This window comes from Vanellus vanellus, assembly GCF_965231255.1.
Source record: "Vanellus vanellus genome assembly, chromosome: 15".
Classification (NCBI taxonomy): domain Eukaryota; kingdom Metazoa; phylum Chordata; class Aves; order Charadriiformes; family Charadriidae; genus Vanellus; species Vanellus vanellus.
Window position 1 is genome coordinate 9,162,244 of NC_138920.1, and position 288,358 is coordinate 9,450,601.

General features: G+C 48.9%; 4 protein-coding genes across 4 annotated transcripts; 1 reads left to right on the forward strand and 3 right to left on the reverse strand.

Moving 5' to 3' along the window:
* Nucleotides 1–14,615: 14,615 nt before the first annotated feature.
* KCNB1 (potassium voltage-gated channel subfamily B member 1) lies at nt 14,616–141,312 on the reverse strand (the record flags this gene model as incomplete). Its single annotated transcript, XM_082491125.1, has 2 exons — nt 14,616–16,637; nt 140,746–141,312. The coding sequence occupies 2 exons, from the start codon at nt 141,310–141,312 to the stop codon at nt 14,616–14,618; spliced, it is 2,589 nt and encodes an 862-aa protein (XP_082347251.1).
* Nucleotides 141,313–175,004: 33,692 nt separating this feature from the next.
* Nucleotides 175,005–211,828, reverse strand: B4GALT5 (beta-1,4-galactosyltransferase 5; the record flags this gene model as incomplete). The annotated part of the gene is made up of 9 exons (XM_082491242.1): nt 175,005–175,374; nt 177,662–177,763; nt 178,248–178,370; nt 178,594–178,781; nt 179,600–179,716; nt 180,397–180,521; nt 181,373–181,486; nt 185,881–186,015; nt 211,702–211,828. The coding sequence occupies 9 exons, from the start codon at nt 211,826–211,828 to the stop codon at nt 175,227–175,229; spliced, it is 1,179 nt and encodes a 392-aa protein (XP_082347368.1). The 3' UTR covers nt 175,005–175,226.
* Nucleotides 211,829–231,431: 19,603 nt separating this feature from the next.
* On the forward strand, nt 231,432–263,414 carry SLC9A8 (solute carrier family 9 member A8; the record flags this gene model as incomplete). The annotated part of the gene is given in 17 exon segments (XM_082491382.1): nt 231,432–231,492; nt 232,223–232,401; nt 236,994–237,074; nt 241,978–242,036; nt 246,783–246,866; nt 247,816–247,917; nt 248,594–248,628; nt 249,737–249,880; nt 251,167–251,335; nt 253,185–253,281; nt 256,185–256,301; nt 258,095–258,177; nt 259,976–260,087; nt 260,522–260,742; nt 261,834–261,980; nt 263,271–263,375; nt 263,379–263,414. Coding segments are annotated over 17 exon segments (1,779 nt in total). The 5' UTR covers nt 231,432–231,484.
* An 8,692-nt stretch (nt 263,415–272,106) lies between these two features.
* On the reverse strand, nt 272,107–278,449 carry LOC309678033 (opsin-5-like; the record flags this gene model as incomplete). The annotated part of the gene is made up of 5 exons (XM_082490952.1): nt 272,107–272,661; nt 273,517–273,845; nt 275,791–275,918; nt 276,554–276,716; nt 278,362–278,449. 5 exons carry the CDS (start codon nt 278,447–278,449, stop codon nt 272,107–272,109), a joined length of 1,263 nt encoding a protein of 420 aa, XP_082347078.1.
* Between the last annotated feature and the right edge of the window lie 9,909 nt (nt 278,450–288,358).

Genomic DNA, 288,358 nt, shown 5'->3' on the forward strand with positions numbered 1-288,358 from the left:
TGTTTTCCCGTGCGGTTCTTGCAGCGTCATGGCTTTGCTCGTGCATCGTGCCGGAGCGCGGCGCAGCCGGCCCCCCGCCGTGCCCAGCCGCCAGGGGAGCAGGGGAAGGCACGGCTGCTGCGCTGGGGCTGTCTAACTTTGGCATGCTTGATTTGCTGTCAAAGCAATCTTTGCTTCCCATACAGCTCCGCAGTCGGTAGTGGTGTTGCTTCGCAGGTGAACTGCACAGTGTGTACCGAAGCACACTATTTATAGGAGGGCAGGGTGTCTGTTTAAGGAACGGGGTACATGTTCTGGGAGCAGGATGAGAAAGAGTGACTGAGCAAGAAAGAGCGAGAAATTTCTGATTTTATTCCCTGACGAAAGGTCTACGGAATAAAATCGGAAAAATAATTCCTGAATAACGTCAGATATGGCAAAATGAATGTATTTCTGTTTATTCTTTCTCACTGTGGCCATCTTTTTTTCCATGAAACCGTATTCCTACCTGGTACTGCACTCTTAATTATCTTGCTGAATACACTATATAGTTCTCAGATCACTAATTAATGTTAATAAATTACTCTAATGAAATAGATACATGTTTTCTCCTCATTGAAGGTGCTCAGGAACAAAGGGTCAGAGTTAAACACAGGACCAGAACTCAGGCATTCTCAGGCCTCACCATTATGCTAAACCTATCAAGCCATCCTAGAAGCTCATAACAGCAACACTGGTGGAAATTACTGCCCATCCTTAAAGCCTTTTGCTTTAAGTCCAAGAAATGCTGTTCAGCAAGTATATTCTGGAAGTCTATGAGAGTATCAATTGCACAAACTTTTCATGATGTAGGCATACATTAAGAAAACTGCAACGCAGTATGGGATGCTTGGTGTCCTGGAAATCCTCTTTAAGTGCTTCAGTATGTCTATGAAATCTTCCTACAGCTCTGGGTACGGTTCAGTCAGCAGAGTATCCCATCTCAGCTTCCATTCATCCACCCTGACACCAGAAGAGCAAAAGCGTTTACTCAGGAAACAGGCACTCGCAAAATCCTTAATCCTTCCTTCACTTTCTCTTAATTTTTGTTATGTAAATTCCATATTTCCTGGAATAGAGGCTCTGAACTGCTGAACTCCGGCTGAAGTCAACCCAGCTAACAAGCTCATTTATATTAATAGGAAATCAACTGTTCCTCTTTGCTGGATTCCCAGTGGAGCAGCTGGTGGTCTGCTTTTTCCATGCAGCCATCCTACTCCATACTGAAATGCCTTAAAAATATTTGTTTGATAGAAAAATGTTATTGGAAACCAATATTGCTGATGTGGAAAACAAATAAATAGAGAAAACCACAGATTCTTCTGGTCAATTAGACATTCAGAAAGTGGTGAAATCTTTTGTATACTATTAGATAGCACTAGCTGTACTCCAACAGCTTCATGGCTTTTAATGACTACTAATGAGGAGGAACTTCTTTACCTTGAGGGTGGCAGAGCACTGGAACAGGCTGCCCAGGGAGGTGGCGGAGTCTCCATCTCTGGAGACATTCAGAACCCTCCTGGACGCCTTCCTGTGCAACCTGCTCTAAGGTGTCCCTGCTCTGGCAGGGGGGTTGGACTAGATGATCTCCAGAGGTCCCTTCCAAACCTATGATTCTATGATTCTATGACTAAGCATAACAGAAAAAAAAAAAAGCCAAACAGAACAAAAGAGTTAGAGCTATGGTCACATTATTTGCCAGGAGCTTGTATTTAGGAGTTTGGATGTAATTGCTATTACATGTCAGACTAAGAATTCTTTCCCTTTCCTAGCCCAGCTGGTCAGCACCGGCTGTTTGGGGAAGAAGTGTAAGAAAAGCTGCAAGGGACGACTTTTGGACTACTCTAATTGTGGAGGAGAATGAAACACTTTTGCTGTATACCACTAGCTTTCTCTTTTATTGATGCTTTGTCTTGTACTGTGATTTTCCTTTCCATTTAGTTGCCATTTAGGGAGTTTAAACTCTTTGGAGCTCCTGGGACATCCAGACCTTCCCATCAGTGGGGTGGGCAGCACACAGCTGGTCTGAGACTGGAGAACCACTCTCATCTTGAAGGTGGAACGGGGTCCTGTGGATGGCCAAGGCTAGTGCTTGGGTCCTAACAACAAACAGATTGCATATTTGCATAATGATGCAAATGAGTGACCTGACCACAGCAGGAGTGGCATGTCTTTTCCAGCCCCTCATTACCATTGTACAAGATCGGACATTAGCCATGAAGGTTAGAGAAGAGGTCATCTTCCGATGCTTTAACTAAGCAGAGAGAGAGAGAGAGAGAGGCTGTCTTGGGATTTGTTTCCTGCATAATGTTGCCGGAGGCACCATGCTAGGTGGGGGGGGGGATGCCTTGACATGGTTGCACTGACCTTCCTCTATGGCTCAGCTAGACGCCTGGTGTCATCCACACTGTGTTGGCTGTGATGGGGTCACAGCAATGAAAGGTGGCGGTTTCTGCACAGCCACATAAGCATTAAGTGGTACCAGAGGCTCGGAAGGTAAGTGCACGCTTGTGTAGCATTGTAGGTATTTGATAAGCTCTGTCTCAGACTCCTGCACTCCGGGGACAATTTTTTAAGGCCTTTTTGGCTTTGCCAGTCTCTCATGATTCAGAAAATAATGTCTTCAATTTATTGTATCACCTGGCTACTAAATCTGCCTGTAAAGAGGAGTAAAACTAGACCATGAACATCTGTGGGAATTCATTTTTGTTAAATAATTTAAATTTACACTTTCAGATGCCTGGGTCAATCTTCATCTCACTGTCCCCTAGTGGTCTCCTCTCCACCATTTGGGAGAGCGCTAGAAGCTGCGTCACTGTGCAGTTCATTTTAAGACTAATTATCATCAAGACATGAAAACAGCATTTTACATTATGTATTTTTTCTGTTCAGCACATAGACCAATTCATTTTAGCTTCAATTATTGTTAACCACACGTCTGCCAACATTATAAAAATGGCACTGGGTAGCGCAAAACATAAGCCTAGCTTTAGATTAGAGATGAGGGTTCATTGTTTAGTTATATAGGGATTAAATTGTATGATGCAATGTTGCACAAATTTGCTCTTATTTTCCAAAGCTAAGGTTAGTGCTCAGTGCTTGTGTTTCTAACCAGAAACCACAAACCTTCATTGCTGTGACACATTAGTCTCAGCTTCTGCCTGAGTGGTTGCAGATGATACTCTGGGGCGAAGTTACCTCTAAATGCTCTTGCTCGCTGAATAGTAATGATGTCGTGTCTCTTAGTAGCTCAATTTCCTTATGGAAAGTAGGAAAAAAGGTAAGTAAGTGGAAGGAGACAGGATGGAAGAATCTAATCCATGTTTTATAAGCAGAGATTTTCCTACCAAAACCTCCTCGCAAGTTATTTAAATTTTACCAACTCTTCTGAAATGATCAAAATATATTGAAAAGGTGAACCTGTCCTCATGTTCATCTGCGCTGAAATGCCTGAACATCCTCCGTGGTTTTGGTGCCACAATATGATGTTACACAGGAGCAGAAATGTCTCTGGAGAAGGCAGTGACATCTCTGAGGGAGGGCCATGCTGCACCGTCCGTACTTTCAGCAGCCCAACTTCCAGCACTGCACACCAAGTTAAACGCTGGAAAAACTCCACTGGCTTTATTAAAGAAATAATGAAAAGTAACACAATAAAGTGCCCATGGCCAAACAAAGCACGGCACTTTCTTGCCAGACGGTTCCATAGTACGTATTTAATATTTGTGTTCAATTGTATGATGTAAAGCACTATATAGTGCCATGTTATCAGGCTGTGGAGGCAGCTGGTGCAGACACTGCAAGGAGCACCCAGGCACCAGCAAGGTGCCCCCGCATCCGTGCTGCTCCTCTGGGGTCCCTCTGCCCTACGGGGTGATGGGGAAGAGCTGGATGAGCCCCACCAGCGCTCAAGGGGCGTTGCTGGGGCTCTTGTGCCCTGACTTGGCGCGTGCACTCACTTGCCAGATGGTTTTGTTTGATTAACCTTTGGGATTATTGGCTGCTGCCTGGCTTGGTGCGAGGCAGACATCGGCTCGCTCTGGGTATTTGGAAAACAGGTACGGTGGTGGTGTAGGTAGTTTAGAGGATGGTGTGTAACAAAGAAAGTAAAAAAAGGTGCCTAGTTTAGCCTCAATAAGAAGAGGAAAAGCCACCCAGGTGGGAAGGAAGGGATAGTGAGGTTATTGGTGATGGAGCCAGAGAGGAGAGATTGCCTGGGGACGTGGGCTGGAGGAGGAGACTGGAAAAATGAAAAAGCTGCTGCATGTCACTAATCTATGTAAAGTCTGGAAAATGCTTTCTGTTGTTGGTAGGAAAGTAAATCGGCTGATGTTGGCCCTGGTAACGTTTGGCAGCGGGCGCCTGAGGTGACGCTGAGGCTGGTGCTGAGCGGGCGGTGACCACTCTGTGGCCGCTGAGCTGCCACCAGTGACGTGGGCTGGGAGGGATCCTGCTTTCTGCACGGTCCCTCTGCCTCGTGGTTTACTTTAACCTGCTAGTTAGTGCGTCGGCTTGGCATAAAGCACACGCAAGTAGCAGGGCTGAGGGGCTGAGGGGTGGAGGGCCTAGGCAAAGCGAAGGAAGGTTTCTGTTGTCTATGCTAACCAGGGCAAAACCATTTCATATCTATAGATTTGGCACACAATAATGAACCACAACGCCTCAGGAGATAGGCATTATTTTAATTGACTTGATAAAGTAAATCAATTCATAGAGAAAACCTCCTTGGACAGCATAATTACAAATACTGGATTATAACTCAGGAGCTTGCATGCTCAGGCTGGCAGGCAAATAACAAGAAAAGTCATTAGCAGAAAGTGGAAAAGGAAGACATATGTTATAGGAATTTCTCCACTTTCTAGTTCTTCATTCGTAAACTTCCCTTCAAGTTCAGTGCCTTAATCTTATTAGATGTCATTGCCACTGCTTGTTATGAAATACTCAACTGATCATTTAGATTTTTCTTAAAAAGATATTACTAAACTGAAAACGAACCCAAGTAAATGCAGAAACATGCCATTAGAAGTCTGTGCATGGCCTTCTGTGAGATTTGTCCACTTGTGCATTTAACTTTCTGGTTTCCATTTGCAAATGTGGTGGCTGTATAAAATAAGATGAAGAACTCTGCACTTAGTCTTTTTCATTTGATTTGTACATGCAGGAACCTGTAAGGGTGTGCGGAGTGCAGAATCGTACAAACAAGCAGCTGGTCTGAGTAGAAATGTGTGCTTATTTGTTCTTTTTACCTTTTTAACTGTCTATCAGTTAATATCTCCATAAATCAGGGGGGTTGGATTGGAGCTTAGAAGGCTCTTACAGAAACTGCATTCCAGTATAAAACAATTTGGATGTAATCAACTCAAAGAAAATATTCCTGAGCAGTTTGAATTACCTTTGCTCTGATGACTTGCATAATTTAAGCCGTGCTTAATCTAATGGAGAATAAAACCACAGTGGCACTAGCAGAAAGCCCAAGTTTTTGCCTCAAGAAGCAGCGAAAGCAGCCTGTTTGTCTGGTTTTCACACCCAAAGCTCTTTGTCTCCAAACCTCGGCTGTTCTCCCATCTGCGTCTGGTTCTGCAGCTGCACAATCGCACGATCGAGACGCCGATTTCCAGGCGCGGTGTGTGTGACAGACATCTCCCCCTGTGCCGCACGTCCCTGGGCCGTGCACGGAGAGGCTGGGAGACGCCCCGGTCCCTGAGCCCGGCCGTGGCTACGGGAGGTGCGGGTAGATTTTGTCCATGCTGGGGGGGGGGACTGACGCCCACAGGTTTATGCACCGAATCCGTCAGACTTAAAACAGGAGGTGTTGAGTTCGGCACTTCTTTCCTGAATCACGGCCTTATCCGTGAGCAAATAACATATGCCTAAACCTGCTGTCAACTGCAATGAGCTGAAGCAGAAACGCAGTGCCGGCTGATGGTAGTTATGGTTTTGGCCAGGATACATGACCATGAAACAGAGCAAATAAAGGCTTTGGGTTTATCCATACCTTTTTATTTATTTCCGTAGTCTGTAGTAAGGGACCATTGCTTTAAAATCCTTAGACATTTGGACATATTTTACAAGACAGTACAGTTTCTGAATGTCACACATTGATCACAGTTTCATACTACTACATGCATATAAAGACACTGATTTTTTTTTTTTTTAAATAATTTGTTTACGGAAACAACTGGAGAGGTCAAGAAACTTCAACAAGTAATGACTAAATCAAAGTTACAAAAAAATGTAAGACTCTAAGTACGCTAGTATATGGCTAACGTTGCTGTAATCACCCCAAAGTGCCAGGGTATCGAAACATTGCTTAAAAGGGGAGAAAACATCTGCTGACACATTGCCCTGTGGGTCGATCCAATATAACCCAAAGAAGAGATTGTGCAGGATCTGCCGGGCTGTGGGGCGGAGGCATGAAGCACTGCCCTTCGTTACAGACACGCTGGACGGGATTCCCCATTGCTTCCCCATTGCACAGGTTAAAAAATAACTGAAGTGCAAGGCAATGGAGAAACCTGTCATATTCTGCCCTTTCTCAAGCTGGGTCACAGTCAGATTAAATTTCCAGATACAAAAGCAATTCGATCCACATGTACTAGCGGAGCCACAGGAAACTGACATTTTTCCAGTTTTTATTTGTTGTTAAATATCACATTTTTCTTTTAAAGGGAACCCCACAGCTTTCTTACCCTTCACTGGCTATGGATGCTCACCGCTGCCCGGGGCTCGTGGGCCACTCTGCGGGTCCAGCAGCCGTCCTGTGCTTTTGGAGAAGGAAGACCTGAGGCTGTTCCCCGGCCCTGCGAAACGCTGAGGAGCCGCGATGCGCAGCACAGCGACAGACCACCCCGCCGTCCTTCCGGGAGCGTGCAGCCGTTATTAACCAGCACTTGCAACGGTGCCTCATGAAGTGTTTTCTCCCCATTCAGGAGCTGCTTCACTGGCCTGGTTAGAAAGCAGGACTCTGCCGCAGTAAGTTGGGCTATATATTTGCAATGCTAATCTAGTCGGAAAGCGAGTTTGGTTGGTAGCTGTGGCTGGCCTTTCTCATTGCAGTATCATGGCTTCAAAGTTCAAAGTAACACGGAGATGCTGCTCCCCCCACCCCTCCACCCCCCCCAAACACAGCAGTGGGGAACGTTGCGATGCAAAAGCTATTTTCTGCACTCACCACCAAAAAGCCGGAAAGAATGGGGAAAAAAAAAATGTTCTCCGTCTTTGCCACAAGCCAACAAAACTGATATAAACAAACTAAACCCCAGTGGTCGCATGAGCCAACGTGGGGCTAATGGTACTCAGAGGCAGTGAAACATAACAGGAAGAAGAGGCGTAGAGGGCAGAGCTCCTAAATGAAATACGGAGGGTAGAGAAGAACTGATGAATCCTAAAATGGTCTTAAATGTAGATTACCAATAGGACCAGAGGTTGTGATACAATCAAAGGTTTCCGATGGCCCATCTGCTGGTAGTGTCCTCCCAGCATCAGTAAGTCCCTGGACCGAGAGCTGAGTGTTGAACCATGTGGCTGAGTTTGTGGTCCAGCTGTAGGGGACAGTCACCTGCGAGTTTGGGATGCTGCTTGTGGCGTTAAGCCCACGAAGAGTGAGCTGACATGGAGGGATGCTCGGTCAAGACTGGGACGACGTCATTATCATCCTCTTGCCTGAAGGATTCCCTCCTTTCCCAGGCTTTCACTGACCTGTCTCTGTTTCCCACTCCCTCGCCTCACTGGCTTCCTCCGAGGTGCTGTGAACAGACACCTCCATCCTTGAGGTCATACAGAGCTTTTAGTTTTCCATTAGCTTTTAGAGATACGGGTCCAAATTCTTTAGTGAGCTAAACGGGGCACAGCTCCATTGACCTCAATGGGCTTTTACAGCAGCAAAGAATTTGGCATTTCATGCAATTTTGGCTCCCTGGCTTCCACAAGGCTCTGTTTGCGGTGGGTGCTGAGCCCAGCCTCATTGTTATTTTTTGAAGGTAGTGTTACTACGGTCTTGAAAAGACCCCTTTAAAAATGTCAAAGGTTAATTAATCCTTCTTCAGTCCTACAGAATATCAGTAGTATTATTTCTAGTTAAAAGAAAAATGAAGCTTTCTCTTCTAAGCCTACGTCTTGTGCGATGAAGCCAGAATCAAGCAAAGCAAAATTCTGAGTAGTATTTACAGATATGAACACTTGTGGCACCCTACCATTGGTGTCAAAGGACACTTATATGTGGCTTAGGTAACACCAGCAACAAAGGGGATACACGCTCTGAATGCAGACTGCAGTTTTCCTCAGGTTTCCTTTGTCTGGCCAAGACAAAGTTTCAGTGCAAGAGCCTAAATCTGATCAGCATGGGGTGCGAAACACATGCTGGAAAATAACCGTCTCTTCTTTGAAGGGCTGGTTGGTATTTGGGTCGTTTCTGTCGTGGTGTGGGAGGGCTGCCTGCAGGGGTGAATTTAAGACTGGTCTGGCTAGAAGCTTCCGATGGTTTTGTTGACTATGCTCAAACAAACTCACTAATAGGGAAGGTGCCTTTTGAAGGGATTTATGTGATTGTTGCTGATAGATATGGCAGGCTATTGCATTAATTGCTTTCCAAAAAAAAAAAAAATCCCACCCAGTTTTAGTACCTTCATGTGTAAGTGGGTCTTGCCGAAACATAACCACACGCAAAACTGCGTCTGCTGGTTATTCTCTTCATTCGGGTGGTATCTGGACTTCCTGAAACACGTTTTCCCAAATTAATTCTGTTCCGGGTTTATTGGCTAGTGCGGTGGGCATATAAGAAAATCAATCAGGCAAACAAAAGGAAATGGGACCAAAACTCCATCTTTGGAAAAACACATGGTCACTGACCAGACTGCTGGGCGGGTTCGAAAGGAAATGTTTGTGCAGAGCTACAGAGCTGGCCCGAAGCTCTTTGTCGTGCTAAACTTCAACAGGCCATGAGATAGCTTCAGGATGCACATTTATCTCATGGACGTTTTATTCAATTTATGTGATGGTACAGCTATAAAGGAGCAAGGAAGATCATTAAGTAAGCAGGTGCATGAACAGACTTTACCATAATCAAAGCCAAATCCGGTCCCTTTCTGAACACGTACATTCAGGTTTTTCATTCCCCCACAATTTTTTCTCATTTCCTGATTTTATCTGGGACTGAAAATAGAAATTCCAAAACCCACTGGGCAATGAAAGTCGTGACCCTTCTGTTTCAACCCAGGCAAAGCTCTCCCGGAGGTGAGAGCTGTGCCTGAGCATCGTCAGGTCTCTGCCTTAACAGAAGAGCCTGAATTTCGATGCGTATCCCAACTCCATAGTAATGAGTAGGACAGTCAGATTCAAATGCTGTCTCTTCTTTATGCTCTCGGCTTATTCGACGTATATCTGGAAAAACACTGAAGTCCAGGCTGTGGCTAACACTGAAGCCAGTGGCATTTGCTGACGTTTACGCTGCCATAAGCGAGGGCAGAGTCTGGCCCCCTCTGTGCTTCTCAGAAGGAACATCTTAGTTTCCACAGCCAGTCCCTGGTTATTTTTAAGTATCATCACAAACGGGAAAATACGAAAACATGACAACATCAGACAAACTCAGTGACCTTTTGCAGACGCACTTCCAGGAGGGATGTTGCAGGTGTTTTTCAGAACAAAAGAAGGTAACGACGACAAAAAGGTTAGGGGATCAGCTATGTAAATGAACACCAAGAAAGCATCTAATATATTATTCTGTAATACAAAAAGAAGAAATCTGACTCGATTGCCCTATTATAAATTTGCTAAAAATACAGATATATATTTATATTTTTATATATATATAATTTTTTTTTAAATCTGAACAGAAAAATAGACTACTCTGGAATGCATGAAAGTCACATGACTTTTCCATACATCAGATACTTATAAAGCCAACACAATGGCAAACAGGAGGTACAGAGGTAACTAGAACATCTGTACTTTATTCAAGAACTATTTAAAGCCATATTCTCCCCAAGTGGGTGATCCTAAAGCAACCTAAGGTAACACTTGTTCAGTCTGATTACCATAAGCAGAAGTGACGTTGTGACGTTGGAGCTAATTTGGAGTCACCGGGGAAGCCCACCTCCCCATCTCGCTCCCGCCTGAGCGGCACAGGAGGGCGTCGGTGCCACACGGTCTCCATCGCTTGGCTATTTTATTCAGTAATTCTACTGTTCACTTTAAAATGAGGCGATAAAACCTATTGGAGATCATGTTATGTGGAGCTTACCGGCAGAAAGAGAACTTGGCTTTAGAAACCTTGTCTTTGCGATGAGTTTTAAGTACCCTTGTTATTTACTATAAACTGTACCAGTCATAATTCTGTCAAGACATAAATATACAATAGGTACAAATATTAACAATACATTACAATTTTACAGAAGAGAATACTGTTTTCTTTAGAAATGTGTATCTTATTAGCTGCAAGGGAAGAAAAGGCTACAGTTTATCACAGCCATAGTTGCCAAAGAAACCGACCGCCTCGGATGTGTTTCTGCGTGACTTGCACAGACAGATATTCCCCGGCACTTGACACACGCATGTTCGGGAAGGGAATGTGCGTTCCGCGGGTGTTCTTTTCCTCCTTTTTTTTTTTTTTTTCCTTCTTCTACCTTTATTAACTCTCAAACCTTTCAGAAAAACGTGGATTTCACAGGAGACTGTTTTGTTTCATTATTTTTTTTTTTTCCGTAAGTGTGCTTAGGTGAAGTTTCTAAGAAAAGGCACTGAGAAATCTACTGCAATGTGACTGCTGTTTTCCTCTGTTCAAGGCTCAAACTCAAAGGAACTTTGCCGCCTGGTTAAGAAAACTGCACCCATTCCTTCCGCATATATATATATTCTATATGTATATTTATATATATGTATTAAAAACGATGTTGATGGCATAAGATATAAGCAAGCACAGACATCACACGTACATAGTCCGTTCAGATATGATGTCTTCTGCAGCAGCAGGTGAAACTCCGTCAGCTTGCTTGATACGTGATGCACAGTAAATTCGCAGACCTGAATGCCAAATATTAGTGATTAAACTGCACGCTTTAGCTCGATGCAAGAGATATTGCATATTTTCACCAACTGCTATGAGCTTTGGGAAACATGTATCAAACAAACTATAAAATGAAATTGTCTTTCTGGTGTCTATAGGATTTGGTGAGCATTATATTTTCAAAGCACTGCCTTTCCCTTTGCAATGAGTACAGATTTAGTCTACCATAGCTTTATGTTAGAGTAGATTTCCCAGTGCTTACATTATATATATGTGTATTATGCACACACACACATATATAGATACATACTTCATATTCAGACTTTATTTCATTAAAATAAATTAAACATACTTCCTTTTTAACTGGGCACAAAATGAGAGCTACATCTTCATACACAAATAAGAAAGAAATGCTCTTCAAGCATATTATATGCTTAATTTTAAATTATTTGCTTTCTATAAGAAATCTATAGGACTTTGGCTATTCAGACTTAAAAGGTAGATTTTTAATGATACTTTTGAATTTGGCTTTCAAAAGTGACTCAATAAAATGCTACTTTAAAGGTAGGACTAAACAGATGATATAAGGTGTGTGTCGTGAGTGATCACACAAGGCAGACAGAGGGCCTTTGGTTACAAGGAGAGTTGCACCAGTTGATTATCAGTTAAAAAATGATAGAATTGTTGATCTATACATTTTTGTCAGTGCCATCTATAAACCAAATACATCAATTTGGATGAGAGTGTGGTAAATACTACACTATATGGCTATATTTAAATACGTTCACTTTTGTGATATGTAAAATATGACTTTTTTTCCACATGAAAGCATCAGCTCTAAAAATATTTCACTTGGAAATTACTATTACTTACTTTATCAAAAAATTTTTCCCTGATTTTTCTTCTTTTTACATTTGTGCTGATGGCAGACATGAATGATCACTGAAACATAGAGAGTATGTTAAGACTGTTCTCTTTAAGATTTCTCATTGCCGCTCTGCGGCCTCGGAAAGCCACAGAATGAATCAGTACTTAAAGCTTATTTGCTGGAAAGTCACTTTACTTTTTCGTGATGACTCAATCTTAACTACTATCTCAGCAATACATCGGTTCCTCTAAGTACACTTGTATTTACTATGGCCAAATCCTAAAGTCCTTCACCAGGCAAAGGGCCCACTCAGAGGAACGGTGGTTTTGGCTGAGTGAAGGCAGAGTAAAAGCAAACGAACCTCAGGAATTGGCCCTGCGTAAATACTCCGGGGAGTATCGTTTGCACGCGTAGGTGCCTGCAACTTACGCTGAGTACCTCCCGCGTCACTCTTTGCATGGCACGAGGTCTCGCTCGCTGCCGGCGGGCTAATTCGTGAGGTGGTGGCTCAGGTCTCACTCGCGCCTCCCCCCGGGTCTCGCCTTGCGGGGCCGCACGGGCGACTTCTGAGCGGGCACCTCGGGCTGCGCCCCACCGCCCGGGGACGGGCTCAGCTGAGCAGAGCAGAGCAAACTCCAACGTGCGTACAGTTTTGTGCCAAGGAGAGACCTAACGAAGCTATCGTCGTAACCCATAATAGTTCCTAAAACATATATGTGCTTATTGCTTTTGTCCGTACATGCTGCATTCACTATTACGGATTACAGACAGAAGTACTGTACAGCTTGGACGGACAGACATTTACATTCAGGACTAACCAACGGCTTTTTGTTTGTTTGTTTGCTTGTTTGCTTGTTTTTTACATGAGGAAGGAACACAACGCAGCGGGCTCGAGCGGCTCGGGGTCTTCCTCCCGCCCGTGCGCCTCCGCCCCCGTGTCCCGTCTCCCAGCACGTCCCCGGACCTGCTGCGTGCAGCTCCTCACGCGCCCCGGCAGGTACTCAGAAACAGCTCAGGAAACGCCCATTGACAGAGTTATTTACAATTGAGTTTTACAGTAGAAACAGAGAACAACATAAAAGATTACCATCACAGTTATCACAGGACAGGTTGTGACTTGCTACAGGTGTGTAACAAATCACGGTCACGACAGGAGGCACAAATTAAAATAGTGCTTGGTTAAAGTGCTTGATTGTTACACTCTGCTATCCTACTCCAGCATCGCAACAACAACAACAAAAAGTCAACGTAAAGTGCTTTTCCCCCCCGAGATTAAAAACCAAAGACAAATTTTTTCCTACACAATTTGACATAACTTTATTGAAACAATAATATTTTAAAAACCTAGGCTGGTGGCTGCTAGTTCTGTTCATTTAAAATGGTCAGATCTTTTTTTTTCTTTTTTTTTTTTTTTTTTTTCTTCTTGTTTCGTTTAAAAATGACTGGATGTTACTAAAACATCGGGCCTGATTCTCCTGTCTCTCGCAGCTGCTTCGCACCGCAGCTCTGTGGGAGCCGCTCCTGCCCGACCTCCTCGCGAGAGAGAGCACAGCCAGGCCCGGGGCGGGTCGCTAACGAATCCCTCTTTTTGCATATTTATGTAACGCTTGCATATCTTTCGCTGCACCACTCGGGCGCAAAAAGCTTCAGACCGACCGGTTCCTCTCCTACGCCACGGGCGAGACTTTGGCTGACGCCCGGAGTCGGCGTGCGGGCGGGAAGGGGAGGCCCAGGGAGCCGTCCCGGTAGCCCCGGCACGTGCCGCGGGGGCCAGCCACAGCGTCAGCGCCGCCGCCACCGCGCGCGGCCGTCCCCGCGGGGCAGGGCAGCGAGCACCTCCCTTCCGCGGAGGGGTAGGGCGAGAGCTGCGCTCTCCTTCCAGCCCTACGCTCCCCGGCACCGGGAAGGGGGTCTGGCTGCGATGCCTCCGGAGATTCCTGCTTCTGCATGGCTCCTTCACACCTTCCCAGCGTGGGCTGCGGGTCCCCTGAGGGCCACGCGCTGGCCCTGGGGCAGGTATCGGTTTCTAGCAGAGGGTAAGTGCAAGTTTCACTATGTCCTAGGGGATGTTTGGAAGTAGATACAAGTGGTGCAACTCACCCTGCTGATATTTCAAAAGAAAATGTCAGGTCCTACAGGATATCGTATTGTTAAACACACACAGAGCATTTTCATAATTGTTTTCTCTAGACCGTTATTTGTTTTAAATGGTTTTCACTTGGATTTTCCAATAATGCAAGTGTTCCCTGTTACCTTTAGACATAATATCCATCAGAGAAAGCTGTAGATGGGGAACAGCTGCCCTGAAGCAGTGAGCATTGTGTTTTTGATAGCTTTATACCAACCCCAGCAATTTATTCCAGAGTTCAAATCTGGCTGCCTTGGCTTCCTTTATGGAACTAATGCAAATCGGATGTTAATATTTCCAAAAGGAGCTCTAGCGTTCGAGGGGAATGGATGGATATTTGGTCACATTGGCTTCACTGGACAACATGAAAGGAGATCAATGTGTGACCATGATTTGCAATCCTTATTTTTGACTGATGTGGGCAACGTCTTTAGAGTTGTTTCAGAGAAGGACATTTTCACAAACCCACACTGGACCTCCCCCAGACTTTTAGAAACAGGTGGCTTGTGTCAGCCAAGTTCATGCCATGCAGAAGCTCTTTTTTTTGAGTTGACTGTAAAGACATTCCTTTAAACTTTCAGTAAGTTCTTTTGGAGCCCATCTCAGATGCTTTGATCATGTGTGTTAGCATGTCCTCCGCTGCCTGGTAATACATGGACTTCTGGGGAAATGTGATTTTCTAGTCTGACAGTCTCCTGATTGCCCTGGGTTCTTCCAGTGATCCCTTCCATAGAGTAAATGCAGTTTTGCCCTATCGGCTTAGGGGAGGTGGGTAAAGCAGCAGCTTCTAGATGGTTCTTCTCTGTTCTATAAACATTGTCCTTTTGCTTTAGGTAGCCACTGTTTGTAACGTTATACTTGGGACTCACATTTCCGGGCGGACTTGAATCATAAAGCAGCTGACCTTCATCATCCGTGTCAGCATCTATATATTTGTGTATACCAGCATCGTGGAAGTTGAAAGCTATGGCTGTCTGCGTCTCTGGTGACTTTGGGGGTGTTCTCGCACTCGCGGTTGTGTAGATCGAGGTTTCCGGGCTCATGAGAGATCTGTCAGAGAGTAAGGAAGTATCTGTGGCAGCAGCAGCAGCTCCCCGGCTCTTGAGAGGGTCTGAATATATTCTCAGTACATTTGATGCTGGTACTAATGTGCTGGTGTCCTCTTCCATGAAGTTGACTTTCAGAGATCTGAGTTTTAAAGGGTTACTGGCCTTTATGGAGCTTTTGGGACTTTCTATGAAAAAAGCAGAGCGGTGACTGCCTTCGGAGCTTGGATTCATTTCCACAAATCTGGCGCCGCTCCCCTCTGGCCTGCTCTGCTCCTGGATCACGTTAATGCCGCCTTTGCAGGGAAGGGTAGTCAGCGGGCTGTGGGAAAACCTCCCGGAGTCAGGGAACTCCGCCGCACAACTTATGAAGCTGTCGATGCTGGACATGCTCCTCATATCAATGATCCCATCAGTCCGAGTCGTCAGCAAGGGCACCATAGGGCCAGGAAGGGTTTCCATTTCTAGCTCTTCCTTTTGCTTTCCAGGTTGACTCGACTCTTTAGTATTAAGGTTTGGCTGGGACTGAGTCTTTGCCATTTTGTTATACATGTCCTCGAGCTGTTGGACATTCAGGTGCTGGGGACTTGAAGACGACCTGGCTTTTTCTGGAGATCCTTGTTCCTTAGTTTCAAAAGATTTACTAGAGCTAGTCTCAGAGAGCGTTCTCTTGGTCCATTTCCATTTGCTGGGAGATAAATGATTGTCCTGAACTTTATCCTTTTTGGCTATGCTTTCTCCGTTCTTTTCAACCACAATGTCCATGAGTTCTATACTACGAGCAAACGCATCCTTCATGTTCATGGAGACAATACTGCCATTCCTTTTTGCTCTTTCAAGAGCTTCCCTGCGCTTAATGGCTTTCTCCTGCCTCTTCTGCTCTTTGTAGAACTCAGAGAAGTTATTGACAATAATTGGGATGGGAAGAGCAATCACCAGCACTCCAGCAATGCAGCACAGTCCTCCTACTATTTTACCTAAAAGTGTTTTGGGGTAGATGTCTCCGTAGCCTACTGTTGTCATGGTGATTGTTGCCCACCAGAAGGAAGCTGGGATGCTCTTGAATTTTGTATCATCCTCATCCTTTTCTGCAAAAAACACTAAACTGGAAAAGATCATAATGCCCATGGCCAAAAACAGGATGAGTAATCCGAGCTCATTGTAACTCCTCCTCAGTGTAAACCCCAAGGACTGTAAACCCGTTGAGTGCCGGGCAAGCTTTAGAATCCGGAGTATCCTCATAATCCGAAATATTTGGACCACTCGCCGTACATTTTGGAACTGAAGTACACTTTTATTGGATTCTGTGAGGAAGATAGTGACATAGTACGGTAAGATAGCTAGTAAATCAATAGCATTCAGCGGGCCTTTGAAAAACTTCCATTTCTTAGGCGAGGACAGGAACCGCAAGAGGTATTCCATTGTAAACCATGCAATGCACACCGCTTCCACGTGGGCAAGTTGGGGATTATCTGTGGTCTGCCCAAATTCATCCACGCCTTGTAGTTCAGGAAGTGTGTTAAGGGACAAGGCAATTGTAGATAGTACAATAAACATGATGGAAATGATTGCCAAAATCTGGAAAGGAAAGAGAAAACAGTGAGTTCATCTCGGAATATATTACGCTATCATTGTTAATAACGCGTGGCTGTATTTCCACTTACACATTTCAAGACTAATTTTGCTCTTAGTACACAGATGTCAGATAACCAATGCATCCTGAGGTGATTTTATTTTGGAGGCTGCTTTAGTTATGTCAGATGCATAAAGGAGATAAAGCATCTACTTCAACTCCTGTGCCTTCGTCTACGTGTAGTCAAGGAACCTGTACCAAGCAGCTAGGATGCCAGGAGGGCTGTGAAGCAGTTCACAGCAGGAGCTTTTGATTAACTACTAATTAGGTGCCCAACAAAGCCCATCTGGACAACAGGCTCTGAAATCTAAGCAAGAAGGAATGCAATTGTGAATACAAGATTCAATCAGAGTGAAGAAGTCCTCCATTTAATGCATGGTTACATCTGTAATTTTGGGTGCCTATGGCTAATTAGAGAGACGTGTGTACAGTTCTCCTACATACAAGCGTACAAGTAATACACTCTTTTTTAATGACTCATCTCTAATTTGAAACTCGACAGTTGTGAAATGCATGAAAACTTTACCAAGCTTTCTAATACATTTTGAGCTCTGAGCTACTCTGCATGTGACTGACTGGCCACCCTAGCTCCTCATCACCACCGGGGAAAGAGCAAACTCATCCAGGCAAACCGAACGGCACAACACTGAGACAGTCGAGGCAGGGGAGGTCCAACCACTGGAGAGCTCATCCATTATCAGAAACCAGCTCTTGGGCTAAAGCGTACAATGAGAGAAGGGTCTGCAGTGAGCAGCCTCTCTAAAAACCCACATAAATCTCATCAGGTCCTGGGCCACCAACTCTATGCAGAGCCAGAAAGTGTCAAGTGGTAGATTAGTGTATTCGCAGCTTTCAGACAGTGTAGGCAGGCTGTCCTACCATGCCTGTTTTATCAATTCTATACTTTCCAGTTTTCCCTAATTACAGCTTTTAAAGTAATTTTAGGGGGATTTTAGAGCTGAGAGACAATTTGAGGAGTGGGGTTTTACTACTAGTGAATTCTTTCTCTAGTTTGTTAATTGGGTGGGATTCTATCTAGTCTCCTAGGTTACTGCCAAAATACAGCAATGATTTCAAAACACATGTATATGTGACTAATATGTATCCATTTCGGTGTAAGCTGGTCCCTTATGCTCCTTTCTCTCCTGCTTGATAGCAAAGCAGCATGAAATCAATTGCAACGTATGCACATGATGACTAGGTGCACAATATTAAGCCATGAATTGTAAAACGTACGACAGGAATTCTGCATCATGAATCGCAAATCTGACATGCTCCTTCCTTGGCCATATAACTAGATTTTAGGTTTTCTCACCTTTCTCTGCCAGCCTCACAATACCAGAATATCCACAGTTACCACCTGGGGCACTGGAGAAAGAAATTCTTGCAGGATTTCTCTTCAGCCAAGCCCAGCACAGACATCCTAACAGTCAGGAAATATCAGACTTCTGAACATTGATCCCTAAACAGACAGCGACTACGGTGGAACAAGGTTTGTTGCTGTAGGTAAAACACGCAGATCCAATAAGATTCAGAAACGCTGCGTTCTTCTCAAGAAGAGCCTCGCCTCTTCTCCAAAGCTGAAAGGCAGAAATGGTCTACAAAGGCTGGAAGATTCACTTGAATTAAATTCAGTAAAAATAAAATTCAAAAAAGCTTAATATGGCTTTAGGAGAAAAGCCCATATACCTTCAAAAAATCCAAATTTAAGGCAGGAGTTTCAATTTTGTAATTTTGATTTCAACAAGTGTTTTACAATCCACTTGGTGTTAAGAAAATCCCTTCCAAACAGATGTAATAAAATCATTTACCTTTTAACTCACTAAAATGTACTACATAACCTTGATTTGTACATGACACGGCAGACCTAGTAATTTAATCCGAAGAATGAGATTTGACTAGGAACAAAAATTAGCTCCATTAAACACTCTGGTTTCATTGTCTAAATTGTATTAAGTGGAAGAAGTGAACGGTGTAAATAGCCTCCTGTGCAATGCTCTAGTACCGGGAATTTTAGAATAGCCTCACTTGCCGTTTCTAAATTGTTGCCAGGAAAAATGCTGGAAAGATTCCTTTTCCTTTTTAAATGGGTTGCCTAAAAGAATGTTTGTTGTTCGCTGAGCTGTGCACCCTCGCAGTGCTAGTGAACCCTTTGCCTCCTCCTCGCTACCTTCCTCTTCCATAAATTTGCTGCTGAAATCCCAACAACCCCACGGCACCTTGTGCAATGGGGGGTTTGCCTTGTTGAGAGACTTCTCAGGTCATTGAGCTGAAGAAGTTATGGGAAAGACTTGTGGGGGCACAAAAAGTAGGAAGAACCATGGGATGAAGAGAAGCAGAGAGGGACTCAGGGAAAAGTGCTTGAACCGATGGTTTCAAATTCAAGAGAGTAAAACGTATGTCAAGTGTCTCATGGTGAAGTGGGGTGAAATTTAGATGTTAACTGCTTCTGCGTGGTTGTTTGTTTCAAAAGACCATCTCCTGAAGACCAGGTAATACCCCCAAGAAGCGGGATGACGGATCTGCTTTCCTAGAAGGCGCTCTCAGTGTTTTTGCTGTTATTTCTTTGTTTACAGCCCAACATTTCTGAAGGTGTTTGGGATTTTTTTCAATGGTAATTTCAAATTTTTGCTTGGTTTTATCTCTGCCCACTATACACAGAAGGGCTTATTCGTAGACTTAGATGTACCTAGTGTGTTTTATCTCCTTCACTTTCAGTGCAAATATTAACACTCCATCTTTATTCAGTGGATGGCATCCAGCAGCAGTAATTGGTGTCAAACCTTCTGTTTCCTTTGATATACCTTCCTGCTTTGAAGATCAAGGTAATGCCAGACGAACATAAATTTGAAAACTAGGAGATCTGAGGGTAAAATTTGTTTTTGGTTTAGCAGATTTAGCCACAGAGGTAAGCAATAAACAGAGAGAGACATTTATCATTTCTCCCGCAAGTTGCAGCAAGATGTCACCTGTGCTCCTAAGATACAGATTTTCCCCCTTATTGATCTACTGCAATCATACATCTTTGGGAATTTTGTCAGGCTAAGAAAAACTTCTCAATGTGAGTTGACTGTCCTTAGGTATCCAAAACACTTTTCAGCTGGAAAGTACAAAAAACTAGGAGATGAAATATCTCCAGCAGAGTTTAGAGGATCCTTCTCCTTCTCTAAAGCAGACCTTGTCCTGGTAGAACCCAACATCCACCAAAAACCACCCAAGGAGCAGTTGTCCACAGAAAACTGGATCTAGCTGCTGCTGTCGGGCATTATCACTGCATTTAGTGGCCCAGGGCTCTATCCCAATGTGTTTACAGTCTGGGATTTCAGATTATAGAAATCACCGTCTGCCCGTCTAGTAAGGTTTCCTACCTTGGCCATCCTGAACCTCTAGCTTGGCAGCTTTTGTATTTTCCACTGTCAGTAATGAAAGACAGAAAGCTGGAGGAAAGAGATTTATACCACCAAGAATGCCTCTAGAGATGCCCTGTGCGGCAGGCAGCCTTTTCATTCGATTCCTGGCCTTTCCTCCTTCCTTTACTCTTCCAGGTTCACTTCTCTTCAACAAGAAAAGCCAATGGGACAAATTTGGGCTCTAGCAGGAACGGTCCCTCTGCAGTGAATGAGGTTCCAGCTGCTTAGGCAAGCAGCCACTGGAAAAAAGTGCCTGTTGTCCCTGCTCAAGAGCACTGACCCCAGAACTTGCTGCCGAGTCAGCGGTTAACTGCTGCTTGAAATGGAAGCAAGCACGGGGAGAGGGCCTCCTTGCCATGGCACTGTTTTTCATGACTCATTAAAAAACATGCAACATGGCCTTGTGCTGGTGAAAAGCTTTGGCCTGGCAGTCAAAGAGCTGAGGTTGAACAGGCTCAAGCACCAAAAGGTCCCTAAGAGCGCAGGCATGGACTTGCAGAAGAAACAAGGATAGGAAAGTTAAGTGTCGGGGGCCTGTTAGATTTTGTGAGTATTGCTGAAATGTGCATATCCCTGGATATGGAGATAGTTGTACCCTCTCCTAGGTCTTGCTGCTGGCTTATCTGGCATATGTTGACTTGTTGTGGGGTCTGAGGAAGGCACGTCCAATATCACTGCAGGCACATCCAGAGTTTCTGAGTTGGACGCCCCATGTCTGCAGTAGGTCCTATAAAACGCATAGCTAAAACAATGGAAAAGCTTGCAGCCTAAAATTTGGAGGCGCAGGAAAAATATATGGAGGCACAAAAGGGTGAAATGACTGGCCTGAGGACAGGCCACATCGGTGGCAGAGGCAGGTGAGGGAATCCATGTGTTTCTGGTGCCACCTCCATGAGAGCTGTTCTCTGTTGTCTTCATCAGAGCTAACGACAGGCGCCTTGACAGGCCAGGTCTTACTGGTCAGGTATCCATAGCAGAGCATCACAGACACTCCTTAAACCACCCATAAAGCTGATAGGGTTTAAGAATAGTTTCTCCATACACAACTTCCAGACCGTTTCCCCCAATAGCTTGCATGAGAGAAGATGTGTAGTTCCCTTCCTCTTTGTTTCTGTATTTACTCGTAACGTTTCTCCTGTAGCAACACACCATAAATTGTGAAATTCCCCATCAGGTACTTTTCAAGATGTCTTGCAGAGGGTATTGGATGGGATCCTAATGACCGCGCTGGCTTGTAGTGCAAGTCTCGGTATGTACGGGCAAGATTCCAGAAAAAACTTCTCCTCCACTAAATTGACTGTTTCACAAAGATTTTTATTGAGTGAATCTCTGGATTACTGCTATGGTTCCTTTGTGAGAGCTAAATAACCCAAGGACAGGCAGGGCAAGGTTTTGAATGAATTTAAAGCAGTTGCCTTGAAGTGATTAGCATGATTGTACATACATGCTGGTTATTACACATGCAAATGAGACAAGCAAGCTGATTATGTGAGTAAATGTAGCCAGTTTGTGTGCAACTGCTGCTTCCTGAGGCAGGATGCCATGCTGCGAGCCGTTAATGCCCACCTCCTCCAAAATCCCCCCCAAAACTAGGCAGGCAATGTCCACCACGCACCTTTCGGGAGATATCCGCCTGCCTAATCCTGCTTGCTGGGTGAGAGCGGCCCCGGGGATTTTTCCTGTGTGTTGGCAAGGTCTGGGCTCGTCCCTGGGGGGGAGAGGGCTCCCCGCAAAGAAGCCAGTCTGCTCAGAAATTTCCCGTCTCTCTCTTGAGCTCGTGGTAGCAGAAGTTTGTGGGCAGCAAAGTTGTGCATGCCACCCCCCAGACAGCACAGAGCGGGGTAAGATTTAGGCAGCAGGGACTAAGCCAATATTTAGGTTTGGTGATATTTATTGCTTGCTTATCTGCTCTTTGAACTGCTGAAGACCCTAACTAAGGTCAAGCCATAAGACCGGAGACTTTCAAGGCCATTAAAATTAATGAGAATTGGCTGTCCAAATCCCGTAGATGGCTCTAAAATCTCAGTGTAAGCATCTGAGCTCTATCTGCTCATGGCAACATGCCCTATACTTTTTCTGTCTTCATACTCAGTAATGAAGCTGATATAGCAAGGAGAAGGGGTGGTGTGTGGGAGAGAGTAGGAGGGTGTTTGAATATAGATTCAATATTCTTGGAAATACGATGAGGAAATTGTTATGTAATCAAGAAGTTCAATAATGGTTTTGTCTAATGCGCTTTTTTAGCTCCATCAAGGCCTGCAGCATAAACTTGGCATCAGGACCAGGTTTCATTCATATGCTCCATTTACTAAGGGATTTTTCTTGCAGCCCCCCTACTTCCCCAAGCAAACAATATACGTTGAGTCAGACTGTCCAGCTCCATCCTGCCATGCCTATGCCAGCCTCTGTCTCCCCAGGCTCTCAGAAACAGAGCGCACAGTGTATTTTGAGTGATATCCCACGTGCTGCACAGTGCAGAAACAGATGGAGAGTTCCTTAATCTCCTCCCCGCTTCGTTCTGCACGGGAATAACATCTCCTGCTCGTGGCAGCTATACATGTCTGTGGTATTTATTGTCAGGGACTTGTTTTAGGAAACATCTCTTCACTAGAAAATGCCTATTTATTCATTAACTGAAAGAGTTTGCAGAACACGGTCACTTCCGATGTCCTGATTCTGACCATTGGGCTCGCCGGATGTTTTTTTCTAGAAAACACTGAGGCCATAACGAAAGGTAACGCCTGCTTCTTGGATCAGGACGAGAAGTTGAGGCCGAACTTGGGCATAGGGTTGCAAGGGCAATACAAAGAACATTTAATCTGCTTTTTCATGTGGAAGGAAGTTAAGATGCAATGTAAGACCTTGACTCTCCAAAACGCTTAGTCCCGCTGATTCCTGAGGAGTACAAACCCACGCTTAACAGTTGTTCCTGGTCTGGCACTTTACATGCAACTTCTGCATCCTGCCGCAAGGGGGTCCTTGAGACCCGTTGGCACCAGGAGATCTGAGCTCTGGAGGGGTAGGAAGCTGCACACAGCAGCTCACTCACATCCCTGCGGCGCCCCCAGCGACTGTGCTCACAGTCTATGAGAATGTAAACTCCTATGCTCTTCTGTAAGCATTACTGCATAGTATAAAATCCATAAAACCAAAATCAAGATAAAACCGTTCATATTTTGCTTTGGAAATATATGAGATCTTAATTTTGACATTGCCTGGAAAAGCCCAGATTGAATAATGGGTAATTATTTGACTTCAGTTATAGCTGTAATAATTTTATCCGCTGAGAGAGTAAGTCCATTTGGTTTAAAAGGGGATACAATGCTTCTGATGATTATATGTCAATGCCTCATTCGCCTACAGGTACCCAGAGAACTGCAGCTACAACTGCTGCTGACTAAGCTACAGTGGGCAGAACAGTAGCCTTCAGGCATGGCTGCCTGTAAATTCCTTAATGCTGTTAAGAACGTGTTTAGTTGTCACAGAGCTATCAAGCCCCATTAAATGATAAATGGTGTCAGTCTTCCTTCTGAGCAAAGCCTTCATGCAAATGGTGCGCTGGAGAAGAAAATGATAAACGAATGAAAATACTGAAAAGGCAAACTTCAAAGGCATTCGAGTTCGAGATCCTCGAGGCAGCGAGGAAAATGCGCAGCAGGCTGACCACCCTGGACTTTGGGAGAGCTGACTTTGGCCTCTTGAAGAATCTGCTTGGTATGGTGCCATGGGACGAAGCGCTGGAGGGAAGAAGGGCCCAAGACAGTTGGTTAATACTCAAGGACCACCTCCTCCAAGCTCAGGAGCGATGCATCCCTACAAAGAGGAAGGCAGGCAGAAAAGCCAGGAGGCCTGCATGGATGAACAAGGAGCTCCTGGACATGACCAAAAGGAAAAGGAAGGCCTATAGGGAGTGGAAACAGGGGCGGGTAGCCTGGGAGATATACAGAGGAATCGTTCGAGCAGCCAGGGATCAGGTTAGACAAGCTAAAGCCCAGATAGAACTAAATCTGGCCAGGGACTTTATGACAAACAAAAAATCCTTCTTTAAGTATGCCCGCGAGAAAAGACAGACTAGGGAAGAGGCGGGCCCTCTCCAGAAGGAAACACAAGAACTGGTTACCCGGGACAGAGACAGAGCTGAGGTACTCGATGACTTTTTTGCTTCAGTCTTCACTGGCAAGGACTGCAGCCACACTGCCCATGACGCAGAATGCAAAGGCGAGGATTGGGAAAATGAAGAATTACCCGCTGTAGGTGAAGATCAAGTGCGAGACCACCTGAGGAACCTGAAGGTGCATAAGTCCATGGGACCTGATGAGATACATCTGTGGGTCCTGAGGGAACTGGCAGATGAGGTCGCTAAGCCACTAGCCATCATATTTGAGAAGTTGTGGCGCTCTGGTGAGGTTCCTGCCGACTGAAAAAGGGGAAACGTAACCCCTATTTTCAAAAAGGGAAACAAGGAAGACCCAGGGAACTACAGGCCAGTCAGTCTCACCTCTGTGCCTGGCAAGATCATGGAGCAGATCCTCCTGGAAACTCTGCTGAGGCACATAGAAAACAAGGAGGTGATTGGTGACAGCCAGCATGGCTTCACCAAGGGCGAGTCATGCCTGACAAATTTGATGGCCTTCTACGAAGGGGTTACAGTGACAGCGGACAAGGAAAGAGCAACTGATGTCATCTACCTGGACTTGTGCAAAGCGTTTAACACTGTCCCACACGATATCGTGGTCTCTAAATTCGAGAGACATGTATTCAACAAATGGACCACTCGGTGGATAAAGAACTGTCTGGATGGTTGCACTCAAAGAGTTGTGGTCAATGGCTCGATGTCCAAATGGAGATCAGTGATGAGTGGCATTCCTCAGGGTTCGGTACTGGTACCTGTACTGTTCAACATCTTTGTCAGCGACATGGACAGTGGGGTCGAGTGCACCCTCAGCAAGTTTGCCGATGATACCAAGCTGTTTGGTGAGGTAGACATGCTGGAGGGGAGGGATGCCACCCAGAGGGACCTGGGCAGGCTGGAGAGGTGGGCCCAAGCCAACCTCATGAAGTTCAACAAGGCCAAGTGCAAGGTATTACATCTGGGTCGGAGCAATCCCAAGCACAAATACAGGCTCGGTGGGAAATGGCTGGAGAGCAGCCCTGAGGAGAAGGTGTGCTGATTGACAAGAAGTTCAACATGAGCCAGCAATGTGCAATTGCAGCCCCGAAGGCCAACTGTATCCTGGGCTGCATCAAAAGAAGCGTGGCCAGCAGGTCAAAGGAGGTGATTCTGCCCCTCTACTCCACTCTCGTGAGACCCCATCTGGAGTACTGCATCCAGCTCTGGAGTCCTCAACATAAGAAGGACATGGACCTGCTGGAGCATGTCCAGAGGAGGGCCACGAGGATGATCCGAGGGCTGGAGCTCCTCTCCTACGAGGAGAGGCTGAGAGAGTTGGGGCTGTTCAGCCTGGAGAAGAGAAGACTCTGGGGAGATCTTATTGCAGCCTTCCAGTCCCTAAAGGGGGCCTACAGGGGAGCTGGGGAAGGACTTTTTACAAGGGCATGTAGCAATAGGACGAGGGGGAATGGCTTTAAACTGGAAGAGGGCAGGTTTAGATGAAACATTAGGAAGAAATTCTTCACTTTGAGTGTGGTAAGGCACTGGCACAGGTTGCCCAGAGAGGTTGTTGAGGCCACATCCCTGGAGGTGTTCAAGGCCAGGCTGGACGTGGCCTTGGGCAACCTGGTCTAGTGGGAGGTGTCCCTGTCTATTGGGGGTCGGAACTCTTCAAGGTCCCTTCCAACCTAAACCATTCTGTGATTCTATACACTGCCTTTAGACGTCAGTGCAGTGACAGTGCTCAAAAGAGGATGAGGGGAACATCTGTCCTACTTCTGCTTCTGCTGGCATGGGAAAAATCAAAAAAAGAGAACAAATGCATGGCACATGGAAACTCAAGTTTCCCGTTTTTCTCCTGGCCTTGCTGTCTGCCCGGGAAGACTGCAACCCCAGCAAGCAGCACTTCTGCAAGACATCCAGCCCTGAGAGCACCAGACAGACCTAAACGCTTTGCATGACCTCCCTGCATGTCCACGCAGACAAACCTTACTGCCATCCTCAAGCCACAGCACCATGGCACCATGTTCTGCTCAGGCCTCGCACGTCAGAAGGTCACTGTGGTCTCACGGAGGGCTTCAGCCATGCCAGTGCCTGCTCTCCCCAGCTCCCCGCCAGCCTGACCGGGGGTCTTGCATCACCCTTCCCAGCCCTCTTGCCTGACCCACTACGTCTTCATCTTACTTGCACGTTCCCATGCTTTGTGCTGTGAAAAACGCTGGTCTTGGAGCACAGAAGTTGGAATGGCAGTGTGGTACTGCACAGCCTGGTCTTTCCCTGGAAGACAACTAAAGAGACAGATCCTAATGGTCTAATGATCCTAACGATCCCCACCCACAATGCACCAATCATCCCACCTGCTCTTCAACCCTCCGCACCACAGCAGGTCATTAGCTTTCATCAGGGACAGGCTCCAGACCACCTACCCAGACAAAAACTTCCTCCAACTTGGTGGTCCCCTTTCAGTTACATCTCCCATTCCTGCTATCTATCTTGCGTTCAAGTAGACCATAGCTTGGATTCAGAAAAATAAAAAATAAAAGAAATGAATGCCTTCACCCCCAGCACTGCTGAACGCCTGGGAACTGCTCTTCAAGATGGTTTTGTGATTTCACCCTGCACCAGGGAGAGAAAATGCTCGTGATCAGCTCCCACTGTCCCAAGCAGTCTGCGCAGCCTCAGACACAGTTTACAGGGGGTGCTGAGATTAAAGTGTTGCTGTTTGCTGGGGTAGTTGTGGGAGGTTTTTTTTTAATGGTTAAATTCAATCAGGAATGTGCCAAGATAGCATGAAATCAACTAAAGGTAATTAAGCAAAAACTATTAGCTTGATTGCTAAACCAGTCTTCCTCTCATGAATATGCATGAGAATAATTGATATTAATTCTTTTCAAATCTGAGGCACATTAGTCCTGCATATTATAGTGGGGAATTTTTTGGAAGAATAAACCAGTCCCACTACCACTTTCTCACCAAAATGTATTAATTAGTTTTGCCGCAGGGAGATTTACCTAGTCATTGATACCATACTGGGCTGCCACATAGCGAGGAAATTAGAACAGAGCTCAAGTGATGTTTTGTCTGCAAAAATGGTAACCTGTTTAACATTTTATCCAGAAATGTGTTAGCAGAAGTGGCAAATCCAGTTACCAGCATCAGCCACACTAACGACATTATGAAGAGACAGGGAAGCCTGCAGGAACAGTAAATCCCTGCATAGAAAGGCAGTGGCAATAGCCTCTACCTGTTCAATTTGTTTGACGCTAGCGTGGCCCTGGTACCCGAGTGTCTGAGCATTTCAGGAGGCTGTTCCTAAGGGCTGACTTTAACTTATTGGGACCACTGCACCTGGGCTCCTTCTGCAGATCATGGGAGGTTTCTCCAGGGGGTTTCAGAGGGTTTTTTTTCCATTCACGCTTGGAGAAAGGGCTCAAAATTTATGCTGAGGCACTTTTCTGCCTCACAAACCGGGGGAGATGTACTCCTTCAGGGAGACAAGTCCTCCTGTACCGTGGGTGCAGCCTTTGCCCAGGCTGCGCAGCCCCAGAGTTTGCCCGTACACTTACAGCCTGACGTAAGATGAGCTTTGGTGGCACATTTTGCACCGATGAGAAGGCCTTGTGCTCACACAGGGTTTATAGCTATTAATTTTTTATTCCTTGCAAGTAGTCTGTAAAGAAATTGAATATGAGCACCCTTCTTTTTGCAAAAGAGACATATGAAGCCTGCAGGTGGTGGGAAACATCTCTGCAGGATCCCTCCAAGCTCTCAACACCTTCCTAGTTCTTAGTCCTTAATTCTGCTAAAACCTCTTGCTTTCGTGATGAGCTTTCCCTGCTCTCCATCATGCCCACACTTGTCTTCGTGTCGGGCAGGCAGATCTTGTATCCGACAGGAGGGCTTTGATGCCGGGACACGTCCACACGTAGGTCCACCCCTCCCAAGCCTGGCTCCCCAGGGGGTTTCTCTAACCGCAGCAGAGCACTGAGCCCTGGGTGAGGGCTTTGGCACAAAGTGAATGAAGTGTTTTAATCTCAAACACAGATGGTTCTTCCCTTGGTAAGCACTAAACACTGGATTAGATAGCACATATTTAATAAATAGCAACAACTGTATACAAACTGTGTACAAGAGCAGCTAAAAGCTAATCCTCGGCAATTAATTGTTCATATTAGTATGAGGCCTTAACAAGTGGTAAGCAGAGACAGTAGACACCGAATCTGTCAGAGCACAGAAGAAAAGGCAGCTATACATCAGCATTGCAACAAGAGAGTTGGATCTCAGCTCAGTAAGACAATTTTGATGCATTCTAGCTATAAATATAGAGGATGGAACTGAAGCGTGGAGACGTATACTTGGTTCTTTGCTGTTTTGGCAGAATTTTTTTGTTTATTTTTATTTTTAAAGTCTCTGTTGAGCTCAAAAAAAGCTCAAATTCTTTGAAGTGTCGACTGGCAATCTGGGAACACTCATTCCCATGCGCACTGACTTCTGGACATTGACACAGCAGTAAGCCTTCCGAACCACAAGAAACAAACACCTACTCCGGATAGCCCTTGGCTTTCTGATGGCTTTGAAATCTCCTTTGATAGCCTTTCCTATGTTACTGCATCCCGGCACGCTCCCAACAGACACTGAACAGGCACACCAGCAATGAGATACACATCACACAGTGCAGCCCCTTCCTTCTCTCAGCCCCTCCTCAGCACAGACCTCCGAGTTGACGCCGCTGCTGTCACCCTCCCAGGGTGGTCACAAGCAGCAGAGATTCATTTATGCTACCGTGGTACCCGAGAAGTACATTTATAACAAGAACTTACTTTTTCTTATGCATTTTGCAATGCTCGGGGGACTGCAGAAAACCAGAGCTGAACAGTAAGAAGGAAAAAAAAAGGAAAGGAAAAAAAAAGAAGAAAAATAATAAAAAAAGCACATTTGGATAGGGAGCAGAGATAGTTTTTATACTGCTTCTTGTTTGTTTTTTTTTTTGTTTGGGTTTTTTTAGTGGCTGTTTTACTGATTTATTTTTGCCCTTTAATCTAATAAAAGTCACCTGAAATTGTTTGAAAAATGCAGGCGTGCTGCCTTTTAGTGAATGTTTATTGAAGAGAGGGGAGGGGAGGAGGCAGGGTTTCCTGTAAATGGCAGCTGAACAGTGCCAGGTGGTACATCGTATTTTAATCCATGTGCAGAATAGCAAAGACCAGCATCGAAGATGGAGGGAAATGATGCACTTCACTGGGTTTCAGTGCATTTTTCAGTTGCCTTTTTTTTTGTTTGGGGTTTCTATGTTAATATAGGATGATACCACGCTATATACCGGCTGGCAGAAATTAATCTTGTCACGAATGTACTTCTTTGAAAGGCTGAGCTTTCCTGAGCTCTTAATTTGAGCTGATTTGACTGTCTCATTATCATAGCAGCAGATTCTGGAATAGCAAAGTTGAACCTTACTTGAACTTGTTGGCTACATTAGCACTGTTTTTCTTTCTCCTCCCCACCTCCATCCATGAATAATAATACCCGGTATCACTTTTTTTTTGTCGTACCGAGGCCTCCTAGTAACTGTTTGCTAAACAAACACACGCTAACATGGCGCGTTGGGGGAGAAGCATATTAAAGAGCCTGAGTTTTGTTTGCCAAAGATAGAACTTGTCATTCCAGGGAAACGCGCGGTTTGATGTCCTGGGAAACTCAGGATTTTCTGTCAGGCACGCGGTCCCGTTATCTCGCGCATCGAGCAGACTGTGAGCACGACAGCTTTGGGGTTTGCAAAACACATACCGCGCGTGGACTGGGGCCAGGTCACTTCTTTTTTGTGTTTCTGCTCTGAAATGTCATTGCGGTTCAGCTGAACAGTCCTCGCCCGGGCCCGCTGTTTTCCTCTCGGAGCGTGGCTCTGCCTGGCTCGCCCGGCCGAGCGTCGTTTGGGCAGTTCGATTAAGGCTCTGCTTGGGCAACAGAAAATAACCCGTCCCTCTAAACACACACGGGCTGTGACACGTCTCGCTCCCGAGTGCCACGGTCCCTGCAGCAGAGCCATCCGCCCCTTCCACCGGCGAGAACTTTCTTCCGAAAGAGAGAGCGGGTCTGCAGAGGCCGTGCCCCGGGAGAGACCGTGCAATCCAGCGCAAGGTCAGACAAAAGCCACCCTCCGGGTTCCTTTAGCTGTTGGATAAAGCTCTGTCTCCGATCAGCTTGCATTATCCCTAACGAGCTCTGGCAGACGCTTCAGCTCTCTGCTCTTCCATCAAGACAAACTGGTAAGACCCACTTTCCCGAGGGCAGCGCTTAACCCTTTCCATGTACCCTTGCTTGCCCGTGGGGGAGCCCCGAGAGAAGCTGGGTCCTGAACAAGGCACGCAAATCCCTCACACTACTGCAAGATGCTGATTGCTGAACGGGGGGGTTTACCCCACCGCGTCCCTGCTGGAAGGGGCCGTCCCGGGGTCTCCCGGTGCTCCGCATGTCTGCAGAATGGGCACCTATTTCTGTGCTGCCATTTGGCCTCATCATGAGTGCAGCACAAAATGCCAAATATCCCCCCCAGAGCAAGGTTTGCGAAAGATCCCAGTTCCTCTGTAGGTATTAAAAGATGGCTTTTTAATGCACGCAATATCCAGCATCTCTCATTGACAACACTTGTGACAATCATCTGCTGCCGGATGCGAGCTGCCGGACCTGGTCTGGTGAGAAGTTGCTCAGCACATTTGGAAACGGGACACAGAGGAAGCCCAGCACAGGGAGAAACCCACTGCCGAGAGGGAAAAACAAATCCGGTCCACACTGGGAGTCATTTAAAGAAGGCAAATTACTGAGGGAGAAAAAAAACCCTCAGCATGCCAGGGAAATAAGTTTATAGGAATTACCAAGGGATCTAGGAATAACCTTTCAATGGCTGAAATCTGGCATAGACAGATGTGAGTGAGAGTCCCCGGCAGCTGAGGGCTCTCCGTGCATTACGTGGAATGAGCTGGCAATTCCCAAGGCAGTCCCGAACGGCCGGGCTCATCAGAGGAGCTAATATTGGCTTATTGTTTTCCTTCTTTCTTAGAGGGGAAAAAGCATCCTAAGGGATACTGGAGCTGTGTGTCCCAATTAACCTGCTGCAGGTAGGGTCAAACTGCTCTCCCCTCCATCCCCTTCAGAGGGCACAAAGCGTGTCTGTTCCCATGGCCGCTCTCCCCTGGGAAAGAGAGAGGAAGGAGAAAAGGTGCAGCTCTATTTATGAGATGGTCCTGCTTCATGGCGCTGCCCTTCCTGCAGCCTGCCTGAATGGTCTGTCTCTTTTTCTTTTTCCCCTCTCCCTCTCATTTCTCTGTCAATTGATTGCTCGCTGCCAGAGGGTATTATTGGCTTCAAAAGCTTCATTTGCTGGTTCCTGAACTGCTCATCTTCTCCTGGCTCATTGCTGCTACTGGAGGTCAGAGCCGAGTCCCAGAGTCATTAGGCTGTTTCGGGTTTGACCTTGAGAGCTTCCTTTGCTCACCCCATCACATGAAAAACCCCTTTGATCATTTCAGACACGCACTTTAAAAAAGAAAAAAACTGGTGGCAAGAGATGGTTTGATTATTTCAGTGGTAGGTAGGAATAAGCTGGAACCAAAACGTTCCCAGCCAGGTTTAAAGAATTCCGGTGCCTGGGGGCGTTCCCGCTCACTGCAGAGCTGGGGGGCTGTGGCAGCACCCCGGCATCCCTGCACACCCCAAAAACTTGCTTCAGTTCTGTAAAGCAGCAGCAATTGTGCTCTGGTCCCAGCTTTTGCCGTGGATGAATTCATGGGTTGCAAGATGCAGTTGTATAATTTGCATGAAAACTACAGCCTGTTCCTGAAGGGATTCCGCCCGGACTGGAAATTCCCACTGAAAGTGGCCACTGAAAGCACAAGGGAAAAATACAAAGTGGTGAATCCTGAGCTTCTGAACCGTGCTGTTCAACTTCACCCTGCCCAGCTGGGTAACCATGGAGAAAAGAAGGTACAGTGGTAAAGATGCCTTGGAGAAAACAATTATTTTCTTAATTTAACACCTGATGTATTGCTCCCTGTAATATTCCAGAGAATGCGCTTGTTCCCGCAGAGTTCTGCTAGCAAGGTCTCGTGAGATTCCAGTCTTCGACGTGAGATTTCTACTGTCTCCTGGGCAGAAGCATCTCTATCGGATTATTGAGTAGTCCATGGACTTGTTTAGGAGACGGTTACTTTGAGCGTAAGATCAGCAGGGCGAGGAGCAGAGACTGTCCCCGGGCAGGCAGGCAGCCAGGCATGGGCTCTCCCTATTTCCGGGGTGAATAAGCCGGACGTGGAGCTGCTACTACCGCGACTAAGCCTGACTGAAGATGTGCGCCTTGGGTCTGTTGGTGGGTTAACTCATTTCCTCCGAGGCTCTGTACCTTTGCAGAAGGAATAAATAACGCTGTGTTCTGGATGGCCTCATCCTGTGCTGCCGCGAGCGCGCCAGCGCGGGCTCCCCGCCAGAAGCCGTTAAGAGGAGCCCCAGACAAGCCAGGCTTGTGCTGGCCCTATCTGTGGCCCCATGGAAGACGCAGGTGAGATACGCGCTCTGTGGACAGCTGGAGGCCAACGTCAGCCTCCCCAGTCCAGGACCGGAGATTACAGGTGCCAACTTAGGAAAAACGCTGAGCGGGAGCTAAAACAAGGAGAGAGGCTGTTCGCGCGTGGGACACAGCCAGGGACAGCCGGCGTGGGGTGGTGTTTTGGGGAAGGGCTGACTTCTTCAGAATCGTTCTCGTTTATGAACGTTTTCTGTGAAGCTTTTGCCATCCTTCACATACTGAACATTCAATTTAAGGCAAGAAATAATAATAGATCGGGGTTAAAGAGGTCAGAAGGAAAAGTCTTGGTAAAAAGAATTAAAATTTAAAATGAAAATAGAATGGAAACATGAAAATAATGAAAAAGCAGCTTCGTTTCGCACCCTTCCATAATGCAAGCAGCTTCTCTGCGTTTTGCAGTGTTCATGTGGTGAGTCCCCACTCATCATCTATTTCTCTCCCCGTACAGAGACCTGTCTGGAGGAGAGACGCGATTACAGGATTCTGCTCCTGACCCGGCTGAGGTCAGCGGCAGAAATCCCTCACCTCAGCAGGGCACTGTTTCACCAAGGGTCTTTCCTTCCATGCTGTTTGCCAAAGTACAATACAGGGTGGAGGGACGAAGTCTTTCTCTTACCAAAAAGGATGCAAACTCCGGGTCCTGCATTTGCCACCCTGGCGGGGTGGTCGCCGCTGCCCAGCTGCTCTTGCCACCAGCCCCGCAAAGGGAGGCTTGAATTCTCCCCATTTAAATGCCAGCTTTGGGCACGTTGGATGCCAAACCAGGCAAAAATGGGGCATTCCGGCTGAAACCCTGCTCTTGGAAACGTGAAGAGTTACTCAGGCTGTATTAAAACCGCATGTAAGAGATGACACTATTGGAAACCAAATTAAAAAATCGCAAAAACTTTGTCAGCAGGCAGGAGGGGAAGGGATGGTGCCTATTTGAAAATATCTTTATCAAACCCAGCCCCTTCTACACCTCTAGATTTTGCTCCAAAATCCAGTTAAACCACTAAGGCAACAAAGAACCCAGTTACCAAAGGGAGAGATAATGAAGATATGAAGGAAGAAAATTAGCTGGCACAGCCGTGCTCCTGGATTATTTCACTGCTCCATGGGGGAGCACTGAAATGCCGACAGTTTACCTTTCAAATCTCTCAAACAAAACAACTCTTGAAAATTGCTAAAATATTATTAACACAAACAGCAACATAGCAGCAGGGTCGCTTTGTCAAAGTGACAGCAGAGGCCGTGTCTCCCCGCTGCCAGCAGCGGCGTCTGACGGCCGCGCCGGGAGGGTTTTGCTCCGCGCACAGCCGGGTGCAGGATGCGGTCCCCCCCCTGGTCCCTGCGCCGTCGTGCTCCTGTGGGGGGAGGTCGCCAGCCTTGCTCATACCCTGAGCGTGCCACTGCTGCAGCCTGAGCAAAACTCGCTTAAACAGAGGATTTTCAAAGATTGTAATATGTGGCGTGGCAGACCTCCACCTCTTAGTTCTGTCTTTTGCAAAACCTCCTCTCTCTGCACCAAAATATAATTCCCAAAGAAATGAGCTTGAAACTAGCGTGGGGCCATGCTCTGTCCCTGTGAAAGGCAGCCTGGAAGGAAGGGTCGGAGTGCTTTATGCATGGGTCACCCGTCTCTCCCGAGACTTTTCCCTCCAGGTTTGGATGCTCAGAGGAACCCAGGTTGGACCTTGTATCCCCCTCCAAAGCTGCCGTTTGCAGAAAACAATTGCAGCCAATCTCCCTCTATGTGAAGATGGTGGAAAATGCAGAAGAAATAGGAAATTTGGAGGGAACTATGTAGTTACTCAAAGAAAAATGTCAAGTGTTATTTTTAAAGAAAATTTGATTGAAGAGAAAAATAACAATCACCAACTCTCTGCATTTGCAGCACGGTGTCTGCTGCTTTGAAATCAGGCTCTAGCTGATGTTATTTTGGGGAACTTAAGCCAGACTCTTGCTGTCACCATCTCAACGTTCTTGGCTTTGTTGCTATTTCTCTGTTTTATTATTCTGAAGAAAATAAGTCTATTAGTGTTCTTTTTTTTGGCAGAGGAATGGCTGTGCGAGCACCGAGTGGACGGACTCCAGGTGGCACAGTGGCTCAACGCACGAGTCCCTTCCTCCCGCTACACTCAGGTGCAGTGTCACTGGGATTTCCCTCCCTCAGCACAGGGGTTTTATGGGCTCTCAGGGTGTATCCCCGCATTAAGCACCTGAGCTGAGCCCCAGTCCCGTGGCCAAATCCTGCCAAATGGGTTGTGCAGCCTGGGTGTGATGCTGGGGCCAAGGCAAAGGGGTGAACACGAGCAGGCGGCTGCGTGCGCATCCCAGCTGGCCCCGGTCTTCACGAGGGTTTGCGGCACAAGGCCTGGACTTCACGCATAAAAACCCAAGCCTTGCTATACCGCCAAAGTTAAAATCCTCTGTAAGGGTCACTCCGTGCATGTGCACGGGGTCAGTGGGCCTCCCCCTGCCTCCACGCGCACCGGGCGCTGCTGCTCTGTGTGCGCAGACGCGCTTGGCGCAAACAGACCCCAGCAGCAGATGTGGCTATCCCGAGCACAGGCTGTGAACCAACCTGGCTTCAGCAAGCTGTTCTTAAGATCACCTGGTAATAGCCCCACAGGGAGCCGGGCAGATCTCCTCCCTTTCGATCACTTTCTTTTAAGAGTTTATTAGTTGCCTGCTGTTATAGTAAAGAGTGGTGCTGTTACGGGCTCTTGCCTCCGAGCGCTCCTTAATTGCCCCCTGAAAACCCCACACCCAACAGGTACCCAGATAATTTAGCAGGCACGTTTTGATGCCTGTATTTAAAAGGGTGACCCTTGTTTGAGAAAGCATTTTTTTGGGCCAATCTGTAATTTGAAATGGTTGAAACATATTTTTAAGTAACCCTGTAAAATAACGTGCTGCCAAGCAAGAGCTTCGGGTTAAATTATACCCCCACGAAAATCACAGCGTGTAAAGGCGGCTGCTGGAAGTTGACAGAGCCTTAATTACGGCAGCCCCAGTGGGTGATACTGCAGCAGTACAATCAGGCCTCGGAAAACCTGTGCTCTAAGGTCACCGGTTAATCCTGCGTGCCTTGTGCACGTCCTGCTTTGGAGCTGTGCCGCCGGCGTGGGTCGCGAGCCCTGAACCACATTTTCAAGGGAAACGGCTTCAGAATAGCCAAGCGCGTCCTCTTGCTGGGGCAGTCGCTGGGCTTTTTCTTTTCCTAGTTCAGGCTGCTCCAAAAAATAAACACAGAAACTGCTCTGCACAGTGTTTCTTGACACAAAGCCACCGCTGTGATGTGTTGCTTTGCGACAGCGGCACCGCAAAATATATGTTCCTTGTGCTGCTCTATTCTGACAGCCCCGGCTCGTGACTTAAAAGTCAAGATATTCCCCCTCCTCAGCCCTCTCCCACATCACCTCCTATGGAGCCAGAAGTATAAAAACACTAAGCCTCGTTGCTAATAGCCTAAGCAAATGATTTAATCACAATGATGTCAAAGGAGCGAGGAGCCTGTAGGATGGAAAAAATGCTGGATAGACAGTAAGACTAATGAGGTAATGTGTAAACCCAGGCATTTTCTAACAGACGGGACGTGGCAGAGCTGACACGTATATTGAAAGGGACATAAAAACATAGACAAAACAATAGCCTGCGTTGGCCATAGCTGGATTTACGCAGTGGAAACATTTTTTCCTCTGAAGGCAAAGGCAAACAGCGGAGAAGGCTCTATGCTCGGTAGCACGGTCACAGCAGCGCGACGAGCTGCCGAGTGCCCGTACCCAAGCACACCCGGCCTCTGCAGCTGCGGCGTGAGCCTGTCTCGTGAGCGCTCATGCAGCAAGTTCCCCGGGGCTCTGCCCGATAAGCCAGCATCGCTGTCCCCGCAAGGAAAGGGCAGCCCAGGCAATTCGTTAGACATCTCAGCGTGGGAGAGCGCGGGGTGCCGCCACCGAAGCAGCAGGCTGGGTCACAGGAGCCAGGCTGCATTGCTCCTGCGGGCCGTTACTTGCAAGGCAGCTCTGAAAGCCAACTCAGCTGCACAGCAAAACTGAAAGCCCTCCCCCCCCCCCATGCCATCCGTGCAAAGCGGAGGGTGCCCCTAATTCACACCTCCGGCAGCCACGGGGTAACACCTGCGCGCAGGCAAGCTCCCAGTTCCCACCGTGGTGGAGGTCGGGTAGCATGAAGAAGCGGGCGCTCGGCGATGCCTGCGGGCACGGTGGTACCACGCCAGCCCCGAGGCTGGGAGGAGGCAGCTGCTTCCCGAGCCCGGCCGGGCGCTGCTGGGCGAGAGAGCCAAGTGACACAGCTCCCGGGGCTGCCAAACAGACGGTGTGCTCCACGTGTGGGCACCGTACTTGCTGCTTAATACCACCAGCTGCTCAAGGTGAGAGCACAAGTGTTGGGGAGGAGAGGACAGCTCAGGGACATGAGCGTGTGTGCCCAGTTTCGCTATGGGATGTCTGATAAGGAAAGTCTGTATTTTTGCCTGCCTGCTCTTACTGGAGCAGTAACATCTCGGAGATTCCTGCTCGTACATGCAGAAAATCATGAAGCGAAAAACCTGAGCTATCTGTTTTAAACTGTCATAGCAGTTTCCCCTCTCAATCTGCATGACCCACTCAATTCTCATCCGTTTTCTCCATTTCGGGGGAGTTGAGAAAAGTAAATTCCAGCTGATTGGTTATAACACGTGCTCGAACTGCAGTTATTTGGCCAAATTCTCCTATGGCTGTACCACAACTTGGGCTTTATATAATCCAGGCAGTAACACTGGACACGGTCAGGGAACTTGGTCTGACTGCATTGCTGCTCTGCCCTGGACAGATTTACCACAGTTCAGTGCTCTGCAGTAGCTTAGCCAGGGCTAAAAAAAAAAAAAAAAGTAGTTAGTTATTAATGTCATTTTCCATTGAGATAGTGCATGAAATCAATCTATCACGCTAAATCTACAAGTTCCAAACTGTATACATAAGGTATATTAAGGGATTTGGAAAGATTAAGAGTAGCTCCTAAGCGTCTGCGTGTGTGTGTATAAGCACTGATTGTTTTATCTATGAATTACCTGCTGCTGTGCAGAAAAGGCAAAGATAAGGAAACCAGCCTGAATCGGCCTTGTTGGGAGCAGCATTAGCGGGATTATTTGCTCGCTCGCAGCTGAGCGCTGCCTCTGCTTCTCGGGGTGATGTGAATGTATCGCAGAGGGGTGCCGTTCTCCAGATCCAGGGCAGCCCGAGAAACACCTGCCTCCCCTAAACCCGCTGGTATTTCTCCGTATGCTCAGCACTGCGCCCCTCAGGTCAGTGCCCACGGGACGTGCCGGCTGTGTGGCTGGGTCTGGGCTGTGTCCCCGCGGGGCTCCCAGCCCCGCAGACCTGCCACCGCCGCCGCTGCTGCCCCGCAGCCTCGCTCCCTGCCCCGCTGCACCGCGGGCGCCCAGCCAGCTGATGTCTCCTGGCAATCACGGTGTCCCCAACCCTTCTGCCAACTGCCTCCTCCTCTAAAAACTCAGTGAAGCCCTGATCACCTCTGCATTAAAAAAATGCATCAAAAAATACAGCGTTGAAATGGTGCGGTGACTAGAGCCAGTAGGAAGAGACGTCTTGCTTACAGCGGGAGCTAAGGGTGCCTGCTGGCACGTCTCCTTCAGTTTGGGGTTGCCGGGGTGTTTCAGTGCAGGGGAAGAGCCCTCCCCGTGTGCATCAGCTCCCTGGGCATGGCAGCTCCTGAGCAGGATGGGTGGCTGGACCGTGCCACGGGGCTGCAGAGCCACGGGCGCCTCTCGGCGTGCAGAGCCCACCGTGCGTGTGTGCCACGGCTCGGCCGGCTGCCGGGGCCGCCGAGCCGCCGAGCCTGCACGGCCAAGCAGGGGGGACTCCCAGATGGCAGTTCTTTTAAGAGCAATTGGGACAGCCTGAGTGAGAGGTCAGGGCTGGGCGCTTTTAAAAAATCCATCTTGTTTCCAATGCAGCTTTCTCCTCCATGTGCCACGGATAACTACCAGGGTTTGTAGCTGTTCCCAATTAGTGACAAAGCGTCAGACTCAGCCTGGCTCCGCTCCCGAAGGACCAGCAGGGCTCTGGCTCTCGTAGGCAGTAGCCCAGGAGTCTTGTCTCTGCTCCTAATAAGACATGCTGATGAATTAGCCATTCACTCACGAACACAACCCCGCTCTCGCCTTGTGACTTGCTGAATCTCGTAATTCCTGCAGGGAGGCAAACATCCGCCTCCCGCCGCCGCCGGGCAGCTGTGCTCAGCGGTGCCGCGTGAGACGGGCAGGCGAGGTTCCCTGGGGCTTACCTGGGTGAAGGCACCTAGACTTTAGTCCCAGGATTAGTGTCAGGGGGAGTGCTTACAAGGAAAGACGGGACAGAAAATACATGACTCGCACCGTTAGTGGCAAACCTCGGGTGAAACGTGTGTTCTTCCAAAGTGGTTACCCGGGCTGGTTCCGGCAAACCTGCGTAAGGAGGGATACCTTTCCCCAAACACTCATCGCGTGCGTAACTGCGCAGTTTATAAAAAGCATCCTCTGAAAAGATTTTCCTACTGGTTAAAGGCCCATTATGAGGACTTCCTGGCTTATGTGGCTGTATATAGCAGCAGTAAGCCTATTATGCTTATCTTAAACTGTCCTCCACCGAACAGTGAAATGAACTTTACCGAACACTAGAAGCTTAATTAAGCCTCCGAGCCTGCTGCGAGCAGCACAATTCTGCCTCTCTGCAGCCACACGGTCGTGTTATCACAGAAAACACAAACAGCACACCTGTACCACGCACCACTGAGGGCCGCTCCCCTGCCTTCGTTCAGCTTGTTCTCAGTAAATTCAAGGCAAGGTCTTTGTCGGAAGAGTTGTCCTACTAATCGTTTATCACCAAGAGCTCAGAGGCATGACGGCAGTTACTCTGCTCCGGCAAATAGTTGTGCTGAGGCTGAAGACCAGTTGCTCATGCACTTCTGTATTTTCATTGCACTTCTGTACTTTCATTGCACTTCTGTACTTTCATTGCACAGATCTGAGGATAAATAAAACCGGTGCTGACCAGCCAGGCCCTGAGCCTGGCCTTTCTGGAGGGGCTTTGCAAGCCTCTAAAGAGGCGATATTACACCTACAGCTAGCGAAAGCAGCGGGGTTGCAGCAGCCCCGGTGCCTCCATGGAGCATTTTTGCTGAACCTCAGCGTGAACTTTCAGAGCACCCACGCGGACAGAAGAGCTGAGCAGCTGTGTCAGGCAGTGCCATGGGCGTCAAGGCAGATTTGAATGGCCTGGCTGTTTTGTTCAGCAGCGTAAGGTTGGATGACAACATTCATGTTTCTCCCCTAACACTTTTCCACACTATTCACACTCGACAGTCTTTGAATTGCTCCAGAAAAAGCTGAACACCAATGAAGCTCCTGGGCAGAAACCAAAGGGATGAGCAAAAGTGTGGAAGCAGCAGCTGGGAAGGGCTATATGGATGATTATCCTGAAATGTTAATGTTGCTAATACCTTAAATATTGCTTTAAAAACCACAACACAACTCACAGTCCTGCAAACACCACATCCCTGGCTGCCACGGCAATGTCCATGCAATGCATGCCCAGTCCTGGACAGGACGTGACCCGACCCGAGGGTGTTACAGCACATTCCCAGCTTAGCAAGAGGTGCTGGTATCACCCTGTGCCTGGCCAGCATGGCTTAACCGCTAACCATCACTAAACACAGACTCCTCTCACCTTTTCAGTCCGCCTTCATTCCTTTTCCTAATAGAGGCCACCTCTGAGGTTTAGCTTTAGAAATTAAGATCTTCAAATGCTTGCTTTTTTGTGTAACAGACTGAGACAGGCTAAATATTTTGTGTTCTTGTCTCGCCTGGCTGGTAACCCAGATACTATTAGTGAAGCACAACTGGGTCATGTGAATTAATATTAGCATCTGCGTTAGCTGCTTTATTTACATCACTGTAGCTGTCAAAAGTTGTAGGTAGCTTGAAAGGAATATGGTTTATTCATTTTGACACTAGCAGCAAAAAAACTGGATGAAGGAAGGCTGGCTCCTCAGGACCAAGAGGCCAGGCAGGGCCCGTGGCAAGCACAGGGCCAAGGGGGGCAAATGCCCAGCGAATGGTCTGGTCAGTGCCGGGCAAGGGGAGCAGCTCGTCCCAATTCACATGGGCCAGCAAAAGATTGGGCCAGCAAGACAGCCTAACAATGTCCACTGGTTTTCTGTATTGCCCCAAACCAGACTAAGTGTTGTTGAAATAGCAGAGATGGATGGAAGGAGCCTGGTTTTCCAAAGATCCCTGCTCCAGGCGAGCCCCGTCAGCACCGCTCTGGCTGCTGCTGGATGCAAACACATGAAATGCATGTGTCCTCATGGCTAAGCAACAGGGACAGAGGTCAGTACGGATTGCACAAAAAGAAACTCTCACGTTTCCTAAGCTAACTTCGTGTATTCCGGGTGGAGATCTGTGAGGCTTCGAGATGTGGACCTTGCAGGTCTTCATCGAGGTTCAGGCTGAAACTTTTCTTGATGGCTGGTGCACGGCTCTGGTTGCTGCAAACTTCCCCACGCGGTGCTGCCGTCACATGAAGGCCAAGCAGCCCGGGCCCTGTTATCCCCAGCTCCTGCTGTGGTGTGTGCCGGTAGTGGGGAAGGGGGGAGTGCCCTGCAGCCCCCGAGGCACCCGCCACTACCGACCTCCTGCCCTGTGAGCTTGGGTCCTCCCACAGCATCTCACCCTGCTTCAGCAGCGCTGGGCCAGGGCCGGGGCTGGATTTGAGCAACCAGGTAGAAGAGGTTAATTTTTACAAACTCTGATCACTGGTTCAATATAATTAAGGAATTAATTAACTTTCCAGCTCAGTAATTATGGAAGCTTCAGCCATATGAAGTAGCGCCTCTTTCCATAGGTCCCTGCGGTTCCCACAGTGGTCAGGGTGTACCTGAGAATACCCCGCACGCCCTGTGTGGCGTGGAGGGCGGTGGGCTGCGGGGTCGGTGGTTGGAGGGGCACCGGTATGGGTGCAGTCAGACTGGTGTCTGGGGAGAACAACATTATTACTATTATTTTTAGCCAAAGTCCAGAAGATGCCATGAAGTGCGGGGTCAGTTACCCCTCTCTCCATTGAAGTCTGCAGCCAGAAGCTCTCTGACATGCGGGCGCTCAATCACATCTCTGTGAAGGGATCTCAGATCCAGGGCTGCTTCTCTGCCTTAGAGCCTACTGCTGTGAGAAACTAGGACTGTCAGCTAGTGCATCTCCTGGTGGTTTCATTCCTGGTAGGTAGCCACTACCTTCTTAAGTAGCTGCTGTGTCCCTGCCGTGTTCTGTCCCCTTTCCAAAATCCCCCCATGACCGAGAGCCAACCATCCTGTAAAAGTCAACACTTGGTTTTAATTTTATAGGAACTGAGGTAGTGCAAATTTCTGATTAACAGAAATTTCAGCAAAATGGTATGTAAGTAACTGCTGGTAGGGTGCTTTTTATCAGCAGAATTCTTAGAAATGCTTTTTCTTATCAGTAGAAATTGTATCAATTTGTTTTTCCAGTCTTCTCAAGAAGACCCTTAAACAAAGAAAACTAGAAAACAGTTTCACAAACCAACTTTACTGGGCAACAACACAGTTAATTCCCCGGGGTGCGTAAAACAGCAGCGCAAACTCTGAGTGTGTCTGCAGGGCGTAGACCTTCCAGACAGGCAAGGAGCTTGGGTCCAGCTCTGCTGGTGCCCAACGGATCTGCCTTTGCCTTGGGATCAGGCAAGGGATGGAAAGAGCTTGGGAACTACCAGCACAGCGCAACACTGCAACAAATATCTCCCTAGATTCCCTTAACCGTCATAGCTGGATGGGTTATCATCTCAGTGCATGGATCAGAGAGATCCCCGTCTGTTCCGGCAACCTGCACCAGGAGTGCAATCACTTGCCTGCCGAAGGCCAGTTATCAGTGAACTAACCAAAGCAGAAACGACATCCTCCCACACGGGCCAGAGAAACTATTATAATCCTCTTATATCCCTGTCTCAGTTGTTATACGGATAAATTCTTAAGCCATTATATCACAACAAAGGCAACATCTATTTTCTAAAGTGAGCTAGAAAAAGCAGATCTCCAGGAATCAGGTGGTCGCGGAGCCAGAGGTATTGTTCTCTGTTGGATTTTGATACTACCGGCTGCCGAGCTTCTCTTTGCCTTCAGGAAACACAGGTAACCATCTGGAAGCTTCATCAACTCACCAAAACTGCAGCTCTAATTGTGCTTATTAAACAAGAGTCTAAATCTCCCCAGAGAAAGCAAAACTTTCCCTAGGACCGAGCACATGAATGCTACCCTGGACCCACGGCAAGCCTGACCTCCCAGTACCCAGCAGCATACTGGTGAGAAGAGAAATGGTGGCTGAAGCACAGACGATAAGAAGGACAAACTGCTGCACTCAGCTTTGCTGGGCGTTGTCTGGCCCGTGCACTGACCTTAGTCCTCAAGAAGGCACCTTCAGTATAAATACTCCCAGACTGCAAAAACCAGCGAAAGACAGTGGCTTTGTCTGAATGCATATAACGTGGCGAGGTGCTGCCAGTCCTTGGGACTATACTGGTCTACTTACATTGAGGATGAGCAGAGAAGAGGCAGAAGCAGTCAGACCTTCCCCCCTACTTGTCCCAGCGTGTGATTTTGTTTTTAGGAGCAGCGTTTGCCCGGCAGTACAAGGACAGCACAGTGCACTCTGCGTTTCACTTCGGAAAGCGCACAGCCCCAACCAGATGGTGCCTGCTCCACCATCTCATCCCTGCTCTGACATTCCCCAAAATTAGACCCAGATGTGCACATCCAGTGGCAGGAATTTGTCCCTAGAGGCTCTGAGCACCAAGACGCATGGTAGAGGGGAATAGCCATTTGCATACAATCAACTGTGATTAAACTTGAGAATACATTATGCCCTTAAACCTGTGTGATTTTTCAGCCACAGTTACACAATAGCATATTTTCGGTTCAACCTTAACCTCCAGTCTAATTTTTAAGACTCTGATTCCTACCGTCCTTCCCTGCCATACTCAATTCCCTTTGCCTGATCAATCATCATGATTGCTCTGAACTTGACCAGGTCAAAATATTACAGCAACGTTTGTGACAATAAAATAATTTATCATAACAGAAACATTCTTGGAACAAGAATTGCGTTCTTATGGTCTATTTAAAAAATATATGCATATTTTTGCATGTTCAAAATGTTCCCTTTCAACATTTAATGAAAAGCTCTCTTTTGAGCTCAAAATGCCTTTTCTCCCTAGCTTACTTAATTGATTTTAAATAAAATAAGAACATTTTTGAAATATCGTGGTCTGAAATTACTGAAATAAAGTATCTTGAATACTCAGACCCAAAATGTAGGATTTTGGGGGAAAAATGTTTGCACAATTTGGGGAGGGAAAATTTTCAAAGGGGGATACAGGAATTTCAATGAAATTTTCAAGTTTCACCCCAAATCAGCATGTCCCCCATCAAACTGATCAGCCTTACACCCAGATGTGTGACACGGCTCTGTGACAGACCTGCTGGCTTCGTGCTAGAGCTCCACGCTCATCCCTGCTGTAGCATTCCCACGAAAGCCCTCTGTCCTGGCCAGCCTGTGTCTCCTTTTTACTTCAGTAATAGGAAAAGGCAAGGCTTTTTTCCCCTTAATCAGCTGCCGGCTCCATAGGTGTTCCCCCATCAGTCATTTCCAGCAGTTATCGCAGCGTTAGCCTCTTCTTGCCTCGCACTAAATCTAGACAATTCCCTACCAGGCCTGTATCAGCTTTGCTCTTTGATCTCCAAGGGAAGCCTGAAATAATCATGAAATTGTGCTTTTTTTTTTTTGCTGGCGGATTTAACAACCCTCCGACTGGCTCTTTGGACGCCATCCTGCCAGCTGTCAGTCATACTTTGTAGGGGCAAATCCGTAAATACTACCTCACCTTGTCTAAAAATCTCACAGAGGACTTTTTAGGGGATGATTTGTTGGTGGTGGCTGCACGGCCCTTGCCAGCAAAGCCCTTTGAGCTGACTCTTTTACAGATGACTATAAAGACAGCTTTTGAGTTACCGCCTTCATCTCCTATGGTAGCACCGACCCCAGCCATTGCCCCGGGAAAGGAGAGAGCAGCGATTCTGGACATGCTATAGCTTGTGCTGTTTATACAAACACATCAGTCTAAGCCACCTTGTATATGACTCGCTCCTCCTCATCTTTCCAGAAATCCCACCCTGGACTCCCCGATCCTCTCCACAGAAAAATGAATTTCCTTGAACAAAAATGGCTTCCAGAGACTGAGAGGTGATGCTTCACTGCATCCCCTCTCACAGGCACTTGCAAATCCCACCTAATGATTGTACAGACACTTCTCCCAGCGTTAAAAACTCCCAGGAGTACAAAGTAAATGAATTTGGAAGACTTGGGAATAACAGCAAATGCTGCTCCTGATTGGAGGAGTGAGTTGGAGCTGGTTTGCCGCTCTCCGCATTGCTGTCCTGGGGCCAAGAGGCTGGTCTAGGGGCTGCTCTCCTCATCCGCAGGTCCATGGGAAGGGAAGTGCAGGGAGAACAGAAAATATATGAAGAACCAGTGGAAAAAAGAGTCGCTTTGGCTGGTTATTTTTGACCGAGAGCTCTGAGCATCTGCTGGCTTTAGTTTTGCTAACTGTACTTTTTAATTTTGGCAGGGATGCCTGGAGCCCAGGAGAGGAATGCACTGTATATATAATTATAAATCAAAATATAATATAATAAGTAAAATGAGCACTGAAAAATACCACTCACTAACCGCATATGCCATCTACCTAATAGTTCCAGGTTGTGAGTCACCACTTGAATTAAAGAGGTGCAGTGAAGCGGCGGAGGGCCAGCTCCGCAAAGGTACTCGGCCTCTAACGCCTGCCTTGGCACCTACCTCTTGTTGGAGTCAACAGCTCCCGAATCCGACCTAACTGCCCCCGGGGACCCTCAGCTCAGCAGTGCCCTACTCGGCTGCCCTCGCAGAAACCTCAGCGCCAGGCTCTACATCTCCCGCATTATATAGGCAAAGAGTTAAATGCCTGAGAAATGGGATCACAGACCTGACTTGGGATCAGCCTAAAGGAGTAAAAGAAATCCTGGGCTGGGGCAGAGCTAAACATCACCGTAAAAGGCAGACGGGAACTTTCAGGAGATGGACACCTACGCCAGGGCAGTCCTTTCCCATAGGAAAAAATGGAGAAAGGGCTGGAGCATGTCTTTGGGACTAGAGGAGCCAGTCCAGCCTCTGACCCCTGCTCTGCCGGGCTGGAGCAAGCCTTGCAGCGAGGGAAATGATCTGACAGTGCTGCTGAGCTTTAGTCCTGGGGCATGGGAGGCTGTGAGGAGCAGGGTGGCCCTTTAGAAAAAGCCTGTGGAACTGGGTTTTATTTAAGCGACAACTTAAGGCACTGGAGAATGGAAATGTGAGGGTGAGAGGGACAAGAATGCAGATACAAGAGGTTTCTGCTGCTATCCTGCATGCCCTGGACACAAGTTCAAACTTGCATGAAGATAACGAGCAGGAAAGAGGGTGCAATCGTCTTTTATGTGTACAGAAGCACACGGTACCTCGTCTGCAGTGGAGTGCTCCCCTAACACGTCCGCACATACACAGTTGCACACTGAGCTGCAAAGCCCAAGCAAAGCCACCAGCCAAGGGCTAGACCTTCTCCGAGACCCCCATGACCCTGGTGCTCCTGCAGTAGGTGCTTACGAACTTACAAACACCGGCAGTGCAAAGTCACTGAGTGCTGCTTCGCTGAGAGATGTCAGGATCCCATAATAATAACTCACGGTGATTTCACAGCAACTTTAAGCCAGACAGTTCCTGTCCTGCTGTCAAGGCCATGCGTCCTTGGCTTTGAACCGCTTTCTCCCCACTGGAATTCAGCCACCTCTGCACTGGGACACACAGGGATTTTAATCCTGTAAATGACGGCATCGATCCTGGCCTCAGGGGCTTCCCTGGGAGCAAGGGACTTGCCGCAGGATCCTTCAGTTCTGTTTCCAGACAATTAAATATTCCCAGCAAGCTGTTAATCTTTGAGAAATGAGCTGGGCTTCGGTCATCATTACTTAAATGGAGTGGATGGCAGCAGGTAGGCACCTGAAACCTTAACAAAAACCCCGGCCAAAAGGTATGAATATTTCATTCCTTTACTAGAGCAGCAGCTACGGTGTACGACAATGCTCTGGCGGCATGCTGCCTTGCTACTCTGACCGGCCAGAAATAGAAAAAAAAGCCATTTTGAGACACATTTTTCTTTACGGGATTCCAGAAAAGCTCTAGGTCTTTTTGAAACATTAGCAACAACCTGAGAAGACTTAAAGTATTTCCTTCACAGTGGTTGTTGTTCCTAAAGTCCTTTACATTTCTTATGTTTGGGAATGGCAGTAACAACGATTAAAGCCCATAAATCTAGGAGCGAGTCTCCTTAACCACCTTGCGTGTGGTTTAAATGAAGCAGATTTGTTTACGGTATATTAAGGGCACTGGGAGGTTTGAGCATTTTTACCAGCTGTTCCTTGTGATTTTTTGGCAGCTCTCAGGATGTCATTGTCATTCCCAACATATCTCGAGATGGCTCTCAGAAGCCCAAGGAATGGGAGCCAGGCACTTTGGCACCCTCCCGGGAGGATTAGCGTGCCTTGCACGCTCCGCCGTGTTTGCTACGGGAAAATCCCCCGCTTCGCAGTGCCTTGGAGTGTGAGAGGTCGAGAAGCTCCTCTCGTTGAATGCGAGATGCAAAGATAGGGAGAAAGAACACTTTTAAAATATTATTTTAGTCATTTTAAAGCTTCTCTCCAGAAGCTTTTGAATTGCTGAAAGGTATTAACTCGATGCTGGAAATACAGCCCCTTGTCCTCAGGCTGAACCTGGACAGGGACTTCCCAGAAGATCTCACAGCATACCTGGCTCGTGCTGATTGCCCCTTACAGTTACTCTTCTGATATTTTTGTCCACATTTGATTTCGTCTACAGGAAATTAACTGCTAAGCTTGGTGGTTGCTCCTTTATCTGATGGGGGATGGACCTCTATGGTTCTCATAAGACCTTCAAGATATCGAGATTGTAATTTGGGTGTTCCCTTTCTTGCACATTAAATTAACTTCTGATTTGCTTCTGCAAAAATGCTAGAAAGTTTTTTGTGGTTTGTTAATGTATTTTCTTTCTTGATTGCTAATGCTTCAAGGGAATGTGATACATTTACCTGCAAACTCGGGCAATATTGTCCTGTGACAAGTCTCATCCAATGAATGCACCAAGGAGTTAAAATTAACTCAGATACTGTTGATGATCATGTTGACGCAGTACCTTCTCGGGACACTTTCAAACTTGATTACGGTCAAAAGGGCCCTTTGCAAGGCCGTCGGGATAATCAGAGTTATCCCCACATTGACCGAGAGACTGGAAGTGCGTGAGATTGAAAGACTTTAGTGTGTCCATAGACTGAACTTAGCCACAATTTAGGTTGATGAAACAATCAGTTCCACTACTTTACAGAATAAGCTTTTAAAGCCCTGTCGTTATTAAAGGTTAAAAAAAGCTGCAGTCTCTCAGGTAGCTCTTACCAAAGCAAAACAGAGCACAAACGGGTATAAATCGGTGCCTCAACACAACTGTGTAATTTGCATTTAGACTGCTAAAGAGTCAAACGCAAATCTTACTTTGCCAGACACGATGCTACATTGAGACTGACTGGTTTGGTGTGTACCGAGATACTGCTGAGTCAGAAATGAAGAAGTAGGATAGGTACCAAATGAGAAAGGGATTGGGGGGGGGGGGTGATGGATGACAGAGTGCCCGAGGGAGAGTAAGTCACAGTGAGGAGGAAAAATAACACTTGCTGCTAAAGCACAGGAAGGAGAATTAGGCAATCTGGGTCCTTTTCCTAATTATGGCATTTTGGATTTGTTCTGTGACCTTGGGTAAATAATTTATTCTCTTTGTGCACAGTTTCCTCATCTGTAAAAGAAGGATAATAGCTACTGCTCAAAAGAGTTGGCTTTTCTTGGCTTAGGTGAAGGTATGAGTCAGGGCAGACTTTGGCACACAGCAAGTCTGTGATGTGCTAAGGGACACTACGCAGGTAAGAAGTGCCAATAGGTACCAATAGTTTTACCTGAGGTAGGTGTAAACCACAGCTGTATCAACAGTGCAAAGCAGGAGGAAGTGCCAGCAGCCTCCAGGTCCCATGGGGGGTGCGTTTGGACTGGCTTTGGTCACCTCTGCTGTGGATTTGCATTTTTGTTTACCAGAGGAGCAACGTAAAGTGGAGCAAAGTGGGCTCCGACTGCCTGAAAATCCATACTGCTATTTTGGAAGCCAAGCAGGAAGAGTAAGACAATATTGTACTTCCTTTAGATTTTTTTCAACCTAGCTGGCTGAGGGGAATGAAAAAACCCATAAAATAGAGCAGTTTGGTCCAGAGTACATTTTCAATCCCTTTTCTGCTGAAGCTGCCATTCCCAACGTGCATCGCTCCTCCTCAGTCCGAGCAGCACTGCTCCCTACAGCGCCTTCCTGTCTGGGTTTGAGAGACTTGGAAAACCAGTACCTAAAATGGATTTATGAGATCCATGAGCAACCACTTTTCTACACTCCAGCTCAGAGTAACTGCTCATCTCAGTAACATGAGCATCACTCCGTGGGGTGAGGAGTATTCATATAAAATTCACTGGCTTGATCAACACAACAGTTGGTGAAGTTGATAGTATGGTTTGACCAAATTACTTAATTTCTGTGAATAGTGGGTGTTTGCACCAATACACCTGAGAAGAGAATTTATCTCCCAATAATAAGAAACCCTTTTATGACAAGCTATAAATGTTGACATTCTGTGTAACTTTATATTCACTTCTTGTCTCCCATAATACCAATAGTGTGCAGAGTTTCTTTCATGGTAAGTCCCAGCAGAACATAACAACAAATTCACTATACTACTTACCCTACTATTTCTTAGTGGTGTGAAAATGCAGAGCCCAACTCATTCATAGTATACTAATGCTGGCCCGAATCCCTGCAAAGTCACTTATTTTAATTTCAGTGCACAATCAAAAGAAAATCCAAGAGCTCTAATGCTGTTGTGGCAGAGAGGCATCAGCCTCTGGCGTCCTCTGTCTCACCAAATGGAGAGGTGGGAAGCGCACGCCAGGGAGCAGAGCTGGTGGGGTCTGGCAGCAGCAGGAGACCCCTCTCCGGTGACACGGCGCCGTGTTGCTCTGTGCTCTGTTTGCTGAGGGTGACAAAATAACTGCTCTGTTCCCCTGCAGGGCGTAGGTTTATGCACTAGCAAGGTGAATAATAAACCAGCCTGGACAGCAGATGGGTTCTCTTCGCCATATAACAATGAACAGCATCCATATATTTTTAGTGAATGGCTTCGATTTCTATATCTTTTATAAAAAGAAGCTACGTGTGCTTATAAGGCAGCTCACAGTTTAGGAGTTTCCTATTATAGATGTCATTCCCAATGGTTAATAACTCATCCGAGTGTGACTTGAGTAGCCCACATCATCAATATTAAATGTGACATTTACTATCAAGAGCAAAGTTTTGGGGCTGCTGCCAGCCCCACTCACTGAGCCGTAAATATTTTGATCATCGAACAGGAAGAAGAATGAGCTGATCAGCCTGTGCTCACGCCCGACACCAGCAGGGAGTAAATGGGTGTTTTCGCAGAGCCCCAAGTGGCTCAGCAATTGCAACCTTGGCAGGAGCATCTTCGGGTTGGTGGAGCCAAGGCGGTGAGTAATGTGCCTGTGACCCTCTGCCCAGGCTGGTACCCTGCGCTTGGAGACTGTGCTGCGGCTGAACGTGGCGGTGGGCACACGGGGCAGAGATGGAGGCGTTCCTCCTGGGTTCTAACTCTGCTGCAACTGGGAACACTTTGGAGCAACGGCTCAGCCAGTCCTGCAAATGTGTGCACTACACGGAGCGCTCGGCACAGCCTGGGAACGGAGGAGCCCGGGTGCCCTGGGGAAGACCACCTGGCCCACCACAGCATCCAGCTTCCAACGGGCCCCTTGAATGGGACTGGCAACACGTCACCTTCCCTCCTGGAGACCAGCCAAAGTCTGGCAACTGATTCGTGCAATGATTTGACCATCTCATGATATTTTACATGCACAGTCTACTCACGGCTGTGTCCAGCCTGGAGCTCCAGTTGTCTGGGATATCTAAAACTCAATTAAATCACGTGCATTCATTTACATCCATAAAAATTTTGGTGCCTACATCTGTTTACTATGCAGTAGTGTTGCTATATCTACTTTACGACGGGAGCTGTTTGTTGCAGTGTGATCACTGCTAAAACGATACGCAAAAGGTATAAACCCAAGAAGCTGCTGTTGTTTAAAATATGTGTTATTGCTCTGTAATTATACTTGTCCCACAGCAATGACACTGCAGAGCTTATGAGAAGAAAGGCCCTTGTGAGGGACCTCCACATTAGTTTCTTCCTTGTATTTCGCCCTTCGGAAGCAAAAAGACAGCCAGGGAAGCCGAGCCTGGTGCTGCCGGCGTGAGAGACACCCCACGGCTCCTCCTGCTGCGGTGTAGTGAGCTGCTCGTTCTGCTCCTGCTGTGCCCAGCACAAGGTTTGGAAGACCTGTCAGCTTGGGAATTAGGGAAACGGAGCTGCAGGATCTACCAGTGTCAAACGGTGTCGGTGGCCAGTCCCGGCACCGTGGCTGCAGCCTCCCCTGCGCTGCAACAGATGCAACAACTCTGCAGTTACGAACAGCACAAGTCACTGTCTGGGCCAAGACAAACCATTGCAAATTCACTTCTCTTTTCCTGAGGAGCTGGGTAAATAGGGGTGGAAATCTTTCCTGCCACAAGGAGGCATAAATCACAGGTGCATACGCAGCCCGGGAGCGCTGCTGCATTCCAGCCCCTGCGTTCCACCATTCCATAATTATTTTTTAAACAAAACAGTTACTTCTGCTTTCTTAGGCCAAAGCAAGGGCCGTGTCTTTTGTCTGCTGCCTGTGTTGTCCCACTCCAGCAATCCTTAGGGGAAGCAGAGAAGCCCTTGCTCTGGCAGCAGCGCTGCCGAATATCGGATTGTTCAGCTGAGAGACCAAGCTGAAAAACTGAAAAACAAAATTTTGACTTGACCCAAAATATTTTTCTCTGCTCAAAAGAAAAAACGTTTTGTTTGCTCTGGGTTACCAAAACTAAGATGCTTTTTTTTTTTTTTTTTTTTCACCTGAAAAGTTATCTTAGCGCTGTTTCAAAAAGGGAGGGGAACCATTTCATTTGGAAAATATGACAACAAATCACTTCCTTTCACAATGGCCCAAATAAAATATTTAGCCATCCCTGAATCCTACTTCTTATTGCAGCACACTGAACTATTCCCCATGGCTGCAAGCTGTGCAATGCCCCCTCTCCACCTGAAAAAGAATATTTTGGCAACTACATGATTTGCTAAAAAAATTATCGCTCAGCTATGGCAGTAAGGAAATGCCAAAGAAATACGGTAAATGGTTATTTTGATTATTTTTTATTTACAGAGTCCATTATTTTAAGCGGAAGAATTTTTGGAAAAGTACCAAGCATGTTTTCATGAATGTGACCCTATGACTAGGCATGATAAATAAGTCTGGAAGGTCTCATTACTATGGACTGGAACTGTATAATAAAGCCTGCAAATACCAAATAGCTTCATTACTCCCATTATCATCTTTTATCATCGTTTAATTGTGTGTATCAATTTTTAATAAACTTGATGTGCCTATGAATTAGGTCAAATTGAGAGGGGCTTTCACTGACTGCAGAAACATCGCCAGGCTAGCTGGATCACCCGGATACTGAAGCAAGGCAGAGCAGGATTGAGCATCTTAGTTATTCTGGTCTGCATGATGAACAGAAACACTTGTTAAACTTTACTCAGTGTCACTTAATGTTATTAGCCCTCCTGGACCAGAGTGATTTTACTGCTCCTCCAAATAATGACAAATGGTGCAGCTGGACAGAGCCGAGCTATTCACTCCAGTGATAATTGCTGCACAATGATATTAAAGAAGCATTCACCAAAAACTTCCCCAGTTAATGATGTTTAATTCATTATTAAATGCAGCTCATTACTGTTGGAAAGAAGGCCATTTAGCAGCCATCAGCTTTGCTAATATTGTCCAATGTCTTGCGATGGCCAGACAGCAGGGAGGAAGGCATGTGAAAATGTATTTTCACTTCGGAATAAAAATGGAAAATTTTCCGGGAGCGTTTTGAAAAGAAATAATGTCTAATATCACCCGAATCTCTTGTCACCCTGTGAAATCAGAAAAGTCTGTAGTTTGCTCCTGGAACTAACATGTCCTTTACATGAGATTTTAAAGATATCATTTCATTGCAAGAAAATCTGCTTATTCAGCGCTAGTTCCCCTCCTGTTTCCCACCGTCTTTGCTGCGACACAGGTACCGGCGTTTCAACCGCAGCCCGTCTGTAAGCGCTTTCCTCGCTGCCACTGAGCCACCAGATTCGCCCCCGCAGGAATCTGGTGATCTGGAGAGCTCTTGCAGTGGCCCTCCCAGAGCGGCAGAGCCCCAGGGCCGCGCGGGCCCCGCGCCAGAGGAGGTTTAAGCGGTTACACGAGGCAGCCTCCCGCTGCACCCTGAAGACGCAGTTGCGGGAGGGTCGTGTAATCGAGGTGCTGAAGGTGAGGCCAGATGGTGCTCCACTTACGAAGCTCATTAGGGAAAGGTGTTTGGTGACTCATGTCTAATACCATGTTAATGTTCCTCCAAGCCCTCAGGTACAATTCCCAGTGTCTCTCCTGGGCTGGAGTTCCCAGGTAGACCCCGCTTTCGGTCTACAAACCCTGCATCGCCCAGAGCCAGAGCTGTACTGATGGGTCAGCCAGGTAGATCCGAATAAGACCTGAGACTGGAGCATAAAACCCACCAACATGACAGAGCAAAGCTGTAAGCTCCCTGAGTAATCTGTTCTGGAGTCTCTGATATCTCAGTGCCCAGGTAGTTTCCTTGGCCGTCCTGGTACCACAAAACACCACTGCTCATTATGCAGACAAATGACCCAGCGATGGCAGGAGATGCAAGCCGCCTTCCTGGGCTGGCCCTCAGGGACTCTCTGGGGCTGGGTAAACCCCATGATTTTTCTGAGAAACAGATGTACTGGCAGTACTACCTCCCTTCTTCCATAGCTCATCTGGAGACGAGCGCAGGCGGAGCTCGGTTACTGCGGTATGAGGCAAACAGCAGCTTCCCCACCGGTGCACTCTGAGCTGCGTGCCATATGTTTACAACAGAGCCTTTCCTAGATATTGTACAAACATTGCTTAATTAAACAGCACATAATTCTCCTGAAAGAACTGAATAACACTATTATCAACATTTACACACGCGGAAGATGCAACGACTGGCCCATATTCACGCTGGGTTGCACGTGTCAATAGGGGTGCCCATCCCCGGGGGTGGTGGGTATGGTGCCTGGCTCCCAGCACCCCCTCCTGGCCGCCTGCACCTCTACACCCTCTTCATTTCATTTCCCCATCCTGAAATTGGAAGCATGACCCAAGGACTTCCAGCACGAGAAGATGAGACACCTGAGTGAAGCGATACAAATGCTGTTCCTCCTAGTGGCATAAAAGAACAAGAGGGCCGTGGCCCCCTAAACATGATAAAAAATGGTCTAAATTATTTTCTCCCCTTGTTTTGCTTCTGACCCTCCAAGGATCTAGACCCTGGAAAGGACTAGTGTGAGAAAACATCTAGCTCCAGTACAAAAAAGCTAAACCACCTTTATCCAGATAACAACATCATCAGGTCAGCCGCAAATTTGCACAGAAAACATGAGACCAGGAATACGCCAGTCCAGTTCCCTGCAGTGGCCCTCGGGTGCCACATCACATAAAGTAATATTTTGCTCAGAAGGGAGCCAGGAGGAGGATTAATCACTTCAAGGGACGTTGCTTGGGACCTGCAGTGGGACCGAGAAGCCTCCCTGTGCTGTGGCTCGGCAGCTGGTACCTCCCCGTGTCCACGAGCTGTGCCCGGAGCATCGCCCGCAGAGGCTGGAGTAAAAGCCACCGCGAACCACCCCAGCAGCTTGCGCCATCTCCCACCACTCGCTGGGGATGGCTCTCAGCTTTCTGGCCCGACTCCTGGGTGCTGCAGGTGACTCGGCAGATAGCAGCTTGGGATGTAAAAATGCAGCAAAACCCAACAAAACAGCTGTCAGCGAGTGTACAGCGAGTGGCGAGTGGATCAGGAGGTAGATCTAGTGGTTTGGAATGCAGTTACCCAAAGCAGCCCTACAAGACCACCAGATACAGTGGGAAAGAACCGGGCTGCTATGGAACAGACTGGTTTTACCAGGTGTGAAGGGGCACAGCGGAGCGCTCAGCTCTCTTACTCAGCCCTCCTCAGACAACCATGGCACTGAAAGCCGAGGGAACTGAGGTGCCGATTTCCTCCGAGGAGATAACTCAGCACTAATTCACATCTTTTGAGCTAAAAAATTGTACAGGGTAGTGTCAGGTTATAAAAGAGGCCCTTGATTTGCCCTGGTTTAATTAAGATAATGAGAAGTGTAGGATGATGAGCTATGGTTCCAGACAGCAGGAAAAAAGGAAAAAAAAAAAAAGGCTGAAGAGCAATTACATTTGGAACAGAGAAGAGTCTACAGAGTTAGGGGCTGGGGAACAGGCTGTGACAAAGGGGATGTCTACAGGAGATTTATGGGCGCCAAAAATAGAGCAGGGCAGGACTGGGTGACGGGAGAAGTTCGGCGAGGCAGAGCCTTCTCCACCTTGAAGGCAGGTGCCAATCCAGCCTGTCGGTCCTCTCCAGTGGTGTCTGACGGGGAGGAGAAAAGACGAGCTGGCAAATCTCAGCACGGTTCCTAACAGACACGGTCGCAAGCTCAACCGACCGGGCAGCCAGGTCTCTGCTGCTCCCCGGTTTGCTCGCACCACGACGCTGCTGACTGCTCACAAACCTTTCCCGGTGGTACGTATAGTTTCCAGCGGTGAGGTTGGCGGCTGAAGGAAACCCCGGCACGCACGCTGCGAGTTGAGCAGTCCCATCGGTCTCTGAGAAATAGCCGGAGCGTGTGTTTGTCTCACAGATTTCGGCGGGACTTGTGTGGACCCAAGCTGAAGCATCTGTTCAAGTGCTTTGCTGAATTGAGCTTAGCCACTCCCAGTACCCAGACACACGCGGGAACATTTCTTCCTTCATGCAAAATGCCGGGAAATCCTCAGTAAAAGTTGGTCTTACTGTGAGGCCTTATTATCTCCGCTAGCGCTGGATCAAACCCAGAAGAGGTTCAGTACTTTCTAGTTTAAATATAGTCTGTCCTTCCCTGAGTCTACCACTGAGTCTTATTTCTGTTCCCAGCTAGGAGCCCACCATATTATTTGGATGAAAGTGTCTGTTAGAGAGAGCACTGAGTTCATTACTGATGCTTTCTTAACAGCAATAACGATAGTAATGATAGTAATAAAACCACCACCACAACCACCCTGGCACCAGAACCGATAGACCTGAATTTACCATTTTGTAGCAAATACTGTTTGCTTCTCCTATACTGTCCTTTCAACTCGTTTCTTTGGAGAAAGAGACCCCTCAGGCACCGACCAGCCCTGTCCCTGCAGCATCGTTTTGACAGCAGTTGAAAGCTGTATTCCAGGAAACCCAGATCCCGTGCTGCGCTGGGAAAGAGGGGAAACTCCAAATGCGTCTTTGTGTGTATGCTACATAATTCACCAGCGCCATAATTAATTCAGATCGCTTAGTCTTACAAGAAGTCCTTCAGCAGTGTAATTAAGCTTATCAGTGATCAAATTGGGTCCGACTTCAGCATTAGAAGAGCAGCCGGAGACAGAATCGGTAACAACAGGAGTGAGGAGGAGAGTTTAGTCTAGAGACAGCTGGTCAATATTTGGGTGGCATGAGACTCATTATACACCTCCTTAATAAATATGCATTTAATTTCTGTTCCGCTGTGTCTAACCCACTTGTCTGATGTTGTATTATATTGCGTTTCTATGCAGTTTTTATAGGTTGAGTCCCAAGAGCCATAATTTATTGACATTACTTCATAAATCTTTAAAAGGGCAAGAGAGACCGACTTAATCAGAACGAATCATTTCCCCTTTGTTTGGACTTGTTTAAAATCAGTTGCTTGCTACTTGATACAATTTAAGTGACTAATTATGACTTGATTTTCTCCCCTCCCTATCCTTTTGATTCATAATCAGTGCTTTCAGCTAATACATTTACCATTCTCAGAGTACCATTAAAGACTTGGTCTTCTCCGTGAATAGTCTTACTTATGCAAGTACCCCATCGACATCAGAGAGCATCAGAGTGATTAATTCACAAATAATTTATCTGACAAATGTTGCCTCCCCTCTCTCCCTTCCCCACTCTTGCAAACTGCCTGTGGGCGAATTAGAAATTTCTCGATTATTCATTATTCAGAATTACTTGCGAATTTTTCTCAGTAAATAATTTTTGCCCTAAACATTGAGTAGCTGCAATGTACACGAGCACACGTCGTGCTCTCTTGGTCAACTTCCGAAGCCACGTGGCCTCATTTCAGCCCACAAACGGGGTGATTTCAGTACCTAACTGGCACAGAAGCAACGGAGAATGTTACTTTCTGACATACAAAATGACAGCTAATTCTGTATTATCTTCAATTATTTATCTGTGAGCCCACTTTGAAGTATTTTAGGCAAGAGTTACATAAGAGGAAAGTATTGTTATTGCTTCACGTGCCCTCCTTTTCCCCGGGACAGCGCTCCTCGCTCCCGCCTGCTCAGCGACTGCAGGCGTAGGCAGCTATTTTAACTTCTGCTGCTCGGCGAGGCTCGGGGAGGGCATCGGTGCTGTGGGAACAGCCTCCGGCGCTGATGGGGAAGGAGGATTCACTTGATTTCTGAGCGCTGCTCTCCCCCACCCTCCCCCAGCCTTTGCCCCCTTCTCACTGGGATGACCGGGACAGGGCAATTCCCGGCGCTCCCCTGCTCCAACACCTCGACACGCCGGATGCCGAGCGCGGGTTTTAAACGGCGACGAATGGAGCTTGTGAAGGTGTGTGACTGCCAGCCCCGGGCAGCCCCTGGGAGCACCTGGTGCTGCCGATGGGCTGCAAAGAGCATCCAGAGCCGCACCAGCAAAGGCACCAGCCCCCCGGCGGGGACCAGTGATCCCCCCGAGCCATGCCCAGCGCACGGGTGCGGGGCCGGGCTCACAGAGAGTCGCGGGTGGGCAATGGTGCAACTGCCGTCACGACTGCCCGGCGTCACTCAGCGTCACAGCACCTGGGATGTTTGAAGCCCGGCTTTGTTGGAGGCAGGCGGCTGCAAGCATCCGCGAGGCCAAGCGAGGTGGTGTGCGTGAGCTGCGAAGAGAAGCTTTTTATTTGTCGGGAGACTGGATCGTTATCTGACAATGAATTCTGGGCAGCCACTTACTCTCCTCTTTCTGTGGAGGGTTTTTCCACTCTTTGGACTCAATATTACATGTAAATAGAATTGATTTAGATCCTCAGAAGAAGCTCCTCGGCGAAGGAAAACAACAAAGCTCTGCAGAGGGCGGTTTGCCAGGACGCACGCTACCCCTGTCCTCGATCAAGGGGCCCTTTTCATAGAAAACACATCATATGTTAAGCGCGCCGATGGCTAACAGAGCTTCATCTAGTTTAAATGAAATGACTCCCTCTCTTTCCCTCTCTGACCTCTGGTCCTTGCTGGTTGCCATGGAAAATGGACAGATGAAACCCAGAAAGAATTTAAAGGAGAACTTAGCTAAATTGAAATTGTAGCCCTAGAAGCTCGTTCATCAGCCTGGGGCTGACAATAGGGATGTTGATGTTTCTTTGGTGGCCTGGCTGTTAAATAATTGAACAGCGGTATTGATAAAGCATACATTACAAATGGAGTTAAGTAAAGGGGCAGGCGAAGGAAGGCAGCTTGGCAAACGGCACTTAGATTTGTGACAGGGTCTGCTCTGCGTGGAGATCAGCGCGTCTCAGCCCGAGCTGAAAGGGATGTCGGCATCTTCTGGTTATATCTCCACACGCACTTCTGCTGTCACTTGTTCCTGCCAGATGAAGGGCTGGACTGAGGGCAGTCACAGGGACTTGAACCAGGTCAGCCAGGGGCCGGAGAAGAGGAGGGGGGTCTGGAGGGCTTATTATGGGGCTGGGAGTTTCCCGCTCCGTTTTATGGCTCCTCTGACCCTGTCTCCACTTAGCAATATGGGAAAAAAAAAAGAAAAGTAGGTATCTATTATGCATAAATAACCTTGTTGCCATGACAGCAGCAGTATCTGCAAGCACTAAGAGTATTGGGAGCTTTTAGGTAAATAAGAACTGACACCCTGCTCACAGAATGAATCTCCCGGGTTAACCAGGTGAAGAAGAGCTCAAGTCATCTGCCAAAGGGCAAAGGCCTGGGTAGATGTGTTTTCTTTTTTAAATAGATTTCTGAGCACAATAGATATTCCATCACCGTGCCTTTGGAAGGAAACCAGCCTCTGAGGCGTAGGCTCCGCTGCAGAGCACGCAGGACGCACACCCCAGTGACAGAGCAGATGCAGCACCGTGTCATCCATCGCAGCTCCTCCACTGTCTGCAGCTCACTGCAGCGCCGGTCGTATGTCCGTCCTGTCCCCGAATCTACTGTAAAACTCGACAGTAATCGAGGAGCTAATATTCCTAAAAGATTTTGGCACCTTTCCCAAGTGCCATTTTTGACTCTCATGAATGAACAGTGAACAGTGACTCACCCACCGCAGGGAGAGCCAAACTGTAAGCGCGGACATGGGGGGGGATCAGGTTTGGGCCATGCCAACAGAGACGGGTTACAGAACCCACTGGATCATCCCAGCGGTCTAACTCATCATCATCTCTCAGAGCAATCAAGAAAAGGTGGGGAGAGATGAGGCCTCTAAATTTCTCCCTTGTGTTTGCAGTTAGCTGCGTTTTGCTTTTCAACATCTCACGGAAGGAGAGAAAGGGAGTGCTGTGAGAAGACAGGAGGTCACTGACATCTTGTGGTGGCAGAACTGGCCCTTTACGGCACATTCATCTTCAAGCGATAAAGGAATTGCAAGGTGGATGCTGTGGCTGGGTTTTGTGTGTTACGTGTGTGTGCTTTATCAAACCGTACACCTCCAAAAAGCAAGCCAGACCAGGAGAGCTCAGAAATACTGCTCTGCCCGGCGCACAGCCTTGCTGAATCCCGAGGACCGGATGCTTTCTTTGCCCTGGTGATCCTGTGTCTCTAAAGCCTAATGAGCAACAATTTCGGACTAGGCCTTTCTAGCAAGTGGGTGTCCTCTGCCCACTCAGGTGACAATTCGGCACCCAGACACTCCTGGGGTCAGATTTCCCTTTACTGCCTCACACAGCCCCTGGCTCCAGACACACACCTAATAAGCTTAATGTCCCCGGTGATTACTTCAGGAGAGCTGATCTGCTATTCCACGCCGGCAGCAACAGGCCTGGCATCAACCAAAACCTGGGAGAAATCTCTCTCATACATAATATGCAAGCAAGCAAGGACAAAGCACACCAGAGGCTCCCCCTCATCTTTTAAGCATTGTTTCAGGGACTTTTTCTGCAAAGCACTTTTTGAATAGGAGCTGTAAGCATTCGGTACGACTAAGATTAATGGCTTTGGTTTTATCCCAAAAATGTATTGCTCAATCTCTGGTTTGTGCTTCTGGAAAATGATTTCTGTATTAAGAGGATCTCTGTGACGTGCCTTCCCCGCGCCCCTGCTCTCTGTTCTCGTGACTGTTTCCATGACCATCATGTCCAGCACTGGTGAACCGGGCCAGTGCCTGCTTCCAAATTTATTTTTAAAAAAAGTTTTGCACCGCACCACCACTGGTGCCAATGCAAATCTCTGCTGGTGCCAGACAGAGGAGAGAGGCCAATAGGTCATTTCTGCCCCAGATATGCCCCAACCCCTTCCTGCGCTCGCTGCACTGGCACTGCTGTGTCTCAAAAAAGCCTTTGCTGGAGGGGAGCCTACACGTAAGCTGAGCCCTGAAAGTGACCCCTCTTGTGTGAACTAATGACTCCGTTTTTTCCATGCGGAGTACTGTAAGAGAAAATTTCCCTCGCTGGCTGCTTCTGCCCTCTGAGGAACAACTCCAAAAATGTTCCACAGACCCTCTGTAGATCCCACTTTGGGAATTACTAGTGTAACTAGGATACATTTTCCCAAGGGAAAAACCAGGCTTTTTTGCTAAACCGTTTTGCTCCTTACAGAAAAATGCTTTGCTACCAAGTTTCAAACACAAGGTGTAAATCTTTCTTTTAAACCATTAACTCTTCCTTGACTCTTCTTAGTTTTTCAACTGTCTCTGAAAAACACAGGCACTGAAAGACAGTTACCCCTTGGCTGAAAAACATCTGGACTCAGAATTGCTGTCACCACGTGCCTCGAGAGCCGCAATGGGGATGCGCCTCCCACCTTCCCCCTGCCCTGCCCGGGCTCCCTGCCCACGGGCTTGGTGCTGGGGATGTGCCAGAAGGAGCCTCTGGAAGGAGCTCATAGGGAGAACAGGAGCGGGCTGAGGCCTCTGATGGCCTTTTGGGCCATTTTTTGAAAGGAAGGGGGATCCAGATGTAATGTCAATCTATGATTCCCAGCTGATATATTTGTGTTAAATTTTACTGAAAATCAGCATTTACCGTTACTCCAACACCACCGAGACGTACTCCACACGCACCTCTTTGTCAGACAGCATGATCTTTTAATGCTACAGCGAACAATTGGTTCTACAAGACTTGTTTAGAGAAGACAGAGTGAATAATATCATCACAGCTGTATAAGGCACTCAGACTTATACCTCCCGTGAGGATGTCCTACTCATTCTTTTTCCGTTCTGGAGGGTGGATACTCACTCATGAACCTCTAAGGAAACCTTCTATGTTCACCTATTTAAGACAGAAATAACTACACTGACTGAAACGTGAAATCTCCAGCATGCTTTTTCCAACATTAATATCTCCTTGTATAGTAACCTTATTATAGCCAGAGATAAGTGACCCCACCACAGTACTGGCCTTGTTTAGGTTTCTCAGTAAGTATAAGAAGATTACTATATACATCTTATTTCTGTTGTGATAAGCAGCTTAGGCAATATGACTAAGGGTCACTCCATACAATAGCTCTATGTAATTATATATAATTTTCTGGTGTGCAATGAAGTGAGCTGAAGGTTTCCAGTACGCAACTTCAGGTCCCTGCCATTAACCAAGCAACTCCATGCTAAGACTAGAGCTTGTCGAGAACAGATTTTTTTATTTCCCATAGGAAATAAGGACATTTTGACATCTACTGCACAACAACATTTATGAAAATATAATACGTTTCAGATAAATAAAAACATTTTGAGTACACTGAAAAATTTTGTTCCAGTCATGACCTTAAGAAACACCGTGCGCGTGACAGAAAATAAGATGCGTCTTGGATAGAAAAGTCATTCCAAAATGGAATCAAAGTAGTACCATCTCAACTTCATCAAACGCCGCACCTCCCTTACTGTTTTCTTCCATAACACACATCTCTGCTGATATCCCCACTGCAGAACAGACAGGTAAAATCTCTCACCGCCTCAGTAACTTGGTGCTCGCGCAGGGAGCAGACTCCAGCCCGGGCTGGCCTCTCCTGCTGGCCCCTATTTCCCAGCAGAGCTGGCCAAACTCAACTTGGGGTAGCACGCAGTCAGCACACTGTGACTGCAGAGCCAAAATGCCACGGAAATCCAGAATTTTAACAGAAGACGGACTTCTGGAGGCAAACTGCTTTAGTGAGAACTACCTGGGCAGCTTTGAGAGTTCAGGTGCCAACAGGGAACTGCTGATTTTTTTGTGGGTAGCAGTCACCTTGCCCCCAGTAATCCCACTTTATATTAATCCCACTATATATTTAATACTATTCCCAGGGTATCCTGGGAGCTGCGGTGCTGGCTGGGGGATCCGGCAGCCCCGGCACGGAGACACAGTGGGTGCAAAGATGGACTCAGACTCCGCCCAGTCTCTGCGTAGACCTGAGACCTGCTTCTTTGTGAGCTACATCAGCCCAAACTGACTCCCAAGCAGGGAACCACAAGACTTGAGAAAAACAGTGCAAACCCTGCTTTTAACGTGGACTCCGCAGGGCTGGGCAGAGGCTGGCGCTAGCTGCGCACAGGAGCAGAAGCAGTCCGGGCAGCAAGCACTCTCCTCCTCCCTGGTTCCCAGAGTTGTATAATTCCTTCACCCAAAACAGATGGAACCACTAACTACTGCATTTCACCCCTGCTCCTCAAGCGTGTTGTTATTCTGCAGGTTTAAGAGTACTTGAGAGCTATGCTTGTACCATCCCGCAACGTTCCCAGTCTGCAGTAAGATGCATTAGCAAACAGGTCAAAATGCCATTTACCGAATTCGCCAAGGGAGAAAACAGTACAACATTAAGGAATTCAATAGATAATGCAGCTCAGGGCTCAAGCGAAGTCAACTGACCCGTGGTCTGATTTCGTGAACAACTGCAAATGTCAAGTTATGGGTTGCAAAAGGAGAACCCGGGTTATTATAACTGTATCAGCAACTGTCCTAATTGAGGGATTCCCTCAGGTTGCTTAACTGAGGTGGAAGAACCACAAAATTGGTCTTGATTGTAATGAATGTAAGTAGTGTGCTCCTTACCACACGCTTGTCCTGACCCCTGAAAGCCACTGCTCACCCGCATCCAGGCAAGCACAGGCACAAAGAACAATGCAGGTACTCATTGAACTGCCTAATTTACAAGCCAGGTGACACCTATTTAATATGTAACCAGTCGAAAATGCACCCCAGATCGTGTACAAACAGGTACCTATGGGTAAAGCTGTGTCTCCAGAAAAAAAGGAGGAGTATTTTTCTTTTCACGACTCGCTTGCCAGCTGCATGATGGCTGCACCAGGAGCATGGAGCACTTAAGACCCAGTGGGTTCGGTTATGAGGAGCGCAGCTTGTGCGGCATCTGGCAGGAGCCCCGCAGAGATGCCTCCAAAAGAGCCCTTCCCTGTGCTGCCTTATGGTGGGCCGGTGAGCCCAGAGCCATGCCCTGCTGACAGGCAGTGCTTCCACCGTTCTGCTTGGGACCCAAAATCTCTCCTGGAAAATCCCTCCTTTACAGAATGGAACATGGCGGAGCATTTTGGGGCCCTGTGTTTGTGCTTCTCGCTTGCCATGCTCTGAGCAGACAGTAAACGAGCTACCAGACATGCAGTACGATGTCCACAGGAGGAGAAAATCCAGAGGCAGAAATGCAGAAAGATGTCAACAGAGACAAAGTGATGTCAGAGGCGGCCACTTCAGCACTATTGTAAGAAATCTCCCCTCCTGCCCATGCTAACCTGCTGTCTTTGACAAAGGCGCTGACCTGCCCCTGGGAAGAATTCGTGCAATCCTACGGAGCCGCTGGCTCTGGAAACCCCTCTGTCCCCCGGGCTAGCCGAGCTCGCAAGGTAGAGAACGTGACAGACAGGGAAAATGCTTTTAGGCAAGCTGGTGGATACCGAGATTTGTTCTGCTATTTATTAGGGGAGGGATGGCTCTCCCCCGACTCCCAGAAGCACAGCCTGATACAGTGCTGCCTTTCCAAAGATGTTTCATTCTCCTGACAAACGGGAGACAAAACACCACTTGAGACATGAGCTGCAGATGAGCAAAGCTTCACTAAGGTCCTGAGAGAGGACTGCAGGTCAAGTCCAGGTCTTATTTGGCCATTAGGATATTGATTTCTGATTGACTTCACCTGCTGAGCTTCCTACGTAGAAAAGCCCTCCTTAGGTGGATCCACCAGCAGATTCTGCCTGTAGGACAGGGATTAGGTGATCCTCCAAAGTGATGATGGCCTTCAGGAATTTTTGCCTCCAAGAAAATGGCATGGTTTCTTTCTGCGAGAGGAAGGGGAAGTCTCCACCCGATTTCTTTGCAACCCATTTCACACAAGCCACTATTACCATTTGCTCTAACCAGTTCCCATAAGCCTGCAGTTTTTGCAGGGAGTAGATGTTGCCAAACAACAAGGGCTGAGTGGATGAGACAGTCTGAACTCCCCGCTCAGCTCTGTGGCTCCTGCCAGCAGGATCTGGAAGCGCCAGTGGAGAAGTGGCCAGGGAAGGAGCCCTGGCCCTGCCCCGGGGCGCTGCAGATACAGCCTGTGCCAAGCACAGGGCACCTGCTGTGTCTTTCCCGACCAATAGCTCTGCAGCTCAGTCAATCCCCGGTACAATTACACACATCATGTATCACCCCAAGCAGACTCCTTTTTGAAACCCAGAGTTTAATTGTGACCTATTTTTTGTTACTGACTTATGGAAGTTTTTGAAAGGCCTTTGAAATCCAGGATGCTAAATGGCTCTGCACAGGAGAAGGAAACCCATTTTTTTCTATCTTCTTCCTCCCTGCCCCTGCCCGAGGACAACTTATATTCTAAGCACAGTGCATCTCAACATTCCCTTCCATAAATCAATTATTAATACAGAGCTGATTAGGCCTAACACACCCTGGCCCTTGGCAACCTCACTGAGCCGAGATGGGAATTAGAGAGGTGGGGGCATTAATAAATGGATATATGTCAAGTGGAGATCCACTTAAAATCCCATGGCTTCGGTTCTTAATCAGAAGGGACCGAGGGAGGTGAAGGGTCTGCAGCTCTCCCTTACCGCCCATCTCCCTTCTGCACATCCATCTCTACCAACACCTCATCATTTGCCTCAAATCCTTCCGGCCCGTTTCTATCGATCACCTTGGCAGGACTTCCACGGGCTGAGGAACATGGGCCGGGTTCACCTCTGCAATGAGCAGCTCTGAGAGGACGCATATCTCTTAGAGCCTTCACCCTGCAGCAGCAGGCAAGCACCGCCGCCTCCCCCGTCCCTCCTCTGCCCGGGCTGCCCCCGGCGTCCCTGCTTAGCCCCCAGCCCCGCGAGAGGTCAGGGACACCTGGCTTCATCTGGCCCAGGGGAAACCCATGCATTCATGGAGCAGCTCCCCTTTCCCCCCACCACATCACTCCAGTGAAAGCCCCCCCCAAATCTGGCTCCATGAGGCCTCCCCCGCGCCGTCCTGCACCCCGGGAGGCTGAGGGTGTCAGGGTGAGGGAGGTCTGGTGGGGGTGAGCAGCCTGTGCCACAGCTGGAGGGCAGAGAGGATTAGGCAGGGAGGAAGGAGAGGTAGCGTGGGGTCAGCACCGTGCCCGGGTTTGGGGAGGGAGAGCCCAGCGCAGGCAGTGGATTTGGATTTACAGGGAGCCCGTTCTCTCCGGGAAGGGGACGGTGTCATTGAGAGGGAGCAAGAAAGGGGAAAGGAGATCATGTTTTCTCAATGCTCTTATCTGAAGCAAACCCTTAATAAGGATTGGGATGAGCCCGGATAGAAGGGAGGGTTACCTGTGATACGGTGAAAAGCCGGTGGCAGGCGGTGGGCTGCCGGGGAAGGGGGCGAGCCGCGTGTAGCGGGGGGCTCAGCTGGACCCGAGCAGTGCTGACACGGGCCATCGCCCTCCGGTCTGGAGGAGCATGCACACGTGCACGCTGCCATGCCAGGCTGCCACTGCCAGTGGGCGTCTGCCTGGACAGACAGCACATCTCTTAACCTTGTAGAAAAGGTTGGATAATTTACTTGGCTAATAATGATGAATGTTGCCTTGGGCAAGTGGGGTTGGTGGTTCAGATGAACCCAAACCCTAAAGAGAAGGACATGAGGTAGTAGCACTCGTCTGACACCTTCCTTCTCTCCTCATCAGGACCCTCAGTTCTCACCACTGCTGGTCCTCTTGTATTTGAGTTCTTGTGGCTCTAAGGATTTTGGGGAAAAGGTGAACATTCAGTCTTTTTTTGATGAAAAGATCTCTTCCCTCCATTTTCTAAAGAAAGCAAAGCCAGAGGACACTAAGGTGTACTCTGTTCAAGAGCCCAGGAAATACAGGAGTCCTGGAAGACGCCTCCACTTGCGAAGGGTTTCCTTTATAACCTCTGCGTAGATGGGAGCGGGGACACAGGAAATTTGCGGGTAGCCCTGCAGGGTACCACACTGGATCAAACGCATCCCTGAGCCCTGGATGCATCCTCCCGGGGGTGTCAGGAGAAGACACCGGGGTGAGGTTTGTGCCCAGTACAAGAGAGTTAGTTTTTTCCCTACCACCACTGCAATACAAATAATTATTATTAATCTCAGTAACAGCAGAGCTAACCCTTTCAAAGTCTCCCGGGAAAAGCCATGCCGTGTCTGACCCAAAGAGGAGAGGTTTAGCAGCAGTGTTAGTGGGGCACAAATGGGAACTGTTATCCTTGTCCCTCACCCATTAGTGGCTGCTCTCAAAGAAGCACAGAAATGGGGATTAAAGGATTGAAAACTCACTGGGTATTAGAGCTACAAAAATACTCATGGTGCGTGTTGGTTTGCCGCAGGCTAGGTGAGAACGGTCGGCATAGGGCAATGGCAGAGCCTGGCAGCTGTGGGGGTATGGTGTGGGTCTCCATCCCATGGGCTTGGGGTCTAACAGTGATTCCAGTCTCCCCCAGTGTTTCCATCCATCTGGGGGAAGCTGCTATACTGACTGGAGCCCTAACATACTGGGAACCATCAGTCGTGGCAGAAATTCTTCTCTGAGGGCTTGGGGAACTCAGAAGTGCCATCATTCCCTGCACTTAAAATGACTGGTAATCAAAAGCCTTGTTTGGAAAGCCCCATTTGTGCCTCACACAACCCTAGGCTCTGATGTATGCTAAAATCTCACTTTAATTATGCATGAAATGTACGTCTTTGGCTTTTAGGGACAGAGGAAACAGTTTTGTCTTGGGAATAACTGAGAATTATTTTGGCCTGGAGTCAAGAACACACAGCCCAGTTTTTGTTCCTTTGAGTTGGTTTTGGGTTACTTTCTAAGTGCAGGCAGCTGTTTGACGAGGGCCCATTTCCTACAGAAAAGAAAGTTATTGTGTTCTCGGCAAATTCTCTCACTGCACCATTTCAAAACCAGAGCAGGCAGCGTAATGCCTGTTCCCCAGCTCCAGGGCTGCTGCCTCACAGATCTTGGGTGACTCCAGAGGACATGTAACCCAATTCTGGATTGTGTTCCACCCCTCTACACCTGAAAACCCAACTGTGAATCCTCCTAGGCACCTAAATGGTTTTTAAACAGTGGGCTAAGGAGCCTGGAAAAGGGTTGAAAATCATGTAAGTATCTTGGAAAAATGTTGCTTCTCATTTTCTGCTTGTGTGCCCGCCCTCTGCACCAGTCTGCAAGCCCTGACTGCCAGTCTGCCACGGCACCTGCATGTATTTGCAGACCCTTTGTTTGATCTTGGCTGGGCAGGATGTCTGGGCACAATTTCCTGTGATCACAGCTAAAATTCAGATGATACTGAGTTCCCTCCTTGCTCCAAACCCTCTGCATGTGTCCGGTCACTGGATAGCAGATGCACCTCTGAGCTGCTGCCTCAGAGATACCCACCACCCAGCAAGGAGATGCTGGAGCTATTCCTCTGCTCTTAGATACACACAAGTTACCAGGAAAAATGCTAAATATGTGGCTGCAAATCCCACCTTCACCTGGGCAATGTCCAGACCACCAACGCCATTTCTGCTCTCCCAGCCCCATGCGAGCTGCTCTGGCTCTCCCATTGGTCACTCACACAAAGCCACACACAGATGGACATGTCTGCACTCCCTTCATCCTCTCTCTTCTCTTTCTTTTCCTCTATGGTGCTCAACTCTCCCACCCGCTACTCACTGATCCCTCTCCGTGCTTGCCCCCGTGCTGGCCAGCCTGGAGGACAGCGGGACCTTGGCTGGGCCAGTGCCTGACCTGCCATGGCAGTTCCCAGGGGGACCAAGGAGACATGTCTATCCCTCAGAGAGAGCTGGCATTATCCCTTCTTGCAGGGTTAATTCACAGCCAAGGGTTCAGTGCTTCTGTCTCTGCCCCACACCACTTATGCCAGCTCTGTGCCTGTGTCCCAGGCCTGGGCTTCCCTCCTTGTTACTCACAGAGTGGTAAGAAGGGGCTTTTGGTGACCTCTAGGTTCATGCTAGCTTTTCCGGGAGGAAAAAGGTTGCCTTTTCTAGTCCTCCCCTGCCCTCACAGCCATGAACAGGGAGCCGCTCGGACCCCGAAGCACAGCTGGTGCCTCAAAACCACGTCTGGCTGGTTGTGTTCATTGATAATTTGGGGAACGTGCTAGGAGATGAGCTATATGAGTAATAATAAACTAAAGTATTATTTCTGGTAGGTTTTACTTTTTTTTTTTTAATACTTATTTAACAATTCTCTTCTTGCATCCTTCCATATCTGACAGAAAATGCAATGAGTCTCCCTTCTGCTCCCTGCAGGTACCTGGCAGGACAGGCAGGAGGGCTGAGCGCAGCGGTGGCGCTGGGGAGGGCTGCTGGAGCCACGCGGCGTGATGAGAATGAGGGATAGGGAGCCGGGAGGGGTGGTGGAGGACGGGGGAAGCTCCCCATGGTGTGCACAGCCATGCACTCATTCCAACTCTGTTTCCAACGGACGGCACTCTGGTTTCCTAGCTCCCGCCAAGTAGTAAGGGGGATTGAATGCAGCACAGCACCCAGGGGAGAGGTGCAGCCCCCTGGCAGACACCTAGCTCTAATATGGATTTTGTTTGTTTTCCCCCTAACTGTACAGAATAGTCTCTCAACAAGTGAATGCAAAGAGTCATAATGGCTATTACAGCCCAGGGTCCTCACAGCCATGCGGCTGGACTGTGATCCCCCCGTCCATCCCAGTCAGCATCTAGGCAATTCCCGTGGGTTTCGGTGGGGCGCGACACAGAGTGGGGTGTTTTTTCCTCAAAATCTGGCCCTGAGCGAGTGGGCGGCCGTGTCACACAGGACTGTCTCCTGCCCTCAGCACAGGCTAAATGAAATCCAAGCGCCACTGTGCTCTGCTGCAGGCGCCTTGCTCACGATCTTGCTGTTGACTTCAGGAGCATCCCAAGAGCTGCCTATTTCCAGATTATGCTTCCAAGGAAGAGCAAACAATGCAGAGCTGCCATGATATATTTAACGATGAATCATTCTCTTAAAAATTATCAGCTGTGAAAGGCTTTCACCACTCTGGGGATAATGCAATGATGTATTTCATGTGAATCAGTGCGGAGCGTATCCATGGCAACCCCATCCTAGCAGTTTGCCAACAGTTGGGGTAACCATCCTGGAAGAGTTGCAGAAAATAAACCCGCATATTATAGGTTTTTGAAGGAAAAATCAGGCCTGTTTTGAATTACAAGTGGCTTGTCTGTATGCTCGGCTTAGGCTTGTTCCGTTGGCACATTGCGAGACCTTCAGTGGGTGCCATTACCCAGGGAGGTAATTCATCATCTCCGTGCAGCATCTGTCCCCACCAGGCGGGCGCAGACACCGGCGGGGTCCGTCCTCTGCAGCACCCCGCTCGTCACACACATAGCCGAGTGGCCGTGGGCTGGTCCCGGGGACCTGCAGCAGCCACCGGCCATTGAGGCACAAGGGTATAGGCACAGGCACGTAAGCCGGGTGTGATGCTCAGAAGCGAATGCTTGATTTAGCAGTCTGCCTCCTACTCTCAAAAGAGGCGTAGGCACCGTAGGGCAGATCGTCATAAGGCTACAGGCAGCCGAGCAGGCAAACAGATCCCAAGCCCACCCTGAGGGCACTGATGAAGGCGATGCAGATCCCACCGTAGGTGCAGCATTTTTGACTGTCAGTAATTTTAAAGCAGCTGAAATGCTTGTGATGTTCTCAGAGCCCTGTTTCCAGCAGGTGCTCCAGAGCCCGCGGTATTTGGGAAGAGAGCAGGAAGCACCTGCATCACCACGGGGGCTGGATCCCCGGGACGCATTTTTCAGCAGGCTTGGAGAACTCCCTGTCGTGTTCCCCGGGCTGGTGTGAGCTCCTGGAGGGTGGTTGGTGGAAAACTGCTGCCCCTGCCTCCCAGACACTTCAGGGCAAGACACAGAAATTCCCCGTGTGAATGTGAAGTTGTACCGAGCTGCCTCTTGCATTACTCAGGAGCCGAATTTTGAAGACCGTGAAGTGTTGGGGGAAGTCTCAAAGGAAAAAATATTCCAGTTTGCTCTTTGGCTCTAGCCACAGGTGTTAGTCTCTCCCTGGTTCAATAATATGACCCCTATAGAAAGGAAAAAAAAATGCAGTTCTTCTGTATGATAGCAGGATTTTCATCAAGTTGCTTAAAAACAGCATCCTGCAAAGGAGTGCCATGGCTTGTTTAACACTCATGGGGTCAGTCTGGGGTCTGTGCCTGCCTCAAGGAAAGGAAAAGCAGAGACGAGCAGGTTCCTGTAGAGAATGAAATGGCTGTTTTGATGCAGATTGCTGGGTGTTAGCAGGCCATGTTGGAGGTGTCTCTCCGTGAATTCAGATCAGGAATGCTCAGGAATGGGGAGAACAGTAGAGCCGGACCATCCCTCCAGAGCGCTCAGCCCAGCTTCCGAGCACCGACCCATTCCTGGTGCTCCGGAGCCCTGGGGACATGTCAGCTCTGTTGAACTTTGCTCCGTGCGGATACCTAACGAGTGTTATGCCTGGTGTTTGGAGCTTGAAACCCCAGCCTGAGGCAGCCTAAAACATGATTTTCCCCTCAGCGTTACGTGGTGAGTGACTCCAGCCCATCTTTATTTTCTCTAAAGCGTTATGAAAGACTAAACACTCCAAGAAAATGGCATCCATTCACAGCATGCCAAGGGCCACCGGCAGTGCTAATAAAAATCCTAATTGCAAGAGGATAACTATCAATCTCTCTGACTCATGCTATGGAAGATGCTGAAATGGCACTCTTGTTTTCATTTCTCCAGTACTCTGTCACAACAATAGTGTCTTTATGATAACATCTATAAAGCACATGCAGTTCTTGATATGTTTTCTAATTTCATTGAACATATCCCTTATATTTCCTCATAAAAAATAAGGAGAAAACAAAAGGGGAAAGGATGAAAGGATGAAAAATGGCAGAGATAAGAAAAGAGAGGAAGAAAATTGGGTAAGGGAGGGGTAGGAAGAGAAACAGTTTGGCTTCTGCCAACCTAAGATTTTTCAATCTTTTAAAAATTAAAACCAAATATTTATCCATTTTTCCATGTTTTACCTCTCCAAAACTTTACCATCCCACATGCCGCTAGGTCAGCCCGGCCACCATGCCCAGCCCCTGTCCTGGTGGCCACCTCCTCTCCCACCCAGCAGACGCAGACCAGCTGGCTACAAGCATCGTTCAGAAGAACCAGTCCTGCCATGTGGAGAATTTCCAGGATGCTGGGATATATCCCAAAAAACCACCAAACCCAGCTCAGGGAAGTAAATTTAAGGATGTCTCCATTATCATATTAATCCTTCTACTAACTTCCAGCCAAAAGAATTGTGTCTTGGCACAGCCCCAGAGCTCATAAGCCCATGCACGTTGTCAGCAGCCCTACCTCGGTCTCGGCCGGGACCAGACAGTACAGCCGCAGGGAACAAATGTGAGCAAAATCTAATTTTCTGCTGGACCAACCTTAATTGTAAATCAATAGTTGAGTTTTTTATTGTTTTGAAGGGTGCTTCAGCACTGACTAGGATGCAAGTTATGAAGAAGTCCTGGTGCTGAGCCTGGCACAGGTGATAGAGCCTGCAGGGTCAGGAAGGCTGAATGGGTACAGGTGCTCAAAGATATGAAACTCTTTCCATGGACAGTCACTAACACTCCTGCAGCATCACGAGTACAGAGATGATTAATTACCCTGCAGTACCAGAGAGAGGCTGGTTGTAACTGAAGCACATGAAAGGACTGAAACTGATATTCTGAGATTTACTGGGATGTGCAGATCCATTTATCCCCATGACTACTTGCCCGCCCATGGTAGCTCACCCATTGAATGGCTCCTGGTTAGTTTTCAGCTGTGCCCTGACTACCAGTGTCTGTCTGGAGAAGGGAGAGAACGTAACTATTCATGCTAACCTGGGTGATGTTTGTTTGGTCATTAATATATAAAACCTGCGGCTGAACTTTGCCACGTGACTGCAATATTTAATATCATTGCTTTATATGAGTGGTTGCAAATGCTCAAGTTTGAGGAAGGTTGAAAGCCACTTATATAGCTGTATGCAGGTGTATTCTGGTTTTGGAAGAATGGAAACTCAACCACCCAAATCATAAGGGAGCTATGGAGTGCTCTGTCCATGCTCTCAGCTTGGACAATGGCAGAGCCAGGATTTCTGGCTTTTCTGTGTGTACATCTTCTACATATGACATAGTCTAGATGTAGTTAAATTGATGTGGCAATGCTAGGGTCAGAGCCCAGATATGCTGACTCTCAACGTCCTGCCTTCAGATCAGACCATTCTGGTCTAAATCATCCATTCAAGAGGTCTCCTCTACCAAAGACAAGTGGTGGTAGAGAGGAGTGACCAAGACCCACAGTCCGTGCGTATGTCCAGGTAAGAGCTTTGCACTTTCCTATTGAATGAAGAGGACACAACCTAGGGAACCATGCTGTGACCGTCTGTCCATCTTAGCCTCTACCATAACACAGACCTCATGTTGGACCCACCCATACCTTGCTGTCCAAACACAGCAATACAGGACCAAGCTGACATGTCTGGACCCTCCTGTACCGAGTGTCGCTCGAGGAACCTGCAGCCTCTAGACAGGCTGCAGAGAGGCTCCCTCCCACGCGCTGCCTGCCTCGCGCTGGGCCGGGCTGTGTGCTCCTCTTCCTCCCAGCTGCTGCAGCCTGCCAGTTCCCATCTGTTCCCCCTCCCAGTAACATTTGAGTCCCGGCGCCTCTCTGCTGTTGCTGGTGTCTTATTGATAAAAACTTGGTCACTCCCTTTGGCAGACGACTCAAGAAGTTTGGCTTACAAAGAAGTGTCTCACCCTTCCCTGTTCCATTTCTCCCTGGTTTCTGTCCACGTTCTCTCTGTGCAAGCCCCCTGCCAGCTGGGTTTGGTTATGCTAGTGGCCACCAGATACACTGAAATCACTCTAATTAACATGCTCTGCAAAGCACTGCCTGTAGGTAGCACCCTGCAAATGTGCAATGTCCGTCATGTCCAAAGGGACACGTTTGCCTTACCCACATCTGCCAAGAACCATTTCACAGACTTCTCTGAAGCAAAAATAAATCTTGGTGGAAAAAGCAGGCCTGGACGCGTAAACTCATATAGAGTTATAAAACTTCTCTGTAATCCCCCCAAAGCGGCAGTCCTTTTCTGCAGAGGTAGTATCACGCTGCTGGCAATGCACATGTGCATAACAGGAATAAGATCAATGAAACTCTACCACGTGCGGCAGAATGAACAGAGATTTCTTTTAGAGGGAAAGAGAAATGTGTCTTTTCTGAGGCCTCAGCCTACCTTGAGGTTGGCATGTAGAGCTGAGATCAGCAGTAAAATAAGATCTGACTGATTTTAAGGAGATTCGGCAAAGTACATCGTGGTGCAGGATTTGGACCTGCGATGCTATTTTCAGTGCTGTGTTCTTTTCATATTCATGCCATCGGTGAACCTGCAGCCTGCAAGCAGGCAAGCCACAGAGGCGCGGTTAAAAATACTTTTTCTGAATACGTAGCCCTAAACAGCGGAGACCGAATTTCATCCTATTCAGATAAGCAAATCGAGTATGCCATTCTGATAACACTATTTTCAAGAGGTGAGTTTTCCTCTGGAAGCTGCCACCCTATTAAAACCCTATGTCCACGTCCTACCTTTCATCGCCTGAATTTTGCATCACCAAGGAGCATCTGTGGCAGAGATAAATTGTCCATTGCCCCAGTTCTATTGATGATACTGTGTCCTGCAGAGGTTAAATGACTTTATCAATGTCCTATTAATAAAGAATCCATTACTCTTGATTGCTTACTTCCTTCTAGGTACCCTGAAATCTGTATTTCCACCTTGGTTGAGAGCAGAGTCCTCATGTTTCCATTCTCAGCTACCTGGTCAAGCCCCGAGGATCCCCGGACCTTTCATTAGACCAAGCGTAACATAATTTAACAGAAAAGCTCGACAATATCCTTTCACTGTGTTGCCTTAGGGCTCTGCATTGATGGCTGCAAAAGACAGTCACAGCTAAATCCCAAATGTTCACTTTTTTTTTTTATTCCTCTGATTTTATTTGTTTCCCAGACTGTGTATGCAGCAGCACACACTTGTGTGTTTTTAAGATGTTTTTTGCAATCATTCTTTGCAACCGGTTTCTCCTATGGACCAGTTGGGAATGGCTGCCCAGAGCCTGAGAATGCTCTGAAGGAATGCAACCTGGGGGTCCTCTCCCTGGTCCTCACTGTCATCAAAAGTCAAAACTCTCACTGCTTTTCTAAACCCTTCTACTCCTCGAGGTCTGGCAGCCAGAAAGTTATCCATTTCCTCGAAAACCAAGTTATGAAATGAATCATTTTGATAGGTGGCAGGATAACATTGTCCTATTTTGTGGGAATTTATGTTCTGAAACGATACGAGTTCAGTTACAAACAAAGTAAGTAGAAAACCAGAAAGATATGCGAACACAAATTTATATGGTTGGTATGACAACAGGGATGTTTTGTTTAGATAAGACTGAAAGGCCTTGAGGGGAGAATGGAAGAATACGTACACTCTAAAAAAATGCAAATCTGGAATGGCTTCCCCAAGATAGACTAGAATTTATTAATAATTTCCTTCAGAGAGAAGATAAGGTTGGCACACAGGAGAATTAATCTGAGAATCATCAATGAGCTGAAACCAAGTGGTAAACAGACATCATGATTACATTACAGCTGCAACTGGGAGGGATACTTAATTATTAATTGTTAATCATATGAACAAGTAAATTTACTCTGCTTTCGTTAACAATGCTTTGCGTGTTTGAGAGATGAAGATCTACAGCCCCTCAGCGCCATTTACACTCAGGCTTGAAAGTTTCCCCCAGGTCCACTTCGAGTTTGTTTGTGCCAGGAACCTCCAGGAATATCCATTTTTGCAGGAGAATCCCTGTAGATTTCCTGTCTCTCACAGAGAAGCGCAAACTGGAGGAAACTCGCTGCAGTCTGAGTCCCACCCTGGCAGCGTAAGACAAAAACTGGCCACTGGTTTTGTTACTTATGGAGATTTTTGTTTGAAAGCTCCTCGAGGGACAAAGCAGCAGGACTCCCCAGGAGCAGCTGCCATTTTCCACCACAGCACTCGCATGACGGAGAAAACCCTATTCCCTCCCCAAGATACGCGCGACTGAGTCTGCGAGGGCGGCGGAGCGGTGGAGAAAGCCACGAGAGCAAAGTCAGGCTGGCCATGGCAGCGCTACGCCATCCCCAGCCGCATGACAACATGGAGAGAGACACAAGAGACATGGAATCGAATACTCCCTTCCCAAATTGCTTTCCGGCTTGTTTCTTTCTCTAATAGCCGAGACAGTTATAAGGTCGCTGTACACTCAGCCTTTTAATGTGTTATATGAACTGCTTTGAAGCAGTGCTGGGTTTGTTATCCTCTCTTTCCACTGCAGAGATAAAGTCAGATGGAGCAGTCGCTGCGGTCCCACGAGCCAGGCTGTCCCCCCGCAACCCGGCTGGGAGCTGGGAACCCACACAACAGCAGCGCAGCTGTACAGAGAAGGCAGCAGCTGGGGAAAGCTAATAGCGGAGGGCTGTGGAGCACGTGAAGTGGAAATAATAGCACGTGTCTGTTCAACTTGAACCGAGAGCTAGCCAATGGTGGCTTTGAAAATCCACTTCCAAGATCATTCCGTTTTTCTACGTACAGCAAAGGGAAAAAAAGCCCAGGTGTGTGCTGGTAAACCCTACCAGCGCTCCTCCCCAAGGCACTTCTGATGGGGGAAAGAGGGACAAAGCAAAGGAGAAAGTCTGCACATTTCCCGTTCTGATATTCCCCGATTTTATGCACAACAGAGAGCTTTCGTGTCTCCAAACTCAACAGGTACGATGCTGTGTTTATCTCTACTTTAGCAAAGCCAATAAAAAAAATCTGTTTTGTGGAAACTTGTGTCATCTGGACAGCTGTCATTCTTTATGTTTTCTTCGGAGTAACAGAAGAGAACATAAGATAACAGGCTTTGATAATGTTGAATTGTTTCAGTTGGATGAGTTAAAACTGCAAAGTCATAACCCACTATAAAATACCAACCAGCACATATACCTTATACTCTTACACATCGGCACTGTAAAGCTTGTATTTTTGTCTAACTCAGAAGCCAAAATGACACCAATTGAAATGATCAAATCAAAGGGAAACATTTTTACCTTGGCAAAATGAAACACCTTTGATGTTATTGAAACTAAACAAGAAAGTCAAAATGATTTGACATTTCCCATGAAACACTTAGTTGGTACTGACGTGCTTCTGTGAAACATTTCTAATTTGAGGAGGATTCAGGGAGGCCCCGCGCCATCGCAGCCGGAGCATCCCCGTCCCTCTCACACCAGCTCCTGCCTCCCGCTCCCTTCCCAGGTGCCGGCTCTGCACCGGCTCGTTGGAAAATCATTAAGCCGGTGCAAAATGGCTCAGGTTTCCCATGGGGACTGATTCTGGAGGTCGTGTAGAGCTGTCTGTGGTTCCTCTAGAGGTGCTTTAGCTCCCGAAGCCTTACCGCACACCCCCGCAGAGGAGGAGGGCGGGCGGCCAGCGCTGTGCAGGGAGTCCCACAGACCTGGAATACCGCTGCGGGAAGTCAGCAGGTGGGTTTGGGAGGCGGGAGACTGCACGGCTCTGGCCTCGGGCTTATAAGCTCCCTTGAGGAGCAGGATGTCGCTGTGCACATCTACGCTCTTTCTGTTGGAGCGAAGAGCCACTCAAGAGGAGGGTGAGCCTCAGCGCTTTCCCATTTCACGCGAATCAGTTCCTTTGATGCTCTGCCCCATCTCCCCATCCACAAAAGTCTCTTAGATACTTGTAGGGACAAAGTGGGTAGAAATCTGTTCCACTGTTACAGGCATTTTCTTAAGAACCTGCAGGCATTAAGAAAAAGTTTATGGAGAAATTTATGCGGCGATTTTCATGGTTCAACTGAGAATTATACTTCAACTATATCATCTTATACTCTGGTTTAGGAAAGAACATTATCCTTTGTAAAATCCTACAGGAGTTTTTATGACAGACTTAAGAAGGGAAAAAAGAACTGCATATTCCATCTGATTCATTCAGTACCTGAGAAGTGTCTTAATAAAATTAGAAAACAGAATAATGTGGAAAGTGGAAAATACTAAAAGCCTTTCAGTACGTGACTTTCCCAGCACGTGTGGAATAAAAAAAGGAATTAATTGTAAAAGTCATCTAGTACATGATTTTATTCCAAAACTCTTGATATTTCTAGGTCTGTCCTTTAATATTCTAGGGAGGAGAAATCTTAAACCCTGATTTTTGTGTTTTGACTTCAGGGAACACACGTTTACCACCTGCTTACAGAGCAGTGTCTGAGCCAGCCGATTATTTAAATATCAAAACAGAGACATCATCTGCGACTCAATTAAGCTGTTTCTCTACCTTTGCAACCTGAGACAATCTCCCTTCTTGCTCCGGGGCTCTTTCGCTATCTGGCTGCTAAAGAAACAGCCCAGCCAAAAGTAATTTGCTGTGTCCCTTCCAGCCAATTCACCCGCAGAAGAGGAGAGGAAAATTCATTTAAGCACGATCCTTTCACACAGGCGTCTGTACGGAGCCACCCCAGGGTCCAGCTGTGGCCATGCTCGGGTGTTGGGGGACAAGAGGAGTGACGGAGCGCACCGCAATGCCAGCCTGTGACAACCTCTGCGTCCCGGTGGGGAACAGCAGGGTCCAAGCTCCCCTTTCCGTTCCCGCCGGCCGCTGGCTGCACGGCGAGGCTGAGCGACGGAGGCCACCGCTCTCCTCCTCACAGCCGACAGGAGCTCCCCGTCTCCCTCCTCTCCCGGGCAGGATACGGCATTAAAAATGTATCTTGTCCCATAGATGGAAGCAGCCAGACCCAGAAACGTCACCCAGCTGAGCGCGCAGCCGTTGCGAACTTGGCCGGCAGCTTCCGGGTTTATCAGAGCTCTCATTGTCACTGACCTTACAGCAATTAGATAGGCCAAAGTCACAGGGCCTTAACTATTAGACCAGAGAGCTTGTTTACGTAGCAAGGGTCAGAAGCGAGGGACAGCAGCTCTGACAGCACGGGAAGGGAAGCAGTGGTGGTGTGAGAAGGGAAGATCTGGGTGCTTTCTTAACGAAGGTGGTTAAGTCTGACGAGGAGAGGCCAGGGATGCTCGGTGCCTCGCTCCAGACGGTTGGAGCAGCCTCCCCCCATCTGAAGAATTGCACATTTGCGCTGAGGTGGGGTTTTACACCCAAACAGGAACAAACTCTGCAAAGTCCCATGCAAAATAAATTCCTGATGTGAACGGGAAAATACTGCCGTGTCAGGTCCTGACCTGTGCTCCTGTGTCATGGGCTTCACGGGGCAGATGTGGAGAAGAGGCAGGGAGGAGGCTCCCCAGTTTCCCTCTTGTTCCAGCAGTTTCCAAAAGGACTAACGAAACCTTGGGCAACTCAGAAGCAGCCACGATATGTTAAATAAGTTCCTGTCCCATTGTTCACTAAAAAAATGAGTTTTCAGAGTACTGCCTTGACATGGTGATGACACATCAATATTACAACTGTTTGTTTGATGATACACACGAGACGCTATGATCTCTGGAGCTAGTAGTAGCTTGTAATAGATGCTAACCAGAAGCGATGAAAACATATGGCAAAACAATGCCTTAAAATAAAATAGAAGACCTTTATGAAAACAAGCAAAGTTTGGAAAGGTAGGATTGTGGTTTCCCACAGAAGCAGAGTTAGCTCATGGAGAGGCTCAGCTGCTGGAGGGATTACAGGACAAACCACCCACACTGAGTTTCTTAAGTACAAGTGAAACTTTTGTGCTTTATTGGCCTCTCCCACATGCCATCAGCCTCTGGAAAGACAACCCATCCACCATTCCCATGTTAAACTGGATGCACCAGGAGCAAAGCTCAAGGAGTAGGAGACAGATAGACTCTTCCCTGCAGAGAAGCATCGTTCATCTGAATTCACTAAAAAAGTTGAGTGAGAGACAAAAATATATCAACAGTCACCATATAACACCATTTGCTAGACTGTGGGAAGGAGACCTGACCCAAGAGCACCGAATATTTACGACACGGATCTGAATAGCATTCAGATTCAAATGAACAACCTCCAGCTTAGTACCTCCCGTGCACTCATTTTTATCGTGTTCGTTCAGGTTGTTTCCTCACTGCCAAATTTTTGCCAGGGGGTCGCAAATATTACTATTTAGCAATGGCTATTTATTCCTCTTTACTGCCACCAAAACTTAATCCTACAGAGTAGCAGTCTCCTCCCAGCTTTTCTAACAAGAGATACATCTCAGCCTGTGAGATCCTCGGGTTTGACTTCATTTGCAAGTACCGCAACGAGTTGCTACTCAGTTTAGTCGAGGTTTACTGCTTTGAAGAAAGCAGAGCATTTTGTGCCTGGCAGATTCATCTTTTTACTTCAAACACTTTGCAGGATAAACTCAGAGCAAAGGGTTGAGTTATACAACTGGAAACACACTCACAGAAGGAGCCTACAAGCCTACAGCTGGAGCTGATCTCTTCCTTAGGGCATTATTTTGGGCTCTGAGACAGTCCTCGGAAGGACCTCAAGAGGGTCCCATCCTTCCCCATGCCCACACTTACTCCAGTTACACCCCTGGGTCAGAGCTGCCCTCCTGTGCATGCCGCACTCCCATGGCTGAACAGCTCAAAGAAACTCTTCACATTTGTGACTTGACTTCGCAGCGGGCGTTTGTGAGACTGCCAGGGTTTGGCATGCCCAGCGCCTTCACGGTACGCTGACTTCTCCCATCAGACTCGCTCTCCTGCCACGGAAGTTGACTGAATGTTGATTTTTCTGATCTCTCCTTTCTCAGAGAGCGTGACTCGCATTTTGAATGTATTCACAGGTCCAGAGGAACTTACCATACACATATATTTCAAGTCTTTATTTTTTCATACCTATACAATATGTTGATAGCCATCCTGTCTGAAAGCCTGATGGGATTCCCTGGAGGCCGCATGTGCAGAACTAACAGCACTGACAGATGCAGCACTGTGGGGTCCTCAATCCCCTCCCCCAAACGTAGGTCAGAATTAGAAGGACAAACTGCCACAGTGCTCCTAGTTAGATGACGACTAATGGCTTATTTAACACTTCTCATTTCTAATCCCAAAACACTGCAGAAAGGAAGGGGACTAGCAAAATCCCAGTTCGACAGAAAGAGGATTTTATCCTTCTGTAGCACAGGACTTACACAGTAATCAGGACAGAGGGGAAAAAAAAAAACCAACTTTCACAGCTTGAATCCTAAGGCCTTTGGCCCTGTCCCATATTACTTGTCCATGGATCAAGTAATTTGGCAATAAATCTGTCCCTTCTAACTAAATCAAAAGCGTGCTGATGTTTGGAACAAGTTCAAGGGGGAGGGAGTGGTATAGCAACGATGACTATTATTTTTTAAATCTCTTTGTCCTGTAGAACTGGCTGATCTGAGCTGAATCACCATAGCTAATACATGTTGTTCTCAAAGCTTTTCAGAACCGCGTTTGAAAGACAGGAACACGGGAAACCTTGTGGGAAAAATCATATTCCCAATTTGAAGGGATCATTTTGCACAAGTTTACAAAAAAAGTGGTGATCTATTGGACAACTTTCTACAAGGAACTGTTAGATGCTGGAACTGACTAAGGGCTTGGCTTCAAACCATTCCAGGTAGCCGAAAGCAAATTCATTACGTAGCTTGGGATAAGGTCTGAAGTGATTCTCATATTATTTCCATGAGACAAATTGGGACTGACTGTACTGCAGTCAACAGAAAAAGGGTAGAGCACAAAATGGGTGTAAGAGTGAGGTCAGAGTCATCTTAAATCATCATTGGATAACAAGCCATGCTGGCTTCATTATTTCATTTAATGACACATGAACTATGGAGGTGTGGGAGTAGAAAATGAACATCTGAAAAAGACAAGATTCAAATGAAAACATTTTACACAGACAAAGATTCTTTTCCTTTCTTTGAGAAAGCTAAAAAAAGGAGAGGGGAATATGCAGAATAATTAGCCCAAATAACACCATTAATCCTAAGCAGAAAATGTCACTTATTCTGCTTGGATCCCTGGAGTAGGATGAGAATATTTTATCCTATGCAGTATAGCGATTTTCCTTGTTTACTTGTTGCACATTGTCTGCTCCTCTCCTAACAAGCAGCAGTCATTGCCAGTCCTTCAGCAGAGCCCAGCCTAAGCGTTCATATTATATTCATCACTGTTTCAGAGCCAAAATGCTGTAAATAATCTACCACTCGAACTTATTATTATCTTGACTGCCAAAGCCAGCTGCTCTTGCTGCTTAGCATCCCTTTTCAAACGAAACACATTGTTTCCTCCAGCTTTGGGTCTCCTCTCATATACTGGTGGAAGCAGGAATAGCTCTTCTGAAGCCAGTGGAGTTGTAGGGATGTAAGCTTGGGGCATGTGAGAAGGAATTTATTGCTGTCATGTTGTCTCCGTTTCCATAACTCCCCCAGCCCCTCAACCAAATATGTGCTTCAGTTGTGCTGGGAGCTGTACAACATGTAATCCTTGCAGCATCCAGGCTCAAAACAAGCCTGTTTTGTTTTTTCTCTGGTTTATTCTGCTTATGTGGGAGCTCCTGTGAAGCCGGGGGCATGAATACATTGCATGATGCTACTCAGACCTTGAGGAATGAGTTGATCTTGGAAAAGACGATGAAGAGCCAGGCTGTCTGAAATAGGGTGCTTTTTATTATCTTGTTAGCTGCTGGCATGATCGACTCACCCTTAAGACAGAAGGTGAGACAATGAGATTTACCTCTTTAGAAGAAGTTTTGGGTCTTATCCAAAGGTCTTCCGTGCAATATATGTTGTATACAACAGCTAAATATTTCATGCACCTTGAAAAAAAGGTGCGGAAATAAGAAGATATGGAGAGTGGAGAACACACAACTTCTACAATGCAAACTCCTTTCCACAAAGTTTTTTCATCTGCTAGCTTTGCCTGCTCTTCACACATGACAACTGTTCACAAAACAACAGGGTCCCGGATAACAGGATTAGAAACTGGAAGCCGTGAGCTGAGCTAAGCTTCAGCCCTGCCGCATGAGAACAGCCTCTGAGCTCAGAACAAGACAGGCTGGAGCAGGAGGAAGAGACAACTTTTGGAGAAATGCAGGGGAAGTCCTGGAGTGACACCACCCTGAGGAGACATGTATCGGGGCTTTCTTTCCTGCAGGTTTTGGAGACGTATTGGATGGCCCTATATCTATTTGCTGGCATTTTCATTTGTATTGAGGGAGCCCACTGAACGTGCTGCTGGGTGACAGGACACAACCAGGCGGCTCCTCCCTGGCAGTAACGCTGTGCTGCCCGTCTCTCTGAGAAGTGACTGTGGTATCTGTTCATGCCACACAGGCAATGTGACCAGTGAGGGCAACCAGTTGTGACTGTTGCGAAGAGTGGACCTGCTGAAGTGCCATGAAAAGCCCTGCAGGGACAGGGGTGGAAAGCGAGCGTGGTGCCTGAGCAGAGCCCGCCCAGGCGTGCCAGACTCTGCCTGGGCAGTCGCTGGCCCGCCCTGTACGACTGGTCTGCCCGCAACTGTCCCCCTGCTACAGCCAAAGCACACTTGGACTGGGGGGCTCGCAGAGCTCCAGCAGCTTTTGCACTGAGTGCTGAGACATTACATCTATCAAAAGGAGGAGAGGAACGTGCTGGCGTTCTCTGAGCCTGCCTGCCTCTATCTCTGCTGCAGCGATGCTCTCTTGCAGAACCTGCGCAGCTTCTCACACCTCCTGCTTACTGCATTTTCCACATGTATTCACCATGCAGATTGCCATTTACATGCTTCAAATACAAGAATTTTACTTTCTCAACTATTTGTCTCGCTTCAAAATGCCTGGAGGTAGTGCCCTGGGCACATACACAGTACCGTTGACATGCTACCTCAGCTGGACATTCGAAAGATCACGGGGCAGAAAGATCAGTCAGGCTCAGAGAGGAAGATTTTTCTGTAGCACCAGCTCATCTCTTCGAGCAGGGAATGAAACAGGGGGATTAACGCTTGACCGTCTCCCCTTGTCTGTGTTCTGACTTCTAGTCTAGAGGTGCTATAAGATCATAAACCAGATGTGACGCCCTATATTGTTCCAAGAAATGAACGGAAGTTAACGTATAGATGGTAGGCAAACAGAATTTTTCTTTCTGCATACAAAGCCACACCTGGAATACACAGATCTAGCACCAGAACCAAGACCATCTGTAGCAATGGCTGTTAATTGTGCTCGTTGCCTCTCACCTCCATTAAAAGGCACTTCTGCTCATTTGGTGGCTTTTCAACCATACCAGAACTCTTCAGGTGAGAACACAATTTCAGGCATTAAGCAGGGTCTTAGCAGAGGTTTTAAGTGAGACTTTCTGAATATCTTCCTGTTTCCCTAGATTTTTCTTATGAGCTGGCTAACCATTTCAGCCCTGAAACACCTACGCTAATGCATCTCGGACACTTCTGGAGTGCTGAGACAGAGACTGGAGCCTCCTGGTTCAGATTAGCTATGAAAGCAATCACAGCACAACATCAGCAGCTGAATAACTTCTCTCCCCGGTGACCTTTTGTCATCGCTGCCTATTCATCACATCCTTCAAATGATGACCCCTCCATCATTTGTGACTGTGCTGGCCCTCCCGTGGTTTTGGAAACACAGCCTCAGAGCGTGCTGCTGGGGATCCCTCTCCAGCTCCAGACTTGCCCTTCACATAAGCAACAGCAGCAGGGAGGGAAACAGCCCCAACACGGTGCACCCACCCGCGGAGGCACAGGTTGGAAGTCTGCTCTGCAGTATCTTCATTGCTTTTATTATCCACATTAACTACATTGAAGATAAGCCTAAGCCATGCTGCGGTCCCCATGGAAACAGGTCCAAAGAGCTTTGGTTGATTAATAATCAAGGTATATGAACGCCCTTTCTCCTCCAAAGGTCCTGAGGAAATGACTCCCATTAGGAGCCCCGGGAGCAGATGGACATGCAGCAGAACGCATACTCGGGAAGGCGTAGCCTGGGGCTGGCACGGGATTTTACTTTTCCCACAAGGGATGAAAAGAAGGAAACCTGCCTGAGTCTTCAGCAAGTTCCTACCCTTTTTATCCCACAATATGCCACAATGAGATTGTTTAGAGACAAAAGTCACGCTTTGTCTCCTTGGTCTCGGCACTTGGAGGCCAGCAGTGGCATTTCCAGGGCTGGCATTTGGGATGACAATGTGTTTGCAAGCAGGGGTGAATCATTTCCCGAAGGACACCCTCAGACTTGCTGCAACATATTCAGGAGAAGAAAATGTTCTGCCTTTGGCCTTGACAGTCTTTTAGCATCTCTGAAGTCCACCCGTCAGACATGCAGGCACACAAGGTGGTTGTACCCGCATCCTTAGCTGTAGCAATTACTGATGCTCCCAGTACAAAACAAACACAAATCCCAGTGCCAAACTGCCTACACACACAGAGTTACAGGGCACGTGTGAGAGAGTACAAGCAGCACAGTCAGGAAGGGGCTTTAGAAGAGTCAGACCCCTTTTTCTTTGGAGCAGATGACAGCCACCAAAGAACTGCACTGGTGGGAAGAAGGTGCCCCCTTCTCCACCCTCACCCAGTTCCTAGACTTAATTTGCACTGGAGAGTGATGGAAAATCTACGCTCAAATTAGAACATAAAATAAAAAGAAAGAATTAAAAAGTTCATGTAAGTAGGATAATCTAAATTATTTATGTCTACAATTTCAAAATATTTTTGTAATTTTAATATTTTTCATTTTAAATATTAATTTTTAGCATAATTAGCTGAAGTTTCATTATAAAAGCTGTTTTGAATCAAACACCAGAACATTCTACTTCAAAGCTTCTCTTAAACTCTTGTTTTAAACTTGTTTGAGAGAAGGGAGCCCTGAAAACTGACACTTCCCTGTACACAGCTTCAGCTTCAACAGTCACCTTCTAACAAAAATATTTAGCCAGAAAGTTCCCAAACAACATTTCTACAGCATCAGATTGTTCCCAGATCTTAAAATGGGAGACTCGGGGTTATCAATCTCAAAATCTTTCTCGGTAATAGACTCTTTTTTTCTTAACCGACAAGCAGACCGGCATTTCCATGAGGACCTGCAGCCCCATTGATGCCATGAGCACTTCTCTCCGACGGCGACCTAGCCCTGGTCTCATGTTCAGCAGCGGGAGTCCTTCTCCCTGTCCAGGAGTTTTGGCATTGGACTCTGCTTCATGGGAACAGAGTAAAGCAGCCTGGGGAACATTGCCCACCAGGATCCACCGGCCACCACAGAGTGAGATCCTGCAACCAAGCGGTCACAGCCACCTCCAGGACAGCCAGACGTGTCACCACGCAGCCATGCTGCTCCCTGCATAGGGTCATTACAACAGCTCAGTGCCCATAGGATTCTCCAGTACAGTTCTTGTGCTCTAGGCAATCCTGCTTTAGCAGGGGAGTTGGACTAGATGATCTCTAGAGGTCCCTTCCAACTCTGAAAACTCCGTGATCCTTGGGAAGCCACTTCCAGAACCCTTTGGGAAGCCTCCACCTTCACCAATGGGCAGGAGCAGCAAGCGCACAGCAGCCTCGGAGCTGCTGGGAAACCTGCTGCTTCCCAGCTGGCCCCGTTTGCCACTTCGAGTCTGCTCTATGGGAGGTTCTCCAGGATGGGAACTGAAAATGGCAGGGACCAACACCGGTAGGGCAGGAAGTGGAGGTTCTTTGCCATTTCTGCCCGTTTAAAAATGATGTTTGGCAGAGCAGATCTTCTCTGGGCATTGCAACATCCGTGTCTGAAACCCCCAATTCCCCGAGGAAAGTGCTCTTCATTTCTTCCATGCTTGTGAGCCAGGGAACTGTATGGTCTCTCTAACCTGCTCTTCTAAAAATGAAAGCGGTAGATTTTCCTTCTCCATTGCCCCATATTTTTTCTCTCTCAACACAAAGGGTGCCCTGAGGAGTGATAAGATAAATTCCTTCTTCCCTCTGCCACTTTCACGACTAGCTACAATCGAGTTTGCTCATGAGATGCCACAAACCATATATACAAGCTGCCACAGAAATATGCGATTAGAGTAGATCTATACCATACATGGTTGCGAGCCCTGGGAGTTATAGGACAGGGAAGCTTTTGCGGTCAGACCCGGGCTCTGGGCAGAGGAACACAGACCAGCCCAGCAGCCACCGAAATACTGGGTAGCTGTTCCCAAAGCCGTGGCTGTGTGCTCTCTGTCGTGGCAGCAGAATGGGACATTGAATCGCTTGGAAACTTGGTGGGATCTCATTGTTAGCTTGCAATTCAGTTCTTTTGTGGCTCTTGGGACAGCCAAGACGTTACAAGATGGCAAAGACACTAATCACATTCCTCTCCCAGGAGTTGAACAAGCTTTAAATGTCTAAAGCAAACAATACAAATAGAGCGGCAATTATGGACTAGAAGTTTCCTTTTCTGTCTTGAATTAAACAAAGCCTTTTTTTCTCTCCATCTGTTCTGGAAGATTCAGGATCTCCGGACTGCACCAGAGAGCTGCATCCCTCCACCCACAGCGCATCACGGCTGCTACGTGATATAATCGCGGTGCCGCAGGGCCCCCACCACCCGCCACTGTGAGGTTGCACAGAGAACAACAGGACTGGGACATAATCCCTAAAACTTCTCTCCAGAGTCTTCCCAGCTACAAGAATGTCTTCTCTGAGCCACTATATGTTCTTTAAGCAATGACACTCAAAATAAGACAACAACAGGAGGCTCAAAGGGAAACTATCAGTTAACTCCAAGGAGTTACACGTTCTCTCACTGGAGTTCAGAAACGCCTGCTCAGAAGACACACACAGTTCCTGGATCCGTCCTCCAGCCAAACTCAAACAGAAATTTCTTGACCTCTGAAGAGAGACTTTGTTTTGCACAGTTTCTAGATAAAGTCTGAGTTAGAGACATCGTTACAAAAAAAAGAAAAGGCCCATCATCTTCTTCGGGGCCAGAAATGGAAACCTGAGTGGTTTTGTGTGTATGCTAAGATCAGGGTCAGAGCACATCTATCTGAGTTTTCTATTTCTAGTCAAAAGCTTTACAAAATAACTCTGTGCCAGCAGCTCCCATAACCTTCTTTGCATGGAAAGGGCAATGACCTCTTGGCCTGCTAAAAAATGAAAATATCCAGGGTCCTTGTGACCTCATTCCTTCCTTGCAGAAGAAGAAAATCTGGGGAGAGGAGATGGAAGTCACAGCGAGTGAGGGGTTTTCAGGATGCCCTGTTTCCGCAGCACTATCCTCTTTCTAAACAACTCCTGACTTCAGCCAGGCTCCAGCTTTTCACAGCAGCTTCAGCACAAAGTGAAATACAGGGGTTAATCCTCAGAGTCAGCAGCTGAAATAACCGGAGGTCAGACAGCTAGATCCTGCCTCGTACGTTTTAGTCTTTTGGAAGACTATGAAGTTTTCCATAGAAAGAAAAGGTTATGCATGAGCTCCGTTCTCTGCCCAAAATTAAGGTGCGCTGGTGCGTCCTCACCATCCTCTGCTCTACCCTGCAGGGAGCCACAGTCAAATACGTGCGCCAAGAAACAACAAAGTATTTAGATACTTAATTCGTGGTTGGACTGATAGATATGGGCTGTTAGGCATTTGCATGGGAGTTAGAAGCCTTAGAGCTTTTTCAAACTGGACTTAAATTTTGTTTTCTCCTTAATGAACCAGAAAGCCTGTGGCATCATCATGACAACAAATCACATGGGCACTGGCTATTTTCCACATCACTGCCTTATCCCTTGGGCATTAACAACTTTGAAAATTCATGGGAAAACACACACACAAGACCACTTTGGGCAAAAATCTCTGGCCTTAAAGAAAATACAGTGGTGAATGATGGTTTCAACATGAAATTAATGACCTGAGAATATTTTTGACTTTTCTTGCCAAGATGATGAATTGGTAGAACTAATAAAGACAGTGGATAAATGGTTAATGTTCCCCTGCAGATGGTCACAGTTTATTACTATTATTACTATATTATTATCATAATGATTCAGAGACTGGCAAAGGGAATCTGATAAGCAGCCCAAAATCTCTTGGAGGTGAATGTCACTTTCAGGTTCCTCCAGAATTGTCTTTTCTTTAAAGTCTTCTAACAGTAACTGCTGCCCAAGAGCCTTTCCAAAAATTTACCCCAGTCATTTGCCTGTGTTGCCTTGAGGAAACAAAAAGAGGAATGTCTGTGCACGACTTCCCTTCTGAGCAGGCACAGCCCCACAGGCTCTTGCTGGGGCACATTGGAAAGGTGCAGTGGTTCTTTTCAATCCAATACAACCGGGAGGACGGTCCAATTCACACCTACCAGGATTTTACATGGCCAGAAGAACTAAAAGGTTTTGTAGCAGCAAAGTTTCCTGAACTTGACTTCTAGCTCAGCAGCCTTCCTGAGCACAGCTCAGCTGTCCTTCCCAAAATACAATGTGTACCAAGCACACTTTGCTGTGTCTGAACAGTTTTACTGCTCTATTTTTCCTTTTTAAAACATGCATATTCTAAGGTTGTTCCAGACCAGTCTGGTCTGAGAGGAATGAAAGGCAAACACAGAGGAACAGGCCAGTTGTACAGATGCGGTCCCATCTCCGTTGGAGTGAGTGGGAACCTTTCAGGTTAGGCAATAACAGTGCCACTATCTGAGGAATGAAGGAATGAGGTACAGGGCAATTAAATTTTTGTGCAGAATTACATAAGAAATTTGTTGAATCAAACCTCGATCTTGAGCCTCTTAGATCAATGCCTTGGCTGACAACATCTCCTTCCCTGGCTTTTCTTGTTCCTCACGCAGTATCTCCACCAGCTTTGCTTACACAACTTTGAGCGAGGCAAAAGACTAATTCAACCAAGTGAGATACATCAGGAAGCCTCTATATATTCACCGGGGTAATGCAGCAACCAGGACAGCGAGGAGTTATTTTCATTGCTGCCAACAGCCAGAAGAGCACAGGGGCACTGAGAGCTGCAGCCAGTCGAAAGCAGCGGGGCGCTGCACAAACACCCTCTGAATTTACAGCTGCCAGCGTTGGACGGGATAGACCACCATACACAAACCAGCAGACATGGAGCACACCAAAGTAAAGGCTCTTTGACGCTGCAGCCCTAATTTCTCCTGCTCCATTACCCTCCCATTAAACCCAAATTGTGCCTGATACATCTCTCCGCTAGAGATGGGTGGCCTGTGTCCCCAAGCAGCTGGCCAGCCTGTCTTACGCGAGCGAGCAGATGGACTGTTGGTTTGTACCGCATGACCCAGTCATTGACAGTGGATGTATTGGCTATATTGTCCCCAGGACTCCATTTGTTATATTAAAAATAAGTAAGAAATAACATCCTAACCAAAATAAAACAAAGCTGATTTTTAGTGCTCCGGAGATTTTAACTTGGTGGGGCTGCCTACAACTGACCATAAAATCTTACATTAAAATCAGATGATATTACAAGAGTGCATGTTACGGGATAAGAGTGAGAGATAAAAAGCCTGTAATTTCAGCAATCTTGTCCATAACATTAAAGCACACACCAGCGCTCCTCCGACTCTGGATGAGCATGATGCATATTTTACAGCCACGTTTTTATTGACTATAATTTATACCCTGAAGCATTATTGCCTCCGTATGAAAAGAGCAATTTTGTTTTCCAGTGAGCAAACAGCTATCCAGAAGGCACCCAAGTCCTCCAGAGAGAGGCCTGCACAACAAAACGTTTAAGGCAGAATAAAGAATTTACTGCTGGACCAACACAGACTATAACATCTTTTGCCAGTGACCTTTACCGAACAACGTAAATGAGATATTCCAGTCTGACAATGAGATACAACAATCTGACAATCTGCTGCTTCAATGTATAGCATCTGAGGGGACAGAAAATTCGCTTTCCGTGTAAAATGGGATGCGTCCCCTGCAAAACACCAGTTCTGCACTGCTGCTGGCTGCCATGTAGGACAGAAGACCTGCGGACAGTCACACTCACTGTCCTTATCCATCCGAGAAAGCCCCTGGCAGGCCAGGAGTGCGGCTCCCCTCCTCTTGCTCCCCCCCTTTCCCACCCAGGACATCCTTCGGCCCCCACGGAGAGCTCAAGTCTCCACACTTCTTCCCATAAGCGTCTCGTGGGGCAAGGTGGAAACCAATCTCTCGCCAGACACAGTGGCCGTGGGGTGGCAGGAGAACGGCCATAAGGGGAGCCTCACCATGTTTCTAAATGATAACACTGATCAGTAGCACTGAAAGATAACAGAATTTTGCAGAACCAAACCCAACCGCTTTTCCCCCTAAGGCCCTCGGTAAAAATGGATTTGTTGCACATCAGTTGTCCAGCCCTAATAAGTCATCTGAGCTTTTACCAATGAAGAGGTGAAAAACTTTCATATCAAACACTCTTGTTTTGCAAAAAGGTACCTAATTTATGCGCATTTAATTACTGCGGTTGCAGAACAAAATAGTCTTTGCCTGTGCATTCCCAGTAATTGCATATGAATATTAGCATAGTCTATGCATTGAAGAACATCTTAATATTTAGTGTTAAAAATAGTATCAGCTCTGTAGATGGTATAAATGAATGGCTATGAAGCTCTCACAGTTTACTTCCAGTAAGGTTTGATCTGTAATTTTTAACCAATCAACATCTTTTCAGTGGACAAAAGTGAGCCGATATGTATCCCATTGCCTTGTGAGGCTGAAAATAGATCTTGCAAATATGTTTCTGGGTGCGGAGGTGGTTCATACAAGTGAAGCAAAAGATGAGGAGAGAAACGATGGACACATTTTGGTTCCCGGGGCTGGATTGGAGTCTCTCTCATCTGCCCATGCTCATTAATCAGTCCAGAAAGGAAACTCTGATCCTATTCACAGAGTGCACAACTTGTACTCAGAACAGAGAATGGAGCCTGGGAGTGACGGTGCTTCAAAGCCATGCAAAAGGACACAGCAGAAACACCACCTAACATGTCCTACCACGCCGCACCATCGGATAAAAGAGCAGGCACTTGTACTTAGATTCTTATTTCTAATGAAGCCTATGGGATTTTCCATCAACTACTTTTTTAAATCTAGAGGCTAAGAGGGGGAACTAGAAAAAAAATGGACAGCAATCCATTTTGGTTGCATTTGTATTCTGTACCTATGAAAAAAAGGAGAAGAGCAGTGCTTAGGTTTCCCACACACTCAAAAACCAGGCTTAGTCAGACTTCTCGCAGACTGGGTAACCGCAACCCTTCACCTCCAGTCGGGCTCGGGACATCGGGCCCTGGCGAGCGAGAGGCTGTGATGTCCGTGTGCAGGTGGACGGGAGGAGGCTTTACCTCCTGCGGTGTCTGATCCCTCAACCAGCACCACAGCAGAGTCTCTCTCCGCTGTCCTTGGCTGGAGGAGCTGGGGAGGCGAGGGCGGAGAGCCCAAACGCAGGCTACAGCCAAGACACAATTCAGTGTCCAGCTGTACCCCTAAGCGCTCAGAAAATCTAGTATCTAAGGCATACATACCTCAAACCTGATGCGCTTGGAAACCTAAGATTCAAAGTAGCCATAACATTCACTTAACCCAAATGAAAATTGGAAGTTTGATTGGTTTTTAGTTGGAAGACGGTTTTAAAGAAGACAGTAGAAATGTAAATCTCTACTACCACTTAATATTTTAGTCATATTCAGTCTTTTCAGTTCTAAAGAAAAAGAGACACTTCATTGACCCGCTCATTCATTGCAGGGAGAACAATATTTGAGATCTCTGAAAAATGTTCAAGAGCATCTTATATGAAGAGCTGTAACAGCTGGAGTGGAACCATTACTTGTCCAAAACTAGAATTTGCTACAACTGTACGATTTTTATGTCTGGCAAAATATAGTAAAATCATCGCATAATAAATTACTTACAACTGACCTATTTTTATTTAGAGCAAGCAGAGAAAAAGCCTTTGCAGATGAGCTGGAGGAGGAGGAGGGCCTCGGAGGATGTCTACTAGAGCTATAGGAAGCTGAGCCTGTTGAAGAGGAGACACAAGGAAAAGGGTGGTCAGCCTATGTCTCAGGGGTGGAGACAGCCATCACTCGCAGAAGAGGAGGAGCAACTGAGTGTCTAATTTCACAAACATGGACATGAAAAGTCCCTGGGTAAAATTTGCATGAAAGAATTTGGTTGTCCGCCTACCCATGGCTTTGATTTGGTAAAACTTCGGTGGGTGGCTTCCAGCTTTCCGGTCTGTGGACCCATCAGGGGAAGGGCAATTTCACAGGTCTGCAAGTCCTGTAAACCATTGGCTGGACAAGGCAGGAAGGTGCTGGTGAAGCAAACACCCAACCTGCTGCCTGTGGCCCGTGCCAGTCGCCAGACTCCCCAGGGAGGGCTTACAGGCAGTGTGCAGGGAGAGGGCCCGGGGCAGCGACCCGGCCCGGGAGCTACTCGTCCCCCGACTTCAGAGGTGCTTTCCTGCGGGTGGCGGGGAGGTCTCCCTCCAGTTTCCCCCAGCTGGGGATGAGCAGTGCCAGCACCCTCCGACCACAAGGTGGAAGTCAGGGAGGAGAGGACAGCGTGCGTGCCGGCTGATGCAGACAGCCCCACACATGCCAAGTTCTAGGTGGGTCTGAGCAGGAGGGAGATACTGCTAGCGTTAAACATTCAGATCGTGAGACTGGCACAAATACAGTTGTGTCAGGCTTTTTATCTGCCTTCTGCTTTTTTAACCTTTCGATTTCGTATCTTTAGGCCTTTTTTCTGCATTCATGAGGACCTGACTTCTCTTAAATGAAGCCGAGACCACTATGCACTCCCGGTTTTGGCACAGGAGGCTTTAAAGAAAGCATGACCAAGAGACCACACAAATTGCACTGAAGTCCTTTGTCCGTTTGTACACAGCCACCACAGTGTAATGTGCTTGCTTTGCTATGGTTTGATAGATTATTCCTTAGCTGTAAAGTACCCACCTACTTGCTGCTGAAATTATGCAGACAGAAGCGAGTTGAAATAGGTTCTGGAGTTATCTGCCAGGGACATCCATGCATGTTTCTAAGCTTTATGATCTTAAATGACCACATACTGTTCTGTCCCTAAAGGATATCTACACAGTGAATCACAGTATATGTTCTCAAAGAAAGCAGCAATTTTCTGCCTTTCTCTTGTTGCTCCAGCTAATACAGAGCCTAAACGATCTTTTGTCATATATCTTAAAATTGCTGTATTATGCACCAGCATCCACTGCTGCCTTTTAGCTTGGCTTTCCTCAAAACCAAAGTTGTAGTCTTAATCCCATTGAAGTCAAGGCAAAACTCCCATTTCAAAAACCGTCATTACATCCTTCGTACTCCGTTTGCCAATGTGATAGGAGCAAATACAATAGGAGTGGAGATATTTTCTGCCAAGAAATATGTTCTGATGGGAAATACCCCTTTTCAAATACTGAAATTGTTCAAAAAGTTAAAATTTTATCCAAACATTGTCCATTGAAAAATAGTCCTGTCTGGTTTACGGTTGCAGCTGGTTACCTCTCATGCCCCCAATTCTATTTGTATTTTTTTCACAATGAAAGTTTTCTGGAAAACCCTTCTCCTGCTACAACTTTGTAGTTTTGAATTTTTCTCTGATTGACGATGGAAATGCTTCAAGGGGAAAGGAGTAGGGAAGTGCGTTTCCATTTCCACATAGCCACGTGCTCCCATGCACTAGGGCTGCTCGCGGAGTCACGCCACGTTATACCAAGCGATAAACTCGCGCAACAAGCAGCAGCAGCACAACGCAAGCTGCTGTATCTGACAGAAGATGACACAGGTTGTCACAAGAGCGCTACATCAAACAGCTCGGGAAAGGAAATAACAAGAGACACTTTACAGATGTCTGGACTGAGGTTTGGAGGCATAGCCCTTTGTGCGTTGCAGGGGCAGCAACTCTTCATCAGGTCTTGTATAGTGTGTACCCTTCTATTAACGGCAATAACGCACCAGAATTAGACGTGTTCTTCTCTGGAGCTTCTTTCTGTTCCTGTGTATTTATAGCCTCTTTCAATCCAGATAACGTGGCTGACAGAGCAGGATTGATTTGATTAGCATGTAAATAAAGCCTCGTTGCTGCTCCTGGCTTGTCTGTCACGGTTATGTTTTGATGGGATTTCTATCTGCCTTCCTTATTTACATCTGCTTCTTGTTTGCTGAGTTTCTGAGCCTGCCTGTCGGGAAGGGCTCAGGTCTCCAGGAGCTGCTGGATGGAGCCTCCTCAGGCAGTGGCATAAGAAGGCATGTGCGGAGCCGTCTGAGCAGAGGTCCAGGACCAATTTCCCATTGGGCCGTGAGCAGCACCAAGAGCCTGGTGGTGCTCAGCATTTCCCCGTGTTGGTCTCCACTGGTCTGGTGGGGAATAAGCAGGGTTCGGTGAAGCCAAAAGAACTGCCCAGGAAAGTAAGCACTCCAGGACACAGCTAAGCTTGGGAATCTCCTAGAAGGACGCTAAACCCCTTGGTTTGTTTTGTCCAGGTACGTGCGGACACCTGGGCACCACAGAGGCAGAGGACACATACAGATGTATCTAACTGTTTTACTGACACGGAGGTATGCCTCGACTTTCAGATCACAAGACCAAAAAAATGGAATTATTTCTTGCCCGCTAGCCATGAGGTTGATTTGATAGTATGTGTGTGCTGCAGCTGATGTGGAAACAGCCCGAAAACCACCTGTGCCCCAGCTCAGCCAGTCCTGTCTCCCTGGTATCCCAGCAAAACACTGGTGAAGAGCTCACTCTGGCCGTCCCCAGCTCATGCTGGGGACATGCAGTGACTTCTGGCCATGCTTTCCCTTGCACTGCCAGGCGGAATCCCTCTGTTCTTCTGCGGGGCTGCTCAGTCCCGGTTCTGAGCAGAAGTCCCCAGCAAAGAGCAAAAGGTCCCATCCTGAGCATGTGGCACTTGCTCCTGACCTGGCTGCAGGTGCAGGATCCCATCAAAGCCATCTGCGTCTCCCTCCACAGCAGGGAGCAGCGAATACCGGTACATTCGTGTCTCATTTTTCAGGCAAAACAGTTCTGAACAGCTTACGGGAGGAAGAAAGGATTCAAGCACGTGCCACTGAATGCTGGCCACGTAACCGCGTGTATCTCTGGGAACAGAGCAAAAGGAGCTGCAGATGGAGACGTTCCAGATTGAACGGTTCAAGTAACGGTTAAATATGCGCTCCCCAGAATTAAACAAACAAATCCCCTTTCCAAATAAATTCTCTCGCTCCCCTGTCACTTACAGAGATGGGGCTGTTTTCAGTCACTCTGGCGAGGAAGGATAAATCTGCAGAATTTTGCTCTAAAGGTAACAGCTACAGGACTGAATCCTGACAGTGAAAGATGGTTCGCAATAACATGTTAACAGGAGACATAATCCCAATAAATGAAAGTGGCAGAAATCCACAATACAAAGTAACAGACTGCAAGCTAAAACTGATCATCAGATAAATCGCTACTATCAAAATAGGACATAAAAATAAACATGGAAATTGCCTTGCAAAACTAACAAAAGAGTTGCCAAGCGAAGGATCGGGTTTGTGTGCATAGGCGTGTATACGTACACTCCCACATGCGTGAAAGCCTGTGTGCAGACATGTTCGCATGTGCAAGAGCACGGGTGTGCAGACATGTAGTTATGGACAAGAGATCTTTTGCTTTCCTCAGAGTAACCCTATGCCCGGGGATGCTCTCGCACACCTCCAGCAGCAACGAGCCTCTAAGGGAGCCCCCAGGCCCAGCCCTGGACCAAACGGAAAGCGTCGCGCCATGTCCCTGGCAGGAGGGACAGCGCTGCCCCCGGCGAGGAGAAGACCTGCTTCTCCCAGAGAGGACGGAGGAAATTCGGGGATTGCTTTTCTTTCCTCTGCTCAGAGCAGACCAGATTTTTGCCATGCCAGGCGGCTGCTTCTCGAGATGAAAATCTCTCTGTTCTACACCTAAAAAGCGCAGGGAAGGTGGACGGCTGGTTTGAGGCCAGACCCGCCGCTCAGATCCCGCACGTGGGAGGCTCAGCCCCAGCAAAGCGGCCGTGCCCCGCTGATCTCCCCGGGCCTTCAGGCGGGGACGGCTTTACTGATACTCAGATTTTGATCTCGTAATAGTCCTGAAGCACTGCAAGTACATTCGGTCGTTCGTGCCAGCCAAGGAGAACAATTACAGTTGTGTGCGGTTATCTAAGACAGGTCTCTGTCTCTCAGGCCCAGATGCCACGCTGATGGGCGCCCTGGAATTAAATGTGGGGTCACCCATTAAAGAAACAAGGTGGATTAGAAAAAACAGAACTTCTGATCCAAACTGAGAGAACTGCGTTTTTGAAGTTTATCATGGAACAGAAATGCAGAAAGATTTTGTTAGAGCAATGCTAAATCAGTTTGTTTCACTGTGTTGAAGCAGCCAAGGGAATAAGCACGCTACACCTTCGCACTGCTCACCTCTGAAAACACAGCGGAAGGGGTTCATCCTTATGTGAAGAAGAAAGAGTAGTGCAAAAAATAAGTTTAACTGGTGTCTCACTAAAACAAATCCAACAAAGCTGTGCTTTCAGATGGAAGACTATTCTGCATTTAAAAATTACCCCTTTACCATCCCTGAGGAAGCACAGGGGATGACCCAACACCTGGGGCACCTCTGGCCCTGCCGTGCGTTGCCAGATTCCTCAGGTGGCCTTGGCAAAGCAGCCGCTGAGTAGCCGGTCCCCTCCTCCCCTGGCCCCCTGAGGTGGGATAACGGCATTTCTACAGATAAACGAGTTCCATGACGGACAGCGGACAGTAACCACGCTGATGGCCAGGCACAGGGAAGCCACCTTGCCCTGCCTTCCCCTGCTGCTGAAGGTCTCCTGTGGCTGCACTCACTTTTCAACCCGCTCGGATAACTTCTTCTTTATTACTATTGTCAGCCCAGCAAAGGTGGCACCTCAGAGGCACTCACTTTTGCCCACACCCTGGGGCTGTGGAAATTCATGGGATTTTTACCTCTGGCCGAACAAAAGCAGAGCAAAGCCAGCAAGCATCTCCGGCAGGACCGCTCCCTGCCCAGGCGCGGGATCGGGGCTGTGCCTCGCACCCCTGCTGCGGGATTAAAGCTCCTGCTATGGCAGGTTTCAGCACGGAGGCTCTGCAGCATGAGCCCTTAGAAACTCCAGATGTTGACAGATTTTATTGTGAGATAAATGCCAATATACCCGATGAATCCCTCCGTTCGTGGCAGTGAGGTTAGACTGCAGGCTGACAGCCCACATGCTTGGGTTATATTATCCGAAGGAAGCATCGGCCAAAGACTCCCTAATGTCATTTTCCCTCATTAGGAGGTCATTAGTAATTCCACTCGTAGGGCTGTGCTGCGCGCTGCATCCTGACACTCAGCAGTATTTCAGGGGATGGCATTTTCTATTCTCATTTATAGGAAAAGGGAAAAGGTAAAGTTCACAACCACAAATGCAACCTGTGGTCTGGGCAGGGAAGTGTTCATCCGTGCATTTTTCATGTGCTCCTTGAACCAAGGTTTCACGGGCATCTGGTGGCGTGATTTTATCAACAGGTATGTCCCTCGTTTGGGGATGGATGCATAGAGGTGAGGGACCGAACCGCACACATAAGGGGCAATAATTGCCCCTACACAGCACGCTGCCGCGCATCTCGGCGTGATTAGATGCGAACCCACCGAGCCACAAGTGATAATACCTCAGACTGCACAAAAAGGTGTGTGTCTGTGTGCCGTAGCGCACATCTCCCTGAGCACAGCAGGACTCAGTCCTGCCCACCCCGCTCTGCCCCAATTAGCAGCACCAGCACAGCACCGCGGCTGCCGAAACAGCCCCGGCAAAGCAACAGGGGCACGGCTGCAGCTGGGGACCGATGGAGCCATGTGGGCAGGCACCAGAATTGCCAGCTGCAGGAAATCCGGATTATTATAGGTTTAGATAATATAACCCTTCTGCCTTGGAAGAAAAAAAAGCCCAAAATCTTGAAATTTCCTATGGAATGAAGTTCAAGAAAAACTTGACTCACTGAAACGTGGTGCTTTAACAAGATTGATACAAATCATATGAATATAACTATAATAAGGAAATTATAGTTAAATATAATATCTGTATTTAACATGAAATTAAAGAAAACAAGACCATCAGTTCATTTGGGCTGTTCCAGTGGGGAATTCAGACAAAATTAACACAGCCCACAAAGCATCTCAATTTGAACATGACTGAGATGTTGTGGTTCTGCTGGCAGATTTTTGAACAAAACCAGAGTTTTTAGCTCTGTTACATGGCTTCAACAGTAAAACCATTTTTCCTGGGGCACAATCCTACCCTAACAAAACCCTGGACAAGGTCTGAACATCTCCAAAGCCCAGGGCTGCTCCCGGCTGGTGCGAGCACGGTTCCTGCTCCCGTTTTGCTGCCCTGCAGCCTCCTGCTTGCTTGAAAACACGTCGCAAACCACCATTTTTAAGCAAACATTATCCAATTTCTCTCCAGAATCTTTTCTGCTCTCTTCTCAAGGGACCGGCACCAGTAATAACTTTGGTGTTTTGAAACCCTCCTTTTAAAAGCCAACTCTTCCTCCCCTCAACAGACATCTGACAGAGCTGCTGCAATCAAACATCGCGGGACACAAACCAGGACAGCGATTCTTTGGGCAGGCACGCCTCTGTCTCTCATATAACATATTAGCTATTTTTATCCATTACAGAGAGCTAAAAAAAGATGATTTTTTTTTTTTTTTTAAGAAGTACTTCAGGGAAAAAGAGAGTCTGCACTGAATCTCTCAGTAATTTCTGAGCAGCTCGTCCCCCCCAAACGCTCAGCATCCCCCAGCCCCTTCCCCTTGCCTGCCCCCTCCCACTGTTAGCAGGGACTCAATGGAGGGAAGGGCTGGCGGGTGTCTGTTTGCCTGTCACCCGCCGGGGCTGCTCCTCCAGCCACTGCGCTATCACTGTGCCCCAGTGCTGCTTGCCATTTTTGGCAGTCAGGCCCAGAAATATGCAGGAGACATAAATAATTCCTTTTTCGAATTTGGTCAAGAGGACAGAGCTCTGGCTCCTGCCGGTGGCGCGGCGCTCGGCGGGCTGGGGCTGACAGGCGTCCCCGGGCCACGGGGCACCCCCAGCACCCCACTGCCCTCACCCCCACACGCGGGGGGGGGGGGTCTCCTAAGCTGTCGACTATCTACCCTTTCATGGACAACAGAAAGGAGAAGACACCAGGGATCTGGTGGCAACCCTGAGACAGGACGTGGTTTTAATACTAATTATTACAAGGAGCACTGGGGGAGCACAGCAGAGGCTGATCTGACGGGCACCAAACTGCAGAGGGTCCCTGCCCTGAAGTGCTCCCCGCCCGGCTTTTGGGGTGACGGTGCCCTGCCCCCCCCCGTGCCCCTGCCCTTTGGGGGAGAGGCAAGGCAGGACCTCGCTGTAGCTCATGCAGGGGAAGTTTTTAACAGAGGCTGACGGACCCTGAAATACCCGGTGGCTGTCTCGGGGCGGCAGCTGAGGGGACGGCTCAGCGCTGCGGGGTCCCCCCGTGTGCTGGCAGGACCACGGCAGCTCCCTGCAGCGGCCGCCTGAGCAGCCAAGAGCACAGCCTTGGGCAGCAAGGTCCTCGCTTCTGCTCAGCCTTTTCCTGAGCACCAATATTCGGTATAAAATGCACAATCTGACCTGTTAATTCCTTACAGAAAGTCAGGTGCAGGCACGGACTGGGCGGTCGGGAGCAGAGCAGCATCCCCCGGGGCAGGGCAGGAGGCACTGCCCAGCTCGCCTGTCTGCTGCGCTCTGCCCAGGCTGCCACAGCTCCCCGCAGCCGCTCAAAGGAGTTGTGTGCTGGAAAGGTGCCCTTCGAGAGTGGATTCCTCTTGCCCCAGTCCAACATGTGTTATGTACCTGGATGCTGCCATCCACTTGGTCCTCGGCTTCTCCACTGCTGCTGCCTGCCAAGAGGCTGAAGATTACAGGCAGAGACCCGCTTATTAGGGAAAAAACTATTCCTCATACACGTTATGACAGGGCTGAGTCTCAGAGTGACATTCAGAAGAGCTGTCAGGCTCTGGGCTTCTGCAAGATGCATTCTCCCTTTCCAAGGCTGCTGACACCCTCCCCAGAACAGCTCCAAAACCTCTGGGCTTTGCCCTCTGAGCCCTTGCACCTCCCAGTGTCCATCAGAAACGCCAAAACGTGATGAAGACCCCATGTCCCAGGGCTCTCAGTTGAGAGCATCCTGACCCAGCAGCGCAGCACCAGCACAAGATGGCAATGAGGGGCTGGCACTGCATTTCATAACTCATAACGGTGTGATGGTGACAGCTTATTGCAATACATCTGACTGCCTTCCTTCAGCGCGTTTCAGTCAGGCTGACTTTGCTCTGACCAGGACCTACATGCCCTTGTCCAACAGCGGGAACCCCGAAACAAATCATGCTCTGAAAAATTCCCATCATGTGTCTGTGTGTCTGGTATCAAAATCCACAGTGACATTTCTGCTCTTGCCAGCTAGACCAGCCTGGTATGAGAGCAGCTGCTCGCATAAATGGATGGCAACTGCGTCTGACATAGTGCTGGTTCTTAACCCGGGACCTGTCACATCCCGGCTGAACAGAGGAATCAAAGAATAGGAAAAAAGCAAGCAGGAGACGTACTTTCAGGTCGAGATGCCTGTTCTCATCAGCAGTGGACACAGCCCCACTTGGTGCATCAGAGCACCAGTGAGAGAAGGAGATGAAGTGAAGAGCTATCACCAGATAAGAAAACGGACCAGTGTTGGTCCTTGCTAAGGTAAGGACTACACTTAAATTTGGTCAGCTCCTCCCTCTCTGATCAGTCACTTCTCTAGACTCTTGCAGACCATCGTCTCACCAGGTCTGGCAGCCCCGTGCACTTTCTCCCCACCCCATTTCAAATCCACCAGGAACAGCTCCATGCCCAGACTGTGACCAACCATCCCAAATGAGCACCTCCTACGGCAGAGGAAAAGGACGGAAAAACTCAAAGCTCGTTGCAATTTTTCCCCAATTAAACAGATCCCTGTGGCGAGTCAAGGTGGCTTCATTCCCCACATCTACGTGTCTATGCTTGCAAAGCAAAACCATGCACAGTGCAATCCATTAAAAGTGAGGAAAACTGCAGGCTGGGCAAAACTGCTGATGCATGAGCAGAGGTCAGGAAAGCGTTGATGGGGTACAAGGCACTCCGCCTCCCCGGCTGGGAGGACAGGGGACCTGGAACCCTTGGCAGAGGGCAGCTTTGGCCGGAGGGGAGGTCCTCTCCCCACTACTGGGATTCCTCAGCCCAGCAGGGCTGCGCCCACCATTAAAGAGAGTTACAGAAACCTGCAGTGGCATCAGACCTGGTCTTGCATCAGAAAAGTCTCAACCTGAATATCTGAACAGGGTCCTTAAAACCAGCCTGCAACCATATCTCTTCTTGAGAAGTAACCTGCCTCCTTGGAACACCCCAGGATTTCATTAGCTCACAGAAACCCTGTCCAGCAGAGTCCTCAGCCCCAAACCAGCCGCTTTATGCCGGTATTCAGCTCTCCAACCGCAAGAAAAAAAGAAAAACAAAAAGCTGAAATTTTCTGCTGGTGCCCTGAAAACAAAACACTGCAGAGTTTTGGCACCACAGGCTGATCCTTAGTAGGTGGAGATTTGCATTGACTCCAGCTGAGCTTTGCTCTTTGACATCAGAGCAAGAACTCGCCTGCGTCTGCAAATACCACGCTTATGCAATGCTACTAAACACATTCCCTTGCTGCTACTCACACCAGCTTGTAAACACAACCCACTCCAGCCGCCGGCCCCGCACACCACGGGGCTTGCACGAGCGCCCAGAGCTGCAGCTCGCTGCGAGGGAACACGGACGTGCTGGAAAAGCAGGATTCATTCCGTTTGGTCCAACGGCACCGCGGGTATTGACCGGTGGGAGCTGCCTGAAAGGTCGCTCCAGTAATGAAAATGTGGCCCATTCTCTGTAAAAGGCCTCGAGAGGGTTTTTGCCTCCCACCCGGCATGGCCTGGCGAGCGGTGGGTCTCCCCTGCCTGCCCGGCCTCTGAGCTCCCCTGAACCAGCCGTCAGGGGCCCACCAAGCTGCAAAGAGGGAAAAATCTCAAGTTTACTCCCTGTGGGTGGAAAAATACTTGCTGGAGGGCCCCGTTTAATGAACAATGAGGGGATAAAGAGGCTCCAGCAAGCCCAGTAAATCTGTTTCATGCTCGGCGCTTCCCTTTTCCAGCGTAATCTCTGCTCGCGCTGGATGCCCGTGGCACTGGCAAACCGCTTTGCCTTCCGTGCAAAGCGCACGTGACGCGTGTGCTGCCCGTGCGATCGATAGCGGATAATTCAGAGGCGCCGGAGGGGAGGGATGCTCACAGCCCCCTTCCACCTCCACGTAGACAGGGGTTCCCCCGGCCGCAGGGTGCAGCACAGCCTCTCCCCGCGTCGCCCGGCGTGACGCCGGCGTCCCCAGCCCTTCCCAGCCGCCTGCCTGCAGCTCCGAGCGCTGGAGCCGGCGGATAGCCGTGAGCAAAATAGGGTCCGCTAACTGCCCTGCAGGCTTTGCAGGCTCCAAATGAGCGGGGTGTCTGGATTTTCCTTCTTGTGCTTTTAAAGTGTCCCCAGTCGCAGCTTGCAGCTCCAGCAGTGGGAATCAGCTGCCATGGAAACCTTGCAAATGCCCTTTTCGAACAGCGGCTGCCTAACACACAGCTGAAGAGCATTCCCTCCCCGAGACACACAACTCTGAAATTACCCCTGCTATCCCTTGCGGGATCCTCTGTGTGCCTGCAATGTTGAGATAAACGGTTTGGAAACCTGTTGTGGAGCAAATTCACTGCAAATGAGGCTGGGCACAAAAGGATCATAAGCCAGAAATTCAAAGAAATCCAGATACACACCACTATATTTCAGTCTTGTCTTGGGCTAACGATTTTCTTTCAATGACATTTGCTGCCACAAAGGTATTTCCTGGCGCTATGAGACTTGCAAGGAAAAAAGAAATATTTCCATCTCTTGCAGGTAGACCATGATTCAAATCATCTCCCACCCACGTCTCTCTTTCATTAGGGCATCGCACCGCACCGCCAGTAAGCCACAAGTCGCTCAGCTGAATGAGGCCGACGGGCAAACGGAGGCATGAGATTGTGCTCAGAAAGTGCTGAGCTGCACCAAGGCAGTGGGAGGCAGGAGCCCTCAAAGCCTAAAGCTTCTTTAGTGCTGGTGGCAGCGTGGGCTTGAAAGAGTTCGGTGAGCATCCCGAAACAGGAGTGCAACAGAAACCTCACACACTACCCAGACTTGCTGAAAATTTAAGTGTTAATGATGCAGCTTGAAATCTACTGGCCCATAAATGTTATTTAAGAAAAATCAGCAGATATTTAACCCACTTGAGGTCCTAAGCAAAGCCACCATCAAGTGCACGTCTTCTGGTACTCAGAAGCCTCTCAGGATATGGCCAAGGGTGAGGGGCTCAAGACTGACAGGAGGCTGCAATGGAAGAGGTGCCATCCTGGCTCCCCATCTTCTGCTCCGGGCACTAAAAAATGCTCCCTGGAGGTGTGGGAATGGGAGTCAGAAATGCAAACACCCAACCTTCCCTCGAGTCCTGGAAGAACCTCTTCATGGAGTCCTTGCTGTCAGAGCCATGCTCTCACACCAGCCACCCTGACGTACAAGATGAATTTCCCAGCTTATCTGTTGTTTTAATAAGTTTTGCAGGGCCATGAAGGAAGAACAGCAGATAAGATCTGTGCAAGTTAACTGAAACAGCCATCAAAGGAAATTTCGACAGACGAAAGCAACGAAATGCAATTCTTGTGACGAGAATTATCAGACAGCTTAAAGATTAATCAGCAGTACCAGCCCCTGGGAACAAGGCCTCCATAGCAGTAGGGCTCTCCCAGAAGACAGTGTGCCATGTCCAAGACATGCCCAGTGGCAAAAGCAGGGACAGAGGTGGGGAAGGAGCTACAAAAATCCTGTACAAGTCATTCACCGCACAGCTTAGCTTTAGGTTTCTTCTGCTTGGTATTCGGGTCATTTGACTTGCCCGCTTCCTTGATGAGAAAAAGAAGGATTTAATAAGCCAGCTAGAAATTATTTTGACCAAACAACGTGTGAATGTTGCCAAAGTACATTGCAGGCAAAGCTGAGAGGGCTGGAAGGGAGAGGAAAGGGCCAGATTTAATTTGTTCCAGGATAGACGATCAATCTGGATTTTAGCATTTAACTATGGGCCCACAGACCCCCTCAGCCTTCTCCATTTACCTTCATCCCATCACGCCAAGAGGGCTCAAGCCTGGCATTCAAACACCAGTTCACCCCTGACCATCAAAAGAAAGGGTCCTGCAGCAGTAATGCAGCAACTCTGGGTACACCCTTTGCCATCCATTACTTTGTTCGCTTGTTGTGCTTGGCTAATCTATCTTTAATTACTTCAAATTATCCAGCATTCAAGGGAGATGCCATTTATAGTCTTTAATTGCCAAGCTCCCACCAGTTTTTGTTGCTGCAAAGCTCTTGCGCTGTCAATCAGAGATGGTCCCTTGTTGCAAGATAACAACACAAAATTTCACTCTACAGAAAGAGAGACCTCGTATAAGATTGGCATCTAATTATCAGCAAACCCCAAGAAGTTGCTCGTATCTTCATCAAAACGCAGTACGATACGTCTGAGTGGAGAAGGCCTAGTGGCTTAGTGGCCAGGTTTGCCCCAGTGCCCCCTGGCCTTTCACCTAATTATCAGGGCACAGCCTGAGTTTGCACATCCTGGAAATCTGCTCAGCTACAAGGAAATGTTTTTCTCAGGTAGAGGATGGAAACAATTAGCAGCATCTTCCCTCCCGCCTCCCACAGCCGGCACTCAACCCAAAAGCTCTTGGCGGTCTCTCAGAGCAGAGCACGTCTGTGCCTTTCCTTAGCTTTCTACTATGCAGTTTCTTTCCACGCGGAACTAAAGCAAAGCAGAGAGCAGGCAGCCGTGCCCTCCCTCTTCATCTCCACGGCTGCTGAGGGCTCAGCTCCTCTCGCTGTCAGGAGAGGGAGGTCCCTGCTCTGCTGCAGGTCCCACGTGCTCCTGCTTCCCTTCGGCCTCTCAGCTTGCAGCCCAAACCCAGTAGACACCCTCCGGGATGACCAAGTGCCAAGTCATTTGGGAAGCCGTCATGGGCACCTGGAAATGTCAGGAATCCAAGTGGGCTTGCTTTCCTCCCTCTTTCTAACCTTCAAACCTTCGTGTTAAATCGGATGTCACTCCAGCTGTGCAGCACCAGCAGAGCCGGGTCACCGTCGCTCGCGGCTGGAAACGTCCTTGGTGTTCACCTTCCAGCCAGCTGTGTTCTCAGCGGTCTTGAACCGAGCAAATAAGTCCCCTCGGGAATTTCCTTCTCTCAAAGACTGCTTGAATGGAGATAGTTTGACCTCTCCTCAAGGCCTCCAGGGGTTGGTGGTATGGAAAATTGCAATAAATTCCTGGCCTGGAGTTAGACCTCTTCTGGGCTCAGTTTCAGCCAGTGACTGATTTCTGCTTGCCTCTTTTCTCTCTTTTGTAGGTGCTTTTTCAGCTCCTTCACTTCAGGCTGTAGCTCCTCTTGGTTCGCAAGCTCTGCGATGGCCAAAGGCCTCTTGACTCTCCAGTCCCTGGGGAGGGCTGGCACAACAGCATCTGTGCTCGGCCACCCGCCGGGATGCTTTGTGCTCCCTTCCCCAGCACAAACTTCATCTCTGAGCCTCTCCGGGAAACTTCCAGATGCTCCTTTAACTCCTTTTTTTGAAGCCTATGGCTCTTTATTAGAATTTGCTCTAATCTTATTTTAATTCCTTTTGCAAAGTCTCTAGCTGCCTTAGATCTACTTTAATTCCTCTTGCAAGATCTCCACCTCTTGTTTTAAGCCTTCATTTTAAAGTCTTTTGGCCTAAGGTCCTGGGCTCTGTGCACGACTTGGTTATTTGCTCCATCAGATTCAGCCATACCAGCTCACAGCTTGTTCCTTTGAAACTGGCTCCTGCTTCTGATAGCCAGACTTAGCCCTGTTTGATCTGGATCAAAGTTTCGGGCCCCAGTAGATGACCCAATTAATAGGAAAAATTGACAAAGGACTTAGGCATTTCTCTGACGAAATCCTACTTATTTATGCAGAATGAACAGCCCTGATTCTCTGAAAAGAAACAGGAGTGAGGTTTCCTTTCTTATAGCTCCAGGCATGTGTCAGCCAAGATTTAATCCCCCTAACTGCTCCTTTTAAGCTTTTCTGCGAACCTGCCCCCCCGCCCCCCGCAAGATGCCCGTCCTGATTTCTTCCCCTCCCGGACTGTTTCTGCAGCCTTTATTCTCCTCTTGCCCAGACTGATGGCAATTCATCAAACAGCTGCCTGGAGGTCCTTTCCTCAAACCGTACCAGATACAGCGAGCAGATGCGTACAGGAGGAAAGGAGCACATTTTAGAGGCAGAAAACCAAAGGGTCAGCTCCTACTGACCCCGCAGATCCCACTAGCGCAGTCTGGGGTGAGTCACTTCTTCCCTTTGAATTGCATTTGCCCCTTTTGAAAATGAGGGCACGACAAAACCTTCAAGAAAATTTTGCTTCGGTTTGGATGGAAATCACAGAGTTGGTAAAGAAATGACTCACTTTGCGCGCCCAGCCGGCCGCGCCGGAGCAGGGACCATCCAGCCGGGCGGCGTGCGCTGCCTCGCACACACACAGACCATTCCCAGCTCCTCTGAGGAGCTCGGTGTCTCTCTCCAAAACCAGTATTTCCCATAACAGCCCAGGTTGCCTTTGCCCCCTCGCCCTGGAAGCAGCTGCAGGGGGAATTCGGCCGTTGTGCAACTGCCTACATTTACGGAGGGGAAAGAGGGCAGGAAGGGAGCTTGTTTTTCTGCTTGTCAACTTTTGGAAGTAAACCCGGCAGTAATAAGAATTGCATTGGCAGACAGAAAGACAAGTTTTCACTGTTGGTAAGACCTTAAAAGACAATTGTTTATTTAAACTAACTCAAGGTCACAGAGATGTCCAGCTGGGGAGAACTAACATTTTTTTTCCCTTCAAAATTCTGCATCTGAAATTGCTCAAAAGATGAAGCAGGACGGTATGTGCATGTGGCTCCTGCTGATAGTGGGAGGGCAAAGGAGGGCTGGGGAAGGTACTGGAGTCTGAAGAAAAGCAGAAGCTTTCTGTGAAAGAGTACAGATTTGGGCAGTGCGGAAAGGTCAGCCCTCCCTCCCAGCAAGAGCAAACCGTGGAGGCAGCCAGAGGATTTCACGGTCTCTTCTTCTGGTTTGGGAAAAAAAATTCAATCTCTACCTTTTGGGCAGGGAGGATTTAAATGCTGGGTTTTCCGAAACACCACAGCGTATTTGCCAGGTTCCTTCCAGTGGCGGGTGGTTGGGCATTGCCATCGCTGTCAGGGCTGTGGCACGGCCAGGGTGAGACGGGAATGCAGTATGGTCCTCAGAAGAATTTCTGAGCAGCCAGGGACACATCGTCCTTGTGAGCCCATGTTTCACCCAAACCTGGGGAAGGCCATCATGTCCCTGCGTGGTGCGTTCTTCTCCAGTCCCTGCACTTGAACGTGGGGTCTCTGTGGAGCCACACTATCAGTAGACTTGGCTGGTTGGGTCATGGGCGCATTATTAGCATCTGAGTACTGGATAAAAGGAAAACCACAACCAACCCAACCTCATCCTGTTTCAATAAGACCAGGACCAAAACAAAAAAGGTGGTCCTAATTTGCATTTGAGACATGTCTACCCAGGTGGATTCCTTGTGCAAGCTGCTCCACTAATCTTTCACAATCTGATGCTCTTTTAGAAGATGGAGCCTGTTCCTCCCGTCCCTACCGAGGCCTCGCAGGCAGCCCCGTCCCTCCCTGCCCTGGTTCGATCGCTGGCACCGAGCGCTGCTCTGCCAGGGCGTTGATGCTGACAGCTCCAAACCGGATCCCATTTGATGCAAGAGGCTTTTGAAGGTCTGTAAGAGTCCCACATCTACAAAGCCGGCATCTCCCCGGCAGGAGGGAGGAAAATTGGAGAAATCGTGTGGCAGAAAGAAGGGTTGAGCCTTTTTGTTTGAAGAGACTCTGCCTGAAGCATTGGAATTAGAAGGTGCCTGGAGAGAGCTTTGAAATTCAGATCTTGATTGTAAGCGCAACCAAAGCAGAGTCTCAGGTTGTAACTGAAAAAACAAAACTGTCAAAACTCTTTGGATTTACGGCTACTGGAAACCACCTCCCAACTATTTTCTAAATTGGTTCTCTCCAAAGCCAAAAGCAAGCGCTCTCTCTGCAAAGATTTTGCTGAAGAAGAAAAGTGCAGTACTTGGAATTTAATTTTGCTATTGTTTTCTCAGGGATTGTGTGATTTTTTTTTTTTTTCCACGTGGTCCAGTACAATAGAAGTTGATTGAAATCAGTGCCACAGGAAACGGAAAAGCCAAATTTGTAAGGGTTAACTTACATCTTTCCTAAGCTCTTTCCTTCACAGAGTTATATGCTTGTGATCATGTGCTCAACAGACCCATGACTTAGTCACTTCTTAGTCCTTTTTTCAGATAAAACACCTTTTCAATTCAGCCTTTTTGTGATGCAGAAAGAAAAAGTCTTGAAAACTGGCATAAACCAAGCAGCCCGATGCAGCAAACAGATAGGATTCCCAATTCCCCTCGGACACCTCCATCCGCAGGCAGCGTGTGCTGCCCACAGTGCCTCCCGGTCCCACAGCAGCTTGCTGAGCCGGGGGACAAGCCTCTGGGGATACAGCCTTGGCTTTGAGACTTTTTGGCTCTGCTTTTTTCAGTGTATAGGTTCCATTGCACAACCTGTGTTGATTTTCATCGGGAAGGACATGATCATTGCTCCCAGCACAGGGCTGTTACTCCGAGCATGCAAGTCAGAGGCAGAAAAGAACCATCCTGTGACAGGTTCCCAGCCATTGGATGGTGACTGGGAGTGATAATTAAAAATTATGGAGCAATAGAGTCTCTCAGGGGTGTTGCATATGCTTTCAGGAGAAAGCTGAATGACTCCAAACTGGAAATAGCGCCGTATTTGCTTGTCAAAAAACGTTTGCAATTTTGGACCCAGCTTTTACCTATGTCTGGTCAAATATCCATATACGTATAAATCTGCACTGTTCACTAGCTCTACGCATGCACCGGAGGAACAGTCTATAACTACCAGGTAGATCTACTGAGTGAAGAGAGCCCATATGCTACGGGTTGGTCAGCAGCATATATGCACACACCATAAATATATATATGCACTATTCTGTTCATACACTAAGAACCACATCAAAATATTTCTGTAAAATGTTTACAAGATGATCACGACAACCCAAATGCAAATGAACTGAAATTTAAGGATGGTAGAAATGCAAAAAAGGGAACGTGCAAACATTTTCTTCTGAATTCATGATGCTTTGTAGCCTGGAGTCCCAGGGTGGCAGAGTCTAGTGGTGAGGGACCTTTGTTGTCACATACATGACCAAGAGGAGGCATATCATCAAGGGCATTGGAGAGCAAGACCACCCACTCTCAGCCAGAGCATCTTACTCATCCTAACACCCGCTCCGCACACACTGCATGCTACCCACGGCCCCAGGAGCACAGCTCAGCTCTGTGAGAGCTTTTCTGGAGGAGGTTGGGGACCTGGACCGTGACTGGTGCCAGCCGTACCGTGCACGCCTGTACCAGCATCCTGTCCAGCTGCCTCCAGGCAGCTTCAGACCAGGGCTGCCTCCATGGCTGTCAGCACAGCTCAATGATATGAAAAATGAACCTCAGCTACAACCATCCATTTTGGTGCATGAATGGGAATGTGGAAAAGTTGCAGAGGGCACGGGTGTGGTTTGCATCCCTGCTCTGTCCTATCCAGTAGGGTCTGGAGACATTAAAAGCTCGTACATGCCACATCCTAGCCTGGAAACCACAACTGCTTCATTTTCCAGCTCCGACAGTCTTGACCTCTCCCAGACTTTTGTGCACTCCCGAGACTCATACTTTTCTCAAGATCACAGGGGGCTTATGTTTTTCATCCTCATGTGATTAATAAATTATGCTCTACAATATTTAAGCAGCTCATGTTTATTTTTCCATCAATAGAAAGAGAATGTTTATTTGATGGGGGAGCCCGATTTTCCATTGTCTGAATTTAAAGTTCAAAACAAAAACTTTGGATATTAGGTGATTTATGAGCCTTTGCTAAAAACAGCTCAGCCCATTCTCATCAGTGAATCTCCAATTTTGCTCTTAGCAGTATTCCAGCAGAGCAATGGGTGAAACAGGAACCGAAGTCAACGGCTACTGGTGAACACTTGTAAATACTTAGACACCTTCACATTACATCCAACTCTGCTCTGACAAGGCACTGCGAACGCTGCGTGACCTCCCACGCACCAAGCAAGGCTCTACCATAGACTCCCTCAAGAAACAGGAACAATTTTTTGTTCAAATTATAATAACTTAGATCTTCAGCTCCGAGATTGTTATTGTCTCAGGCTGTGGCATCTAACCCCAGCTACTCTTGAGTTTGGTGCCAATACCTCTTAATTTAACCCTCATTTCTGGACCACGACTTCTGAACAAACTTCACAGACTGCATGGTTTCCTCCCTTCATAAACCTATGAGGTGCATCATGGAAATATATTCTGTCCTGGGAACCTAGAGCAGAGGGAAGAACAGGGATGAGAGGCACTGGACTACGACTCCCATGAATCCCTGCAAAAGCGTTTCCAAATCATTTCAGTTTTTTGGCAAAAAAATCTAAATGGTCCATAGGGGGAAAAAAAAACAACCACCAAACCAACCCACTCCCTGCAAAACCCCCTTAATTTTCCTGAAATACAGTTTTCAGTTAGAAAAAGGCTTTGCTTGAGATTTTTCCAGCAGCTGTAGCTATAGCAGCGATGCTTCCAGGGGCCCTGGGAAAGGACAGGGCTGGAATAGCTGATGAGCTGGTCTGCTGCCAGCGGGAGGGAACCGCAGGCAAAAGGCCCCTTTGCCGCGCGGGGAGGCTGCCGTGCGCGGGTCCTGCTCTCCTTCAGGCTCAGGGAAACAGCCCTGCAAAGGGGACCGTTTGGCTGGGCTTTCTGCGAGCCGCAGCAAGGAGCCCGGCGTTCCTCCTCTTCCTCCCTCGGAAGGTGCTGTGAGCACATGTGCGAGGCAACCCCTTCGCACCGGGGCGGCTCGGGAGTGTGGTTCCCACCTCTATATAAAGCCTCCCATTTCCTGTGATGCCGAGCGTGTGGGTGTCAGCGAAATGGATGTTTTCCGTCAGGGATGACAGTACTGGGGTGAGCGTCTGCTTCCCGCAGCGTGGCAGCGCCGGGAAGGCAGGCACGAGCCACGGGTGATGTAGCTGCCTGCGCTGCCGTGCGGATAGGAGCATCCCTTGGGAGAGGATTTGCTTCCCGCTGCCCTTTCGCTGCTCTAATCCTCCTCCTTCCCCCAGAGACGCTGAAGCTGTGTTCACAGCTCAATGAAATGACCAAATTCACGCCGTGCCCTGCGAGCCTCTTCGGCAGGGGCAGAGCGATAGCTGTGTACGCAGCCCACAGCTCCCCGGCCCCAGAGGAGCGCAGTGTAAAGAGCAACATCTCCCTGGCACCCACCTGGGCCCAGCCCGTATCCCGTACCGTTTCTCCGGATAAAGAGCAAAAGACAACTGGTATTTACAGGGCAAGGAAAGTCTCTAAGGTTACGGCTTAGAGGATAAGTATTGAAAAGCAAATAAGCCAGTCTGTTGGCAGAGTGGGCAGAGCCAAAGGCACAGAGAACGGACCTCAGCCGTACTGCAAAGCAGGCTCAAATTCAACAGGCGGCTCCAAAAAACAAGATAATCGCTTTGCTTGGGTACCTAGTTGGGGGAAACAGGCACCATTTCCTCCCGCAAGGATGCTCGCCCGTGATTAACCTGTCTGTGGGGGCAGTTAACAGCTCCCACCCTGCTACCTCCAAAAATCCACCTCCGCTGACGCCGGCCCCATTTGCCTGTTTGATGCCAACTGCACCAGTGGCAGCGTTTCCTCCCCACGGAGGATGGGGCAGACTCTGTTCCCGCCCCATCGTGTCGTGTCATGGCAAGTCAGGCCCTGCGTGGGGAGGGGGCTACGGGCCAGGGCTGGCGGGATCATCCCCCCGCCACCGACCCGCCGGGGTGGGCAACCCGAGCTCACGGACTCTCAATCCCTAATTTCCGGAATACGTCAGAAAAGTATAATTAAGGAGCCCTCCCCTTCTGGTGGAAGTCTGCTTGTGTCAACAGAGAGACGGGAGTATTTAGCAGACTTCTTTTTCCATCCTGCTAATTTTAGCCCCTTATATAACATTTCTTTTCAATACAACCCAGTTTCTGTAGCCCACTGAAGGAACGGCACTTCTTATTTGCCTTACACCAGCGCTTAAAATATTCCCCCGAGCCCGAGGGCTGGCTCTGTGCTCCCCACCGCGCACCGGGCCAGCTCTGCCCGCAGCAGCTCCAGGTTTAAACAGACCAGCGTGCAGGGGGGGCAGGGAGGCAAAAGGGGCGATGCCCTAACGCAGCAGCAGTGGGGGAAGCAATAAAAGCCACTTTTCCCCCCAGATGACTGCAGGATGCCAGCTCCAGGCACCCCCCCACAAATACCAGCAGAGGAGGGGGTTGCTGGTGTCACACCTCTGCAGCCTCCACACGCTGATGCCCGAATCTCCTGGTGAGCCCTGAAGCTCCATGTGCGGATGCTTCAGCTTTCAGCCCTCACTGCAGAGGCTCTCGGCCCCTTTCCTGCTCTGCCCCCGGCTGTCATCTCTGACGGGGAAGCGGTTCTTACCTTCCTAAGTAAACCTCAAAGTTTCATCGTGAAGCTCCAGAGCGCATCAAAAATACATCAAAATAACTCAAACTCCCTTTGACGGACCACATAAAGTTTGCAATTAGCATTTCAAAGCCACGATCAGGCATAGAAGGCAAAAGCAAACAAGGCGGCGGCAGACACCCAAACCTGTCAATTATCCGGCTGATATTTTTGCTCAAGGCTGGGAGAGCTGCAGAAATAACTGCCTGAGGCCAAGTTCATCCCTGCTGTGGCACTGCTGAACTCAGTGGCTTTACACATGTGGTGAGTTTTGACTTTTCTACACGCGTTTTCACGTAAAAAGGTTGGTTATCCAGCATCGCGCCGCTGGGCAGCCTCAGCACCCACGGGTGTAACGCAGCTGCCAGGTCAGTGGTGATCAGCCCAGTCAGCTGGTTAAGAAGTAAGGAGCTTTCACTACTACTAAGGGTGAAAAAAGGAGTTGCCTGCAAGCACAGAAAACTCTATGGAGATGCCACTGAAATGACATGTGTAAAAAAGTGTCAGCAGCGGGAGCAGAGGAAAGCGCAGTGATTCCCTGTGAGAATGGGCTTTTCCCACGCTGTGGATCCATCCTGCAGCCGACCCACTCTCTGTACAGGGATGCCGCTCGGTTCCCTTCCCCTTCAGCTCCTCACTAACGCAGAGACCAGTGTGGTTATTTACATGCCACCTTGATGGCTTTGTCCTTTCCTCTGTATCAAGCCAGGCCTCTGAGCTCAGTATCCACCATGGATTTCTAGTGAAACTTTGAACAAATAATGAGCACCTTATTTCACTTTACAGTAATTAATCTATGGGATAATGCACTAATTTTCCAACGCTGGGAGCATTTATCTTTTTCTTAAAAAGAAGTTTTGTTATGAAAGTTTCACTCTAACCCAATAAAACCAAACCCCTCTGCCCATCCTATACTAATAGCTGGTTTTAGCACCAGCCTAGAGAGGAAATGTTTTCTCTGCAGCACAGTGATGTGGTCCCCTCCGCTGTCTAGGAAAGTAAAATCTTTCTCTCATTCCCAGCATCTTCTACGAAGACTTGGCAAGAAGACAAAGGGTGTTCTCCAGTCGTCATGGGGTGACCCCTGCCTTTGCCTGCCTTCCCTCCTCTTTCCTCTTAAAAGCAATAGTAAAGCCTTTGGGCCACGGTGCCTGTGCAGCACCTCGCGCAGTGGGCTCCTGGCCTGGGACTAGACCTCCCAAGCCTACTGTAATATAAATATATACAATTCATAAAGTCTAACTTTGAATTTGGCAACTGATCCTCTGAACAAAGCTGATGAGTAAAGCCTTGAAGAGGTGGAACCAGCCACAGTCTTCATGATCGTATTAGTCAGCATGAAGGAAATCATTGCAATTGCTCCAACGTGTGAATTCACTACAGCTGATCTAAATGTTGGCAGAAAATTATTTTCATAATAATCTTGAAGTGTTTGACCTTCTCATTGAAAATGATACCGAAGAACATTTTTTTTTTTTTCCCCATCTACCCAAGTGTCAGCATGCAGCGCCAGATCCTGAGCTGGCATCAATCAGCATAAATGCACCATGGGCAACAGGGATGGAACCACTTACATCCACTGAGAAGCTGCATGACAGGTATATAATGAAAAGGAAAGCGGGATTAAATGTTAACATCTCTAACACCTCACAGACCAGAATTAGAATAAGTGACAAAGTAGTCTTTTCCTTTCGCAGTAGCCTACAGTTTCGGATTAAATTATGGATAGCATGTTATGTGTTGCTGTTAATAGCTGTAGTACAAGCACATGAAGACAGTGATCCCCAGGTCATCGGTTACCGATGGCCAGTGCAGCCTGGCTGGCTCGAGCGGAGTTGGGATGGTTTATACCAGCGTGGGATGGCAACTGAGCTCCTCGTGCGTGGGTACCACAGCTCCCTCCAGGAGGGGTCTGAGCGGGGTGATGACATCAGCCCCAAAAGGACGAGCCCTGTCACAGGGACACAAGCAGCAAATTGGGCAGAGGGAGCTGAGGCTCCTCCACCACCTGTCCAGCAGGGCAGGGACTCCCTGGCGGCAGCAGAACTGGTGGACAAGGCAGACCCTGCAAGAGGGGTCTCCTTGCCTGCTCCCCCTGCCCATCGGGGTTATTGGGGTGCCGAGTGTAACCATGGCTTGGGCCGGTCTCTGCTTGTACAGCTGCGTGCCTAGCGAGCTGCTGCAGTGCTGCCTGCAATCCCTCTCTCTAAGGCTGTCCCTGAGGCAATGGAAATATTAATTATAAGTATATCATGCCGATGTTTGTGAATTTGTCAGCAAGGCCCATTAATGAGGCTGTTGAAAACCATAAAATATTTGTAAGGCAAGAATCTACAGAAAGGGAAAATTAAACCTAGAGAGAGAGTTGCTCTGCTGATGTGTGGCCATCCTTCTGACCTCCTGGGCAGCGTCGGGGCTGTCATGCTCAGGACTGGTCCGTGGGCGCTGCACAGAGAGAAGATGCTGTGACAGCCCGAGGTGTGCTGAAGGGGCTGGAGCACCCTGGGGACAGGGTGACAGCCCAGGCAGGCATCACGTCTGCCCGTATGAGCCTCTTGTTACTCCAACAGTACCGTCTCTCACCAGTTTTTTCTGCTCCACCGCCCTGGGGCAGGTCTGTGCTGCATTTTCATATTAAAGCCTGAGTGGAGGTGAGGGGCCGGGGAAAGGTTTGCCCGGGGTCTTTGGGCTAGGTTCCCTCAAATTCCAAAAGCCAGCCCCCTGGGTTCCCTCTGTGTCTGTACCGCTCCGCTTTCTGCAAAGCATTCACTGTGTCACCACCGCGGGCCAGGCGGGCTCTGTCTTTCCCAGTAACACCGGCCCCGAGGCAGCGGCTGTCCCGTACAGCTCTCCCCAAAACCCTTTGTCCATCGGAGCCTAGGCCCTGCCATCACAACTTTGGCAGCTACCCGAGCTTGGTTAAGACGGAAAAATTCAGTTACAGAAAATACGGGGAGAAGCACTGTCCGAGGGACACCTCTCAGGGAGCATAAATCTGAAAAGTAAGGGTCTTCCCTCTTCACAGACCCTGCCATCCCTCCATCCTGCTCCCATGTTTAGACAGCGAGGATTTGGGGTGGCGTAAATGTCTGCAGGGCAGCTTTCATCAACACACCTCCTCCTAGCCAACATCAGAAGTATCCCTTGGTCTCTGGTACGACAGTCTTTATATTCCTTAAAATCTACATCCTTATTGCTTTAAGTCAAAAGTGCTGAAATCTCACTGGGTTCTTTGCTCTTTTAAAACCCAAGGAAGACGTATCCCTAATGACAGTCCTTCCCAGGGAAAACCGCCCCTGTATGAGGCACGCTCAGGTTTTGTTACCCTGGAGGCTGCCAGGCAGCTCTGGGGCTCCTTCACCCCGGGGCTGCCCTCCCGCACCCTGGGGACGGGCAGCATCGGGGGTCAGCACTGCTGGTGATGGGGCAGCTTAGACTTTGAGGAGAGAGGAGCAAAAATTGGGGAGAAATTAAAACCAGGACAGAAAGCTCAATTCACAGCAAGAAAAAAAAGAAACGGCTCTTGCCTTGCAGCCTGAACAGCGCAAAGGATTTTGTTCAGACATTTCTCGCCTTAAGTTGATCCACCTCAACCTTGAGCACAATCCAGCTATATTTACGTCCCCAAAAGAATATTCCAAAACCCCACAAGCGGCTCGGAACAAAGCAGTAGGGAAAGCTTCCCCTTTACCAGGGCTCACAACTGGAAGATGGGAGGGAACCTCCATATAAATTTTCATTTTCTGCATTTTATATAGCAACAAAGAAAGGAAAGAAAGATATATATTAATGGGAAATTTACATATCAATAGGAAAGGAAGATGGGGTTGTAGGAGCACGTACTGGGGGAAACAGCACAATTTTAGCAACCCCATTTTGAAGAGCCCTGTGAGGGTGATACTGAAAGGAAGTGGGACCAGACAGGGGTTAACGTGGTCAAGTGAGCGGATCCAACGTGTGCGCAGGGAGTGAGCAGCCCTGCCCAGCACCAACCCCTCACCGTAGGGACGGGAAAGCAGCCTGGGCTTGGCCAGACTGAAATAAAGGAGATGCAGGTGCGGGAGGATGGAGAGGAGAGCCAAGGGAAAATAAACGTGAGAGAGCACGGACAGAGGAGTTGTCAGGGCAAATACAAGGGAGACACCATAACTGTCATCACATGCTATCACATAATTTAATGCTTTAATCCCCCTGGGTTTTGGGTAACTGACACTTAAATCTTCTACTTGTGTCAGGCCAACGAAGCTGTTGCTGCACAGAGAGCATTTCTCCTCTAAGGGCAATTAGCCCTCGCTGCCATCAGCGGTGACACAGTAAATCAGGCAGCGGAGGGGATGGAAAACAGCGTTTGGCTGAACGGTCTCACTCCTCACTGCAGAGCTGGAATCCAGGCGTACTCACACAGCGACCCGAACTGGATCACCTTCGCACGGTGAGGAGTCCCTGAGGGGTCACGGGTGGCAGGGACACCCCCTCGGCACGTGCCCCAGGAGCGTTTGCTCGGGTTACACTGGCGGTTGCAGCCGCTGTCACAGAAACTTCTGCTGGGCAGCCCAGTGCCGGCGTGCAGCAGAGCAAAGAGCGGCGAGGGAGCCACGGCGGTTTGTTTCTCGGCTGAGGTTCTTATTGTGACAAGTGAATCATCGGGAACGAGTCTAACAAAGACAGTGTCGTAAACTTAACAGAAAAATTATATCCCTCTGGATATGTGTTATATTTTGAGAATAAAGTGAAGAACAAGGCATTCCTCAGTTTAATCCATCTCCTGTGTTTGCCTGGGGAAAACATACAAACCCTACAAGCCTTGTTTTCTCATTTCCATGTAACCCGCCCGTATGAAAGTTGAGACTAAGAAGAGCCTCGTTAACCTTGCTCCCTTAGACATTTTCAGAAGCACAGACCGTCTGCGGATTTTTTATTCTCTGCCTTTTCAAAGAGCTCTCTTGGGAGGGATGAAAGGTCCAGGCTGATGCCAGCAAGCTGGTAGCGCCCCAAGTCTCCCCTCATCTGAGGTTCACTTACCACGCAGTGACCAATGCACTTGGTTTGCAGATCCTGAAGTTTAAAATGAGGATAATACAAAGTCCACCCCAACTCTGATACTATTGCTGAAGGATGAAGAGTTAAGGTCCTCCTTCCAATTTTGAGGGGACTTCTGGGCCTCAGTGAGTCTGATGACATCTTTCTGATGCCGCATGTACCCCTGTCAACCGAAAGCACTGTTTTCCTTAAAGGAAATCCAAAACGCACATGAGGGAGCCTGAGACGCTGTGAAAATCTACAGAGAGCCCTTCCAAAATCAACACTCCACCCTTGCAAGGACACTGCTGAACAAGGGTCTTCTACCCATAATTATGCCCATTTCTAACCAAAACATCCAAAAATTATTCAGACCAAAGTAAATCCTTTTGCCAAAACGCCCATTTCAGCTGTTTTCTAACACAAATTCATCTTGGGTCCATTGGTCTCCTCTGGTCAGCGCACACCGAGAACTGGCCCCTTGAGGAGCCAGGTTTAAACCCAACCTGCGCTGGTAGGAAAGCAAAGCTCCCTGCTCCCTTGCCACGTTCTCCCTTTCCCTCTGGCAAGGAGCTATGACATCCAAGGCTTTGCACGCCAGATCCCACAAGTTCCCAGTGAGAAACAGCCCATTGACTGACAAAGACTGGAGAACAGCATTGCAGGGGAGCAGAACAGAAAGGGGCCAATTTCACAGCAAATATTTCCGATTTCATGTTCACAGCCGCACTCTTCGGGGGTGCGTGTGTGCCGTGGGTCAGCCTTCCTTCGGCTGAGGGAGGCAAAGGCAACCCCAGACAGAGCGCTTCAGTATTATGGGAGCTGACTTCCAGCCTCACAGCTCCTTTAGCCTCTCAGTTAGTATTTATAAAGCTTAATATTGGTGCAGTGCTGTGCAAGGGGAGGAATATTAAGCAGAAAGTGCAGAAGGGGGGATCCAGCAGGTCTTAGTCCAGGCGAGGCACTGGCCGCCCCCCTGGCTGCAACAGGGCACCCAATGCAACACAGAAGGCGAGAGAATCAGAGGCAAAGTTTTAGCCCTGGGCATTGAATTCAGGCTCCACGTGCAAGCATGTCTGCAGAGATAAAGGGCAGCCAGGATAAATCCCTGGGCACAGTGGCTGAACTGCCAAAATAGAGTTAAACACTGCCACATTCTTAGTACTGAAATACTTGGAAATCAAGCCAAGAAACTGGACTTCAGGGAAAGATCAAAGATAAGTACGTCTCGCTGATTTCTTTCCTTTTTGTTTGGTGGGTTGTTTTTTGGGTGGTTTTTTGTTTTGGTTTGGTTTTGTTTTTTCCCAAACTCCTATCAGATTTGCAGGAGGGAAAATGTGTTTTAAAGAGGCAAGAACATGCTGCCCCTCCAGAGGACACTGCCCGGCTCTGCCTGGAGCTGTATTAACTCTGTCTAAAAGAAGTAGCCATGTCATGACTCATACTTTCCACTCCCCATAATCCCTCTCAGTAGGGTGCAGACTTAAGAGTTTTCCTCTGACTTCAGTTTTGTTATAATTTATGCACCTGCTTTGAAAGAGCCTTTGAAAAATCTGACAGTGGAGAAAAAAGGAGCCTGTTTTATCTGTCTGATGGACAGGCTGGAAAAAAAAAACAACCCACCGCAGTGGAATTCTGCATTACCAGGAAAAGAACGTCTGCGTCTATAACTTCCTACGAAGCTGTTAGTAATCAAAAATAAACTACTAGAAATCCTTTGTCAGAACAAGGGCAGAGCTTAAGTGAAAGAATAAGCAGTTCAACAGAGTCAGAAGCGTGCGGCTGACACGAGACAGAGCAAATGTCTTTTTGAAAAACACGCCAGTGAATTATGTACGCGCACACACTCAAGGGCCCAGATCTCACGTCCAGCTCCCAGTGACACCGGCAGCAGCCGCGCTGGGTCCTACACACTTCCCGAGCCTCCCGAGCCAAGTGCTAAGCAGGGAGTACTTCTGTAAAAGGAAATTTTACAGAGTTTTGGAAAGGTCAATAAATAAAATCTAAGTTTTGACATGCCCATTACTTTAGTGACTTTTTTCCATTATTCCTGGGTCTGAAACAGTGAACACCACCTCTCTTCAAAGGCACTTCAGAGTGGCAGTTTTATACATAATGACAGACCGTGTCACCGTTACATCTGAAAATCTGCAGTTGATAGTCCGTGAGACCTTCCCCATCCAGCCCAGACGGCTCCTCAGGTCCGCAATCAATGTGGTTTACGCCTCACAGCCTCTCTGCAGCCTGCCCTCCACACAACTAATCCCGCCTGAATCCCCCCTGCCAGTCACCTGCTTTCAGCAGGGCTTCCTCTGCCTGCCTTGTGTTGGCATCGGCCCCCAGTGCTTTCCCAAGGTAAAAAGCTGCTGCCGGGCTCAAACGTCTCTCTTGCTCTATTTTCCAGCTCTCCGCTCCGCACTGCACGTTGTTGCAGAAGGGAAAATACAAATTGCATCCCCTGGCTGGTTTCCGTGCAAGCTGAGTTCACCTCAAAAGACAGATTTCATTGTTCCCATCCCACAACAAAGAGCTTCCAAGGGGAGCTCTCTCGGTGCGTTTCCCCCCTGGCTCGCAAGCCGGTGTCCCGCCTGCTGAGGTGCAGCCAGACCTCCGCGCAACACTGCCTGATGCACCCCCTCAAGTGAGATCCTGCCCTGCGACCTTTTCTGCCTCACACGGGAGATGGAGCTGTAAACTAGGAAGATTTCCTTGGGTCACCGTTTACTTAGCATCACTTTACAGCTCCATTGGCCTAAGTTGTGTGGTTTTACCATCTCATAGATCACTCCCTCCATCAAGAGGAATAGCAGCAAGCGCACGACGTATGCTGGAAAAACAAACAGTTTTACTGCTGCCTTTCTGGAAGCTTTTGGTAAATAGCTGCACCTGGTTCTAAGTGTAGTTTGTTCTAAAGCGGAGATAGTAACTACCTGTCTGATGTGGTGCTTTCTGAGGTTGTTAATTAAGAAAACGCTGAGTTTTATTGGTGCTTGCATTTGGGGCTCTGTTTTGAACAGATGAATGAATGGTGCCCCTGGGCAAAATTATTATTTCTACTGGAATGCAAAACTAAGAAATACATGAAAAATAGAGATAGACCTTCTTAAAACAGGTTAGTTTATCCAATTCATTTCTAGAAAGTCATATTACCCAGCTGAGAGTATATAAATGATGCAAAATTGCCAGGGTTTTGAGCTATTTCAGGATATTCCAAAGCCAAGTGATAATATCTTGGTACTCCTGTGATTGATTTATCGAGTGCTAATCCTTCTGCATACCCTCTCATTCTGCAGTCAATGAGTAGCTCTCCTCAGAAAAGCTCAGGAGCCTTTACCATCCATCATCTGGATGACTGCAAATATCTCTTTAATGGTACGAGCCCCAGGAGTGATTTGCACCTTTATAAGAGCACAAAATTTTAAGAATCTTCCTTTCCCTGGAGCTTCCTTGAATGTTAATAATGGGAAGGAGACATGAGGGTGGTGGGAAGAGATTTAGAAGTTTGCTGGTATACATTAAAGATGGATCCCATAGGTAACATCTCCAGGTTACCTGTGACCTTCACCATTCTTAATGCCACTAATACAGACACCTTACTCCATACAAATCTTCTTGTATCGTTAAGCAAATTTAAAAGGCGCAAATTTGATAGTTTCTGCACTTTTACACCCTTCCCCCAGCAGTGGGGGAAAGCATTCACTTGGAAACCTCAATTATAACACAGCTGTCAGCTCTATAATTAGACCAGTCAGGTCATTTTGAATGTAGTGTGTGTTATTCACCTCAAATAACAAATAACCTGCCATTCCACCCACGCTTTGTGCGCCTTTCCAAGGGCTTAGAAATCCACATACAGTCTGGTTGCCTGTGTGGTACCATAAAATGAATCTCTACTGCTTTGAAAATCCTGGTGAGGACACCTCGTTGTGGGCTTAGCTGGGACAGAAGCAGCTCGTACCTTCTACCATCAGTAGAATGCTCTCACAGCTTTTCCTGCATCACAGAGCTCAAGTCAAAGAGTTTGATCAAAAGCTGCCAGAAATGCTGGCAGTGCTGGGAAGGGGGTCTGTGGGGATGAAGATATGAAGGCAGCCCTCAGCGCAGAGTTTCCTCGGGCCTTTGCCAGCACGTAAAACACTATTCATCAGCTCAGCACCCTGGGGCATCCCAAGGCACGCTTGCCTCTGACTATCTTACGAGAAATCTCATAAACCAGCGGACATCTCTGTAAATGGCAAGGGAAATATAGACAAGACCAACCCCCATGCCTTAGCCTTAATGCTGGTACACCATCGGCTTCTGAACCCATAGAATCTCTCTTTATTTCAGAGGTATCAGATAATCCCATGGTAACCAGCCTTCCAGATTGATTGTCATTTGATCAATACAGCTTAAGTCATTCATCAGAAAACCAGGTCCTGTTACCTAATCTAATTCTTTAAAAAAGAAGTAATTTGGCCCATACATATGCTGTAAAACTGCCACATGACCGAGTTATTTTGGGATAATGTGTGGTAGGGTCACAGAACACCTGTGATGGAATCATTTGCTTCAGAACACTTTTATCCAACCCGCTGTGACTAACTCAATCACAAACACAAGGTAGCCTTTGCCGTCCACAGTCTCCATGGCTTCAAATACGCAACCGAGGAGTAAACTCTTACACATAGCGCACACAAAAACATCACCGTGGGGAGTTAGTGCAAATCTGGTGTATGGTAAACCAAAGCCCTGACTTCCAGCAGCCCAACATCCGCACCCAGGCAGGACTCAGCAAGCTCCCGGCTAAGCTCTTCTCCCTGCCTGAGCCGATACAGCCACTTGCTGTTGAGAAAATAACATAATTGCACACCAAACGCTAAGTCTAATGAAACCATATTGGTTTTGTTGTTAAGGCCTGCATTTCCAGGATTGCTGGCCTACTAAGATGTGTTTTCCAAACCATACAGAGGCAGAAAAGTGCAGAAAAATCTCATTAACACTAAAACAAATAACCCAGCAACACAACAGCGATTGTTTCAAATTCAAATCCTAAAGGTGGCAGATTTTAATGTGCTCGGCATTTTGCCTCCTACTTGATGATGGATATTTTTGAATAGCACTGGGTCACTGCTCATTAATTAGACACATCTTTTATACCATACCCCTACCAACAGAGGAGGGAGGGGGCTCGCAATGCCAAAACTCCTGTGTACAGGAGCACTGTGACTGAATGCCTACAGAAAATGGGAAGGGTAGTGGAGAGGGAACAGCTGTCATGTGAGAATGAAAATTGTGTTATGACAAGTAGTTTCTGGCTACAGAGCAGGATGATGCTGAGCAGGGATTTCACATGCAGGGGAATGTCCAAGTTGAAGATCCATGCCCAAATCCAGTGCTGGGATCATGGCCCCTGGAATAACACGGGATAAAGTTTCTCTCCCCTCCCTGCCTTTGTCTTCAATACCTTCATTACTTTTGCAAAGTTTTTGAAGGGCAGAGTTGCAAAGAAATGCCTAAGAGATGAACTGAGGGTGAATGATGAAAAACGGCAAGTTTGGGCAGCTTGGAGGGGTGGTAACTCCTGTGGTCACCTCTGCGTGTGAACATCTGGAAGAAGAGGGCAATGAAGGACACAGATGTCGCTCCAAGAAAAGCCATCAAGAGAAAAAGTAAATGGTGGCTTCACCCAGCATTTGAGGACAGGAAGTAGATACTGAGGCAACATGATCTATCCTCATCTGGTCTCCTGCATCTTCATGGGCCAAATGGGACCCTGCTGCCACCCCTGTTGCTAGGAGGGTTTACTGGTGATAAATCTCTCCTTGACGTCCTTGCCTCTCTGTGTCACCACAGTGCTCCAGATTACCTCAATAGACCCCCAGCTTTTCCATGGCGCTGATCCTCTTCAGGAGAGCATGAGCACACCTTTAGTCAGCTTTGGTGGGACATACACACATTATGAAAGCACATGCTGAAAGTGAAGCCTACATGTATGTGCTTTTCTGAATTAGACTGGAATAAGTCAGCAGCAGAGAAACTGCATTCAAAGATTTGGTGTAGGTATCTGTACCTGGACACTGCTCTTTTTTCCCGTAAATATCCCACAGACAGGGCAGAAATCACTGTCCAATGTCAACAGACAAAATGCTGTTTCTCCAGCAGCCTCTTCATCACAGTGTAGGTGGAAACTATGGCAAACATTGACTGTCTTTACAATAATCACTGCACAGAGACTCAGCGCCAGCTACCTGGAGGCTTTAAGCGTGCTGGGGAATTGCTGCTCTCCCAAATTTGGCCGTTCACTATCTTTCACTTCCATGCAATCTGCAGGGCGATGGCTTTCCAGCACAGCCTCCCCAGGAAAGTCTCTTTCTCAGAAGACCGCAGACTTTCATGCTTACAGTCTAAAACAAGCATGCAAGAGTACACAGTCCAGAAGGAAAACAGAGCCCAGGCTGCATATTAATTACCAGTGGCATAAAGCCCAGGCAAGGTTGCTGCTCCATAGACAAGCTATAAATCTGCCCAAATAGGATTCTGACCACGTCTGCCTTGTTTATATTACAAAGTTTTATGGCCATGTGATTCTTCACCTGGAGAGGAATAGTATCCCTGTGCAGCCAGTTAAGGACAGAGATTTATTATCTGGCAAAAAGGGACCTCGACGTTCTCCGCAGGCCAGAGAGCATCTGTGCGTGCTGGCTGCCTGCAGCGCTCCCGGGGCCGGGGGCTTTCCCTGCGGGAGCTGCTCGGCTGCTGCCCCTACAGCAGGACCCCCGCTCAGGAGCTGGTTAAGAGTTCCTGTAAAACTTCAATCCCTTCATTTTCCCCAGGAAAAAAGCTTCAGAATAACAGAACGGTTTAAGCCGCCCTACCTCTCGCAGCCTAGAGTGGCTGTTGCACGGATTTCTGCTTTGAGAGGGCTTTTGCTATGCAGTTTGGGAGGATATTTCCAAATGAGGCCAAAAAAGGGGTTCTCCCCACTTTGTCCTGCTCTCTTGCGGTGAGCCTGGCTCTGCAGTGCTGGTAGGAGAAAGCAACCAAGTGTTGCTTTCACCAGAGAGGTGAAAGGACTGGAAGTTATGCATGTGCTGAAGTTTTCCGCTCTTAGCAAGGTTTTTCATTTTGCCTCTAGCCAGATCCGGCTGGAGGGTTAGCCGGATCTGAGCATCACGTATGCCCCAGGCAGAGCAGGAGGATCAGCTGTCTGTTTTGATACTCGCACTTAAGAGGGAACTTTGAAAAAGGGTGGGGGGAGGCATCTTCCGTTCCTTGTTATTACATGGACATATAGCTCCAAAAAAATCTCCATTCTGTACTGGGTCCAGAAGGAAAATATTTTAAATAATCCATATTCATTAGAGTTTTTAATCCCTCACACACCAGAATTCAGCAGGCTGCTAATGAAGAAAACAATTATACAGCACTTCACACAAAAAGCGAAGCAGAACAGGTGCAAAGGCTGGAGCTTTGCCATACTTGCTCTCTGTTCTTTGGCACAGGGCATCATTACTTTACTTAAAATGTATTGAAACATCCCAACAGTTTAAGGAGTCGGTCTGAAAGGAAAAGAGGTGACATTTAAGATTAATCATTAGCTGTTGACCATCTAAGATGCTAAATCAAAAAGACGACAGCTGGCCAAACTAAGCTTTATCTGTATTCCTTCTGAAGAACACAAGCAGAAATGATGCTGTACCAGCAGGGCAGTAAAAAGACAGACTGTGTTTGTTTTGCCCCTTAAATTAGGGCTCCGATGTGCAAGTAAAGAGCAAAGAATAGTGCCCAAAGGATTTCTGTCCTACCAAGACAAGCATGGGAAAAGTGAAGATTTTCTGTCTTTTGCAGATGTTGGCCAGAAGTGCTAGAGAGAAAAAAAATCACCTTTTGGAGTTTGTGCAGAAAACTCATAGCAAAGCCATGACCCCGATCTGCCAATATCGGCAATATCTCCGCCCAACAGACCATTAACCTCTCTCAGTTTGGGGTTTCATCCCTACTGCATGGAGGGAAGACACACCAGAGCAGTATAATGCCATGGGGCTGAACTCAAGAACATTCAACTAAATTTTGACTCTCTGGACTCACCAGAAACACTTTGGGAAAGACTGCAGCAAGGAGGTCAGTGGTGAAGGACTTTCAGCGAAAGGAACAGGCTTTTAAAGAGGTGGTTGCAATGTATTTTTGATGCAAAAGATCGTTCTGTGGGCAGGAAGATGGAACCCATTACTAGTGTTATTTCCCCCAAAAAATGCTAAGGAAAATAAATACTCTGGCAGGCAGGTCATAATGTAGGGAACAAGAGATGAAATGACAGCAGAGATTTGAACTGTTTAAGGACCTGGTGGAAAAGGAAAAAAGGATAAAATTAGGAAGAGACTCAGTACTTAGTCTCCCTTAGGATATGAAGTCATTAATTACTGATTGAAAGGATCTGATTTGCTGACCATTTAGACACACAACTGCATTCTATACGATGATACATCTAATTCGCACACAATTATCCTGTTTTTCCACACACAGATTGAGTAATTGCTTGTGTAAACCACAAGACACATTTGTGTATTCCAACTACCCGATTTACATGCTAAATCACAGCAACTGTGTGTACAACCTAGCTCTTCATCCTTCCTTTGCACACACACTAAGTCTGCTCAAATCAAGACCACAGATTACATCTGTGTGGAAAGTATCAGTAATGCACTTGTACTGAAACTGGCACAGAGTGCCTGAGAGAACACTTCCCAGTTGCTTTGGGATTAGTTTATATCAACAAAACCTGTGATGCAACCAGCTTAGGTGAATTAAGCTGGGGCAGCCAAAGCAGTAACTTTCTCTCCATATCTGCTCTGCTCACCATTTTGGAGATCTGCGCGAGAGGAGGAAGACCAAATAGGTCCTTTAATCGCTCGCTGCTTTGCACAGCCCGGAGTCCTACTGGAAACTGGGATCCCAGTTTAAGTGAGCAAGTGGTGGCGAGGCGAGCAGCACAGTTGAAGAGCGGGCAGAAGCATGCTATCCTTCTGCCACTCCTACTCAAGAAACGGGTCAGTTTTGGTTACCTTTCTACAGCAGTTTTTGTTTACTCTGGAAAATATATGTATGACTTCTTTTGGGGTAGCATACATGAGCTGTGAGTCAGAACAGTGCTGAGCTTAGTGCTATATAAGCACAGAACAAAAAGATGGAACTTCCTACAAAGAGTTTATGAATTAAATAAATTACATCTATAACTCCTGGAAGTGGCATCACCATGCCCAAGTTCTCTGGATCATGAAGTAAGTTTTACAGAAGATAGTGCAAACTAAGAAGTATTTCACAGCCACTTTACGGGAAGCTCTTAAGAACATCTTTAAAAATAACTACTAAGTCAAGTGGCTTTCATTTACGGCCATTCATTCACAGCCAGAAACTTTAGCAAGTTTGTTCTTCTGCATAATGGACATGCAAAAATAATAAAGTTATACCTGCTCCAGTGTTGAGCAGAGAAGAAAGAGAGGCCCGATGCATTTGCCGACCATGATGAAAGTCTCATATTTCAGTAGGTAGATTGCATAGGCTAAAGCCGGCTTTGGCCAGGGCTGCAGGTGCTAAACGAGACCGTTCCCTGGGATTGCTGGAGTCTAAAGTTACTCCTACAGAATAACATTGTGTGTAAACACAGACAGAGAGAGCACGAACATGTCAATTAGCAAAATGAACTCTGATACCTGACATGATCTAGAATGCAGCACATCCTGTGTTTGGTGGAAATATCTCCTTACCAGGACAGCCCAAAGTGCCCTGTCCTGTCATGCTGAGCCACATGCAGGAACTTGGAGTCAGAAAGGGATCAACACACACAGCAAGCGTTGGGTCTGTCAGTACCTTGGGTGGCATGAAGGATGTGTGAGGTTTTGTTCCTGAAGACCTCCCTTTGATAAGATCTGCTTCAGTCAAGGCAGGGCTGGTAGGCTCCAGATCAGTGGGAATTAATCAGACTTCACACACTGCACCTCATCTGCTTCAAATTTACTTTGAATCATCAAAATAACAATACGTAGGACCCAATATATCCAGAGTCAGCTACCAAGACCACAACTTTGTCAAAATAAACCAAAAGTAAATACCAGTCATGCCATTTGGCATCTCCTCCAGAAGGCAAAACTAGAGGTTGACATATCTGAGAGCTCTCGTGGTACCAGAGAGCACTCCTGGGAAACCAGGTCCACACCACCTTCTCGTAGCCCCTCCCAACACTGACACAATCTATGTTAATACATTGCAGAAACTGGCAGGTACTTAACACAGAAAACCAAAACTGCTGTTGTGCGAGCCTGCCTGCCTCGTAGTAACAGGTCACACATTTAAAAGGCATGGCTTTTCTCGGCTAAATGCTGCAAAACCCGCTGAGCACAATCAGACTCTTACCTGGAGAAGATTAGAGGCTGAGAACAACTGTGTGTTGACTAACCTAAGTTTAATTCAGCTCACTGGCTGTCGTGGTTTGGGCTGGACTGGGCACTGAGGTGAACGACACTGGCAATAAGTGTGAGGTACAGCTGTAAAGTGAGGGCACATTTGCTGCCAGAACATTGGTATTTATTTATTTTCCATCTCTGTTCTACCCTAACAAAAGCTATTATTCCTCAGAACAAACCCATTCCTAAGCGAGGCCAGTCAAGATAATAAAGCACAGATGTTCACGCACCTCTTAGTCCAAGGGCTGAAGGGAAAGAACTAAGGTGAGCTTTGCAGTCCACCCTGCGCAGGACTTCCTAAAGCTTGGTGCATAGAGAGGCGAGAGCTACGCTAGTGGGGGCCACTACAAAAGCTCCTTCCACTGCAAAAGCAGACTCAGCCTGGGAACATCTGTGCAGTGGCTCCCTGTGGGAGGGAAGAGAGCAGGGGAGCAGTTAGAGATTAAAAGCTCAAGTGTGAAGGTCCCCACACTCTGCATGATGACCCCTTGGTCTAGACGAGACCCCATCGCTGTGACAGCCTTAGCGGTCTGCTGAGGGTTAAAAAGACCCTTCATGGGAGACTACATACACTCGATGGGCTGCATCCTGGGGACATGGAACAAGGGATAACAAATGAAGGATCCTTTGGAGTATCACTAGATCCCATCGCTGAGGCTGCTTTGGAGAACACCCTCTGCCACCAGCTCCGCTGCTTTCAACCAGGGGCACAAGTTCTGCTGCCAATCGCAACTTTCCTCTTGCCAGCAGAGATAATACTGGGTTGGTCTAGAAAATCTCCTAACTGCTGTCTTCAGCCTGTGTCCAACACCAACCAGCTTCAGATGTAATAGCACCGATACATTGACAGGCAGACCGACAGATTCGCTTACACAAAATGATGATATCTGGTCCAGCTTCCTTTACCTTTCTAGACCAGGTTTGCTCTTGCGTGTGTCTGAGAGATTTTCTCATTTACTATTTCTTCTGCATTGTCATATTTAAGTGTAGATTGATAATAATAGTTACTGCACCAGGCAGTTGTGAGGATTACTTAATTAGTGTTTGCGAAGCACTTTAGGATCCTCAGATGAAAGGAGCGAAGAAATGAAATGTATAATTATTATGTATTATTAATAAACTTCTGGCACATTGACAGGAGAGGAGACAACACTTCCCCCTCCCTTTTCTTTTTAGAAAAGATTTAACTTCTATGCTATGAAGGACAGATTTACCAAAAATTCACAAATAAACAAACAAGGAGTGAAAGCTCCCTATTCTATCACAGGGACGGGTTCTTCTCATAGCAGACAGCAAACTTTGTCTCAAAGTGAGTTGCACTCCTTTTCTATCCAGACACTTGATGAACTCATTGTTTTGAGAATGGACAGATATGGAGAAGCGCAAGGATGTTACAGTAATTACTAATAGTGGAAGTGGTCAAACGCACCAATTACAAGAAGTAAAGAGAGTGTTTAATGTGCAATCACTATGGTTAATAAAAGCATGCGATGCAAAAGAAATCAAGCGTGCAGACCAGTAGACAGAAATTTTGAAACAAACAGAAAAGTTACAGCTGTATGAATGAAGTTTTTCAGAGCTGAGAATGTGCCAGATACAAACAAGATGCCCAGAAATATGAAGAAACCCAATCTGAGATGGATTTGTAGGCAGTTTCGTGGAAGCATTAGTCTTACGTATTACAGCTGCCTCTTGAATGCTTATGGCGGAATCCAGCTAACACCAGAGAAAAGAGCGGTCCAGGCATTAGGAATGGATTACGACTCCATTCCTTGCTCCATCACAGACCCTGAGAAAGCAGTTAGTCCCTCTGTACCCTCTCCAATTAAACTGGGATAAGCACGCTGCTCTCCTTCACAAGACAACTGGGAGGACAAACACATTGCGACGCACTCAGATGCCCGAGTAGAGGAAACTCGGGACCGGCAGGTGCTGAATTGCTGCAGAAAAGGATAAGAAAAGACTGGACGTTATCATATAAAAGAGTTCTCGGGGAACCAGGAGCTGCTTCTGGTGCTTAGTGCCACTATGTTTCCATTCCCGGTTTACGCTATCATCACATACCATTGACCCAGCACATTGAAGAGATTTCTTGTGTGGTGGAAAGCGTGCTTGCCAGAGTTCCTGCCCTCTACCACAGATTTTAAGTAGTGAGAATGAGACAGACCTCTTTGCTCACATCTCCAATTTATTCTCTTAGCAAAATAAGTACTTTTAAAAGAGATACCCACAAGGAATCTTAAGTCTAAAATAAAATTTGTGAAGTATAATTGTGTTTTAGAAACATTTTGTCCATCAGTACCAACGAGAGACCATTTCTGGTGTTTATGCTGTTTATGTACTGCAAATGAGATTTACAGCTCCATTTTGTTCAAAAATGAGCAAGAGCAAATGGACTTAAATAAAATAAAACAAAACTAATCTGTGCTTTTGGCTAGAGACTCTGCATGAATCCCAGTCCAAACAGCATTGAATAAGTTCAGCTCATAATAACTGGAACTGATTATGTACTGCAGAAAAAATGAACTTTAAAATAAATTGTTCCTTGCATTTGTTTTGACTGTTCACCCAGCTTTTGTTAGTGACACGAGTGTTTTATCAGATCAGATGGATGCTGTTTTTCACATGAGATTCGCCAATATGAGATTCAGGTACCAAGTGCTTTGGTTTCTGCTTTGCTATTGATTTCTTTTGTCCAACCCCGGGTTTCAGACACACGACCAAGCAGCAGAGTGCTGAGTTAAGGCCACCTTCCCCACACCGGAGCGCCAGAACCTCAGGGGAAGAGTCACAAAACATCCACAGCTGTTGGACCAACAGTCCACGTCATTGGACCAGAAGAGGCACAGACTTCACGGGAATCACAACAGATCTGGGAGAGACTTGTGAATGGGGAAAGGGGAAACATGCCTAAAAATGCCAATACATCTTCAAGGCCAGGCTGAAGGGAGCTCCCAAACTAAAAAGCCCATGCTCTGACCCTCACCTTCACACGGATGCGTTCCTATCAAAGGTGGCAATTGTTTCGTCTGAGGGGGTACTACTCCTGTTGAGTAATGTTTGAGTCGTTCATTACATGCGCTGTGCTCAAAGAGGAGCTGGTTGCTGGGATTAGTTCTTAATTGAAAATAAAGACCTTCCATTAACCCTACAGGTTAATTTTGGTACAAGGAATTCCCATGTAGAGGGGGCAATTTTAATATTATATGTGTGCATACATAGTAATATATACCACATTGGATATATATTATTATTTATCATATTATTTCATCATACAATCATACGTAGTCTAGCATACTTACTCTCTTGCTATTCAATACAGTTTAACAGCATCCCCTCCCTACAGTCAGAATTGCAATCACAGAGTGCTGAAAATGCCCCAGTACAGACCTTTTAGATATACCAGAGAAAGTCTTTCCATTTTTCTGTAACCACTCATTCCTCAAACATGACAAAGCTATCCAGACTGGGCACATTTAAGTAGGAATACCTGTGCTGAAACAAAGAGAGCTTTGATTTCTCACTCCATCCCCTTGGATAAACGGTCAGAGAGCTGCCAGCACCTTTCCCTCTGGAATATTACACAGTATGCAGTGGGCAAGGGCTACTGGAAACTCACCTATACCATGAAAACAGACCGGTGACATAGGACATGGGGAAGCCACTACCCCCCCCCAGCTCTGCCCTGGCCTTCCTCACTGACCTTGGGCAATGATCACCTCTTCACTTTAAGATGGGGATAATACATATATCACAGGTTTGTCCTGGCCTTAAGTAATCCATCTTTTCAAAGCACTTTGAGAGCTTTGCTTGATGAGTACAGACATTATAATACTCATCTGTTCCCATTACATTCAATGGGAGTTTTACCCTCCACAGAAGCAGGGCTGGGGCTGCTGGTGTTATTGGGGGACCTAGAAAATAACCGTGCTTGCGATATTTAAATGCTAGCATTTTGGGTGGGGCTATAGTAGGTAAAAAGGCACAGTGCTTGCCTAGGGATGCTCAGCAGTCTTCCAGGCTTGCTCTAGAATAAAGAGTAGAATTTTTTTTCCACTAAAAATCAGAATGAAACCTCACTGAGTCCTGCTGGTAAACACGTTCATCTAGTGCCAGGTTGTAAAGCAGGCAGGAGAGGCCAAGAAAAGCTAGGGCAGCAGACAGAAACCAGAGACCAGCCAAACTCAGGGGGGAAGCTTACTACAAGGTTCACTTTTGCTGTACTGAGTAGTTGAGAACGCCAGGAGGTGAACGTGTGGCTATTGCCCCAGGGAATAAACTTAGAACAAGGTCATCCTAAGCATAAAGGGTGCCAAAGCTAAAGCAGCTCAGGCACAACAGTTAAGCAACGGGGTGCAGGGCAGGGATCCCTGAGCTGTTGGCAGCCCATAGGTCCATGGCGCAGAGCAACACAGAGACGATTTAACCACTCAGCCCTTGAAGCAGTTTTGCCCCATAAGGAGACTGACCTCCAAGCCCCCAAGCTATCGCTGTAATGCAGCACCAGTGTTCCCAGCCCTAGTGCAACACATGGGAAGCCAACCCAGCCCGCGATGGAGCTAAGCCTCTAGATGTACGAAACAAATTAGGCGACTGTCATAACAGTAGGGGTCTGATCCTTGTTTGCCTTAATGTAGAAGCAGCAACAACATGTAGCTTCTATGTCTAGCTTCTTGAGAGAAGGCTAATATTAATGTCTTGCCCACATTCACTGGCCATGTTGCGCCTCTTCTGTTGCTGCCACATATCTCCACGGACTAAATCATATTGACTGTGTTTATTATAAGAACTAAGTGATCAGCTGTGAACTTTCTTTGACATAAATATTTTGCCATTAGCAATGACAAATAGCAACGCTCATGTTGTAAAAGTAACATTGGATTATTCCTCTCCATGGAGGCATTTACGTTGAGAGAAATCAGAAGGAAATCGTGATCTTCAGGATCAAGAGGAACAGGCAAAAGCAGGCACGCGTTGGCAACGATATTTATCCCACTGTGTAAGAAGAGTTAAGAATTAAGGAAGTGTTTTAAAAAAGTGAAAGGAATTGATTTTTCCACACAGCTGCAGCATGCCTCTGCATAGCTAGCTCTGAAAGCCGCTGCAGTCAGTGCGCACTTGTCAGGCACGGCGTGCTTCACTCAGTAGCGTATGCAAGTGCTTTGCACACAGGTACCAGCCAAAGCTGCACCCGCACTTTGTGCGTATTACGCCATGATGGCATTTCCTGGGTGGATCAGGCCCAGCACTTTTCTGAATCCCATTGTTACCAAACCTCTGCAGTTACAGCTGAACAAGATAGGAAATCTTGCAAGAATGGAAAATCCTTACATTTTTGACTGGTGATGTTGGCACCTTAAACCATATCTGCTTGCAGGCTGAGCAGGGTGGGAGAACACTGAGCAGTGAGGGGAATTAATTTCTCAGAGAGATTTTCCAAAGGTACAAATGAGAGCTGGTGCTTTAAAAATAGCATTGACTATACTTCTATAGCACATCTCCTCTAAGGAATTCAGCCGGAGCACGTCAGCTCATCACTTCCCTCCTGGGGCAGGCAGTCTCAAACAGATGTGGATGCTTAGGCTCAGGGATGACCACAAACTTGCTCCAGGCTCTTCTAGCACTAAGTTACAGACAAGTTAAAAATCCAGGGGTATGCCTACATATATATGTTTATGCATACTATACTTCACAGACTGTATGACAAGTACATCAAAAGAGCTACTAGGCATAGCAGATTTACCTTTCCTCTTATAAAATTCTTTAGAGAGTGCAGATCTGCAGGCTTGTATTGTAAACTGCAGAATCCGAACCATTTTCAGGCAGGAAATGCCAAGCAGCTGCCTGCCTGCATCCAAGGGCTGCTCAGGGTTGCAGTAACAGGTCTGGAGAAAGAATCCCCTTTGAAGGGGGAGGATCCCACCTGGAGAGCTTAGAACAAGCTTGTTGTTGGCAGATGCGATGCGAGATGCTACATTAGAGATGCGGGAGACTAACAAACTGATGTTATGGCCAGGGCGTCTCCTGCATTACAGGGACTCCTGGCAAGGTTCTTTAGAGCTAGGAAAGAATCACAGGACACAGTCGTCAGGCTGGCAATATCACTGGATTTTACCCCAAAGTGAGAGTTTAGGGTGACTGTAATACAGAGGAGCTCTGGGAACTGGCAGCACAGCAATACATTGTGGGAAGGTCATTGGTGAGACAGAAGCAGAGGACACATTGCAGGGAACTGAACGTCGGAATTAGGGCTCCCCAGACAAAAGATTTAAGAAGTTCACTGGAAGGACAAGCACCCAGAAAGGAGCTGCAGGATGAAGAGAGATTGATACAGAACACAAACTGTTTGTGTGTGCACAGGACGGTGCTGCTCTAGAAACGCAGCAATAAGTTATAAACCAAAGTGGCAAATCCCTGAACCCAGGGGAAAAGCTTTGGAATGAGGCGCTGCTTTTGAGGATCTCCAAAGGCAGGAGTTTACTTTGGATGGAGGGAAAAAGTCTCCTATATATAGCAGAAAAGCCAAGGCAGTAGCTGCATCAGAAAAATGAAAGTCACAGATACAAGCAAAATATGGGCAATATGGCTTTAACAGACAAAGTCAACATCTGCCCAGTGACAGGAGTCTCAGAGACAGATGAGACATAGCTAAGATGTGACCCCTGCAATTAGAGAGAGGGGGGTTTCCTCTGCTGAATGCTAAATTCAGGCAGGTTTAGAGATGAATGAAAACTGTGTGCCATAAGGGAGGGCCAGGAATAGAAAGCCCATGTGGGGGAAGAATGCTCTAGATGTAGCAAATGCATCTCCAAGAGGCTTTATCATTCTTATTTTGCCACTACTATCAACAATAATAAGAAAAGAGCTTACAGAGCAGCCTCCCCAATCCCTAAGCAATGCATCCAGAGATTAGCAGCAGAGAGCAGTGGGCAGCTCGAGAAAAGCTGTTCAACAAATGTAGAGGCATGCATAATAAGATTACTGAATTGGAGTTGAATGTTTTCAAGGATAAACGTGATATTATTGCACTGGCAAAGACATACTAGGAACAGGGGAAAGGATGAGAAATAGCCTGCCAGAACAGAGGGATTGCTACAGCTGAGCTCCCAACAGGACAGGGACAAGTGGGAAGTGGAGGCAGCGAGGAGGAGAGGAAGTGCATATCCTACTTGACATGCAGATATGCAGAGAAGCTTTTTGCAAAGTGGGTGATGTCATCGTGTTTTTCTCAGCCTTCAGGACACCAAGGGAAAAATAGATGAAACCAGCACATGCAGAGGAGTCTGTAAGACGAGAAGACTTCCCCCCCCCCACCCCGTGCAACACTAATTGCTCAAATATTGATCAGAGAAATAATTTGTAAGGACTAAAAGAAGAAAGGATTTCTTCTGCTCTTAAAAGGCAAAAAGGGCAAGGTTATTGCAGAGTTGATGGAAAGGTCCAGGTGATCAGAGGATTTCCAAGACCATATAAGTTAATTAAGATGTTGAGTTGGTCTGATTTGTTATTTGTTTATACTGGAAAGCATGGAACAACTGCCGTCTGTGATTTTTCAGGATGCCGTGAAGTTTAGTTGGAATTACAGCTAGGCTGGTTCCCCGAAGGAGCACGAATGTCTCACCAGGCAGGTGAGACACCCACAGATCCTAACTAGCTTGGTTAGTAAAAAACAAGCTACAGGAGGGACTTCTGCTTTGGAAAGCCAGGGCTGCTAGCTGGGTTGTGGGTGACAGAAACCAGCTGCCCAGGCTTAGCCTTGGTGAGGGAAAGAGTAATTAAGATTAAAAGCCCAAACCAGAGTGGTGGAGAACTGCTAGCCACTACCACCCTGACATGGACACTAAGTCCCAAGAAAAAGCAGCAGTTCTGTTTAGCTTCGGGAGCTGCTTTTCTTTCCTGAGGAAAAGAAAACTACTGTAATACGCACTCCAGAAAATATCTGCACCTCATCATCTAGGGTAAACCCAGACAGAAGCAAGCACCAGAGAGTCCTCTATGGTTAAAAATGGATGTTGTGAGTACACCAAAGTACAGGAAGAATGCTATTTAGAAAAACAACAACAAACCAAAAAATCCGAAAGCGAACCACCAAACTATTAAGGGAGACAGGGAGAATGATAAAAATAAGCAGGAAGATGCAAAAACAGTGAGTGCAGGAAGAGGAGGAAGCATTCACAAAGACAGCAGTGAGTATTTGTCAGGGATATACAGGCAAATAAAGCCACAGGAAGCAGAAGAATCTGATCCTTTAAAATATCTTGCAAGGCTAGAGAGAGAGAGAGAGAGAGAGAGAGAGAAATGAAGAGTTTTCTTTTATAACTGTCTGTTAAATATTTTTTTCAATTGGTAGAGGGAGAGTCCCTCAGTGCTCAGTTTTGTGCATAGGAGTTTTCCCACTGGGCAAGGTGAGTGCAGAGGAGCACAGCACAGCAAGGGCCTCCAGGTTAAATGGACTGGTGGGTGAAACACTTCACGTGCCTGTTGCATAGTCTGACCCTGGGGAAGGGCTGGAGTGCTGCCCCACGGCTCTACAGCGCCTCGCACAAGGACGGTGCAGCTGAGGTTACAGCTGCGAGAGACTGCAGCGTTACAGGAAAGGAGCAAACACCCTTCTGCCAGTGCTGGGGGATAACAGGGCAGTGAGCCCGGGGCTTCAACAGCTGTCTGATTCCTCATCGTGGAAATCTGGAGGCTCTCAAAGAGTGGGTATTGTAACATCTAACAGAGTGTTCTTTCCAGTCACGTACAGGGTGAAGCATCGCACATAAATAAGACACTGCTTGCCATGAGGTGGTTAGTTTAAAAGGCAGACAGATTAGTTAAGAGATATGGGTAAATCCCCAGTGGATAAAAGAACAAGAAAAATTAAGGTCTGGGGGATTCTTCTTCTCTTATTTGAATGCTGTTTTCCACCCTGAGGTACATCACGTATAATCCCTTTAAAAAAAAAAAACAAAACGGCAACAACAAAAAACCTCCACTACCACCCCCAACCCCCCCCACCACCAAACAAGTAGAAAACGAGTTGCTCTCTCAGTATCTAACCGGTCCCAGTATAACCATGAGAAGTTCTGCAGTAAGCTGTTACAGAAGAGTCAGGTTAGGTGTTGTGCAGAAAATGTTAACATACAAGCAATGCTGACAGCCAGCAAGAAAGCCCACGTTACTGGAGCGGGAGTTAGACAAAAGGGCATGGCTTACAGAGGGATTGTGTTGGGTTTGGGGAAAACCTGCATTTGTAGCCATTTTCTAGGCCTCTTGAAGAGAACACAAAGGGACCCTATATTTCTTACATTTAAGTGGAAATACCTTTGTGTTGCGTGGCACAAGTCTGAAGAAAAAGAATAAGCGAGAGTAGTACAGATTTTCCCAACAGTGATTTTTAGGTCCTTCAGTGACTGTCATTAAACCTCAAAATAGTTTACTTCATTCCCTTTCTATAGGAACAGTTTGAGCTCCCAGACCTGGCAGAGCAGATGGAGTCTGGCTTTAGGAAAGGTGACAGAAGTTCCTGGAGGCCTGTGGCCTCAGCGAAAGTGCTTCACTGAGCAGATAGCTGAGGAAAGCTGGCCAGGAGCTATCAAGCAGAGGCTCAGATTTAGAAAATGCAGGCTGAAACAGAGCCTGGGCAGAGCTGGTTAGGTCAGATAACAGGTCAGGCTGCCAAGTCCCTCTCCCCACGTCTTTCCATCAGAAGTTGAAGACTGGGACCAGCCTATTCAATATGTGAAATGAATCCTCATGAAGGTGATCAAAGCAAAGGGCATACTCTGGCAAGAGAGAAAAGCGATCCACCAGCAGGGAGAAAATCGGATAAAAAAAAATAGGCTTAGTGGTTCTTCTGTCCCTGCCTGGTAAGCTAATTGTTCGTCATACCCATTTTCCTTGCTACTCTTGAAATGAGTAGAAACCTGTGTTTGGGAACTGCTGGAATATTTGAGGTCTGAGGACATAAAGCACCATTTTCATTACAGTAACGAAGTCACAGAATGGTAGCTTTAAATGAGAAGGATAATAATGCATTACCATTCACACCCAATTAATCCAGAGCCTGCAATGCCGAATGCACTTACTCTGAAAATTTTCTCAGAAAATGAAGCTAGAGTGCATTTCATTTATAAATCACAAAAGACACTTATTTGGCAAGAATGACCCCCGCTCATATACAATAAATCAGGAGCATCAACAGTCTCTAATGGATTTTGAGTCAGTGCCACAGACAGCGAAGCCTGGGGCCTGTGTTTCAGGATTCCAGGACTGTGCCAAAGGAGCCTTATAAATGATTAATGCATTCAGCACAGTGTCATCCATGCCACTGGAGAGAAAAGACATTCTGGGGCTCTGTTTGTCATTAAAAAAGTGATAATCGGTTCAGCAACTGACCATGCCTCTCCCATCCCCTGCCAGAATGAGCCATTTAGCTCCACACTTCATAAAATCCCTTCCCCAAACTTTCGTACGTGCTCTTGGTTCACAATGTGCAACATTTTGATAAGAGAAAAGAGAGGGTAGGAAGAAGTCTGTTTTCATAAGTAGCCCAGCAAAGCCAGACTTCCTATGGGATGGAACTAAGGTTTACATTTGCAAATGCACGTACAACATGGGGGTGACATTAAAGAGGTAGCTGGGGCCTCTTTCTATTTCTTTGCCATACTGTGACAATACCAGTACATAGAAAATTCAAGTTTTGGTCCCTACTGCTCAGTCTCTCATGCTTTTCAGTTATTCATCCCACAGTTTTCAACCTCTCCCCCTTCACTTTTGTCCCCATGGTTACTGAATCACTGTGTTCGCAGAGATTTTCCTCACTAAAGAATATGTGACTAACATGAGACAGCTAAATTATCAGAGCCAACTCTGACATTGGTTTCTCCTAACATGGATCTTGTCTTCCACATGCCTTCAAATAGATCTGTTGCACTGGCCCCAACTTCAGAGGAAGCAGCACTTCAACTATTGACAGAGATAGAGCTGCAGCAGTATTGCACAGGGAGACTTAAAACAGGCTGGAATCGGGTAAAAGATGAATCTCAAATGCTAGCTTTAGCCGACCCGCAGCCTAGGAGTGCATAATACCAATAACTAGATGTATTTCACCACTAAATTTTAAATTAAGCCCTGGAAGAGAAGGCATTATTTCCTGACTGGGCTTGGGTCTAAGAGTTCAAGTAGATTTCCTCTTCTTAAAAGCCAGTTTGGTTAAGCAGTGAGAGACACACATGTTTTAGGCCCAAAGAAATCTCTAAGACAAAATGCACCAAGACAGGCCACTGGATAACATGTCTACTAACGTTCAGCCACAGCAGTCAGCATATGCGGACACAGGAGTCAGTGGAGCTGCTCCCACACTGAGCAGCCTAGACTGTCCCAGGAAAGCTCAAGCCTTCCAAACTACCCAAAAAAGATACATTAAACCTGGTTTTCATCTGGGAGGCCTTTCTCCCCTTCGCTCACAGCATCCATCCAGCCACAAGTGCCCAGATGCTAAAACAAGGGTAGCAGGGCAATACCTCCTGCAAGCATCGCCACAGTCACAAGCCAATACAGAGAAAACTTGAAAAGAAATGTGGAGATCTTACCTTGGCCGCTACGGAGGAGTTGGGCTTCTCCAGGAGGTCCCAGAGCTTTTTCCTTTTGTCAGCACAGCAAGTGTTATCAAATTCCTCCCCTTCCCTTTCCCTCAGAGTCTCGGCTTCTCTCTTCAGCTCCTCGTTCATCTGCTCCTTCTTCTGATGGTAGCGGGCCTGGCAGCAGGACTCTAGGTAGATCTCATCCACCCCCCAGTAGTCCAGCTCCTGGCTGAAGGACAAGGCGCACATCTCCTCCATCATGTGCAGCTTGCCAGTACGGTAGAAGTTCAAGATTGAAGTGAATGCCCCGGGATGCCTGTCGAAGAAATACTCGTTCTCCTCCAGGTTGTAGTCATCACAGATCTCCATGAGGGAGTCGTGTGTGTTGCAGTCTCTGAGCTTACCCAGCCTGGTCCGTGGCAACCTGTCCAAGGTCCGCCAGAGAACCTCGTGGGCCAGCCCCCCCACGTTGAGCTTGACCCTTCGGGAGCAGGCCTTGCTCCTGACGATCTCCGTGGGGTCCGGAGGCAAAGAGGTAGTAGAGCGAGATCCATGCTTATTCATCCCCAGAGGCATCGCTGGTCCCCCTCAGGCTGGACGCTCCAAGGTGCGGCGTGGGGCAGGGTGCGCGGGGGACGGCTCTCCTCACCTCTCCTTCCCCTCCATGCCCCAGAGCTGCAAGAGAGGCCAACCATGGGTCCCCGCCCGCTGACCTCCGCGCCCGCCGCCGCCTCGCCGCGGCCTTATCCCGGCGCGGGGGAGCGCCCGGCCCCGCTAATCTGCTCAGGGGGCGGCGGCGGCGGCGCTGTCCGCCCCGGCGGTGCTGAACCGCGCTCCGGCGGACGGGCGGCCGCGGGCAGGCGCTGTCCGCGCCGGCGGTGCTGAAGGCCTCCCGCTCCCACGTGTCGGCCCGGCCGCTGCCGCCGAGCTCCCCCGGGCGGCGGCCGGGGGTGTCCCTCGCCCCCCTCACCCCCCCCCCCCTTCTCTCTCCCGCCTCTGCCCGGTAGGGTCGCCCGCACACCCCGGCCAGGGGAGCTGCGAAGGCTGGGCACGGCCCCCCGGAGCCTCTGCTAGCAAAGGGCTGGGAACTGCTGAATGATAGGGGAGGGCACAGACCTCTCCCCAGCACCACTCAGCAATGCGCCCCAAAAAGCGCCGGGCCGCTAGCCAGGGGTGCGCTGGCACATCGTCCCCCATCCCGGAGCGGCCCGCCGGGAGCGCGCCGGCCCCGCCGCCGCTCCCTCCCGCAGAGGGGCCCTGCCGGACCGCGGACACCAGACCCCAGGTACACTCATGACCCACCCGGGGCAGCCCCTTCCTCGAAACCGGCGGTGCTCCCCTCCCTGCCCAGCCGTGGAGGCTTTTTATAACTCCAGCATTGCAAATTTTCCCGAGGAAAGGGCTGTGGAAGGGAAAAGGGGCTATTTCTAGTCACTCCAACGACGCACTCTACCTCTATGGGCTGTCCAGGGACGCCCCCACACACACCCCACGCCGACCTCTGTGTAACAGGGAAATCAAAGAAAATCGGAATAAGAAAAAAGCCCAAGCCTTCCTTTCAAAGCCGGGTGGCTTACGACAGCCCTAAGCACTGTTGCTTACACAAGATGGCACGAAGAGAAACCCCGGCGCAGAAAGGAACGGCTCCTCCATGCCCAGCCGGTACAGCTCCAGGGACTCGGCCCCTCTCCTCGCCGATCCAGGTCCCCCCAGCCCCAAAACCGAAATACCACTGCTGTCTCCAAGCCGCCGCCGGGGCTGCTCCCCGTCCGCCGCCGCACACGGGGAAAGGCTCCCCTCCCTCGGCCCGAGCCCGGCCCGCACCTACCTCCTCCTGCGGGCTCCCAGCGAGGCGGTGCGGGGCTGTGCGGGGCCGAGGGCGGCTACATCCTGCGGCGGGGCGGGCAGCAGGGGCGGCCCCGCTCGCATCCCCCCGCGGGCAGCTTCAAGGCGGAGGGATGGCGGCCGCGCTGCCGGCTGTCCACGGAGCCCGGGGGGAGGGGAAGGGAAACGAGGTAAATCGGATCCCTCGGCAGGAAGCTTTCCAAGGCCTTCCTTCGGCTGCGACTCCTCACTCCTGCCTACAGTCAACGCCGAAGCCACATCTGCCCCCGCCCCCCCGCGGCCCTCTCTCCGTGCAGACACAAAGGAAAGCTCCGGTACTTCCTTCTGCTGCCTCGGAACGGAGATCAACAAGTCTAGTCTGAACCTCCAGCTTTTCCCTGCAATTCTGTCCCGGAGTTGTTTGGAGAGAATTGGAAGTTGGGGGTGGAAGAGAGGAAGGCAGCTCCACCGTGAGCTGGGATGCAGCATTGCAGGGAAGGTTAACGCTTTCCTGGCCCTGCCCTGCCGCCCCGGGGCTGATTTACAGCGGGGGAGGCGCCTGGAACAGAGCTAGCACCGTGGGGAGAGCCGCAGCGTCCCTCCTTAGGAAGATGGGGCTCTTCCCACCATCCTCCAGCTCCCGGTGGTATCACCCGTGAAAACAGGAGCAGGGATTGGTGCCAGGAGAAAAAAATTACGAGCAGAGAGCGCTGATAAACCAAGCAGGGCCCCTATCGCTTCCCAGGCCCTACTTGCTGAGCCAGGAGCAGCTGAGCTCAATGAGGCTCAGCATCACTCTGAGCGCAAGGAGTGAACTGGGCAATCGTCCTCACCTCGGCGGGCGGCCACTCGTCAAAGGAAAGAGCCAGTTCTCAGGATGGTTGTGTATATTTGCAGATATAGATGGGAGGAATAATAATGGATCTCTGCTGCTGATTAGAGATATAAATGTAATAAAAAGGAGCATTTACTAACCTGAAAACACAGCAGAAATGGAGTAAAGGGTAACTTTCCAGGCAATAGCACAACATTCAAAGTATCCCTCTGTCACTGTTCCTTTTGCCTTCCTCCTTCACTCCCAACAGGGGAAACAGACCTTACCAGGTGCCTGGAGGTCCATTAGCACCATTTAATGGATACATTAGCACCACTTAATGGAGTTCACCTGTCTATGCCGGTGTACCTGAGGTACACAGCCATGCTCGTTAGCCCTTTCTCCTCTTGAATTGATTGACCATGGCTCTTAGACTCTAGTGACAATTCCTACTATGAGGTTTCTAAAATAGGAGACTGGTGTCTGATTTTATGTGATTAACTAGGGAAAAGACTCTCAGTGCCACTTTCCCCCATTTTCTATGCTTCTTTCCCACCTGGCTCCCATTGCCCAGTGTACAAAATGTCAGTGTTTTGCTACTATCTTTGGTGTTTGAATGTCCACATCTTCCTTAGAGATGACTTTCTGAAATCCTAAACAGTATTTGTGTGGCCAGGTCTTTTTCACTAGTACTTCCCACAACTGTGTATCTTCTGTATTCAGAATTTCTTACAAGGAGAAGTGGATCACTACCTTCCTTTTGCAGATGGGGAAATTAAGATATGGAAAAGCAAAATCGCCCAGAGGGGAGGTGGAAGGAAGAATTGGGAATAAAACCTGTTGACCAGCTTAATCTCAGCCCATTGCCCCTCCACTGCAGTAGCTTCCCTTATTTCATGAAAACCTACAGTCAGCATCCAAAGTACTTCTTACTTTCTCATCATTTCACTACCAGACCCTACTTTACTCCTCTTACAACAGAGATGAAAACCCCTGATAAGGACTGCGAAGCTAAATCTGTTAATGATTACAAAGTGCTTTGAAACTTCCAGCTGCCAGGTGCTGTAGGAGAGCAAGTTACTTGTTTGTTAGCACTGGCATCCAGGGCACATTATCTCCCCTTGTGACAAATGCAAGCTGCTCTTCTGCAGGAAGAGGATGGTGGGAGGGAAAATGACAAGTAGCCTAATGCAGGGAGATGCATCAGATTCAATGCAGTTAAATCACTGGGAGAGTGATTGAACTGGCAACTCAGGTTTATTAGCAGGGCATTTGTATCTTCCTGCATCACTCTTGCTACCCTGACAATGTCATTCATGTGTTCTGCCAAGAGGCTGGAGAACTAGCCATGGAGAGGGCAGGTGAAGGGGGAGCATGGAAGCACAGACTCCACTGCTGTGTCCTCACCCTTCCACCCACACCGTCCTGCCAGTGCTGAAAAATCATACTGGAGTCTCAGGTAGAAGCTGCAAGAGGGAGCTCTGCCCAGGGCAGACTCTCCAGCTGGCTGTGCTGGGGTGATGCAGGAGTCTGGGGAGAGGAGAGGAGGTTTCCACCCCCAGGACGTCTGTTCCCTGCAGCATTTCTTGTCCCAGGATGGAGAGTTTGTCAGCAAGGGGCAGTGCAGGCCTGAGGATGCAGAAATGTGCAGCCTGCTCGCTCTTCTCCAAGGTTATCTAACCCACTCTTGGTTTGGACATTCCTTTCAATTGATATTTTTGTACCTTGAGCTTCTGAAAACTTAATTTATGGTTTATTATTTCCACAGCCTATGGAGCCAGCCAAACGCTTGAATGCAGTCCGTGACAAATCCTGTTCCTTTCCAGGTACTACAGCAGTTACAGGCAAGGAAACACCTTAAACCTCAAGTCTGTGAGAGGAAATGTGCAGAGTACAGCAAATATATGTTCTCCTGGGCTCGCAGTCTGTGATATATACATATCTGGATTTCAGCTGCCGGGCAGAAAAGGTCTATAAGACAGTGTTTGCTGAACTACAACATGACAGGGAAATAGGCTGAGCCTAAATGCGGAAATATCCCTCTGCTGATCTGCAGTGACTCTTCTGCCTGCATAAGGAAAACTATCACATCTTCACAAACACCCACGCCTATACAACAGTCTGGCATCTTCCTGTCCGTCCTGCGAAGCAAGGGGGGGGGGGGGCTGATTTACATAATTTTACTGGTCACAGAAAAACAAAGGGCTGTGAGAGAAGGAAGGCTCCTCGCCTGTAAACAAGCACACAGCAGCCCCGTCACAGCGATGGTATGTGGAACAATGGGTTTCCAGCAGAGATGGGAACAGCAGCTTTGGTGGCCCACGAGTTTTGGCTGGTTCCTGGTGCTGAGAGGATGCTGGGTTTCATATTCTAAAATGAGCTATAGATGTAACAATAATCTGTATTGTTCTTGCAGCCCAAGGGCCTTGTACTTGTGAGTGGGAAATACGGTCACACACAATAAACTGTCTCAGTTACAGAGTGTTTCCTATTATGTCCCTTTAAGGATTCCCTTAGTTTCCAGGGATTTTCTTTCCAGCCTAGAAACACTTTAGTTACAATGGAGATTTTCTTTTATAGTCCGAAATCCTTTCCCTTAAATGGGAAAAAAAATTATCAGGTTTCTTGGCAGAGGTCTATAACAAGTGTTGAAAAGTGCAAAAAGAACTGAGATACATAGTGTGGAGTGGCTTGTGCTACTGAGAGCCCAGGAGCATGGAAATACTGGAATAGCAGGGAAAAATGCTGGAAGCAGACAGTGAAATACAGTCCAAAAATTAACCTTAAAGAGACAAGGCTCTCCTCGAAAAACCCAGGCAGAGCTTGGATGGCAACGTCAGCAGCAGCTGGGCTCCATCACCACATTCTTCCTTGCTGAAAGCCCCTGAAAGTTCAGCTGTAGCTGCCAACCTACACTGCGGTGGGGGAGCAGGCTCTGCATGCAAGGGGGAAGCCTTGGTAGCCATGGCTTTCCTTGGCCTGTCCCCCCAGCATGCTCCACCATTCACTCTGGCCTCCTACCAGTTCCTCCTCTCACCTTGGTAAAAGAAAGCTTTTCACAAACTGTTTATGTATATTTATAAGTCCATAACAGCTCGTTGATCCAGAAAGCAGGGCCTGACCTCTGCCACCCTCTCTGGGTCCTCAGAGAAGCACCAAAGGATCTGGGATGGCTGAGCTGCTGGAATGGATATCTGCAAAAGTGGGAGATGACGGGAGGAAGGGCAGAGGGGTCTCAGCAGGGACCAGAGAGCAAGTGCCCCTTGGCAGAGGGCAAAGCCTCTGAAGACTGTCCGAACTATAAGAGAGAAAAGACACTTGAGGGCAGCTCGGTCTCGTTTGGGAGGACAGCAGCAGCATGGGCACCCTGTGCTATAAAGAGTTGAAGTCTTCAGCTTCGTGTTTTTCAGATGCATTTTGAAGTCCCAGAAGTGCCCAAATTCTCCCCTAGTGCAGGTAAGCTTCCCTCCCTCCTGCTGCCTCGAGAAGGGGCCAACCAGAGCTGCATCATGGCTTGCTGGCACCGCTCTGCAAACGGCTCTCGGTGCTTAGTCAGCCTTGGGCTCCTTTTGCCTCCAGGAAGAGGGCAGGAAATGTGCCAGTGCAAATTGGTTATCAGAGAAGTTTCTGGTTCAGGTTCCCACAAACACATTCAGAGCCATCCCCCTTGGCTCCAGCTTTCTACCCTTCCCAGGATGTGCATTTCCTCCCATGCATCTATCAAGTCTCCTCTCTGTGCTCAACTGACCACAAGCACACACCCTGTGGCTCCTCTTCCCAGGGGTGGCTCCATCAGACCCACCTTTCCTCTCCTCTTGATGAGGATGAGTCTGGGAGACTGAAAGCCGTAGAAGCACCAACCTATTCCCTAAGGTGGCTGGGTTTGTAAAACATCACCTCCAGGCTGCCTGTCTAGTTCACATGGGGTTTGAGATCAAATACAATTACCTCCAGGAGGAAACATACACAAACTTTGCTGCTGGTTGAGGAATAAAAAAGCCCCAATGGGGCAATTTGTCCCCGTCACCCATCTGTTAGGGAATTTGCAAAATTACCTGAGAAATTAGTTTTCTCCTTATCAATACCATAGGCCAAGTCCTTGGGGCCCCAGGTCCCTGTCCTGCCCTGTGGAGGGGCTGCGGGGACATTTCCTCATCCTGGCTTGTGCTGTTCAGGCAGAGCTGGCATCGAGGGAAAACCAGCTGCCTATAATATGTTATCTAACATTTAACTTTAAGCACTGAGCTCTGTAAAGCAATTTGTCTTGCTCTGTTATTCAGCAACTGCAGATTTATTAGCCCCTGCAGGGCTGAAGGCTCGTGTTAGTCACCTCACCCTCGGTCAGGAGGGAGGGCAGCGGAGCCAGAGAGATCGGCCAGTCTCTGCAGCAGTGGAGATGTGACCTCTCTCTCACAGGGGTGACCAAGCGCCCGTCCATCTGGGCTGCTTTCCACCAAGCTGCTGAGGACTGCAGATGGCCCTGCAGCCATTCACACTCTTTGGGGTCTGCAGCACACCAGCCCCGTGCCGACTGCAGGCAGACTGGGCAGTCTTTTGGGAGAGCCTGGGTCCAGGACCTCGATGCAGTATCATTCCCAGGAATTCATGGGCAGGAGGCCCTGCCTGCCCTCCCTAAGCTCCCCCCGTGGCTGAGATCCTCCCCGAGCTGCCAGAGGGATCCCAGCCATGGGAGGAGCTTGCATGTGGGGAAACCCCCTTGCACAGCCAGGCGAGGGGCTGCAGGGGTGGTGAGGCAGCTGCTGACGCAGGCAGCAAGGCGAAGCTCCAGCCCTGAAGAGAAGACAAAAATAGGGGTATAATGGGAACTAGATAAATATCATTGACCCTTCTGTGTTTGCCACCAGCCCTGCGCATTACAATCAAGTCTCTTTTGTTCAGAGGTGGTGGGTGCTGTTTCTCCCCCTGGGTTGGATGAAGCCTGACTGCTTTAACCAGCATTTGGAGACCAGCCTGCTTGAAGTGTGTCGCAGCAGGCGGTGGGGATCCCTCGCCTGCTGCGGAGGGCAGGAGTGCTGAGAAAGAGCAGCAGGGGGAACGACGATTCCACCTTCCCCTAATAGAGAATATGCCGGCTCCACTGTTTCAGGAAAGGGTTGTGGCACCAAGACTCCGAGCAGTATAGCTATCAGTTGGGTCTGCTAAAACCCTACCCCTCCCCTGCCGATCCAGTCCCTGGCAGCATCTTCCCCACCCAGTTAAAGCAAAGACAAGTGACATTGCAAAGGAGCGGGGGCTCTGAAGGGCAATCCACCATGTGGTTGCTCAGAGCGTCCTCACAGCAGGGGAAGAAAAGTCAGGTCCCCTCCCTAAACAGCTTCCACCTGAGCCTGGGAAAACTGTTCCCTGATGTGGGGAGGGGGCAACAGGTAGCCGTGACCTGAACGTGTTCCCAATAGGATTCACTCCTGCCCCACAGTAGCCCAGTTCCCACCCCTGGTTTCTCTTGCCCAGCTCCTCTTTAACAACCACAGGCTGAGGGCTCAGCCTTAGAGGCAAAGCAAACGCATAACAGCCAACAGATACAATCTACTTTGGGGTCTAATGCTGGAAAAATGCCATTGCTTGAATGTCCTGAAGCGTGGCGAATTTCCTCAGGATAATGAGAGTATGAATTGCTCTGCTCTTGCATATGCGGATCCTAAAAGGACTCTGCAGCCAGAGAGCAATTTCAGATGGTTCCTGGGAGGAAAGTAACCATAATATCCCCTTTCAGACTGAGGGAAATTGAGACAGAGAAGGATTAAAGCGATCTGCCAAAAGCTGCACGGGGTGGGGGATGAATGAGCAGCTAAATGTACTTTAAATCTTAGGAGATATTCTTTGGTCATTACTACCAAGATTGTTTGCCTTGTCCCTGTTATTGCAGCTAGCGGGGAGCACGTTTGCCAGAGGCTCGTGCCATCGGTGGCAGAAGCTTTTTACAAGAGTCGCACATCTCAGTGAGAATAAGGCTGGTGGGGGCACCCAACAGTTTCAGCTTTTTGTTTCTCATCGTTTACGAGGAACTGGCAGAAAAAAAGCAGGATTTGAAAAACTTGCATAAGCCCAGCCCTTCTTGGGCATTCCCTGGTCTCAATTGCCCTGAGCATCGAGTAAACCCACTCTTCCTTCCCCCCTCCTTTCTGCCATTCAACAACACTAAAAGCTGGAGCTGCTTTGGGGTCAGGAAGCCTCATGCCAATGGCTGCAAAGTGACATGGGGTGGGGGGTGTCAAATCTAATTTCAAGCAACTATTTAACGTTATTTCTCATAGTAAGGGGGCCTGGCTCCCCTGGGGACAGGTCCTGCAGGAAAGACTGGGCGTCCAGTCCCACCAATGGGGCTGGCTCCTTGGAGGGGGGAGAGCTTTGATTTCAGTGACATCCTGTCACAGTTGCAGGAATAGCATCAATTGTCTCTGGGAAGGGTCACTTCCAGACTTTCTTGGGTTATTTTGCATCTGTAACTTGTCTTTAATAAAACACATTTTAATTTGCAGGATTATGAAGATCATTTTAAAGCATCTTATCTAACACTCTGTTCTCCTTCCCTGTTTTTCCCCAAAGTGTTTGTGGGTGATGCAGAAGGCTGCAATAAGCCATTCTTGAAGACTGTCTCGGATTAAACTTCTTCACATGGGACAGCACTACTCCCCATGAATTTTAATGAGTTCTTCTAAACATGCCCTTTTTGCTGTACACATGAGTTCTGCAGGGGAATAATAGCCAGCACCAGCTAACCAAAAAGAACAAATTGGGTGTAATGGTACAAAATGAAAACACTGCAGTAACCTACCAAAAAGTGCAGCTCTGCTTCCTTGATTTCAGCAGGAGCGGAGGATGCTGAGAGCAGAGCGGGCATCGCTGCAATGCCCCGCTCGGAGGGTGCCGCAGGTCCGGATTTCAACATCAGGCTACTGCACAGTGCCCGTGGAGAGCGCAGAGGAGCAGGATTGGGAAGAGGCAGCAACAGAGCAAGGAGTTACCTTAAGATCATATTTTTGCATGCTTGGGTGACCCCTCTCTGAGGGTGCCAGGGATATTTCTCCTTCCCTTGGGATTTGCAGCCTGAGGCCCCCTCCTAAAGGCAGTTTTGTGTGCTGCTTCTTTCAGCGCATTGCTCACTGGTCACTGTGGTTTTTAAAGATGCAGCTGGAAAAGGCAGATTTTTAATGGCAGTGAGCAATTTTTCAGAGAGCAGAGACCCTCGCTCAAGTCCTTCAGCACAATGAGGCCCAAATCCATGCTCTGCCCCCAACTGCTTTAGATTTAGGCACCAAAATTCCCAACAGTCTTGGAGCAAAACCTTTACCGCAATGTCTGACCCAATCGTCCCTGCCCCGTTGAGACTCATTTTCCAATGTGACTAACAGCTAAAAAGGTCAATGGCTTAGAAATAGAGATTTACTATCATCTCTAAACTCCTAGCGTTGGAGTGCTTGAAAAAGCATTTTGCTGTCCAAATTCCTCATGATAACACAGAATTAAGAGTTCTGGCAAATGCTTTATTTTCTGCAAAACACGGTTGCAATGCAGCTTTTCTGTAAAGCACGACACTGCTTCTGTGGAAAGGGCAGAGAAGGGCAAGGGTCCAAAGGGAAGCGCAGAACAGACTCCAAGGTTAAAAGCAACAGTGTGACCCCAAACTCAGAAATTTTTCCTGCTCCGTGAACTGTCAGGGAGGTGACAGGTGCCCTGCAGAGGATGTCACACCCATGGGCAGGAGCACCTAGCCTAGCCCAGGGCTGTGAGTCCTCAGCCCAGTGAGTCACATCCTGGAGGGTTGGTGTAAGTGCGGTGATGAGACGTGAGGACTTGACATGGTCACAGCCTTCACTAACTGGGGACACACTCCTGTCCCCATGTCCTCCCTGTCTTTCAGACTGCGAGCTTCTGACCGACTGCCCACATCCCCCCCCATTCACATGGTCCCTGGCTAAGAGAGGTTTCCCCCCCTCTCCTCGTATTTATGTTCTGCCATTCCAGTAATTCCGATGCAATAACAAAGATTCCTCAAGATTATCATAACAGAGATTTTTATTTTAAGAGAGTTGTCAGCTACCTACCTTTGTCTTTTTCCATACATTAAATATTAACAACCCAGCCAACGTAATGCAAAATTTAAGAGGCCCTCCGTTCAAGAAGTTACGCTCCAGTAAATCAGGAAATCCAGCAAACTCCCAAACTTCTCACCCACCATCATGTTTGAAGAGCAAGCAACCATTTCAATATTTCACAACTGTCCTCCAAAATCCTTTGACGGCCTTTCAAGTTCAAGCTTAGCCCACGTACCACAGCTGGATGTACTGACATCCTCTGCCCTGGCAGCTGATGCTAGGGAACATCCACCTTCCCTCTTCCCTTGGATCCCAATGCAGAGCAGGTCCTCTGCATGTGCTGTTCTGTGCTTGGAGGCCATTGCTCACTTGCTGGAAGGAGCGGGGAGTTTCTCCACCCGTCTCGCACCCCCTGTATGACCCCCTGTATGACCTGTATGTGTACTGGGGGGACGTAAGGCAATAGAGATGTTTGTCTCCAGTTTTCTTCAACTCCCTCACCCTGTCTCTATTTTCTGGCATGTTCACAAAGGTCAACCACAGTCTTGCACTGGAAAACCAGAGGTGAGTGAACCGAGCCCATCCCAGCACTCGCTTGGCCGTCTTACAGATGGCAGCTCTTCAGACAGTCTCTTTTTCTCTCACGCAAAAAAAGTGAAGGTGGCTCTCCATCAAAATCAATAGAGGAGGTTAATTAAATACCTCTGCTCAGCAACACATCAAAGCCTCCTCCTCAAGCGCAGCGCCTGTGCAGGCGATCTTTGCCCAGACCAAACCCTTTGATAGGGGAAGGGCTGCGCAGGGGGAGCTTAGGGAAGCCAAGCAGCAATTCAGCCCTTCCAATTACCGAGGGCAACACAAGTATCATTTCAATAGATCTTAAGCTCCATAAAGCAGCTATGATTTATTCCCAGCCCAAAGCTATTTGTCCTGCATGGCTGCTTTTCTTCTTTCTGCAGAAAAAGCCCTGGTAAAATGTGAATTGACTTTTGGGGTGCCACATGTGGCTTCACAAACCCTTCCTGCCATGGTCTTTGCTCTCCTGAATCCTGTTCTCAAAGGAAAGGAGGAAGGGAGATGGATGCCAGCAGCTCGGAGGCTGATGTGGGCTGAGTGAATCCCAGGGGCTGAGGGCTGCAGGGAACATGCCACCTCTGAGAGCAAATGCCCAGGGTCCCAGCAGCTGCTTTTCCAGTTAAAGCAGCTAATAGCCCCCAGAAACACTGCAGACAAGGGAATTCAATAAAGGTGCATGTAAGAAGCACAATTTTCGAGCTTGCCTATACCCTTCTGTAATGAAAAAGAGATTCACTCGAAGCTTCCATAACAATAACTTGAGGATAGCTATAGCTCAGCCATTCCACTTCCCCAGCCCTGGGTACTAGCAGCTTTTCTCCTCCTCTTTTCTGTGGCTGCTGAGATGACATTGGCCACTGATGGGTCCTGCAGAAGGACCCATCAGTGGGTCCTTTAAGTTAAGGGGCACATGCTACAGCAGCCATGCAAAGACCTGAAGTAACATTGCACAGGCACGACTCACCCTGGCGGTCCCAAACCACTGAGCGTGTGACATTAGAAACACTGTCCCTCGGTGTCTCTTTCTTGTTTACTGAAGAACCCGGCTTCATCTTACACCGATGTGCGTGCAGAGAGGATGTGCACCAGTTGTCTTGCTGTAAAGTCAGAATCAAGAGTGTGAATAACAGGTCTCAAAGTATCTCTTCTTAAAGCATCCCTCTTCATGGATTTTGATTTAGTAAACCAAGAAAGACCAGATCAATTTTGCAAGACTGACTAAAACAAGTGTTTCCCTGTGGAAAAAGATGAATTAGAGTCATAGAATAGTCTGGGCTGGAAGGGTCCTTTAAAGGTTATCTAGTCCAACCTCCCCTGCAGTGAGCAGGGACATCTTCAACTAGAAGAGGTTGCTCAGAGCCCCGTCCAACCTCACTTTGAATTTTTCCAGGGACAGCGCATCTACCACCTCTCTGGGCAACCCGGGCCATTGTCTCACCACCCTCATTGTAAAAAAATTCTGCCTTGTATCTAGTCTTAATCTTACCTCTTTTAGTTTCAAGCCATTACCCTTTCTCCTATTGTGGTAGGCCCTGATAAAAAGTTTGTCCCATCTTTCCTGTAGGCCCCCTTTAAGTACTGGAAGTCTGCAATAAGGTCTCCCCGGAACCTTCTCTTCTCTAGGCTGAACAACCCCAACTCTCTCAGCCTGAACTCACAGGAGAAGTGCTCCAGTCCTCGGATCATTTTTGTGGCCTCCTCCGGACCCACTCCAACAGTTCCATGTCTTTCCTGGGCTGAGGGCCCCAGAGCTGGACGCAGTACTCCAGGTGGGCTCTCACCACAGCAGAGTATAAGGGCAGAATCACCTCCCTCAACCTGCTGGCCACACTGCTTTTGAAACAGTTGGCTTGCTGGGCTGCAAGTGCACACTGCTGGGTCATGTCCAGCTTTTCATCCACCAGTACCCCCAAGTCCTTCTTGGCAGGGCTACTCTCAATGCCTTCCTCCCCCGGCCTGTATTGATACCTTGGGCTGTCCCAGCCCAGGTGCGCGACCCTGCAGTTCGGAGAGAAACAAGCACAAACACGCAGCAATGTCTGGGGAACCATCCCAGGAACTTCAGTGGTTTGTTTTACAAGTCTTTGCAGTGCAATCTGAGACCAAATCTCCCAACCGTTTGCTTGATCAGGAGAAATGTGATGCTCCAGGCCTAATATGGACTAAAGCACATTTTAGGGGGGGTGACTTTGTAGATACAAGCAAATCCTTTGGCCTGCTCAGCTTCCAGGTTTAAATGCAGTCTTTCCAGACCTTGGAGGAGCACCCCCAGAAGAGAGCAGGAGGCTGTCTCGGCACTGAGCAGGTGGAAAGCTGCAGCCTAGGAGGAGATGTGTTTTCCAGCCAGTGCCTTGCAGAAGGGCACGTATAAACATCAGCAATTCCAGGCAAAGCAAGCCCTAGTCCTTCAGTGCCTTCTCACTTGGTACCACCATGCTTACCAAAGGCACTGGAAAGCCCTGCTTGTCCTTCTCAGAGAGAAATAGATCCGCCCAGGTCTGCAATAGAGGGTCATAAAATCAACTGCCTCATCCTCCTCTTCCCTGCTTCAAACATAACTGGTCTGCCAGGGGAAGGCTGTACAAGACAGCACCTCCTTGGTGCCTTGAGAAGGCACCATAGCTGCTCTGAGCCAGGCAGAGCACATCAGCTCCGGCCCTTGGGGAACACCAATACAAACACATTGTCCCATTAAACACCCATCTGGGCATCTCCTGCCCAGCCGTGCTGTGTGCAGGTCTTCTGGGCCACCGCTGCTTGGGTTGGGAGCCTAAACTCCAACCCAGTGGCTAAATACTGCGCTAATGCACTTTATACGTACAGTTGTGATGCTGAGTCACTCCAGACCATCTTCCCTCCAGTTCTTACTCGTTACATTGCCGTCAAGGAGCACCAACCCTCTGCCCAGACCCTGGGGCTCACTCTGTAGAAATAAAAGCAGTGTTGTGTGTACTTGAGCTCATGAGTCCATTAGCTATATTTAGTTCCCATCTACCCAAGGATTTGCAAGAAAATGGATGAATGTGCAAACTTAATTGCAAGTTACATCCTATAGCTTCTGACAGTTATGTTTTCCCTTGAAATATGCTTCCAGGATGCAGCTCTCTTTGAGTGTATCTGGTGTTTAGTTACTTGAAATGACTGTACAGCATGCGGGAGCCCCCCCAAGCACTCTCAGACACTCAGCATCAAAGCTGCAGTCTCATAACTACAAAGCTATGAGATACAGCAATGGTATTTTTTAGTGCAATTTTTCTACCAGTTCTTCATCCCAAGGGAATAGTCGATACAGTACTTGGGTTAACAAAACAGCTCAGTAACAATTCTCAACAAGTATACAGAGAAGTGGAAGAAGGTGACCAGCCGATGGAAGGCAAGCCCTTGCTGGTTTACTCAGTTTTCAATTTATATTGAACCCTGACGTCCTTTTCTGGCTGTAACATCTCAAAGCAGTATCCTTCCTTGTTAAACTGCGGGATTTGTGACCTGACGCCTTTCAACTCAAATTCAGGAGAGGAAAATAAATCTAAAGTGATGAAACTGTCAGTTCAGAAGAGCCACCTTTTATTGCTGCATTTGGAAGACACCTGCTTGGCCCACCCAATTACCTGTATTCAGTTACTTGTAACTTGGCCAAAATTAAAACTGCTCAGGTTGGAACTTCCCATGTCATTTGTTGCCCTCTAGTAGGAATCAAAGGCCATTTGAGGCAAATTAGCTATTTCCGATGACCAGATCGGGGGAAAAAGTACACAACATTTACAGGGATGAAATTGTTACTGGAGAAGAAAAGAAGTAATGGATTCATCTGACATTTGCAGATGGCACCTCTCTGAGGATTAATAAGAGAGAGGAATTAGGATTTTATGGGAAAACCTTAATTTTAGCATTTCGTATCAATCAGCTGCTTGATTTTGCAATCCAAGTATCCTGCTAATACAACAAGCCAAGAGAATGAAATTACACTAACAGAATGAAACAAACACTACAGTGGAGTTGGGATCCTGGGAGCTCTCCCACTATATTGCACCAGTAAATAATTCCCACTGCTGGGACTCTTCCTGATCTGTGGCATAAACCCCAATATTTAATTAAAAAGATAAGTGTGAATTTCTAAAAGCATCTCTACAGTTCACTGAGGAATAAACATAAATTTAACAGATGGTTTTGCTGTGTAATCATACACTGGAGATACCGAAGGCATCCGGTGAATTTTTTCTGTGATGATCTTTTTCCTGAGGTGAGGGACTTCAGCTGGGTTCGTTAGCATCGCCATCACCAGGAGCACGCTGCGGAGGAGAGCCAGGCTCTGCAGCCGCGCTGCACGCTTGCTGCTTGATGCTATTCCCTGCGCACGGCTGTCCAACACGCCCGCTCGCTCCTGCTCCCCACGGCACGCCGCAGCACTGAGCCTTTCTCCTCCCTTCTAGAAATCTTTCGCCGTGTTGTCTGCATTGAGGAATCTGCTGCGTTTAAGTTCCTGAAAGACGGTAACGCCACCTCCCAGGCGTCCCTGGTGCAGCCAGCTCGTGCTTGGCGCAGGAGGTGCGTGGCCAGTGATCCTCTGCAGTCTCCTAGTGCTCAGGGGAATGGGGCAGCAGCAGGGGGTCGCAGGAAGGAAGACTCCAGAGCAGAGAGTCCTTTGCATGGCATTTGTGAAGGAAAAAAAACCCAACAGGGTAGCTCAATCAGTGAAACTTTCCTTTGGAAAATGACACGTTCCCGTGCAGAGCAAGCTTGATGTGATGCTCTGGCATGGTTTGCCCCCAGCCCCAAAGCGGTGGTGGTCTCCTGCCGCCCCCCACGGCCAAGGCTGCAGCAGGGAAGCAGCTGCTTCAGCAGTTAAATGTTTTCCACTCACGCTTGAGGATTTTTCATTCAGTCCAACCTGTCCGAGGATTTTCACTGAGCTAAACTTGTGTTTGGAACCCACACGCTGAAGCTCTGAATGGAGCAGGACCATCAAACCCATTATCAGTGGGTTCCTTGACCTCACGCACTGCATTTACCAGGCTTTACATTGCCGTAGAGTTGGCCCCATTTCTGACCTTTTGCGCTCCGACAGGTTGCGGTGAGAAGGATGCAAAGCCCGTTCGCTCCTCTGTTGCAAAAGAAAGGACAGAGGGGAGCTATGGGGTAAAACCGGTTCTATATTTAAGGCCTGCATCGGGTTGTTATGGCAACAGGAATTCCAGCCACCACCACGGGCTCCTCCGAACGCCTCCCTGCCACCCTCTGCAGAGCCCAACTTTGCATCACTCACCAGCCTCCTGCCTAACACTTGGGCTGAAGGGGAGGAAAAAAAATATGCAACTCATCTTTTCACAGAGAGCTTTTTCCTCCAGAAGTGAAAAGCAAACGAGAAGAACAGCTTAAATAAATATGCCCACAGATACAAGCGCTGAAAGCCCAGTCTAGCAGCAGAAAGGCTCAGACCCTCTCAGCTCATGGAGCCCCCAGGGGCTGGAGCCACAGCATCACAAAACCCGCCTGGTATGTCCTGGGGGGACCACCGCATGGCTCCTGGTGTGGGCAAGGTGCTCACAGGGTGCATCCCGCTGGGATGGGAATGAACCCCTCCTTCCACACCCACCACTGGTCCTCGCCAGGGCAGACCTGAGGCTGGCACATACGCTGGCAGCAGTCTGTCCTCGCAGTGCCACTTCCCCAAGCGCAGTTCCTTTTGTCTGACTGGTGAAAATCTGCATTTCATCCATGCATCCATCTATGTACTTATATGGTCCTCATCTCCACCATGCCCAAATCTCAAGGGCCACCAGGACATTGTTTGCTTTTTTTTGCAGCTATTATGCTGGAATTCATAAACAGAAAAGCTGTATGAGAGACATATGAAGTAAACCTTCCCTTCCCCATTACTAAAGCCTCAGCTGGAGTCCTGCATCCAATTTTGGGCACTGTTCATCAAGAAAGACAGGCCCCAACTGGCGAGAGCCCAGAGGACAGCAATGGGAGTGACCAGAGATGTAGAAAACAGCCTCTAAGGAGAGACAGAGGGAAATGGGTCAATTAACTCATGAAAATGGAAGGCAGAGCGGAGATGGGGCAAGTTTCCCATTCATTAAAGGTTCCTGTAGAAGAGAGCAATGAGTTGCCTTCCATATCTTCTGGCAATCAGACAAAAAAATAATAGGATGGGAGAATAGGATGTCTGTTGGGAAAAACTTTCAAAGCAGAAGTACAGTAAAGCCCTGGGGTCGGTTGCCGAAGGAGGCTGGAAACATCATTAAAGCTTTCGAGAAAAAGGTGCTTAAACATTGTCAGGGATGGTCTAGACACATTGATCTTGGCTTTGTACAGGAGGATGGATTAGGGTACATCTCCATGTCCCTCCCTGCCATACACAGCTGTGATTTCTCTGAGAACCTCAGATGTGCATTACAATTACACACTGATCTCACACACGCCTCAGCAGCCATTTGCAGCAATCACAGTCGTCTTGATTGCGGTGGCCAGAATTAGGTCTGGCATTTCAGAAGGCAGCTAAGGTTTTCAGTGTCACCCCTGGAACCACCTCACTTTGCACACTCAGCAGTTCTCAGCTTGTCTTTTCACGGTGACACCAGTGGAAGCTCAGTGTCCCCAGCAGCAGCAGCTCTCTGCTCCATTTCCTCCCAGCTGATGTCCTTTTGCCTTAAACTAGCAAAACCTGTTGTTAATCTATCAAACACGACCCAGCACTTAGAAATAGCTGTAAGGCAATAACACCTTTCCTGCAGCCCATCAATCCCTGGTTTTCTAAGATGCTTCTACTAAACAGTCTTGTCTGTTCTGGAATTAAGAGCAGCTTTTTGCATCTTAACAAGAGTCAAAACTCCTTTGCTCACTAAGAGACTGTGGAAAAGAAGTCAGGACATTACACAGCACTGCTGTGTGCCTGAACGTTGTGCAATTACTAAGAGGGTGTACATTAACACTGACACAGGGATCCCAAGGGGCGGGGGTGGGGGACTGGACTGCTGAACAGCACAGCAGCTTGAATCCAAACTGGTTTGAATTGCAAATATAAAAACCCCAACAACTGATAGTTGAAACAGAGAGAAAATGAAAGCGGGGATCGAAATTGAAATGAAACATTTTTAAATTATCACAAGAAATTAGTGACAGACCTTATCTGAAATAACTTGGTAACTTTGCAGTCTGTTTCCAAATGGGAAGGGAAAATAAATTAAATGAAAGCCCCAAAGTTTGCTTCTACCCAGCTCTATCAAAACCTTCCGCTTTGTATCAAAGTCGGATCCAAACTGCCCTCAACATGCAGCCAGGGCTTCCAGGTCTGTGACCCAGCTGGGGGAGACGGCAGCTCAGCGGGCACAGCGCTGCCCCTCCTCCTGGCCAGCCTCCGGCAAAAAACACTCATTAAATCTGTGCAGCGATGCCACAAAACCGGGGCCGAGTGGTCCCGTGCAGCAAGCACAGGCGGATAGCTATATACCCAAAAGGACGATTTATGGGTTAGATAAGCCCGGAACGGGGCAAGCTGCACCCGAGGAAGACCTCCACAGCCGCTGCGGGGAAAACAGGGCACAAGTTACACTTCCCAGGAGCTGATGACTCTTATCTGTCACTTTTTCCCTTGAAAACTGTTGTACAAACCTCCTTACCTTGCACCCCGCATCAGCTCTGTGTGTGGAGACACAACCGTGCGCGCCGGGCAGTGGCTGCGAACCATGGGCACAGGGCAGCGCGGCCGTTGGAGGTGCCCGGTCCCCCTGAACTCAGTCTCCTAAGTTGTCCAAAAGTTTTATTTTCTGATAAATTCAGTTCTAGGAAAGTAAAGGGCAGAGTTATTGGCAACCAAAGCATGCAGAGGAGGTGCATCAGCCCACAACAGCCGCGTGGTCCAGCACGCCCTGGCTGCATCCACGTATCCGTTTTGCAGCTTGTCCTCTGCTTCTAGATACTTTTTCTAATTCACCTTGAACTGCTGCCACGGCCGCAGGATACTTTAGGAGAAACAGGAGAAGCAAAAAACCTGCAGGGCCTACATTGCCCTAAAAATAAACACCCGAGCGGAGTCAGTTATTAAAACAGTGTGTAGATGAACTGGAACCAGCAGAACCCCCATAAAGTGCAAACAGCAAAATACAAATCAGCATCAGCACCACCGTGGTGACAAATGCCACCTGGCTCACACACGGCACTGAGAGCTACAGCAGGCTGTGAAACGGCCTCTTTACAGCAAAAACGCGATGATTGCAACATAAGACTGGGAGGAAACGCAGCCCGGCAGCGGCGCGGTAAAGTATCAGATGGGCCGGTGTTGGGTATTTTTGTTCTTGTTAATAAATAAATAAATAAAATTGTGATGATTAAGTGGAAGAGAAATAGCGCTGTTATCAATACAGAGTGCCCATGCAGTACATTAAACCCAAGTAATTTAAAGAGCAGAGCATATCATATAAATAATTCATTCTCTTTTGGTAAGCACACTGCCACTTTAGCTGCCTAAATTTTCAAGGAGGGGGTTGCTTTTTAATTAAAATGTAGGCATTTACAAACGCATGTGGGCCTTTAATTATTCACATTTGAAGCAAGCTGACTTGGTCATGCATTAGAAAAAAAATAAAGCAGCTTTCATCTTTCTGTAGATTACACCCAGCAAACTGCCGGGGCTGTGAATGAGCCGAGCAGGTCCGTCTTGCGATGAGAGTGCATTTTGGACCCCCGTGCAGCACAAAGTCATCGGGGAAGATGCATTTGCTGAGGTCAAACCGAAAAAAGAACAACGTGCTGGAGAGCTAACGTGATGCAGAACCATTCTGCCTCAGCGCCTGTCTTAAAGCAGGTTCTCCCCGGCAATTAGGGATATTACAAAGGCAGATGACCAGAGTGCAGACAATTTCAAAGGGTTTAATTGCTTTCTTCCTAATGACACTGCAGGCAACAGCCCTCTCCCTCCTTCCCCGGATCTCTGCCTCAATGGGAGCGTCTCAGCTGGTTTGTGGGGTCTGGAATTGCCCTAGGAGAGGGCAGCACAGTGGGAATCTCAGCCCTGGTGCGAGCAGTAACTTTCACAAAATGGATTCAAGCCTAAACTGAAGCTCTACTGCTTGCCACCCTCAGGAGGTAAATCAAAAGCACGCAACACTCTTTATTTTGAAATCCCTGCTGAATCTTGAGAGCCCAACCGAGCACCATGGAACCAGCGCTTACCTGCACAGTGAGCTGCGGGGCACGGGGCTGCGCACGGATGCTGGGCTGCTCTGCCCCAACCTGCTCCAACAGCTCGCAGCGGCTGAGGGTCTCTTCCATGGGTTTTGTGCACCTCAAAGAACATAAGTCACAGTATTTCAGTGAAAATTAGAGGAATATTTGGGTTAAAACAGCGAGGTGAAAGCGAAGGAGGGGTTTGCAGCCAAGATGCTGTGCTGACCACCAGCGGCTGTTTGGGGAGAGGCTGCAGCTGAACCTGGTGGCACTGGGCGTGAAGAGAGGACTCACGTTCACTTCTGTCCGGCCGAGCAGATCTGCCTGCGTGGACCAGAGCTGTGGCATCACTGCTCTGCCCCACAGCTCCCCTCCTGCTCCCAGCTCCTCCGGGCAGCTCCCGGCTGCTTTGCTGCTCTGGCTTTTCGCAGACAGAAGTTTCCAGAGATGCTCTTTGATGCTGACAGCCTCCTTCCCCACTGCAAGGAAACAGAAGCAGAAATTCAGGTGCTAACAGAAAGTCTGGCTGCAGCAGAAATTCGGCTAGGAACGCAAAGTCTTGCTGCAGCCAGTTTGCACCCGATTTGCCAAATTTCTGTACATACAGCTTGGACACCAAGCCCAGGCTGATGTGGCCGCGCACGCTGGGAGCAGAGCGGTGCCCTTCGGCCACGGCACAGGGCAGCGGCTCCAGCCCGAACCAGCAGTGCCATCTATTGCCACACTCGGCTCCTTGGCGGAGGGCTGGCTCCGGGCGGAGGGGGAGAAGAGAGAAGAGGCAAATTCCCACCAGCGGGAATAAGGGAGACTGGCCAGTTCACCCGTCTGCTGCTCCGCCTCAGCAAAGCTGCTAACGTTTAAAATATCTGCATGTGGTAGACGACACTATTCCCACAAACGGCGATAGCCGAGAGCTCTGTTCCCCATCAGAGCCTGGGGTCAGAGGTTCCCTCACCCTCCCTGGGCCATAGTTCTGCTCTGACCCCGCTGGTGCACATCTCCCATCTGGGAAGGGGCAAAGCCACTTGGGAATTGTTATCTCCAGCATCCCACCGGGCCACCTGCCTGCTGCCCCAGCCCAAGGGGAGAGCGTCAGAGCAGCTGCGCAGTCCCCCCCATGTGCCCCGTGCAAAGCCATCACCCTGTGACTGCTCAGGTCCTGGCAAGGCACCTCCATGCCTGAAGAGGATGGCAAAGAAAAAAAAATATTAAAAAAAAAAAAAAATATATCAAGCCTCTAACTCAGGTATTTCAGGTTTGTAACTGACTTTTAGCTGAGATGTGCCTGTTACAGCCCTGAGGACAATCTCTCTCCCCCAGAGGTGGTCCTGCCAGCACATACCAGCTTTCTGCCCTTCACCAGCACCCTGCAGTTCAGCTTCATCGCTGAGACACTGATGTGCCCAGATCGACACAGCAACTACTGCTTCAGTGCTTTGGCAGCTCACCCCCAGCCTTGGCTCCAGACCTCTCTCCCTGGGATAGTCCCAGTGGATCGCAGCGCATCGCACCAGCCTCGGAGAGTGCTGGCTCAGGACCCCGCGCAGGGGCTCGGACGGAAACCAGAGTCGCAGTATCAGGGACAGAACTCAGCTCACCCCAGTGCCATCCTGCCTTATCCCATTCATTTTTGGTCTGGTGCAGAGATTCAGCACACAAATACCCAAACTATAAGAGAAGCTGCCAATGATTTGATCGTCTTTCAATACACTGCAGAAACCGCTTAAAGGCGGCAGAGGCGGCCACGCTGAACAGGGGCACGCCACAGAGGCTGGACCTCCGTCTAAAGTGGTTGCCTTGAATAAGGGTCTGAGTCCAGCTCCGCCATCACTCTTCTGGGTACATGTTTGGGTAAGAAAGGGGTTAGATTATCCTGAATGGAAACCTGACACTGGAAACTGTGAGCCGCTGCTTAGAGCGCATACAGCCTCCTGCAGACACTTACGGGCATTTCTGAGGAGCTCTGCTCCATGCTCATCACAGTGTCACTGCAAAGAAGGAAAAGTTATTGTTTCTGTTACTTATTAATGTCTTTATTTCATAAGTGCATGTCATACAGGCAATAATACAAAGTCTGACAGCTGGCAAGCAAGGAAGAATACTTGCACTGTAGGGAAGGAGATTTAACTATTTAAATTGAAACCCTGGAAGTATGAATCTGCTCGAGTGCTATTGATCCTCTCAGAGCAGCACTGATTTAGATAGTAAACTGTCATTTGAGTCTGATGTGCAAGCACAGTGCAAGCATTGAGAGTTTTGAAAAAGTATTCTGATAAACATTTATAATTTTTATCCCAAGAAACAGGTTTTTCGCCTGATTGCTTGAGGTTCCTCCTTTCCATTCATATCCTGTGTTGAACCATGGCTATGGCTGTACCAGCCTGCACAGAGGTTGCTGTTCAATCCCTGAACATATTTCTCAGCAGTTCTTGGACCCTCCATCCCTACGCGTGCCCCGCAGGGAGCAGAGCCTCCCGCCAGAGGCTGATGCTGAACTCAGCTCACTGCAGCGGAGCAGTGACCCAATGGTGGGACAGAGTTCTTGGCAGGCCCAGCAGAAGGCATGGAAGCAGGAGTGGGGCACAACAGAGCAGCCTGCCTGCAGCCAGTGACCCTGGAACACCAGTGTCAGCATCATCATTTCAGCTGTAGGCTGCTTTAGCAGTCAAGAAGGGCAACAGATAAACTGGTATCTCGTTATATCCTACCCAACCAAATAAATCTCTCCCTGCTCCATACACACACTGCCCCACGCCTGCCTCAGGCAGAGAACCGAGAAAAAACAGGTAGGTGTGTTGTCACCTTCTCTCTGCCCTAGGGAAGGGGAGAGGGAGACATCATACGCTGTCAGCTAACAAGGCTGTCACAGCTCTGGCAGAGTAAATCCTCGAGCGAGGACCATGGAAACCCTTTGCTGTGCATTTCCCCGTGTTCCCATTCTAGCCCAAGTTATTTGGGACTGAAAATATAATGAAGCCCAATACCCATGTGCAAACAGGCTGTCGGCGCTAGGAAACATTTTTGTAGCGCGAGAGCTGCCTTCCCGGGCTCAGTGGCCGAGCCACGCAGCGACGGGGCATGGACAGACGCTCTGGAGCAGAGGTCTGGCCCCAGGAGTTCCTGAGCAGCAGCTGGGTCTCCAGCCCCTCAGGCTGCACAACATCTCAGTGACTTTAACCTCCACGCGTCAGGGGAGAGGAAAGGTTCAGCAACCTTCAGCTCACAGGACGAGCTGACGGAGACCGCAGGCCCTGGAGGTGCCCCTGCCTGGTGCTGCAATCATCACAGCCCTTCCAAGTTGCAAATCTCAGCGTTTGCATCAGGAAAGTGTGAAAAACTGCTAGTCTAAATACAACATCATGCTTAGGGGTCTGCACTTTTAGATTCTTCTCAAGTAAAATAACCGCATTTTGCACTCAACATATCTTAAAGAAAAAAAAAAAAAAAAAAAAGAAAAGAAAAAACCCAACCTACCATCAAAACAGACCAGCTGAGTTTCAGAAGGGCCACACCTACCACTCGTTGCCAAAGGCCGTTTGAAAACGTCAGTCTCCATTCTCCTTCTGAAACCCAACCGGGAGATGGCAAAGGCAGCTGGTGACGAGCGACCTCCCCACCCTGCTGGAGCAGGGCTTTGGGAATCCACCGAACAAAGAGCAACATCCCCGCTTTTAACTTGACTTTAGCCAAACATTTCAGCGGATTGTCTTTTCCCTGACACGTCTAGTAGTATTTTGTCATCATAAATTTACTCTAATTTATATTAACTGAAAACCTCTCTTGTTCAATATCTAGTTTGAAAAATACTGGCAATGAGCACTAATTCAAAGTAGATTTATACCCACAGACCATGCTAGCGCACTGGGGTGAGTTTCCCAAAACATGAACCTAAGTTTACCAAATAAGAACATGAAAAACAAAAAGAACTGATTCACATAATCTAAGTTACACAAGACAGATACGTGAGAGCAGCGGGAATCCACCAACATAAACCACTGTCAGACTTTGTGGTATTTGTGTATACTTGAGAAAAACATGAACTGCAGCATCTCAAGAGAAGACACTGCTCGAAAGGATTCCCGCATCAGGTTTAAAAATTCATGCATCCTAACCTGCACCTGGTGGGACCCAGTGGTCCTGGAGCCAGGGCAGGATACGCTTCCAGGGGAGCAGCCACTGCCACTGGCTTGCACGGGGTTTGGGAGCAGGGATGTGCGAGTTAAGCCTATAAGACACTGGTTTTCCAAGAGACATTTTGCTCCCTGCAAACTTTCCACAGGGGAAAAGAACTCTCACGACAGACTCATGGGATGTGCAGAAGCCCCTGCCTCCTTTTCCAAATGCATTCCCAAACTTACATCCCAACCTCCCCCTGTGCAGACAGCTGGACCATCACAAACCTGCTTACACCGTCTGCAGAGACCCTACAACTGCGGAGGACCCAGCTCCCTGATCTCTCCCTCCAAAAGCCAAATGGTTATCCAAACAACTGTCAGAGCACAGGGAACTTCAGCTCCCTTCTAGGCTTGGCTTGATCTCTGCTGGGGGGCCAAGGGCCAGGAGGTCCTGGGGGCACCCATAAGGCTGCTGCACTTCTCCAGAAGTCAGAGGAAGGAGCACTCCTGTGCCTACAGCAGAGAAAGGGACATAAAGGCAGGCGACTGCAAAAGGTTGGTGCGATGAGCAGGTCAGGGGGATTCAGCCCCGCTGAGCCCTGGCAAGAGAGCAGGGATGCTGGGAGAGGAGCCTCACTGCAAAAGCAGCTGCGAGAGCACTTGGGTTACTAAGTCCATCCCTGTAAAGGAGAAGCAACTTCACTTCCCTGTGTCCACCTCCTGGCATGAGGAAGACCTTGCAGCTCTCCATTTCAGGAGGCTGACAGTGTTAGAGCTAGGCACATTTATCTGATGTTTCTACAGAATAATATATTTCATTAAAATCAGACTACAGTTTGGGCCAAAACGAGCAGGGAAGGAGGAAAGGGGGAGCCGAAAAATGTGCAAGCTTTAAAAAACTTTTTTTTTTCTTTAAAGCAAAGCTTTGACATTGTTTAAAAGAAGAAAAATGTTATGTTTATAAATATTAATAGAGAAAAGGATTAAACAGAAGGGTAAAAAAGCATGAACATGAAACATCATATCTGAGTTTGAGGACAAATGTTTCTCATCAGTTCAGAACTTTCCCTGGTTTTGGTCATGGGACAAGAAAATCCACAGCAGATCCACCACTTCTGCTCAGTGGAGGGGCAGTGGAAAGGGAGATCCTTATCAGGCATTGCCATGGCTTGGCACCACGCATAAGAATGCAATTAAGCAACTGGAAAACAGTTACAATAATTTCTTCTTGGTAGTAAGTGACAGCTGCAAAAGCAGGAGTAACTCACCCAGAGAAATCAGGGAAGTATCACAAGGATGCCCAGGAACATCTTCAAGGCCAGACTTTATCTCACGCCAAGGGAGCAAAAGCCAACAGCTGCTTACCCACCAGCGGCTCAGCTTCCTCAGGGGCTTTGAGACTCACACTTTGCTTTCACTCTACAGTTTTAAGTATCCCTGAAACCCTGGGATTTCTCCCCCTCTTTCAGGAATTCGACCCAGTTTTCCCCCCAAGTTATTTTTCATTTTGTCCACCTCGCATCATTACCCTAATCAGCAAACGTCGGGGATGCCGGGCTGAAAACTTGAGCTCCCGGGAATAGAAAAATACCCCACGGTGCCTTCCTTTCCTTCCTTTCCCCCTTCCCCAGGCTGCCCTCAGCCCTGTCCCATCCCCTCACACCCCTGAAGGCCTTTTCCCCACGGGCTCTCTCTGCTTTCCTCCTTTCGAGCTCACTCTTTCCCACCACGCAGCTCCAGCCCGGCGCCGCCGGGACCGGCAAAGCCTCGGTACGAGCCCACCGTGTCACCGAGTCGCACGGGGACGGCAGCGGGCACGGCTTGGCACAGCCGCTGTGGATGAACCAGGGGGGACGCTGCAGCCATCCCCTGCTCCTGGGGCTGCACGGAAAGGCACCCTGCGAGGCCAGGCACAGGGTGCGCCGCCGGACGGCTTTCCTCCCGTGTGCCGCTGGGGAAACACGCGTGGGTGCCCCCAGCAGCCGACGGCCCCTAAGGAGGAAGGGGGACGCGGGTTTGGGGCGTCCCCAGCCCCGGGGACCGGCTCGCTCCGTGCCACCGCCCGCCACCAGGTGGGGCTTTGGGACCGCACTGCGCCGCCGCCCGCACCGCACCGCACCGCACCGCACCGCCGGAGCATCCCCCGTCCCCCGCCGCGCCACGGCCCCCCTCTGCTCCCACTCGGCGGAGGGCCCGGGGCTCTCCCCTCCGCCCGGAGCCCGCCCCGTTGCGCTGCCGGCGGTTCGGCGGCGGGCTCCGCGTCCCCCCGCAGCGGGGCGGTGCGCTCGGCTGTTCCCAGCGCAGCTCCTGAGCCCTCCTCTGAGCTCCCCCGGGGGGCCCGGCCCCGGCCCCGGCCCCCTGCCTGCGCCCACCCCGGTGCCCTCAGCCCCACCAGCACCCTGCCCCAGAGCGGCTGGGCCGGGGTGGGGGGACAGAGTCAGGTCATCGCCCATCTCCCCTCTGGACAGGATGGGACCTGTGGGTGCAGCTCCTCATCAAGGTGGAAGCACTAATTGCTCTCCCCCGCCTTGTTTGCAGCCTGTTGAAATAAGCGCTGCAGCTGGGTAAGGGGGCTGCTCTCCTCCCCCTCCCTGCGGGTTGGTTTGGGGCTGAGCTGCATCTCTGCAGCTTTGGCTTTTTAGCTCATTCCAGGGTAACAGAGCGTCCCACTGGCAGAGGTTTGGCGAGGGGGACAGCAGATCCAGCCGCCCTGTGCAGGTTCTGTAGGTGGGGGTGCAGTCCCCTTCTGCAGAGCTTGCCATTGCTTTGTTAATAAACATCTCTGGCATTGAAGCAGAGTGAGCAGCTTGACAGGGGATCACTCGGGCAAAAAGCTGATCTGCGTTCAGGTAATCCCCCCGGCTCCCCCAGGAGAGAGCTCTGACCTCCACCCGTGCCTGGTTAGGGGGCTACTGACCGCTGAGCTGCTGTAAACCCCGGCCCTGGCTCATTTGACCCCCCCTCTATATGGCCTCCAAACCCCAACAGAAATAAGCTGTGTTATTCCATCCCCCCCGCCCCGGGGCTGGCTGCCAGGGGCTGTGGCATCTCCAGGCTGTTCAGTCGCCTATGAAAAGTTTCCAGCAACAGAAGCAGCTCTGAATTATGAATGAATTTGCTTTGTCAAAGGAAGGTCTCGGCTCAGGCTCAGGGATTAGGTCTCAGCCATGGGCTGGAGACACTGTTATTGATAACAAAGCCCCTGGCATGCACATAGCCAGGGATGGATCCCAGGCTATCGCCCTGATAATGCGATTAGCTGCTTTAATGCAATCAGAGGGGCAGGAGTGCCGGGATGAGAGTGGGGAGGCAGGAGCCTGAGTGCCTGGGAGTGATTCCTGGGCAGCACAAGGATGGCTGCATCACCCCCCCATCCCGGGTCCCCAGGCTGTTCTGCGGGCAAATGTAAACTGTGGCAGGGCCAAGATGTGGCTGCACAGACTGTGCTGAGGCCATCGGTTGTTGCTCTGACGCTGCCGGGGAGGCACTGCCCATCCCCAACACCTCCCGGGGCAGAGCAGGGGGGGGAGGATCCCCCTGGTCCTGCCGGTGGGTCACGGTGCACTGCCACGCTCACATTGGCCCCAGAGCAAGACACTTGTTGCAAGGTGACTCGAAGCTTTATGGCAGAGGAGAGCATTCCTGTTCACTGGGAACCCGCCGCACTGGTGAGCAGGCGGTCCTGGTGATGCAGGTGACTGTGCAAGAGAGTCCCAAATGTGCCGCTCCGTTCGTGGCCTTTGGAAACTGCCCTCCTGCCTGCTGTCCCTGCAGCTCGAGATGGTGCTTAAGGAGCTGATTTCTCAACTGGGTGTCCAGGCACCCCGTAGTTACCCCCGGCTGACCAGCTCTGCCTGTTTGGCCCAGACACCGCAGCACAGCCACCCACCCACTCGTCCTGCATCCCCGTGTCAGCGAGGGTAAAGGACCAGCCCAAGTCCCCGCTGCTCACAGGGGAGTGTTTGCTCTTGCTTCACCCAGGTGATACCGAATGAGTTACTGGGTTTTCCCCTTTTTGCTGTTTTCTTATCCAAAAGCAAATTGGCAGGCACGCAGCGCCGTCAGCGTTGCTGGAAAGTCTGGGAGCCATGACACGGACCAGTGTTCGTGGCCCTGCTCATTGGTCCCCAGACAGCGCAGCCCGCACACCCAGGTGAATGTCCCGGAGCCCTGGGCTGGCTCTCTCCCGCAGCCAGACTGCTGCACGGAAGGGCAGCGCCCGGGGCTGGGGGGTCTTCTCTCTCCCGGGGGAGCACAGGATGGGGCTGGCACAGCCCTAGGGGTGCCCGAAATCCCTGGAGGGATGTCACTCAGGCTCCTTGCTCCGGCAGGTGCTGCTGGGGGCACAGCAGGGTGCTGGGTGGGCGCAGGCAGGGTGGGCAATGGGAGCACCTGGGGCAGGGGGAGAGGAGATGCTAAGGGCAGGCAGCAGTGCAGCAGACACGGCCGTGGGGCTGAGCTATAGGTACTGATCGTGGGAGCGGAGCAGGGGCTGCTGGTGGCCCTTAGCTTTGTACCTGGGAGAGTTTTTCAGAGGAAATCGATTTTTTTGGGAAGCCCTCCCCAGCAGGATTCAGTAAGGGCAGCTGCCTGAGAGCCACAGTTAACCCTCCATGCCCCCACCGCTCCTGTCCTCTTCTCCTCTTGACTACCTCTTGTCTACCAAGAGCCCTTGTTAAATAACAGTCAATATTGTCACACTGCTTGCCTAAGGGACGAATAAATATCCTGCCCTTCCCATGGGGAGTGTGCCTGGAGCAGCAAACCCAGGGGCTCAGGGTGCCCGTGGGACCCCCCCCAGCCGCCCCCGGCGGAGGGGCAGCACCTTTCCCTCTGCGGGGGGAGAGAGGCCAACCTGAGAGAGCCACAGCGCACATCAGCACGAAGCTCTGGTGTGGCTGGTGACTCATGGCACTGCCTCCCAACCCACCCGCTCCCAGGAGGAAATTAGTAACCCTAAAGGGGAAGTAAATGGCTGCAACTAGAAACTTTTACCCTAAAAAGTGCTGCCTAGTGCTGGAGGAACCTCTGAAGCTGTACTGAGATTTCACCAGGGGTATCACCTCGTGCAGGAGCCCAGCTACAACCGGGGGATGTGCCGACACCACATGCCAGCAGCGGGACTGTGCCACTGGCCACCGGGCAGGCAGCCCAGCTCCGTCCTGCCGGGGCGGATGCTGTCAGCACTCACCAGCCCCTTTCACATACAGCCGGAGTAAGTAATCTCCATCTTCCCTGGCCAGGGGGGCACATGGTTTTCCTAGCCCTGTCTTTAGTTCCATGGGCACAGCCACCCAGGTCTGGTGCCTATAAAGAGCCGTCTTTGGCAGGAAAAGTTTATGCTGCACAGTGTTGGAGGAAAAAAAAGTCATTACATTTTTTGTGTTATCTATCAGATGTTCAGAAAAAGCCTGATTTCTAGAGCAGGTGCTTCAAAGGGGAAGGAGTAGATGCAAAGCATCGTTAGCCTCGCGCTTGCGCCTCGTGGTCATTGCAGCAGAGGGACCTGCACCTCCGCCCCTCCCCAGCCCACATCGGTGCCCATGCTCACACCTCCCTGCCATAAAAATACACGTGAACAGGAAAGAAACCCCTGCCAGAAGCTCCTGCCCAGCCTTTCCGCCGGCTCCCAAGCAGGGTGTTCCCCGGGCAGCACCCCAGGGCTGCTCTGGGCCGGCAGGGATGCCCCGTGTGCCCCGGGATGCGTGTGGCTCTGGCTGCCAGCCCGGGCAGGCTTATTGTGCTACACGGAGATGAAGGAGGGGAAAGAAGCAGGAGAAAACACCCTACTTTGGAGGCGGGAGCTTTTTTGTGCACTCTGCGGGAAAGCTCAAGGAGTTTGCAGCGCAGAAGGCTGAGCTATTTTGCAGCCTGAGCGGGGAGCGCTCTCCCCCGCAGGCATGGGCTGCTCTAGAGGAAAGCCTCGGCTCTGCGGCTGCCGGCGGCGGCAGTGATGGAACCATGCTGCCATGCCGGTCCCTTGCAAAGCTCCTCTCTTTGGTGCCTTCCCAGCACAGCCCACGCAAAAAGGGGTTTGCTCCCGGCTCTTATTTTTGCAGCTGGCCCCGGTGAGGGTGTCCCACGCACACACCCGGGACAGGGGCTGGAGGCTTCCCTGCCCTCCTCGGTTTTTCCTCTACGGGGGCAACCCTAAATTTCTACGTGTGCATCCATCTCCTCCCGCCCCTGCCCAGCCCAGCCATGAAACCAACACTGCCAGGGTACCCATGGAGGAACAAGGCCATGGGCATCACCACTCAACTGAGGTCAGGGACTCCCACCGGTGCACAGCCCGGAGCGAGACGGGCTCCTGCAGGCGCAGGGGGAGGCAAGGCCGTCGTCCCCGGGCAGGTGGCGGCGGCTGGAAGGAGCCTGCCACCCTACCGGCTCCAGCCGAGCGCCGTGGGTGGGAGGAAGCTTCCCAGAAGACGGAGAGCTAAATAAAGGCAAGGCCTGGAACAACCCGGGGCTGCCAGCTATTTATTCCAGCGTGCCTGTACGCTGCAGAGCAGGAGAAAGATATTTTAAAGCTGCTGCAAGAAAGCTTGTCTGTCTGCCTGGGTTTGTTGATCAAAAATCTCATTACCAACGCTCCCCCCACCCAATCTCTGAGCCCTACACCACCTTCAGCCAAGAATCTTCCTAAAGCCACCTCCCCCGAGGCAGCCAGCCCCTCTAACACAGATGCATGGAAAAAAGGCTTTAGCATATACAGAGTAGTAAGAGCTTGGGGAGCATCCCCACCCTGCACTCAATTTACTTCTGTCCAGCCCGAAGGAGAAATTTCTAAACAGCTTTTAGCATCCAGGGCTCACCTTTCGCCACTCAAACTCTCGTAAGCACTTACCCCCTCCAGGCATACCGATCTCACCTCCTATAAAAAAAAGCAGCACACCCCGACCTCCTATAAAAAAAGCAACCACTGCAATCTTTGTTCTTGAATATGTATTTTTTACTGAAAAAATCATTCATAAATTAACAAATACAAAAATGTACAAACACATGGGTAAATAAATGTAATGACACAAAGGATTGCTTTGCTCAGAAGTGTGTGTGTGTTTTAAAACACTAGTCTTCAGTGCAAAAATGTCCCCCTGGCACCTCTTAAAAACATAACAGTAAGCTCAAAAGCCATGATGATGGAAAGCTACTTTAGAGTTTAAAGCCACTTCCGATGGTGAAACGACCCAAAGCACGTGGCTGTTGCTCAGACGGTACCTCCCTTAGAGAAGCAGAGCTTTACAGATAATAAACTGTCAATAAATAGTTTTGCAAATAAAACTCACATGGCTCATTTAAAAAAAAAAAAGAAATCAGCATCGAACAGGGCCTGCCCTCCAGCGGGGCTGACCGACGGTGTTGACATGGAAGGGGCGAACGAGTGGCCTTGTTGAATTTCAGCTGCCGGAATATGTACAAGTTCTCCTAAATACGAGAATTTTTACACCATAACAGCACATGCGCTTGACAGTATGTTTTTAACAGTTACATTTACTATACAGTATTTGACATAGCTGATAAGATTAACAGTGCACATTTTCAGATATTCCACATTTTAAAAAGGGAAAAAAAAAATAAAACCAATGTGATTAGAACAAAGGAACTATGAAGAGGGATGCTGCTGGGGGGGAGAGGGGGAATGGACCCTTTTGTGCCAACCGTAGAGTGCATTTCTGAGCAGAGGTAACGGCTTTTTGTTCAACACAAGGTGCGATGGGTGTCAGGTACACATCGAAGGCTGAGGATCCCAACTAAAGTAGTTTAACACCTACTCACACACACATGCATGATTCCTGGGGTAGTGAACTCGGACTAGTTGAAATACATTCCTTGTTTGAAGCACCATTAGACAAAGACAGATTTCTAGCAAGGTCTCAAGATGAAAGGAAAGAGGGGCAGGGCAACGCGGGTTCAGCATCTGAAAAGGGTCCACATGAATTAGAGATTCAGAAGCAAAAGTCTTTATTGCTATATGCGCCATAAAAAGCAAATCCTCACCTCTGCCTATAAATAACCAGGTTGAACCCCCTCGGGAAGCGAGTTTAAAGCACGTGTAAGTCCAAAGACTTTAAACCCAAGTTACAAACTTATCAGCGCTTTTCAAGGGCAGGCTCGCTGTCCTCTCATACCGGCCGATAAGATCTACACAACAAGAACTCGTGTTTTCTAAACTAACGTTTTCTGGATACAGGTTAGGAATGCCCTGGGCAGTCACACCCACAACAGATGCGTATGGGGATCATACGTCCACGGAACCGAGAAAACAATGTAAACCATGAGAAGTTAAGGAAACCGAAGGCAAACAACGCAATAAAAAAGAAAGTTGAAGTACTTTGGAGGTTAAGTACCCACCGTTGTTATGTATAAATACAAATTAAAAAGCAACCCCAAATGTATTTACTTTTAAGTCAGAGAGGTCCGGTAAAAGCGACTGTGTCGGTGCTGTGTACGGACTGGATTGAGCGTCAGTGGGGGGGAGCCCGGAGCCCAGCCTGCCCCCAGCGGCCGCGGGGAAGGAGGGGATGGCGGAGGGGAGAAGGGAAGGGGCACTCCAGTTTGGATGGGGCGTCAGACCAAGCTCTCTGGTTCCCGGTCCTCATATTTTTTTTTTTTTTTTCCTCCCCATGAGCTTGATTCACACGTCCTTCATTTCTGTCACTCACACTAACCTGCGACAACCTGCCCCACCAGCTGGGCTTGTGCAAGCGCTGCCAGGCGCTGATGGTGATAACCAAGCGCACGACCTGGCTCGGACAGCACTTCAGTGCGCCGCTAGATTTACACAATAAATACAAAATAAAGAGACCTCCCAAACCATCCCGTCACATTACCGGAGCGACGGCAGGGTGCTGCCGGTCCGGGGCGTGCTCGGTGCGGTGCGCCCAGCTGCCCCATCCCAAGGATGGCATGTGGGCGAGCAGCAGCCGACCGGGGGCCGCGCTTCCCGCAGCAGCGTGGCTGCGAGCCCTTGAGCAATCCGCCAAGCTCACGCTTGCCATCAGTGGGATATACAGCAACAGGCAAGGGAATTTATTCCGTATGGCTTTTGGATTCATTTGCACATCATGTCGCAAAAGTGACAGAAAGGGTGGGTTGTTTTTTTTTTTTTTGGTAAAAATTCCCATTTCCTCACTCTCCCTGGAAAAAGCCACCCCCGTAGTTTCTGGAATGAGTGATGACACAGCTGTATTTCTCATCCGCTACATTGGAAAGTTTAGGGCACTATCCCACTAACTTTTCTGCATATGCACAGCTTAAATCATGCAAGCAGTCTCACTGGCTTGAAAGGGAACACCTTGCACAAGTACAGTGATGCACAAACAAGTGTTTACAGAATTCAGGACTAAAATGAGTGACCATATGTAAACCTCTAGCTTGGATTTGAGCCATAGGAGAAAAATAAAAAGGGGCAATTTACACAGCATATTTACACTTACACTTCTTTAAGAAGCGATTCTGTTGTATATACTTCAAGCAGGTCATTTAAAAAACCGCACAGACATAGAACGGTATCAGAAGTTGTTTGATCTCCCACCAGGGCAGTTGCCGACCAAATCACTCCCGACGTTCGCCATCGAGAAGCCAGAGTCCCTCAGCTGAGCCACTTCCCAGAGGAGAAAGTGCATCCGAGGCGAGTCCTGGTGCCAGAGATTGCTGGAGGAGGAATGTGGAGACGAGAGCAGCAGGTCGAACTGTTGTCCTGAAACCCAGAAAGCAAGTGGCGGAAAAAAGAAATAGACTGCTGAGCTCGCTGCACGAGTATCGGGCTGGATTGGTACAGCTAGGGCAATTTGTGCGTGCACTTTCAGCCTTATTCTCCAAAATACTGTGATCCTTCATTAGACAAAGTGTTGCTTGTCCTCGATAATCCTTGGGAAAAAAAAGTCTAGTGTGGTGCTTTCTTGGTGAAGGGCAGAGCAAAGTTATTTTCTCCTCTTAATATTCGGTCACCAGAGCCAGCTCCGGTGTCAGGTTAACAGTGATGTTCTTATACAAGGCGTCATACGTGACGTTTGGAAAGTAGTTCAAGTTATTGAGGCCGTCCAGGGCTTGCCTTTCTTTCGACTTCCGCAGCAAGGCATACCTGCGCAGCAAGAACCAGAGGCCAGAGTCACTTCCACGTATCCCACAGAGCCCCGCAAAGTCCTCCCAATGCTACTAAAACACCCTTAAAACCGCCAGTCCCAGCAGCAGCTACAAAACAACTGATTTCTGAGCCCTTAATAAAGATAACCATCACGTTTTCTATATTGGTAAATACCCCAAACTTTAGAAAATGACAGTCCATCGCTTGACGACGAGAAAAATGCTCTCTGTGCCACCAGCAGGCACTCAGCGGTCAAAACAACCTGTCGCTGCTGCCCGAAGCCTGCCGGTCCCATTCCCAGGAGGGGGCAGAGCTCGGGGGATCCTGCCGAGTCCTCACCAGTCAAAGCATCCCGGAGAAAAGCAGTTGATGGCTGATGTGGTCCTTTTCATTTTTAAAAAACTGGACCACAAGCAAGAGCAGAACTAAATGGTTTTAGCCCGAGGGATGGGGGACGAGGAAGTAAAACTAGAAGAATGATGGTTTGGGGAAGGAAACTGCAGCTGGTGCATAAAAACAGCCTCAACCAAATTTAGGGGCAGCACGATGAGATACAAGGGCTAAGGGTGGGCGGGAAAAAATAAAAAGTAAGCAAAAACATCTCAGCAGGACAGGACACTGATGTTCTGGGGGTCTGGCAACACCAGGGCGAGCGGGAGCTGGGCTGGGACCTGGGGACAGAAAAAGCACCAGGGAAGGGATGTGCCAGGAGAAGAGGAAGACTGGGTCAAAGCGAAGATGAAAGCGCCAAAACTGGCTTCAAAGAGGTCACAGCATCAGGATACGGGCAGGACACAGAGTCTTGATGAACGCTTTCCTTCTCCACGGTGAAAAGCGCCAGGGCTTTCAGACGGCAGCAGTTAGTACTCGCCTGGGGGTAAGCGCAGAGCGGAGGGAAGCAGAGATTTCAGAGGCGGGACACAGGATAATTACTGCTAAGCCTCGCTGAGGCTGGGCGTGGGGCTCCAGAGGCAGCAGTGCGTACGGGAGCGCTCAGCAGCGTGGCCACCCGCCCCACCGGGCACAGCGCTGCCTTGCCCATCCTCACCGCAGATCCCCCCTCCCGCAGCACTGACCCACAGCCGCTCCTGACATCGAAGGAGGGCTCCTGGCTGGGGCCAGCAGAAGACCAGGGAGCGTTAGGAACAAGAGCGCAATCCCACTGCACTCCCAGCCTTCCACGCTTCAAGGGTTTGACTAAATACAGGTTTTTAAGCCAAAATCAGCTACTCTTTTAAAAGTGAAACAAGAGAAGCATCTCTTACTGGCTGCATTCTGCTCAACAGAGAAATGAAAACTAGGGCTAAAGACGACATAACCTCAAATGGAAACTCCCCCAAAAATGAGTCTTCTGTAAGAAGAGACCGGCAGATAGCTCAAATGGTATCTGCAACATAAACCCTCCTTGATGCCTCTTCTGCCAGCAGCAGCCAGGAGCCTCTCTGCAGAGCACAGCTCGCACTGTCCAGCAGCTCGTCATCTGCGAGCGTTAATTCCTGCAGTTGTTTGTGAAAAACAAAGTTGTTTCTCTGGTTTTCTGTTGCATAGTTTTCAGAAGACTCAAATTCCACCACGGTCCCCTGGCAAAAGCAGCCATTTGACCGACCCTCGTACTCCCTGAAACAACCCTGGCTCCCGGAGGAAGGGGATGGAGTCCCCCCGGAAAGCTCCAGGGAGAATTTAGCTTTTTGAGAAGACAGACAAGATGTCCACTACCAAATAACAACACTGCAGGAGAACGTTGCTTCTGCAACAGCAGCTGCCTTCGTAGCGCAGACCCAGGGCGCTGCTGTGGACTCTGCCGGTGTTCCCAGGGACACCTGATGCTTCAGCAGCCACACTCCCGGAGAGCCCCCGCTCCCTGCCTTCTGCAGGCTGAGCAATGCCTCCTTCAACACTTACATCAGGCTCTTCTAGAAACACAGAAGTGTCTCTGACATCTGGCATTAGCCACCCCTGTAGGAACATCCCCCTCGAGACGCAGGACAGGCCCCCAGCCTGCCATCAGGCTGCCGTGCTGACAACCCCCTCTTTTGGACGGTATCCAAGCAGCTACAGCCACAAAGCAAGGGATGGAGAGTATAAACCGTAGGGACGGAGGAAGCCAGACAGTGCTCTGCCTCCTTTATTCCCTGCAGTTAGTTTCCTTCCTGAGCTAAGGTTGTTACTGCCCTCAAACAGCTGCGTGGAGCCTGGTACACAGCATACTTACTGAAGGGCTTTGGGATCCTTAAAAAAAAAACAACCAACACAAAACAACAAAACCCCATATAAATTCACTTGCCTTCCTAGGAACTGCACTTCTCCCCGATGATGGTGGGGAATTGATTTATATTTCCCTGTGTCTCCTTCTGGTCGAGTCACCGAGTAGCCTGCATACTGCACTCTGCATTAGAAAGGGAAGAAATAAAATAAAAAAAATTAAGAGTCAACTGTTGTATTTGCTGTGCCACCAGCACTTGCCGGGAGAGCACAGTGCACTTGGGGCTCTTTGAGCAGCTTTGCCGTTCCAGCCAGCGGATAAGCTATGCAAACCTCCCCGCTCCAGCCTGGGCAGGTCACACAGCGCTCGGCACCTCCAGGCTTCAGCTCAGCCGAGGTCAGTTTGAGCTCCGCAGTGTGGGATATCGCACGCAGAGCCAATAACCTCCCAACCAGCACTTCTCTGTTTGCTTCCCACCCACTGCCTGCGCAGGCTGGAGCGGCCCCCGTTCCCACCGAGCCATCGCAGCCAGGTGAAGCGGGAGCAGCCGAGCCCAGCGCCGACGGCAGAGGTGAGCACGCTTCCCCCCGCAGCGCGGGGGAGGCTCGGCTCGCAGAACCGCCGTCAGAAGCGGAGTTCAGGGACGCCAGCTGAGCCAAGCCCGTACCTGTTCCAGAGGTCGTCATCTTCGCCACCCCAGCCCCAGAAGGCGTTAGGGAAACCGTTGATCTTCCGAAACTGCTCGACAGTCAGGCCGCTCACCCCACCAAAGAACTCGTTGTAAGGGAGCCTACACGGGAGAGAAGGGGTTAGGGCAGAGCCCGTCAGCACTGCGCTCTCCCGTTTGCAAGGGGAAAGCCTGAGCTGCGAGGATGCTTTCTTCTATTCCCCTCTCGTGTTTACTTTGCACAAAACACGGGAAGCAGAGATTCATCTTCTGCCTTTTAAAGAAAATAACATCTAACGCTGGCTCCTTAGCTATTATGGTGGTGCAGAGGAAGAACAGTGCTTACAGATACATGTACTTATCCAGCTTGGCTGCAAAGTGCCTCGGCATCTGTCCGCACCCGTAATAGTTACGGTCATTCTCTGGTATGTGGTCCACATCGTGAAAGATGAGACAGTCCCAGTCCAAGTCCTTCATTGCTTCCCGAAAGCCAACATTGAAGAGCATGGCACGGTTAAAGGGTTGGTTTCCAGCCTAGGGGAGAGAGAGAGTTCCCTCTCAAGGGGAGCCCCGTGCAGTCCGTGCTCCGCATCTGCATTCTCAGCCCTGACTAGAACACCGCGGACGGCAACCAGCTCCCACATCAGTGCCACAAAAGGAAATGATGTATCGGAACAGACAGACTAGTGAGATCAACCAAGACTTAAATATTCAATTTACTGTGCAAGAGCAAAAGTAAAGATGCTAAAGTCTTACTACTCAGACATTTGAACAAAAACCCCAATTTTGATCAATCTTTTTAAGATGAGCTAAATACGGAGGTACATGTACTAAATGGATGAAGCCAGGTAGCTTAAGTGACAGGTTCACGTACACATCAAATGACAGTCTTATGTTTTACAGGCATGGAAGTCTTCTAGATACCGTCCAGACAAGAAACATATAACCTGGTCAGGCCATTCCTGTGCCTAGGGGATGCTCCCCAGAACTACTACAGAGTTACAGAAAAACAACGCAGCATTATTTAAACTGCAAATACCTGGTTCAAAGTTGTCTTTCTTTAAAATATCTCCTCTAGTATAGTATTTTTTAAAGAACTGAATTCTCTACTTTGTTTTTTAAATACAAGCCATCATTTTTGGGCACACCTCTCAGCTGTGCCACTTTCATGCAAAATGGGACAACTTAAAACACCGCAACATGAACCCCAAACCTTTAAGTGACGCGATCTGATAGGTAAATGCCTCGGGACATGGCGCAGAGCTATGCTCGCAGCTCCAGCAGACCTATTTCTAGCGAAGCACATCCGTGTCCCCGCGGCTGCCGCCCCGACGGCCCCTGGGCTCACTCACTTGTTCCACAACGTAGAAGGCGAACTGTAAACGTTGCCGCTGCAGCATGGGAATAAGGTGTCTGAAAAGGACGGGAAGATGCTCATATCGATTGCGGAACGGGATCAGGATCGCCACCTGAGGAGGAGAGGACACGGCTCTTACTGCACCGCACCAGCGGCTCCTGCCGCAGACCGACCCCCGGGCAGGGGAGTGGGGCTGGCTGGCATTATAGGAGGGGGAGCAGCACTAAACATGGTGTCTCAGCTCTCCCACGTAGGGCTGGAGCAGCCTGAAACCCTCCCAACCCCCACTACCGGGCTTTCCTATTCACTTCTGGGGGAATTGTTGAATTTCCCCAAAGCAACATAACCTGGAGTTGGGAGGGAGACCCACACCCGCCCCACTGCCTCTGCCCAGCGCTGGGGACAGCAGGAGCGGGGCCAGGCCCTGCCACCACACTGCCCTGAGCCACCTCCCTCTGGGGATGGGAGTCCCCAGCAGTGCCACCTTGCCTCTCTGGGTCACATCCTACCCCAGACGGGGAGGAGCAGGAGACCCAGCAGCTGGGGAGCAGGCAGGGGAGCTCCTGCCTTCGCGGTCCCCGCAGAAGCTCCGAGCCGACTCATGCATCCCTACAGCAGCCCTGGAGCTCACCCCCGGCACTGCAGCCCCACGCTTCAGAGATCCTTATATTCATCGCTCTGGAGCTGCAGCACATCAGAGATGTTCCTGTTAACGTCTTCCCACCACCTGCCCATGACCCTCCATCCCCCTGTGCTCAGCAGGGACACAGGGCTCCCCAGCTCCCCGCTTACCTTCCAGCGAGGCAAGCAGTCGCTCGGCTTCCAGTGGCCTCCCAGCTTGATGGAAGGGTCTTTTGAGAAGAACTGGTGGATATCCTCCATCGTGATCTCGCTCATATTTACATCGATGGGGCCCTCTGTGGAGACAGCGGGGAGAAGCAGAAGAGGAGGTCAGGAACCCCTGCGGTCCTGGGGCGGCTCGGTGCCTGCCCGGGGCAGCGCTCTGCGGCATCCCTGCCCGCTATCCCCAGCACTGAATGCAGGCAGCCTCTTCTTTTCCCCAGGCACTGACAAAAATCATTACAAAATGCTGCTGGCATGACTTGTAACACCTCCATCTCCTCGGCCGCTGGGCTCTGTTAGGCCTTTGTGGCTGCTGCTGGATGCGGCTCTCCATCAGAGACCCACACTGGCCAGGGCATCCCTCTCCTCCTCTGTACAGGTTTCCAGCAGACACAAACCCCCACATCTCAGCAGAGAGCAGTTCCCCCCTTTTAGGAAACTTTTACCCCCAAAAATGCCAATTTTCCACTGCAATATCGCTTTGGTGGAAGCATTTCTCCTTGGGGGGGTCCAGCCTGTCACCCGCACCAGCCCCTGCCCAGCTGTACCCAGTACAGCTCGGGGTTGGGATTGGCAGCGCTGCCGAAGGGTAAAGGAGCCACCCCACTGCCGCTGCCCCTGGAAAAGGGCTGGCCAAGCCTTTTTACCAGCTCCCAGCGCACAATCCCTCTTTTGTTTGTGTTTGCCAAGCAATGGGCTCCTGCTTCGGCAGGGAGACGTGCCTCCGACGTAGCAGGGATTAATTCGTGTGAGTGCGTCAACAATGATTTCCCAGGAGGGGACCAGGCTCCGAACAGCGCTCCCATTCATCCCCAGGTGCCAGTGGGGAAAGGTGCAAGGCTGGCAAGCCGGGGAACCCCACAATGTGCCCTCCAAAGCCACGGGGAGCAGGAGAGGGTCGTGGGGCCGCCGGGATGCTACTCACTCATAGAAGGGAGCCTCTCGGGACAGGTGTGGTTGGGGAAGTAGGTGAAGTCTTCAGGCAGAAACGTTGTGGCTTGCAGAAAGGTGTCGTTGTGGTTCAGATCAAGAGGATAATCTGGGGAATAAAAAAAAAAAAAGAAAAATTTTACACTTGAGCTGCAGGTCTTTTATTTCCAGCCAACTCCCCGTGCCACTGTGAGCAGGCTCCAAAGCCACCCATGGCTGAGGATGTCCCCAATGTCATGGGGGTGTCCCCATGCAGCAGGAGCTCTAGACTCGCAACCCAGCTGGGTGCTCATCCCCACCGCGGGGCAGGTGGCTGCAGAAGCCCCAGCTGCCTTAGACAACACCTCACCAAAGAAACTTCATGTTTTCTGGGCAAAGGAAGAATTTTGAGTGTCACCTTGAGGTATTACAAACAGCTCAAAGCAAAGGAGCACATGGCCCTTGAAAGGAAAAGCTACTTATCACCTTGTCCCTGAAAGCCCGTGGCACAGGGAGGGAGACGGGCTCCTCCAGCCGGTCCGTTCCTAAGGGGTGCAGACAGCAAAGTCCCCAGGCAGGTCCCAATGCTGGCGAGGGCTGTCAGCGCAGCAGCCTGCACAGGGAACCCCTGCCTCGTGTCCTCCTCAAAGGATCAATAAAGACTATCATGTTACACACAGCCTTTCCTCCGGTTTGCATCGTGCAAGAGCAGAGGAGCCCCCGTGCCCCAGCACTCACGGCAGTGCCCGGCACCGCGCACTCCTCCAGCCCCGCTGCTCCCCCGCATCCTTGTACCTGCCGGGCAAAACCCCTCCAGCCTGTTACACCTGTAGACGTCTTAAGGTGGGGTTTATGCAACCGTGAACTTCTGCTTTCTACAGTAAAGTCACCAGCTTTGCATAAGGCATCTTTAGCCAAGCATGACTTTTATTTTAGGCACTAGAAAAAATTCCCTGCCTGCAGGAAGGCACGAGCTGCTGCAGGAGGGTGCTGCCTCTCCGCTTTCTCTGAGCATCAGATGCTTCGCCGAGGGTTGGCCTTTTGGTCCCACAGCACCCAGGGCACCAGCACCGACCTTACACCCCACAGAGGTCCTGCAGAGCGGCCAATTAGGGCTGAGCCACCCAGTCCCATCACAGACAGTCCCCGGACCTACCAGGACAAGGTCTCATCCTTTCCAACTACCTTACCCTGCACAGGCATTCCTGCAGCAGCTGGCCGCAGAAGCACGCGATGGGGCTGACATCCAGCATGCTGATTCCATGCAAGAGCAGCCCCGGTTTCTCAGGAGCACAGTACAAACGAGCTGGTGTTCAGGCACCCAGAGAGGAAAAAAAAAGTCTAGTGTTCCCCTGCCACCCCCTGAGAGCTGTCCAAGCAGCTCTGCAAAGCCTTGGGCACAAAGGCTGCGAGTGATCCATCAGCAAACAGGCGATTTACAGTAGATAACCAGATTTTTAAGTTATTTTACTGAACCCAGTGTGAAATTCAGATTTTTTTTTTAAACCAGCAGCTATAACCTTTCAAATGAAGCATACATTTAGTTTCAAGAACATATTGATAGCAAAAAGGTTTTTATCCTGAGAGCAATTTAATAAACCCAGAATTACAGTCTAGTGAAGTGAATGAATTGGCTAAGATTAAGAGTTAAGAACTGAAGTCATATTTAAGGATAGGGACATTTAAGTAATTGCATAAGCACAGTACATTCTCCATAGCAGAACGGCTGCATCTAATAACCACATTAATGATATATCAAGAAAAAATAATCTAGTGACAATTTAATCTTTTAAAGCAAAGCCTTTACCCACAAGGTCAAGAATCTTTCATTGAAATCAATTAGGACAAGTCATTGCTGCCCTGATATTTCAGCTTGCTTTATTGTGCTAGTACCTGCCATCGTATCATTAATTCTGTTTCTCCGTTCAAATAAGTGGTACCCAAACTATCTCAGACTCAAGATGGATTTGTAAACAGAACCTAAGAGCTTTTAAAGTATGATAGATACTATTCTGGGTGCTTGATACTGCTCTAAATTTTAATAACCAAATTCCCATTAAAATCCTATCACCAGGGCACGCTCTCAGTACTTAGTCCAGCTGACAACGCATGGTGAAGCTCAACTCCCCTTTTTTTGCAGGAAGGGCCGCCTTTTTGCTTGCAGAAGCACAGAAGGGACCCCTCTCGGCTCACCGAACAGGAAACCTATTATCGCACCTATTAGCAAATGCTGAAAAAGTTATAAGTTACTTCCTCATTTTAATACAAGAGGAAAAAAAAAGCTAAGGGGAAAGAATAAATGCAGACGGGTGGGGACAAGCACACTGCGCTTGCAGCAGGTCACCCTGTGCTTGGTCACCTTCGTTGCCATTCAGGGTGGGATATTGCATTTTTAAGGAACCTGCCCAGAAATTAAAGCCCCAGGTCCCAGCACAAGGCAGCGCTTCACAAAGCACTGCTCCCCCCACCCAGCCCCTCGCTGGGACACCCGTGATGTGCGGGAGAGGTCACAGCTCAGAAAGCATTTGCAGCCTCCTGCTTCCCAGCGCTCCCATGCAGCTGGAGCGGGAGCAACCAGAGAGGGACCACAGGGTCTTCTACGGCCCAAATCGGTTTGTGACCTGTGCCACCCCCGGCAGCAGCATCCCCGCCCCTGCTTCGCACGCCTCTCCTGGGAAGAGGGGAAGGGATGCAGGGATGCACAGGGATACGACACCTGCTGCTGCCTGCAGGGTAGGACAGGGACAGGAGAGCCCAGGAGCTGCTCCCAGTGGCTCCGAGTCATGATGGGGACAGTCAAGGCCTTTGCTGGGTCCCTCCCTGCAGCCACACCGAAGGGGTTTGCTCTCTCGGCCGTCACACTGCCCGCAGCGGCGTGGGGAGGACGCGCTAACCAGGGAGTGCTGCCCACCCAGATCCCACGGAGGTGCCCAAAAACAAAGTCGGGAAGGGAAGATACTGATCCCAGTGCTAATATAATCCTTGTGGCCACGGCGCCACGTGCCTTCCAGATGTCACTGCCATCCGTCATGCGTCTGCTTTGACCTGCCTGCCAGGGAAGGTCACCCAAGGACGGTGCGTAGCACTTGTATACGTTAAAACCATCCTCGCAGCCGGAGCTCTCGGGGCAGGAGGGTATCAGCCCGTGCCTGCGGAGCTGGGATGGATATGAGGCCCGAGCAAAGCCAGTAGTTTCAGTAGCAGCAGTACCAGCATCGCTGATGCTAATGTGGTAACCATTCCCCTGCCTGCTGCAGGCAGCAGGAGCACACAGCAGAGTTTTGGAGGGCTCGGAGCCCCGAGGGCCAGCCCCCGAGGACTCTCGTCACTGTCACCGCAGCAGTGGAGCATCTAACCCTCCTCCCCTCAGGGGATCAGCTACTTCCTCACTCTGCGTCTGCGTTACTTGATGTTTCCAGCCTTAAAAATAGCTCAGGCTGGCAGCCCCGGCCAGCTTTGGCAGGGAGAGGAGCTGACCTGGGGTGTCAATCTCTTGCGCAAGTTGATAATTCCCCTCCCGTGCCCATCCCTGGTCAGAGTACAGCCGAACCGGCGGCCGCACCACCAGCCCCTCAGCGGGCTGGGCAGCAAGGACACGGCTTCCATGTTTTATTGATAAGGAAATAATCTTGCCTTGTAAAACTCTTATCACCCCCGGCCGATGAACCCTCGCAGCGGAGGAGCTGAGCTCCACGGCACCGCTGCAGCCTGATGCCAACCACACCAGCGTGTCATGTCAGCAGGGAAGGTACACGCTCGGCATCACACCAGCCCGAAGGCAATGCCTCACCCCGGCTTACACACAGCCGTGTGCATTTATGCTGTGTTGTACCGTGTTTACACCAAAACTTGTAACCCTGTTATCAGCTTTATATTATAGCCGACGAACAGCCTGGGTGGGGGTGGGAGCGGGAGCCTGCGACGCCACTCCCTGTATTCTGCCCAAAGTTCAATATATTATTTGTGGCAGATCTCCAGCCAAGTCACCTCGGTTCATCCTTGCATGGGAAGAGGGAAGCTTATGAGCACAGGCTGCTCCACGTGCACGGAGCCGGCGCTCTGCGCACGCGTGCCACTGGGGAGTTATTTTTTAAATATGAAACCCGATCCTCGCACTGAATTTGAAAGTGTTTACCCTCAGACTGGTTGAAGCTAACAAGTTTAATTCCTGGAAAGCAAAGAGGTTTTCGGCTCAACATCCCATCATTTGAGACCTTTCAAGATTTCTACCCCTTATACAAGTTAGAAGCATTAGAATTATATATATATATAAAAAAAGTAATATAATTTTTATATATAGTCTCCTTATATACAATAATTCTATATATAATATGTATTTTTATGTTATATGCATTATATATTTTTATATATATATAAAAAATAAAACAAGAAGCCAATTAATCAAAGTTCTCACCCTGCATTTACCAGCGTAAGTTAACTCCTTTAAGCAAAAGTGGTTCAGGTCAGCTCGATTTCCAATGGAAATGGAACCTTTGATCAAAATGACAATTATTCAATACATACCTGAGTCATTCACGCTGCTGTTCCTCTTGGCATAGGCACTGCGGACCACCTGCTCGTACACCTGAGCTCCTATTGTTCGCATGTTTTCACGAATCATGATGCCTTGGGCTTGCATCATGAAGAGGTAGGTGTTCACTGCAAGGGAGAGGAAGGGAAAAAAAAAAAAAAGGAATATTTCCATGAGCATCAGCTTTTGTAGGAAAGAGAAACAGGAGTCTTTTGGAACCATTCCCAGCCCTCTGCTGGGTTTCAGCTCCCTCCTGCCAGGAGGATCCCCGGATCGCACGTGCCTCGGTTGCCCAACGGGAGCTGGAAAGGACACAGAGTTGGGAAGCGGAGGCGTACGGCACGTTCGGAAACGCGGCTGGTGAACAAGGGGAACGTACCGGGCTGGACCTGACAACGCAGACTGTGATGCAGCGCTGCAGCTTAAACAACGGTACCTTTTGCTGCCTAAGTTGGGAGGTTTAATTAGGAAATGGCATTATAACAGGACACTAAGCTGCACGCCTGCGGAAGGGCAGCACCAAGGGCTGACGCTTGCTTGGCAGAGGTACCTCACCGGGCACCACAAAAACCATCCCACCGCCCGTCTCCGCGCCCACCAGGGGTCCAGGCAGCACTCTACAGCACAAGCCCCGGCCGTTCCCGGGGCCGTCTCCCCCCAGCCAGGTTTCTCTCCCCCCCCCCCCCCCCCCCCCCCCCCCCTCCTATCCCGCTGCCCCCGTGCCCTGGCACGGCTCCGGCAGAGCTTGGGTTTCAGTCGAAGCTGACACCCGGCGCCGGCAGGGACGGGCCCCAAAGCAAACAGCCGCCAGCACAGCCCTGCATCACCAGCAGCGCCCGCAGGGATGGCAGGACGGCCACCCACAGGGATGGCAGGACGGCCACCGTGCACCTCTCACCAGCATCACCGTGCCATCGTGTCCATCCCCCCCCCCCCCCCCCCCCAGTGACTTTTTGTCTTAAGAATGAAAGGGGAAAAAAAACAAATCTTGATTTGAAAATAGGGGAGAACTAGAGGGGCAATTCTGCACTGGTAATTAATAAAACGGGTCAAGAGACACTCCAGGAGGGATGAAGAGGGCACTGGGCCAAGGAAACAACAGAGACCCTGCAAAGAGGAGGGCAGAAATGGTGAAATGTCACCAGGAAATACGCGTGACAGACAGGTCATTCCTACAGCAGGCGTATCACCGGCTGTAATACCCGGGAACCAGCAGCTGCCAGTGCCAGGAAGGTACGGTCATCGCTGGAATCACCGGGAATGCCGATTAGATAAGGCACCCGGGAGGCAGCACCACTGTCGGAGAGCAAGGGTGCCCCCAAACACCGGCCCCCACGCTGACGCACTGCCCTGCGTTCCCATCCGCACCCGCAGACCGAGGCAGCCTCCAGAAAGGCTGCCCGGGTGCGCTTCCCAATCCCAACTGTATTTTGTTTTCACACAGCTAAGTAAATATCCGAAAGGGCAGCGGAGCCCCACGCCATGCCCGGAGCCCCCCACGCCATGCCCGTCTCCAAGCCATGAGGAATCCCCAGATTTTCAGCAAGAAGGGGGTCGGCTGCGTTGAGTGCCGGGCAACCAAATGGCTTGCGATGCCACTCGGAGTGCCCGTTTCCAGCCCCTCCCTTCCCATACGGGTACCCTTCCTGGTGGAGCCAGTGATGGTGCCCGGAGCCAGCGGTTACGCTGACAACGAGCAGGGGCTGCCTCAGCCAAAGCTGCACCAAAGCCGTCTCCGCTCACCCGCCTCTTCCGGGGCCAGTTCTGCAACCCAGAGAAACCGCCAGGTCAGCTGTGACAGCTATAAAATAAACTGGTGCGGTTTCTTGGCAAGACACTCCTGTTGGAGTGACGGTGCGAGGCAGGAGGGCTGCTCCCGGCTCGGAAAGACGGGGGACTCGCTCCCGGACCCCCGGGGGATAAGGCTCCAGGAAAAGCTGGCATTTTGATGGGGCACCACAGGCCAGAAACAAATGTAGCTGAAATTCCCCACGCAAAGGCTCACACCCAGCCCTAAAACCTTCATACACTTGCACTAGGACCCATCTCCTGCTGGGAGCTCAGTGTGAAACCGCATCACCTCCCAGCACCAGTGGTCCAGCACCAGCATCCCTCCCTGACACAGCCCCAGAGTCACCAGGGGCAGCTGCCAGCCGGGACTCAGGGAAATGGGAGATCTTTTTTGGGGGGGGGAGGGGAGGAGAGAGAGAGAGAGTTCATGGTAATGAGCTATTTAGGGGTTAGTGGTGAATAAGCGATCGATGCGATGGGGCTGGCATGGCCCTGGGGTCTAGGGCAGCTCCAGCCCAACCTGCCCACCCAGGCCAGGCAGAGGACAGGTCTCCCAGGTAACCACCACAAGATGTGGAAGTTGGGCAACTTCTTCACATCACATCGCAGCTCTGCCTCGGTTGGAAAGGTGACATACTGAGGGCTGATGCTTGGGGCACACAGCTCCAGAGGACACGTTTATAACATCTTGCCCCAATGAGAGCATCCACCCCGAGCTGTGGCCAGGAGCACTGGGAGGCCCTACCAGGAGCCAGCACAAACCAACACGTCCAGCGACGGGAAGAGCATCCTCCCAAGCCAAGCAAGCACAGCAGAGCAGAGCGCGGACTCCTAAGGGAGAGCGGCACCACACAGCCTCACCTTGGCCATCAGCAGACAGCGAGGGTTAGAGACTGCCCAGCTCCCTTTCCAAAAGCCCAAGAGGCTCATCAAGAGCCAGGGCAGAGCTCCTCTCCTCTGCACAGAGCGGGGCCACTCGAGCTGAGATGTTTATCAGGACCAGGCTGTTGATAAGGGAAAGGGGGGCAGCGAGCTTGCACCTTCCAGCTTGCGTGGAGTTTGAGTCAGCGGCGAGGCACAACTCGCTGATGCCGAACAAGCAATTTAGCTTTCTACTTCGTTATGCCTTCTACTCGCCGGATAAAGCGGAGCCAGGTTTGGCGAAGCGTGAAAGAACAGGAGAGACACAAATCAGCATCCAGCCCCTGCTTCATTTAAGGAAGAGGGAGGTTTGCCGGGCGCAGTGAAAGCGCCGTTTGTTCCCCGGTGCCTCGGCGGGCAGACGGAGCCCAGCCTCGGCACAGCCACATGACAGGGCTTGCTGGGTCGGACTCGCTCCGAGCAGCAGTGGGAATCCTGAACAGACTGTCACAGCAGCCACCATCCCAGGGGAGCGCGAGCACAAACAACACCAGCTTTGTTTAAGGCAGCAGTTGCCTTTTCACATATTAACCCCTTTACTGGGACGATTAAGGAGATACCTGGCCACGGACAAGTGCTGCCCTCAACATGCCACACACCCAACACCAAGATCCCCCCACGATCATACCGATCCCAACCCAGGGGCGACAGCCCCTTCTCCTGCACCCAAAACCACCCACCATGAGATAAGCTTCACAAACCCCACACTTATCCAGAACATGCAATTCATTCAGGTCAGAAAATTGGATTTAAAACACATTACTGAAAACATTTCACTCCCCATACCCACACAGTGCTTAGATTAGCTCCGTGGGGCCGCCGTGGTCACGGCTGGGTCTGCATCAACATTTGGGAATGACTATACCGAACTCAAATCTCACTCTTTCCTTTGCTTTTGATGAGCAAATTTGCCACGTTTTAAATTTATTAAGCCTGACTTGGCTGACCCTCCAGAGCCCAGGGCCCCTGTACCTAAGAGGCGGCATTTCCCAGAGCCATAGTGCCGGAGCCACCGCCAGCGCGGGAAGGAGACATGCGCTCGGCCTGAACCGGAGTTCAGCCAGAAAACAATTCTCCGTGTTGCGAGATATTGCTAATCTAATCACATAGGATGATCTCGAAAATTACATTGGCCTTCTGCCTTTATTCCATTTGAGCACACAGCACTTCAGACCACACACACGCAGTGATAACAGCCCGGCTACGGCCGCTGAGCAGCAGGGCAAGGACAGGAGAGGGATTTTAGCTGCTATCGTGGAAGGGGAGAAGAGGGGAAGACGCCCCTTTTCCTACAAATTTCCAACAGACCCTTACTACCCACACAGAAAACAAGCAAAATTTAAGAATCCATTTGCCCACATGGCTGCCTTAACGTAATTCTTGTTAGTTCATTAAAGGACAAGTCAACCCCGCTGGGATTTAAACACGTGGAAACCACGATATCGGACCTACAGCTTGCCACCAGCTGGAGCAGAGGCACGTGGCTGCGCCCCTCGGGATGCTGCGCCCCGACCTCCCGCTCACCAGCAACAGGGAGGGCAAGTGCTCGTCCAAGCCAGGGGTGGCTGCAACAGCTACGACCAGGGAGGTAAAGTCCAATTATACAAATGAGCATTGAAGGCTTCCTGTAATCATTTCTCTGTTGGTATTTTTGGAGCACTTCTAATCAAGAAACAGCTGACTCTCTCATGGAAAATTAATTTCACCGTGATGATATGTACTAGAGGAGGCAGCAGGGTAATTTGCAGCTCGGGAGTTGATTCGGAAGAGGTCTGAGTGTGACCCACGCCAGCCACCAGCACAGGAAGGGGACAGACCTGACACATCTCGCTCCTGACCCCAACACACTTCCGCCACCTGCGGAAAGGACCTTCCTCCAGCATCCCCCGGCACGGGGGATGGTGCGGCACCCCAAGCCCCATGCCGGGACAGACAGCCGCTGGGGTCAGGAAGAGGGGCCAGGCGGCCCACGGCAGCCCCGCACGCCCGCAGCGGTATCGGCGCCCAGCACGGCGGCCAGGCTTTCCTGAGGAAGGAGCGGGTCTTCCTCTCCTTTGAGATTTAGGGCTTTCTGTCACATTCAGCGTTTTTCCCAGTTCATTAGTCCATCAGCGCTGCAGAAGCGCAAAGGGGCTGTTTGGCGAGTTTGCGACGGTCTCAGCGCAACGCGCCGCCTTCTCCCGCCGGCAGCCGGGGCGCCGGAGCAGCTGGGCCCCGTCCCGGCGGGGGCAGCCACCGCGAGCCCCTGCCCTGCCCCGGGAGCACGCGGCCCCGCCAACACAGCCAGAAATCAACGTACCAGCGGGGAAACTCCCGCTGAGCAAATCGCTTCGCCAGACAGCCGAAAGGCCCAGCGGCGCTCGCGGGACGCTTGCACATGGGAGATGCAATGGAGGCTCTGGAAGGCGGGGGACGGGGGGGTCCCGCAGGCAGCGGGGATGGGTGCTCAGGTCACCCCCAGCGCCCTGCCAGGGCTGGGAGGTCCTGCCCGCTGCAAACACCTCCCACGGGGCCCAGAGACAGCAGAAACCAGCAGTCACGTCTACGTTAAGCCTTTTGTTAAGCTCTCCCAGCAGATCCTCGGCATCAATTCAGCTCCATTAGCATGAGCAATACAAAGGGGTTTGATCAAACTAAGCCTCCAAGGAACAGATAAGACAGTTATGATAGTCTTAACTCGTAAACAATCTAACTAGGAAATTTAGCAGCATCCTATCAGTAATACACCATGAGACCTCTGTCTCTATTAGCCTTCCAGTGGCACTGTATTCCCCAAACGTACAATGCCAGAACAATTAAATAAGAGGTTCCTATTAGTTTTAGGGAATTTAATATTAATGCCGTCACTGTTACTTAGCCCTGGGCCTATAAATAGCACAGGAAGGAATAATTTGAGACGTTAAGTGGTCTAAGAATTAACAGTGCAGCAGCAGCACTGAGCTGATAATTACAAATCACCCATCCCCAAAATTGGCAAGTTCGCATCCCGCACGTGCGCGAAGCAAGCAGGGAAGACAGGAGAATGCAGTGATGCTCTACCAAAACCCAAATATGGGGTATTTGCATCTGAACCGCCTAGGTGAAAGACGGCCCCGGGGAGGCTTCAGCAAGGGGGAGAAAATTCAGATTATTCTAATAGTCTCTAAATTTTTAATGTACGCTTTAAGATGGCAACTTTCAGCTGCAATCCCACAGCTGACTGAGCTAAGGCGTTAGTGCAACTCACTTTGAAAAACACTGCACCAATTTTAGGATATCCAGCAAGAGGAGCAGGAGCGCTCTGCACACATGGGAAAACTCGGAAGGCCGAGGGAACGCACAGAGCATTTGCAGCCCCGAAGCACCCATGGAAGGAGCCCTGCACCCCGGCAGCAGCCAGGGCTGGCGGTGGGACCGAGCCCCAGGTCACCGTCACCCCCAGCGGGGCAGCGAGCAGCCCAGCGCCGGCATGCACAGTACCGGCCGCAGGCAGGCCATGCCGCGGGTGGGGAACCCAGAGGACACAGTTTACCCCGCACCAGGGCGGTAACACCGAGGATGGCTGTAAAAAAAAAAAAAAAAAAAAAAAAAAATCACAGAGCTTTGCAAATCCCAGGAGCAGCTCAACTCCCGGGCGCCGCTGCAATGCCTCTCTGCGAGGAAGGGCGTAGCGACATACGCCGGCTGGAGCATGGAGCATAACAAGCATTTGCCCAAGTTAAATATTACCTTTCCTAGCGAGATTCAGACTCTCCTACTTTAATTGCAGTTCAGGAGATGCAATTGCACATGACTGCATCTCCTGTTTATTTTCCATCCCTCCCTCTTTGCGGCAACGGGCGCTCTCCCCATCTATGGCCAGCCTGCCCCCCCATCTCGCCTCCCTTCGCCAGGGTCAGCGCAAACGCTTCCAAGGAGAAAAAGAGCATCAGCTGCCAGCAGATTTCTCTGCACGCCGAGCATAAAAGCACAGCGCTCGCTGGGCACTTGTGGGCACCGCACAGTTAAATGCGCAATAAAAGGCTCTTCAGCAGGCGGAGTGAAATGGTTGCTAACCTCTGCGGCTGGCAGCGCTGGCAGGCTGCTGCTGGCTACCCACAGCAAACATTTACAGTTCAGCGTTTGTTCCTTAGCATCATTAGGAGACAAAGTGGTAGAAATTCCTGTGTGCCGGACACCGTCTCGAAGCAGCAGGAATCCTGACGCCTGAGGACGATGCTCACATAGGATCAGGGTGAGGAAACAGAGGAAGAGCTTTGGTTAAAAAAAAAAAAAAAAAAAAAGTGAATAAGAATTCAGCGAATGCTTGGGCAAGCAAGTGAGAGGAAGAGCAGGCAGATAGTCCCCAGCATTGCCCCTAAAGCAGGAGGGCAGGGAAGGATGTGGGATGCTCGGGACAACTCCTTATCTCCCAGGTCATGGGAATCAGCACGGCTGCAGGAGAGAAAGGAAATCCTCCACTGCAGGCAACCCCCGCCACCAACCTGGGCATCCTACTCATCAATCAAGCAGCCTTGGGACCTGCAGGAAGAAGGGGACACGTGGGGTGGTACTGCCCAGGAAATGCAGTCAATGGGGAGTTCTCATCGGGGCTGTCCTTCACCAGTTGAAGCAATCTAGAGAACTGCCAGACCACAGCAGAGAACAGAAGACAGGTTGGATTTGGATTTAAAATTTCTATATGCATCACACAACATTTAAATAGATTTTGAAATCACCGATTGGTTAGTCTTCCAAATTAGGAGAATACCTATACCTATTTGAGAGTATAAAATTGTCAAGATAAAAACAACTTAACAGAGTCATAGATTTACTGACTCAGTTCACATGGTACAAACTGCACCGTCTGAAGCTTTAACACCCTGACTTTGATGGAAGAAAAGAGAATGGGACCGTTGTTTAGGATATTCCCCAAAAAAAACAAAGACCTGATTTTTCAAGCATGTTTTACAAGTTCAGCGTGGCTGAACAAAAAGGGTTGTCACATGTGCAGCCTCATGTTTGCTGCAACCGAGCTGTTCCAAAGGGGAGTCTGAGGTGATTGTTTCTGGTCAGTAGCTTGCCTCCTACACCAGGCTGGACCATCCCAGTTAACACACATAAAACAATACGCCCTCCCAGTTGTCATGCTTAAATGCAGGCGCAGAATTTGCGGTTACAGCATCCAGGACAGCATTTCGTTCTTCGCTCAATGCGGCGAGACCCGCAGCACATCCTCCACTGCCATTTATGGCTAAAAGCATGGTCCAGCTCTTATTTACATCTTCCTTGTCTCTGGAAAAAAAAAAAAAAACTCATGCAGGGAAAGTCCTGCTCCCTGCCTAGTTTGCCTGCGATGCACACGCCGCGGGGGACCCGCTTCTTGCCACAGGAAGGGCAAAACCCAAGGCAGAGGTTTTCACCCCCGCGGTGGCCTTGCCCATGGCCGAGCCACTGGCTGCTTCGTGTCCCCAACCTCGGCAGGGCAGGGCGCACCGGTGGGGACAGTCACCACGAACCACCCCATGGGAGGCACAAAGCAGGTGGCAGAGCGCAACCCTCCGCCTGTACTAAGGCGTTTTACCCTTGGAATACCCAACCGTCGTGCCACAGGGTGACTACTCCTATCAGCAGGGCAATGTCCACCGCCAGAAGCTGCAGGCTCTCGTCTGACCTGACATCGGGCATTTTGGCTCCTCGCTGGTGCCAAAGAGCCCAGAGCCAGCAGGAGCACACATAGCGCCGCGGGCACCTGCTAGTGAACATAAAGGATCCTGCAAATGCTTCAGCCCTCAAAGCGTAAAGGCTGCTTTGCAGCGAGCACAATTTGCGCTGTGGAGACTGCATCTAAGGAGGGATCCCTCCGTAGCAATACTCCAGCACCATCCCTGTTGCGATTTCTTCCCTACCCGTCGCCAGGTACTGGGACGGCAGCTGCCCCAGCAGCCAGGGAGGGAGCGCTGCCCCAGCCCCACCTCCACGCTGCACATCAGCCCCGCTCCGCTGCTGGAGAGCCCGTCAGCCCTTTCAACTCCTAAGAAATTCTCCAAGCTGAAATTCTTCAATCACGTGGGATTATTGTTGTCCCAGATTTTAAAAGGCAGCAGCTCGGAGCTCCCTGCCAAGGGTACTTTCACCATACAGTGCCATTAAGACCCACGGCAGCTTGGCCTCCGCAGTACGATTACAGAGTTGTTCTTGTCTGCCATAATTAAAGACTGCACTGCAAACAGCGAGTACGGCTGCTGCGTTTTTACAGGATGAGAAAAGCTATCAGACAGAGGATGCAACTTTGAAGTTCCAGCATACAGACCATTACCTATGGGAGTTTGCAAGAACTCTGATGTCCCAAGACATTTATTGGCTTTGTTGTGAGCTATGCAGCCTTGGAATACCTAACATTTTTGATACGGTTTTCTTCTGCCTGACAAGCAAACTGGTAATACACCTGCTGTAAATAAATTAACCAATTCCACTATCAGAGTAGGGAATGACTTCATTGGAAATAAGTCATCCCTCTATGAACTTAGTTAGCACTTAACTAAGAGATAACACATCACCTCACAGCCCGTGTGACGCCTTCCTGAGTGTCAGCAGAAAAGCAACGGCACAGGAGCCTGTTTGGGATGCCTTGAATAGGGGAAAAACAGAAAAACCCTTCTCTCCATCACCCCACACCACAGACCTCTGCTGCGCATTTTGGGACCAGACCCCTCTCTGGGGACAGCCGTGCAGGGAAGCGCCGTGCCCCATGGCTTCCCCCCAGCATCACCCTCCTCTCCCTCCCTCCCTCCGCTGGCTCGTCCCTCCTGCCCACCCACGGCAAACATTTACCGACAGCGCTGCCGCCCTGGCGCCAGTCATAAGAAAACCCTAAACCTTATCGTGGGAAGGGGGGGAATAAAGTGCCCTGGCATCAGAAACCAGATTCACACCGCCCTTTGCCACAAGCACCACGCTCACAGAATAGTGCCTAATGCGCTACCATTAAGTTACATATTAATCCGAGATAAGCAGGAACAAGGCTATTAAGCGAGTGAGCTCAGCAAGGGATAAGAGCGTCCGCAGCCCCAAGCGGTAACCAGGGTTCAGGATCCACCATGGGCCAATGGCGACATTGCTGACTGCCGGGGACGGGAAGCTTGTGGCTCCCAAATTCCCACCCCACCAGGTTTTGTTGGGTTTATACAAACAGGGGGAAAACCCGGTGCACGTTCAGTGACACAGGTTGCCCGTAAGCGGGCTGTGGGGATGGGGCACTGGTCTGCCCACAGCCTCCCAGCAGCGTGGGGCACAGGATGTCCTCCCTGTCCCAGCGCGGGCAGGAGACAGCCGTCACAGCCTTGTCCTGCCCCGAGTCACCGGCCCCTGTCTGCGTGGTGGCTCTGCAATTGCTCAGGGACTTCCAAGCCAAAGTCCTCCCATATCACCCCCTCTCGCAGCCCTGGAGAGGGACGGGCACACATGGAGGCACACCGGGCAACAGCGAACACCCCTCTCCCTCCACCCCAGAAAAAACCTTTAAGCTCCTCACACACAGCAGCAGCTGAAGCTTCTTAAAGAGAGTCATGTGTTTACCAAGGGATCTGACTGCTCGCTCATTGATATGAGCAACAGGGCAGGGGGGAAAAAAAAAAATAAAATTAAATAAACTAATCAATTCCAGCCTGCCTGTGCCCAGAAGTCAAGCTCTGCAAACATGAGTCAGACATTCAGCTACCTTGGAAAAGATAAACATGCCGGGAACGCGAGGGCAGTGCTCCCCAGCCCCACGTGAGATGTGTGTGTCCCCGTCCGTCCCCGTGCCCAGCTCGGCCGCACCGCCCCAGCTGGACCACTTGCCACAGTCTATGCCCAGCCAGTGGCTAGAACCACACAGCCCCTCACTCACCCCCCCTTTTTGGGTGGGGGAGAGAATCGGAAGAGTCAAAGTGAGGAAAAACTCGTGGGTTGAGATAAAGACAGTTTAATAGGTAAAGCAGAAGTTGCACATACAAGCAAAGCAGGGAAGGAACTAATTCACTCTTTCCCATGGGCAGGCGGGTGTTCAGCCATCTCCAGGAAAGCAGGGCTCCATCACACGTAACCGTTACTTGGGAAGACAAGCGCCATCGCTCTCAATGTACCTCCTCTTCCCTCAGCTTAACACACTGAGTATGACATCACATGGTGTGGAATAGTCCTTTGATCAGTTGGGGTCAGCTGTCCTGGCTGTATGTCCTCCCAACTTCCCGTGCACCCCCAGCCTACTCGCTGGCGGAACGACACGAGGAGCGGAAAAGGCCTTGTCTGCCTAAACACACTGCCTAAAACACCAGTGCACTGTTAAAGGTGTTTCTCATCTCAAATCCAAACCACAGCACCGGCTGACAGTAAAAAAGTTAACTCTGTCCCAACTGAAACCACAACGCCACTGCACAAACCCCTTGGGACGGGGGCAGCACATGGCAAACGAGGAGGGAAATTAATTTCCAACGGGTGGGCACCGTTCGGGTTCAGACACGGCGGCTCCGGGAGCCCCCCCGCGGGGGGCCGGTGCGGGCACACAGCGCCCAGGGGCTGCTCCAGCCCCCGCCGCAGCCCGGGCACGGGCGGGCACAAGCCGGGGGGCAGCGCGGGAGCCAGGGGGGGCAGCGCGGTGCTTTGCCACCACAGCACAAGGGTGGGCACCAGGGTGGGCGCCGGGACGGCCGGCAGCACGCTGGCACCCTCCTGCGCGACCGGAGCCCCGAGCAGAGGCGGCGCAAGACGCCGAAGCCCAAGGGGAGGCTCAGCGTGCGAACGGCTCAGAAATACCACCCCTAAAAGCAAACGTTGGCCATCTCCTGCACTGAGGCAGTGCCGGTCCCTGTGGCATCTCCCTGCCCTGGGCTTTCGGTCTCAGGTGCAGAGAGGAAAGCCCCTGTGCTCACCTGAAGCTGTGGTGATCCCGGCACGGGCTTCCCAAGCAACTCCCCATGACCATACATAGTGCCCAAAAGTGTCAGCCTCCGATTTCTGTCCCCTCTTGCATCCAGCTCCCATTTAAGAGTCTCCTCGGCCTCCGAACCCCACATCCCTATGTGGGAAGTTAAAACTCACAAGAGCATCGAGCGTGCTATGAGGTCTTGGGGATGGCATGTTTCCTTTGCATCCTAAAAAAAAACCAACCCACACCAAAACACCACATATCTCAATGTGCATCTCACGAAGACGCACCAGAGCAGCTCCCCGGCAGTCTCGGTGCCAGGGTGGGCACTGGGCAGCACAGCATCGCCTTGCCCAAGCACTGGGAGAGCCCCGCACGGGACAGCTGGAAGCAAAGGCCGCTTCATCAGGGCTTAAAAACCTCCTCCTCTCCCTCTGCAAACATCCCCTCGCTTCAAATAGGCAGAGCTGGCTATCACAGACACCCCAGGTTTGGGAGGGCTGCGGGGAAGGAGCGGGGCGGGCAGCCAGGGCAGGACTCCTCCCGGCCAGGGGGAAGGAGCCGAGGGGTGCTGGCATCCCCCAGCCCCTGCCCACACCACCAGCCCCTCCAACCCACCGAGCACGGCACCAGCCTGCAGCGATGCAGCAGCCCATCCTCCTCCTCCGGCCGAGGCACCAGCCCTTCCATCCACACTGGATAACGAGATTTCAGATTATAGCAATTTATCCACTCCCGTTACCCCATTTGCCCAGGTCGTGCTGCTTCTCCAAGGTATTACAGCTAAACACCATCCTCCTCCTCCTCCTCCGCTCCCCCGTCCTCCATGCGGCCGAGCCCTTGGCATCGCTTCGCAGACACAGCCCTACAAATGCCACGATGCTCTTCAGGATGCTGCAATTTGGGGGTGGTGGTGGTGGTGGTGTTTGACCCACCGCGGAAGGAAACAAGCCTCACGTGGGAACTTCCACCCGCTGGGTTTTGGCACCCATGGAATGCAAATGACCACAACCAGGAAGGAGCTGTGCCCTCACACGGCGCAGGGGCGCAGCGGCAGCAGCCCGAGGCAGGGCAGGGGACGGCGGCCGGGGGAGAGGGCTGGTGTCAGCACCCACTGGGCTATCAGCTTTCTGCCGGGCAGCAGCAAACGAGACAATCGCTATGTTGACTGGCTTTTTTTTCTTTTTTAATTAGGTGAAAGCAGGGTTAACCCAGAGCACCCCGAAGCTGGGCAGCCCCCCCAGCACAGCGCCCTCCATCTCTTGCCCTATGGCCGTCGCCAACCCGATGCGCGGAACACGCACCCCCGGAGCTGCTTAACAGGGCCGGGAACCAGCAGACAGCCCGCTGCGGCAGCCTGGAGGCTGCGAGACCATTCGGTACAACCCAGGACAGCAGAGGGCTGGCGCTGCCGGGACGACTGCAGGCTAGCAAGGCTGCCGAGGCCTCCGAAACACAAAAGGATGCTTGACCAATCCTTTCCTGCAATTCCAACTGCAAGTTAGGGCAGGAGGATGCACAACGGGCTTGGGCTGGAGGAGAACTGAGGCAAAGCCTCATTTGCAGGTCCGATTAGCAATAAATTAAACAAAGGACCGCTTTGCACCTGGCTGTCGCACAAGAAGCTCGGACAGGTCCAGGAGAGACGGGGCAGCCGGGGCGAGGGACCCCCACACCTGCAGCACAGGGGGGCCACGACCGAATTTCTCTCCCTATATTTACCCTGGGGTTATTCCCACCGCAGCACACAGCAAAGAAAAGCCATGGCAAGATCCGAGAATCGGAGGGGAGAGAAGTTTGCTTCAAGCAGCGCTGGGGCTTTGCAAAGGGGAAGGAGCAGTGACGCTGCAGGGAGCACCGGAACCTGCTGCTGCGCGAGATCTGCACAGGTTGGTTCACCACAGAGCAGAAGTCACCGGTATCCGTCCCCCAGCACGGATTCCTCTAGACAGGCACTTCGACCGGGGTGTTTTCTGTTCTGCAGGCAGTGCCGACAGTCACGTTCGCAGAGCGGGAGAGCCGCGAGCTGCGGCTGCCCTCCTTATGTTGAACGTCAGCGAGACAGAAGGCGGTTACTGGAATAAACCTCTCTTTTTAAGAAACAGGAAAGGCGATTTGAATAACTGGCATATTTTCAACAGCTCGCTCAGCGAGGGTGGGACCGCTCACCGCACGCAGGTGAAGCCGTGCGGGGCGCACTGGCAGCGTGTGGACCGCAGCCACGGGGAGAGCACCAACACACCTCTCGCAGCACAAAAACCCCAACCTTGCGAGAGAGAGAGCACCGTGCACCTCGGCCGCCCGTGGCCTACCGCTCCAGGCAAACCCCGGCAAGCACAACAGCTCTTCACCGGAAAGTAATTTTTAAACCTGCCTCGATATCTGCCGATAGCCACACTTCCTTCTGCCCGCCTCGGCACGCACGCAGAACGCTAGCCTGCACGGCACATCTGCCGTCGCCTCTACCACCGGGTCCCCTCCAGCACCGCCGGGCTGCGGGCAGGGGCCAGGCACCTCCTCACCCCCCACGGGATGAGCTGCCCATGGCAAGCTGAGCCCTGTGGCCAGCAGCCTGTACCCCGGGAACAGGAGAGAGCTGCTCCTGCTGCAAGACATGGGCTCCCACTGCACATCACGCCTCCGGCGCAGCAAAGGTCAGAGCACAGAGCATCATCCGCCGTATTCCTCTGCGACCAGCACCAGCTCCTCCACGGCCACAGCCAAAGTCCCGCGGGGTCCCAGGGTCACACTGCCACGGGAACAAGAAGAGACGAGACCCCTGCTGGTTCCAACGCTGCTGGCGGTCACTGCAGGGGGGTGTGGGGCTCCCTGTGGAAGCGCTGGAGAGTCTGGTCCCTGCTGCGGGGCCACACCAGCTCACACACCAAGAAAAAGTCACAGCTGCTTTTCTAGAAGGTGAAAGCCTGACTTTCAAATGCCAGAGCATCTCCCTTACCTGCCAGCACGGCGCTTTATGGATCTGGAAACGTGGCTGCAAACTGAAAGCTAGAAAAGGAAGCCTTCCCCCCCCCCCCGCCAAATCCTCCGGGATGCTCAATGACTAACAACACTCGCGCGTTCCTACCTCCTCATCGCTTCAGACTTTTCCCATCTGGTTTTGTGTTTGGCCACTGCTGCCGCCTGAAATCCGCCTGCCGAACCACCCGCCTTCTTCAAAAGCCAACCTCACCGCACAGAAACGTGCCCGAGTAACATCCTCGCTCGATAGCCGGTCTCCAGGCCGGCATTTTCAAGGGCTTTTGATCCATTTCAAATAAGGCAATAAGCTTAGCCCTTGATTAAATACATAGCATAATCCACCTAAATCTTGTTAGCAGAGGAGCAAGCTGCTCGTCTCACTAGTTGTGGGTGGCGTTGCGTTTACGCTGCCAGGCGAGGGGGGCTGCCTGCCGCGCGAAGGAGCCCCTCGGGGACACATCCCAGGCGGGCAGAAGCACTGGGGCAGCTGGTGACGGCAGCGAGGTGGCACACCGCTTGCCACCGCCGCTCCAGCGAGCCCACAGGGATTCAAGGCACAGAAGTTCATGGGATCCTTCTGCAGAGCTTCCCCCTGTAACCGGCAAAAGCAACCCATGGGAGGAGCTTGCCCCCTCTCCCTGTTGGGGGGCACGGGGAGGGTGTCCCCGCGCTCGCCCTGCGGCCGGGGCGGTGGGCACCCCACAGCCAGCAAAGCGCTCAGACAAACATTCACGGCGAGAGAAGTCCCCGAGGCCGAGGGAGGGAGCCAGGCTGCAGCGCGGAAAGAGGATGCGCTGCAGCTTTGGGGAAATTTCACACCGTATCGGTCACGCTTCCCTTTCCTCGGGAGGAATGAATCAGTAGCACAGCATTGCAGAGCCTTACCAGAAAGGTCCGGGTGCCGAGCGGGAAGGACGCCACGCCACGGGTGACTGTCCCCACTGCCTGGCTCTGGGTGAGATGGAGGTGAGCAGCCAGGGTTCACCTCACGTACCCCTCCCCCCCCCAAGGGCAGCATCGCTCTGGTCAGCTATGACAAGGAGAAGCAGCGCCGCATCCCTCCCGGGTCCCAGGCTGCCTCTCCGCACTTCCCAGCACAGGTACACACGTGCTGGTGCCATTCCCAACAGCAGGACACAGGGGAACGAGACAGTTTGGGAAGTCTGGCAAAAAAAAAAAAAAAAAAAAAAACAAAACCAAAACCCTCCTTCCCCAGGTGAGCCCCGCTCCCTTCCTGCTTGGCTCTGGGGTAACCGTATAAATTTACAGGCATGTCTTTCAAAGTGCACAGCAGCGGAACACCAAGCAGGGGAAGACTATGAGGATGCTCTTCGCCTGCCCAGGGCTGCATGACCCCGCTCCCCACCAGTGATTCCCTCTGCAGCTGCCTCCGACCAAACAGAAAATCACGCTAGGATGTGGGACAGGAGAGATCTGCGCCCGAGATTACAGCGTATTTATTAGTTGAGACATTAGAAGACAAATTCCCTGAAAAGCGCTCTTGCTCCCTATTACCCTGCAGGTTTCGGACCCAGCAGGAGGGGACCGGCTCTGTGGGGAGGTGACCCCCCCGGGGGCTAATCCCGACCAGGAGGCAGGAGCCCTGCAAATCCCTGCTCCGTGCTGCATTAGCAGCTCCGAAGCTTCCCACAGCAGCAAGGCACCTTTCAACAGCCGCTGGAAGGACTGTGAGTTAATTTCACCATGTTAACACCTTATGTGGCTTCTGTCATCTCAATTACCTTAAAAAGACCCAGCACAGATCTCGGGGGGGGGGGGGGGGGGGGGGGAGTGCAGGGAGGAGGAAAAAAAATTGATTTAAGAATTAGTAAGGAGGAGGAAAGAGAAGTTCTTGGGCACAATCCCAAAGTCTCAGGCAGGTCAGGAAAAAAAAAAAAAAAGCTTCACGGGATTTCAAAACCAAGAAAATGCAGCCCACAGAGGCAACGTCTGCTTTAATGGAACGCTAGCCAGGAAGGCTCAGCAGCGCAGATCTCGCCAGTCGCCAGCTGGCGTAGCAGGAATCGGCCTTTTGGCATTGGTATCCTCACCCGGAGCCGGGCAAGGGAGAGGGCTGCTCGCAGAGGAGCCGGGATGATAAATGACAGCAGTTGAGCATTGCAGGGGCATTTCACTGCTTCAGAGGTTGCTGCTATAACAATCTTCTCTGACTCAGCAGCTGAAAGGGACGCCGGGAAGGAAGCACCATTACAAAAAAAAAAAAAAAAAAGTCATGCATTATTAATATGGGCTCTGGCAGCAAGACATGAGTTGGAAAAACACTGAGGGGGGGAAAAAAAAAAAAATAAAAATGACTGCAGAATAGGAGCGAGCTGCATGTGCGGAAGCATTTCGCGCTCCCACGGGAGCCAGCTGCGCTCGCGGGGCTGCTGCGGCCGGGGGCCACCCCGCGCCCCTCCACGGGGTCCCCGGCTGCAAGGGAACCCCGCGTTTGCCAATAGGAACATAATATCCGCCGTTTTCCCCCTCGGAGCAGGTTGCTGCAGCCCCAGCGCAGACGGCACCGCACGCCTTGGGCACGGCCCAGGCTGGTTTCAAGCCACGACAGCTCTGGGCTTTCCTGCCATGGAATACAGCCATTGGAGCCGGTTTATTTACACACCGCCCGTGCGCCTCTTGCCGAGTCGCAGCCCCCCAGCCCTGCCCCGGCCGCGCTCCCGGGTATTTTGGGAAGAGCAGCCATTGCACACCGTGCCCAGGGCTCCCGCGCCGGCAGCCTCCCGCCAGCGCGCCCACTGACGCAGAGGGCACGTGAGGCAGGAATGGCACCGAAACACTGCTTCTCCTGCCAGGTAGGTGAGGGGAAAAAAAAAAAATAAAAATAAAAATACATCAGTTAGTACTTGACTACCTGGTGCACTGCAGTGTTTGCTTTCCTCTTTTATTCTGTATGCTTTGTACGTTTTGTTCAGAGGCACTTAAACATCAGCATTCACGTAGCCATCTTCACCGCTCTCCATCCGAAATCCTTGCTCGAGACACAGCCTCTCCCAACCTGCTGCCGCGGGGAGACACCGTAGACAAGGAGTCTGTGCTCCCCTGTGGCGGGCATCACACCGGCCTCCGCCAGCCCGTCCTCCCTGTCGCAGGGTAACCCTCCCACCCCTGCGCAGGAGCCTTCTGGCAGCCCAGCAGCATATTTAAAGCTTCAGCGCAGCTTGGTCCCCAGCCTCTCCAAAGCAAAGGCGGTGGCTAAGGTAGTGCCAGGGTTCAAGAGGTTCCTTTGATCGTTCGTATGGCGATAGCATTCAAGTAAAACCAATCAATTATTTTGCCATAAAATTCCCCAGATAGGCAAACACACACTGGCTGAAGCTTGCTTATACCATAGTCCAACCCGCAGCTGCGCAACGGTTTGGGGTTTTTTTTGCCTGTATTTGCTTTCTTTCATTACATGTGCGGTGGCATCCTCCACACAGAAATATTTGTCAATTTTTACCTTTTCGAACGGCACAGGGAGGGAACAGCATTGGGGGCACTGTCTCCCTGCAGCAAGCCAAGAGCCCGCAGCCCCGGCAAGCACCGCACAGACGGCGCGGGAAAACAGCCCTTCTCTAAGGCAGCAAACTCCTACAGAACAGGGAAACTGAGGCACAACCTGGAGAGAAAAAAAAAAAAAAAAAAACACGATGCTATTTGAACCCAAGACCCCTGGAGGCATCCCCTCCCCTGCTGCAAGAGCTGAGGGGACGGGGACAGGGGTCCTGGCCGGGGACCCCCGCATCCCCGCTGCATGGGGGGCTGGCCAGCACCCCGACAGCATCTTCAGAGGGGTACTGGGACGAGACCCACGCGTGGGGCTAGGTCTCTGGAGGGGTTTGTGCCAGCCTGGGGACACCACACGCAACTGCAGGCTTGCCAAGGGAAGAGCCCATTGGTTTCACACCTCAAAACCAAAAACCTAGAAAAATGAGCTTTAGGAAGTCACACAACACAGCCACACGCTTTCAGCTAAAGCCCGGTCCAAGCAAACGCTAAACCCGGCTTGCCTTCCCCGTGCAGCCGGGAGTGAGGTGGGAGCTCAAATCGAGCTTCTTGCACCCCTGAAACAGTATGTCCATGCCTTGAAAAAACAAAGCATCAAATAAGGTGCACTAAAGCTTTACACAAAATACCCACAATCACAACAGAGCACACAGGATCTCCCAGACCTGCCCACCCCCCAGGCACAACTGCCCGCTCCTTCACTCTAGGTTTGAGCAAGACCAGCGAGCCCCAGAAAATTCCTTTTGTATGGAAGAAGGGCACCACCGCCCTGCCCATCATCCTCCACACCATAGCTATGCCCACGAGGACACATCCCACCAGGACGGGGGTTACATGTGCTGTCCCTCCGCCACCCCGGGACCCTTCCAAGTAGCAGATGAGGATGGCCATTACCCAGAGCGGTTTTCCTGTCGGGCACGGACATCACTCCTCAGCTTTTCGGTCCACCTTTCCTTTCAAAATAATAGCAGCTCCAGGGTAGCACTAAAAGCCCTGGCATTTCTCATGTACTCAATTTCATGTTTTCCAAAAAGACACACCCACAAACATCTCTCAAAAGGTTCCGGTTTGGAGGGTTGGGGTTTTTTTTTTGCATTTCAGCAGCACAGTCCACTATGCATTTTCTGCTCCATCTCCCAAAACAGGACTAATACCCACAGTATTTCCAGCAGGTGCCAGAAAACCTTCAAACACACGTTAGCCATCCTAACGCACCGGTGTTAGACAAAACCCCAGCCAGAACAACAGTCCAAATGCAAAGGAGAAAGAAAAGCCACTATAAAAATAAACTTCACTAAAATAACCCAGCAAAGGTTTCGTCAAAGTAAACACACATTTTATTGTGACAATGATGCTTCAAAAATAAAGCTGTTGAGGGAAAGACTTTCTCCCTCTGTATAGCTGTGCGTCAGTTTCTCTGCCAGAGTATTCCTCCCCTGGCGCTGCCGTGGGGAGAGCAGAGGGCTCCGCAGCCGCCAGCACATCAGCCCCAACCAGCACCACCGCTTGAGGGTCGCCAGTGCCACCCTTGAGAGCATCCCCAAAAGTTTCAATAAAATTAAGCATTTAAAGACTCCATGCACTGCCTGGATATTAAAATCCACCAATAGTAACAGCATTCAAATAGGAACAAATGCAAACATACAGCTCCCCACATTGCTCATCTCCATTCCCTGCAGTGGTCCCCGGGGTGTCCATCGTACCCTGCAGAGCAGATGCTGTCTGAGTTAATGCAATTAATGAGTCCACCTGGAAAAGAGGCAGACGATCAGCTCAGGAAACAAAGCAGCAGTGTCAGAGCCCTTATCTCCACCAGAGCCACCTGAAGTGACCGAGCGCCTGCTGAAGCCCTGGCCTTCCACAGCTTCCCAATCCCATGGAGATCAGGTCTCCTGGACATCCGGGCTGACGGCGCTGATGGTTTTGATTTAAGGTTTGGTCCGCTGCATATCATTGACGTTTTGAAGCATTTAATTTGCAGGAATGAACTGGTACATGGAAGCTTTTGTGACTGCTGATCAGCTTCCACCAGCCAGGCCTTCCAGAGACAGGCAGATGAAACGTGAACTCTTCACATACTCTCTGCAGTTGCAACACCCAGAGAGCCACCAGCAAAGTAACCCAAACCAGACATGCTTGACAGACAACACGGGTGCTTACAGGCAAAGAAAACCTAGTCATTCTCCTGCCCTCAGAGAAACCTTGTAATTCGTTAGCCTTGACCAGAAGGTGGTCTCCAACCAACACTCTGCACCACCAGCACCTTGGGTGCATTGGCACAGGAGCCGCTCTCCTGCCCGCATGTGCCTTGCGGGAGACTCAGTGCTGGAACAAAGCAGTGCTACCGAAGGAGCTATTTCCCACAGCCGCCACCGGCCTCCTTCCACACGTAGCACAGGAGATCCTGAGCTCAAGTTCTTGTACCAAGGAGCACTCGAGGATTTACTAACCCCAGTCACTGTCGGATCCGATGACTGCAAAAGCCTCCGTGGGATGCGCTGAGGAATTGGGCTGTTCTTTCCTTCGGTTGCGAAATGCTGCTTGGCAGATGCGTCGGGGAGAGGAGGGTGAAGGAGCGCAGCGCTGCCGGTGTTTCACAGTAAGATACCGCACTGCCTTACGCCGCAGAGGGAAGACCCAGGAGATGAAAGCCAGGGCCACAACAGCACAACCCTCATTTTGTTATTCCAAGTTACATCTTCACCTTCTGTCCCGGCTCAGGCAGTGCCCAGCCACCCAGCAAGCCGCCGGCAAACCCGAAAGGGCACCTGCACTCAGCCTCTGCCTGGCCGAGCCGATGCCACCGCGGCACACCGCTGTGCTTCTCAGGTGGGCTGGGTACCAGCACCCTGCCACGGCCGGCGTCCCCCGCCCCTCGCTCGGGACTCTGCACTGCCATCACCCTCCTGCCTTTCTCTCCACCATCCAGGCTCCTCCTGCTGACACCCTCACGAGAAGCGCGCAAGAAGGCAAAAGCAGCAGCTCCCCGCTCCCCCACGCCACCTCCCCACTCCGGCTCTGTGTCCCCACAGTGCCATCCCCCTTCACAGGGCCACAGCCACCACTTTGCTCCTCACCACCAAGGGCAACTCAACCACTTCCCACAGTACCACAGTCCCCTCAGTCCGGGGCAAGCCGGCAGCAGAAAATCTTTCGCCGTTTTCACCCTGGAACTCCTCTGCGCCAAGATTTGCCAGGCCGACGCATTAAATAACGCAGCGGGATCAGCCACGTTCAGCCATACAATAGCCCTGCAAGGGACCAAGGCAGCAAACCAGCTGTACAAGGGAAGCTGGTGGTCTCCACAGCGCTGTTCTGCTGACCACCGAAATGCAGTGTGAAGGTATAACGTTTCAAAGCGCTGCTGCCTATCAAAATCAAGTTCTTGCACCATAAGCGTAATTCTGGGCTAACGCTGCCGCTTCGTGCCCTGTACGACCGGTCGGCAGCAGTTCTTGATAAGTTTTGAGGAAGTAAAGCCAGAGAGAATTACAGCTCTCTCACAAAGGTAACACTCTTTCACCCAATAATTTAAATTCTCTGCATTATTTTCCTACACCAGATTCAACCAAGATAGACTCCTATGCAAACCTAAGTTTAAAAAAAAAAACAAAACCAAAAAAAAATCACAACACCCAAAACAGAATAAAAAGTCTCCAACATCTGGAGAGACAGCGGGGGACAAGCCAGGAGCGGCCAGGGCAGGCCCCTCGCCTCCCTCCTCCAGCCACGCAGCAACCACCCTCTCCACGAGGACCAAGTCCAAGGTCTGAGACATTCCTACTGTTGCAGCGAGTTATCAAGATGAAACGGCAGCTCGCAGCGCAAGCAGCTTGGAGAAGTATTACTGCTTTCAGCTGCAGGAAGGAATTCCCTTCGTTTCCCAGGCCCTGTTAAAAGAGCACAAAACCAGCAAGACATGACGTTTTCGGGGACTGTAGCTCCTTGGAGGACCCTTGCTCCAACACGGGGCCTGGGCACGGACAGAGTAACTCTGGCAAGCCCGTTTCTGGAGAAGCGAGAGGCACACAGGGCAGTTGTCCCAGGAGGGTGAGAGCCTCAGCGCCGGGACCGAGCCTTGCAAAAATAGCTGCCGAGGGGCACTGGATTCCAGAGCAGGACAAAACGGTTCACCCCATGCCAAGCTCTGCTTATTCTAAAGACGAGGCCAGTGCGATTGCACATAATTAAAGCAGAGTTTGCCTCGCAGCCCTTTTTACCCTCGCTCGCAAGGCCTCCGAGCGAGGCAGCGAGCAGAAGCGCCCTCCCCACCCGTACAAGCATCGCCTCGTACCTGCTGCCTCGCAGGGCTTCCCCGGCGGGCAGAGGGGACCCGGGCACATAGGAGAGCATCTCCTGGAGCCTCCAGCCGCTGCATCTCCACCAGCCCCGCCGTGCCTCGGCCCCAGCTCACCGCGGAGCAGAACAATCGGTTGCCTCATCCAGCGCACAATGGCCACGATGAGACAGACCCACATAATCACCCCAGCCACGGCAGGGACAAAAGCGAGCGGGCGCCGGGGAACAGCATCGCATAAAAGGGGAGCCTGCTGCGTTTGTGCCATCAGCCGGGTCTCCGGCAATTTACTTTGCAAGGTGGCTTTGGGAGCCCGGGGACGCGAATCGTGCGGGTGGCGCGTGGGGAAGACAGGCGGGTACTGGATGCGAGCGCTGGGAAGGAGGCGGCACTGGCTGTTTACATTGGATCACTGTGCACAAACTCGAGGCCACAAGAAAACTTCAGTTCCGTAGGAGGAAACCTCGGTGAAGGACAGAAGCGAGGAGCTACCCCAGGCATCACATAAACCAGGGCACAGCCCAAACACGAGCCCCATAAGCTCTGGGCTCCCTGTAGGTACCAAGCGAGGCGATTTGCTGACAGTAAACATGAATTTCTTCTGCATTTCCGTCTGCGCAGACCGAGGGCACGCTGGCGTTACCTGGTTTGCAAGGAGCCAAACACAACAGCCGGCTGGGCGACAGGCCAGCGCCGGGGTAGGCAACCCAGAGCCCAAACTAGGCTCCCCTTCCCTGTCCCCAAAGGGCACCAGGAGCAGTTTTCCAGCTTTTCCAGCCAGCAAGGGAGCCGGCAAGCGTGCCAGCTCCACGCCAATGCGCTGAGACAGCACCCAGAAGTGCAACTGTCCCAGTTTTCTCCTGGCACTGGCGCACAACTGCTCGAACACAACAAGCCTCAGCAACGCCAATGAGTTTTTTTTCACCCCTCAAAGCAGGGGCTCGGGGACAAGCTCGGCCCAGCTCTGCCCTCCACCATGGTGACAGCACACCCTGCCACAGGGATGCTTGGATCCTCGCTGCCATCCCACCGCGGGGCCGTTCCCAACCCAGCGGGGCTGACGCTGCCCAGGCAGGACAGGCGGCTCCAGCCCTGGTGCCGCGGGCCACTGACCCCCACGAGCAGAGGTTTGCTGGGGGAGCTCCTTCCCAGCATCCTGCGGCACCCAGCAGACGAAAGCCCTTCCAGACCCAGTCTCCAGCTGGTTCAAGCTTGCTCACAGCTTCAGGTCCCATTTATTTGGATTTTTTTTTTAATTAAGGTGCAATCAAGGAATGGATTAATCACTCCACTCATGGTTTAGCTGATGGGCTGCAAGTCCTTCTTCAGCCGCTTCCCCAACGCATCCTGCAAGGGACAGTTTTAGGGCAGAGGCTTCTTCAGGCCCTCCAGCAGCTGGACAAAGCCAGCCCAGCCAGACCCCACGGCAGAAGGTGGCAGCGGGCAGGCCAAAGGCCCCTGAACACCCCGCTGATGGCATCTCTCCATCACATGCCATGCGGTCGATTTATTAAAATCCCCAGCTCTGCCCGTGTCCTGTCTCACTCATTTTTCTTCCAAGATTCTCCTTACCACTCTGGCCTGAAAACAAGCTGCCTCCAAGCGCCGGGAGGATGAGCCCAGCCGCCCCAGGAATACTGGGCTGGGTTTTCACAACGGAACATTTTTGGCTGAAAGAAGGAGAGAAAAAAAAAAAAAAAAAAGGAAGCAGATCTTCTGTCATCTGATGGGGAGATGACTCAGAACATCACTGACATCCACGGGCGGGTGGGGACAGGGACCACCTTCACCTCTCTGCCTCTCCTTCCAGCATCGCAGATAGCAGGAACATAGGGTGGGACCTGACTGCGTTATCCAAAGTCCACGTAGGGAAAGGCCTCTGGGCAGAGAGCTGGTTTCAAACAGCATTTTATAACCTACAGCACCTCCAGCACCTCTAGAACTGGTGGCCATGCAGAACTGGCGGCCATGCAGAACTGGCTCAAAATGAATTAGACCACTCTAAAAAAGGAACAAAACCATCCTTTTAAGTTTCCTCGTGAAACTGTACAGCTGTTCCCTTCAGGCCCAGGGAAGCCCATCCACAGCCACACTGTGGCTCTTGGAGATGACACCCCATGCGCCTGTCCCGCAATGGGCTGCAGAATGCATCTGAGAGAACAACTGCCGGCCCCACAGCAGCACGTGAACAGGACCAGCCAGGCTGTGTTTATAGAGGGAGCAGGCGGCGGCTGCACCACCCGTTAGCACCTGCGTGAAATTGTCCTCCAACAGATGCAAGACAATGGCTCAACAGCTCTGAGGCCAGCCTGCAGGACACTAGCCAGGACAGCAAAGCCCTGGGCCACCAAGCTAGGGAGGAGTGTGGTGGGGAGGCCCAGAACACATGCCCTCACTCAGGCTGTGCCCAGGACACAAACCCCCACGAGCTGAGCTTCACACACCAGCCAACCCCCACTTAGCCCCACAGAAGGCTCCCAAATCCCAGCACCAGCCATGGGACATCATCTGTCAATAAAAACCCACACAGTTCACCTTGAAAAGCATGCATAGGTCTCCCTGGGATGTCCAAGCTAGGGATGGCATGAGCAATACCAATGACATTTCAAGGAGAAACTCCCATTGGCAAGATTTCTTTCAAAAGGGTCTTTTTAAATAAAAATTAATTGTTATCAAAGTTCGGTTGAAGGCCAAACCACGAGCCTTGGCTCCTCACAAAAACGAGCTACACTGCACAACGGCAACAGCTGCCTTCCGAGGCAAGAGCTGCCCCGTACATCCCGGGAGATGGGCACACAGCTCCCCCGGCAAGAGGTGCTAGCCATTTTGGCACACGGCTACTCCAGCCCCCCATTTGTGAAGCACATTATGAAAATTTAGATAGGCACGAGCACGCTCTCCTTCTAAAATACACACTCCTCATCATCCCACTTGACCAAAAGAGTAGGATTTCCGCCAGAGAGCGAGTTTAGACCACAAACACTTGGACAACACTTCTTCAAAACAAACTCCCCGGCAGGCAGGAGGCAGGCGGGCAGCAGGCAGGAGGCAGACTCGCTGCCCCCCTGCTCGCCCCTGGCAGCGGCACCGCTCGGCCCCGCCAGCCCGGGGAACCCCGCGGGGAGCGCGGCCGACACCTCCCGCCGCCCCTCCGCGCCGCGGGGACCGGCACCCCCGCGTGTTCCCGCCCCGAGGGGCACGAGTGGGCACCAGGCGCACACACACGGGGAACCCCCCCCCCCCCGGCTGCGGGCTCTCCCCAGCGCCGGCGGGAGGCGGAGACGCGCTGCCCGAGCGCCGAGCCCCGGGGCAGCGCCGGGCCCGGGCCGCCCCTCTCCGGGCAGCGGCCGCCGGGGATACCGCGGCCCCCGGGCCGGCCGGGCGCGGATTACTCAGCGTTTCCAGCGAGAGACGGCCGTGCCCCCGCCCCGCACCCCCGGGCCCGCCGCTTACCGATGCCCGGCGCCACATAGACGAAGTAGAGGAAGGAGGAGGAGAGCGAGAAAAGGAAGAGCGCGGCCAGCAGCGAGCGCCGGGGCAGCAGCCGCCAGGCGCCGCGGGGGCCGCGGGGCCACCGCATGGCCGATCCGCCGCCGCCCTGCTGCCGCTGCCGCCGCACCGCCGCCGCCGACCGCTCACATGCGCCGAGGCCCGGCGGAAGGCGCCGCGCCGGGGCCGCTCCGAGCCGCCGCCCGCGCCCAGCGCCGCCGCATGAATGAGCCGGGGCGGGGCGGGGCGGGGCGGGGCGCGAGGCGCGGGGCGGGCGGGGCGGGGCCACGCGGGGACCGGCTGCAAACTCCCGCCGCCGCCGCCGCTGCAGCACCCGGGGGTCCTGGGCTGCGTACCGGCTGCGGCACTGCGGTACTGCTGGTGGTCCTGGGGCACACGGCAGTGCAGCTGGGGCGCCACCGATGGGCCTGGGACACCGGGCAGTGGCCCCGGGACAACCAGCCATGGACCTAGGGCACCACTGATGGGCCTGGGACACCGGGCAGTGACCCCGGGACACCCAGCCATGTAGCTGGGGTGCCACCAATGGGCCTGGGACATCGGACAGTGACACCAGGACGCCCAGCCATAGACCTAGGGCACCACTGATGGGCCTGGGACACCAGGCAGTGGCCCCGGGACACCCTGCAGTGACCCCAAGACACCCAGCCGTGGACCTAGGGCACCACCAATGGGCCTGGGATACCGGGCAATGGCCCTGGGACACCTGGCCACGGACCTGGGGCACCCAGCAAAGGCCTTGTGACGCTCAACCATGGCCCCAGGACACCCAGCCTTGGCTACAGTACACATAGCAGTGGCCTGAGGACAGCCGGCCATGGTCCTGGAACACCTGCCAAGGGTCCTGAGACACCCAGCAATGGCCCTGGGGCACCCTGCAATGGCCCCAAGACACCCAGAAATGGTTCAGGGCACCCAGCTGTGGTCCTGGGACACCCAGCATCAGGAGAGCAAGGTCTGACGCCCCCAGCCTGTAGCCCACCAGGCAGCAGGGGTTTGTTTGGACAAGTGCTGGGTGCCCCCCCAGGCACTGCACGGGAGGAGGCACAGCCCCAGAGGAGGTAATGGGCACAGATGGGTGGAAGCGGAGAGGGGGCGAAGTCGTCATGGTCAATGCAATAATCAGCACTAGCAGCAATCAGCAGCCTGGTCGGTTAAAGAGTAATTAAGTAGTTTTGCACATGTTTGTGGGCAGTTCCTCCGTTGTGTGTAGGAGGAGTTGGAAGGAGATACGGAGATGCCTGAAAACGAAAAAAATGGGAGAGAAGAAACACCATTCCCAACAGGGGAGCCAGGAGAAATAGCTGCAGAGCAGATGGGGCCCAGTCCAGCCTACAGAGCTGCGTTCTTTGCCTCATTTATGAGTGCAGGACCTGTGCAACTCAGACTTTGTTCGGTGGAGGCCAGAGGGAGAGATAAGTCCTTGTTTCACCAACAGATAGAGCAGAGAAAACCAAGCCCAGGCTCCAGGCCCAGGGAGAGAAGCCGGGCTGTGACCGGGTGTGCGGGCAGGGGCTGGCTGCCTCCACCCAGCGACACCTCCAGGAACGGTGGGCCATGGGGTGGGAGATGGGGACAGACCATCTGCCAGGACGTGCTCGGTGTGTCCCCGACTGCCTCCGCACCCCGAGGGTGAGCCTCTCCCTGGCAGGGAACGAGGCATTGCTCAATCCAAACTTCCGACAGCCCAGCCGGACGGTGGCTGCCTGGCTGTGGGCTGAGGGGTGCGCGGCACTGGCCCCACGTCAGCCTGGGGCCACACGCTGGGATAAAGGGTTCTCCTGGTACAACTGTGTATCACAGGAATCTCATGAAGAACTAGCCCCACTTTCAGCCTGGATGCAGTACGGGCAAGTAAAGAAAACAGTTCCCACATTCAACAAATGGGAGAGAAATACAGTCCTGCTAGATACATATCTTCCCAGAGTAGGGAGGAGATAAAAGTGAAAATAAAATAAAAAAGAGCAGGGATTAGCAGAAAAGTGGAAGTCTCTCTTTAAAAGGTAAGGCGTTCACTTTTTTAATGTGCCAAGGCGCAGAAGGATCTCAAGGACAGGGGATCCTCAAGAGCCAGGAGGCTGAGGAGGAAAGCAGGGATTTCCCTGGAGAGGCTGCATGAGCTGTGTTAGCTTCAGGAACCAGGAAACTGGTACTCGTTCTTGTTTTCCAGGATTGCCACACCACCACCACCTTAATTGAAATAAATTAAATCCCGAGCCCTATTAATTTCTGGGAGCCCACAATACTCCAGCAGAACTGCATGGCCAAGTTGTGGCGAGATTTGCTGTTCACAAAATAGCTTTTATCCAACTCCTAAAAGCATGCCTTGGGCGAGGAAACCCAACAAGATTTCTCGGTTGGTTTATGATTTGTTTGATGCAGACATGGTCAAAGGTGAGACATCGTCGCAACCAATAATCTAACCTTTTGAGCATATTTAATCAGCAATGACATTGCTGGAGGAGCCACCCAGAAACTCACTCCCAGGCCCAGGCTGCCACAATGGGGACTGTCACGGAGCAGTGAAGTCAGGGAAACCCTGGAGCCGCACCGGGGTGTCCCGGTTTGAGGACATGCCTGCCCCGCTGCCCTGGCTCTGACTCACCTCCCCTCTCCCTCTCTCCGGGGCTCAGCTCAGCCTCAGTCAACCCATTTCACTTTCCCCCCCCCTTTTTTTTTTTCTTACTCTGTCTCCTCCTCTTCGCCCTGCCCTGCCCCTCCACTGCATCCCAGCTAAGGGATTAGAAACACCAGGGAAAGCCGTTCTCCCTCCCTTCGCCCTCTTCCAATAAAAAAATAAAGCGAAACAGGAAGAGAGGTTTAAAAGTCCCAGATTGTTCCATAGGGCCAGGTTAGGACTTTGGGGTGGGAGCACTTCCAAGCAGGGCCGGTGCAGGGAGGGCGCAGGCGGCTCGTCCCCGGGGAGTCCCAGCTCTGCCTCACCACCTTCCTCCGCCACCCGTGCTCCAGCCTGCACCAGCTACTCCAGCCCTCCCAGCCTGGGGCGGATAAGCAAAGTCCCACTTTCTGCAGAGTTTAATGTACCGATGGTGCCTGAGACACTTTAAGGAGAGCTTGTGTGAGCAGCTCTGCCGGCAGCCTGAAGGGGAAGGTAAGGTCTGTTGGTGCGTGGCTATGAGTAGGAATGGAGGGACAGGTCCTGCCAGTGCACCTACACTCAGAAGAAGATGTAGCTGCACCCTTAGAGCATGTCTCCACATAAAAGGCATTCTGCATCACTGGAGGGAGAGCTCTGTTTTGATGGCTCGGGGGTGCCCCGGCACGAGTGTGGTGCTCGGAGGGAGGGTACGGACACTTATTGCACCACACGCAGTCTGGAGAGGTTGGAGCTGCGTATTCACAGTGGCACCAACACAGTTGCTCAAGTGCCGTGCATGGGAGACCAACCTGGCAGCTATCATTGCTCACTCCTGATGAACGCTGGCATGGCCAGGCTGGGCGGGCGTCTGACAGACCAGATCCTGCACCCAGCCACGAGAGCGCCGGAGCCACCGTGGGAGAGGGTGGCCAGGCGCCTTGCACCCTGCAGAGAACAAACCCACCTGCCCGAGAAGCTCCCCGCGGTCTTGGACCTCGGCCGGGCAGTGCCACGCGGTCCCGAGGGCCAGCGGGGAGCAGGCAGGGCTGGGGACCGCTGCCCAGCAGGGTTAGCGGCAGAGCCTTACGCAGGAGCTGACCCCAGAGCAGGCAGCCAGGTAAAAGGGCTGCTGTGAGGAATATAATCCTCGTGTTTGGGGCTTGAAACAGTCATTAAAGGGCTGCTCCGCTCTGACTGCCCATCTCTCATTGACACTTTTTGCAGAGGCTCGATGTGGACTATCTAATCTGGGTAATCTTTGTTCTGCCACTTTGGCAAAGGACAGATTGTAGCAAGGGTGTCACAGCCCTCGCTAGCGTTTTGCAGTCTTTGTCACGGTCTCTGGAGCTTCTGGCACCTTCAGCCCCAACGGTAGAGACTTTCCAGAATAGACTCCATCCTGTGCTTAGGAAAATGCCTCCATTTATAAAGGTGAGGACAGTCATCATCGCACCGTGTCAGCCCTCCAGCTGCTCAGCAATGCTGTTTGCTTTGGATCTTCCCTGGAGTTTCTGTTGCCAGACGGTTTGTGAGCGAGGTGGGAACCTGAGCTGTGTCTCTCAGGGAGAGACGGGGACTTGGGGTGTATTGGATGCTGACCGGCTCTCAGCTTTGCAACAGCAACATGCTTCCTCTATTTTTTACTAAAAGCCTCTTTGCAACACAGGGCTTGCTCCAGCTCCATTTAAAGCCAACACGGTGTCATCACCAGCTTTGAGCAGGACACAAAGGATGCATGCATAGTAGGAATGTAAATATTTTCTACATGTACACCCACAGACAAAGTGTATGCAATAAATATTCACTCAGCATATCGTTTGCTGTGTGCCAGATCATAGACATAATTATTGATGCAGCAGGTTTTCAGAAAGACACAACAGGGTGTGTACTTAATTTGGCAATAAGAGCACACCTAAGTGGCCCTGGCATTTTCGGCTGGGTATTAGACCACTGCCACCCACGGGCGCTGCTATTTTATCTCGCATCGATGCGTCAGCAGTAACAGAAAGGAAACCAAAGGCAGATATTTGTTTATTAAGATGGAAAAACTCCACTGAACACTGCAAGGTGCTCTTTGCAAGCAGGACTGCTGTAGACCAGTTCTCAGATTATGCCACCCACTAGACTTTCTAACAAGGCTATTAGGGCTCTGATGCTAATAGTACCTGTACACGTGCCTAACCATAGGGATGGCTCATTCTACCACAGTCAACAGATGTGTCATAGCTCCCAAAAGGAGGCAATATCGACAGAAATGATTTTGCAGAGCTCCATGTTCCCTTGGAAGGTGGCTGTCATCACAAAAAAGAGGCGAAAATATTAAGCTTGTCACGGCACTTTGCAGAGACTCAATTGATTCGGCTGGCTCTGTTTGCATCAGCCCACCTCTGAAGGCTGATGATCTATCCCAGTCAAAGTGGACTTGCGCAAAGACTCATAAAATGCCTTTGAGACCTAAATATTTTGTCAAAGGAATACATCAGGCTGTACTTTCCAAAATTTCCCAAGGAAGGAAACTTCAGCAGACAAGAGATAAAATTGTTGTGTAATTTAGTGTAAGTAATTTATTGAGATTTTAACATATCACTTAACAAAGTTCCTCTCAAAAAGCTATGACTGTTTCTGGGCTAAAATACTGCCAAACAGCCCAAACTGTCTGAGAGTCAGAAAATAAACAGGCCGTTTTCAGCACACCAGGAGGTCAAGATGGGGATGCCAGGAAATTCTCCATTGGGGCCAGCCTTTTTTGTGGATGGTGTGGAAGAGCGCTGCCCTTCCCTGGTCTGCGAGGGTTGCAAGGACACCAGGCAAAACCAGATGAAAGGGCAGTGCAGGCAGAGGTGAAACCCTGCCTAACTCCTGCCAGGTGACAGGAATGGAAAAGAAACATCTGGACTATTCAGACACACAGCTGGATTTCAAAATTAGCAGCGGAGACGAGAAAGTGGGATGAAATGCTGCCTCTATTGAAGCCACCTGTAAAAAAGACTTCAGGACTTCACACCATGTAGAAATGTGACTGCCTTCCAGAAATCCGGGGACAAGGACAACCAGGAACAAAAGAACATTTCAGAGGAAATTGCTTTCTATTAACTCATAATTGCATAATGCAAAATTAACTCACAAAGGCCAACAGCTTAATTGGATTCCCAAGTGGGGAAGACAGTTGCGTGGTGAATAAGAACCTTCCGCAGCTACATTAAATATGGTGTTTCAAATACAGAATATAAATTCTTCTACTGTGCAGCAAAAAATGCCCATTACCTTCAACAGCTACAACCAGGGGGATTTTAACTATTTCCACTCAATCGCTGACCAGTGCCAAACTACCCAGCTGACCCGACGAAACGGCTCCATTCTGGATGCCCCCTTGCACTTCCAGCCACGCAGCTGAATCCCAATTAATTCTGCGAATATATATATGGATATTTTGCTGGAGTAAAGTATAAAGGCTTCCAGACATCTTAACCTTCTTCCCAGCTTGGATTTTGATTAACTGGAATAAATATTCAATTAGAAAGGCAAAGAGCTGAACCTCTTGACCACCCAGGCACGGCCTCTGTAGTCACTGCCTTTTGATGTACAAGGAAAGGGCTTGTAGGACTTTCTTAAAACATGAGCAGCCTTTCATTTCTTTGAAAATCGCAGCAAGGTCGGGCTCTGTTTTGGGGTTTGTCGCTCAGAAGCAGTGGTGGGCATTGCACGAAGTGATTCCTGCTCATCTTGGTCCGATGAGGAGAGGGGAGGCTTGCTTTGCCCTCCACAGCCAACAGGAGCTTGGGCATTTGTTTTCCAGGTCCCCATGTCACTCCTGTTTCCATGAAAACCATCGGGCTGGAAAGCTGTCCTTGCTGTCCCACACATGCCTGCACACTGCCGGCTCCCGCAGCAATCCCCACCGCCGGGCTGAACATTTGCTGTGATGAGCTGTAACGGAGCCGCGGGAAGAGCTCCTGGTCACGGCCACCGCGCAGCTCCATGGGAGCTGCCAGCTGCAGCGTGGTAGGTACCAGGCAGGACCATACTCTGTGTTTTCCTGCTGTGTAGAGCACTGATGTGGTGCTGACAGGAGCTGGGTAACATCAACACGCTGCGTGTCGGGCTGCACATCGGTGACGGCGCCGGGTGAGAGAGGCGCCCGTTTCGGCCATGCTCCCTTTCCCCTCCCTGTCACCTGCAATTCAACAGAGCACTCGAATACCTGCTTCGAAGTCACCGACTTCAGCGGGGCTGAGGCTCGTGCTGAATCAAAGCTTAGGAAGCAGCTCAGCCCGCGAGAGCGATCTGCTAGAACCATCAACACCGCCCTTTCGGGTTCCCTCTCCTCTAGGCTTAATTACCGCCTGCTTTTGGCACAGGCACCGTTTGTGCCATATGCTTTTATTTTTCCCCGAAGGAGCATTTGCACCTTTACTGTATTTATTTTATTCTGAGGAAATCCTAATGATTTCCTTTCATGCTTGATTTTGTTCCTGCTTGCAGTGGGACTCCTGCTGTCGCTCTATAAATATCTGACTCCAAAGTCTTTGCAGGAGCGAGCGCGACTGAGAGCAGAAAAGGTGAAGTCAAGCTGAAGAGACCTTTACCAGCTCTAAAAACAGCTGCTGCTCTTGCTGCTGCAGCTGATTTATACCTCATCTGGAAAACAACAGTTCAGAGCCCAGAATCATTACCTCCAATGATTTATTTGGCTGTGCTGCGTTTGGCAACGTGCTGTATAATGTTTTTTGCACGGAAGTGTCACTCTGAGGGAGGTTTAATTGCTCTCAACGTGGATGGCGATAAGAACGCCTTGGAAAAGCTATTTGCATACATTTTCTCGAACACCAAATGTGTAATTTCCTCCGTGCTCAGGCAGTCTGAGGCTGCTTCCCGGCATTACTCAGCTTCGCTGGGTGCCTCTGGAAAATTAACAACCAGAAATTCCCCAGCACGGAGCAGAAAGTGAAACTCAGGGCCCGTTGGTTCAAATGTAGGATTATTTGTAACAGATAAAACAACAAGGCTTTAAATATGGAGTTGCAAACTATAAACACAGGCTGCCCCAGGCCCCCAGCACTCCCGGCTCTGCGGCCAACACTGCTGCAGGAGTTCAGGGAGCAGCACGGGCAAGGGACCAGCGCTGCCTGGTCCCCGGGCATTGGCTTGCCTTGCTGAGCAGAAGAAAGTAAACGAGCGGTTTCAAAAGTACGGGCCGGTGTCACAGAGCCGAGCTGCCACCAAGGGCAGGGCACACACCTGCTTGTCACAGCACCCGCGCTGCTGCTCACATACGGCTTTCTCAGATGCTGAAAAACGCTCACCAGAACCGCCCCTCTGACGACCTTCACGCGAGGCCAGGTGGTGCCACGCACAAATCCCTTCTCCTTCTTTCTTCACACAATTCAAGGGCAAAGTATCTCTCGAGTGGCCTCAGAGGTTTACATAGCATCAGTCACAACAATCCGGTCTAAATAGATCTTTACTCCACCGCATATCTCGCTCTACAGCGCAGTTCATTTTTGTAATTACTCAATGCTTTGCAGCATCGGCTGTTGACATAAGCAGGACCCTGCCTATAGCTGTGAAATAGGTATTGATTTAATGTCCTTAGTGCAAGGGATCCTAAGGCACCTGGAAGCGACTTATTTCGGAACTGCGGCCATCCCCCTAGGCGAGCTTGCTGCCTGCCTGCCTGTCCCCAGCTACACGCTCTTTTTCAGCCTAGAAGTTTTACCTGGGGAGAAGAGAAGAGTTATTTACAGCAGTCGGGGGTTTGCAGGCTGGTTGGCAGCGCTGTACGGCAGCCCCAGTTGTGCTGCCACATATAGCAAAAATCAGGAAGAAAAAATACAGCGTTTTCCTGTCTGTCACACGGTGAATGTGCTGCAAGACCAACACCTTCTGGAAGCATCAGATTTGTTGTGGAGGTGCTGGGCAGCTGGATGTGTGTGACGGATCAGCACCTTTCAAGCGCGATGGATTTGCTGAGCACGTACAAACCATCTGCCCCGGAAAGCTGTAAAGCAAGGCCCTGGTCCCCCACGCAGGACGGCAGCGGCCCTGTTCGCCCACAGGGAAAGACAGCAGTCATGTCAGGGTGGACCTTGAGAGATGCAGAGCATTTCCTGATGGACACCACGTTTCTGGTGTGACGGGGTCATTTGTGCCAACTCGGATACTGCGCCATGGCACCACTTGTGCTGCCAGCCGAATTTGGGGTTGGGTTGGTTTGGTTTTGCACATGTGGCTCTGTGTGTGCTGTGTATCCATCTGAACAAGAGGAACAAGGACCACAATCCACGATCAGGCTGAGCCTGCTCTGGAATTTCCTCTGGGGAGCTCAAGATCTCAGCCCAAGCCCACGCCGGGGTCTGCGGCTGAGAGTGCCGAATGCCCCCGGGACGCAGGGCAGGGGAGGCAGGGCATCACCAGCCAGTACAGAAATGGTGGAAACCGTAGCAAAGCAGATTACAGTCACCTAAACTGGAATTTAATCAAGACATCTGGGCTCGTATTTGCTTGTTACGAACAACCTGAGTGGCTACGTGACATAACTGCAGCCAGAAATATTCCAATTAAAAGTCAGGCTGAATTTTGTAAGAGCAAAAGTGGAAGTGATAGTTTCTTTATTTCTTACTGTCAGCTGGTTAAAGCAGTATAATTCTCTGCAATTTATGTGTCAGCCACACATCCTACCTGCCTGAAACACAAGCTATGAGGTTCAGGACAGGGTTTTACAGATGATGCTACGTGACCTGTGATAGAGAGGTGGCCAGCTTAGATGACCTAATGGGTCTGCTGGCCCCAACTGCTCTGTGTCCCCAAATAATCACCACCTCGTGATTCACAGGGGAGAGAGGTACTCCCTGCATTACCAGCGTGACAGATGGTTTCAGCTGTGCTCGCAGAGTTTCTCATCTTGTGCAACCTCCATTGGTTATTCACAACAGTTGACTGCGGCTAGCAGGCGAGTTTGCTAAGAACGGTGCCTAGTTACAACAACAAACCAGGCTTGGCTTGGCCATGGGCATATTTTTCTCAGACAAACCAACAAAAAAAATTTACAGTGTGCAGTTCATTGTACACAACCTGGATTTAAGCTGTTTAGTTTGTAAAGGTATTTTAAACTAAACAAACAGCTTTTTGTTAACATTTTCACTAGCGCTGCAGATTTCTAGGTTTAGAATAGCATTGATAGCTTTGAGGCAGTACCGCTTCGCTGGGACGGAGGGAAGGGATGTTACACATCCCAGTCAAAACTCTGAGACCATGCAACCGTTTTTCCAGCAGTGTCCCTGAAATTAATCGGAGTAAGTATCAGCCGAATGCCTGACCCTCGGGCTTCCCCTTGTCTTTCAGAGCAGGGGGAGATTCGTCTCACCCCATGGCCGGAGAGCGACGTGGGCAGCAGCCCTATGGCAATGGGCAAGGCACCCACTTCTATCCGTTTGCCACGGCTGGATGGATGTAGCAGAGAGAAGGAGCGGCTGGATCTGTCAGAAGAGTCATTGGAGGGGTGAAAGGAGGCTGCCACAGTTGATGTCTTCTTGGAAAGCGAGGAGGATCCAAGAAATAATTCCCTTGCCCTCGGCTCTTTTTTTTTCTTCACCAGGCTCCTCCTGCAGTGCTGATGGACTGGGTCTGGCTGGGGCAGAGTGGAGTTTCTTTAGAGGCGCTGCTTGGGTGCTGTGTTTTGATTTTGCGACTAAACCAGTGTCGATAACACCCCAGTGTTTTACCTACTGCTGAGCAGGGCTGGCGCAGCGTCAAGGCCTTTTCTTTTTCCCACTCTGCCCCCGCAGCGGGGAGGCTGAGGGGGTGAGAAGCTGGGGGGGACACACAGCCGAGACAGCTGACCCCAGTGAGCAACTGGATATTCTGTGCCATAGGACATTGTGCTCAGCAATAGAAGCTCAGGGACAGGAGGAGGAAAGGGGGATGTTTGAGGTTATGGCTTTTGTCTTCCCAAGTAATCCCTATGCACTTCCCTAGGAACGGCCGAACACCTGCCCGATGGGAAGCGGTGAATGAATTCCATATTTTGCTTTGCTTCCTTGTGCAGATTTGCTTCACTTATTAAACTTTCTTTATCTCAACCCACTAGTTTTTTCTCACTTTTGTACTTCCGATTATCTCCCCCATCCCACTGGAGGGGAGCGAGCAACTGGGTGGTGCTTACCAACCCACCACAGCTAGATAGGTTTCCTTCCATTCATCTTTTCTATTTCTTTTGTTATATATCCCCTCTTTCCTATGAGATGGTTACTGCTCTCACCAGCATTAAATCTTTGTTACTGTTGCTTTTTCACTTTACCTGTCTTAAATCAGTACTTCTCCCCTTATCTCTGCTCCAGGCTGCGGGAGCAACGTTGCTCTGTCCAAGGCGAGACAGGCCACGCGGCCGCGGGAAGGGATGCCCCTCTCTGTGACACGGGCCCTGTGTGTCTTGTGTCAAAAGTGATTTGTGGAGTAGGTGTGAACAGGAGCTGTGTTTTATCAACAAAGCAATTACTGTCCTGATGAGGGATTACAGAGATAACAGAAGCAGCAGAACATTCTTCTAGGGAGACACTTCAGAGGAATGCCACCACCAGCTGCCTCTGATGGAAAGGAGACATGAGACAAAGCGTGGCCTACTAGTCAGAGCAGAAGTCAGCACATTCAGATTATTACTTTTCTCTCTGCTATCACTTTGCTGGATGCTGAACTGGATACCTGCATCATTTCAGCTGTGAAACTTCTCTCTCCCAGCAGAGGCACCATGGGCAGGGTAACAGAGCCTACCAAAAAATCTAGGTCCTACCACTTGGATTCCCAATGATTTGCTAAACAGCTCTGGGCAGAGATCTCCGTCTTTCTGGCTGCAGAAGGGCTATGAGCAGAAGCAGGCTGGAGGCTGGAAAGACCCAGCCGGTGGGAAATCTGTGCACACTGTCCTTAAATCCCACCTTGGAGTGCCCACCTGAGGTGCCTCCCTGTGCCCCAGCTGCATTTGCCGTGCCATCCCATTACTGCAAAGGGCAGAGAGAACCAGGCATCCTTCTTGGAAGCGCCCTGCATTGCCTCCCGCAAGGGCTGGCAGGTTTCGGAGGCAGCTCGAGAGCGGGCTGCTCATGTGAGCATGAGGTGACAAGTCCTGGGAGTGCCCCGCAGCTCCAGGCTACTGCCGTGAGCGAGAAATGCAGTTGTTTGTACAGTTGTTCTCTTTTCCCATTGCCATTTGTTTGTAGACATGTCACAGCAGATGCTTCTCACCAGTACAACGGATACTTGGACTCATTCGGGGCTGGTCCTGGTAACTGTAATCCAGCCAACAAAAAACTGCGTTTATCAGAGTTGTCACAAAGATTTGCTAATTCCCACTGACGGAAGGGCTTTCAGGATAGTCTGTAATAAGGAAGGAGGAAGAAATTTTAATTTATATGCCAGCAAGAATGTAATCCAGAGAAAACCTAAACACTGCCCTCAACAAAAAGGTATTCAGCATTAAAAACAACCCCCGGCGGAGGGGCAGGCAGCGCAGGACTGCTGTGGGAGGGAGGAAAGCAGGGGACAGGCAAGGCCAAGCTTCCTGCAGCTGATATTCGGGTTTCACCTCCTGGGTGATGAATGGCTTCTGTCCGGGAAGCAGCTGCCGCGTGGCCACCAAGGGCAAAGGCGGACACAACACTCATGGTGTCCCCAGAATGGACCCGTGTCCAAGGAGGCTGGTGGCAGCCAGGTCCAGAACAGAAAAGGAGGCAGCTCTGCTCACAGCCTGACACAAACAGGGGACGGGCTGCCAGAGGAGGCTGCAGACACTTTAAGTTTCCACGTTTTCAATACACTGAAGAGTAGCTGGAGAGGCTATCAGGAGAAGGACTGCATCTGCTTGCCCTGCTCTTTGTCGCTCAAGATGTCTGCTTACGGCCTCTGCTGGCTTCTTGTAGAGGAAGGGGCGGGGTGTTGGTTTTTTAAATTCTAATTCTAGCATAACCATAATTGATTTTTCCATTCTTGGTTATTTTGTTTGTTTTTCTTAATTTACAAATGATGGTTTCTACTGCTGGCATCTTCTTTCCCCGTCATCCCCTCCACACATGCGCACATGCAAAGTGCCATCAAATTCTGGGATGGATATACATGCACCAAATATATAGATACACTCCAGAAATCACACCTGGGGCAGGGTGCACGAAGCTTGAACTTGCAATGCTTGTTTGAAATTAAGCATCAAACAGCCCTTTAAAGAAGAAACTAGATTGACTCGGGGAAGACATTCGGGAAGAAATGGAAGAGGGTGGTGCTTGTCGTCACTGCTTTCTCTCACCTCCTTTTCTGAATGTGCAGAAGCATTTGGAGGCCACTGCTGGAAAGAAGATCCAGAGCCTGCAGGACCTGCTGGCCTGACATGGTGCGGCTGCATCCCTGGGCCTGGCAGAAAGCACGACCGCAGAGCTGCATCATGCTGGGCTCCAGCTCGTGGTGCAGCCAGCCCGTGTGGCTGGTTGCCTGTGGTGGCCAGAAAGGTCAGGTAAGTAAGTGGTGTTAGTGAGAGCCGCCTGTGCCGGTAAACAAACAGAAACCTGTTTACGGGGATATTAGGGTGAAAATGTGGGAGCATATCTCCCCAGTCTTTGCAGGTCTCAAGACAAAGAGCTGCTCAGAGGGCAGGGGACCCTGCTCCCCAGCTCGCCCCTCGGCGTGCTGCCCGTTTCAGAGATGGTTCTCCAGCCTCTCTGTGCTGCAGCTCAGGCGTTTGTAAAATAGCAACTGCCTCCTGCCGAAGCCTGTCACTAAGCATAACCCACTTGCGCTGGGAGAGTCACGTCTTGAGACAGAAGGCCCATCACACACTGCTGTGAGAGCGGGCTTGGATGAGTCACAGCGCACAAGCACGGCACTGGCCCTGAAACACATGCAATGCCTGAGTTCTCAGAGAAAAAAAATGCACTGTTTAAAAGCAAAACCAAGGGAGGACATTTCCTCCGTGTCCTGTCTATGGGGCAGCACCTCCTGTCCCCACCTGATCGTGTTTGAACCATTGGCCCAGCAGAGCCTGTCTGCTGGGAAGCCGCTGAGCTCTGGGGATGGGGACTGTCCTCTGTGCCTGCCTGCCTGGCGGAGCGGTTGTTGGTGCGTGGCAGGCCACAAGCCAGCATCAACGAGCATCCAGTGCATTTCCCTGAAGGGCAAAAAGGGCTGGAGAAGCCAGCCATCGCTTCTCGACAAGGCACTCCTCACACTGTCCCCGTGTCCATGGCAAGGGGGGAGTTCAGTCTCCTCAGCCTGTGTATTCAGCCACTTGACTCGCAGCACCAGCAGGTGACACAACAGTGTCCTTGGGAATACTCCCTCCTGCTGCCCTTTGGGTCCCTGTTCCCAAGGTCTGATCCCATTTGTTTGCATTTCAGGCGGATCGCAACCTCTGGCAAGTGGCTATAGCAGCGCGACTTGCTGGGCACTGACTACAGCCGTGCGATGGGCTTCCCTCTGTCACTGCTTCCTCCTGGATAAACTCCAGATTTAGCATGTCAAAAGCAGACAAAACATGAAACGAAAAGCAAACAAACCACACATCCTATAGTTTCAAACAACAAATACCAAAGCAACAGGAAAGACGCTATCTGCTGAGAACTTGTGCCTGGAATTTATCTCTCTATAGATTTGTTTATATTTATAGGTATAAGAATGTGTAGATGTATGCACACAGGCATATGCCTACTGCATATATCTAGAGAACAAGAGAATAAGACACTATATGTACTCAGACACATTAAGAAGATATAAACCCAAATCTATATACTGAAGGGTTTAAAACAATTTTCGGTATTTCATCAGTCAGCCTAAGAGAATCCTTCCCATCTGCCCAAAAGCAATAAAGCAAGCAAATTACACGGCTGACTCTTTCCCAACCTTCTTAGCGGCATGCTTAACCTTCGCCTGTATAATAAATAAATGTCCTGAGTTGGATAACAAAGATCATTCATCCTTCCTTTTAAAGTACAATCAGTTCTCCCTTTCTCAGTCTCATGTTGGAGCACAGGAAAATCGAGTGAAGGGAGTAGGAAGAGATGATCTTTTTGCACAGAGGTTGTTTTCGGGACAATGCAGCTCCCCAGTGTTCGTATCCCAGCCTGCCAACATCTGCAGGAGCTGTGATGGAGCTGGTGCTGGGGGACGATGAAGCCCCCAAAAGGCAGGTCTTCTGTAAACAGTTTAAGTTGTTGTCACTTCAGTGCCATAGCCATAGGCATTTTCTCACACACAGCCTACAGATACTAACATTTTAAGGCCACTGCTGATTTTGGTATTGTTGATATTGCTGATTTTGCTGGATGCCTTTGAAACCCCAGGCTCATCTTGCTGTTTGGCCAATGCCATATTCCATGCCAGAATCAGAATCTGGCGCCAGGTGAGCTTAGACCTGAACCCCTCTCCACGCCCTGGGAAATATTTTATTTGTACTATAAAACCAAGCTATGGAGGTGATTGGAATATTTAAGTACTTGTAGAATAGTTCTACAGTAAATCTAGGTGAAGCACTTCCACCTTCCCTGCAACATTTGGCATCCTCCTCCCACTGTCTAATTACCCAACCTGTAGGAGGAACTCCAGTGCTCTCTATTTCAGGAGAAGGACTTGAATTAAGGGTCACTGTTCAACCCACCTGAGATGACAGTGTTTATAGATGATCTAAAAAGCTAACCCAGATCTGTCCAAGGCCAAAGACTGCCATAACTGCTAAACCCACTCCCTAGAGAAAATTTGGCCTGCCCTTGCTCTTTAGAGCCCACAGCCTTCACTTGCAAGAGAGAACAGTCCTGTGCCTGTAAATTAGTGCCTTCCCCTACGTTTCCAGCACAAGGTTACAGCCGGTCACTTACTCATCTGTGCCTGCCCTCGGTGTTCAACATAGCTATCTATTTAGGCTGCTCTGTATAATTTAAGAATTAAAACTAAACACTATGTTACCTACAGCCACATCATCTTAGATGAGCTTAAACAACTGTGAAATTCCTGGGATCTATTAAAAGCAACATTCAGTGCACACATTAATCAACAGATGCTCAGTAGCTGTGCATCAGAAAACCACAAGTGAGAAGCAGGCTGAAAGCCCTCCTGCCAAAATTATTACTTTCTGTTGCAACCAAATCCTTGAAAAACCATCTGTACAGCGATGCTAGACTGGTGTTTGGTTCAGTAGTTATCTCAGTGGCAGTAAGTCTGACTTACCCCTTCTCAGTGGCAACAACAGGTCAAACAAGCAGTGGTATTTCCTGCTGATGAGTCAGAGGTGAGACATGAAAATCACCATCTCTTCACACAGAACATTTTAGACATTATAATTTGATATCACCTGTGGTTACTTCACCCATCATGCACTGCTCTGAGGGACGACACTTCATTTCAGTAGAAATGTGGTAGACCATAGTAGCTGAACAACTGCACCTCCTGGTACCTGGGGATTCCTGTTCTCACACGGTCGCTTGATTCAGCAGCCCTTGATCCCTCCAGCCACTCTGATGCTCCTCCCTCCTACAAGGGTCCCTGGGATCCTTGTTCTTCTTCTACCTTTTCCCTTTTTCTTTTTTTCTCCCTTCGTATCCTGGCTTTTATGAGGTTCAGTGCTGGGTTTGTGTTTCTCTAAGTCCCCAAGCCTCTACTTTCCTGGCTCAATCCTCTTTCATTCCACGTCCCTCCCTGAGCCCTTCCCATGGCCCCCAACACCCATCTGTGGTTCCCCTTTGGCCAGGGCCAGCAGGCACAGTGAGAAGGTCAGCTCACATCCTGAAGAGTTACATCTGCCGTCATCCCTTTTCTACATCAGTCTCTCATGATTAAGAGCACATGACAGCTACAAGGCCAGTAAAACAAAACAAGCGCGGAGTTTCCTGATCATGCCAGCTGAAAGATTTAAGGAACAAAAACAACCAAAAAATGAAGGCCAAAACCATAACCAAAAAAAAAAACCCAAACAAAACAAAAGCAAAGAAAAAGCAAAGAGAAAGCAAAACATCTAAAATCTCTGGCCTTCATTCTTAGGCCAGATGACCTTCATGCCAAGCAAAACTCGAGTGGATAGGAAAGATCGTTTTAAGATTTTCTTTATTCTGCACCAGCCTGGTACAGAATTGAACATCGCTCTGGTGACAACTGCACGAGCCCATTGCAACAGGTGAAGATTACATGGGACTCTAACCATGACCTTTTCCCTGACCGACACTGCCGCAATGGCTCTATATTTTCCACCATTTGCTGATTTGCTTTTAAGAAACTTTGCCCCTGTAGACAGATGCAGCTACTCCTTTTAACCCAGAGCAGCATTGGCACAGCTCTAAGATTCGGAGGAGGGAGGCTGCAGCGAGGAGAAGCAGACTTGTCACAGCTGCACAACAAAAGAGGCACCAGTTATGAAGTACAACAAGGGGACTTCCAGTTGCACAACAGGGAAAAATTTCTTTACCCTGAGAGTGGTCCAGCACAGGGACAGGTCTCCCAGAGTAGCTGGGGACCCTCCATCCTTAGAGATTTTAAACATTTATCTGGACTACGCCCTGAGCAACCTCCTCTAACTTTGAAGCTGGACCTGCTTTGATCAGGAAGTTGGATCAATGCTCACCAGAGGTGCCTTTCAACATTTTTTCCCCTGATTTCTAGGTGGACAGGATAAGGACCGGGTGAGGAGGATTGGGCTGCACAGCAGGGGAGCTTCTTCCTGTCGTGTGACCCACAGCACGAGCTGTACTGTGTGGAGGTGAGATGCGTGTGGCCCCACTGCCCTTCTCTGCCACATTCCCACCCACTATCCCTCATTCCCTTTCAATTTAACTTCTTGCATTTTCACTAGGCTTCCCAGAAAAGCAAAAGAAAAACCCCAAAAGTTATGAGCTCAGAACATGCAAATTTGCAGAAGACTAATTGCTTTTTAGAGATGCTGTCAAGGGAAATACTGAGAATTCGCCTTCTAGCACCTAGCTGCTTCTAGCCATCTAGAGTGACCTGCACCAGTCTCTGTTCACACTGATGTGACCCTCCATACCCCTCTGGGGCTTTGACAGAGCACGTTTGGAGCCCTCCACAAATACTGAAATTGGCCAATGCTTGACAAACTTTGAATGTTAATTTTTTCACAAAAAAGGAAGAGAGCATTCACAGGAAAATTTCTTGTGTTTCATGGGCTTAAGTGTAACACATTCTGGATCAAGCTTCGTTATTTATAGATGAAGCGTTGTTCGTAACCTCCACTCCAGAGCATTGTGAAAACTGAGATCAAAGAGCAGAAAAGCGCCTGAGCTTCTGATGTGCTGGAGGCCCACAGTCCCCCCCTGCTTCCAAATGGAGTAAGATGTGCATATCACCTCAGGACCACCTTGCAAAGTGCCGACCCCATTTTTCACTGGCACCAGTGAGCTTTAAGTGCGCCACTTCACATGTGCCTAAGCTGAAGCCATGCCCTCTAAACTGTCCCAAACACTACTGGGATGGAGAGAATGAGTTAAAGCAGATGGGGATTAGCAAACCGCTGATTGTCGGAAATTAGCCAGTGTGGAAAAAAAATGTTGAGTTATAACTGTAGTAAGACTATCTAAGTAGGTCAGCACAAAACCACATCAGAAGATGACAGCAAAGAAGGAGGGGTGGGTTCAGTATCACTATGGAAAATGAGACGTTCGTTCTGTGGCTCTGCCCCACCTGTGACATAAAGAGAAGAACAACTGCTGGCCAAATCTCAGTGTTTTTTAAAGTTCATGGCTTTCACTTGCATGTAAACGGTTCACATGAGTATTGGTGTGCCTGTGCCATGAATCTACAATTTCATTTTGATTAAAGTGCATGGATGATATTCTAAAGAGCCTTCAAAATGACCTGAGGTATGCAAACCAGTATGTCTGTCTGTACAAATCCCTTTTTTTTCCTAAGGAATTCAAACCAGAAATGAACAGAAATGCATGTGATGCTGTCATACTATTTGTTTTCACAGTGTCCATCACCCCTGCATCTCAGGCTTTCAGAGACTGAATGTATGTATGTCTATGACTATCTTTGTGAGATGGGAGGTGCTAATTAGCCCCATTTTTCAGGTAAGAACTGACACGCAGGAGAGCGTAGAGACCCAAGTCACAGCAGCAGCCTGTGCCAGGGGAGGGCATTTGAACCTTACACCAGGTGAGGCTGACAACTGGGTGATATTTTAATTCAAGAGCATTTTGAGACTGATTTTGTGGCGGTGGCTTTCTGATTCGGCTTGATGTTAACTGGACAACTGCTCGTTTGACTCTTTTTGCCGCAAGATATGTTCTCAGTCTGTGGTCGAGCAGTGAAAGCCGACCATGGCTCAGCTGCGTGCTTGCCAGGGCCTGCTCAGCCAGCGGAAAGGGTGAGGGGAGAAGCAGGTTGAACACGTCTTATTTAAAAAGTCAGGATCCATTTCCTGATTTTAGGCACCACAGAGTATTTTGACGTGATGCTTCAGCACGCTTTTGCAGTCACTATACCCAGGTGTCAGCGTACGCTCTGAAACAGTAACTCTGTGCTACCATGGCCTCAGTCTCCATTGACGCACAAGGGGTTACTCATGAGCTCGGGTGATGGCAGCTGAGGGGCACGGAGCTGCTGGGGGACGGCAGCTGAGGGGAAAGGAGCCAGGCAATAGAGTTGGGGAAGGAGCTGCCGGGTAACAATGACTGAGGGAGAAGGTGCCGCTGGGTGGCTGCGGCTGAGGGACAGGGAGCTGCCAGGCAACGGCCACTGAAGGAGAAGGCGCAAGGCTGTGGCGACTGAGGGACAAGGCGGCGCCAGGCGACAGCGGCTGCAGACCTTCCCCCGGCCCGCGCGGGGCGGGTGACATCACGCCGCCGCACCCGCGCTCGACGACGCGGCGTCGCCACGCAACGGCAGGACAGCTCGCTGCCCGGCGCGCGTGCAGCCGCCCCCGCACTCACGTGACACCCCCCTCCCGATCACGCGCCCGCTCGGAGGACGCCGGCAGCCGGCAGCAGCCCTGCACGCATGCGCGCTCTCGCCCTCGCGACCCTCCTGGCCGGCCGATCATAGAGACTGCCGCCGCGCCTGCTAGAGTGTCGCCCAGGAGCCCCGGAAGTGGCTACGTGCGCGGCGGTCCCGCAGGAGCGCGGTGGGGGGTTTAAGCCTGTGGCCGGCGAGATGGCGGAGTGAGTGCGGTGGCGGTGGGGCTGCGGGCGGTGGGAGGGGTCAGTTCGCTTCCCCCGGGCCCTGCTGGAGGGAAAGCGTTGCCTCCGGGGCAGGGCCTCGCTGCCGTGTGCCCGACGGGGCTGTCTTTCCTCTCAGCGGGGGCTTACGCTGGGGGGGGGGGAGGGGGGGCAGTGTCCCCAGCCCCTCGCTGCCGGCCCCTCTGCTCGGCGCGGCTCCTGGGGGGATGAGGGCTGCGGGGCGGCCCGCCGTGCCTACCCCTGGGCTGGGAGCTGCAGCGCGGGCCCCTGGAGAGGATCCGGGAGCATCCTGCCCACGGGAGGGGGAGGCCGGCTCTGAAGCGACCCTGCGCGGCGGGGAGGGCTGTAGGAGCCGGCAAGTGCAGTCCCTGCGGGTGCCGTTGGTCTGACACAGCGTGTTTGTTACAGTCGAGAGGCTAAATGGGCTGATTCCTTCTCTCTGTGTGAGGCTTTCACCCGCATCCCAAGCTGCAGTGCAGAGCATTTGGTGTCTGCAGTGCGTGAAGGAACTCAGCGTTAAATCAACTATGTGAATCTGAGCTTCCATATTTGTGATCAGAGACTGCTTTAAAAAAGCAACCTTAACGTGTTGGTCACTAGTACAAATTCAGTATGATCTGGTGGTTGTTTTATGTGTGCATGTCTTTAATAGGCTAAGTTTTTGTCATGCTGCTCCCATCAAGTATAATCATGTATTATATTATCCTGACAGGTTTGCAAATGCCACCCATGAAGTCATCAATGTCACCCTCCACACTACGCTGGCTGCTACTACCAGATTGGTGGTACCTACGCCTGCTAAACCTATCCTTCCAGTTCAGACTGGAGTCCAAGCACAGCAAGAGGAGCAATCTAGTGGCATGACGATTTTTTTTAGTCTTCTTGTATTAGGTGAATGATGAAGTGAAAGTTTTTTAATCTCTGTTAATTGTACGCTGTATCTGAGGACATAGGCCAGCTTTCAAAATCATAGCATTTTATTTCTCCTCTGTTTTTCTCTCTGTAAAGTAGAATATTGTACAGGCACAGGGATTTAGAAAGTTGGGTATATAACTGCCTGAACCTCACAAGCCTTTGAAAAGCTGAAGACCATTGCAAACCTTTTCACTGTACTCTCGAAGTGCAAACAATATGTTTAATTGTCATCGCCTTCTTTATCAAGCACATGGCATGTGTTCATGTATGAAAAAGACACTGTCAGAATGCACCATGGCGCTTGCAGCTGTCTTTGAGGACAGTGTACTAGACAGATGTCAACTACTTCTAGCTCTTCTGGACAGCCCTCAGATATTTCTTTATATAAGCCAATAGAACACAGTCAGACTTACATGCACAAGTACTGAAGTTCAGTATCTATTTTCCTGGCTCTCCTTTCTAACATTCCTACAAGAGTGCAACAATAACATGCAGATTGCCATATATGGGCATTTTGAATGGCAGATGCACTCCCAACTTCTCTCTAAGTCTGGACTGTTGTCTTTCTTTGATAGAATATAGTTATCTCTAATTGCTTAGAGCAATGCTGTAGTCAAAACTGTAACAATAACATAACTTTCATGGATGGTTAAGGGTTTTTCTGTTTTCATTTGTGTTTTTGTGTGCTTGGTTCCTCCAAAGCAAGCTACACTGAGAGACTTTTCTGTGACGGATGGGTCACCTAGTCTTCAAAGTAGTTATTCTTTCCAGTAGCAAATGGGAAAAATAATAGGTATGGAGTTGACAGCAGTGCAGAAACTTCTGCAGATCATTTGGGTTTAAAAAAAATATTTTGTCTCCTATAAATAAATAATTATTAATTGTAGCAAAAAGTAGAAGGCTTCTGCTTATTTCTAAATCTCTTTGCCTTCAAAAAGGGTTAATGTTTTCCCAGAGGTCAATGGCATATTAGAATTTGAACAGAAACAAAAGAAAGACCAAAGCAAAATGCAGTAAATATGAAGACTTCTAAGATTAAAATAATTTCTGAATATGTGTCTCATGGATTTTAAAAGTGCTATTCATGGTAAAATTGTATTCCTAGGACTTAAGAACAGAGCTATGATGGTTTTGGCTGTGTTCCAGCCTAGTTATGCCAGTCTGATAATGGGTCTTGAAAGCATGACCCTCAGGTCAGGGGAGTTCCCTCAACAAAGTAAAGCCAGTATAAAAGCTTATCGTTCATCATTATTCCCATTCATAATCTCTGATTTAAGAGTGTAAGAAGACTGAAAATGAATGTATATACCGTACTCTTAAATCTGGATGTCGTGAGCTGTAAAATGGCCTTTAAAATGTTCTAAACTGGAATAGACCCAGAAGCAAGTCCGTTCTAAGCTGTGTTGTGTCTAAGCTAAGCCCCAAATTTAAAGTGCTTGAAGTAGCATGAGTTAGTCTCTGACCCCAGATTTCTATGACTTATTTATCTGTTTAAACACCACTTCACTTTCAAAGTCATACCTCTATTCTGCTGTGCTTGTGTTATCCATGAATTCCCTTCTGTTACGTTACATGCTTTTACTATGCTGTTCCTTAAGGGGACACTCAAGTGTTCTTTTAGCCTGTGCAGAACACTTGCCTGATTGTTTTAGTCCTGATATGTGCAAGTGCCTGGAACAGATGACATGATGCCAGATACAAACTAAGCAGTCTTACACAAGGAATGGGTGACCGACAGCTAAAGAATATACCAGGCTGCCATAATATTTATGGTGGTGGGGAGCTGCTTCTTAGACTATGGTTGCTTTTTGTTTTATTGCCAAAGCTAAGTAGTCAAAAGCTGGTAGAAAGGAGCTGGTGATTAGATCTGCTAAACAGAAAGCATGTTTGTGTTTGCACTGGAGTTTGCTGGAAATCTGTAATGTCCAGATATCTTTATGGATCTGTCCCAAAGAGCAGTATAGAATGCTTTTAACACAGTAGTCCTAGATGTCTTTACTGGATGCACATTTTTGATGTATAACAGGCAGGAAATTGATATGAAACTCAGTAATACTGATTGAAAGGTGAATAAAAAGTTTGCTTGGGATACATGGTGAAACTACTGCTCCCGCAGTCTGTTTGGCAGTTGGCAGCCAAATGTTTGATTTGCTTGTTAGTCAGCTTCTGAACTGCTGCAGTTTCTAGTACAGCATTTTAAAGTAAACACCAGCTTGAGTCTGAATTAAAGTACTGTACTGTGAATTCAGGTGTTTTGAGAACTGACTGATTGATATCATAAAGATTGGTGGAGTGGAAGCGGGGTCAGTATGAGGGGAAGGGAGCCCTGTCAGTCTTCAGGAATGGAGCCATCCCTGCTTATCACTCCGAACCCACAGCTTTGGCCCTGAACAAATTACATGCCAGTACTTGAGCAAATATTACGGTTTTGCATGAGTCCTTGCTCAATTTACAAACCCATCATCTATTCATGTGCACATCAATGAAATGCTTACCATGTTGTGTATAAACTGGGTGTACAAGAGAACAAGTGGGAGAATGCAGGCATCGGTGTGATACCCATTGCTTAGCGCTGTGTTGGAGAGTAGGATGATTAAAGTGGTATTTGTATTTATGAGGTTTGTACTTTTTTTTGTGGCGCTATATAGTAAATACAGATCATCTTGTAGACCCCAGTAATTCACAGGTGGTGTGACCCAGCAAACCGTGCCAGTGCTCAGAACTACTTGTGGACCATTTTGCACTTTTTCAGGCTGTAAATTGAGTGCACTCTTCTGAACCATCTGTGAGTGGCTGTTTGGTTTTTAGTTAACTAGAAGGAGCTGCTAGACCAAATCACTAAGAGCAGTTCCCAGAAGCTGGTTCGTTCCCGAGTTCAAAATGTGCACTGTTGTATTGTGGCCTGGGACTGCGCTGCTCACACTGAAATAGGGTGAGAGTCACAGACGCAAGGCACGGGCTAAGGAGAGTGAAGATTCCCCTTACAGTTATGACTAGGTTTGTCAAATACAGTTTAAAACACTCTCTGCTGTGCTTAACAGGCCACCATTTGATTCCAGTATATAAAATGCTATTGACTTCGCTTGAGCTTCAGTTGCTTTCTGACAAAACGCAAACAGTAATACTGCGTATATCCTGGGCCACTGCAGAATAATTTGTTAGCAAATAGAGCAAAATACATGTATTACAGACATGCAGGCCAGATGTTGTTTCTTTGTTTGATCCTTTGTTGAGCTAAATTAAAATTGGAGAATTGTGATACCTTCAGTGTGGGCAATGTTAAGATCAAAATTGTCAGCAATTTAATAATCCAGGATTATTTGATTCTTATAGAGAAGTTTCCTGTCTGCAGTAGTTTTAAAAGAATCAAGTGGTGTCTTGCAACCGTATCCACGGATGGTACCCAGATCAGCTATACATCCTTTGTAATTTGTCTTTAGCATTGGCATAGTGGCTGTGATGGAATTTTCATATTACTGTAACCTTCATTTTTGTTGTGAGACATGGACTTTCTCCCTACTGGGTGAAATACATTACTACAGTACAAAATTGAATTTTTAAAAACAGTAAGTGAATCTTGCATTGGTTTTAAATTCTAGTATTTTTTTTTTTAACTTCAAGCCAAATCTGTTTTGCATTTTTCTACACTGGTCCTTTCCCCTTACTGGTTTAACTTCTAGCAATGCTCAGCAGTAAGTGTCTCTTGCTGACTTGCACAGAATTTGGCTGATGCTTGTTATGAGAACCAGGATATTTAAACGGTTACCCATTCCGCAACCTCATAGCCCCACTGAATGGGCGTTACAGAGACTGTGGAGCCATACTCTTCTGAGGTGCACAAAAGAACAAGAAGCACCAGTCACAACTTGCAACAAGGGAAATTTGGATTGGACAGAAGAAGAAAATTCTTCACCGTGAGACTTAAGCACTGGAACTGGGGTTGAGAGGTTGTGACTTCTTTGTCTTCAGAGATTTTCAGACTTGACTGGACAAGGTCCTGGGTCCTGGGCAACCTTATTTGACTTTGAAGTTAGCCCTGCTTCGAGCAGGAAGTTGGACTCGATGACCTCAAGAGATCCCTTCCAATGTACTTTTTCTGATTCTGTGATTATCCATTTGGGTAAAACCCATCTGCTCAGAGGGACTCAGATGTGAAAGTGCCTAGCTTTGAAATTTTAATTGAGGTCATGTGTACCTGTATGTTTTATTTCAAAAGTACACAATGTTTGCCAAAAACTATTAAAACAGTGTATTCTGTATAACTGACAGTTTTTACAGCTACTGCTCAGAGGTTTTCTTGTAAGCTGAATCGGGGTCTAAAAGTAGTAATACTGATATTTTCAGAAGATAATTTAGTCCTAAAATTTGCCTTAGTTTTTTCTGTCATTTGTAGATCCACTTACATACTTCAGTGAGAATTAGGTTTGAACTAAAATTTGGTTACTTGCATTAGTGAATTTCTGCTAAATCATTAAGAGAAGTTTTGCTGCTTGTACTTTAGAAATACTACTTAAATGTATATTTTATTCTCTTCTAACACTTCTATAATTCTTTTTTCTTCTTCACAGCTATCTGCATCATATTGGTGCATTTACTCATAAAATACCGACTTCATTTTTTACCAGAGAGTGTGGCTGTTGTTTCTTTAGGTGAGTAACCATGACATTTTTATATTGAATTTGTTTTAATTCAGGGACTTTTAGTAGTCTGTGCTTGAAACAATGCTCTGATGTGTGTTAACCATCACTAGAAAGATGCAGAAAATTGGATGCAGTGAAGAAAACCAATTTATAGAATTAAGTTCATGGAAGAAATCAAGAAATGAGCATATGTGCAGAGACTGGCCCAGTGAAATGACAGGGATGTTGTTACCCAAGTACTTTGGCAGCTTCCTCTATTTTTGCATCCACACTGTAGGAGAAGGAACTGCAGCACTCCCTGGCAGCGAGACTCAGGCCTTCCTTTTGAAGTGGTACATGTGTTTGTATTAGTTTCAGTAGAATTATGTTTGTATATGTGATTTTAATCTAGCTGGGGACTGTAATTGTATCCTGAAAACTTGTTTGGACTGCCAGATACTTAACTGTCTCTGTAGTAACATGACAGGAGCTCTTCCTGTGACTTGAGCTGTAAAAATGTCACCCTTAATGAAAATCAAGTGCTTACTTAATTTGAATTGAATTTAGAGTATTCCTAAGCTGGTAGTTTTATGTTAGGGCGATTTCATTTATTTGTATGCTGTTGGTCCTGATTTATAAATATGTAAATGAGGAGGAAATCAGGCCAAATACATTTATCTACATGCTGTCTAACATAATGTTTAAAGAACCTGGTATAACTAACCCCAGCAACAGTTTTACATCTGTCTCTAACTTGCATAGAGGAATCTGTGATATTTTTGCTTCTGTTACTAGTGACAATTTCAGTGACAGCCATTGTAAAAATAAAACAAAAAGAGAACGATGCTTAGCTGTAATCCTAACGTAGCATGAAGGATTGTAATACTTGTTGAGCAGGTAGATTTTTTACTTTGTCCTGGGCTTTGCTGATACCTTCTTCTCTCATATTTCTTAACTGTATTTTCACACAGTTTCTCAATGGGTGGAAGTAAGCTTCCTGGTGCTTGTCAGTACCTTACCCTTTCTGGAAAACAAGTATCTTCTTGCATCTTGGGTGCTATATTGAGAAAATCTTAGAGCTGTTACTTAGCAGAAAGAAAAACATATTTTCCTGCAGGCATGACTCCCTGAATTTTTAGATAACTGATGCAGACCACATCGCATTACTAGCATAGTAGAAGGTATTGAAGCTGAAAGAGACGTTTGCTTGCAAGGCTTTATTTGAATTTTGGTATTTCTGTGCAGCTTAAAAACAAATAGACCTGTAAGAAACCTGTCATAGTGCTAGTATGGATTTCCTGGGTATTGCACGCACACCTCATCTTTATAGGAGCACTGTCCATCAGACTTTAGTGGGTTTATGCTTCTGTCTACCATAGTATGACATAGAAAGACCAGAGTTGCTGCAGATCATCCTGACTTACTCTGTAGAAACTCCATAGAAACCATACAGTGTTTGATTCACTATTGACACACTTCTCTTTCTTTCCCTTCTTATGTTATTGCCGTGGTCAGGTGAGATGTCTTGCGTAGCATATCTTCTAGTGTCTTGAAAGGTTACAAAAGGACATTACTGCCCCATTACTGCCCGTACACAAAAATCCAGGTGAAAGGTGTTAATTTGGCTTCTAATCAGGTTAGTTACCATTGTTATTAAATAGCTAAATTTAATCATAATTGCCAATTTAAAATGCAGCAGTATATTAATTGCTCTTGCTGGCATAGTTTTGGATTTTCTTTACTATCATTCCTTATATTCTGCCCCAAGCCAACTACTGGGCAGTGTGGAGCTGAGGTGTTGGGCAAGCTTGCGTCGCTGCTCCTGCTGGGCTTTGCAGAGAGCAGCAGAGGCACAGACAGTCTTCTTTTTTGTTTCTTGTTCTTGGCATCTCAGCAACCGGACAAGGATCTTAGCTGTGTTGGTGTATTCCTGTTGGTCCCAACAAAAACTTGTTCATGAAACTGATAAGTTTTTGTGCTCAGGCTGTCAATGCTCCTCAAGGTTGGTAAGAAGGAACAGCATTGCATCTCTTCTATAGAGGGCATATAGGAAACTTGCACAGTTCGTTTGTCAGTGTAAACCGCAGCATAGCTGTAGTCTATCTCCCAAACCAGACGAGATAATACCAGCAAATGCAATTCCACTAAGTCAAGAGGGTGTTATACCCAGTAGCAACCCAGCTAACAGATGTCCTGTGTCACTTAAGCCTTATTTATTTAGTTTATTGACTCAGTCATATTTAAACTACTGTCAGCTCTGTTGACAGGACACGGCATCTGTATAATCATTGGAATTGCCAGCTAATTGCTGGTCAGTGAACCTCTGTTACTGGTAATGATCTACGCAGCTGCAAGAGCACAGCTCGAGTTTCAAGTATCCAGTTTTGCTAGCAGTGCCAGAAGTGAGGTGTGTCCTATTTTGACTAGTAAATTAAGCAAATGTTCTCAGGCAGTTATTGAACGCTAATAAAAATGGCAGCAGAGAAGATAAGTATGATTTTCATGACTGTTTTTCCTCCCATTGTCTAAGCTGCTCAGAAGCTTCTGTTTTACAATTTCTAGGGCATGTCACTCTCCTGGTAGACAGGATGGGAGTGCATTCTGTAAAGCTGGATTTTGATCTTCGTCCTTAAAAGTTACTGGAATTTTATTGGTAAAAGTAGTTGCCAGAAGAGTTTTTCTCTTCGATTTGTTACTGAATTTTAACATGCTCTCGGGAAAAATAAAGGTTGGTTGTAATTAAGAAAATTCCTGTAGCATTTTCACAAGAATGAAGCTTAGATTAACTCTTACAGACTTAGCTTTCCAATTAGCCCCTTGACAAAACTGTTCTGCCTGATTTAATAGATGCACCAGTTGAACAAAAACTGTGTTCATCAATCTAGTAATAAAAGAGGAGTCATTTGTAAAGATGTGTGGGACAGATTTTAAAAAACAGCATCAAAGTTTGATTCAGCTGCTATTAAACCCTCTTGGTGATGCATTATTTTGTGCAGCCCTGTTTCATGGCTTTGCTTAGCATAATCTTAGTTTAGTAGCACTGTTGTGTGTGATACGCAGCTAAAAGTAACTTGTGTTATATAAAGGTGTAAGTTGTATGATTCAGGCTCATGCTTTTCCCTTAACCTCTCCTGTTGTCTTACATTTATATTGTTGTTTGTTTAACTTTTGATATCACGAAAGGACCTTGTCTGTGACACTGTTGTTAGGGTCAGCTTGTGATTAGCTCTTCCTCTGAAAAAGAGATTGAGACCAGCCTTTCACTTAAGCCTCTCGAGCTCATCCGATAGGGATGCCCAGCTTGTAGCCCACAGGCCGTGGTTGGCCTACTCACAGGTGTCCAATTTCGCAAAGTCGAGCTGGAGCCCTTCCACTTCAGCAGAAGTGAGTTACGGAGTTCTCTCTTTTAAATCCCCTCTAAACATAGTTTTATGTGAGGGTTCTCAATACTAATTCATAAAATAGTGAAAGTTTGTTCAGGAAGTACGCTTCCTGAAGTCTGTGCTTTCCGATGTACAGTCTCTGGTTGCTGTGGTTTGTTTTTTCCCCACATAAACTTCTTGTTGAGTGATACAAGTACTGCCTGTGCCAGTTGAATACAACGTTGCTGCTTTGCAAAAATTAGAAATGTTCTAGTCCTTGGCTTCTGACACAGCGTCCATCCCGGAATGGAAAGCCTGACTGTTGGTACTGAGACCTGTGTTTATATGGCATGTGAGTGGCTGTATCTGCATTCTGTCCTCCTTCAAAGAACGGCAGACCTTTGATGTTCCTTCATTAATGTTTTGCTCTTCTTTCCATATAAACCGTTTCATGAAACAATTATTTCTATCCTCTGGGACCAATGCCTTCACATATTTTTGTATGAAAGAAGGCTTAAGCCTCATGGCTTTGTGTGTATGACACATCCATCAGGAGTAATCCATGTGATGCTATTTGTAAGACTCTTTTGATAGCTACAGCATGAGAGAAAAAAACCACATGAGTTACAGGAAAGCATACTTTAAGCTTCTCAGCCACTTTTTACCTTTCATTCAGTGTATTTCACTCTAAATCCCAGTGTTTGACTCTGAAGTCTCCATTCTGTAAATAATAAAACACAACTATGCAGAAACACAGATCTGGAATCTGACTAAAGACAAATTCCTCATAAGTCCTTGAAAGCACTTAATGACAGTTCATGAATTATCTTCATGACTTCCAGAAGAAATCTTGTTAGTTTGGAGTTTTATGTCTTACCTGTTTGAAGATGTATAGGAGGAAAGAGCACGATAACCTTTAAACATTGAGTTTGCAGCACCTTTGATAAAATTCTTTTATATTCAAATTAGTATTTTTACATGACTTAAAAGATATGTAATTCGCTTGGGAAATAGTTCTGACCGTGTCTCCACTCTGATCAGAATTTGTTGCCTACTTCATTGCCAGTAAGTGCTATGATTTCATTGAGACAGAATTCACTTCTGTGGAGAAGACTGATTTCACTTAAGCTGTGTTAACACTGCAAATAGCACTGAAGGGACACAAAGGTTTTGTGCTGTCACACAGATATCCAACTCATAACTTCCTGATTCTTTAGCAAGAAAGGTGGAATTTTATTTGAATGCAGCTTAGACAAGAAGCGTTTTTGAGTAGTTAAACCTGTTACCTTTATGAACCAATGAACACAGCACTCTTGATATGCGTGTTCAGTATTTGGATATCCCAAGTGACAATCTTTTGAGTAGGGAAGCTATGTAATTATGCAATGTACTGGACACTCATATATCAGACTCAAAAGCACTTGGTGTTTGTGATTGAGGAATGAAAGACTTTCTACTTCATGTTTTGCCTTGTTTTCACTTTTAAATCTTTGTTGACTGAGACTCGATAGTTAATGGAAACAGTGATGTGTTTTGTGAATATTTCAGAATGTTATCTCATTCTCTCCTAGGTATCCTTATGGGAGCTTTTATAAAAATCATAGAGGCTCAAAAGCTGGCCAACTGGAAGGTATATTGGAAGCAATTAATTTTTAATTGTAGAACAATCCTTGAATGTTCAAAAATAAGACTGTTTGTAATACCCATTTCTCTAGATGGAAAAAAAACTTATATCCATTATACTTGATGCCAAAGTTTGGGGTTCTTTTAATAATAATGCAATCAATTTGAGGTCCTGATCCCGCTGAACATTTTCTACATAATGCTTTTTTCCCTGAGTAATCCTTTCTATGGTACCAAATTTGTTCTTATTGTATACGTGGTAGAAGGTGGTGCTGGGCATCTTTGGGATCAGTTACAGTAAAAAATATAACAATTCAGTTGTCTTGTATACTTTTTGACTGTATTAACTCCTCTTCCTCCTTGTGGAGTTAATTTTGTAGGTGTTTTCATAGGAAAAAAAAAAGTGTTTTGATAGTCCCATGTTTTACTTGAAGATGTTAACATCGATTTCAGAGGTGAAAAGGAGCACTTCTTCAGAATAGCTGTGCTAAAAGTCATGTTATTCACTTATTTTATTTACTTATGCTTAAAACTGCAGCAAACTGTGGTGCTAAGAACAGACAGTTCACAAAGCAATCCATTCAGCACTGCATGTTTCTTGAGTACTCCGTTACTTCTTGCGGAAAGACTGCCAAAACCAGAGTACCTGAAGCAGCAGCATTTTTCACGCTGGCTGAGACAATGGAAACATGATTTATTTCCAGCAGAAAATACAGGCAAAGCTTCTGTGCAGAAGGTTGTCCTTGTCCCAGTGCCCGGTGCTTTAAGGACTTACATATTGGGGAGAAAATGTTAACAGTGATGGCAACCGTAGGACCATGTGACCAGAGAGATTGTGGGTATCTCCATCCACAAAGATACTTACCAAGGAGAAATCATGCTTGGCCAATCTGATAGCCTTCTATGATGGCATGACTGGGTGGATGAGGGGAAAGCAGTGGACATTGTCTACCTCGACTTTAGCAAGGCTTTTGACAGTCTCCCATAGCATCCTCATAGCTAAGGAAGTGTGGGTTAGATGGGTGGACTGTGAGGTGGATTGAGAACTGGCTGAATGACCGAGCTCAGAGGGTTGTGATCAGCGGCACAGAGTCTCATTGGAGGCCTGTAACTTGCGGTATTCCCCAGGGGTCAGTACTGGGTCCAGTCTTGTTCAACGTATTCATCAATGACCTGGATGGGGGGACAGAGTGTATCCTTAGCATGTTTGCTGATGACACAAAACTGGGAGGAGTAGCTGATACACCAGATGGCTGTGCTGCCGTTCAGCGAGACCTGGACAGGCTGGAGTGTTGGGTGGAGAGGAACCTAATGAAATTTAACAAGGGCAAGTGTAGGGCAGGTTGGGGGTTGACCTGCTGGAAAGCAGCTCTGCAGAGAGGGACCTGGGAATCCTGGTGGGCAACAAGTTGACCATGAGCCAGCAATGTGGCCAAGAAGGCCACTGGTCGCCTGGGATGCATTAAAAAGAGCATGGCCAGAAGGTTGAGGGAGGTCATCCTCCCCCTCTACTCTGCCCTGGTGAGGCCACATCTCGAGTACTGTGTCCAGTTCTGGGCTCCCCAGTTCAAGAAAGACAGGGAACTACTGGGGAGAGTCCAGCAGAGGGCTACGAAGATAATCAAGGGACTGGAGCACTTCTCTTATGAGGAAAGGCTGAGAGACCTGGGTCTGTTTATCCTAGAGAAGAGATGGCTGAGAGGGGATCTTATCAATGCTTATCAATATCTAAAGGGTGGGTGTCAAGAGGATGGGGCTAGACTCTTTTCAGTGGAGCCCAGCAACAGGACAAGGGGCAACAGCCACAAACTGGAACGCAGGAAATTCCTTCTCAATATGGGGAAAAACTTCTTTACTTTGAGAGGGGCAGAGCACTGGAACAGGCTGCCCAGAGAGGTTGTGGTGTCTCCTTCTCGAGATATTCAAAACCCACCTGGATGCGTTCCTGTCCAACCTGCTGTAGGTGAACCTGCTTCAGCAGGGGGGTTGGACTAGATGAGCTTTGAAGGTCCCTTCCAACCCCTATCATTCTGTGATTCAAAGCTTGGATGGATAAAGCCTTGAGCAGCTGAAGTTGCTCTGAGTTGGCACTGCTTTAAGCAGGGCCTTGGATCAGACACCTCCAGAGGTCCCCTCCAATCTAAATTAGTGTGTGATGCTGTGAGGTCTTATCTGTGTGTGTGTGGAGTTACAGAGGCTTCCTCAGGGAGGGAGAGTCCTGGCAGAAGTGTCTCCGAGAAGTGTAGTCTACAGTGAAGCAAGGATTTTGCCTCCTACAGTTCATCCACATCATCAAAGCAACGATCCCTCTGCTATTCCTGCTTTAATTTAAAATCTTGCAGTATTTAAATTGTGATTTTGTTTCATAGGATCAAACAGTTTATTAGGATTAAATCATTGAACTGAATGAAATCACAGTGATTTGAATCGCCAGTTTTAAACAGGATTTATATTAGCAAGCTGAAAATCTTGGTCTGAGTAGTGAATTTTAATCCTAGCTTGCAGCTTAATATTTCTTGGCAGTTATTCCCTAAAAGAAGATTTTTTTTTCTCCTTAGTTGAAATACATTAAAATGCCTAGATTTTCAATCAGATGTAGCTTTTTAATTACATATTATACTTTTTTTGACAACTAACTACACTAATTCTGTGTACATTCATTTAAGCAATTACGTAGTTCAAGAGGCGTGTTGTGATATTTCATTTTTACACTTATTAGAAACAGTGGGTGGTGCACTAGTTAGTGTTTTTTCATTCCTGATTGTATCAGCTGGATTTGACTTAAAATTTAACATCAGTTAAACAGCCACAAAACCAGCATTTTAAAATAGCTTCTCATTGGTTAAGTAAAATAATCTGAAGAAGGTCACATATGTAGGAATTAAAAACAAAGCTTAAAGTATGCTCTGATTTGAGCACTGATTCTATAAACACAGGCGATACTGATCATAGCTAGTGAATTACATAGTTTGTTTCTGGTAAGCACTGGTCAAATCTTGGGAGGCACTGGAGATGCTGCATCCAGGTGGTCACGTTATCAGCTAAGGTAAAGGGTCACAGGTATCACATTATTATTATTATTTGCTTATTTAAGTTACTTTCACTGTATTAAATCTTAGGTTTTAACATAGGCTGTCATAATTTCAGATGTGAAATTTTCTAATCAATAATAATTATGTACTTTATAAAATGCGTTTAAATGGGTTTAATTGGTTTTAAATTTACTAGAGGATTTCTGTTTATCTGATATGGAAAAAAAATAGAATATTTAACTGCAGGCTAGATCCGTGTACAAAGTAAATCTTGGATCATATCCCTGCCCTAAGAACTTTGTAATGTAATTTCTTGCAATTGTGCCTTACTAAGGCTTCAGTGGACCTTGCACTTGCTGGTGATTCTTGCTGGCTGGCATGGCTGATAATTACAGTCCTGATGTTTTACTTTCCTGGTCTCTGCTTCAGTGCAGCATAAATGCACTTCTTCCTTTTCATTATTTCTCTCTCCCTTGTCCAGCTCTGCTTTCGCTCCCTTGTCCTGCTCTGCTTTCGCTCCCTTGTCCTGCTCTGCTTTCAGGGGCTTTTAAACAGTGTAGTTAATCAGGTATGTGGGTATTTTGTTCTAGCGAAGTTACTGTATTGACAGAAACTAGGTAGCGTTAGCCATCGACACACAGAATTTTGCATGCAGAATAATGGACTAGAGCATTTCTGTATAAAGGATGAGTTTTATTTTCTGAGTCCCCCAAATCCTTTAAGATGATTATCGCTGGTACAGACAGGAATGAAACTTTAAAGAGATGAGTACTTCATTTTTGAAAGCTGGTGTTTTAACAGAACAGTCAATCACCTGTTTAACCTGGATTTAAACAAATTAATCGCTGCTTACAAAGGTGACAAGTTCTTCTGTATTCATAACTGTGGGGACCAGGAGGGAGCCTGGTGGATAAAGAAAGAGAGGCACATTCAGCCGTGATTAATTTGTCTTCTGTGCTTAGCCTGTCAGCAGAAGAAAAACAGACTGCCAGTTTGGGGGTACAACTCCATGAAGCAGTGTTAGCCAAGTGATGAGATAGGCGAAAAAGAGTAAGGTCACCAAAAAATAGCATCTTATTTCACAGTAGGTTTCATTTATATCACTCTGATGGTAAAAAGGAACCATCAGAATAGTACCACTAAATTATGGGCATAAAATACATTTGCCAAGAGGAATCAAGCCTCAGAGTCTTAATAGTGGTATATATCTTGACCCCGTTCACTTGCAAATGTATTAAGATGATGATCTGATTTCTTCTTGTCAGGTGATGAGTTTTCTGGTGAAACTGTACTTGGTCACAGTTAACCTAGATTATCTTCAAACCAGTGGCCAAGAGGTCACTGTTCCTTGACAGTCCTTACAGATTTTGAGACTGTGAGATAAAATGGGAATACGTTGTGTGGAAACAGAAAGACTTTTCCTTTGCCATAACTAACCTGTTTTCTGTGCAGCTTATGTGGAGACGGTAATTTAAAACAAGTAACGCCTAGATTCCTATCACTGGACTAAAAAAAAACCCAAAACAATAGATGTAGGAGCCCTGGAGTAGTTTACTGTTCTTCAGCCTTTTATTTTGTGATAAGAAGGGAGAGAGATTAACGCCATTTTCATTTTCTAACATTTTTGTTTGTTTTATTTAAATAATTTCCCTTTTGGAAGATTTGACGTTGTTTCAGTAATTATGACATCCTTGAAATTATACTTCATTTTTGTTTTGCAGGAAGAAGAAATGTTTCGTCCAAATATGTTTTTTCTGCTTTTGCTTCCACCTATTATATTTGAATCTGGATATTCATTACACAAGGTTAGCCCCTGCCAGACATTCATTTTACATGTTGAGGTTTTGTTTGGAACACATTCTGCTTTTAGTTATCTTCATGAAGTTTAGAATAATTGCATTAAATTCCATCATCTGAATCATCACGGAATTGAGAGTGCAAAATTTAAGCCTCCAACCCAGAATGCAGGGAATGTAGCTTGTTACTGTTAACTGAATGTTGGCAAGGTTTTAGGTACTGCGCAGAGGTTTTCCTTGGTTGGAGAGGTTTCTTACCTCATCGGAGCTGTACGAGGGCTGATGTGAAGGACGCAAAGTGGGAAGGAGCAGGATCAGAAGTGGGAAAGGTGGGGTCACTCCACAGCTCAAGAGGAGGAAAATCTTTACAAGCATTTTCACGCTTTGCCTGGGAGCGTGTGTTTCCATGGTCATTTCTCACAGCGCTAGTCCTGGCTGAAGTGGTTCTGGTCCTCCCTGTGTGCTGTCTTTCTACTTGAGCTGTGCTGCAGGACAGGGAGTGAGCGGTGGGCGATAGTAATATCATGAATTGGTACCAACACTGAAGATTTTTCGTACAAAGTCACAACCTAAGAAATGGACTAGCAACTGGGAAGTTTGCAAGCCTTTTTCACATGCCCTGTCTACAATAGATGGATTCATTTACAGTTCTGGGAGGTGAGGAATGTGTCGAGGGGCTGATGAATATCCAGCTGTTTGTCTGAGGATTGGCATGTTGTTAGGGTACCGGACTGACATCCTGTCCTGGGTATCAGAGGGATTTGCTGTTGTCCTCAGGAGAGCAGGCTCTTTAGGCAGATGGTGTGCATGTATGTCCTGGGGTACCTGGAACCAAACTAATGAAGCTTTTTTATTGGAAACCCAGTTGTGAATCAGAATCTAATTTAGATGCAAACCTAAACATGAATTCTGCCTCGGATCATTTTCACTAATTTACTTACTTATTATTTTGTTACAGGGTAATTTTTTTCAGAACATTGGTTCCATCACTCTGTTTTCTGTGTTTGGCACTGCAATATCAGCTTTCATTGTAGGTGGAGGAATTTATTTCCTGGGCCAGGTAAGAAAAACTTAAGTGTTTCAAAGAAGTTAATCTGGCTTGCTCTTTGAAAATCCATTTTTCAAGAGCAGACAAACATAGCGAAAGTAAATTCCTGGGTCACAAAGGCCAGTTCTCTGCTATCACAGAGGCAATGTTACAGAACCCCTTCCGTAGATAGAGCATGCTCCATGTTAAAAGTAATAAAGACTTGAGTTGAGTTTGTTTTTTTTTTTTTACTTAATCTTCCTATTGGAAGGCTGGTCCAAAACCTGTATTCTCTAGAGCCATCTTCCAATTTCTAGTATTAAACTTATTTGTTCTGTCAATATTTTTTTTTTCACTTCTGTGCTTTGATGTTTCCCCATTGGTTAGATATAGACATAGATAATTATATTTTCTCTCAGATTTCATTCTGGTAGGCCAAACAATCCATACTTTCCTCTTTGCCTCTCAGATGTCCATTCCTTTGAATGCCTTAGTTACTCTGGTCACCTGTATCTGTTCCAGTTTCATCTGGTCTTCCCTGATTTTGGGTGAATTGTAGCAGTAGATCACTGTTGTAGGGCAGTGTTAGACTGGGTAACATCACTACTGTGAACTTAGGATTTGATGAATAGTTTCATTTTTAAAAACAGCAGAAAAACACAGTTGACTGTGATTTTTTTTTTTTTTTATGTTTTACCTATTCTTTCAGGCTGATGTAATTTATAAACTCAACATGACAGACAGGTAAGCTCTTGGGGACATGCTGTAGTATATGAAATGAAGCATTCTTCAGGATAATTGTGTATGGGAAATGCACTGTAGTTGGCCACCTCTTCTGGTTATTGTTTAGATTCCTTAGATTCTACGCGGGGTATGAAACTAATAAATAGATCGAACCCTTCTAAACCCTATTTATTACACCCTTATTTCCAAGTAGTATTCTGTGCTCAGTTATTTTTTTCTAGACAGGAAAGATAATGGGGTTTTTAGCCAACCTTAAAGTTAAAATATGTAAACTTTGATTAGTTGGTATTATTAATATATATGATAAGGGCATAACTTCCTTGTCCAAATCTTCTCTTAAAATACAGCATGAGTTTTTCAGTATCAATAATGTAGATTTTTCAGGAACTTGTGAAGGATCTAATCAGTTTTTTAGGAGTACACCATCCTACCATTAAATAAAGTTCGTTCTTGGTTTATTTGGGATTTTTTTTTGTTTGTTTGTTTATTGTATAGCCAATACAGGTATTTTGTTAAAAGCCATAAATAAATTCGGTGGCAAGCAAGAAACATCACAAGTAAAACACACATGAACAGCAGAAATCTTCCTTACTTGGTTCCAGTGTTTGACTTTACACAGCTGGGCAGTCCCATTGCCACTGTATTGTCTATTTTGGATTCCAAAGCATTGAAGTTTTACCAGTTCCCTTTAAATGTTCCTCTCTAGTATTCCTGAACAGGTAACACTATGCATGTGTGATACCTGGTTTGGGCTATGTCCGTAAAATTGTTTGGATTCCCATTCCTCTGATTGTTTGTTTTCTTACTTAGTTGGAGTAAGACATTGATACTGTTGTTGAGAGCTGGGAGATAGGTATTTCTCCAACATCTCTTGCTGCTGGACAACAACTTTTCTCTTTGGTATATCAGTAAATGAAAATCAAAATCAGTAAATGAAAATCAAAAACTTCCCTTTTGTCACTTTAAGCTCTTATGGTGGGAAGAGAGCATAACTTTTCACTATGTAGAAACTGTAATGTCTTTGTTATTAGTTGTTGTGGTGATTTGGGTTTCCTAGGTATATATTTTTCTTTCACCTAGTTTTCTTTTTTGTTTTGTGTTCTCCCAGTTTTGCATTCGGCTCTTTGATATCTGCAGTTGACCCTGTGGCTACTATTGCCATTTTCAATGCCCTCAACGTGGATCCAGTACTTAACATGTTGGTTTTTGGAGAAAGCATTCTCAATGATGCAGTGTCTATTGTCTTGACCAAGTAAGTGCATTTGAACTACACGTGTAGTTGGACACAGCAACCACGTTATTTTCTGTTAATTAGTTACTCAGATATACAGTAATTCTTCCATCTCCATTTGGAACAAATCTTGTATTTCTGTTGTAAAGCTGAATTTTATATGCTCCTTCTTTGTTAAAAGCAATCCATAACATAAACTGCATAGGAAGAAGACAATAAATGGATGTCTTATTCCCACTACCTCAGTGCCTCATCTCATTGACCCCAGATTGCTTTCTAAGTCTATACGTTTACCAGCTCTCTTTCCACCTGAGGGTCCTGACAACAGAAAACCAACACCTGTCCTTGCAGGCTTTCAGAAAACTATTTACCTTGCCAAATACACAGCTGTGTCTCCTGTATCTTTGGCTTATACCCAGAGTCACTCTTCGGCTGGGGGGGATACATCAACACCCATGCAATATTTTTATATTTATGTTGGGGCTATCACAAGAAAGAAGAACATCCAATATCCTTATCCTTTGCCCATGATAATTCTTTGGGGCTGAAAGAGTAAAAAAAAAATAGATATATCTTCATGTTATTTCTGAAGTCAATAGATATGATGATGTATAGGAGTAGATACGTTATGAAAGTAGTGAAGTTGGAGTCTGTTTTCAATTAACTAATTGCTTTTAATACAGTTGTGGTTCTTTTATGGAAGACCATGAAGTCTAACAGCAGTCAAAAGAAACACTAGTTAGAATCCATGACATCTTTGCATGGAATTCTATGAACTGCATTCCTGAAATTCAAAGAGATTTCTCCCCTTTCCTCCCAAGAGATTCTTTGTTTTTCTTCAGTGATCTTGTCTCTCATCCACACCTAAATATTTGATGAGAGGGCTTCCTGTTCATTTGTTTTTCTCTGAGGATCACATGATCCGTCTCTTTTCTTTTTCATGCCCTGAGTTTTTACCACTGCAAAATGTGTTGTGTTTTCCTTTCCAAAATTTGAAAATTGTTTTGTAATACTGGGCATTATCATAGCCTATTTACGCCATTGTGGGGATTCTTCAGAAGAGCAATGCTGGATTTCCAGATTCGTAGCAGAATTAGATTTGCCTGTGGGGTTTACACTAAGACTTGATTTAACATCTCTTGACATTCCTCCTGTTATATATATCACAGTAAAAGCCTTTTAAGAGTGGTAGCAACAAAGAAATGGAAGTCTCTTTTGTTGTTGTTCTCAAAAGATGTTTAGTATTTTTGGATCCAGGCTTAGAATTTATAACCATTTCTTTTTATTTATTTTTTAATTTTATCTAGCACAGCAGAAGGTTTGACAAGAGAAAACATGTCAGATATAAGTGGATGGGAAACCTTTCTACAGGCACTGGGATACTTTCTTAAAATGTTCTTTGGCTCTGCAGCGCTTGGCACACTTACTGGTCTTATTTCTGCATTAATATCCTTTTTTAGTTTTGGTGATACACATGTATAAATTGGTGAAATTCAACGTTCTAATAGTATTTTTCTTTCCCATCCAGCGTTTCTTAGGAGATATTTCTTATTATTTTGTTGGCTGAGGATTTTCTCGTGCTCATTCTGTTTTTATGTTAGTGCACATGAGTGTATATTAAAAAGTTGCATCAATTTTTTATGAACATAATTAAGGTCTGAAATGCTGTATAGTAGCTTATATTATGTGCATTGGAGTGTTATAAAATACGGTAATTGTTTTGTAGTTTCAAAATATACTAATTTCATTTCAATACTGATTCATTTTTACAAGCATATGGCTCCTTTTTTTTACATACATAAAACCATTAATTAAAAAGAAGAAAAAAAAAAAGCAGCTTTTCCTGAGGGCTTTTGAGTCAGACCAGCTCATTTGTCCCTATGTATCATATTCAGGCAGCTGTATATGGGTACTGTTCTATTTGGATTTATGTTGAGTTATGTTTTGCCTCTTCCACTTCCATGAATTGATTGCTAACAACCCAGAAGCTTCTCTGCAGAGATAAGGAAGGATGTTTGTTGTAAGTCAGACACCTTTGTTGCTTTTCAGAGCTTGTTTAATGTTAACGCTGACTTCACTGTAGGTAATCTTTTGTGTTAGGCTTGTACAACAGTTATTCATGTCATCAGGGATATACTGTTAAGTGCTTTGTTTGTAAATAACAGGAACAGAGTGTTTGGTTTAATATAGACATATTTCCTCTCTCAGTTCATTAGCCTATTCCGTGAACTTTTAAATTATTCTCTATATCACAACGAAAGAGGGAAACTTTTGTCACTGATATCTAAATGATATTAAGGCAAAGGGAAAAGCAGCTTATTTGCCCTATTACAATTATGTGTGCCTCAAAATACTGGATTTACCCTAGGTATGCCAAATTTCAGTGCAGCAAAGGACATCTGTTATTAGTTGCCAGCAGATAAATATAGTTGAAGGTTGTCGCTTGTTCATGACCCAGGAGGAATATGAACTTCCATGTCACAGGCATCTAATCATCTGAATTTTAACAAAGATGGTAGGTGGGGTATTTTAAGCATTAAGGCAAGGATGTGATTGAAGGAGTATTCCTCACTGTTAATATTACTGCAAATCTGTCACATTCATTTGAAAGTAGCTAGAAGTCTAGTGACTGAACAGAGGAGCTTGCTTGCATGCTTAGGGTGGTAAATACCGGTGTCTGAAGCAAAATTTACTTGTACTTGGCAGCTGTGCTGCAGAACTGTGCATGAGACGCAAACCAGAACTTGCAGCCCATGACAAATGTCCACGTTTATGACTTCAAATGTAAAGTAAGTTTTAAATATGTTGAGTATCAAAAGGACATTATTTTTGTTAAAACATAAACAAGAGCTGCTTTACTTTTAATTTGCTGTTTCATAGCTTTCCCTATTTTTAGAAAAACCTTTACTTTTTAATGATTCTCTGTGGTATGATTTTCTGCAGTAGTTTTGGAGCAGAGCTTTCAAAGACTGAAGATACAGGGAAATGGCCCTTCTAGATCTAAACCAACAATTTGGCATATTGTTATCAGTATTGTAGAGGTACATCGGTTGCAGATCTTTTCTGTCTCTAGGTCTGTCCATTCTGATAGACTTCTACCTGCAGTAGCTTCTATAAGAATCTTCTAAAAGAAGCTATTCATAAGAAATTATTGATCTTTCCATACTTGAGTCAAAGACCAATGTGTAGACTTTATTAGCTATCCAGTAGGTAAGTGCATTAAGGATAATCATTGTTTTGTAATGGAATGACACAGATTTAAATTTTTCTTTGAATGTTTTTTTATTTACTTTTTCCGTAACGTTTTCATGTGTACGTGCTAAAGCACATTGATTTAAGGAAGACACCCTCCTTAGAGTTTGGAATGATGGTTATTTTCGCTTACCTTCCTTATGGACTTGCAGAGGGTATCTCACTCTCAGGTGAGTAGCAAAATGAGTATGTTCAAGTTTCTTTGATAACTTCAGGGAGCAGGTATTATTTGTGTCTAAGAGGGCTCCTGGTTTTTTACGTGTTTTCTCATTTAACCTGCACTCTTACTTTTAACTTAGACTTCCTTTAAAGAAACACTTATTCTCTACTTCATGTTATAAAAGTATAGAAAAGGTAATTGCAGTTTTCATAAGCATTAGTTAGCCAACATAAATACTACTATTCTCCCCAGTTACCTCTGCCTAACACAGAATTAAAATTTCAGCTGCATGGTGTAGATCTTAGCCACATCCGCTAACTTTAGATAACATCCAGCCAACTACCCTGTAGCCATTTTTCTGCTTGTCCTTCAGTGCCATTGGGGAAATCAGCTGAGAACACTGAGTGTTGTATATATCTCTGAATACTTGGTAGAAGTTTTGCTGAAGGCCACGAGAAGAGGCTTACAGGTGAACTTCTTCCATCATTCTGTAGAATCAAGTACAAAGACAGGATCCAGTTCTGCTGGATGTCCAACGTCTATGACCTTTGCTGATTTTTTTTTTTTATCAGCAAAGTAGGTGGTTTATGAACTGTTTTTTTAAGGCAGTCAGCTTCCTGTCTCATTTCTCAAATGAAAGTGGAAGGGATGCAACAGTTAGTATAATTCAAATACCTAGGAAATGTGCTTGGTTCATTTTTTTTCTTTTTTCTTGGTTGTTTTGTTTTTGGTTTTTTTTTTTAAGTTTTAAGCTCATTAAAAGATGTATTTGCTCTACAACTTGGACTATATAAAAATGTTACAAGTTTGTGAGGAGTAGTAGCAGGACTAGATTTCTTGTAAATGAGCTGCAGGTATGAAATTAGACTTTCTGAAAATGTACGTGAGCTAATTTGAATATTTTGGAATGGATCTGTAGCAATGTATATCAGTATACCTTCACGGTTGTTAGTGGAGTTGTATTTTTTTTATATGTAGATGTGGCATATAACCATGGTAGTTACACAATCAAGATGTATAATCCTAATGCAAACATTGATTTCTGCCCACTTGCATCCAGAACTACTCTGTATGTTTGTATAGGCCAACACATATGTAGGGGAATGAAATTATATGAAATCTGAGCAAGCAATTTGATATGTTAAAATATTTGTATTGCTGTAAAAACAAGTTTTGCCTTGTGAGAAGATTACTCTGGAGGGTCTCAGCAAGTGGCCTGTTCTAGTTCTAATTTATATTCCTTATTAATATAAAATTATAATAAAATGTTACAGAATTACAGTGCCATTTCATTATCTAACCAACGTATCTGTATGTTGGTATACAATGAAAAAGAATTTACAGTAAGATTCCTAGTTAGTTACTGTCAGGATGATAGAGGTTCTTTGTCACTCTTTTTGTAAAGACAACCTCTCTAATTTGCTCAAGTGCCTTCAAGAATGACTCCTCAAGAAATACAAACTTTGAATGACCTTAGTCAGGTCACCCCTGTGTTTCAAACAAAGGATTCTTTTGACTGTTCCTCAGCTATTCTAATCCTTCCACTGTTCGTCTGGGCCACTCCTGGGCACGGATCTCCAGCTGAATACCTCTAGTCTTTTAAACTTCCCTTGTTTTGGGCAAAGCAGGCATACTCCCACGTGTCATCCAGTCCTCTCAAGATCTGCATTACAATTGATTACTTCTGGGTTATATTTTCAGGTTTGGTCAGTTATTTCCTCACAAGGAAATAAATAACTCACTTGTTCTTCAAATGGACTGCTAAGCTCTTCCACAGTCCTAACCGTCATCTGAGATGACATCCTTTGCAGGTGTAAGTCTGTGCAGCAGCCATGGAAATGCTTAAAATTTAAGATATCCAGCTCCCTGTGAACAGTGACAGCGTCTGTGATATATCTTGAGCAGTTAGCGAAATAGGTTGAAATTCAAATTCTTCCCATAAATAACCAAGAGCTGGGAAGCAAGGTAAATGGAAAAATCCCTCACACAAATTAAAGATTTGTGAAATACAGTGAAATCTGAGGTAGCTGTTCTGGCCTGTGAAATCAGTTGGTGTACCTCTGTCCAAGCTCTGCATGTCATTAGGGCAACTGAACTCTGTAATGGAAAATTTGGTGGTTTTTCCTATAGCTGATAGCTGAGATTAGTGTCTGTTGTAACTTATAGCAGATGGTTTAGTGACCCTTTCTGCTGGAGGCAGGGGACATTCTGCCCCGTAGTATTCCTTGCAGGCCTCGCGTATCAGTCTGTACCTCCTTAGGGTTGGACTCAGTGATCTTAAAGGTCTTTTCCACCCTGAATGATTCTATGATTCCTATGAAGGTACTTTTTGCCCTGAATTCTCAAGTCTCAATAGCTTTTTTGATTCTCAGATTGATAAAAAATTGGGGGTACACCTGTCTGTGCTATTTGTTCTTAACTTTTTATGGTATTAGATATAGTGCGCCAGGCTGGAGTGGATTCACACTCGTGCTCTGTTGGTCTCATTCTACTTCTGGTGGAGTGATTGATCCTGGCTGATCGGCAGGTAGGAAAGAATGACACACTTTCTGGGTCAACTGAATCATACAGTTCTCTAGCCCCGCTATTCTCAAATTGTTTTTACTCTTTTGATCTCACCTCCCTAGCTGTTAGGAGAGTGAAATGCAGGAAAAACGCTCAAGAATTGGCTTTTTATTTACCTCACTTTTATGGAAAATTGTGATATAACAGGGATTTACTCTAGCTTGCAAGTGACCTATGCTGGACCTCCTAGTATGTAGTATGACGGTGGAATGAAACCAGCAGGAATAACAATGGTAATAGAAAATCCACTTACTGCTTCATAAGCTTTTGTGTTGGTAAGGTCTATAAACACAAATATTTGCAGAGTGCAAGCTATTCTTCTGTTGACTGCCACATTTTTATCTACAGGTATCATGGCAATCCTCTTCTCTGGCATTGTGATGTCTCACTATACACACCATAACTTGTCCCCAGTTACACAGATTTTAATGCAGCAGACACTGAGAACTGTCGCTTTCATGTGCGGTAGGTGCTACATACTATTAATATCTAATATGAATAGTTTAAAATTTTATTTGCTTAAAATGCTGATTCTGATGGGAGCAGCAGAAGTGTGAATTTTCCTCTAGCCATTTGTATGTCAGTGGTACATGACTTTAAGAGAAGAATTCTTCTTCTCTTAATAGTGGAGGCTGGAAGGCAGTCAAAATTCACCTTTCCTGCCACATTGGATAAAACATACAGTAAATCTCTCTCTCCCATCCTGCAGGCTCCTGCAAAGATTTGCCACAAGATTGATAACCAAATAGAGATCTCCAACTCCTATATTCCTCTGGCCTATTTTTAGTTTTAGGAGATGGATTTTTAGCAGTATTTTTTTAAATGGCTTTGGATATAAAAAGCTACTTGCAAAAACAATAGCTTCACAAATTGAACAGAAGTTTTTGGAAGTAGTGATACAGGCAGCTCAGAGTCTCATAGCCTTTCCATTGCCTTTTACAAGCCAAACTTTTGAAGAAATTACATGCTTCTGTATTACAAATATTTTATAGGGGATGGCATGAATATGTTCCATATTGTTTGCAGGAAGATGCATGTGGAACATGGTCAGGGAGTGGCCTTGCTGCAAACTAAACATTACCACTCATTACCTGAGCACCAGGAGCTCATCAGGGTTTGGTCTTAATCGTTTACAAATGCTAAAGAAGCACATATTTGTTCAAGCCACTGTAAAAGAGTTATTTCAACTGAAAGAGGAAGGTTTTTAAACCGAAAGATTTAGATTAGATATTAGGAAGAAATTCTTGCCTGTGAGGGTGGTGAGCCAGGGGTCCAGGTTGCCCAGAGAAGCTGTGGCTGCCCCATCCCTGGAGGTGTTCAAGGCCAGGTTGGATGGGGCTTTGAGCAACCTGGTCTAGTTGAAGATGTCCCTGGTCATGGCAGGGGGGGTGGAACTAGATGATCTTTAAGGTCCCTTCCAACCCAAAGCAGTCTATGATTCTATGGTTTAAGATACTATGCAATTTCATACACGTTTGCAGCAGGTTTTGAACATTCAAATGTAAGTAGCCAGTACCCAAAGCATGACCAAACAATGTCTTCTGCTGCAGTAAATCAGGTATTGCTACTGTCTGTGCAAAAAGATCCTGGTTTTAACTGCTTTTATGATAATGAACCTACCTTGTGAGGACAGCAGTAAGCTGATGAAGTATCTTGAGTCTGTGATTCTCTGATGGTAATGCATTGGTGCTGTGGAAATAAAATGTTTGGATTACTATAGTCATTGTACAGTGGTGGTGCTATTTCAGATTTGCAAACACCACTTCTAGAAGTTATTAGAACATACAAGAGTTGTTAGATCATACAGTGCAGTATTTTATTATGAAGAAAGTAATGAACTGCTGTCATTTATAAGAATTTAGTGAATACTTTATAATAATGTTCAACTTGCAACATATGAGATTGTGCCTGACATCTCAGTTTTATATGGAATCTGATTCAAAGCTACAGAAGTCGTTAGTAGTCACTCCTGTAGCTTGTCCTATACTCCTGAAGTAAATAACTCCTCCAAAGTATGAAACTTTGTTCATACTCATGAGTAGTTTACAGCTGCAAAAAGCCTGCACGCACAGACTAAAGTGCTGTCCACTGACAGTGAGCGTGGAAGAATCTGGCTTTTTGCATAATGGCATTTGTGCCTATTTTGTGCATTCAGAAGTCAGGAAATGCTGTTTTATGTACCATACGTAGTAACTTATAGTAGGTGTAGGAAAGGTTTTATAGAAGTGTTTGTTTAGGATGTGATTTCTCTTTTTCAGAAACGTGTGTGTTTGCATTTCTTGGCCTGTCAATTTTTAGTTTTCCTCACAAGTTTGAAATGTCCTTTGTCATCTGGTGCATAGTAGGTATTTACTTTCTTCCATATTTGTTTAGATGTGGTTTTGGTATTGGGGAAGGGGAAACACCTTACAGTTAAAATACTTTATAATAGTTCTTATGTTTTTATAGGTTTTTATGAAAATACTTCTGTATTTTTATGTATTGCACAAAGGTAACTCTCACTAACACCATGAAATTATTATTCTTGTTCTCAGCACTTTAGTGTACAAATACATTGGTTGTCTTTAAGGAATTCCCATTTGCTGTTATTTTGAAGCCCTTCTGTATAAGATTACTAAAAACATCTGTATAAGATTACTAAAAACAAGGAAAAGAACCATGCTTGTTTTGACCCTATTAGATTTATTTAAATAAAAAAATCTCAAAAGATGTTGAGATTATGATGCACACCACTTTATTCCAGAAGTTATGTGACCAGAAAACAATGCTGAGTTTTTACGTATCTTTAGCTTCGTATGAACAATCTGTGTGAAAGGGCAGTTCGTAGAAACTACAGTGCAAACTAGTATCAAATTCTGCTCCATTTCATCTCTCTAGGACTACAGCTTTTGAGTCTTTCTCTCTCATAAGTCCTTGCAGTTTGTTTACGTAAACCAATTTAGTCCATGCATCAACGTTGCTTCTTCACTTTGAGCTCACCTTCTTCAGAGGAAGTCCTGACTTAGACCTTCTCCAATGTGTATTCGTTCTCTGACTCCATTCTTAATTATTTTTCTTTCTTTCTGTATTTTAGTGTAGCTTTATGGAGATGCACTTGGAATTCTGTTTCACATGTGGGTTACCTATTGCTATTACAATTGCTTACTATAGACACGAAAAGTATATTCTCTTTTGCAGAGTCAAAAAGAGGGAAATGTGACTCCATTTCCAGTCGCATACAGCAATGAGTACTAGCACATTTTAGTCCATGGTTCAAGGGAAAAATTGTTATCTACAATTACAGACAGTGATATCAGCATGGGGAACTGCTCTCACTGCATTACACCCAATTTCCTTATCTAATATATATCTAAGGTGTGACACTTCCTTCTATGTAGCATTGCCCTCACAGGCATAATGCAAATTGTGTAATTTTGGGGTGATTCATAAAGGAAAACAGCACAGCCCTTCAAGGATCCTGATGACTAATTCTAGGATATTTACCTTGTCAAGGTCTGTTTGCGGTGGAGCTTGAAAGCAATGCCATTGTGAAAACCTTTGGGTTTCTGAGTTAAAGTTTACACTGTATTTGTTAATTGCCTGCCATTAAATTGACAGTACTTTTTTTCTTCCCCCCCTGTAAAAATGTTCGTTCAATGTGTGGTGTATTTTATAATCATACCCAGGGAGGTGTTGAGGAACAAGATTACGTGCTATTTGTTTGGCTTCTGGCCCTTTTCTCTGAGGAACTGGCCCATGGGGAGACAATAGAAATATCTTACTGCCTCTTAGCTGCTGCGCCAAGGGAATGATTAAAGGAGCTGAACTGAATGAACTGAGGAGAACTTTTACCCAAAGTAATTCTTGGTCTCCCTGGAATGCCTCTTGGGTTTCTCTTATTTATTACAAGTAAAGTAGTGTCTGGTCTGTGTCAGTGACAAGTCTGGTTTAGCTTCAGTTAAGCAGACAAAATGTTTAAAAAGTTAAATTCCACATTGACCTATGGTGAGAGATTTCTTTATGTTAGTTTAGCAGCAGACCTACTTGCAAGACCTGTGAGTGAAAGCATATTCACCTTACGCTGTACAAACCAAATGCAACTGGGGCCTCTGCGAATGTAACACATCAAATAGTCTTTTGCTTTTATTTCTGTTTTTCAGGTACTTGTTCTGTTTGGTAGAGCAGTGAATATTTTCCCACTCTCCTACCTACTCAACTTTTTCCGTGATCATAAAATCACCCCCAAAATGATGTTTATTATGTGGTTTAGTGGTAAGTTAAAGCTCAAAGTACAGAGAACTGGAAAAAAATGTTTTGTCTTTTTCGTTGTGTGGGCTGCTTGGGGAAGAACTGGTTTTCCATCTGTGGAACAAGACCCAACTGAACATTTGCACCGGTCTCAAACCCAAGTGGAATAGATTTGTTCTCTTTCCCCTTTGTGCTAGAGGACTATACAGTGGTGATCCCCACTAAAGCTTTTCTGCAAAGAGTCTGCTTTTCTTTCCAGGTCTAGCAACTTCACAGTTTGAACAACAGTATCTGAAGAGCTCAGATTCATTTTAGGGCAGTAACCAAATGATAGATAAATGGGTATGGTATAGGACTGTAAAAGTCTTGTCAAGATGGAGAACTCCTGTTGACTTATCAGGGTGCTGAGGACTAGATATTGATGCACTCTTCATTGATTTATTGTTCCCTCTGTTAAGGTTTACGTGGTGCAATTCCCTATGCCCTCAGCCTCCATTTGGGCTTGGAACCAATAGAGAAGCGGCAGCTCATTGGGACAACAACAATCATCATAGTACTGTTCACAATTCTGCTGCTGGGAGGAGGAACCATGCCCCTTATCAGACTGATTGACATTGAGGACTCCAAAGCACGCAAGAGGAACAAGAAGGACATTAATCTTAGCAAGACAGAGAAGATGGTTTGTTTGGGTTTTTATTCAGACTATCGCTGATTATTTTTTTCTTTTTAACTTGTAGATTTTCCAAGACTAGTACATTATTTTTTACTGAAAAGTAAATTGAAAGCACTGGAAAAAGCCAAGGTAGCAGGAAAAAGTAAAGCAACATAATTTTAAAATATCCCACAGACAGAGCTTGGTTGTGTTTACACAAAATAACTGTTCGGACAAAGGGAGGAGAAATAGTCTCTTAACTCAATCTAATTATAAATTGATCCATACAAATTAAAGTAACCCCTGCAAAAGCATAAAGCAGATGATACAGGGTTGAGTCATATACAGAGAGAAAGTAGCTAGTACAGTGTGAGTCATGAATTAATCATAAAAGGCAGACGGGAATTATTTTGAAAAAGTCAAAGCAAAGGCCACAAGAAGGTGGTAGCAACAGCACCCCTCTGAATGAGTTTTATTTTAAAGCAATTTCTGGCTAAGCAAGAATACCAAAGAAAACTAACAGCCGGTCTGAAACCTCCTGTACAAAAGGCTGGAAGACATAAAGTATCCCAGATTTTTTGTCTGTTTTTCCCCAAACCATCGAACAATACATGCAGGGTTTGTTCTGTAGGATCTGAAGAACAGCTCCTCTTGGTATGATGTTCCAAAAAGCTTGTGGTCTTCAGAATTATCTTACTCTGTCCACCTAGGGAGGTGTGTATAGGAGGAGCACAGGGGTAGGGTGTGTTCTGATAGAGGGCTTGTTTTAAGTGAGACGATGGCATTAGTGTTGCTTGCTGGATAAAATCATTGTCCAGCTCACAAGAGAAAGCCTGCACACTAGAAATCTGTTCTCAGCATCAGTAACAATACAAAATATGGGACGTTTAAGGTCTTTTACCTTTCAGCATGAAAAGGGAAGCTAAGTGGCTCTGGGAATCAACAGCTGGACAGATTCATACTGCCATAAGCCCTGCTAGGCTAGGGTGATAATTTCCATATCATTCCAGCGTGGGAATTGGTTGCAAGAAGGGAAAGCACAGAGCAGGGGGCTGACACAAGCTAGAGGGATGACTGCCACATTTCTCAGGTTATTTGAATATTTGTGATCTTTCTAGGGAAATACCATAGAATCGGAACATTTATCAGAGCTCACAGAGGAGGAATATGAAGCCCAGTACATAAAACGCCAGGATCTCAAGGGGTTTATGTGGTTTGATGCCAAGTATTTGAATCCTTTCTTCACCAGAAGACTCACACAAGAAGTAAGTTTCTCTTGTTTTCTTGAAGAAAAACTGTGGTAGAGTTGGTGTCCAGGTTTGAGGACCACGACAATTGGTTGTCATTTCACTCTGTACCATTCAAAGCTCATAGCGCAGCCATGCAACTTCTCCATTAGGAACAGTGAGCCATCTAATATATTACTTGTGCATATGTAGAGCAGCTGTAATGAAAAGCTGCACTGTAAAATTGCAGGTTGGATTAAATGAGCATCTCTCAGGGCTACCACAATTAAACTTTAAAAGGTGTATGGATTTATTGAACTTGCCTTTAATCTTGTAGAGTACTACGAAGAGTATCAGGAGTCACTAGTTAGTTACTACTGTTGCTAGAAAAAGCTGCTACCACTCACGCAGAGTTTTTAAAGTGCTGTCACACAAAGCTGCTCCTTTTTACTGGACGTGGTCCTGTGAATTCTGGAGTGATTTTTCTGCAGAGCGCAGTTTTTATCTTGGAAATACGTACAAGAATTGCAGCCTTCACTTTTAAGACTTCTTCACTGGGAGACCAAGACTTTGAAGCTGTAAATGCAAAGTGACACCTGACTGAACATGTAACTTAACACCGAGCGGCTCTGAGAGGTGTAAATACTATGCCATTTTCACTCCAGACCTCAGAAACCTGAGACTGGTTAGCTGTTTTTCCAGTTTGCCATAGAATTAAGCATTTTTGCTGTGGAGTTGATCATTTTGTGTATAGTATGCACATTCCCTCTTCCTAGCCTTCACAAATGTACTATTTTTTCCTTGTTTCATACCTTTCTTTTCAAAAGAATGCTTTCAGCACTTTCCCACAAAAGCTAAAGGCATTTTTTGCAAAACCAAAAAGGAATCAAGAAACCAGAGTAAGCATCTGACTTGTAGTTGGTAGCCAAAAGCACAGGCTGCCATCCAGATTGCAACCAAAGGCTAGAAAAATAAGTATGTGAATCACCAAAAGAGGCCACAAGCTTCCCACTGTCCCTGGGAACATGTAGAGAGGAGTGAGATTCAAAGCCAGGCCATCCAGACAGCACTAGGACTGTCGAAACCCACAGAGCAGGACTGTCTAGAAAACACAGGTAAAAATACCTGTCATTAAAAATATCATCCCTGGAAATAATTACTGATTGAACACTTCATAAATATTTTCTCGTAGGAAACAGAATTGCTTTGCGTGCTTAGAGACCAGGAGTGGATTATTTCCTAAGGAATATGTTAAACTGGTCTTTCGCTCTAACACACAAGTAGGGTTGTAGCTAGGTAACAAACTGTTCTGGTTTGCTTTTGCCTTAGGACTTGCATCACGGGCGCATACAGATGAAAACCCTCACAAACAAATGGTATGAAGAGGTACGACAAGGACCCTCAGGATCTGAAGATGATGAGCAAGAGCTGCTGTAGCAGACCGGGGCAGGAGTGCAAGGAGTTTATCATTAGAGCGTTAGGAAGAGGATTTAAGTATCAGGAGTCTGACTGCACAAGAGCTGGAAAGCTAAGAATGAACTTTCTGATTTCAGGCATGTCTTGTGCCACATTTTTAGGTATAAAACTGCAGTTCTACTGTGCTTGCTATTACTGGTCAGTGATGGAAACCCGTAAGTGTCAGACACTGGACTGAATGAAGAACCTTTTGTTCAGATTTTACAGCATAGCAAATCTCATGCAGCCTATTGAAAAGCAGAAACATCTGCCATGAAATGATGACATTGTTTAATGGGGGGGGTCTTCTTCCTGTTGTGAAATCTGCTGTAAACATATGCTGAAGTACAGAGCCATTGTATGGCTCTGCAAAACAGAATGAATTGCACTTTACTTTTTTTTTTATATCTATATATTCATTCACAGCATGGAGAGTCTTGACAGTTTATACTGTGAATTTGTTTGAGCACTAGTAAGGGAATCTGACTGGAATAAATATATAATTTACGGGATTTGCACATTATGAATCCAGAAAAGATGCATACCTTGACAGAAAGCAGATGCTGCACATACAAGGAAGCATTTCTGAAAACTGGTGGTTTTGTCATTTAAGAAATTCTTGATTTGTATTGTATGGGTTGGGATTTTGGGGACTATTTGGGTTTTTTTTGTTTGGTTGGTGTTTTTTTAATTTTGGGGTTTTTTGGTGTGGTTTTTTTTTTTTTTTTTAGATACTGGGGTATCTAATCCACAGTACTGCTTATAGCATGGTTTGGGGGGAGTGGGGGATTGTATGACACAGTACAGAACTGCATTTGAAATCCTAGTTTTAATGTGTATTTTTCTTTGGCTAAAGCCAGTTGCAGTTGGGTTTCTGTAATTGGCAGTTGCTCCTTGCTGGCACTTTGGCTTCAAATCTTAGAAGACAGCGGCTTTTGTTTTGTCCAATTCATGAAGTGTCCCTAACACTCCAGAATTCACTAGTGGAATTCTTAAATTCTAGCGGAAGCAAAAGCAGCATTTTCCATATCGTTTGCTTGCTGAACTAAATGTGTACACAAAGAAGAAGAGTCTACGAAGTCTAATCCAGGTACAGAAGGTTAATATTGCACATTGCTGGAGCAGCCTCAGTTAGGAAGTGCCGAACAGCTTTCATTAAGCTGTCCTGTTTGTTAATAGGATTTTTCTCTGCTGCTTACACTGCTTCAAAACCAGCCCTGTCATTTTACTTGTCTTATATGGCCTAGTCCATTCACTCAGAACCGCGTACACCACTTGCCGTGGTTACACGTGCCGCAGTTTGCTCTCACTGCCAGCCCACATTCCTCATTAGTCATTTGCATATTCACTGCTGAAATGTGAATTTTAGTTCTGCATGTAAATCTGACATGCAAGTGTACACGTTTGTTTCTGAAAGTGTGACATATTTTTGGTCTGGTTTTGCTACTAAGGTTTTTAATCAACTGCTTACCTGCTGGGAGGAATAAAAGTTTAAGAATGTATTTTGAATCCTGAGCCTGTGCTGTCTGAGCAGTTTTTTTTTCAAAATAACACATTTTGATCCAGGACTCCCTTCTCCCCTTTTCCCCCTTCCTGTTAGTTCAAAGAGCTGCTCTCCGCTTCTCCCAGCACTGAAACACACTGGGGGGAACGTGAATGGGGCATGAACGCAGCTTTTGGTGTTGACCAGGCAGCAGTCGGTGCTTGCTTTACCCTTAGGAGTGGACTTAATTACATTTTAGTTACCCATCTGTCTTAATGGGTTTCTCAACTTGAATATTTTAAGCCCAGGAGCTGGCTGGAAGGTCGCTGGGAGCTTCTCTTGTCACTGGAAGGTGTACATTGATCTAGATGCTATTACCCTGGGCCTCGCGTTATGCCACACTCATGCTGAAATACAAAATAACCTCTAATTTCTATTGTTACTCAGTGAAATTGGATACAGGTCTGGACCGATAGATCAGCCCTTTGGTAACTTCCATCAAGGCAAATTGATCGTTTCCTGCCCTCTGCTGGCAATTAGTGAGAGCGCGCCAACATCTAATGAGAGCCATTTGCTGGGAATAATTTTACACATTAAATTGAAGCAATTAACTGATATAGCTAGAACTAATGAAATCACTTTGAAGCAATTAAATTGAAGAAAATTTGGATGGTTTAATTTAAAAGCAACCATTCTAAAACTTAGGAAAATAATACATTTGTTCAAAACTTGGAATTAAGACAGTTTTGTTCTCTCTCAAAATACTCACTAACCTCCTTATTTTGGAACCAATAGAAGATTTTACTATTATTTCAGTGACCAATTTTCATATTAATTTATCAAGATGTTGACTTTTCTGTGACAGTCATTTCACAGTTTGGACTTCTTCCCTTAAAGTAATATGCTTAGAAAAGAAAAGTTATGTCTACTTATTGACTTGCCTTGCAGTTACTTTAGATCATTTCCTATTTTATCAGGACAATATTAGACTCTGATCCTCTTCCCACAAGTACTATTAGCCCCATCCTAACTGGTCTCAATCTGCAAATTTCCACAAGCGTAAACTTTATTTTTTTCTGCTCTCTTACATGTGGAACCACCAGGAAGTACAATGCAGACGTTACTAATTACAGAGGCCCTAAAGTGCTGCCAGGCTGCAAACCCAGTGCCTGTTTCTCTTGACAACTAAGGAGCCATGCAAAGGAGAGGCAGGGAGAGGCCGGGGGAACCCAGAGCACAGCTTTGGGCAGCTCAGAGCCTCCCAAAAATTCTTTTTTCCCCTCTTCCAGCCTTTCCCACAGCCCTGTGTGAGCCCGCGACAAGGCGCCTCAGCTGCTGATGGCAAAACCCATCCTCCACAGTGGGGAACAGCAATGGCACCCAGAAGCTCCCACCGCTGGGCAGCGCTGAGCCCAGCCACAGTTCCCCATCACCACGCTGGTGACGTGGCCCCGGGCACAGCGTTGGCCCAGGAGCGAGGGGAGTCACCGAAACCCTCCAGCTGCCCCCGGGGTGCTGGCACAGAGCAGGCATTTCCCCAAGCTCGGCAGCCCTGCCCGATTAAGGATGCAACAGAGCTACTCTCAGAAAACAAGAAAGTGTTTTCGGCAGCAGCTCCCCTCCCATCAGTTAGTGCACGGCTGGGCAAGGTCCCCAAGGAACGGCTGTGACACAGCCAGTCCACGGTGGGGGCTGCAGGAGCAGACCCCCTTTCCCTGCCAGGAGGCAGCAATCCCTGCCCCGGGAGATGACCTGGCCGGCCACCTCGGCCAGCAGCTGCGGGCTGGCACCGCCCTGCCCTGGGAGAGGAGGTGGGACACCCGCAGAGCCTCTTCCCCGGGACAACAGGGGCTTTTAGCAGGTTTGACCCCACTGCTCAAGGGGACAGCAAACCCTCTCTGCCTTGTCACCACTGCCAGCTCACGTGGCTGCTCTGCACCTCAGCTTCCCCACTACTCAAAAATCTCCTTCACAAAGCCCCCTCTGAACTGCTTGATTTTGGGGGCTACTAAAACTACGGTCAGATTGGCCACCCTGGCAGCACCCCCTCTGCCAGGCAGAGAGGGAGGGGAAGCCCCTGCCCACCCCACTCCCTCACACCCCCCATCGGGGCGGCTGCACGGAGCACAGTCATCGTGCCAGCGCCCAGCCACCCGCTCCTGGGCAGGGCTGTCCCACGGCCACTGGCCGATGCCCGGCCAGGGAGCACTCCCGGCTCTCACCCACGATGGAGCTCGTGATGGGGCTCCAGCGTGTCCTTCCTGCAGACACACCGTCACCACTCCCATCCCCTCCAGAGTGACGTGTCTGTGGGCACCGAGACAGCTGTGTGGCAGTCACTGGTGAGTGACCATCACCACAGAACCTGATTTATGCAGGACCTGCGCTGCCTTTGAGCCCCGTCGTTGCCCCGGGTGCCCGAGAGGCAGACCCCAGCCCCAGCCTCCTCCTGACGCACCAGCTGAACGCGAGCAAACACCCCCGGCTTCCCCTGCCTTGGTTTCATCGCGATGAAGATGTTATTTTTAACTCAACCACACCAAGAGACACTCATTTATTTTAAACATTAAAGCACCTACGGGCTGTTTCTCCAGCCTAGTCTAAAAGCTGCCATAAAAGGCCACAAAGCAAAATAGTCATTGTCTGCCTTTCAGGAGCTTAACCTTTGGAGAGACAGACCAGGGCTGCACGCTTCGATTCTTAAACACCTACCCTACCCTTAGCCGAGCCCGCTAGCCAGGCAGGGGCGGAGAGGGAGGTGGCAGAAGAATGACAATTAATCTCAGCTTCATTTATGTTAAAAAAAAATAAAAAAAAAAAAAAAAATCACATTTTACTGGCCATGACGGCTGCGAGACACAGCCCTAGAGGCTGCTCCTGGGGCCTGGAGGACACAGCCCGGCCGGGGCCCGGGACAGGCAGGAAGGGACAGCCTCTGGGGGAAGCCAGTCGCTAAGTTAAGAGAGAGGCTCAAATCACACACCGCCCATTTTGCCGGTGCTATCACACATCCAGCGGCAGGACACTGTCTCACTCCGAGGTCCGGCCCCGTGCGCAGCCAAGGTCGGTGGGACACGACACCGATTTGAGGAGCGTGCCCGTGTCCCCAGGACGAGTGGGAAGGCCGCCTGGACACACACTGGCTGCTTTAGTCCACCCTTAAATTCTCTTTCAAACCTAAACCCCTGCCAGGCCGGGGCTCTCCCGAGGGGCAGGAGCATGTCGCTCCCCTGCTCGCCCGAGGAGAAGGTGTGGTGGGAATGCCGCTGCTCCGCAGGTTGTTAACGGAGTCACAGTGAGCAAACCGCGTCTCCCAGCGCCCTGCGGTAGTGCCGGTGGGGGAACACAGGAACCCCAGGGGTTGTTGCCCTATACAATCAGGTTAGTACCAAAGCGATTTCATGACACTGATGGATGTGAAATCATGGGAGATTCGGGCAGAAAATAACCCCAGAATGAGCCAACCACCGTTTGGAACTGCCTTATGGTTGCAACTGGCCTCTGCCAGCTTGCCTTTGGGAAGGAACCTCTCTCTTTAAGAAAGAGTTCTTGCTGCGGTTTTTCTGGCTCAGGCTGGGCTTTTGGTGACCATATTGTTTACGTACAGATCAACAAAGCACACGCGCCTGCACTTGCCTCAGCATCTTCAGCCTCAAGAGGTTGACTGAGCTTAGAATGCGACGGGAATTTGAAAATAGAGTCATCACTGGTGAAAGGCACAAGCGCTCACCCAGCACCGAGCGGGAAACGCAGCCACCCCAGCGGGCCCGCCCGGGCGCCAAACCCTCCCCAGGCAGCACTGGCCTCTTCCCCGCACCAGGACCAGGCTCCCACCGCGCAGCGCCGCAGCCCCCAGCCACCCCTTCCCGGCCGGCTCAGCGCCGGGGCCAGGCTGCAGCCGCACCAAAAGCCGCACCAAAATCGGTTCTCACAAGCGGCACCCACCTCCCAACCCTGCCCGACCACCGCGGCTAGCGCAGACCCTACCTCAGCCCCGAGGGACGAGGCCACCATCCTCCTCGAGACCACCACCCTCCTCGAAGCCACCATCCTCCTTGAAGCCACCTCACCAGCAGCCACTACCGGAGCTTCTCTTAGAGGGTGGAGACGGTTCTTGTCCACAGGTAATTGGTGGCAGCTGATGCCCCATCCCCGCTGGGGACACTGATTAAACCGGCAGCAGCTGTGCCATGCCCCAGGGCGCTCCGCCAGCCCGGCAGCAGGAGTACCTGGGTCACGGCAGCCCCGAGGTGTTCCGAGGAGGGGTCACAGTGCGTGGAGTTAATTAAATTGATTGGGATTTTACTAAGCGGCTGCAGTGCCGCTGCCTGGACTCCCCGGCAGCAGGAGTGTCTCTGTGAATGCAGATTAAAGCATACTCAGTGTTACGTGCTCTTGAGGTTACACATTGTCACACCAAACTAAAGATGAAGATGCTGACCTGGGGTTTCCCTGGAGTAATAAAAGACCTGGGGGATTTGCAGATTTTTTTTTTTTTCTGTCTCCTTTAGGTGATTTCTGGACCACAGTATTTTTTATCTATCAGGGGACAAAGTGGCAGGCCAGGGGGGCTGGGCAGCAAAGCGGGGACCCGCAGCTGCATCGATGGCTGGACCACGCCATGTCCCCGAGCCCGTCACAGCCCGGCTGGGGTCACATCCTTGGCCCCCGAGCATCCAAGGCTGGCCGTGCCCTGAGAGCCCCCAGGAGATGGCAGCAGCCCTTCGTGTTCATGTCCTCTGGTGGGAAATCAGCCCTTGGCCACCTTTCTGGAGGGTCCTCTCCCGCAGGGCGGCGATGGGCAGCAGGTACCAGTCATGGAGCTGTGCCCCAGGGCCCCGTCCCGCACCGTCCGTTGCTGCTTCACCCCGGCAGGAGGGAGGCTCGGCTGCTGGGGCAGGAGAGGTTTGGTGGCCCCCCGTGCCCTGTCTCTGTGATCGCTCGCCCACAGCACCACGCCGCCTGCCCGCGCACGGCAGCGATATTTCCATGTGTCCCGCAGTCCGGCCGCTAACACATAACTGAACCAACTCACATGCCAGTTTTGCATGAGTGAATTTACTTTAAAAACATACAATTTCAAGAACACGATGACTGGTCAGCAGAGACACCGAGCGCTTGTGATCCCCTCGTGTGCCCGGGGCGCGTGGCGGGGTGGGACGGGGCTGAGCGGCCGTGCCGCGGGCCGGGCGGTGACTGACCCTCCTAAAAACCTGCACCCACGTTGGAAACTTTGTCCTCTCTCTTTACCGGCTGCCCGGATTTTTCTCTGTTTGTTTGCAGCGTTTTGCAAATATTGCAAATTTTGGGGGTTGGGTGGGGGGGGTTCTTTGCATAGCAGGAGTAGGAAGCGAAGGCAGGAGCGTCGCTCCCCGCATGGCCTTTCAGTTATTACTTGGATCTTGTGCGTAAACCCTGCCCTGCCCCAACCGTCTGCACCTGCACGCATCACACGTGGGCAAAACCGTCCCGGGGAGGATACGAGTGCATCCCAGAGGTATCGGTGACCCTCTCCCGTCACGGGGAAACCGCTAGGTAAAGCGGCTAAGTGGAAATGACCAAGGGACAAAAGCAAGCGCCACGACTGCCATGCTGTCGCGCGCTAATCAGAGCTGTGCGGCAGCAGCCGGTAAGGATGGCGCGCACGGGGAAAGCGGGGGCAGGACCGCCCCACACCCCAACACCCTCCGCTGCTACGCCGGGTGCTTCCGCACGCAGCAACCGCTTTCCCCGCCGCAGGGCTCGCGCTGGCCCCGGTGCCACCTACGCTGGAATCGGGCCATAACAGCGAGGCCAAAAACCTCGGTATTTTTAGCACCTGGGTTCAGCAGTACCACGTTTGTAGCCGAAATGACCGGTGGTGGGTATCTGCCGTCTGCTCCCCCGGCAGCACACCTGCCCCCCCCGTTCCTGCCCACCCCTGCAGCTCGCGGGGCTTCTGTGAGGCGCTCTGCGTCCTCGGAAGAGAGGAGGCTGCTGTAGCTGCGCTAAGAAAAGGCAGTGATACATCCCAGTTCTGGGAGCGACTGCTAAAAATAGCACTATCTCTGCGTGGAGAGGGGAGGGAGGAGGGAGAGCTGGGCTGGGCTGGCGGGCAGGCAGCGCGCAGCCGGCCACCGCGCCGGGGCAGCCGCTCTCTCCCAGCTCTCGGTGCCGAAAACGGTTCGCCGTTCCCATTTAGCACACCCCTGATTTGACGCTGCAGCTCCGGCGATGGGTTGTGGGGAGGTTTTGTTTGTTAACCAGCGACGACGTAAAGCGCTGCCACGAGTAACTGGCCAGCCGGGTGCCGGAGGGCAGCACCTTTCCCACCTCTGACACTTCACATCACCTTGAACGCATCCTTTCATTTTTTGGGGCGCAACCAACCTCTCTCAGCACCCTGGCCATGTTATTCACTACAAGCCCGCGGGATGCTGTTGCCCAGGCAGCTGCTCCCCTGTGCAGCAGTGCAGACGGAGTCCGCTGCCCCATCATCCCGGCTGCCGGGAGACGCGGCCACAGCCCCATCTCCAGGATGGTGCTCAGCCGCGGATTCACCATTCCCTGCCTGGAGAGCACGACCCGGGACTGCTATTACTCGCACCGGGATATTTTAACCCCAGATCCTTACTCTAAAGACAAGCTCCCATTTCGATGTATAGGATGGTGCTGGGTTTGCATTCAAATCAAGGGAGTGGGGTAACCCAGCCTGCGCAGAGAGAAGTGTCTTGAGAGGTATATGCTTCGTAATCCCAAGTGAGGTAGCTGAGCGGCGCGGTCCTGCTCCCCGACGGGAAAGGACATGGGCAGCGGGGGCTGTTGGCGCTGGAGGTCGGATGCCTCTCGGGGCCTCCTGGCCCTCAGCCCCCCCTGCCAGGCACAGTTTCTTAAGACAACCAAGTTCCTACTTGGTCATCAGAGCACCAGGATGGAAAAACAAAGGCCAAGGGCCCAGAGAGCAAGCTGCAGGAGAAACTGCACCCTGGGCTTGCACCTTGGGCAGATTGCAGGCACGGGGGTCTTTCCTTTTTCTTTTTCCCTTTTTTTTTTTTTTTTTTTTTTTTTTTGCAAGTGCAAAGACCGGGCTCAGAGTCACAAGAGCCAAAACAGAGGGGGAGGCAAGGTTGGTCTTAATTTTCATGTGCAGAACGTGCTGGGAACCCATCAGATCCATAGGTGAGAGAAAAGCTGCACTTGGGTTTGTCTTCCAGTGCACTGGTAAGACACAGCTGGGCACGGCTGGGCTCAGAGAAGGTCTTTCATGATATCCGAGGGCAGGGCTTCTCCCACTACATTTGCAGCGCCCAGGCCTGACCTCTTCCGTGTGACAAGCACCATCACCTGCACTGTCCTCTTCAGCCCTGGCTGGCAAGCAGCTCCATCGGCCAGGATAGCCAGGGGAGCGCGCTGGGGAGAGCTGCCGGGTGCCTGGGGGAGTTTGTAGCACTTGGGGTAGTTACTGAAACACTCAAAAGTGTCGTTGCAGTTTCTGCAAGCCCCAGGGTGGTCACCAAAGCCTGGGGACGGGAAGGGCTGGAGCGTGGCACTCGGGCAGCCGCAGCAGAAGAAGGTGCGGATGGCCTGGAGGAGCACCATGTCTTTGGAGAGGAACTTGTGGAAGTTGGGCTTGAAGAGCAGGTACACCAGGGGGTTGTAGAGTGTCGATGACTTGGCAAAGACGGCCGACAGCACAAAGGCCAGCGCTGGCACCTGGCTGGCATCACCGAGGACTGCCCACAGGGCGACGATGGCATAAGGGGTCCAGGCAGCCAGAAACCCCAGGCACACAGCAATGCTCAGCTGGAAGGAAAGGAGATGGAGATGGCGGTGTTGTGAACCTCCTGTAGCACGCGTGGGATGCTGACCCCCCCCAAAGCCCAGCCTGATGCTGACAACCACTGCCACGTGCAATGGGACCCCGAACCGTCAGTCACATCCCCAGGGAACGGTGCTCAGCTTTCTGGACCTGTTGCACTGGAGCATCGGGCTGTCAGGCATCAGGGCAGCAACTCAGCACGTCCCAGCGTGGGCGCATAAACCTGCGCTCACTTCAGGTGACTCGTGCCCCATCCCACCTCGGAAACTTGGGAATTGCCTCAGCCTGCCACAGCAGAGGGGTACGAAGCACCCAGCGAGCCGGCTGGGCCAGCGTCAGACTCCAACAGCCTTTTGGCAGCACTCAGATCCCTCCAGCGATCTGTGCGCCGGGGCGCAGACCGACCGAGAGGCTCTGGAAGTGGGCCGTGCTCAGACCCCCCTCCTCTAGGCAGACACGAACATTTCCTTTGAGGCCAGGCTTGCAAGCTGTTTTCTTTCGTGTTTGGGTTTTTTTAAAGGGTATCCACTTTTTTTTTTTTTTTTGACATATCCTTGGTAAATTATAGTATTAGCTTGTAGTCTGGGGAACAATGACTCATGCAAGCTCCTTTTATGATCTTTTCCAATGTAATTTAAAATGAAAACTCCTCCACCTGATGGCTTTAAATGAGGAGAAATGTGTTATTACCCACACCGATACAAACACCTGGAGAATTCATCAGGAGTGGCAGACACCGCTGACTGGCAGAAGGGGTCCTGCCGCCTTCACCTGCCCGTGGGGCAGTGGGCTGGGGCAGGGGACACCTCGAGACCCCCACACCCCCAAACCACCCCTACCTTCACGACCAGGCTGTGCACGCTGTGGGCTCTGCGCTGGGGGGACGTGTGCTGCTTAACAGCTCTCCGGGACACCCGCACCGTCCAGAGGATCAGCGAGTAGGAGACGAGGATGAGGAGGCAGGGGAGAAGGTAGCAGAAGATGAAGAGGGCGAGGATGTAGAGCGTGGCCTCCCTGCTCGAGGCGTTCCACGTGATGCAGCAGGCTGTCCCATAGGGCTCGGGGCCGTAGCTGCCCCATTCAGCCAGGGGGGCCGTGGCAAACATCAGGGCGTACGCCCAGACGCACAGCAGCAGCACTCCGGCATGGCAGGGCGAGAACTTGTTGCCTGCGGCAGAGGGATCGGGGTGAGGATGGCTTCCCATGGGCGAGGGGGAGCGGAGAGAGGGGCTGTGACCCCGAGCTGCCCGCACATCCAGCGCTGGGGACGAGGCCAGCCACGCTGGGACACAGCAGGGCAGGAGATGCTGTGCACAGCAGGGCAGTGCTGCAGCCATGGCGCGGGCAGAGCCATGCCAACGCTCTCCCCAGGGCCCCGGACGTGCGGGCATCCTCCCATCCCCTTGGGCAGGCGGCCGGAGCAAGGAGCCACAAGAGCCATAAGGGTTTGCCCCAACCCAGGCAGTGAGCGGCAGGATCAGTGGTGCAGCCTTTCTCAGCTTCGGGAGGAATTGCCGGGGGGTCATGTGGCTGCTCGTGGCACCGTGGGGGGGGACACTGCACACACGGCCCCACGGGGATACGGCTGCACCCATGGGCAGCCAGGAGGAAGGGATGGAGGGATGGAGGGACGGAGGGACAGAGGGACAGAGGGATGGAGGCTGCCTGGCTGCAGCAGCCTGAGCACGGGGCAGGCAAAGCTGGCTCCAGCACTGCTCAAAGCCACCCCAGACACTGTCATTTGAAGGACCTTTTCCTCTCTGGGAGGCTGAAGCACTGAGGGAGGTGGGTTTTTATCTTTTTGTCCCATCCCCCATCAAATCTAAAATTCCCTGAACTTCTAAGAGCTCAGTATAAAGTGCTAAATCTTCAGCCATACACAGGAGTAACATTTTTCTTTGAAACTAAGCAATTAAAAGCACATTGAGATTAGCCATTTCCTCACAGAAAACGGGGAGATAAGCTCCTCGTGCCAGGCTGCCAAGCGCTGGCTCATCTAGAGAGCAGAACCTGCGCAGGGAAAAGCCACCAGCACCTGGGCTGCCTTTTAACTGCCAGCTTTTATCTTTACCTTTCCTTCCACTTTTTTAGTGATCTCCTGAGGTGCTGTGGTGGCACATAACCAAGGTGACCCTGCTCCAGCATCATCCTTCACGCACTGTGAGCTGCTGTGGGCAAAGCGTGTTGGCTGTTGGCAGCAGCCACAGGCTCGGGGCAGACGGGCAGCGAGCGGTGGGAGAGGGGGTGAGGGTGCGCCCTGGGGTGCTGGTCTGCAAATCATGCTGATATCTTTGATTTCCCATTTTATTTCTATTTTTGGTCTTTAATCCAAAGTCTATTCTGAAGATAGGTGCTAGATGGGAGAATTAGCAGCTGAGCTGAGGAAATTAAGAAGCAACTCCAAATAGGAGGAGCTGTAGGTGTGTAGGGGACACCCCTGTGTCCCCTCGCTTCCCAGGTGCTCTCCGCACCGCATGCCCTCTCCAAAGAGCTTCTGCCCAAGCTTACACCTGTAAACATTCGCATTAGCTCTGCGGAGGAAGTCCAGGTGAAAACAGGGCTACGGAATTGAGCTATAATACTGCAAACCCAGCCCTCCCGTATTAATTATTTCAGTGAATTAAATACATTTGGCCTGTGGCTCTCCCACCAGGGACAAGGGAAAGCAGCTCTTCCTCGCACTGCCAGAGCTTGTGGCTCCCCAGACGCAGTCTGCTCTAGTCTAAGCTCAAGCCTGTGCATGGACGTGCGAAACTCTGCAACCTGCCGTGATACGGCAGCGGGGGCTTTTCTCCAGAGGGGGGACAACCTCCCCCGTCACACTTTTCTAGGTGACGCTCCTGAGCCCTAGAGCGAAGCAGAGGATGGCTGAGATGCATTACGGCCATGGGCACAGGGTGCCGGGGCTCCATAGCCCCACGATGGTGGAGGGGGGTGAATACAGGAGTGATAAAAGCCTTCAGAATCCGCTGCACCAGTGTATTGACTGGGAATAGGTTGCCCGGGGGTAAAGGTTTCCCAGAAGAGGTGGATCTGGCCCATGAAAAAAAAAAAGGGTCATGTTAACAGAGAGGGGTGTAAGTATAGATCAGATAACGCTTCCCAGCACCTACCATATGCCGGGTAACAGACCTTCAGGCAGCAAACCGTGCTGAGCACCGTCAGGCTGGTGAGGCTGCACAGCCCGAACAAGACCCCGCAGAAGGCGTAGAGGGTGCACACCGCCTGGTTGAAGAGCCACCTGCAAGGGAAAGCCTGCGGGGAAACCCGGCCCTTCCCCTCTGCCCGGGGCGGCTGCCTGGCAGCCCCCGCCGCTCAGCTGGACAGGAGTTTTCCCCGTGGTCCCTGCCCTGCAGGAAGGCTGGCTGCTCCCCAGCCCGCTCTCCTGGCGGCAGTGGGTGGTGGGGCCTCAGCCACTGGTCCCACACCAGAAGTAAAGCCGACTGTCTGTAGGGTGGCTGCAACGGCTGCACGGATACCAGCGCCTGATTGCCCGAGAAAGCATGGGCATGACCTTGTCCCTAATTTTTTCCCTGACCATCCCAGTGACAGGCACAGACGGAGCCACGGGGGTGGGAGCTGCCCTAATTCATGCCGGCACACACCATTGCAGCCCCTGTGCCATGTGGGTGCCAGCTCAGAAACCCACCACCAAACCCCTTTTACAGCAGGTCTATGTCATAAACCAGAGGGACAAGGAACAGCAAAGCAACCTGCTGTGGGACGGATGTCTGTGAGGGTACACCATGCCCCAGTGCCACCAGACTGACTCCCTGGGTCCCTACAGACCCCTGTCAGGATCTCCCCGTTTCAAGACAAAGTCTACAAACCGCACCCGGGGCCGTTGGCCAGTGCAGAGCCACTTCCACAAGGTACCTGTGTGCAAAGAAGGAGGAGGTAGCCAAGGGGAAGAGTGTCACTGTCATGCTCAGGTCACTGATGGCCAAGTTGACGATGAAGAACTCGGCAGGCTTCAGCATGGACCTCTTCTGATAGGCCACCAGCAGAAGCAGCGAGTTCCCAGAGAGGGACACGATGCCTGCAGAGAAGGCAGAAGAACAGTGCTGTCTGTAACAGTCGGGAAAGGAGCCAGGATCATCTTGAGATGTTTAGAAGCAAACACTGGAGATGTCTACAGAGGATGGAAAGGGCTCCAGGCTTCCCTCTCCAGAGCGGGCTGAGCAGGGGAGCCCATGGGACCTGCAGAGCTCTGTGAGCACATCTGGAGCTGCTTTACATTGAATTTTATCCCTTCCCCTTCCTGAGATCCCGCAGAGGCATTTGGTAGAGGGCAGTGATGGGATGAGACTGCAATGGGCTCTGGGTGCAGGATCTGGCCAGACTCACTTCTTCCAGCTGGAAGGAGCAAGGGGGGCACTTCCTTCCAGCTAGATAAATAACGGGAGCTTTGTGCGATTGCTCTTCTGATGTGAGGCCAAGGAGCTGGGCCCCTTCGCCTTTTTAATTTCTTTCTGGCAATGTCACTCCTGTGAGTCTGTGTTGTCCAATATCATGGTAACAAAATAAACAAGAAGAAAGACATTGTGAAGATCAAGGAAAACCCAGACTAAACAAAAGAAGGCTCTTTGTTTGCTATTAGTGTATTTAAACACAACAATGGTGATTAAAATTTTATAACAAGGGCTTTCTCTCTTTTTTTTTAATTATGTAATTGTGCTTTCATTGGAAAGAGGTTTCAGTGTCCTCAGAAGGGGAATCTTTGCTGCTCTTGGGGCAGGTTGGGTAGGATGAGAGTTTCTCCCTAATGGATTAGGCTGTAAATTAAATATCATGGTAAGAACCAGCTTCCAAAGCCGCTGAATGGCCAACACTAAAGTTCCTCTCAGGAATAGGATTCCCACACAAGACCTGGCCAAATCCGGGGCTTTGGAGTTGCTGGAGGGTAGAGCACTGAGACGTTTGTCCTTGTTTCCAGCCTCACGAGGCGTTTTTTCCCACAGAGCTAGTCTCACATCTGTACTAAGTACATTTGATTAGCTTTACTAACTAGGTGCCTATAGGACTGCTGGCAGTCCCAATGACATGAGCATCCCTTGGGTCCCCCATCTTCAGAGGCATGAAAAACTCTTCTGGCATTTGGGAGACAACTTGCTCCAGGCTCAGGAAACTGGAAGGTTTTTCCCTGCCCATCAATCACTTCTGGCTCACACCAACCAGAGCTGGGCCACCTCAGAGCATGTCCCAGCCCCTCAATTTTGCCCACTGGCTTTCTGGTGCCACTAACTCCAAACCACAGGACACTCAGCAGCATCTTCTGCTGAAAGCAAGGGCCAGCTGGAGGTCCCAATCACCTTCAATTGTCATGAAGCTGGCCACGCTAACAGAGAGTCCCCGTCACATCAGGTGGCTGCAGTAGGAGTTACTACACACCACTGAAAGGTTGTTCTTCAACTTCCAAATATTTAAACACATAACTGGTGCTTGCAGTTCCCCTGAGAGAGGAATGCCACCATCAAGCTTTGGCCAGATCAGCCTTTTGAGTAGTGGTGGGGAGGGCTAATGTGGGAAGGGCCAGTTTGATTATTCTGCTAATGACTGAACACTTGTGGAAGCATCTGTGACTGCAAAAGGCCTGAACGTCTCTGGCAGGCAGGCAGGCAGGCAGGCAGGCACCTGGGCTGCCCAAAGGAGGGGGAGAGGTATAACAGGCTGTCTTTCCTTACCAAAGACTAAATAGAGCGTGCCAAAAATCAGGTCTTCTCTCTCCGATAAGGTGGAAATGAACACCGAGGCATTGGATGCATTTCCCATCTGCAAAGCAAGATACAAATACAAGTGAGAGCGCATTTTGGCTAATCAAGGAGTGCTCAGCTTCCTCGCTTCCCGGGGAGGACAGCTCTGCAACACGCTCCTGGCACCGTGCTACAACCAAGCCAGCAGCGTGCCACCCCCCGGGCCCCACCACTGCAGGAGGTGGCTCCATTAACGCTGAGCAGCGCTGACCCAACCGGCTGGGCAGGGGGCCGCTAACGGGATCAGGCTGGTAATCTCGCTTGATGACCACTTCTCCAATTACAGATTTTACTGATTAGCATTAGTCTTTGACTGATTAGCATTAGTCTTTGGATCTAAATTTTCTTTGCAAGTCTCGGCCATGTGCTGACCGCGGCAGGCGCTGCGCGTTTGGACACGGGGACCGGCTGCCCGGAGCTGGAGGCTTCGTGTTCTGCAAAGTCCCCCCACCTCCTCCCAGCTTACCCCATCCTTTGCGTGCCTCTGCCTGTCCCTGTGTCCACATCAGCAGAGAGACTTGGCCCAAACTCGCTCTGCGATGCAGCCCAGACCTGTTCGTGTGCCATCCCGGCAGCATATGAATTGCCTCTGCTGTGAAACGTGCACGGTGTGTGTGAGAAGGGCCCATACAGACAAGGGGACTCGCAACAAGCTGTTCATCAAACCCCGTCCCAGGAGACCCCACAGCTGGGGACAGAAAGGAATTGTCACCCCGATCATCACTGCTCCTGGCTGGGACCTTCCTTCCCCACTGTAACTGAATCCGATCCGTGCTGCCAGCAGTGCAGGCGGTGGAGAGCTTGAGGGTGAACACATGTATTAACAACAAAAAGAAATAGTAGTACAAAGTCATTCCCTTTCTCAGGGTCCCTGACTCAATCACTGAGTTTTATCGGCCTAATTAGTTTCCCTGTTATTTCATGCAGCTGAGCCAAAGGTCCCCAAGTGCTTAGGAAGTTAATAGGGGGTAGTAGAGCAGAACAGCAGACGTGTTTCAGTATATTCACTCCCTTCACTGATAACAAATAAATGGAAAAATATTTTGTTCAGGTGAAGAAAAAAAAAAAGAGAGGGGGCGAGAGAAAATAATGGTTTAATTATATGTTTCAATAGCTGTTAGCTTGCTTGCTGAGCTGTTTAATGCATGCAGTGTTCCTGCCTCCTTCCCCAAGGTCCCTACCTGCGCGCTGCGGGAGAACCGCACGCAGTGCCCCGCCGGGAGCAGGGGCTGGGCAGGGGAGGGCAGCTGGGGCCAGCCACCGCATGGTTTGACCCTGACAAGCAGCAATGGGCTGCTTATTCCTGCCCCAAAGCCTAGCCTTCACGGGGCCACGCTGCGAGCTGGAAGAGGGAACAGGTTTGGCCTTACGGGGAGGAAGTGAATACGACACTATCCCCAGCACAGATCCCTGCCTGACCTCCAGCTGCTGGCAGGCGGCTCCGCAGCTATCGCATGGACCAAGAGCTGTGGGAGACGGAGCCTTTGCCTCCGTGAGTTTTGCTGACATGGACTCCACAAACGGAACAACTACCCCTTGTTATCTGTACCCAGGCGAAAATGCCCGCGTCACGTCCAAGGCTGCATTCAGACAGATGGAGGTAATTACTTGAAGCATGAGTAAATTAGCTTCGAGTGTAAATGCATTTTAAGACCCTAATTGGTGTTAAACTGCCAAGAGATCCTGCCAATAGTTCTTCACTCTCTGTTACTGGCCCATACAGCCAAGTACTGACGGACCACGGTTCATCTGGTCTCCTTCATGGTTTTCTTGTGTTAGGTGGGCACACAACCTATGGGATGGTTACAGCTCAGTTGCTACTTTTCAGTCTGTCTCAAGCATCTGATGTTAAGCAATCAAATACTTTTATGGTCGGTGCCTACATAGCATGAGTACGATGGAGTTGCCCCTGCAGGCCAGGCAGGATGCTGGTTAATTTAGTTAATGGGAGCTGCAATGGTCATCCATGGTTCTCAATTCGCCCTGTTGAACTGCTGGCCTCCCTGGCTGCTTCCTGCTCCCCTGATGAACACAGACGGTGGAAAGCAAGAGGACTGCTCTGAGCAAAACAGTCCCAACAAGTGTGCGCTACACAGAAAGGGGTGTCACACACTGAAGACAGAAGGAGCGACAGCACGCCAGGTTTTGGCTCGCTCGCTCTAGTAGACATGGCCAAAGCCCTTGTGCTGTTGGCAAGCTCTCACATCCTTGAGACACGTTTTGCCCAGGTTACTTGGTTTGACAGCTTGATGCAAATGTGATTTTAAATTAGGCTCCATTTACATCATCCTGCTAAACTGACAGAGGCTCTCTGGAAGCTGTGCAGCACGCTTGCCTCCTTCCCCAACTCATCCATTGGCTTTTGGTGATGAGGAAGAGACACTGTACTGGTTTGCAATGCCCCACCCTCCTGCCGGGCTCTGGGAAGTCTGGTCTGTAGCACCGTGTGGACATCGTGAAGGCAAACCCGCATAGCCGGGAGGTCTAACCACTGTTGTTTGGGTTTCCTAGTACAAAAGAGCTTCCTGCCACAACCTTTACTTTCGGAGAGATGACCACCACACCTGGGATTTTTCCAATCTTTTGTTGTGCAAAGCAAAGCATTCATTTAACAGCAGCGTGTGCTTTACCAAGAAACTAAACTCGGGCTGTTATCTGCCAGCTTGGAAGAGGCTTCTAGCCCTTGGGGTTCCATGGGCCAGCACCTATGGGAAAAAGCGCCAAGCAGTGGGATCGCCCCGGCGGGCCGACAGCCACACAGCTAGTTTGCTGCTTGAACATGTCAAATGTCCCCTGTCTTGTTACCAGTACGTACAAATACAGCACGGCCATTTCTCATACATCCTTACTTCTATTTATGTACCAGCAGTTTTGATGTTCAGCATTAAAAATTCATTACCTTTTAATAATTCCTGCTAAAATATGTAAGAAAAATATTAACATTTGCATCTTAGAGGCTTCCTACTTTAAATAATATAGTGTTGGTACAGAGCAGCAACTTGATTTGGACGACTTCTCCTTGCCAAAGCAGCACACACTTTGCGGGTACGTACTCCCCTGATGGCTTTGCCTTACGCTTTCCTGGCTGGTGGACGTTGCTCTCTCGGTCCTGCTTTGGCATTGGGGTAGCCTTGGGCCACCCTAACACATCTGAATGTTCTCATTTGCGTGATACAGTTCAGCTGCATCACTTTGCTTTTCTTAGCAAACATAAATCACAAGGTGCTTGCTTTACACCCCTCCTACCCTCTCCCTATCCATCGTGCCTGGTCACAGTGCAGAGCACCAAGCGCCGTCAGCATGGCCCCGCAGCAGCAGAAGCTGCTCATGAGAAGGTTATGAGGAGTCACTGTAACCTCCATCCGCTCGCCTGGGCTTTGTAACTGCTCTGGGCAGAGTGCAAACTCCCTGGCCGTCCCTGTAAATGTCTACACAACATAAATACCAGGGCATGCAAGGTTGGAGTCTGAGCAGCAATGGGCCAAGACCCACCTTGAGCTCTGCTCCGAAGGAGAAAGGTTTAGGCAGGGATCCAACCCAGTTAATATTAACTTGGGAAGCTGCATGCCATTCCTCAGCCTGCAGGGGATACCCAGGGAAGCAATTCACTGCCTGATCTTTTTGCGCTTGCACCACACTAAGAGCATCTCGGAGTAACTCGGTTTGCTCGGCTCCCCACCTGCTCGCAGGCTTTCACTTACAGGCTTATGTTGAAGGTGATTGTCCCCTCTCTGTGTCCTCAGCATGACTGATGGCACCTGCAGCTCTGGGAAGCTCATCCCTGCCTGCCCGGCTGAGGCACTGGGATGCGCCGGTGTCCAGCCGGGGTGGCCCTTCCCATTTGTTCCCTGGGAGCTTGGGGAATGGAATCGACAGGAATCCTGAGTGGAGCCCATGAATCCCAGAGGCACCAGCACAGATGTGACACCAGGCAGCTTTAAGCTGTCCCTCCTCCCCCCGCTCTGTGCCAGCCCCATCTTCCAGCAGATTTTAAAGCAATAGCAAAACTGCTGTTGCCTGTTGCGGGAGCTGGGTAGCCCCAGGCCCCATGGGTTCGGCGTGCTCCCTCTGCGAGGGCAGCCTGCAGAAACCAGCCCAACCGCTGCCCTCCTGCAGCTCAGTGCAAGCCACGCTCTGGGCATCGAGCACACGCTGTTTGATCGCAGAGAGGCTACAACATCACGTAGGAGGTGAGCACAGCTGCTCAGCAGGTGGGAGATGATTGTTTTCTCCCTTTACGAGATCAATCATTTCAATAAAAGGATGTTCCTGGTACTGATCCTGCGATGTGAGCCCCTTGCAAGCACTCCAAGTGCTTTCGCACCCAGGATTGAAGCTGAATTTCTCCCTTTATCGACTGTCCAGTGGAGACTCAGGTTCTCCCTTGGGATTTTCACTGACAATCCCAACTTGTTGGACACAAGCACTGGAAATCCCTAGCAGGAAAAAGGGAAACATTTCCTGACCTTTCTTCACCTGCTCCATGCAAACCTTGTCCCAAGCCTCAAATCCTCGCCATACTATGCAGTGACTCATAAAGAATACCAAAATAAATGGGGCTTGTGTTCAGGTTTTGTTTAAAACTTTGGGAGTCATTTTATCTTAAGAAAAAGCAGCAATGGCAAATCTGGACTTTAGCGGAAAACTAAAGTTTGTCGGCTGCACAACAGACAACTAGGGGATCTAAGGCTTTAACTGAAGGGAGCAGGCGGTACTGATGGGATGTTATCAGACAAGAATTCTCCATCACAAGGAAGCAGAAAAGTTGCACCCCAACTTCTCCCTTTTTCAGGCCACCCTCTAAAAGGTTTGTGAGGAAATGGGCTTTCCTCCTCACCAGCACGTGCAGGAGCAGACAGGGCAGGGTGAGAACATCACTCTGATGCCTATTCATAATTGTCAGGGTGAAAAAGCTGCTTCAGAGTATTTAATTTCTCAGCTAACGAAAATCCAATCTCAATGTGCTTTCTATGATGAATGTCCTTAGGAGCCCACCTCTCCCTTGCTTGTGTGCCAAAGCATTTTAATTGATGCTAAGGTTAAATTTATTAGAAAACCAGCAAGTTATTAGACCCACAGTATGACGATGTGGATGTGGAAAGGGAAAGAGGGAGGAGGTTTTGCTACATAGTCATCAGCTTCTAAGTTTCTCTTCAGAATTTCTTGAGAAAGTGAATCTTTCCTTCCCCTTAACCACAAACAGATAAAAAATGGACACGGTGAAAACAATCTCCCTTACTCTCCTATGCTCTTTGGAGGGTAAAGAGTGCCCGTGGTACACGGACCGGTGATTTATACCTCCCTGTACCAGAATGAGTAACTCTGGCCATGAGAATGACGCCCTTCATTAACCTAATTGGAAACAACCTTTATTTAGGGCTGAGCAAATCATTCCTGAAATTCTCATAATGCATAGTTCTCCCCTAGGCCATATTTCATTCTTCCTCAAGAGCCCTTGGAAGCAGGCACACTGAACACAGCACACGCACACCACCGCTCCGAGAGGCTTCAGCAAAGCATACGTGTGTTAAGAACATGGAGCCTGGGAAAAAGGAGGGACTGTGGTCACACAGCTGCACTGGTGACGAGACAGGGCAAGGCCCTGCATAAACAGTCTGGAAGGAACTGTTCCTGCTCCTCAGCGTGCATGCACACACGCAGCAAAGGAAGGAGAGAACTGGCAAAGCCTGCAGGACTTTATTTCCTTCAGATCCCTGGCAGGTCTCCATCCCGCAATACATCAGGGGAGCTACAAGTGTCCCATGAGATCAAGCTGGCAAAAAGTAACAATAATCCAGGGGAGAGGAACTTCTGTTTCTGACATATTACTCGGGATAGGCCTGGTTTTTATGGTTGTGCTTGAGCTATTCGTAAAGTACACGTCTCTCGTTGTAATACAGAAAATGATAAAAATGCATCTCTTGCACTGATAGGTATGCTGATGTCATTAACACATGGACAATAATTCAGTTTTACAGAAATATGGAGAGCTATCATTTTTGGGTCTGAAAGCAAATCATAAACTAGGTCCTGTAAACTTACGGTAGCTGTGTGCAGCGTACAGGCAAGTGAAGCTGGGACCAGTCCAAAAACTATTGCAAAAATCTCAGACTTTCCCGTGCTGCTTTCACTGGGGCCTTGTAAAGCCTTTCCCTCCCAGAGGAATTAGAAGGTGGTGTACTTGTCTGAGCTCCTCCGTGAGGGGGATGCTGGGACCTCTTCACACCTGGCCGCAGGAGATGCTTACATGGTCTTTACCCTTGTGGAAACAACAGTGCGTAACCTGCTTCCCGGCCAACTCACAAACCTGCTCTGGTTCTGCTTGCCTGCTGGAAACCCACCCAAAGGCCCCCCCTCTCTCTGAGCTGCTCCCTCAGGTGCGCGACAGAGGGGGACGCAGCTTGCCCAAGCCTCCCCCCCTGCTGTCATGTTTCAGGGAGGGTCACAAGCTGCAGAAGCATCAGTACAGGTACTAAACACATTCCCATTAATTTCTGACAGAAACAGCTGCTGGAGTTTTTTTCCAACTCAAAAACATTTCAAAAATGTGACTATGCTCAATCAAGACTGAATCTGTAACTCCTCTGGGAGAGATTTCAAGCGAGAATGTCTCATTGGGGCTACCCAGCCAGCACAACGCAGCCCCTTAAAATCAAACTGCTTGGCCACGTAGTCTTTGGGCATACAAAGCTGCTGTTGAATTTGATTTAAGCTCCATCGCTCAGACTCTGTTCTGAGAAGAGACAGACTGTGAAAGCTCCTTTCCCCTCAATTTAATCAGACTTCAAAATGAGATGAAGTTTTCCAAGCAGCTGCTGCCACAGGTACATTACCGGGAAACCCTTGTATTCTGCATCCCAGATCCTATTCTTGTGTTCACAGGAGGGATCAAACTTAAAACTACACCCCACATCCATATCTGGCACCCGGGGAAACACCGGCATGGCTGGACCGGCCTGATCCCATGCACTGTCTACTTGAAAAACCATACATTTTATTTTGTGTGATTGTTGGTTTTGCCCTTTTCCTCTCCAGACTTGGACAGTTGCTTTCCTTCAGCCAACACACCACAAAGCCAGAGCCTTTCTTGGAGAGGAAGAGGAAACCTGATGAGCCTGGAAACTCAGTTGACCTCCAGTCTCTTTCAATAGTAAATAGCAGGAATCGATTTCTGCAATTCCTAGCACAGGGGAAGCTTAGACACTGCTGCCTGCCTAGCAAATAAAGCAAGCCTTAAAAAGTCATAGGAGCCAAAGAGCATAGCTGAGTGACTGCTCAGTATCTGAAGGACAGAAAGGCAGCCCCCAGTCCCCTACCAAAATAACTTTGTGGATTAAAGAGTTCTCCTCTACCAGGTTTGCCCATCCCCATCAGTTACAGACAAAACAAATCTGTTTTCTGCCTCCCCTGTGAGCCACCCCGCACTCTTGCAAGTCCCCTTGAGAGGGGGTGCAACCCCATGCACAGGCGCACCCTAAAGCTCTCCATGAGATGTGTCCCTCACACACACACACCGGTGTCCGAGGCTGCCCAGGCGGGGGGTAGAGGTCGCACCCAGGGCGGGCACTGCCGGTCCCCATGTCCACCCCAGGACATGCACTGCCCCGCTGCACTGTCACCCCTTGGGGGAGCGTGTCTCCCACAGCCCCGGGGACACAGCCAGCGCGGCTGGGCTCCCTGCCCTCCTGCACCCGGGGACACCCACGGGGACCGTGTCCTCCCCACACCCAGGGCCGGGGATGCTCGGGGGCACCGTGTCCCTCCCGGGGATGCCCGGGGCAGCGCCTCCCCTGCCGCCGGCTCCCCCTTACCTTTCCCGGAAGATCCCCACGGCGCAGCCCGCTCCGCTCCGCTCTTCGCCGCCAGAAACTTGCTGGGGCTCCCGCGGCGGCGGCGGGAGGGGATTGGGGGGGGCGCGCAGGTTCCGCGCCCGCGGGAGCGCGGCGGGAGCCACCGCGGCTCAGCACCGGCGGCCGCGGACAGCTCCGCTCCCGCCGCGCCCGCCCCGAGGTCTGTCCGCACCGAGCTCTGCCCCGTCTGCCCCGGGACCTGTCCGCACCGGGACCTGCCCGCACTGGGCTCTGCCCCGTCCGCACCGAGCTCTGCCCCGCACTGGGCATGGCCGAGGGATGGCGTCCCCGCAGCAGGATCAGCTCCAGTGCTGCAGGGCTGGCACCCCCCAGGCACCCTCCTTCCCCTGCACCCTGCTCCCCACCAGGCACTCAGCCCAGGCACCCTCCTCACCCACCGCACAGCCCCACTAACGAACATCCCCGCTATTTGTGTAGCAAGAGAAACTGAGGCACGGAGAGTGTAGTTTAAAGCAGCACCCCCCAGCCTCAGCATCCCCAGGCTCACTTTTCCCTCTCCTTGGCCGCCTCCTCTCTTCCCCCCTCAAGGGAGGCAGGCTGGTAATTCACTCACCTCTCCCTGAAGATCTGGCTGGCCCCCCGGCACGACCCCATGCTGTGCTGTGAGGTGCTCCAAGGACATGCTCGGAGTGACGGAGGAGACGAGGAGGTGGGGATCGCTGTGCTGAGCCTGTTGCCAATAGGAGCTGGGTTTTGGTTTCCACCCAAATCATTTGACCTGTCTCTGCTTGGCAAAACACGAGTCACAACCATCGCTTAACCATGTGTTTTGTCAATTCTCTCCACACCAAGGGCTTTCCCTTGGTTGCCAGTTAGAAATGGGAACAATATCAAAAATCCCAGTGCTCATTTTTAGAGCTGCAAATATTGTCAGGACTGCTGGTCAGCTTGGATTTGGGTGCTTAAATTTGCTTCAGAAAGGAAGCCCAAAGCTGGAGAAATGGACAGCAATAGCACAGCAATAGCCTTACGTACTCTACGTGCTTTGGAAAGAGCCTTCATGGGAAACATTTGCGAACTAAACAGCTATGTAAATAGATACATACTGAGATTATTATAAACTGAAAGTTAGTTGTTGTTTGTGTTCCAGAAACACAAAGGCCTGAGCCAAGTTTGAGGCCCCATTGTACAGTCCCCTCCACATGGCCAGAGTTAACCCAAAGAGCCTGACATCCATCAGGGAACATGCCCCATTTTCTCCCTTTCACCTGGGATGGACCTGCAGCACGCCATTCAGTGACCGCTCAAGGGACACAGAGAGTCCTCTGCAGAGTCACAAGCTCAAATAGGAGCAGCAGCACTTTCCACTCCACACCGCGCTGTACACAGGGACTGCAAATGGTTACTAAACTTTATGGGCACGTTTGCACAATTGCATTATTTTTTTAGCATAGTTTCCTTGGGAAACAGACCTCCATCTCAGTCTGTCTTTCCTCAGCAACACCGTTCCTCCCCAATAGCACTTCATTCATCAGCTGTTCTCAGCCAGATTTGGAAGAGGGGTTGAAGTCTTTGAGATAATTTAATTCCCACTTGGTTTGTGCAGTGGGGAAAGACCCAAAGGAGCTGGCTGAGAAGGTGAGAAAGCTCAGCAGAGATGCCATGGGGCAGGCAGCTGATCAAGCAATGCCCACAAACCCCTTCTTGTCTGCAAGAGGTTTCGAGAGAGTGAAGGAGGCGCCAGGGATTGTGGAGGTGATGAGACAGAAAACCACACCTGCAGGAAATCAGACTTCATGGAACAGCTTTTTTTCTTAAAGCCTAAGCACACAGTGAGACATGCTTAAACCCAGACCTGCCACTCTTTCAACATTGCCTTTTTCATGGCAAAGGTCAAGACACAGAGCCAGTCTTTAAAGCAGTACTTTTGATCTGGGACTTAACCAACAGGTTGATTTCTAGAAATCAAAATTGACCTGAACCATAATTCTTTGCTGTGAATCCTAAAGATTTTGGTGTAGCCTTTGTTATCTCAAGCATTTAATTTTGTTTTCTAAGATCTCCCTTCTTCTTCCTCCCTCTCAACGCCCCCCGCCCTCCCCCCCCCAAAAAAAAAG